Source organism: Macaca mulatta, chromosome 10, assembly GCF_049350105.2.
Source record: "Macaca mulatta isolate MMU2019108-1 chromosome 10, T2T-MMU8v2.0, whole genome shotgun sequence".
Classification (NCBI taxonomy): Eukaryota; Metazoa; Chordata; class Mammalia; order Primates; family Cercopithecidae; genus Macaca; species Macaca mulatta.
The window spans coordinates 28,586,006-28,803,358 of NC_133415.1; the positions used below are offsets into that span (position 1 = coordinate 28,586,006).

The window sequence follows — 217,353 nt, forward strand, 5'->3', positions numbered from 1 at the left end:
CTCTTTCCCATGCGGAAGCTCTAAGATAATGTATAGTCCCATGTGCTTGTGTTCACATTTGCTAGCAGTGATTTTTGTGTCCCATCCAAAAAGAACAAAAAATAAGAAGGAAAAAGTATTGCCAAATCAATTGCATGGTCTAAGGGTTTGTTGCCATAGATAATTTTTGCTTTTGTTTTCTTTCTTTTTTGCAAACTGCATGCATAGATACAAGTTTTGCTGAAATAAACTCCCACTTTTCTTATAGGAGATTTGTGGCTCCAGGACTGGATTTAAGTGTTTTATTTTGTGCTGATTTGGGGGTATTATATTTCAGACCCTGAAATGTTGATTTCTTTGACTTGTTTTTGTCTGATATACCACAGTGGGGCTTGTGTTCAAATTAAGCTGTGGGACATCCTTTAGATACTGGGTTCAAACAATTCTCTCCTTCCTTGATGTTCCCTTAGGAGAGAGGTGGCAGAAAGTCTGGGAAGATCCATAGTGGGAAAAGTTTATCTGTGTTTCCTGGAGACTCATGGCCAGCTCCCTTCTGCACAGGACTTCTGGAGAAGGCCAGCCCTACCACTTGCATAACTACCTCCCATCTCCAGCCCTTCAGTAAATATTTAAGTGATTCATTAAATATTTACAACTTAAAAAAGTAGAGTAACCCGGTGGAACTTGAATTTAACTAGAATTTAAGTTTGAGAGTAACTGGTCAGTAGAACAAGTGACATAGATTGGGTGACATACTGTGGTTTTTAAGTGTTTTTTAGTTTGTTTGTTTTATTTTTTGTTTTCCTTAAACAGAGTTAGCAATAATTAATTTGAATAAAGAAGGAAAACATTAAACAGTTGGCAGGCGTAATGCAAACGCTATTCCATGACTTGTTCAGCCATAGCCTCAATGTGACATGCTAGACTATGAATCCTAAAGACTGGTATACGGTTACTGCACTGGAGTTACTGTTCTCATTCCAACACTATAGAACATTCTGAGTAGTGTTTTAAAATTTTATTTTAACGAAAGTTAAGGAAAAAACCCGTTACTTATACACTAAAGAAAATAAACATAAAATGGTTTCCCGCCTGACATGCAAAAGTCCCATGGCCTGATCCTGGCCAGCAGGAGCAGCTGGTGTTGAGGAGTGGGGTCAAGATGTAACTGAGCTGCCAGCCACCTAGATGTGGTTTCCTGGTGTCACGGTCTGGGTGAAGGATGATGCAGAGCTGGTGTTCTGGCCAGCATCCCAGTGCGGCCCCAGCCACTGCAGGATGTTTCCAGCCTACTGGGATTCGGGCTCCAGCTGACAGGACAGCTTGTGGCTGCAGGACAGAGAGGCAGCTGTGAGGCCACCATGAGCCACACATCAGGTCCCCTCTCATTGCCTGACCAGCTGGAATCCTGGGTCCCCAGCAGTCCCCATGCAACAAGGTTTGATGCTGGCAGTGGAGTCATGGCCATAGGCTCTCTGCTGCTGTCCACAGGAGAGCCTCCTCTAGGCCAGGTGGGGTGGCTGACACCTGTACTGTCAGTACTTTGGGAGGCTGAGGTGGGTGGATTGCTTGAGGCCAGGAGTTTGAGACCAGCCTGGACATCATTGTGAAACCCCACCTGTACCAGAACAACAACAGGAGAACAACCGGACATGGTGGTGGATAGCAGTAGTCCCAGCTGCTTGGAGGCTGAGGAAGGGCTTGAGCCCAGGAGGCAGATGTTGCAGTGAGCAGAGATGGTGACACTGCAGTGCAGCCTGGGCGACAGAGCCAGACCACGTTAAAAAAAAATGGAGAGCTTAGGCCGGGCGCGGTGGCTCAAGCCTGTAATCCCAGCACTTTGGGAGGCCGAGACGGGCGGATCACGAGGCCAGGAGATCGAGAGACAATCCCGGCTAACACGGTGAAACCCCGTCTCTACTAAAAAATACAAAAAAAAAAACTAGCCGGGCGAGGTGGCGGGCGCCTGTAGTCCCAGCTACTCGGGAGGCTGAGGCAGGAGAACGGCATAAACCCGGGAGGCGGAGCTTGCAGTGAGCTGAGATCCGGCCACTGCACTCCAGCCTGGGTGACAGAGCAAGACTCCGTCTCAAAAAAAAAAAAAAAAAAAAAAAAAAATGGAGAGCTTTCTCCCACCCTCTGCCCATCTCCCAGGCCCTCACCTCTCCTTGTCACTGAGCTGCTCCATTCTTGAGAAACAAGTGACAAATTTCTCCAGAGGGTGAAGCCTGTAATTCATGGCAGCCACTTGGAGCAGCTGCAATTCCTGCAGAACTCGGACCTCCTAGAGACAGAGGACAGGATGCTGACAGGGCCTGGGTGGAAGACGCTGAGGGGACCTTTGGCAGGCAGGGAGAAGGGGCTGGTCCCTGGGGCCGTTCTCTGAGGGGGCCCCATGCAGCCCCCAGCCTGTTCTCAGAGTTGGATGTAAATAGCCCCTCCTGCAGGAATTGGTCTTTCATTCCAGTGCCTTTCCCACTTTCTCCACTGGGATAGGTCTCCTCCTCCTGTGTGTGTCAAACCCTTCCAGTAAAACTAAGATGTAGAGGATGGAGCCAGGGAGTGTCCTGTCCAGGGTGGACTGTGACGTCCACATCCCCAACCTCATCCAACGTGAATGTCCCAGCTGCTCACCTTTCTCCTCTTGTTGGTGTTGCCCTGGAAGTCAGATAGAGCCCATCAGAAAGGTCCCTAGCCCACAACAGCCCCACCCCATCCCTTCCTATGCTGCATTACTGCCAGGGCCACCAGGGTCAGGGGATGTGCACATGACACAACGTGAACCTGCCTCAGGCTCCGGGCTCTAGGGCAGTGGGCATGGGAGCTGAGGCTCAGGGACCTTCTGCCCCAACCCTCTGAGATGACAGACAGAGAAACTGAGGTCTCCCTTAGAAAGAAAGTGCTCAGTTATCCTGGAATTGCCTGCCCTTGGAAAGGCTCAATTTCACCCTCCTATTATGGGACTACCCTAGGGAGAGGCTGAGTCCAGCTCAGCCCACACCTCAGCAGCGCTGCAGTCAGGCAGCTCTGCAGCTTCACCACTCAGGGATAGGGACTGCTGACTGCCATGGAGCCTCTGTCAGTCAGAGGTAATGAGATGGGCCTGGCACCCCCTCCCACAGGAGCAGCTATGAGGCTCTCAGGAGAGGAGGTTTTCCAAGGGCTAAGATCTAAGGGCTCCGTCCAGGCCCCTCTCCTCCCAAGCCTCAGGATCCTGGCTCCCAAGCAGCCTGCCCCAGGGTCACTCACATCCAGATCGTCCGGGATGGCTGAATCCAACCTGTGTAACTCAGTCAGAAAATCCCCCAGGAAGGGGACCACGCCCTGTGCCATGGAGGGGTGGGGAGGTGGGAGGGGTAGTGGTGATGAGTATTGACCCTCAGGTGCTTGCCCAAGGCCCTGTCCCATGAAATCCCATCAGCCCCTGTGTCCCAGAACCCCCGTCCCCAGGTCTCCCAGTTGTAGCAGCCGAAGACCCTCAGCTGCCTTTCCCAATTCCCTGCCTCCTCTATTCCAGCTGACCTCCAAGTCTGGCAATCACTCCTAGTTACCTCTATGGTGGGATTTTAACAAGTCACAAGGACCTGTGGTCCCAGCCTTACCCTAGGGACACTCTGAGTTCTGCTTTCCCAGACCCTTGCTCTGGTCTCTCCAATGGAGGTTTTCCAGGCCCAGTGGCCATAGGAGGGCAGGGCTGGGGAGGAAGCCCCCGCTGTGTTGATATGGAGGCCTCCAGCTGGTGGGGAAAAGAGCCCTGTCCTCTGATCCCCTGCGGTCCCTCCATGCCACAGTCTCACTCACCTTCTTCTGCCTCTGTAGCCTCATCTGGGCTCTCTGGGGGTTCCTCTCCTGGGTGGCCACCTTAAAGCTCCCCGCCTGCCAGGTGTCAGGGACAGGGACAGTGAGGCTCTCCTCCCTTCCCCCAGTTACACCCCAGCCACCCCACACTTGGATCTCCAGGGACTGGCGTGAGTCACCTGGCACAGTGCTCAGCCAGCTCCACACTCCCTGTGTGTGTCACCCACTCATGCAGCCAGGCCTCCCTGAGACTTTTTCCTTTCTGTAAAGAGCCATGAAAACCACAGCTACCTCACAGGACCTCCTGAGTACTGTTTCCTGTAGCTGTTGTCATTGTTCTCCCCCTCATCCCTCTGAGGAAGAACCATTCACGAGCACCCTCCAATTGCTTTCTTTTCTTGAACCTCATTTCCACCCTGTGAGGCCTGCACTACAGGTTCAGCATCCCTTCATTTTCCAGATAAGGAAACAGAGACCAAGAGTGGGCAGTGACTCCCCAGGGCCCCAAAAGAGAAGGCACCTCCTCCCCATCCTGGAGGCTCTGTCTCGGCTGCCCTCACCCCATATCCCAGCACCACCACCCATCAGGGTCTTGTTCTTTGGAGTCTCTGAGTGTCTAGGTCTCCAGCCTTGCAGAGTCGTGATGGGAAAGGGACAGGGCATTTTAGGAGACCTGGTTAAGTGGCACCTGCCTATCTGAGCCCCACTGGAGTCTCTGCCACACAAACTGGGTTTGCGCCATGCCAAATCCATGGTTTGGTATCTCCAGTGATCCCCCAGGGGAGTTCCGTGCACAGAACTCTCTTCCTCCACTCAGGATGTGGCCTCCTGAGGCGACATCTCTCACGGACATGGCAGGGTTTTCCAGAATCCTGGGTGGGGTGACATGTTGCCTTCTCATTTGCATGGAGGTTTCTGAGATCTGGTCAGGGAGGATCCCCTAGGAATGCATGGATCCCCCAGATACTTGTCATGAGCATGTGTCACTGCTAATTGGTGAGAATCCTGTGACATGACCATTTTCAGATGTCTGCAAAGGGCAGAGTGGGGAGTCCCAGCAAACACATACATCTGTCCTGAGTTTGCCCATTGGGACCCATAGCTGGGCAGTCTACTGGACTCCCTGGCATATGAGCTTCCTCTGTTGTGGTTCCCTCTTTCCCCCAGTGTGGACTGCAGTCCCTGCCCATGGAGGTGCGCTGCAGACAGAAGCAGCAGCAGAGGCCTGGCTTCCTGAGGAATTACTGCCAGTTTGAGGAAGAAGGAAAGTCCCACCTACCATGACCACCCCCCAGCCTGGAGGAAGCTCCATGCCAGCAGCATGGACCAGCATGGGAGCCAGAGTCCTGCTAATGCTGCAGCTCATCACCCTCACTCAGAAGCCCAGCAGCCATTGCCACATCCTATTTCCAGGGCCTGCTGCCCCCGTGCCCCCACGTGCCCATCGACCCACACACCTCTCCTCCTGTTTGCCCAAAGTAGGCATGGAGGGAATTTTTCAAGTCCACTTTTAGTAGGTAAGTCAAAACATTACAAAATAACCACTGCACACCGGGATCAATGCCCTTCCAAACTCACTCTTTCCTCTGACCCTTAAACACTTGTCCCGCATCTCCCAGACTCCACTGTACCTTGATCAGCAGGTCCCTCTTCACTGCAGTGTCTTTTTTGCAGAGTTCTTTTAGATATTTTGAGCTTTTGCTATTGATAGAAGAAAGAAAAAAGGGTAAATTTGGGAATCACGGGGGAGATTTGTGAATTCCAATCCCTTTTGTTTGAAAACCCAGTGAATCTCAGCTTCCTGCGTGAGAGTTTCCAGTGGGGTCATCTGATGACAAGGGCTCCAGAGGACCAGGGTGGGACTGTCATGCTCCTCCCCTGGCCCATCTCAACTTCACATGAGCCCCTGCGTGTTCACAGTTAGCTTCCAGCTGGACACAGTTCCACTGCTGGGTGCAAACACCTGACACCCTCCAGTTAGCTCCAGTCTGTTCCTGATGGTTAAAAATCCTTAGTCCTGAGTTGGAAATCCTTGCCTAGAAGTCCAGGGCAGCTTAGTGACCACACCCACCAGCCCATCCCTGCCTCCAGCGTCCCTGTTCTCCAAGAACCTTTCAGAGTGGTTGAGGGCACATGGGGAGACCTATGGGTCCCTAAGTCAACACTGGTGCTCCCATGGAGGGAACCCTCCTCACCTGGACACTCCTGCCCACGTCTTGTGTAGCCGATGTATTGGGTTGCTGCGCAGAGCAGAGACGATGGCGTGCACTGAGGAGAAGTTGTTGAGGCGTAGGCACTCCTGGAGAGGGAAGAGTGAGCTGTGAGGTCCAGAGTTGGAGTCCGACCCACTTCAGCCTCAGCCCCCTCTGCTGAGATCTCCCTTCCTGAATGAAGCAGAGGCCCAGGGAGCCTCAGGAGGGCACACCTGGGGCTGAGTGAATGTCACTAATCTAGAAAGATTTCAGTTTAACCCAAGGAAGATCCCAGGTCAGACGTGAGCAGCCACCACTGGGCCATGGCGGTCAAGGTCAGGGAAGCTGTGGGAAGAAGGGCCTAGGGGATGTGTAGGGCTCAGGCTAGAGATACAGATGCCAATCCTGAAAGCTGATGGAGGAGAAGAGGCAGTTCCCCATTTTTAGAGAGGGAATCCCAAGGCCCAACCATGGCTTACCCTGGCCACCTTGATCCAGTGCTCCACCACCCTGGCCCTATCCTGGACCCTCATGCTGTGGTCCCCGAGGCAGGAGGTGGTGACACAGTTGGCGAGCCTGTTGAAGTGTGCAATGGTGGCACAAACTGTGGGTGCCACGTGCTCACTCCCCTTCTGATGTCGTTGGCCCCAGATGGAGCCCAAGCATTCGTAGAGCTCCACCTTCTTGAACAGATCCTTTGGGGAAGGAGGAGAGTATCATGGACACAGCACACCCCAGCTCAGAGTCACCCACAGTCCCAGGCAGGGACTGAGCTCACAGTCATCCACAGTCTCTGGCAGGAACCGAGCTTGAGCTCAGAAAGCTTTAAAATATGCTCCAGACTTGTGGGAGTCCCTGGGTTTGGTTTTCTGCCCACCGAGGGCCCTGAATGCATCATGTCCCAGAAACCAACAAGGGTGGGAAGAGAGAGTGACATTTTCTCCCAGGCCATCCTCATTCCAAGAACTAGAAGGTGGCTCAGGCCTCCCCATCCTGAGGCCTCATCTTCCTCCCATCCCAATCAGCCCTCTACTCCTTCTCTCCCTACTGGTGCAGTTTCCTTGCAGCAGCTGCAACACTGGGCTCTGTTTGGGTGTCTGCCATAGAATCTAGTATGCATCAGGTACCTAATAAGTGCTGAGGGTAGTGAGGCTCCTGAGCAGCTGGGTGAGTGACCCATGGCCCTGCCTGCCCCTCAGTGATCACCTGCCCTGTCCTGCTTTCTGTCCATCCCCCGTCATTCAGTCTGCACAGTCAGTCTGTGCAGCTGGCACGGGCGATGTCCCATCTCTGCTGTCCACATGCAGACAGGGAAGGCTTGTGGGTGAGGAAACTCATCCAGATCCCATGGTTGGTAAGAAGTGGGGCTGAAACTGGACCCAGGGCATTGGCCGCTCCTCAGAGACAGGCTGGCCTGAGACAGCTGGTGCCAGAGGCACAGCCTGCGAAGCCCAGCTGCTCACCGCATCCATAAGGGTCAGCTGCTCAGCCAGCAGCCTGGGAGGGAAGGTCGTGATGTCCGGCAGCTCCTCAGTGTGTTGGCTCTGGACAGTCCCGGGACAGGGACAGGGTGACTCTGGGGCTGACTGTGGCTCCAGCACTGTTCCTGGAGGGGGCCCTTCCCCTGGTGCTGGTGCTGATGCTGAATGTAGATATCCTGGTGCATCCAGGGCTACAGGTGACTCTGGCTCTAGAGCAGGCCGCAGCTCCGCCAGCAGTGGTGGTGCTGGCTCCAGGGCCAGCATTGTTAATGCGTGTTGCCCAGGAGGTGGAGCAGGATCTGGAAAAGGAGAAAAGGTCACCATTCCAGTCACTCTTCACTGGGATTTCCAAGTATAGAAATGCCTGGATGGAATTTAAGGGAATTATAGCCCCAAAACACCACCCCCGGAAAGTCTTCTCACCATCTGGCTTGGCTTCCTTGGGCTCCGGAAGCACCAACTGGCCTAGGACAATTTCCTGATGGTCCTCCACGCCCAGTCCAGGCCAGGCGAAGGTCCTGAAGGCCAGCTTTATCCAGAAAGATGACCGTTGCAGGGCCTGGCAGCAAACTGAGGTGTTTTCAGGGGGCCAGGTGAACAAAATGGAGGTGGTGGTGCTGGTGATGGAGTGGACAGCTGAGTCAGAGGCCTGGCCTTCTCCCACACAACCCTCCAGGGCACCCTTGCGTGGTTCTGGGTCCCTGGCCTCTTGCTGCCTGTGTAGAGGACAGCCCCACCCTACCCCAAGCCATCAGTGCTGTCCTGGAAGGGGCAGACCTGGCCATGCAACAGGGCTCTACAGACCCTTGTGTGCCCCGGCGTCCCACTGACATTCTCTTTCCAATGGCCCTGGAGCACAGCACTGTGCACCTGGGCACTCAAGACTGCAGCTCCAGGCAGATTTGTGAGCAGCTTGCTCATCAAAGCTCCAGCTTTGGTTCCCCTGGTCCTGGGGTTAGGAGGGTAGGGGCAGATGTTGGGTGGAGGAGGACAGGGAGAGCTGGGAAGCCACAGTGCTGGGGATGGGTCTCTCAGTGGCCACTTGTGGCCCCAGCCTCACCTCTCCTTTGCAAGGGACCTAAGTCTTCATTTACAGAACTCACTGTTTGCCTCTTGCAGGGGAAGTCCCCAGATGTCAGCCTTGTTGTGGGAATTATAAGACATGAACCCCAGGGCTCCTTTATTCTCTCCCCAGCCAGAGTCCACATATTTCCCCCCATGTTTTGTGGGTGAAGAGGCCCTTCAGAACCCTAAGTCCCCCCAGTTTATACTTGTTGGGCTCCGTCATTCTAGTCAGAATCTGGGAGGATGCCACCATATGTAGAGGAGGCCATGAGGGTTTCCCCTCTAACATTCTGTAGATATGATTTGTTTATTCTGTCTACTGTGAGCACCTGACTCTGAGTAGAATTGAGGCCCAGGGATTGTCATCTGCCTTGTTTATGAAATTAGGCCAAGTCACAAGAAGAACGATGCACAAATGAGGTGTTTTGTATGTATGTGTTGAATGAGTGAACCCCAACCATTGGAGAACCCAGTGAGCCTCTCCAGATGTCTGAGTGGGCCTGTGGCTCCTTTTTCAGCATGAAGGGACCCCTCTTCTGTCTGTGTCAAGGAGAAAGTCCAGCCAGAAGGAAACTCAGACATCCTTTAGCAATGCCATTGCAGACTTGCTTTCTATGTGCCTTTCCAAACAGCAAGAGAGATGGGCCATTGCGGCAGAATGCTGAGAGCTGCTTCAGTGAGTGGGAAGAGAAAAGTAATAAACATGAATCACAGCACCCACAGCAGATTGTCCAGAGTTTTAGGCTCTACGGACCCCTTTGTTTGCTGTGTCTTAGATCATTCAGTCCCTACAAGAACCCTGTGAGGTTCATCTTCTCATTACTCCCTGTTCCACAGGAGCCAACTGAGTCTCCAAGAGGTGCATCTTCAAGACACAGCCAGTAGGAGACAGAGGCACCTCCATGCCTTGGAGGGGATGGACACTCACCTTCTAACCAGTAGTTCCAAAAAGTGTGGCACGGTGATAAAGTCCCAGGAGGGACCCAGGCAGGTGGCATAGGAGGAGATGGGTTTAGTTAGAAAGGCTGGAACCAGGGACTCCAACAGCTTCTCCCCTGTGCTGGGCTGGAAAGTTGGCATCCTGCAGATCTCATTTCCATACTAGGGGGACAAGGAGGGACATGGGAGTCAGTGTAACACCATGAACCCCCAGAGGATCGGGATCTGGAACTCACACCAAAAAGCACCAACCCTTCAGGGACTTGTGCATGTGGAGAACCTGGGTGCCCATGGTGAAAAGGGTTCTAGGCTTTCAAGGTAAAATTGCATGTGAGGATGGAGAAGGAGAAAATGATTCATGCCTTCAAGGTGAATGTCAGCTGTGGGGCAATAGCACCCTCTGTATCAACAGCCTGCATGAAGAGCATCATCCCTGCAATCCTCAAAAATCACCCTCATGGTGGAGAAGAGGAGACGCGGGCTTTTGGATGTCAGATGCTTGCTCAGCAGCACCCGGGTCAGAAGAGAGCACCTTCCACAGGGAGGACTGGATGAAATTCCCTCTAGTCCACCTGAGGCTCCACTTCTGATATGGAAGGGAACGGCCTGGGGAGGTCTCATCCCCTCCTTATTTTAGTGACAGCACACCAGACAAGATGCTCTAGAAGAACTCTTTGACTTAAAGGGATATGATTGTTTTTGTTCTTTAACATGAATGTGAGTCTGGAGAAACAGCTACAGCCATCCCAGCCCTGGCCAAGGGGAAAATGCCGGAAGACTCTAGGGTGGGAAGAAGCGCATCCCAAGGCCCAGGATCTGCCAGGCGACTCATGGAAGAGAAAACACAGGCAGGTACTGAAGCTGTAAAAGGTTACGCAAATGTATGTTTGAAACTGGAAATGAAACAAGGTAATTTTCTCTGCCACACAGACAGCAGATTGGCAAAAAGTTAAGAACATGTTAGTATTCAGGGGAGGTTGCATTCAAAGAAGCAGCTACCTTCAGAGGCTGCTGGTGACCCTGTGAGCAGCTGGAGCCCTTTTGGAAAGTCAGCTGGCTAGAGCTGTTGAAACTTGCTATCTGCACATCCTTTCACCCAGATTTCCCTTTCCCGGGTGTGTGTCTTCCGCAGGGGATTTATGTATTTTATGGGTTGAATTGTGTCCCCTCCCCCAAATGTAACTGTTTCTATTCTCAACCCCAGAGACTCAGAATGTGACTGTGTTTGGACACAGAGTTCTCCAAGAGGTAATTCAGGTGAAGTGAGTTCATTAGGGTGGCCCCTAATTTAATATGCCTGGGGTTCTTACAAGGAGAGGTGGTCAGCGCACAGAGAAGTTGAAGAGAAGACCCTGTGCTGACCGAGATAGAAGTCAGCCATCTCCACGGCAAGGAGAGAGGCCCAGACAAACCACCCCAGGCTGACAGCTTGACGTTGGACTTCCAGTCTCCAGAACTGTGAGGAACCAGATTTCTGTGGTTAAGCCCTTCAGTCAGCGTGCATGTTATGGCAGCCCCGGGAAACTGCTCCAGCCTATTAGGACACACATGGGATTATGCTCCCTGTAGAAAGGCTGCCTAGAAAGGACATTTTATCACGACAGGCTCCACCAGCACTGAGAGGCTGACCCACTGTGGAACATGGCCTCCCTTAAGCAATATTACAGTGACATGCGTGGGTACAGCTCCTGCCTGGTGGGTCTGCAGGGATGTGTTCTGTGAGATGACACTTTACACACAGATGCATAGAGTAGCTTCACCTTCTTTTGTTGTAATCACCACTCCCCCAACTTGTTTGTGTAGAAGTGTTGGATTTTAAATCCTGGAGGAGGTCTGGCAGGGCAGAGGAGCTGCCGGTTGCCAGACGTACAATTAGGGTGGGGAGTTAAAATGGTAACAGTATGAGTATGTTGCTACAGTGTTACCATTGTACCCAATTCTTGTAGCAACATGCTGAGATACTCCTGGCATAACAGAAAGTGAAAACAGAAGGATTTTCTCTGATCTTCCTCTGATAGGTGAAAGGGACTTTGCCTGTAACGAAGTTGCCACTGGGGACTAATGGCAGCCAGATTCATTTGGGAGAGGACAGTGGCTCACTCAAGTGTGAAAGCCCTAGGACAGAGCCTAGGGAGTCCCCATATTCGTGTTTGAGTCCTGGGCCCACCCTGGTTTTCTGGAGTCCCTGTCTGTGGAGACCCTTCTGTGCCCAGTCTCACCCCAGACCAGCACTGGCCGTGGTTGGTAGCAGGCGGCCCCTGCCCTTCTTTGAAGAAGGTGGAGAAATGGAATCCATCCAACAGCTCCTGCTTGATCTGCTGTGTGGAGCTCTGCAAAGAGAGTGAGCCAGGCGAAGACGTGTCAGTGGCCTGCCTGGCTGACCCCATAGTGGGATACCCCATTAGAACTCCTCCCTGGCACCCCCTTCCCCAACAGGATTTGGCACACAGGAGGATCTGCGTACACCTCCAGCCAGAGGAGCTTGAGGTCTCCGGCAGATGACAGGTTGAGGTCTTGGAATTCAGATCTGAGCAGACAAACTGTGTCCTCGACAGTCACCTTCCCATCCTGAAGGCATGGCCTGGGCTGTGAACCTGACATACCTATCAGGCTCCAAACCCCCAACAACCTACCTGCTCCTGTCCAGGGAGGGCCCCTCTTCTCCTGTTTCCCCCAAACACATGGGGAGGGGCTCAGCGCTGCCCTGATGGACACAGCTGAGGCCTGGCCTCAACGGGCCTGCCCTGGGTCCTGTGTTACCTGTGGGTGCCTTCTGGCAAACGGCCAGGGGCGTCGAGGGTGAGGGTTGAACCAATGTCTATATTCTCGAGAAAGACTCTCATTTTGGCCTCTTGTGCGACGAGGAGGTCGACAGCACGTCGGGACACAGCAAGAGAACATGTTGTTCCCTTGGGTGTCAACTACCAACTGAGCTGGAAATGGGGCTGTGTGTATAATATGGGTGCCTAGTTACCAGAATTCTAAGTTCTGTTGGGGTCTGTCAGCAAGGAAGTGAGGTCACTTCTTGTAGGTTCCATCCTGTAAGCTCCTCCTTTCCATAAGACCTACTCAAGGCCTCATTGGGCTTCTGGCCGCTCACCCTCCCCTGTCAACTCCTTACCTTTCACCATTATGCCAAAGTGTGCCCCTTCAGCACCTTGGGAAGACCTGGATGTAACCAGGGTCCCAGTTTTAAGGAGACAGTTCTGGGTCAAACAACCTTTATCTTAGCAGTTGTGAGACCCTAGAGAACTCCTTTGGTGTTTTGGGGCCTTCCCAGCACGCACAATGGGGGTTATGCTAGCATCTCCTTCCTAGGGAACTCATGAGGTGTGTTTGAGATAGATCTTATAAAACTCATGATGTGATGTTCCCTGTAGATATTGCACACACTTACAGATGGAAGAAATACCAGAAGCGTTGAGAGGTAGCATGGAAGAGAACTCCAGTGGGCCTGGGGTCCACAGTGTGGTCTCAGGAGAAGACACTTTTGCTCTGGGCCTCCTCTTTCATGATGCACCAGTAGAGGTTGAGATTAAACGAAATTCAGACATCCTCCTCCTCTGACATTTCACCTTCCAGTGCCTTCCAATTTTATTTAGACCCAGACCCTGTGCCCCATCTCAGCCGAGGGTGGGCAGCATCCACAAAGACAGCACTGAGGGGTTAGTGACTCCCTTCTGAATGATGGAATAGGACACACATGATGGAACGCACTTCTGGGTTAGTTCAGGATGTTACAACAAAGAGCCGTAGCCTGGGGAGCTCATCAAAAACAGAATTATGTTTCTCCCAGTTCTGGAGGCTAGAAGTTGGATATCAGGGTACCAGCCTGGTCAGGCCTTAGTGAAGTCTCCTGCCACATTCACTGAGCTTTTACAGTGCTGTCCTTTCTTTGGAGGACGGCTCAAATTTAGGAGCATGGGTAGACCTCCATTCAAAGCCCAGCTCCCACTTGTAGCTTGGTGACCATGAGGAAGTCATAGAACATCCCTGTGCCTGTTTTCTCCTCTGAGAAATGGCGTTAGTGAGAATTGCTTCCCTTTTTAATCACAGAAAATAAAGCATGCAAAGAAGTTAACTCGGTGCCATTGGGCAGAGAGTGAGAGGCCAGCAAACCAGAGAGATCAACTTGCCCACATCAGTGGTGAGGAGTGGGGAGAGTGGGTGAGGCTGGGGCAGGAAGCAGGCCAGCCTGCCAGAGCCCAGGAACAGGTGAAGAGTAAGAGTGAGCTCCTCACCCTGAATTCTCAGGGGACACAGACATGCAGGGCCTATGGGGAGCACAATCATCAGGGCTGCCCTCGTTCCCCTGGTTCCCCCCATATCTGATGTGGTCCCAGGGCCCCCTCTCCCTGTGTTTCCTCTCTGCTCTGCTCTCTTCCTGGCTGCCCTCCCAGGACTCATTTTTGGCCCTGGTCAGGTGGAGTCTTGAGGTAATTATAGGCCTGTTAATAACTCCTCAGAGGTTCAACCCGCCGTTTGTTGAGACCTTTGAGCTTAGTCAGAGACCTCCACCCCCTGGGACCTGAGAGAAGGCTGGAGGGAGCTGACAGTGCAATGGCGGTTTTCCCTGGGGCTGCCGCTCCAGGACCCACTGGCAGGTATCTGCCAAATTCGAGCTTTCTTTTGGGTCTCTGGGGTTCTGAGGTGTGATTTTCCCTCTGAAGATAGGCTGAGTCCCTGGTGGGTGCCTTAGCCTCAGAAATGGGTCCCCCTGAGCTGGGAGCTGTGCTCTAGCCTCAGTGTGCTAGGATACCTCACACCTGGCCCTGCCCATTCCGGCTTCCAAAGCCCACGGAGAGGGTCTGTAGAAATTGCTAGACACGAAAGGGCTACAAATAAGTCATATGAAGTGTATTTACATAACTCAGTGGTTTTCAGCCATTACTATACATTTACTTCAGGAAAGGAGATATTTAAAAATGTTAATACCCTGTGTCACCCTGCGATTTGGGTTTATTTGATGGGGCAGAAAACAGGCATCTTTGGTTTTTTGTTTGTTTGTTTGATTGTAACAGGATCTTGTGCTGTGGCCCAGGTTGTAACACAGTGGCATGATCATGGGCACTGCAACCTTGACCTCCCAGGCTCAAGGAATCCTCCCTTCTCAGCCTCCCAAGTGGCTGGGACTATGGGCATGTACCACCATGCCATGCTAATTTTTGTGTTTTGTAGAGACAGGGTCTCACCATTGCACTCAGGCTGGTCTTAAAGTCCTAACCTCAAGCTGTACTCCTGCCTCTGCCTCCCACAATGCTGAATTTATCTTTTAAGATCTTCCCTAGTGCTTTGACTAGGCACCCAAGCAAAGAAGGCTTTGCTTGCAGAAGGCTTGTGGAACCCTGTTGAGGCTGCATCTTCTTCACAGCCATCAGATTGTTCCCTGAGGTGTCTGCTTAGCAGTGCACAGGCTATTTACATCAAGGGCTTTGGGGAGCTGTTGCGTTTGGGGGTTGGCTGGGGCATGACTGTTGGCTGTGGGATCTGTCACAACCTGGTCCTATGGGACACCCAGTCTAGGATCCTTCTTCCCAGACCACCATCATGTGTCTCACCACTCCTATGGCAGGAGGTCAAAGATCATGACCCTGTGGACAGAGGCATCCAGGTGCAAGACTGATGTTGGGTGAGTCATGTGGGCAGGGGCGAGGCACAGCTGCTTGCTGGAAGGGTGTTGGTAAGTGTTGGTCCTCCAGCTGTCACGTCCTGCTGTTCTGCTGAATCCTAGTGATCCTCACTTGGAGTCTGGGTTTCAGAAGGGTGTGGCCCTGGGTTCTTGGCTGGCTGAGCTTGTAGTTTTGCAGCCTCTTTTGGGCTCTTGTATGTGAGGCCTCACCTGAGTTGCTTCAGGAAACCTTTGCCCCTGAGGCTACCTCCTTCTTAAGAGCAGAGCCTTTGTGTGGAGATCTGGCTGGCCTCCCTAGCGCCCAGCGTGTCCTGTCCTGTTATGTCTGGGTTTGAGGCTGTGTGCAGGGGTCTCTTCCCATAGAGGAGGCAAGGTCAGTCGTGTGGGTCAGAGTGAAGCATGGTGATCCCAGCTGGCTGTGCCTGGCCTTTGACTGGAGGAGTCTGAGAATGACCAGGCCTGGGGAGCTGCCCTTCCTGGGAAACAGCTTGTCTCCTCCCCTATTGTGGAGTTTCTGGATGTGACCCAGAGTGTGCTCGGCCTCTGTAGCATGTGCTGGGTGTAGCCATGTGATTCAGGTTGGAGGTGCAGGGGATCATCTGCTCTGAGCCAGGTAAGGCCTGGACAGGACTGGGGCAGCTGTCGAAGAAGCCGGTTCTGATGGGAGAGTAGGCATGGATAGGGAGGGGACAGGGTCACCAGGTCTGTGTGTCACCTGTTCTTGCTGCTTGGTCTGCCCTGGGAGTGATAACAGAGGTGGAGGCTGCTGTGGATCCACTTTGGCTTCCCAAAAGCGGGTGTTCATATGGGGAGCAAGGTGGGTGGGGGACAAACTGGTCTCTGAGGTGTTGAGTGATTCTTTGCATGGCTTTGTCCTTTTTCTCTCTGCTGTCCCCAACAGCTCTGCTGTACCAGCCCATTGACCAAGTAAGTTGTGGGAGGGCACCAGAGTCACTGAGAACAGACCATTTGAAAAGTCAGGCAGAGGGATCCTGGGCCCTGAGTATGCCTCCCTGGCCTGTGGTAACCATGCCAACAGGGCCAGGGCCTAAATAGAGCTTAGCTACTGAGCTTGGCATTTGGCCAATTGCTCTCAGTGGAGGCAGGAATATTTTGCTTCCCCAACCCCTGTCTTTCGGTCTCCAGTATCCTTGGAGCAGCTGCAGGGTGGGTAGAGGGGTGTCTCTCCCAGCTGCGTGGTGAGATGAGCGTCCACCTGGCTGCCTCTGCCAGAGGAAAAGAGTAAAGACTGCAGCAGGGAGAAAAGCCAGCTGGGGCCCTTTTAGAGTCAACCCTGCTGCTCCGATTCTAATTTTCAGTTCAGATTTTGCAGGCATGAGTGTGGGTCCCTGAGGGCCTGCCCTTTGAATTCTTTCGGTGAGGACTGAGCATTGCCCAGGGGCTTCTCATTTGAGTCCCAGAAGCACGGCCCCGAATTCACCACCTCATCCCTTCCCAGGACCTGCTGAAGCGCACACCTGTGGACCACCCAGACTGCCTGCCGCTACACGATGCCCTCCGCATCTCCCAGGACTTCTTTCTGTCATCAGTGAGGACATTGACCCCTCTGGACTGCAGTCACAATGGACTCCCAAGGGGCAGGTGAGCTCAGGGCCCAGCAAGGCCTCACACTCAGGTTGAGGAGCCCGGGGTGGACCAGATCCCCAGTTTCTTCTCTTACGGCACAGGTATCACTTTGCGCCCCTGGTCTCTGCAACCCTGATCCCCCATTCCCAGCCAAGGAGAAGTCTTTGGTCCTTGGTCACACTGATTTGATTCCCTGTGGCATTTTGGGCCCGAGGCTGAGAGCTTTAAGCCCAGTGTGTCAATAATTTTCCTAGGAATCCAGTGAGCCAGAAGAGGAGACAGGCCTGGAAAGTCTCTCCATGTCCATAACACAGTCTTTGAGCTGTGTCAGAGCTGGATTCTTTTCCTCAGGTGGGCTGTCTGGAGACCCCAGGCATTGCTTCCCACACCAGGGAAGTCAGCCTGTGGGTACCTCATTCTTGATTGCAGACACCAGCCTCTGGCCAGCATGATGCCATCAGGGTGACCCAGGAGGCTGAGGGAGCAGGAGATCTCAGCCGCTGTAGGTTGGCCTGCACAATCAAGAGTCAGGGAGTGAACCCCACAGAGGGAAAGGCTAGTACTAGAGGTGGCCAAGGCCATCCAGGTTGCTGGAGCTTTTTTTTTTTTTTTTTTTTTTTTTTTTTTTGAGACGGAGTCTCGCTCTGTCGCCCAGGCTGGAGTGTAGTGGCCGGATCTCAGCTCACTGCAAGCTCCGCCTCCCGGGTTCGGGCCATTCTCCTGTCTTAGCCTCCTGAGTAGCTGGGACTACAGGCGCCTGCCACCTCGCCCGGCTAGTTTTTTGTATTTTTTAGTAGAGACGGGGTTTCACCGTGTTAGCCAGGATGGTCTCGATCTCCTGACCTAGTGATCCACCCGTCTCGGCCTCCCAAAGTGCTGGGATTACAGGCTTGAGCCACCGCGCCCGGCCTGCTGGAGCATTTCACATGAGCTCCTGGATATCAGACAGCAGTTTCCCTGGGAAACTTCTATATGCAAGGATGGGGGTTAGCCCAGTGAGGGGAAGCAACACTCAGCATTAGAGGCACAATTCACCCCTGTGGGTCGGCAGCCTGGCCCAGATCAAAGGCTTCCTGATGGATAGAGGCTGTTAAGTGGCCCTTAGGAGTGAAGACTGCCAGGGTTCATGCTCCTGTGTTGTATTTGTGAGCGAGGGGCGGGTCTGGAGAGTGTCTGATGGTGCATAGGGAGCTGTTTCTGTGCAGTTGCTGGTGCCAGTTTGCAAAACCATGGAATGTCACTAGTTTGTTTTGGTCTGGGGATATCTGAAAAATCTCTGGAAGACTTCGAGTAGCATCGGTTGTAGGTCATCTTAACTGTATGCCCTCAGTACACGCACCTACATATTGCAGTATACGTAGGTCACACGGCATGTCATGGAGACAGGAAAGGCTGGGACAGATGGTCACAGCCCCAAAGAAGCCCTCCTGACTCTGAGAGTGGCTGAACAGAAACTATGGAAATCCTCATGGAGTGGAAACCATCCGGAGCCCAGGTGAGAGGCAGCTACAGGTCATCCCAGGACACTTTTGCGGCCCCACCCAAGGCAGCCCGGGGTCTCCCATCCCCTGGGTGTTCTTTTTTAAATGTGTCCACCATAGATGAATTTGGATTTGGTTCCCTTGTTGGGTCTTGTTGTTGTGTATTTTTGTGTGAATGCCAATACCACATTGTCTGGATCACTAGAGCTCTTCTATGTCATTTGTAATCAGGGAGCATAATACATCCATGTACTTTGTATTTTCCAGTGGTGAGATTGCTAGATGACATAGTAGTTGTATTTTTAATTTGAGGAGGAACTGCCGGCTATTGCTCATAGTGCTTGACCTGGGAGGCAGAGGTTGCACTGAGCCAAGATTGCACCACTCCATTCTAGCCTGGGCAACAGAGCGAGACTGTCTCCAAAACAAAACAGAGATTCTCTGTGACAATGACTGCATCAGCCCCTCAGGAGGGAGTGCTTCTCCAGGGCAAGGTGAGGGGAAGCCCAGTGATGGGAGCGCTGCCCGGACAGGAGTCAGTTCCAGTGGCGGGGGCCCTGGGCTTTGGCCGAGGACTGTGCATTGGCAGCTGCTCTGCCTCTCATAGCCCTTCCCAGCTGCACACATCATGAGTGTCAGTGTGCAGTCACAGGCCTGCCTCCTTTGGGCCACTTTCTGACCATGATTTTTGCCTGTGGGGCAGGGTAATTTCAGGATCTAACTTAATGCACTTGGATGTTCTTAGCCCCAGGAGGCAGCTCTTCTCATTCTAGCCTTTTGTTTTGTTTTGTTTTATTTTGTTTTGTAGAAATGGGGTCTTGCAATGTTGACCAGGCTGGTCTCAAACTCCTGGGCTCAGGTGATCCTCACACCTTGGCCTCCCAGTGTGCTGGGATTACAGGCACGAGCCACTGTGCCATGCTAATTTTCTTACTACTAGTTTTTGTAGAGCTAGGGTCTCGCTGTGTTGCCCAGGCTGGTCTCTAACTCCTGGCTGCAAGTCACTCTCCTGCCTCAGCCTTCCAGAATGCTGGGATTACATCCCCTTCTTACCTTCTCTGCCAGAAGAGCCCCTGTAGTGTGTGAGTGCTGAGTCATGCAGTCTTCTGGGTGCTGAATGGGCTTTGCCGCTCTGGTCCTGGGCTCCGTATGTGGACGTGATCTGTGTGAACAACTACTACACTTGGTATCACGACTACGGGCAACTGGCATTGATTCTGCTGCAGCTGGCCCCCAGTTTGAGAATTGGTGTAAGACTTATCGCAAGCCCATTATTCAGAGCGAGTACAGAGCGACAGAATTGTAGGGTTTCACCAGGTAAGCGGTGTTGAACTTTGTGATTGTGTGTTCTCTCTGGGCAGAGATGTCACTCGCCTCCCCTGGCCTGCCCTGTGCCCACTGCAGTGTGCCCCTTGCTTCACCTTTGGGCTCACCTCCTGCTACCCCGTCCACGTTGCCTTCTTGCCAGCAGCCAGGCCTCTGCCCCACTCGCTTGGTCCTCAAAAGTGGCCTCCTTACCGGCCTTGTTTCCAGACAGCCTCCTATCACCCATGCCCAAGTGGTCTTTCTAACTCCTGACCTCAAGTGATTTGCCTGCTTCAGCCTACCCAAATCCTGGGATTATAGACGGGAGCCACCACGCCCAGCCTGTCCTCATTTTTTTATCCCTCTCATTTTTTTGTCTTCCTATCCAAAGATAGGTTGCTTTATCTTGTCGGTTTTTTTTTTTTTATGTGGATTCCTGAACCCCATCCAGCCCCTCGTTCCCTCCCCAGCCAGCTCACACTGGTTTCTCACAGCTCCTGGGACTCCCGCTGACACATAAAGAACAGCCACCCACAGTGGACTGCGCTGTTCTGTTTGCACCCTTAAATTTATCGTGCTTACAGAATGCCACTTCTGCAAACTAGTCAAGTAGGGGGAAGTGGCTCGTGGATATGCACCCTTGCTCATCCACTTTGAAAAGGTAACCAGTTCTGATTTCTTTTTTCTTTGAGACAGAAGTTCATTCTTGTCACCCAGGCTGGAGTTCCGTGGCACAATCTTGACTCACTGCTACCTCTGCCTCCCAGTTCAAGCGATTCTCCTGCCTTGGCCTCCTAAGTAACTTGGATTACAGGTATGCACCACCATGTTCTCCTAATCTTTTTTTTTTTTTTTTTTTTTAGTAGAGATGAGGTTTCACCATGTTGGTCAGGCTGGTCTTGAACTTTTGACCTCAAGTGATCCACCTGCCTTGGCCTCCCAAAGTGCTGGAATTACAGGCGTGGGCCACCATGCCTGGCCCCAGTTCTGAATTCTTTTTTTTTTTTTTTTTTGATGAGGCAGAATAAAGTTTTATTTTTATATTAAGCTACTTTGCCTCAGTGGTTACACAGTAAGGGATAGAGGGTAGATGAGGACAAGAACACCCTGAGAAAGTATTTTACAGCACAAGCTTTATGAGGAATAGGAGAACACATTTTTTTCACATTATACTAAGTCCAGCAGAGGCCAGGCTCTGGAGCTGTTGCTCTTATTCCTCAGTGGAGGCTTCAGGCTTTACCACTTAGCACGTTCTCCAGGGCTCTGGTTACCTGATCAGCACTGAAGTTGTTCAAAGGGACATTCTTCTCTTGGCCAAATGCGTAGCGGGCCCAGAGCTTGGGCTGCACATCGGAGCATTTGCGGATTAGGATGGGTAGGTCAGGATTCACCTTCTTTAGCTCCACATAGCGTTTCTCAATGAAGTCCCTGACACCCTGGCTGCCGGGCAAGCGCTGACATAAGTGGATGCGAATCTCACGCAGGCCCAGCTTTGCCCTGATTCCTCAACTCACTGCGGCCGCCGCCATCTTGGCTAATACCCCCAGTTCTGAATTCTTAAGAAACTCCCGAGAGGTTCTAGGTCAGCACTGATAGACCTGGGTGCTGCAGGTGCTGGGTGTGGTGGCTCACACCTGGAATGCTAGCACTTTGGGAGACCGAGGTCAGAGGCTCTCTTGAGCCCAGGAATTTGAGACCAGTCTGCACAACATAGACCCCATCTCTACAAAAAATTTAAGATTAGTTGCGGCCGGGCATGGTGGCTGACACCTGTAATCCCAGCATTTTGGGAGGCCGAGGTGGGTGGATCATGAGGTCAGGAGTTCGAGTCCAACTTGACCAACATGGTGAAACCTCGTCTCTACTAAGAAAATACAAAAATTAGCTGGGTGTGGTGGTGTGTGCCTGTAATCCCAGTTACTCAGGAGGCTGAAGCAGGAGAACTGCTTGAACCAGGGACGCAGAGGTTATAGTGAGTTAACATCGTGCCTCTGCACTCTAACCTGGGTGACAGAGCGAGACTCCGTCTCAAGAAAATAAGAAAAATAAAAAATAAAATCAGTTGGTTATGGTTGTGCTTGCCTGTAATCCCAGCTACTTGGGACGCTGAGGTGGGAAGATTGTTTGAGCCCAGTAGGTCAAGGCTGCCGTCTGCCATGATTGCACCACTGCGCTCCCACCTGGGGGACAGAGTGAGACCTTGTTTCAAAAAAGAAGCCTTGCAATGATAGAAATGTCCCTTATACGCACTGTGTGAAATGGTGGCCACTAACTACATGTGGCTATTGAGGTCTTGATATATGACTAGAATAGCTGAATTTATTTAGTTTAATTAAAAATAATTTTTTTTTTGAGAGAGCCTCACTCTGTTGCCCAGGCTGGAGTGCAGTGGCATAATCACAGCTCACTGCTCAACCTCCTGGGCTCAAATGATCCTCCCTCCTCAGCCCCCCAAGTGGCTGGAACCACAGGCATGCGTCACCACACCTGGCTAATATTTAAACTTTTTGTAGAGACTGGGTCTCACTGTGTTGCCTAGGCTGGTCTTGAACTCCTGGGCTTAAGTGCTCATCCTCCTGCCTTGACCTCTCAAAGTGCTGGGATTCCAGACCTGAGCTGCCATGCCCAGCCTGGTTTAATTTCATTATACATACATACATACATACATACATACATACATACATACATACATTTAAGATAGGGTCTCGCTCTCTCACCCAGGCTGGAGTGCAGTGATGCAAACACAGCTCACTGAAGCTTCAACTTCCGGGGCTCAAGCAGTCCTCCCACCTCAGCCTCCCAAGTAGCTGGGACCCCCGGTGTGTGCCACCATGCTTGGCTACTTTGTGTAGTTTTTGTAGAGATGGGGTCTTGCTATATTTCCCAGGCTGGTCTTGAACTTCTAGGCTCAAGCAGTCCTCCCACTTTGGCCTCCCAAACTGCTGAGATGACAGGCATGAGCCATCATGCCTGGTCCCAAGGCATATTTTTACTTCTAGTGTAGTTCAGCCTTAAGACTGTACCAGCAGATAGAGATGGAAAAGTAAGATGAATCGAATATCAAATTACATTTATAAATAAAGCAATTACTAATTAATGACTTTCTTTCTTTTTCTTTCTTTCTTTCTTTCTTTCTTTCTTTCTTTCTTTCTTTCTTTCTTTCTTTCTTTCTTTCTTTTCTTTCAACAGAGTCTTGCTGTTGCCTATGCTGGAGTGCAGTGGCGTGATCTCTGCTCACTGCAGCCTCCACCTCCCACGTTCACACCATTCTCCTGCCTCAGCCTCCTGAGTAGCTGGGAGTACAGGTGCCCGCTACCATGCCCAGCTCATTTTTTGTATTTTTTGTAGAAATGGGGTTTCACCGTGTTAGCCAAGATGGTCTCGATCTCCTGACCTTGTGATCTGCCTGGCCTCAACCTCCCAAAGTGCTGGGATTATAGGCGTGAGCCACCATGCCTGACCATGTTGGGTTTTTTTTAAACCTCCTTTTTATTCTGGGTTAGATCATTCCCTGGCTGTCTTTATCCTAGCATCAGTCAGTCCTGCTGTCACTACAGCCCCCTGTGAGGTCAGGTATTTTCGTCACAATCAAGTGGATCTTTATTTTTTATCTGACATTTACAATTCTGCCAGTTCTGATTCTTAAATTCTCTTTGCCTTGAATTCCAGGATCCATCTCTGATGTTCAGTGAAGATGACCAGAACAGTCTGCTAGAGCAGTACCATCTGGGTCTGGATCAAAAACATAGAAAATACGTAGTTGGAGAGCTCATCTGGAATTTTGCTGATTTCATGACTAACCAGTGTAAGTGGCAGTTTGGCTCATGGGATAATATACCTGTCCTCATTTTTTCAGGTTGCCTTGCCCTTTCTGGATATTTTGGTTGTAAGAATATTGGAAAGAAAGTGAAGAAACTGGTTTAATCTATGTAGGTCATGCTGAGGATTTCCTAGGTAAAGGAAGTTGTGCTTAGGAAGTAGGAAAGCAGTCAGGCCCCCGCTTCCCAAATACAGTCAAAAAGCAAACAGGAGAGTCTCCTACAGTGAGGTGGACATGGCTTGCTTGCCTTTTTCTTGTCTATTTCATAGCCAAGGAGGAAGGAAAAACTGGACCTCATTATGGATTTACTTTTGGGATACACTGATTATTCCAGAGGAAGGTACAAAGTCTGAGAAGCTTAAGGTATTTCAGTGTGTTTTATATTACTCACTTGCAAAAAGCAGGCTCATCAAACACAGGTGAGTTTCAATGTATCTTGAATATGGCAGCATTTAAAAGTCTTCAGACCGGGCATGGTGACTCATGCCTGTAATCCCAGCACTTTGGGAGGCCAAGGTGGGAGGATCCCTTGAAGCCAGGAGTTTGAAACCAGCCTGTTAAGCAGAGCAAGACCCCATCTCTACAAAAAAATAAGCACATTAGCTGGGTGTGGTGGTGTGTTCCTGTAGTTCCAGCTGCTTGGGAGGCTGAGGCAGGCGGATCACCTGAGCACAGGAGTCGGGGGCTGCACTGAGCTGTGATTGCACCACTGCACTTGAACCTGGGTGACAGAGCGACACCTGTCTTAAAAAAAAAAAAATGTGTCTTCAAAGACCAGAAGATCTGTGCTGTCACATTGGGTGACTGAGGGGCTGCAAAGTTTGCAATGAATGTTTCCCATTTCTTCTTAGTTTATGGACTTACCATCCTTGGCAGTTTGGTGGGTTGGAGAAGGATATGGTGATGGCGGGAGTTACAATACATTACTTGTAGGGGAAGACAGGCTTTTGAAAGGTTAACGCTTAAAAGTGAGAATGGAAAAGGGATGAGTGAATGAACAAGATGAGGTGAGAGGGAAGACGTAAAGGGAAAAGGAGAACGAGAAGCTCTTCTCTGCATGGCACCTGGGATGAATGGTTTCTGGGGACATCCCTGATGGCAGTTTTGTGGAGAGGCGCAAAGATTTATGTGGTAAGAAATGAGCTGTAGGCCCAGCGCAGTGGCTGACAGCTGTAATCCCAGCTACTCGGGGGGCTAAAGCATGTGAATCGCTTGAACCCAGGAGGTGGAGGTTGCAGTGAGGGAAGATCATGCCATTGTACTCCAGCCTGGGCAACAAGAGTGAAACTCCATTTCAAGGAAAAAACAAAAAACAAAAAACCAGGGGGCTGGGTGCAGTGGCTTATGCCTGTAATCCCAGCACTATGGGAGGTGGAGGTGGACAGATCATGAGGTCAGGAGTTTGAGACCAGCCTAGCCAACATGGTGAAACCCCGTCTCTACTAAAAGGACAAAAATTGACTGGGCATGGTGGCGGACGCTGGTAATCCCAGATACTTGGGAGGCTTGAACCCAGGAGGTGGAGGTTGCAGTGAGCCGAGATCGCACCACTGCACTCCAGCTTGGGCAACAGAGGGAGACTCTATATCAAGAAAAATAAAATTAAGTGAAGAAGGAGGAGGAAGAAGAGGAAGAAAAAGAAGAAGAAATAGCTAGATGTGGTGGCTCAGGCCTGTAATCCCAGCAATTTGGGAGGCGGAGAAGGAGCAGGAGGAGGAAAGGAGGAAAAGCAAATAGCCAGGTGAGTCGTGGTGGCTGGTGCCTGTGAGGAGGAGGAGGAGGAGGAGGAGGAGGAAAAAGAAATGGAGGAGGAGGAGAAAGAAACAAACAGCCAGGCCTTGTGTAGTGGCTCATGCCTGTGAGAAGGAGGAGGAAAAAGAAATGTAGGAGGGGGAGGAGGAAAAAGAAATGAAAGAGGGGGAGGAGGAGGATAAAGAAACAGAGGAGGAGGAGTTGGAGGAGGAGGAGGTGGAGGAAGAGGAGGAGTTGGAGGAGGAGGAGGAGTTGGAGAAGGAGGAGGAGTTGGAGGAGGAGGAGGAATTGGAGGAGGAGGAGGTGGTGGGATTACAGGTGTGAGCCACTGCATCTGGCTGGAAATCACATCTCATCATAAGATCTGGAGGGCACATACTCGAACCACATTAGCCTTTAAGGGAAATTTTGGGCACCTGGCTATTCCTGAGAAGTAAATTAGCAACTTGATAAGAAGAAGGTAGTAATTGGCTGGGTGCAGTGGCTCACACCTGTAATCCCAGCACTTTGGGAGGTCAAGACAGATAGATCAACTGAGGTCAGGAGTTCAAGATCAGCCCGGCTAACATGGTGAAACCCCATGTGTACTGAAAATACAAAAATTAGCTGGATGTGATAACGGATGCCTGTTATCCCAGCTACTTAGGAGGCTGACACAGGAGGATTGCTTGAACCCAGGAGGTGGACGGTGCAGTGGGCTTAGATTGGACCACTGCTCTCCAGCCTGGGAGACAGAGTGAGACTCCGTCTCAAAAAAAAAAGAAAAGAAAAAGAAAAAGGTAATAAGAGCTCAGAACAATAGCCATCCAAGTTGGTTACAGCCATAAGATATCTGATCCCCTATAGAAAGTAAAGATGACATCTTGACAAATGTCTCTAAGTTGTTTTCGGAAGCGCAGATCTCCACCGGATGAAAAATGGTGACAGCTTTCCCTTCGACCTCAGATAAGGGTGAACCGAGGACTGAACTCTGACTGGCGTTCTTTGTTCCAAATTTCTTCCTGAGGGGCCTGGAGGGAATCACACTCACAGGCAGAAACTTAACACCCCTTCTGCTGACCCCAAGGTTTTAGATAAAGCTTTGCTTTCTTAGCCAACTGTAAACTGAAGAAATACTTGAATTGGCCAGGCGTGGTGGCTCATGCCTGTAATTCCAGGACTTTGGGAGGCCGAGGTGGGTGGATCACCTGAGGTCAGGAGTTTGAGGCCAGCCTGGTTAACATAGTGAAACCCTGTCTTTGTTAAAAATACAAAAACTAGCTGGGTGTGGTGGTGAGCATCTGTAATCCAGCTACTCAGGAGGCTGAGGCAGGAGAATCACTTGAACCAGGGAGGTGGAGGTTGCAGTGAGCTGAGATCGGGCCATTGCCCTCCAGTCTGGGTGACAGGGTGAGACTCAAAAAAAAAAAAAAAAAGAAAAAGAAAAAGGAAGGCATCTTTTCTGGCACCCTTTAGTCTTATTCTTTTCTTTTTTTTTTTTGTTTGAGATGGGGTCTCGCTCTGTCACCTAGGCTGGAGTGCAGTGGCACAATCTTGGCTCACTGCAACCTCTGCTTCCCGGGGTTCATCAATGCTCCTGCCTCAGCCTCTCCTGTACCTGGGATGATAGGTGTGTGCCACCCCGCCTGGGTAATTTTTTTTTTGTTTTTTTGTATTTCTTGTAGAAACAGTGGTCTCATTATGTTGTCCAGGCTGGTCACAAACTCCTGGGCTCAAGTCATCCTCCTGCCTCCCCCTCCCAAAGTTCTGGGATTACAGGTGTGAGCCACTAAGCCCATCCTGAATTACTGATTTATACATACTGTATAAACTTTTGCATCCTACTTTTTCTTTCTTTTGTTAAATGTGGCCTAAAGCTGCCTCATAAACAGTGAACTATATCCTAATTTAAGCATGTAAGCATTTCACTAAAGGAATATACAAGTAAAATTTTAAAGAAATAAAATAAGAAAAAAAGCACAAACATTTGGGAAAAAGCCTTTAGGCCTTGTCAGTTTCTACAATGTATTTATTTTCACTATGCTGGGGACTCCATTTCCAGTATTAAGGTCCATTCTCAGAAGGTGGATTTGGCGAGCATGAGAAAAGGGGTGGGGGAGTAATCGTACAAACAACTGTGTCCAGTCCAGGTTCCTAGGACCAGAGGGACCCCTCTGTATGGCAGAGGCACCCGACAGCCATAATTGATGTGTACCCTCAGAATGACTTTACGGTCAAAGAAGAAAGTCCGTTCGGAGCCCCAAGCTAAGGAATCAGGAGTGACAAGATCCTGAAAGGATGCCAACCTGTGAAACTCTGAGTCAAGAGGTCAAGCTGGGCACTTGGTTTCTCAGGTCGACCGCTTGGCCCTCTTCCAAGTTGTACTTTCCTTCTTTCCTTTACTTCCTATTCTAAAGTTTTTTTAGTAACCATTTTTTAAATACTATCTCACTCTATACCCAGGCTGGAGTGCAGTGGCTCAATCTCAGCTCACTACAACCTCCACCTCCCAGGTTGAAGAGATTCTCCTGCCTCAGCCTCCCAAGTAGCTGGGATTACAGGCACTCACCATCACGTCCAGCTAATTTTTGTATTTTTAGTAGAGACATGGTTTCACCATGTTGGCCAGGCTGGTCTCCAACTCCTGATCTCAGGTGATCCACTGGGCTCAGCCTCCCAAAGAACTGGGATTACAGGCATGAGCCACCACGCCTGTTCCTGGCCTGCTTTTTAATAAAATTTTACTCCTGCTCTGCAACTTATCTCTATCTGGTTTCTACTTTATGACCCTCGGTTAAATTCTTTCTTCTGAGGAGGCAAGAATTGAGGTTGTTTCAGTTGTGTATGGATTCACCACCAGGAACTCGGATACCTTCCACCGGTAACAGGTCGAGGATGCTAGGTGAAAATGTTATGGAAGCTGCTTGCTTTTTACAAATGTAGTGGTTCTCATGTCCAGCCACAGCCACTGCACCTGTGTGAAAGTCCCCTTAATAAACCTATGTCTCTTTTACTGTCTCCAGATCTCTTCCTCTACCCTTCCACACGGTGCCTTCCCTACTGGAGTAAAGTGGGGTCCAGCAGGGCACCCTCTCCCTGCAATTTTTTTTTTTTTTTGAGATAGATTCTTGCTCTGTCACCCAGGTTGGACTGCAGTGGTGTGACCTCGGCTCACTGCAACCTTCGCCTCCTGGGTTCAAGTGATTCTTCAGCTTCAGCCTCCTGAGTAGCTGGGATTACAGGCGCCTGCTATCATGCCTGGCTCCTCCTTTTTTTTTTTTTTTTTTTTTCTTTTTTTAGTATTTTCAGTAGAGAGGGGGCTTCGCTGTGTTGGCCAGGCTGGTCTCGAACTACTGGCCTCAGGTGATCCGACCACCTCAGCCCCCCCAAAGTGCTGGGATTACAGGCCTGACCCACTGCACCTGGCCTCTCTCCCTGTATCTTCAAAGCCAAGAAGGAACTTCTGTCCCCTTGGTTAGGGTCAGGGTCCCAGAGATCCAAGGTCAAGGCTACAGCCGCCTCCCAAGGACATGCATCCCTGCAAGAGGCTGCATCCAGCAGTCATGGAAGAGGCTCCGCTGGGGCCTGCTCCAATTCCTGCTGGGGAAAGCAAGTGGAGGTGCCCCTTGAAGAAACAGTAAGGCCACCAATCTCGGGGGTTCTGTCCTGACCTGCGGCCCTGGATCATCCAGCCTCTGCTGGGATGGCAGCAGACGACGCCCTTCTTGGCTGGAGCTGAGGGTGGGGGTCCCGCTTCCCCAAAGGCCTAGCCCTGGATTCCAGCCACAGGTTCTACTGAGCAGCGCCTGGCACTGCCCCGCCCCTCCAGGCCTGGCACTCGCCCTCAACAAACATGGCGCCCAAGGCCTCACGCGCGCCATGCCGCACGCGCCTCAGGCGACAAGCCCGCAGGGCTTCCCCTGCGCCGCTCTCATCCCCTCAGACTGGCTGACAAGAGGAGGAGCGGGAAGTATGACCTGGCTGGTGGCGGTGTCCTGGGCGGCTCTCCGGCGGCTGTTGTGTGGCTGCCCGCAGGCGCTGCTGGGCGGGATGCTGTACATCCGGCAGAGCGCATCGCGGGAGCGCAAGGAGCTGGACGGCCTCTGAAGCTTCCAAGCCGACTTCTCCAACAACCGACTCCCGGGCTTCTAGGAGCAGAGGTAGGCGCGACCGTTGCGAGAGGCCCCCGGAAGCCTGGCGTTGGGAATGGCCTAAGCCCCGGCGCCCTGCGGCCTCCTTCACCTGAGTGCCCGGGAGCTGGGGGCCCGGAGGAGGTTAAAGGTCAATGGGCTTGGGGGCGCGGGGTTGGAGGACTGGGGTACTGGGGTGACTAGGGGGACCCAGGAGGGCCAGGGCGGAGGAGGCGGGAGGAGGAGGAAGCGCTCCTGTCCAGCCGCCTCCGGAGGCGAAGGCTGAGCCCGGGCAGTCTCCTAATATTTATTTTTAATTTTTGAAATGTTTTTGAGACTGTGTTTGGTCCTGCCGCCCAGGTTGCAGCGGAGTGGCACAATCCTAACTTCTGAGCTCAAGCGATTCTCCCGCCCCAGCCTTGCAACTTAGCTGGGGCCGCCATGCCTAATTAAAAAAAAAAAAAAAAAAAAAAAAACAAAGAAAAGAAACTTGGTCGGGCTTGGTGGCTCACACCTGTAATCCCAGCACCTTGGGAGGCTGAGGCGGGCGGATTACCGGAGGCCAGGAGTTCAAGACCACCCCGGCCAACGTGGTGAAACCCCGTCCCTACTAAAAACACAAAAATTAGCCGGGCGTGGCGATGAGCACCTGTAATCCCAGCTACTTGGGAGGCAGAGGCAGGAGAATTGTTTGAACCAGGGAGTCGGAGGTTGCAGTGAGCCGAGATCAAGCCACTGCACTCCAGCCTGTGCGACAGACTGAAACTCTGTCTCAAAACAAAAACCAACTTTTTCGTTTTGTTTTGTTTTTTAAGATACAGGGTCTCACTATGTTATCCAGGCTGATCTCGAACTACTGGCCTCAGGCCATCTTCCCACGTTGGCTTCCCAAAGCACTGATTATAGGCATGAGCCACCAGACACTCGTCAGGCCGGAGCAGCAGGCGCTGCACAGAGCTGGGCCCAGAGATCGCCAGCAGGGGACAGTTTAGACATTCTGATGTTGGCTCTGCTGAGGGGGGAAGGTACGTTGGTTTTCAGGGTTCAGATAGAGGACAGACTGTGACATCAGGCCAAAGACGCCACCCCTGTTGCCCTCCTGACTTGGATGTGGTCAGCAAAGAAGTGGGATCCGGTGAGGTCTGGGCCGCGTTTGCCTGATCTACATCCTCTTTTTCTTTTTCTTTTTTTTTGAGACAGAGTCTCGCCGTGTCACCCAGGCTGGAGTGCGATGGCATGATCTTGGCTCACTGCAGCCTCCGCCTTCTGGGTTCAAGCGATTCTCCTGCCTCAGCCTCCTGAGTAGCTGGGACTACAGGCGCCGCCACCACCCCCAGCTAATTTTTGTATTTTTAGTAGAGATGGGGTTTCACCATATTGGCCAGGCTGGTCTCGAACTTCTGACCCCAGTGGCCCAGGTGCACAAACTGCCCTGGCAGTTGACCTGTCATCAGCAAGTTATCTGTCTTTTCTGCCAGGAGTCCTCACCATGTGTCAGGGCTTGTGCTAGGCCTGGGGGCACAGCTGTGCAGCACTGTTTTCCCGGATCCCTTTGTGGGCCTAGGAGCTGAGCCCGGCCCTTCTCTTCGCAGTCGGGCCCCACCTTGGACATACCAGTTTCCATTTTCAATGACATCAGCCAGGACTGGCGGCTGCAGCATTTTGTCAGCTGGATGTGGTATGAACGGGAGGTGCCCCTGCTGAAGCGATGGATCCGGGACCTGCACATAAGAGTGGTGCTGAGGATTGGCAGTGCCCACTTCTATGCCATTGTGGTCAATGTGGCCAGGAGCAGGCAGGGCAGGTGTGTGGGCACAGCTGCTGAACAGCATGGGACCCTCAGATTCCACCCACAGCCTGTCTCCTGGGGTGGGACAGTGGGGGGCCTTACCCTGCCCTGGGGGCTGTGCCCTGTGTAGGTGGATAGGTGGCCTGATCTACCCCACTGGGATGTCCTTTTTCCCGTCTGGCTGGCAGGCCCTTGAGCCCCATGCTGCGGGTTATGTGAGGGCGTGCCCCATAGCAGAGCCCCTCCTCATGCCCCGACCTGCCACCCCCTTCTCATATCTCCCTATGTCTGCAGTGGGTGATTGGTGTCCACAAGCTAGAGCATGAAAGGGGCTACCTCCCCTTCGAGGCTGACAGCAGCAGTCTATTCCGGGTGGGGCCCCTGCCCTCCCGCCTCTGCGTCATCAACTGTCGCCATCAACAACACGCTCGCCCCCCACCCTGCCACCAGGGACCATCCGTACACGACTGACAACTCCAAGTGAGTACCATCCTGCCTCCACTGCGCGCACCCACCTTCCCGCCCCACCCTGTGGTCTTCCTGCCAGGGACAGGGTGGCCTACACAGAGAGGAGGCCCTGATCTGGGGAGGCAAGTGACCTGAGGGCAAAAGACCCATGGCAAGGGCCCAGCGAACCACAGTCCTCCTGCCCTAGGTATCCCAAGGGTTACTTTGTTCAGAACACAGACTTTGACTTCTTCAACTATGCGGGACTACAGCGGTCTGTGCTTCTGTACACGACACCAACTACCTACATCGATGACATCACCATCACCACCGGTGTGGAGTGAGACAGTGATGACGGCTTCTGGTAGGATCCTCCCTCAGCGGGGCCCCGGGTGACTCTGTTTGTTCCCTGTTTGGAAAGCTCTCCCAGGAAAAAGGTTCATCCAGCATCTCTGAACCTTCACAGGTTCCCATCCACCTACGAAGCTAAAATCCAGGCTGTCTGAGCGGGCACGGGCTCCTGAGATCACTCATGTGGTTGATCTCGCTTGGAGAAGAGGGGTCTGGCCTAACATGACATAGCTCAGGGTGGCAGCCCTGTCCCTTCCCCACGGTGCTGCTCTCACTCTAGCTCCCCTTGATATACATCGTGCTCAAGGAACAGGCAGCTTCAGGGGGCCGGGTGCGGTGGCTCACGCCTGTCATCCCAGCTCTTTGTAAGGAGGACTTGGTAGGAGGATCACTTCAGGCCAAGAGTTCAAGACCAGGCTGGGCAACATAGCAAGACCATCAGCACAAAAAATTTAAAAATTCTCCAGTCATGGTGATGTGTGCTGGTAGTCCCAGCTACTGAGGCAGGAGAATCAGTTGAGCCTGGGAGGTCAAGGGTGCAGTGAGCTGTCACCGCGTCACTGCACTCTGGTCTGGGCAACAGAGGGAGACCCTGTCTTTTTTGTTTGTATTTGTTTTTGAGCTGGAGTCTCACTCTGTAGGAGCCCAGACTGGAGGGCACTGGTGCACTCTTGGGCTCACTGCAACCTCCACCTCCCAAGTTCAAGTGATTCTCCTCCCTCAGCCTCCCTAGTAGCAGGGATTACAGGCACCTTCCACCATGTCCAGCCAATTTTTGTGGTTTTTGTTTAGTAGAGACGGGGTTTCACCATGTAGGTCTGGGTTGGTCTTGAACTCCTGACCTCAGATGACTCACCTGCCTTGGCCTCCCAAAGTGCAAGGATTACAGGTGTGAGCTACCGTGCATGACTGGGATACCTTGTTTTTAAGGAAAAAAAAATATTTATTTATTTATTTATTTTTAATATATCTTTTTCCTTTTGTGAGATGAGGCCTTACGCTGTCAACCAGGCTGGATGGCAGTGGTACAATGATTGACAGCTGTTGTGGGGCCGCAGTTGTCAGTTTCAAAGAATTTAGGCTGGGTGTGGTGGCTAATGCCTGTCATCCCAGCACTTTGGGAGGCCATGGTGAGCGGATCGCTTGAGCTCAAAGATTAGAGACCAGCCTGGGCAACATAGTGAGACCCTGTTTCAAAAAGAATAAATAATTAAAATAAATAAAAAATTTAAATAAGAAACACACAGGAAAGGTGATGCAGCATAGAGCAATTTATTGTAAAGGGAAAAATATTTTGCAAGTGAAGTGCAGAATAGCCTGGGCACAGTGGCTGACACCTGTAATCCCAGCACTTTGGGAGGCTGAGGTGGGTGGATGACCTGAGGCCAGGAGTTCTAGACCAGCCTGGCCAATGTGGTGAAACCCCATCTCACACTGTCTCCAAAAAAAAAAAAAAAAAAAGACAGTGAGTGGTAGTACACACATGTAATCCCAGCTACTAGGGAAGCTGAGGCAGGAGAATTGTTTGAACCCAGGAGGCAGAGGTTGCAGTGAGCCAAGATTGCCCCACTGCACTCCAGCCTGGGGAGCAGAGGGAGGCTCCCTCTCAAAAAAAAAAAAAATAATAATTAGCTGGGCGTGGTGGCAGGTGCCTGTAATCCCAGCAACTCGGGAGGCTGAGGCAGGAGAATAGCTTGAACTTGGTGGTCGGAGGTTGCAGTGAGCTGAGATGGAGTCACTGCACTCCAGCAATCCTGAGGAGACTTAAGAACTAAACATAGTATGGTCTGCTGGATGAGATCTTGGAACAGGAAAAGGACATTATGGGAAATAGTAAAGAAATCTGAATCAAGATGAACCTTAGTTAGTAATAATGTATCAGTATTGGTTTACTGGGGCCGGGAATGGTGGCTCACATCCTAGCACTTTGGGAGGCTAAGGCGGGAAGATCTTGAGGTCAGGAGTGTGAGACTAGCCTGGGCAACATAGTGAGACTACATCTCTCTAAATTTTTTTTTTCTTTTAGTTAGTCAGCATGGTGGTATGCACTTACAGTCCCAGCTGCTAGGGGGGCTGAGGAGGGAGAATTGCTTGAGCCCAAGAGTTTGAGGCTGCAGTGAGGTGTGACTGTGCCACTGTGTTCCAGCCTGGTCAACAGGGCAAGACCCCTTATCTCCAAAACTTTTTTCATTACAAAAAAAATTTTTTTTTAGATGGGATTTCGCTCTTGTTGCCCAGGCTGGAGTGCAATGGCGAGATCTCGGCTCACTGCAACCTCTGCCTCCCAGGTTCAAGCAATTCTTCCACCTCAGCCTCCCAAGTAGCTGGGATTACAGGCATGCGCCACCACGCGCGGCTGATTTTTGTATTTTTAGTAGAGACGGGGTTTCACCATGTTGGCCAGACTGGTCTTGAACTCCTGACTTCAAGCAGTTCACCTGCCTTAGCCTCCCAAAGTGCTGGGACTACGGTTGTGAGCCACTGCAGCCGGACTATTTTTTAAATGCTTTTTAGAACCAAAGTCTTGTTATGCTGCTCAGGCTAGATTCTAACTCCTGTGCTCAAGCAATTCTCCTGCCTCAACCTCCTGAGCAGCTGAGACTACAGCTTGTGGCACCACAAGCCAAAAAGTTTGTTTCTTTTTTTAGAAAAGAGAGGGCTTAGGACTTCCTGGAGCACAGACTTCAAATAGCAGCCGAGTCCACAATTGTGCTCCCTTCCCTCTGGATCTTTCTTCCTGAGTGCCTGTGAAAAGCAAGCTTTGGCCCTGCCTGGGTGGTGATTGTCGTTCCTGACGGCCAGTCCTGCGAGCTCTGGGCTTGCTTAGCCAACCCCACAAATGCAGAAGCCAAGCTTTTACGAATATATCTATCTATCTAGATGTATGTCTGTATATAGCTTTTTTGTTTGTTTGTTTGTTTGTTAGAGATGGAGTCTAGCTTTGTCACCCAGGCTGGAGTGCAGTGGCGTGATCTCGGCTCACTGCAACTGCTGCTTCCCGGGTTCAAGCAATTCTCCTGCCTCAGCCTCCCGATTTGCTGGAACTACAGGTATGCACCACCATGCCTGGCTAATTTTTGTATTTTTATTAGAGACAGAGTTTCATCATGTTGGCCAGGCTGGTCTCAAACTCCTGACCTCAGGTGATCTGCCTGCCTCGGCCTCCCAAAGTGCTGGGATTACAGGTGTGAGCCACTGTGCCTGGCTAGAAGCCATCCGTTTCTATATCTATGCAGATGTGTGTCACTATATGTTTATGTATATCTGAATGTGTGTATCTTTCCTACTGGTTCTGCTTCTCTGGTTTGAACCCTAACACAACTAGTTTTTTTTGTTTTGTGTTGTTTTGTTTTGAGCTGGCATCTTGCTCTGTCACCCAGGCTGGAGTGCAGCAGTTTGATCTCTGTTCATTGCAACCTCCACCTCCTGGGCACAATAGTATTTTATAATCTGTTAGGAATTCAAATGTTTTTCAAAAGATCAAACTACATATTTAAATACATTTCAAATACAAACTTTGAAAATCATACTATGAAACATTAAGTAAGATTCTACATTATTAGGCCAGGGACGGTGGTTTCGGCCTCTAATCCCAGCACTTTGGGAAGCCAAGGCGGGCAGATTGCTTGAGCTCAGGAATTTGACACCCCCCGGGCAACATAGCAAGACCCTGTCTCCACAAAAATAGAAAAATTAGCTGGACATGGTGGTGCATGGCTGTGGTCCCAGCTGTTTGGGAGGCTGAGGTGGGAGGATCACATGAGCCCAGGAATTTGAGGCTGCATGGAAGCATGATTGAGCCATTGCACTCCATCCTGGGTGACAGAGTGAGACCCTGTCCCACCCCCCAAAAAAAGTTAATATCATTATATAATTGTACTCTAAATTATTAGCAAAATGAAAGAAAATTAAGTATTATTTAAAAATAGGCAAGGTACAGTGGCTCATGCCTATAATCCCAGCACTCTGGGAGGGCAAAGCAGGTGGATTACTTGAGGTCAGGAGTTCGATACCAGCCTGGCCAACATGGTGGAATCCCATTTCTACTAAAATTGCAAAAGTTTGCCTGGTGTGGTGGCACCTGCCTGTAATCCCAGCTACTCAGAAGGCTGAGGCTGGAGAATCGCTTGAACCCGGGAGGTGAATATTGCAGTGAGCTGAGATGGAGCCACTGCACTCCATCCAGGGTGAAGGAGCAAGACTCTGTCTCAAAAATAAATAAATAAATAAATAGCTAAACAGTTGGTTCAAATGGACATAAAGATGGAAATAACAGACACTAGGAACTCCACATGTGGGGAGGGAAGGAGGGGAAAGGGTTGAAAAACTAGTCATTGGGTACTATGGTCAGTGTTTGGGTGATGAGTTCAATAGAAGCCCAAGCCTTAGCATTTTGCAGTGTACTCATGGAACACACCTGCACATGTGCCCCATGAATCTAAAGTTTAATACAATAAAAATAATGAACTTAGTGCAATAGACAATTACAGAAGTTTAATCATAAAACACTTAAAATAGCACTTTTTTTTTTTTTTTTTTTTTGAGGCAGTCTCATTCTGTCACCCAGGCTGGAGTGCAGTGGTGAGATCTCAGTTCACTGCAACCTCCATCTCCTGAACTCAAGCAATTCTCGTGCCTCAGCCTCCCCAGTAACTGGGATTACAGGTGCACACCCTCTGCCTCCTGGGTTTAAGCGATTCTCTTGCCTCATCCTCCCGAGTAGCTGGGATTAGAGGCACCGGCCACCATGCCCGGCTAATTTTTGTATGTTTAGTGGAGACGGGGTTTCATGATGTTGGCCAGGCTGGTCTTGAACTCCTGACCTCAGGTGATCCACCAGCCTCGGCCTTCCAAAGTGCTGGGATTACAAGCATTAGTCATCGTGCCTGGCCAAGTATTTTTCTTTAAGTCCTTCATCTTTAAATAATCCCATTTCATTTTGATAACTTTGAGATTATCTGACAGAATTCTTGGGGGAAAAGTTAGGACTGTAATCTTTTTATTGACAGCAAGCAGTGTGTTTTGCTCCAAAAAAATCGTTCTGCTTTCTTTTGATCTTTTGGTATCATCATGTATGAATGGGGATTTTTTTTTTTTTTTTTTTTTGAGACAGGGTCTCACTCTGTTGCCCAGGCTGGAGTGCAGTGACGTGATCGTGGCTCACTGCAACCTCCACCTCCTGGGTTCAAGTGATCCTCATGGCTCAGCTTCCTGAGTAGCTGGGATTACAGGTGCACACCAAAACACCAAGCAAATTTTTGTATTTTTAGTAGAGATGGGGTTTCAGCATGTTTGCTGGGCTGGTTTCAAACTCCTGACCGCAAGTGATCTGCCTGTCTTGGCCTCCCAAAGTGTTGGGATTATAGGTGTGAACCATCGCGCCCAACCTAGATGGAGATTTTAATCGATTCCCCAAATCAGTTTCAATTCTGTCATGCTCATTATCTGCTTCTTCAAAAAGTCTTTGAACCAGAGTTAAGAATATATTATTGCATCAGTAGCCGGGCGCGGTGGCTCACGTATGTAATCCCAGCACTTTGCAAGGCCAAGGCAGGTGGATCACCTGTCAGGAGTTCGAAACCAGCCCGGCCAACATGGCAAAAATCCGTCTCTACTAAAAATACAAAAGTTAGCTGGACGTGGTGGCAGATGCCTGTCATCCCAGCCACTCGGAAGCTGAGGCACAAGAATCGCTTGAACCCAGGAGACAGAGGTTGCAGTGAGCCAAGACTGTGCCACTGCACTCCTGCCTGGGCGACAGAGGGAGACTCCACTCCATCTTATGTGAACTAGAGGATTGGGGGAATTGCTGAGAAAAAAGGACAAATCTCAAAGAAACAGAGACATGACAAGAGAAGAGAGTGGTGTTTGAGTCTCTGACTCCATATTGTTCTTAAGGCCAATGAGGTCTGAGAGAGAGTCAGAACTATCTTGTTTATGAATTCCATGAGATAGTCCATAAATCTGTCTTTAGGCTTAAGCTAGTTTGAGTTGGGTTTCTGTCACTTGCAACAAGAGTCCTGACTACTGCAGTTGAGTAGAGTTAAAAGGTATAGCCTCAATAGGTGAGCTAGCTCTGGCTTTAAACGGCTTCCAGTTTGAATTACACTCCATTCCCTCTGGTGCCCCTAGAAAGAGCCCTCTCTAACACAGACCAGCAGCTGGCAGACATGCTTTAGTTTTTTTTCTTTGCAGGAATTTTGCTGCCTTGATTTGGGACAGATTATCAGCCTCGCCAGCATGTTGTTTTGACTTTGAAAAAATGCCCATTGTGACCAACGTGAGATGATATCTCATTGTGTTTGGGAGTTGCATTGCGCTGAGGTTGCACATTTTTTCGTGTTGGTTGATCACTTGAACGTCATCTTTTTTTTTTTTAATTTTTATTTTTTGAGACAGTGTCTCACTCTGTTGCCCAGACTGGAGTGCAGTGGTGCAATCTTGGCTCACTGCAGCCTGCACTTCTTGGGTTCAAGCAATACTCCTGCCTCAGCCTCTGAAAGTGCTGGGATTGCAGGCATGAGCCACCATGCTCAGCCTGTTCCCTTACATTTCTTTACAAAAATTTACCCTGTGGTAAAGGTGTACTACCAGAGGGTAGAATGAGACACTTTGGTCCATGCATACATTGTGTAATGATGAAATCAGGGTATTTAGCATCTGTCTTTCCTCATAGAGTGAGGTGAAGACATTCAGAATCCTGTTTTCTAGCTTTCTTGAAAAGTACACTCTGATAATGTTAGACCTAGTCACCCTGCTGCTGTGGAAAAGAACTACAGGTTTCATTCCTCTCATGGGAATATGTAACTTTATACCTGTTTCCAATCTCTGACCATGCCCCACCTTTGAACCCCAACCCATTTAGAAAGTTATGCTTACTAGTTCTAGGAAATAAAGTTTTGTAGATTCCTCCTGAGTGAGACAATGCGATGTTTATCTTTCTCTGCATAGTTTATTTCTTTTTTCTTTTTTCCTTTTTTTTTTTTTTTTTTGATACAGTGTCTGGCTATGGTTGCTCAAGCTGGAGTGTAGGGGTGCGATCTCAGCTCACTCCCACCTCAGCTTCCCGAGTAGCTGGGACTTTTGAGAAATATCTCTTCAGGTTCATTGCCCAACTTTGGCCAGGTGACTTGGCCTTGCATGTTTTGCTTCTTAGTAGCATTAGTTTCTCGTGCATACCATGTAACAACCTCTTTCAGATAAATGATTCCTCATCATGCCCTCCCTATATGAAGAATGCCTTCTCATTGTTGATTGGTTCATTGCTCCCTTTACCATGCCGTAGTTCTCGAGTTTTCTTTTTCACGTGTTGAGTTTTCCTTTTGTTAGCAGCGATTTTGGGTCAGGCCAGAAAGAAAAATCACAATTTTGATACATTTCATTGATTTTGAATGTATTTTCCATGTATTTCCTGTTTTTTCTTTTTGCAACCTATGAGCATAGATGAAGTTGCCCTGAGCTTCCACTCACTCTGTGTTTTCCTGTAGAAGTTTTATGCTTTTGGGTCTTGTGTTTAGGTTTTCATTTATTTCAAGTTGGTATTTGTGTATTGTGTAACATAAGGGTCCTATTTCATTCTTTTTCATGTGGATATCCAGTATTTTCAGATTCATTAATTGAACAGACCTCCCACTCCTCATTTTGTCTTCCAGGCATTCTCTTGAAAAAACAGCGTGTTGACTCCATACAGATGTACGTTTAGGTTCTGTTATGTCTGCATGGTTTCATTGTTAGGCCACTGCCATAGTCTTTGGATGAGTAGATCTTTTCCATGTAATTTGAAATTGAACAGTGTGAGACCTCCAAAAAAGTTTATATTTCCTAGGATTGCTTTGCATATTCAGAGTCTATGGTAGTTCCATGTGAACTTTTAGCTGTGTATAGTTACATTTCATGACAAGTTTGGTTCATACTGCATGTCCAGAATTAGGGGTGCAATGGGGACATTACAGCACTTGTGTACCTTGCATAAGGATTAAGGATAAGCTCAAGGAGGTTTCCATGTTTTGTGTGTGGGTTTCCAGTTTTCTCAAAGTCATTTACAGAACAGACTAGCTGTTTCCCATTTTGTGTGGGTTTTTTGTTTGTTTGTTTGTTTGTTTTGATACAGAGTGTTGCTTTTTTGCCCAGGCTAGAGTGAAGTGGTGTGATCTTTGCTCACTGCAACCTCTGCCTCCCAGATCCAAGCGATTCTCCTGCCTCAGCCCCCAAGTAGCTGGGATTACAGTCACATGCCACCATGCTGGCTAATTTTTCTATTTTTATTATCACCATGTTAGGCTGATCCCAAACTCCTGACATCAAGTGGTTCGCCAGCCGTTACCTCCCAAAATGTTGGGATTACAGACGTGAGCCACCGCGCCTGGCCTTTTGAGAAATCTGTTGACTGTAAGTACATTCAGATTTGTCTGTTGGCTACCCAATACTGTCCAATGATAAATGTTTCTATTTTTATGCCAGTTCCTTGCTGCCTCGGTAAGTATAGCTTTTTGATGTAATTTGACATCGCGGAGCGTGAGGCAATCAAGTGATTTTCTCTTTCTGGGAAGTGCTTTGGATTTTCAGGGTCTTCCCTGGTTCTCTGTGAATTTTACCATTGTCCATTTATAGTTTTAAAATTGAGTTTGTCATACATGTCCAAAATTAGGGGGTACAGTGGGATTTTGTTTACTTGCATACTTTGAGGAATGATGAAGTCAGGGTGTTTTGCATATCTATTCCCATGTCTAGTTTTTATTTGTTTGTTGTGTGAACCTTCAGTGTTCCTCTCCTTTCTACCTCTATTGAAAGAGATCCTACCGTATTGTTACTTGTAGTCACCCTCCTGTGGAGTAGATCACCAGCATTAATTCCTCCCCTGGAAGTGCAACTTGGTACCCATTACCAATGCCAGCCCATGCCCTCTCCTCCCCCCAGCATGTGATAACCACTATTGTACTTTCACTTTCCATTAGATAATTCTTTTTTAGTCTCCTCATGGGTCAGATGATGCAGTGTTTTTGTTTCCCTGCCTGGCTGATTCCACTGAGTGTAATGTCTTCCAGGTTTATCCGTGTTGCCACAAAAGACATTATGTCATCAATCTTTGTTGATGGGGCGTATTTCGTTGTGTCCAGATACTGAAGTTCCTTCATCCCTTCATCAGTTGATGGATAGGTAGGTTGATTGCATACCTTAGCTATTGTGTATAGTGCTTCGGTCAACCTGGGAAGGCAGCTATGGCTTTCATGCAGTGATTTCACTGTCCCTAAGTATATACCCACTGCTGGAATTGCCAGATGAAATGGTAGTTTCCTTTTTGATTGTTTGGGAAGCTCCAAGAGGTTTTCATAGTGTCTGTAATAACAGTGATTTCTCCCAACAGTGTGAGAGTAGCTGTGTGTGCAACTTCCTCCAGGGAATTTGTTTGAAATAATTGGTTTCTTTTATTTGTTCAAATTAGGGTGAGTGTGTATCTGAGTGTGGTTTTCATTTACAGTTTAGAGATGATTAGTAATGTTGAGAATCGCCCTTTTCACATGTTAGTGAATTGTGCATTGTCTTTTTAGTGATGTCTGTTCAGGATTGTGTCCCAGTTTTGGTTGGGTTAGTTGGTTTTGTGTGTTTTGCTCCTCAGTGGTGTGGTAGTTTCAGATGCATGATTCCTTATAATGTCCTTTCTATCTGAAGAATGCCTTCTGAGTGTTGGTTGGTGCATTGCTTTCTTTAATGTGCAGAACTTCTTCAGGATTTTTTGTGTTTTTGTTTCTTGATTATTTTAGTTGTGATTTTTTTATTTTTGTTTTTCCTTTTTTTTTTTTTTTTGAGACGGAGTCTTGCTGTGTTGCCCAGGCTAGAGTGTGGTGTCATGATCTTGGCTCACTGCAACCTCCGCTTCCCGGGTTCGATTGATTCTCTTGCCTCAGCCTCCCAAGTAGCTGGGACTACAGGTGTGCGCCACCACTCCTGGCTAATTTTTGTATTTTTAGTAGAGACAGGGTTTCACCATGTTGGCCAGTCTAGTCTCGAATTCCTGACCTCAGGTGATCCACCTGCCTCGGCCTCCCAATGTCCTGGATTTACAGATGTGAGCCAGCATGACTGGCTAGCAGTGATTGTTTTTGTAAGGTAAAGTCAATAACAAAAACTAGAAAATTTGACTTATGTTGTTGGAAGTGGTTTTTTTTCTGTTTTTCTTTTTTTTTTTTCCTATTGTTTGCTTTTACATCCTGTGAGCTTAGATTCGGGTTTTCCTAAACTTAAGCTCACTCTGTGTTTTCCTGTAGCAGTTTTATGCTTTTAGGTCTTGTGTTTAGGGTTTAATGTATTTTGAGTTTATATTTGTGTATTATATAACATCAAGGTCTTATGTCTTGTTTCATTCTTTTGTATGTGGCTATCCAGTCGTTTCAGACTGCTCAGTTGAACAGACTACTGACTCCTCATCTCATCTTTTTTCCGCTTTGGGATGTAGTCCCACTCATGCTGTCGTCCACACTGGAGTGCAGTGGCGAGATCTCAGCTCTCTGCAACATCTGCCTCCTTGCTTCGAGCGATTCTCCTGCCTCATCTTCCCAAGTGGCTGGGATTGCTGGTGTGCGCCACCACACCTGACTCAGTCTCTGAAAGCACTAGGAGTACAGGTGCCATAGCACCCAGCCTCATTGCATCTTCTAGGCATTCTTTAAAAAAAATGTGTTGACTGCATACAGGTGTGCGTTTAGGTTCTCTTATGTCCCTAGGTTCATGGATTCATTTTTTTGCCAGTACTGTAGTCTTTGGATGAGTGGAGGTTTTTTGTTTTTGTTTTTGTTTTTGTTTTTTTGTTTTTTTGAGACGGAGTCTTACTCTGCCGCCCAGGCTGGAGTGCAGTGGCCGGATCTCAGCTCACTGCAAGCTCCGCCTCCTGGGTTTACGCCGTTCTCCTGCCTCAGCCTCCCGAGTAGCTGGGACTACAGGCGCCCACCACCTCGCCCGGCTAGTTTTTTGTATTTTTTAGTAGAGACGGGGTTTCACTGTGTTAGCCAGGATGGTCTCGATCTCCTGACCTCGTGATCCGCCCGTCTCGGCCTCCCAAAGTGCTGGGATTACAGGCTTGAGCCACCGCGCCCGGCCCAAGTGGAGGTTTTACATGTAATTTGAAATTGGGGAGTGTGCGGCCTCCCATTGAGTTTGTATTCCCTGGGATTGCTTTCCATATTCAGGTTCTTTGGGTCTTTAGTGGTTCCATGTGAATTTTTAGCCGCGTATTGTTAACATTTCATAAAACATTTGTTTTATACTTCATGTCCAGAATTAGGGGTGCATTGGGACATTGTGATACTTGTTTGTATACCTTGAGTATGGATAAAATCAGGGAGTTTCCCATGCTTGTGAACACGTGTAGGTTTGATATCTTCGATGTGTGAACATTCAAAATCCTCCTTAGTAGCTATTTTGAAAACAGCACGACCATATTGTTAAGTATCATCACCCTGCTTTGGAGTGGAATACCAGAATGTATTCCTCTCCTGTAACTCTCTGTGTACCTATTGCCAGTCCTTGATGTCCTCTCCTCCCCCTAGCCTGTGGTGACCACTGCTGTATTTTCACCTTCAGTGAGTTAAATTTTTCAGCTCCCACATGAGTGAGAACATGCAGGCTTGGTCTTTGTCTGCCTTTCTGATTTGATTGAACAGAATATCTCCAGGTTCAGCCATATTGCTGGAAATGGTAGGATTCCATGAACTTTGATGGTGCAAAAGTATTCCATTGTGTCTGTATACTAGAGATTCTTCATCCCTTCATCTGTGTATAGACAGGTCGGCTGATTTCTTATCTTGGCTTTTGGGCATAGGGCTGAATTCCACCTGGGATGACAGATAATCTCTTCCATGTCCTGATCGTGCACTCTGTGTATATAGCTAGGAATAAAATTGCTGGAGACAATGGTAGTTGTAGTTTTACAATTTCAAGGAACATCTAAGTGGTTTCTTCTAGTGTGCATACTAGTTTACCATTTCCCACCAAATGTGGAGACAAGTTCCTCCTCTGGAAATCCACACCTTGATTGTTTTGTGTTTTAATATGTTTCAATTTTTTTTTTATGGCATCCATTGAATGTAGAGTGAGATGAAATCTTGAGTGTGTTTTTGATTTTTGTGTGTGTATGATAAGTGATACTTGCTAGGTTATTGTGAATTTGTTTTTAATTTGTTATGTAGCCCTGGGCGGAGGACCTGAAGACATGAGGTTGATGCACAGGTCAAAGAGAAGATTCTCACCATCGCTGATTCACACAAAAGTGTGAGAAAACCACACTCGGATTTCATCTCACTCCAGTTAAAATGAATGCTACCAACATTTGATGGCAGTTTTATTTCTATAGAGTATACACACACACACACACCCCCAACCCAAGGGTGCAAGGGACATTTTGACATATGTTTGTGTAGCATCATGATCAAATCATCGTATCTGGCATCTGTGTGACCTTCCATCATTATTATTTCTCTGTGGAGAGGATATTCAGAACCATATTTTCCAGCTGATTTTGAAAAAATTTACTAGATTCTGTTGACCCTAATCACCTAGTCACCCTGTTGTGCAATAGAACACCAGAATGGATTCTGTGTATCTGAGCATCACTCTGTACCTGTTACCAATCCCTGCCCAGGCTCCCTGCTCTCCCCAGCCTCCAGTAACCCCTATTGGAAGTTGTGCTTCAAGGAGACAAGGTTTTTTGGATTCCACATGCCTGATGTCATGCAGCGTGGGTCTCTCCCTAGCAGACTCGTTTCATTTCACCTAATTGTCTTCCAGGTTTCTCCAAGTGGTTGCAGATGACATGATTTCCTGAAGTATTAGAGCTGATGTGTGTTTCATTGTGTATATATACTGTGGTTCTTTTATCCCTTCATGTGTGGATAGACAGGTAGGTTGATTCCACATCTCGGCTATTGTGACTAGTGCTTCAGGACACATGAAAAGGCAGATAACACAGGGTTTTTGTTTTCTCTAAACATGTACCCAGTGGTGGGATTGTCAGCTGGAGTGGCAGTTGTACTTTTTTTTTTAAAGACGGAGTCTTGCTCTTGTCTCCCAGGCTGGAGTGCAGTGGGGCAATTTCGGCTCAATGCAAACTTCACCTCCTGCATTCAAGTGATTCTCCCACCTCAGCCTCCCAAGTGGCTGAGAATACAGGCACCTGCCACCACGCCTAGCTAATTTTTGTATTTTTAGTAGAGATGGGATTTCACCATGTTAATGAGGCTGGTCTCGAACTCCTGACCTCAGGTGATCCACCTGTCTCAGCCTCCCAAAGTGCTGAGATTACAGGTGTGAGCCACTGCACCCGGCCTACCTTTTACTTTTTTAAGGAACTTCCAAAATTTTTTTGTAGTTTATATAGTAATTTTCATTCCATGAAGAGTGTAGAGGATTTTTTTTTTTTTCTTGCAAGTCAGCACTGAGCATTGCCTTCAACAATTTTGATTTTTGTGTTTTGTAATACTCGTTCTAGGTGGAGTTAGATGGTAACCGAGTATGGTTTTGATTCACATTTTTGTGAGGATTAGTGATATTGAGGAACTGTCACCTGTGGGTCAGTTTCCTGCTTTCTTTTCACTCAGGTCTATTTAGATCCTTTTACCTTGGATATTTTTTGTTGTTTTTGTTGTTTTTCACTTAGTCATATCAGTTTATTGTACGTGTTAGATAACAACCTCTTTCAGGGTTAGGATTTTTTATAGTTTCTCCCAGTCTTTAGCATGCTTTTTTAAATTTGTTTCATTGTTTTCTTTTCCCTGTAGAAGTTGCAAAATGTCCCTAGTCTCATATGGTTATAGTTTTGTATGTGAGCAGTGATTTTTGTGTTCAACACCCGACTTCCACTAAACACAAAAACATGTGTGCATGTGCGTGCACATGCATGCACACATGCACACACACACAGAACCAAGCCTTGCGTTGTCTCTGGGTGTAGTTTCCCTACTTTTTTTTTTTCAGTGTTATGATGCTTTTTTACCTTTTGCAGCCTGTTTGCATAGATACTGGGTTTCCTAAAATATATACCCACTCTATATTTTCTTATAGGACCTTTACAAATTCAAGATTGAGTTTAGGTCTTTAATTCATTTTGTGTTGATTTTGTGTATTGTGCATTGTAAGGGTTCTATTTCAGTGTTTTTCCTGTGGAGATTCAGTTTTCTCAAAATCAGTAATTGAACCAGACTCTCCCTTTCCCATTGTGTCTTTTTGGGGTTTTGAAAAATGTGTTCCCTACATATCATGTTGAATAGAGTATTTGGCTGCCTCTTTCTGTCACTTAGGTCCTCGTTCTGTGTTTGTGACAGTCATGGATTGTTTGGATAAGTAGATTGTTTTTTCATTTATTGTTTTCTTTGGTTCTAACCTTGGATTTTTTTTAATGCATTCTACTCTTATTATTATAGTTTAAAGGGTACATATGCAAGTTAGTTACATCTGTTGATTGCATCACGCTGAGACTTGGGGTCCCATTAACCCCGTAACCCAGGCAGTGAGCAGAGGGCCCACAGGTTGGGTCTTCAGCACACGCTCCCTCTCTCCTGTTTTTTTATTGTTGTGGTGGTCATTCCAGGTGTCTGTTGTTCTCTTCTTTATGTTTGAGTCCATTCAAAGTTTAGCTCCCGCTTACAAGTGAGAACATGTGGCGTTTGGTTTTCTATTTGGGCCTTAGTTCACTTATAACAATGGCCTGCAGTTTCCACCTTCTGGGCTCAGGTGATCCTCCCACCTCAGCCTCCAGATTAGATAGGACTACAGGTGCCCGCCACCACATCCAGCTAATTTTTGTATTATTGTAGAGATGGGATTTCATCATTTTGCTCAGGCTGGTCTTGAATTCTGAACTGAAGCGATCCACCTGCCTCGGCCTCCCAAAGTGCTAGAATTACAGATGTGAGTCACTGTGCCGGTCTCTCATCCACTGTTGATGGCTAGGTTGATTCCATGTCTTTGACATTGTGAATAACACTGCCATGAACATACAAGTGTCTGTGTCTTTTGGATAGAAGGGTTGATTTTCCTTTGGGTGGATGCACAGGAGTGGGCTTACTGGGTGAGATGGTAGTTCTGTTTTCAGCTCTTTGAGAAATCCCTGATCTGCTTTCAATGGTGTCTGTACTAGTTTTCATTCCCCCCAAGGCATACCAGTGTTTCCTTTCCTTGGCTGCCTCACCAGCGTGTGTTCTTTGTCTGTGTGGTCCTCACCATTGTGACCTGCGTGGGATGGCATCTCGTCGTGCTTTTGATTGGCAGCTCTCTGTTAATGAGTGAGCTTGAGCATGTTTTCCTATTTGTTAGTTGCTTGTACATCGACTTTTGAGAAGTGTGTGTTCACATCCCTGGCCTGTATATTAATGGGATATTCTTTTTCTGTTTATTCCTCTGGTTGACTTGTTGAAGGGCCTTGTAGATTCTGCATATTAGACCTTGGTCAGATGCACAGTTTGGGAACGTGTTCTCCCATTCTGTACGCTGTCTGTTTACTCTGTTGTAGTCTCTCTTGCTGTGCAGCAGCTCTTTCAGGTATTAGGTCTGACTTGCCAATTTTTGTTTTTGTTGCCGTTGCTCTTCAGGACTTAGCCATCTAAATGCTTTGCCAAAGCCTATGTGGAGAAGGGTATTTCACGAGTTTTCTGGTAAGATTTTAATAGTTTGAGTTTTTACATTGAAATCTTCCATTCATCTTGAGTTCCTCTTTGTGTGTGTTGGGAGTTAGGGGCCTAGTGTTATTCTGCACATGGCTAGCCGCTTATTTCAGCATCAGTGATTGAACAGGGTGTCCTTTTCCCTTTGCTTATTTTTGTGGATTCTGTGTTAGATCAGATGGTTTTCAGTGTGTGGTTTAACTTCTTGGTCCTCTCTTGTGTTCCACTGCTCTGTGTGGAAGTGGGTCCGTGGCTTTTCCATGAAATTTAAAATCTGACGTAGTCTGGATGTCTCAGGATTGCTGAGGATGAAACTCAGGGCACTTCATGGTCTCATATGAATATTAGCAGCGCCTGTTTCTATTTCTTTCAACAAATGTATTGCATAGTAAAGGATCAATACAACGAGAGGGTAGAGTGTGGCATTATGGCCCATGCGTACCTTGTGGAACAATGAAATCAGGGTACTTAGTGATTCTGTTACCTTTTCCCATTGTTTATTCCTTTATGCTGAGAACCTTCAGTATTCTATCAAGCTGCCTTGAAAGTGATGTGCCGATACTGTCAACCCTGGTCACCCTGCAGTGCAATAGAACAACAGAATTTTCTTCCTCTCATTTGTGTGTAACTTTGTACCCATTTACAATCCCTGCCCATTACCCCTGTTTTCCCCCAATCTCTGGAAACCAATATTGTGCTCGCCAGGTCTTTGAGATAGAGTTTCTCAGATTCTGCATGTGTGAGATGACTCAGGTTTGTTTCTCTCCCCCTTTGCTCATTTAATTTACCATCATGCCCTCCAGGTGCAACCGTGTGGTTCCCCACGATATGATGTCATTGTGGTTTTCTGTGTGAAGAGTATCCCGGTGTGTACATGTGGAGCAGCTTCTTTCTTCCTTCATCTGTGGATAAGCAGGTAGGTTGAGGCTTACACTGGCTCTTGGGAACAGTGCTGAAATCCACATGGGTGGGTAGGTCTGTCTTTGGTGTCCTGATTTCAATGGCTTTGAGTGTATTTCCAGTAGTAGAATTGCTGGTTGAAATGGTAATTGGAGTCTTTTAAGGCTTGGAGGAATCTCCAAGTGGTTTCTGTAGCGTGTGCACTAGTTTACCTTCTCACGAACTGTGCAGAAGACTGTCTCTCTCTGTCTCTCTCTCTCTCTGGAAACACACCAGCATTTGCCTTTCTTTCAATGATTTTGTCTTTTTTTGTAACACTCATTCCAATTAGAATGAGATGGTATCTAAGTGTGGTTTTGATTTACATTTTGCTGTGGTTAGAGATGTTTGCCAGGTTATCGTGAACTTGTTTCTATTTGATGTGTAAGACTGGGCAAAGGACCTGAAGACCTGAGAAGGATGCACAGGTAAAATATTCTGAATCAACATTACTGATCCTCACGAGAAGTCAATCAAAACCACACTCAGATATCATCTTACTCCAGTGAGAATGAATGTTACCAAAATGGGACAGAGTTTCATTGCCGTAGAGTATGCCTGTATAACCAGTGAGTGCAAGGGACAATTTGATCTGTGTAAACGTAGCATCATTATGAAGTTGCAGTGTCTGGCACCTCTGTGAGCTTGAGTTATGATTTCTCTGTGGAGACAATATTCACAACTGACCTCTGAAGCTATTTTGAAAATTGTGGTTTTCTGTTCTTGCCTTTTGTTCGTAATGGCCTGCAGCTCTGTCCAGGTTTCTGGTAAGGGCATGGATTTGTTTTTTATGGCTGTGTAGTGTTCCGTGGTGTGTATGTACCACATTTCCTTTCTCTGATCCACTGCTGATGGGCACCAAGGCTGATTCCGTGTCTTTACCATTGTGAGTAGTACTGCCATGAACATACGAGTGCGTGCATGTTTTGGATGGAAGGATTTTCCTTTGGGTAGATCCTCAGGAGTGGGGTTGCAGCGTTGGGTGGTAGTTCTCTTTTAGGTTCTTTGAGAAATGTCCACACTGCTCTCCAGGGGGTCTGAACTAGTTTGCATTTCCCCCAACAGTGGACCTGCATTTCTTTGCTCATCTGCCCCACCAGCCTCTGTTGTTGTGGACTGTGTGTCATAATTGCCATTCTGACCAGTGTGAGATGGTATCTCAGTATGTTTCTGATTTGCATTTCTCTGATGATCAGTGAGATCGAACATGTTTTCATGCTCATTGGTTACTGGTACACCTTCTTTTAAGTGTGTGTTCATGTCCCATGCCCATTTATAAGTTGGGTTTTTTTTCTGATTTTATTTGTTTAAGGTCTTTACGATAAATCCTGGATATTAGACGTTTTTCAGATGCGTAGTTGGGGAGTATGTTCCCTCATTCTATAGGCTGTGTGCTGACTCTGTTGGTTGTTTCTTGTTCTGTGCAGCAGCTCTTTTGAGTATTAGGTCCCACTTATCAGTAATTGTTTTTGTTGCCATTGCTTTTGGGGACTTGACATATAAATGCTTTGCCAAAGCCTCTGTTGAGAAGGGTATTTGCTAGATTCTCGTGCAGGATTTTTTCATTTCAGGTCTTGCATTTTTATGTATTTATGTATTTATTTAGAGACTGAGTCTCACTCTGTTGTACAGGCTGGAATGCAATGGAGCGATCTTGGCTCACTGCACCCTCCAGCTTCTGGGTTCAAGTGATTCTCTTGCCTCAATCTCCTGAGTAGCTGAGAGTACAGGCACGCGCCACCACGCCCAGCTAACTTTTGTTTTTTTATTAGAGGCAGGGTTTCACTATGTCGACCAGGCTGGTCTTGAACTCCTGACTTCAAGTCATCTACCCGCTTTGGCTCCCAAAGTGCATGGATTCCAGGAATGAGCCACTGCGCCCACCCTGGATTTCGCATTTCAAACTTTGATTCATTTTGAGTTATTTTCTGTACATGGTGAGACACAGGGGCCCAGTGTTATTTATTCTACATCTAGCTAGCCACTTATCCCAGCACCACTTACTGATAGGGAGTCCTTTCTCCATCACTTATTTTTGTTGATTTTTTTCAAGTGTCAGATGGTTTCAGATGTGCAGGTTTATATCTGGGTCTTCTAATGTGTTCCACTGTTCTGTGGAACCACGTCCCCAGCTTTTGAGTGAAAATGCCAAGCCATTACATTGTCTATGGGTGTTTCCTTGTTTTAAAGTTTTTTTAATGCCTTTAGCAGCCTACATGCATGGATTTCTTTTCTAAAATACATGCACACCCTATGTTTTCTTGTAGGAGTTGTGTGGTTTCAGAATTGAGTTTTAGGTCTTTAATGTATTTTGCATTGATTTTTGTGTTGCATGACACAAGGGTCCTATTTCAGTGTTTTCTATGTGAATATTCAGTTTGCTCAAAATCATCTATTGAACAGTCTCTCTTTTGCCCATTGTGTGTTTTTGGTGTTCTTTTGAAACACGTGTTCAATATATGTAAATTGGGGTTGAGTATTTGGTTTACTCATTCTGTCCACTTTCTTAGTTTATGCCAAATAAAAGATTGTTTTGATAATTGTAGAAGTTTGTGTTTTTCATTCATGCTTTTAACTTCTAAGTTTGTAATTATTACATAATATCCACCTTTATTACAGACTAAAGTGTACAAAGGCAGATTAGTTACTGTCTTTGGTATATTGCATGACACTGAGACTTGGGGTCCAAGCAACCTTATCATGCAGGCAGTGGGTGGACCCACCAGATAGGTCTTCAGCCCATACCTCATCCCTTCTTCCTTTTTCATCTGATAGTCACCAGTGTCTGTTGTTTTCACTTTTACGGTAGGGTGTATTCAATGTTAGCTCCACCTTAGAAGTGAGAACATGTGGCATTTGGTGTTCTGTGTTTTCCTTATTTCTCTTTAGATAATGGCCTCCAGCTCCTTTCATGTTGCTGCCAAGGACATGATTTCCTTCTTTTTTCTTTTAATTCCTGCCTAGTTTTTTGTGGTATATAGGTACCACATTTTCCTTTTCCGATCCACTGTTGACCGGTACCTAGGCTGATTTCACATGTTTGCCATTGTAAATACTGCTGCCATGACCATTTGTGTGCATGCGTGTTTTGCACAGAAGGATTTATTTTCCTCTGTGTATACCCCAGTGGTGTGATTGCTGGGTCAGATGGTAGTTCTGGTTTAAGTTCTTTGAGCAATCTCCGAAGTGCTTTCCATGGTGTCTGAAGTACTTTGCATTTTCACCAAAAGTGGACCAGTGTCCCCTTTCTCTGCTGCCTCGCCAGTGTCCTTTTTTTTTTAAACTGTGTAACCCCCATTCTGACCAGCGAGAGATATATCTCATTGTGCTTTTGATTTATATTTCTCTGACAATTAGGTTGAGCATATTTTCAATTTGTTGGTTGCTCTCACATCATCTTTCGAGAAGTGTGTGTTTATATCCATTGCCTACTAATTATTAGGGGGGTTGGCTAATTGATTTCTGTAAGGTCTTTAAGGTAGATTCTGGATATTAGGCCTTGGTCAGGCACATAGTTTGGGAACATTTTCTCTCATCCTGTATGTTGTCTGTCTACTCTGTGGGTGATTTCTTGTGTTGTGTGGTGGCTCTTTAGTGTATTAGGTCCCACATGTTGATTATTGCTGTTGTTACCGTGTCATGTGGCATCTTAGGCATATAAATGCTTTGTCAAAGCTGATGTCAAGAAGGGTATTTCCTAGGGTCTCTTGTAGGATTTTTGTACTTTGAGGTCTTCCATTTACATCTTTCATTCATCTGAGTGAACTTTGGTACATGGTGAGACGTAGAGGCCTAGTTGTACTTACTCTTCTGCATATGGCTCGCCACTTATCCCAAAACTATGGAAAAGGGAGTTCTTTCCCCTTTACTTATCATTGTGTATTTCATCCAGCATCAGGTAGTATGAGGTGTGTGGGTTTACTTCAGGTTCTCTGTTCTCTTCCACTCATCCATGTGGAAGCAGGTCCCTAGAGTTTGAGTGAAATTTCACATCAGGGAGTGTGATGCATCCAATGTAGTTTGGATTTCTCAGAATTGCTTTGGAAATGCAGGGCATTTCCTGGTCTCACATGAACTTCAGCATTGTTTATTTCTATGTCCTTAAAACCAATTTGCTCTCTAGTAAAGGTATACAATTAAAGAGTAGAGTGGGACATTATAATCCATGCATATGTACCTTGTGTAATAATGAAAGCAAGGCATTGTCTCTGTTACCTTGTGTAGTTATTATTTATTAGTTCTCTATGGTTGCAATATTCAGAATCCTTCTTTTCAGCCTTTTTTGGAAAATACGGTAGGATACAGTTAACTCTAGACATGCTACTGTGGAATAGAACAGCTGAATTTATTCCTGTCATCTGAGTGTAATATTGTATCCATTTCCCAGTTCCTGCCCCAACTCCCCAACCCCCAGGCTCTCTTCACGACTGTGGAATGTTCTACTTCTAGGAGATAAAGTCGTTTAGAGAGAAAGTTGATCTCATTCTCACATGCATGAAATCTTGCAGTGTTTGTCTCTCTCTTCCTGGCTCATTTCCTTGAAGGTCCTGTCCTCCAGGTTTCTGTATGTTGCTGCAGATGACATGGTTTCATGGATTTCTATGGCCAAGGAGGATTCCATTGTGTACTGCAGTTTCTTTATCCCTTTATCTCTGCACGAACAGGTAGGTGGATTGGATACCTTCGCTATTGTGCATAGTGCTTCAATTGCCATAAGAAGGCCGATATCTCTTCAACATAACAGATTCCATGTGCTTTCTGTGTGTAACCAGTGGTGGGATTCCTGGGTGAACGGGTAGTTGTAAAATATTTAAGTCACCTTCCACTGTTACGCTTCGTGTGTATAGTAATGTACATTCTCACCAATAGAGTATAAAATCTCTTTTTCTGCATTACTACATTGGCCACTGCCTGTGAATGTATGGGTTTTTTGTTGTTTTTGGTAAGTTTCATTCTAATTAGAGTGAGAGGTATCTGAGTGTGGTTTGCACTTAGACATGTGTGTGAGGATTAGTGAAACTGAGCAACTTCTCTGTGACCTGTCAGTCAATTCCCTGATTACTTTTCAGATGTGCCTGTTCAGGTTCTTTGCCCAGTTTTAGCTTGGGTATTAGGTTGTGTTCATTTTCCGAGTTAGAGTAGTGTTAGTTTCTCATACATGTTAGATTGCAACCCCTTTCACAGATATGATTCTGCTGAACTTTCTTTCAATCTGTAGGATGCCTTCTTTTATTATTATTATTATACTTTATGTTCTAGGGTACATGTGCACAACGTGCAGGTTTGTTGCATATGTATACATGTGCCATGTTGATGTGCTGCACCTATTAACTCGTCACTTACATTAGGTATATCTCCTATTCTATCCCTCCCCCAACCCCCGAACCCACCACAAGCCCCAGTGTGCGATATTCCCCTTCCTGTGTCCAAGTGTTCTCACTGTTCAATTCCCACCTATGAGTGAGAACATGCGGTGTTTGGTTTTCTGTTCTTGCAATAGTTTGCTGAGAATGATGGTTTCCAGCTTCATCCATGTCCCTACAAAGGACATGAACTCATCAGGATGCCTTCTTTAATGGTTCGTTGTTTCTCTTTCCCATGCGGAAGCTCTAAGATAATGTATAGTCCCATGTGTTTGTGTTCACATTTGCTAGCAGTGATTTTTGTGTCCCATCCAAAAAGAACAAAAAATAAGAAAGAAAAAGTATTGCCAAATCAATTGCATGGTCTAAGGGTTTGTTGCCATAGATAATTCTTGCTTTTGTTTTCTTTCTTTTTTGCAAACTGCATGCATAGATACAAGTTTTGCTGAAATAAACTCCCACTTTTCTTATAGGAGATTTGTGGCTCCAGGACTGGATTTAAGTGTTTTATTTTGTGCTGATTTGGGGGTATTATATTTCAGACCCTGAAATGTTGATTTCTTTGACTTGTTTTTGTCTGATATACCACAGTGGGGCTTGTGTTCAAATTAAGCTGTGGGACATCCTTTAGATACTGGGTTCAAACAATTCTCTCCTTCCTTGATGTTCCCTTAGGGGAGAGGTGTCAGAAAGTCTGGGAAGATCCATAGTTGGAAAAGTTTATCTGTGTTTCCTGGAGACTCATGGCCAGCTCCCTTCTGCACAGGACTTCTGGAGAAGGCCAGCCCTACCACTTGCATAACTACCTCCCATCTCCAGCCCTTCAGTAAATATTTAAGTGATTCATTAAATATTTACAACTTAAAAAAGTAGAGTAACCCGGTGGAACTTGAATTTAACTAGAATTTAAGTTTGAGAGTAACTGGTCAGTAGAACAAGTGACATAGATTGGGTGACATACTGTGGTTTTTAAGTGTTTTTTAGTTTGTTTGTTTTATTTTTTGTTTTCCTTAAACAGAGTTAGCAATAATTAATTTGAATAAAGAAGGAAAACATTAAACAGTTGGCAGGCGTAATGCAAACGCTATTCCATGACTTGTTCAGCCATAGCCTCAATGTGACATGCTAGACTATGAATCCTAAAGACTGGTATACGGTTACTGCACTGGAGTTACTGTTCTCATTCCAACACTATAGAACATTCTGAGTAGTGTTTTAAAATTTTATTTTAACGAAAGTTAAGGAAAAAACCCGTTACTTATACACTAAAGAAAATAAACATAAAATGGTTTCCCGCCTGACATGCAAAAGTCCCATGGCCTGATCCTGGCCAGGAGGAGCAGCTGGTGTTGAGGAGTGGGGTCAAGATGTAGCTGAGCTGCAAGCCACCTAGATGTGGTTTCCTGGTGTCACGGTCTGGGTGAAGGATGATGCAGAGCTGGTGTTCTGGCCAGCATCCCAGTGCGGCCCCAGCCACTGCAGGATGTTTCCAGCCTACTGGGATTCGGGCTCCAGCTGACAGGACAGCTTGTGGCTGCAGGACAGAGAAGCAGCTGTGAGGCCACCATAAGCTACACATCAGGTCCCCTCTCATTGCCTGACCAGCTGGAATCCTGGGTCCCCAGCAGTCCCCATGCAACAAGGTTTGATGCTGGCAGTGGAGTCATGGCCATAGGCTCTCTGCTGCTGTCCACAGGAGAGCCTCCTCTAGGCCAGGTGGGGTGGCTGACACCTGTACTGTCAGTACTTTGGGAGGCTGAGGTGGGTGGATTGCTTGAGGCCAGGAGTTTGAGACCAGCCTGGACATCATCGTGAAACCCCACCTATACCAGAACAACAACAGGAGAACGACCGGACATGGTGGTGGATAGCAGTAATCCCAGCTGCTTGGGAGGCTGAGGAAGGGCTTGAGCCCAGGAGGCAGATGTTGCAGTGAGCAGAGATGGTGACACTGCAGTGCAGCCTGGACGACAGAGCCAGACCACGTTTAAAAAAAATGGAGGCCGGGCGCGGTGGCTCAAGCCTGTAATCCCAGCACTTTGGGAGGCCGAGACGGGCGGATCACGAGGTCAGGAGATCGAGACCATCCTGGCTAACACGGTGAAACCCCGTCTCTACTAAAAAATACAAAAAACTAGCCGGGCGCGGTGGCGGGCGCCTGTAGTCCCAACTACTCGGGAGGCTGAGGCAGGAGAATGGCGTGAACCCGGGTGGCGGAGCGTGCAGTGACCTGAGATCCGGCCACTGCACTCCAGCCTGGGCGGCAGAGCGAGACTCCGTCTCAAAAAAAAAAAAAAAAAAATGGAGAGCTTTCTCCCACCCTCTGCCCATCTCCCAGGCCCTCACCTCTCCTTGTCACTGAGCTGCTCCATTCTTGAGAAACAAGTGACAAATTTCTCCAGAGGCTGAAGCCTGTAATTCATGGCAGCCACTTGGAGTAGCTGCAATTCCTGCAGAACTCGGACCTCCTAGAGACAGAGGACAGGATGCTGACAGGGCCTGGGTGGAAGACGCTGAGGGGACCTTTGGCAGGCAGGGAGAAGGGGCTGGTCCCTGGGGCCGTTCTCTGAGGGGGCCCAATGCAGCCCCCAGCCTGTTCTCAGAGTTGGATGTAAATAGCCCCTCCTGCAGGAATTGGTCTTTCATTCCAGTGCCTTTCCCACTTTCTCCACTGAGATAGGTCTCCTCCTCCTGTGTGTGTCAAACCCAGTAAAACTAAGATGTAGAGGATGGAGCCAGGGAGTGTCCTGTCCAGGGTGGACTGTGACGTCCACATCCCCAACCTCATCCAACGTGAATGTCCCAGCTGCTCACCTTTCTCCTCTTGTTGGTGTTGCCCTGGAAGTCAGATAGAGCCCATCAGAAAGGTCCCTGGCCCACAACAGCCCCACCCCATCCCTTCCCATGCTGCACTACTGCCAGGGCCACCAGGGTCAGGGGATGTGCACATGACACAACGTGAACCTGCCTCAGGCTCCGGGCTCTAGGGCAGTGGGCATGGGAGCTGAGGCTCAGGGACCTTCTGCCCCAACCCTCTGAGATGACAGACAGAGAAACTGAGGTCTCCCTTAGAAAGAAAGTGCTCAGTGACCCTGGAATTGCCTGCCCTTGGAAAGGCTCAATTTCACCCTCCTATTATGGGACTACCCTAGGGAGAGGCTGAGTCCAGCTCAGCCCACACCTCAGCAGCGCTGCAGTCAGGCAGCTCTGCAGCTTCACCACTCAGGGATAGGGACTGCTGACTGCCATGGAGCCTCTGTCAGTCAGAGGTAATGAGATGGGCCTGGCACTCCCACCCACAGGAGCAGCTGTGAGACTCTCAGGAGAGGAGGTTTTCCAAGGGCTAAGATCTAAGGGCTCCTTCCAGGCCCCTCTCCTCCCAAGCCTCAGGATCCTGGTTCCCAACCAGGCTGCCCCAGGGTCACTCACATCCAGATCATCCGGGATGGCTGAATCCAACCTGTGTAACTCAGTCAGAAAATCCCCCAGGAAGGGGACCACGCCCTGTGCCATGGAGGGGTGGGGAGGTGGGAGGGGTAGTGGTGATGAGTATTGACCCTCAGGTGCTTGCCCAAGGCCCTGTCCCATGAAATCCCATCAGCCCCTGTGTCCCAGAACCCCCGTCCCCAGGTCTCCCAGTTGTAGCAGCCGAAGACCCTCAGCTGCCTTTCCCAATTCCCTGCCTCCTCTATTCCAGCTGACCTCCAAGTCTGGCAATCACTCCTAGTTACCTCTATGGTGGGATTTTAACAAGTCACAAGGACCTGTGGTCCCAGCCTTACCCTAGGGACACTCTGAGTTCTGCTTTCCCAGACCCTTGCTCTGGTCTCTCCAATGGAGGTTTTCCAGGCCCAGTGGCCATAGGAGGGCAGGGCTGGGGAGGAAGCCCCCGCTGTGTTGATATGGAGGCCTCCAGCTGGTGGGGAAAAGAGCCCTGTCCTCTGATCCCCTGCGGTCCCTCCATGCCACAGTCTCACTCACCTTCTTCTGCCTCTGTAGCCTCATCTGGGCTCTCTGGGGGTTCCTCTCCTGGGTGGCCACCTTAAAGCTCCCCGCCTGCCAGGTGTCAGGGACAGGGACAGTGAGGCTCTCCTCCCTTCCCCCAGTTACACCCCAGCCACCCCACACTTGGATCTCCAGGGACTGGCGTGAGTCACCTGGCACAGTGCTCATACCACTGGCCAGCTCCACACTCCCTGTGTGTGTCACCCACTCATGCAGCCAGGCCTCCCTGAGACTGTTTCCTTTCTGTAAAGAGCCATGAAAACCACAGCTACCTCACAGGACCTCCTGAGTACTGTTTCCTGTAGCTGTTGTCATTGTTCTCCCCCTCATCCCTCTGAGGAAGAACCATTCACGAGCACCCTCCAATTGCTTTCTTTTCTTGAACCTCATTTCCACCCTGTGAGGCCTGCACTACAGGCTCAGCATCCCTTCATTTTCCAGATAAGGAAACAGAGACCAAGAGTGGGCAGTGACTCCCCAGGGCCCCAAAAGAGAAGGCACCTCCTCCCCATCCTGGAGGCTCTGTCTCGGCTGCCCTCACCCCATATCCCAGCACCACCACCCATCAGGGTCTTGTTCTTTGGAGTCTCTGAGTGTCTAGGTCTCCAGCCTTGCAGAGTCGTGATGGGAAAGGGACAGGGCATTTTAGGAGACCTGGTTAAGTGGCACCTGCCTATCTGAGCCCCACTGGAGTCTCTGCCACACAAACTGGGTTTGCGCCATGCCAAATCCATGGTTTGGCCTCTCCAGTGATCCCCCAGGGGAGTTCCGTGCACAGAACTCTCTTCCTCCACTCAGGATGTGGCCTCCTGAGGCGACATCTCTCACGGACATGGCAGGGTTTTCCAGAATCCTGGGTGGGGTGACATGTTGCCTTCTCATTTGCATGGAGGTTTCTGAGATCTGGTCAGGGAGGATCCCCTAGGAATGCATGGATCCCCCAGATACTTGTCATGAGCATGTGTCACTGCTAATTGGTGAGAATCCTGTGACATGACCATTTTCAGATGTCTGCAAAGGGCAGAGTGGGGAGTCCCAGCAAACACATACATCTGTCCTGAGTTTGCCCATTGGGACCCATAGCTGGGCAGTCTACTGGACTCCCTGGCATATGAGCTTCCTCTGTTGTGGTTCCCTCTTTCCCCCAGTGTGGACTGCAGTCCCTGCCCATGGAGGTGCGCTGCAGACAGAAGCAGCAGCGGAGGCCTGGTTTCCTGAGGAATTGCGGCCAGTTTGAGGAAGGAAGAAAGTCCCACCTACCATGACCACCCCCCAGCCTGGAGGAAGCTCCATGCCAGCAGCATGGACCAGCATGGGAGCCAGAGTCCTGCTAATGCTGCAGCTCATCACCCTCACTCAGAAGCCCAGCAGCCATTGCCACATCCTATTTCCAGGGCCTGCTGCCCCCGTGCCCCCACGTGCCCATCGACCCACACACCTCTCCTCCTGTTTGCCCAAAGTAGGCATGGAGGGAATTTTTCAAGTCCACTTTTAGTAGGTAAGTCAAAACATTACAAAATAACCACTGCACACCGGGATCAATGCCCTTCCAAACTCACTCTTTCCTCTGACCCTTAAACACTTGTCCCACATCTCCCAGACTCCACTGTACCTTGATCAGCAGGTCCCTCTTCACTGCAGTGTCTTTTTTGCAGAGTTCTTTTAGATATTTTGAGCTTTTGCTATTGATAGAAGAAAGAAAAAAGGGTAAATTTGGGAATCACGGGGGAGATTTGTGAATTCCAATCCCTTTTGTTTGAAAACCCAGTGAATCTCAGCTTCCTGCGTGAGAGTTTCCAGTGGGGTCGTCTGATGACAAGGGCTCCAGAGGACCAGGGTGGGACTGTCATGCTCCTCCCCTGGCCCATCTCCACTTCACATGAGCCCCTGCGTGTTCACAGTTAGCTTCCAGCTGGACACAGTTCCACTGCTGGGTGCAAACACCTGACACCCTCCAGTTGGCTCCAGTCTGTTCCTGATGGTTAAAAATCCTTAGTCCTGAGTTGGAAATCTTTGCCTAGGAGTCCAGGGCAGCTTAGTGACCACACACACCAGCCCATCCCTGCCTCCAGCGTCCCTGTTCTCCAAGAACCTTTCAGAGTCGTTGAGGGCACATGGGGAGAACTATGGGTCCCTAAGTCAACTCTGGTGCTCCCGTGGAGGGAGCTCCTCACCTGGACACTGCTGCCCACGTCTTGTGTAGCCGATGTATTGGGTTGCTGCGCAGAGCAGAGACGATGGCATGCACTGAGGAGAAGTTGTTGAGGCGTAGGCACTCCTGGAGAGGGAAGAGTGAGCTGTGAGGTCCAGAGTTGGAGTCCGACCCACTTCAGCCTCAGCCCCCTCTGCTGAGATCTCCCTTCTTGAATGAAGCAGAGGCCCAGGGAGCCTCAGGAGGGTACACCTGGGGCTGAGTGAATGTCACTCATCTAGAAAGATTTCAGTTCAACCCAAGGAAGATCCCAGGTCAGACGTGAGCAGCCACCACTGGGCCATGGGGGTCAAGGTCAGGGAAGTTCAGAGAAGAAGGGCCTAGGGGATGTGTAGGGCTCAGGCTAGAGATACAGATGCCAATCCTGAAAGCTGATGGAGGAGAAGAGGCAGTTCCCCATTTTTAAAGAGGGAATCCCAAGGCCCAACCATGGCTTACCCTGGCCACCTTGATCCAGTGCTCCACCACCCTGGCCCTATCCTGGACCCTCATGCTGTGGTCCCCGAGGCAGGAGGTGGTGACACAGTTGGCGAGCCTGTTGAAGTGTGCAATGGTGGCACAAACTGTGGGTGCCACGTGCTCACTCCCCTTCTGATGTCGTTGGCCCCAGATGGAGCCCAAGCATTCGTAGAGCTCCATCTTCTTGAACAGATCCTTTGGGGAAGGAGGAGAGTGTCATGGACACAGCACACCCCAGCTCAGAGTCACCCACAGTCCCAGGCAGGGACTGAGCTCACAGTCATCCACAGTCTCTGGCAGGAACCGAGCTGGAGCTCAGAAAGCTTTAAAATATGCTCCAGACTTGTGGGAGTCCCTGGGTTTGGTTTTCTGCCCACCGAGGGCCCTGAATGCATCATGTCCCAGAAACCAACAAGGGTGGGAAGAGAGAGTGACATTTTCTCCCAGGCCATCCTCATTCCAAGAACTAGAAGGTGGCTCAGGCCTCCCCATCCTGAGGCCTCATCTTCCTCCCATCCCAATCAGCCCTCTACTCCTTCTCTCCCTACTGGTGCAGTTTCCTTGCAGCAGCTGCAACCTTGGGCTCTGTTTGGGTGTCTGCCATAGAATCTAGTATGCATCAGGTACCTAATAAGTGCTGAGGGTAGTGAGGCTCCTGAGCAGCTGGGTGAGTGACCCATGGCCCTGCCTGCCCCTCAGTGATCACCTGCCCTGTCCTGCTTTCTGTCCATCCCCTGTCATTCAGTCTGCACAGTCACTCTGTGCAGCTGGCACGGGCGATGTCCCATCTCTGCTGTCCACATGCAGACAGGGAAGGCTTGTGGGTGAGGAAACTCATCCAGATCCCATGGTTGGTAAGAAGTGGGGCTGAAACTGGACCCAGGGCATTGGCCGCTCCTCAGAGACAGGCTGGCCTGAGACAGCTGGTGCCAGAGGCACAGCCTGCGAAGCCCAGCTGCTCACCGCATCCATAAGGGTCAGCTGCTCAGCCAGCAGCCTGGGAGGGAAGGTCGTGATGTCCGGCAGCTCCTCAGTGTGTTGGCTCTGGACAGTCCCGGGACAGGGACAGGGTGACTCTGGGGCTGACTGTGGCTCCAGCACTGTTCCTGGAGGGGGCCCTTCCCCTGGTGCTGGTGCTGATGCTGAATGTAGATATCCTGGTGCATCCAGGGCTACAGGTGACTCTGGCTCTAGAGCAGGCCGCAGCTCCGCCAGCAGTGGTGGTGCTGGCTCCAGGGCCAGCATTGTTAATGCGTGTTGCCCAGGAGGTGGAGCAGGATCTGGAAAAGGAGAAAAGGTCACCATTCCAGTCACTCTTCACTGGGATTTCCAAGTATAGAAATGCCTGGATGGAATTTAAGGGAATTATAGCCCCAAAACACCACCCCCGGAAAGTCTTCTCACCATCTGGCTTGGCCTCGTTGGGCTCCAGAAGCACCAACTGGCCTAGGACAATTTCCTGATGGTCCTCCACGCCCAGTCCAGGCCAGGCGAAGGTCCTGAAGGCCAGCTTTATCCAGAAAGATGACCGTTGCAGGGCCTGGCAGCAAACTGAGGTGTTTTCAGGGGGCCAGGTGAACAAAATGGAGGTGGTGGTGCTGGTGATGGAGTGGACAGCTGAGTCAGAGGCCTGGCCTTCTCCCACACAACCCTCCAGGGCACCCTTGCGTGGTTCTGGGTCCCTGGCCTCTTGCTGCCTGTGTAGAGGACAGCCCCACCCTACCCCAAGCCATCAGTGCTGTCCTGGATGGGGCAGACCTGGCCATGCAACAGGGCTCTACAGACCCTTGTGTGCCCCGGCGTCCCACTGACATTCTCTTTCCAATGGCCCTGGAGCACAGCACTGTGCACCTGGGCACTCAAGACTGCAGCTCCAGGCAGATTTGTGAGCAGCTTGCTCATCAAAGCTCCAGCTTTGGTTCCCCTGGTCCTGGGGTTAGGAGGGTAGGGGCAGATGTTGGGTGGAGGAGGACAGGGAGAGCTGGGAAGGCACAGTGCTGGGGATGGGTCTCTCAGTGGCCACTTGTGGCCCCAGCCTCACCTCTCCTTTGCAAGGGACCTAAGTCTTCATTTACAGAACTCACTGTTTGCCTCTTGCAGGGGAAGTCCCCAGATGTCAGCCTTGTTGTGGGAATTATAAGACATATGAACCCCAGAGCTCCTTTAGTCTCTCCCCAGCCAGAGTCCACATATTTCCTCCCATGTTTTGTGGGTGAAGAGGCCCTTCAGAACCCTAAGTCCCCCCAGTTTATACTTGTTGGGCTCCGTCATTCTAGTCAGGATCTGGGAGGATGCCACCATATATAGAGGAGGCCATGAGGGTTTCCCCTCTAACATTCTGTAGATATGATTTGTTTATTCCGTCTACTGTGAGCACCTGACTCTGAGTAGAATTGAGGCCCAGGGATTGTCATCTGCCTTGTTTATGAAATTAGGCCAAGTCACAAGAAGAACGATGCACAAATGAGGTGTTTTGTATGTATGTGTTGAATGAGTGAACCCCAACCATTGGAGAACCCAGTGAGCCTCTCCAGATGTCTGAGTGGGCCTGTGGCTCCTTTTTCAGCATGAAGGGACCCCTCTTCTGTCTGTGTCAAGGAGAAAGTCCAGCCAGAAGGAAACTCAGACATCCTTTAGCAATGCCATTGCAGACTTGCTTTCTATGTGCCTTTCCAAACAGCAAGAGAGATGGGCCATTGCGGCAGAATGCTGAGAGCTGCTTCAGTGAGTGGGAAGAGAAAAGTAATAAACATGAATCACAGCACCCACAGCAGATTGTCCAGAGTTTTAGGCTCTACGGACCCCTTTGTTTGCTGTGTCTTAGATCATTCAGTCCCTACAAGAGCCCTGTGAGCTTCATCTTCTCATTACTCCCTGTTCCACAGGAGCCAACTGAGGCTCCAAGAGGTGCATCTTCAAGACACAGCCAGTAGGGGACAGAGGCACCTCCGTGCCTTGGAGGGGATGGACACTCACCTTCTAACCAGTAGTTCCAAAAAGTGTGGCACGGTGATAAAGTCCCAGGAGGGACCCAGGCAGGTGGCATAGGAGGAGATGGGTTTAGTTAGAAAGGCTGGAACCAGGGACTCCAATAGCTTCTCCCCTGTGCTGGGCTGGAAAGTTGGCATCCTGCAGTTCTCATTTTCATACTAGGGGGACAAGGAGGGACATGGGAGTCAGTGTAACACCATGAACCACCACAGGACCGGGCTCTGGAAATCACTCCAAGAAGCATCAACCCTTCAGGGACTTGTGCATGTGGAGACCCTGGGTGCCCATGGTGAAAAGGGTTCTAGGCTTTCAAGGTAAAATTGCATGTGAGGATGGAGAAGGAGAAAATGATTCATGCCTTCAAGGTGAATGTCAGCTGTGGGGCAATAGCACCCTCTGTATCAACAGCCTGCATGAAGAGCATCATCCCTGCAATCCTCAAAAATCACCCTCATGGTGGAGAAGAGGAGATGCGGGCTTTTGGATGTCAGATACTTGCTCAGCAGCACCCGGGTCAGAGGAGAGCACCTTCCACAGGGAGGACTGGATGAAATTCCCTCTAGGCCACCTGAGGCTCCACTTCTGTATGGAAGGGAACGGCCTGGGGAGGTCTCATCCCCTCCTTATTTTAGTGACAGCGCACCAGACAAGATGCTCTAGAAGAAGCCTTTGACTTAAAAGGATATGATTGTTTTTGTTCTTTAACATGAATGTGAGTCTGGAGAAACAGCTACAGCCATCCCAGCCCTGGCCAAGGGGAAAATGCCGGAAGACTCCAGGGTGGGAGGAAGCGCATCCCAACGCCTAGGATCTGCCAGGTGACTTGTGGAAGAGAAAACGCAGGCAGGTATTGAAACCGGGAAAGGTTACGGAAATGTATGTTTAAAACTGGAAATGAAACAAGGTAATTTTCTCTGCTACACAGACAGCAGATTGGCAAAAAGTTAAGAGCATGTTAGTATTCAGGGGAGGTTGTGTTCAAAGAAGCAGCTACCTTCAGAGGCTGCTGGTGACCGTGTGAGCAGCTGGAGCCCTTTTGGAAAGTCAGCTGGCTAGAGCTGTTGAAACTTGCTATCTGCACATACTTTCACCCAGATTTCCCTTTCCCGGGTGTGTCTTCCACAGGGGATTTGTGTATTTTATGGGTTGAATTGTGTCCCCTCCCCCAAATGTAACTGTTTCTATTCTTAACCCCAGAGACTCAGAATGTGACTGTGTTTGGACACAGAGTTCTCCAAGAGGTAATTCAGGTGAAGTGAGTTCATTAGGGTGGCCCCTAATTTAATATGCCTGGGGTTCTTACAAGGATAGGTGGGCAGCGCACAGAGAAGTTGAAGAGAAGACCCTGTGCTGACCGAGATAGAAGTCAGCCATCTCCACGGCAAGGAGAGAGGCCCAGAGAAACCACCCCAGACTGACAGCTTGACATTGGGCTTCCAGTCTCCAGAATTGTGAGGAACCAGATTTCTGTGGTTACGCCCTTCAGTCAGCGTGGCATGTTATGGCAGCCCTGGGAAACTGCTCCAGCCTATTAGGACACACTTAGGATTATGCTGCCTATAGAAAGGCTGCCTAGATAGGGAATTTTATCATGACAGCCTCCACCAGCACTGAGAGGCTGACCCACTGTGGAACAGGGCCTCCGTTAAGGAATATTACAGTGACATGCGAGGGTGCAGCTCCTGCCCAGTGGGTCTGCAGGGATGCGTTCTCTGAGATGACACTTTAAAGACAGATGCATAGAGGAGCTTCACCTTCTTTTGTTGTAATCACCACCCCCGCAACTCGTTTGTGTAGAAGTGGTGTTTAAGTCCTGGAAGAGGTCGGCAGGGCAGAGGAGCTGCCTGTTGCCGGAGATACACTTAGGGTGGGGAGTTAAAATGACAACAGTATGAGTATGTTTCTACAGTGTTACCATTGTACCCAATTCTTATAGCAACATGCCGGGATACTCCTGGCATAGTATAAAGCGAAAACAGAAGGATTTTCTCTGATCTTCCTCTGATAGGTGAAAGGGACTTTGCCTGTAACCAAGTTGCCACTGGGGACTAATGGCAGCCAGATTCCTTTGGGAGAGGACAGCGGCTCACTCAAGTGTGAAAGCCCTAGGACAGAGCCTAGCGAGTCCCCATATTCGTATTTGAGTCCTGGGTCCACCCTGGTTTTCTGGAGTCCCTGTCTGTGGAGACCCTTCTGTGCCCAATCTCACCCCAGACCAGCACTGGCCATGGTTGGTAGCAGGCGGCCCCTGCCCTTCTTTGAAGAAGATGGAGAAATGGAATCCATCCAACAGCTCCTGCTTGATCTGCTGTGTGGAGCTCTGCAAAGAAATTGCCTGAGAGCCAGGCGAAGAGGTGTCAGTGGCCTGCCTGGCTGACCCCATAGTGGGATACCCCATTAGAACTCCTCCCTGGCGCCCCCTTCCGCAACAGGATTTGGCACATAGGAGCATTTATATAGACCTCCAGCCAGAGGATGTTGACGTCTCTGGCAGATGAAGCTTGAGGTCTTGGGATTCAGATCTGAGCAGACAAACTATGTCCTCGACACTCACCTTCCCATCCTGAAGGCATGGCCTGGGCTGTGAACCTGACATACCGACCAGGCTCCAACCCCCCAACAACCTACCTGCTCCTGTCCAGGGAGGGCCCCTCTTCTCCTGTTTCCCCCAAACACATGGGGAGGGGCTCAGCGCTGCCCTGATGGACACAGCTGAGGCCTGGCCTGGATGGGCCTGCCCTGGGTCCTGTGTTACCTGTGGGTGCCTTCTGGCAAACGGCCAGGGGCGTCGAGGGTGAGGATTGAACTAATGTCTATATTCTCGAGAAAGACTCTCATTTTGGCCTCTTCTGCGACGAGGAGGTCGACAGCACGTCGGGACACAGCAAGAGAACATGTTGTTCCCTTGGGTGTCAACTACCAACTGAGCTGGAAATGGGGCTGTGTGTATAATATGGGTGCCTAGTTACCAGAATTCTAAGTTCTGTTGGGGTCTGTCAGCAAGGAAGTGAGGTCACATCTTGTAGGTTCCATCCTGTAAGCTCCTCCTTTCCATAAGACCTACTCAAAGGCCTCATTGGGCTTCTGGCCGCTCACCCTCCCCCATCAACTCCTTACCTTTCACCATTATGCCAAAGTGTGCCCCTTCAGCACCTTGGGAAGACCTGGATGTAACCAGGGTCCCAGTTTTAAGGAGACAGTTCTGGGTCAAACAACCTTTATCTTAGCAGTTGTGAGACCCTAGAGAACTCCTTTGGTGTTTTGGGGCCTTCCCAGCATGCACAATGGGGGTTATGCTAGCATCTCCCTCCTAGGGAACTCATGAGGTGTGTTTTGAGATAGATCTTATAAAACTCATGATGTGATGTTCCCTGTAGATATTGCACACAGTTACAGATGGAAGAAATACCAGAAGCGTTGAGAGGTAGCATGGAAGAGAACTCCAGTGGGCCTGGGGTCCACAGTGTGGTCTCAGGAGAAGACACTTTTGCTCTGGGCCTCCTCTTTCATGATGCACCAGTAGAGGTTGAGATTAAATGAAATTCAGACATCCTCCTCCTCTGACATTTCACCTTCCAGTGCCTTCCAATTTTATTTAGACCCAGACCCTGTGCCCCATCTCAGCCGAGGGTGGGCAGCATCCACAAAGACAGCACTGAGGGCTTAGTGACTCCCTTCTGAATGATGGAATAGGACACACATGATGGAACGCACTTCTGGGGTAGTTCAGGATGTTACAACAAAGAGCCATAGCCTGGGGAGCTCATCAAAAACAGAATTATGTTTCTCCCAGTTCTGGAGGCTGGAAGTTGGATATCAGGGTACCAGCCTGGTCAGGCCTTAGTGAAGTCTCCTGCCACATTCACTGAGCTTTTACAATGCTGTCCTTTCTTTGGAGGACGGCTCAAATTTAGGAGCATGGGTAGACCTCCATTCAAAGCCCAGCTCCCACTTGTAGCTTGGTGACCGTGAGGAAGTCATAGAACATCCCTGTGCCTGTTTTCTCCTCTGAGAAATGGCGTTAGTGAGAATTGCTTCCCTTTTTAATCACAGAAAATAAAGCATGCAAAGAAGTTAACTCGGTGCCATTGGGCAGAGAGTGAGAGGCCAGCAAACCAGAGAGATAAACTTGCCCATATCAGTGGTGAGGAGTGGGGAGAGTGGGTGAGGCTGGGGCAGGAAGCAGGCCAGCCTGCCAGAGCCCAGGAACAGGTGAAGGGCAAGAGTGAGCTCCTCACCCTGAATTCTCAGGGGACACAGACATGCAGGGCCTATGGGGAGCACAATCATCAGGGCTGCCCTCGTTCCCCTGGTTTCCCCCATATCTGATGTGGTCCCAGGGCCCCCTCCTCCTGTGTTTCCTCTCTGCCCTGCTGTCTTCCTGGCTGCCCTCCCAGGACTCATTTTTGGCCCTGGTCAGGTGGAGTCTTGAGGTAACTATAGGCCTGTTAATAACTCCTCAGAGGTTCAACCCGCCGTTTGTTGAGACCTCTGAGCTTAGTCAGAGACCTCCACCCGCTGGGACCTGAGAGAAGGCTGGAGGGAGCTGACAGTGCAATGGCGGTTTTCCCTGGGGCTGCCGCTCCAGGACCCACTGGCAGGTATCTGCCAAATTCGAACTTTCTTTTGGGTCTCTGGGGTTCTGAGGTGTGATTTTCCCTCTGAAGATAGGCTGAGTCCCTGGTGGGTGCCTTAGCCTCAGAAATGGGTCCCCCTGAGCTGGGAGCTGTGCTCTAGCCTCAGTGTGCTAGGATACCTCACACCTGGCCCTGCCCATTCCGGCTTCCAAAGCCCACGGAGAGGGTCTGTAGAAATTGCTAGACACGAAAGGGCTACAAATAAGTCATAGGAAGTGTATTTACATAACTCAGTGGTTTTCAGCCATTACTATACATTTACTTCAGGAAAGGAGATATTTAAAAATGTGAATACCCTGTGTCACCCTGCAGAGATTTGGGTTTATTTGATGGGGCAGAAAACAGGCATCTTTGGTTGTTTGTTTGTTTGTTTGATTGTAACAGGATCTTGTGCTGTGGCCCAGGTTGTAACACAGTGGCATGATCATGGGCACTGCAACCTTGACCTCCCGGGCTCAAGGAATCCTCCCTTCTCAGCCTCCCAAGTGGGTGGGACTATGGGCATGTACCATCATGCCATGCTAATTTTTGTGTTTTGTAGAGACAGGGTCTCACCATTGCACTCAGGCTGGTCTTAAAGTCCTAACCTCAAGCTGTACTCCTGCCTCTGCCTCCCACAATGCTGAATTTATCTTTTAAGATCTTCCCTAGTGCTTTGAGTAGGCACCCAAGCAAAGAAGGCTTTGCTTGCAGAAGGCTTGTGGAACCCTGTTGAGGCTGCATCTTCTTCACAGCCATCAGATTGTTCCCTGAGGTGTCTGCTTAGCAGTGCACAGGCTATTTACATCAAGGGCTTTGGGGAGCTATTGGGTTTGGGGGTTGGCTGGGGCATGAGTGTTGGCTGTGGGATCTGTCACAACCTGGTCCTATGGGACACCCAGTCTAGGATCCTTCTTCCCAGACCACCATCCTGCCTCTCACTGCTCCTATGACAGGAGGCCAAATATGCTACCCTGGACAGAGGCATCCAGGTGCAGGACCGAAGTGGGGTGACTCGCATCAGGAGGGGTGCAGCTGCTTGCTGGAAGGGTGTTGGGAAGTGTTGGTCCGCCAGCTGTCACGTCCTCCTGTTCTGCTGAATCCCAGCGATCTTCACTTGGTGTCTGGGTTTCAGAAGGGTGTGGCCCTGGGTTCTTGGCTGGCTGAGCTGGTGCTTTTGCAGCCTCTGGGGCTCTTGTATGTGAGGCCTGACCTGAGTTGCTTCAGGAAACTTTTGCCCCTGAGGCTGCCTCCTGCTTAAGAGCAGAGCCTTTGTGTGGAGATCTGGCTGGCCTCCCTAGCGCCCAGCGTGTCCTGTCCTGTTATGTCTGGGTTTGAGGCTGTGTGCAGGGGTCTCTTCCCATAGGGGAGGCAAGGCCAGTCATGTTTGTCAGCGTGAAGCATGGCGATCCCAGCTGGCTGTGGCCGGCCTTTGACTGAAGGAGTCTGAGAATGACCAGGCCTGGGGAGCTGCCCTTCCTGGGAAACAGCGTGTCCCCTCCCCTACTGTAGAGTTTCTGGATGTGACCCAGAGTGTGCTGGGCCTCTGTAGCATGTGCTGGGTGTAGCCGTGTGATTCAGGGTGGGAGGTGCGGGGGACCATCTGCTCTGAGCCAGGTAAGGCCTGGACAGGACTGGGGCAGCCCTCGAAGAAGCCAAGTCTGATGGGAGAGTAGGCATGGGTAGAGAGGGGACACAGTCACCAGGGCTGTGTGTCACCTGTTCTTGCTGCTTGGTCTGCCATTGGAGTGATAACAGAGGTGGAGGCTGCTGTGGACCCTCTTTGGCTTCCTGCAAGCAGGTGTTCACGGGGGGAGCAAGGTGGGTGGGGGAAAAAACTGGTCTGTGAGGTGTTGAGTGGTTTTTTTTTTTTTTTTTTTTTTTTTTTTTTTTTTTTTTTTTTTTTGAGACGGAGTCTCGCTCTGCCGCCCAGGCTGGAGTGCAGTGGCCGGATCTCAGCTCACTGCAGGCTCCGCCTCCCGGGTTCACGCAATTCTCCTGCCTCAGCCTCCCCAGTAGCTGGGACTACAGGCGCCCGCCACCTCGCCCGGCTAGTTTTTTGTATTTTTTAGTAGAGACGGGGTTTCACCGTGTTAGCCAGGATGGTCTCGATCTCCTGACCTCGTGATCCGCCCGCCTCGGCCTCCCAAAGTGCTGGGATTACAGGCTTGAGCCACCGCGCCCGGCCTGAGTGGTTTTTTGTATGTCATTGTCCTTTTTCTCTCTGCTGTCCCCAACAGCTCTGCTGTACCAGCCCATTGACCAAGTAAGTCACTCAGAGCATCCTGGTCCTATGCACCAGTGTTAAGGCCCCTGAAGGGCCAGAGAGGGCTTAGGAGTTTCTCAGAAGACTGAGCCCGGGGTGGGAGGGCACCAGAGTCACTGAGAACAGACCATTTGAAAAGTCAGGCAGAGGGATCCTGGGCCCTGAGTATGCCTCCCTGGCCTGTGGTAACCATGCCAACAGGGCCAGGGCCTCAATAGAGCTTAGCTACTGAGCTTGGCATTTGGCCAATTGCTCTCTTGGTGGAGGCAGGAAGGTCCTGCTTCCCCAACCCCTGTCTTTTGGTCTCCAGGATCCTTGGAGCAGCTGCAGGGTGGGTAGAGGGGTGTCTCTCCCAGCTGCGTGGTGAGATGAGCCTCCACCTGGCTGCCTCTGCCGGGAGAAAAGAGTAAAGACTGCAGCAGGGAGAAAAGCCAGCTGGGGCCCTTTTAGAGTCAACCCTGCTGTTCCGATTCTAATTTTCAGTTCAGATTTTGCAGGCATGAGTGTGGGTCCCTGAGGGCCTGCCCTTTGAATTCTCTTGGTGAGGACTGAGCATTCCCCAGGGGCTTCTCACTGATCCCTGGAAACACATCCCTCAATTCACCAGCTCATCCCTTCCCAGGACATGCTGAAGCACACACCTGTGGACCACCCAGACTGCCTGCTGCTACAGGATGCCCTCCGCATCCCCCAGGACTTCTGTCTGGCATCAGTGAGGACATTGATCCCGCTGGACTGTAGTCACAATGGACTCCCAAGGGGCAGGTGAGCTCAGGTCCCAGCAAGGCCTCACACTCAGGTTGAGGAGCCCAGGGTGGACCAGATCCTCTGATGGTACAGGCATCACTCTGTGCCCCTTGTCTCTGCAACCCTGATACCCCATTCCCAGCCAAGGAGACGTTTTCAGTCCTTGATCGCCCTGATTTGATTCCCTGTGGCATTCTGGGCCCTAGGCTGAGAGCTTTAAGCCCAGTGTCTCAATAATCCTCCTAAGAATCCAGTGAGCCAGGAGAGGACACAGGCCTGGAGAATCTCTCCAGGTCTGCCACAGAGTCTTTGAGCTGTGTCAGAGCTGGATTCCTTACCTGGTTCTGGCTGTCTGGAGGTGCCAGACATTGTCCCCTGCACCAGGGAAGTCGGACTGTGAATACCTCATTCTTGAATGCAGACATCTGCCTCTGGCCAGTGTGATGCCATCAGGGTGACCTGGGTGGCTAAGGGAGCAGGACATCTCAGCCACTTTAGATCAGCCTTCATGAGTAAGAGCCAGGAAGGGAGCCCCACAGAGGGAAACGCTGGTACTAGAGGTGGCCGAGGTCATCCAGGTTGCTGGAACATTCCACATGGGCTCCTGGATGTCGAACAGCAGTTTCCCTAGGGACCCTTCTTGGTGCAAGGGTGGGGGTTAGCCCAGTGAGGGGAAGCAACACTCAGCATTAGAGGCACAATTCACCCCTGTGTGTCGGCAGCCTGGCCCAGATCAAAGGCTGCATGACTGATAGAGGTTGTTAAATGGCCCTTAGGAGTGAAGACTGCCTGGGTTCATGCTCGTTCGTTAGGTTTGTGAATGTGGGGCAGGTCTGGAGAGTGTCTGATGGTGCATAAGGAGCTGTTTCTGTGCAGTTGTTGGTTCTGGTTTGCAAAACCATGGAATGTCACTAGTTTGTTTTGGTCTGGGGATATCTGAAAAATCTCTGGAAGACTTCGAGTAGCATCAGTTGTAGGTCATCTTAACTGTACGCTTTCAATACACGCACCTACATATTGCAGTATACATAGGTCACACAGTGTGTCATGGAGACACGAAAGACTGGGACAGATGGTCACTGGCCCATGGGAGCCCCCCTGACTCTGAGGGTGGCTGAGGGGAAACTCTGGAAATCCTTACGGAGTAGAAACCATCCAGAGCCCAGGTGAGCGGCATCTGTAGACCCCAGGACACTTCAGCATCCCGGCAAAAGGCAGCCTGGGGTCTCCCATTCCCTGGGTGTATTTTTTTTTAATGTATCTATCATATATGAATTTGGGTTTGGTATTTGGCTCCCTCGTTGTGTCTGTTCTATATTTTTGTGTTAATGCCAATACCATATTGTTTGGATCACTATAGCTCTTCTATGTCATTTTTAATCAGGGAGCATAATACATCCATGTACTTTGTATTTCCCAGTGCTGAGATTGCTGGATGACATAGTAGTTGTATTTTTCATTTGAGGAGGAACTGCCGACTATTGCTCATAGCGTGTACATCAATTTACATTCCCACCAGTAGTGTCAAAGAGTTTCCCTCTCTGCAAATCTACACTGTTGATTGCCTTTTCAAAATTCTGTTTTTGTTTTTGGCAACATACATCTTATGTGGATGGGGACACTCTCTTAGTGTGGCTTTGCTTTAAATTTTTTTGATGATTAGTGATGTGGACAAGCTTTTCCTTTACCTGTTAGTTCATTTCCTGCCTTCTTTTCAGCAATGTCTATAGATTCTTTGCCCAAGTTTTGTTGGATTATTTGGTTTTTGTATTTTCTTACTCTGTATTAGTTTCCGGTATATGTCAGATGAATACCTTCAGCTATATGATTCCTTATACTCACTGCCTCGCAGCATCCTCTGCTCATTCTCTCTTCTGCTCAATGACCACTGCCTGTGACCCATTCTTCTCCCTCCGCAGGGCAGGGCCCCGACCTCCTGCCTCCCATGTTTCCTTATACTCATGGAGGCCTGGCCTAGTGTGGGGCCAGCCACATGGCACAATGTCCAGACAGGCCAGTTGTCATGGAAAATGGCATCTGGGGTCTCTGAGTTGGCTATTGAATGCAGACTCACCCCGCTCACAACCAGTCAGCACCACTGCCACCCAAGCAAACCACCCGGGAGCCTGGAAATTGCTCTGCCCACCTGTTGCCATGGGCACAGACACATACCACAGGGAGGACTGACAACAGACCCAGGCCATCTGCCCCTGGTGCCCAAGGATGACATTCAGGGACCTGAGGATCACCCCAGCCCACCCACCACAACCTGTGTCCATGTAGGCTCCCACAGGGCCTGAGGACAGGCTAACCCCTCCCAAAGAACCCCCACCCCACAAGTGCCCAAGTACTCCATCCAGGGACCTGGGGATAGACCTGCCCTTCCTGCCACTTCTGGTTTGTGCTTGCACCAGCAGGGGGCCTAACAACAGGCCAGACCACCTGCTGCCGGCATCCAAGCCTGCCATCTTGGAGCCTGGGATCACCCTGCTCTACCCATGAGCACCATCGGGGGCCCCAGGGCAGGTTCATCCCACCTGGCATATGTATGCATGAACTAGAAATGTGTTTGCCTGCCGGGCGCAGTGGCTCATGCCTGTAATCCCAGCACTGTGGGAGGCCAAGTCGGGTGGATCACCTGAGGTCAGGAGTTCGAGACCAGTCTGGCCAACATGGTGAAACCCCATCTCTAAAAATTAGCCAGGCTTGGTGGCACATGCCTGTAGTCCCAGCTACTCTGGAGGCTGAGGCAGGAGAATCGCTTGAACTCAGGAGGCGGAGGTTGCAGTGAGCCGAGATTGTGCCACTGCTCTCCAGCCTGAGAGATAGAGTGAGACTCCATCTCCAAAAAAAAAAAAAAGCGAAAGAAAAACAAATGTGTTTGGGGCTGTGATACTTTCAACAACTCAGAGACATGGGGAAGCAGTTGATACGACACAAAAAAGTCCATGGCAGATCCACCTGACAGATGTGATGGCAGTTCTGCTATAAAATCAGTCTTGGTTTGACATTAAGGTTTGTCACAGCTCTTGAAAATTTGGCAGTGAGGTTGAAGGTCTCTCAGAAATTTCGTGTACCCTTGTATTAGGTATGCATGAATAAAGTTAGAAAATTTTTTTTATCTTTCTCTAGAAATAAATATGAACTTGGGTTAACTTTCTGAGTCAGTTCCCTTGGAAACCTGGAAAAGGCGGAATGTCATCTGTGTTGGGTTACCAGACTACATATAAAAATGGCCCATAGTTGGTCATCATCATCTGAATTGGGAGAGCTATGAATGAATTGTAAACAATGGGGGCATCTAGAGTTAGAGAAGAGTAATTGCGATTTTTGAAGTCTGCCATCAACTGAACTTTGCTATTGTTAGAAATGTTTTGAAGTCTATGGTCAACTTTTTGGTGGTTTACTTTGGAGAAAAAATCAAGAGGTAAACCATACTTTGGGTTTCCCTGAGTGCAGTGGTGTTTGTAACTAGGCATGTCCATTGCTGGGACTCTTGAAAACTTTGACCGTGGGACTGTTAAAAGAAATCTCAGTTTCTTTTTGGGACACAGGCTTCTAAGCCGGGTAGCCCTGTGCCCACCCATGTGACCTTGTTCCTTTGCACCTGAGGTGTCACTTGGGGAGCAGAATCCAGAGAATAGCCCCTGGACTGAAGTGTGGACAGCTGTGAGGACTCCTGCTAAAGACACAGACATGATACCAGTCTGCTGGCACACAGTGTTTCGTGTCTTGTATCCTTCTACATGATACCAATGGCCCTATTGGCTTCATAGGGACTATTTTAGTCATGTCAAGATCGTGCCACACACTCCAGCCTGGGTGATAGAGCAAGACTCCCTCTCAAAAAAAAAAAAAAAAAAAAAAAACACACAAAAAAGGCCGGGCATGGTGGTTCACACCTGTGATCCTAGCACTTTGGGAGGCCAAGGCAGGCAGATCACTTGAGGCCAGGAGTTCGAGACCAGCCTGAACAACATGGCAAAACCTTGTCCCTACTAAACATACAAAAAAATTAGTTGGGCATGGTGGCGAACACCTGTAGTTTCAGGAGACTGAGGCACAAGAATCACTGGAACCTGGGAGGCGGAGGTTGCAGTGAGCTGAGACAGGGCCATTGCACTCCAGCCTAGGCAACAGAGTGAGACTCTGTCTCAAAAAAAAAAAAAAAAATTATATATATATATATATTTAACATACTTTTCCACTTAAGGTCACTGTTGTGCTGTATAAGGTAGTATCCACAGGTTTTGGGAATTAGGATGTGGGTGAATCCTTCTGCGGGGGGGGGCAACATTCAATCCATTACATAGGGTGACCACAACCTGTGCCCTGAACCCTCTCCAGGGTTCAGCTTCTCAGCAGAGTCTGTGGCCAGGCCTGAGGGGAGGGTGAACATGTACCACCACCTTGTGGAGACGCTCAAGTTTGCCAGGGGGCAGAGGTGGAGGCTGGGGGACCCTCGCAGCCACCCGAAGCTCCAGGTGAGGTTACTGAGGTTGCTGGGCTGGGGGGCTGTCCTCCTCCCTGGCTTGAGACTTAGCATGAAAGGAGGGTCAGGCCCAGCAGGGTGAGGTTGGAGGGAGATGTATGTGGTTCTAGGCCAGGGCAGGACTGAAAGGGGTCCCGGGGTGGCAGGTACAGGGGTCAGATGCAGGAGTGGCACCATATCTCAAAGGACCTGGAGGGTGGGCAGAGTCTAGACCTAGCCTGGGCTTGAGGGAGGCCTGGCCACAAGGTAGAGGACAGGCTGGAGGTGGCCCCCATGGGGGCTGAGCTTGTCCTGCCCTTGGTTCTGCACATCCCGCCTTGCCCCTCACTGACCCTGCCACTTGCCCACCCACCCCAGAATGCCTCCCAGGACCTGCTGGGGGAGACCCTGGCCCAGCTCATCCGCCAACAGATCGATGGCCGGGGGGACCACCAGCTCAGCCACTACAGCTTGGCCGAGGCCTGGGGCCATGGGACAGGCATGTCCCATGTCTGTGCTGGGGGAGGATGGCAGCGCTGTGGCTGCCACCAGCACCATCAACACACCGTGCGTGGGGCCTGGGGGAAGGCTGGTGGCCTCACTCCTCCTCTCCTAGACCTGCACTCCCCCAGCCCCATGTCCCCTCACTTGTCCCCATGGGGCAGCACCTTGCTTTTGGCCTTTGTCTCCTCCTCTGTTTCAAAAGAGGCCCCCACCCCTGACATCTCTGGCTGAAAGGCTGCTGCTGGGGTGGCCCCGAGCCAAGACTTACCTGGGAATGGGCGGCCTCACTCAGAAGGGTGCCCTGATATGGGGGCACAGGTGGGTCTTTGGGGACCCCTCCTGGGTGATGCCAGGGAGAGAACAGTGGCTCCAGCATGCTTCGGGGCAGCTGTAAAGTGAGGGGGTCCTGCAAGGTGGGCAGGGCAGGCGGTGTCTGGTGGGAGCCCAGGCTCTGCCTCCATGGCTGCAGCTTTGGAGCGATGGCGTATTCACCACGGACAGGCATCATCCTCAACAACGAGCTCCTGGACTTATGCGAGCGATGCCCCCGGGGTTCCGGCACCACCCCCTCACCTGGTGAGAACAAGGCTTCCCACCTGGGGTCCACAAGGGCCCCCCACCAGGGGAGAGGCGGGAGGGGGCTGGGCTGGGGCTGCATGCTGACCCCTGGATGGGTTACTGCACTCGCTAAGCCGCTGTTTGCTCAGCAGTGAACGGAGACAGGGTGGATGGAGCTCCCGGAAGGTGCTGGCCCCCAGTTCCAGGCAAGCGGTTCCCGTCCTCCATGGTGCCCTCCATCTTGATCAACAAAGCCCAAAGGTCGAAGCTAGTGATTGGCGGGGCTGGCGGGGAGCTTATCATCTCTGCCGTGGCCCAGGTGAGTCTGGGGGGCTCTGGGCTCAAGTGTCTTCTCTGGGCAGCATACTGTCTGACTCTCCCTGGAGTGGAGATGTGAGGGCTGATGTAGGGTAGAGGGTACCCCCTTTCTCCCTGCATCCCTCATCTCTCCCCCAGGCCATCATGAACAACCTATGGCTTGGCTTTGACCTGAGAGCTGCCATTGCAGCCCCCATCCTGCATGTCAACAGTAAGGGCCGTGTGGAGTACAAGCCCAGCTTCAGCCAGGTGAGGCTGAGGTCCGACCTGGATGCCTAGGGCAGAGCCCACTCCCCAAGTCCATGCTGCTCAAAGCCACCTGAGAGGAACTCAGTCACTGAGATTCTTAGGCCAGGTACACTTCAGCTTTGGGGACCATAGGAGTTGGGGACCTTGTGAGGCCACTGTGGCCTCCAGGCCAGTTCCGTGGCCTCCAAGACAGAGAGCAGGGTGTTGTCTACACTGCTCCCAGGCTGAGAATCTCAGCACCTTGGTCTCTGGTCTGTGGTTGATGCCATTTTTCAGAAGTGAGTTTTAGTTTCCTGGCTGGGGCCTCTCAGACTCTCCCTCATGGTGACTTTTTCCTTGTGTAATTTTTAATTTATATTTGTGACTTTATTTGTAAAAGAGGTTGTTTTTCCTGTGGCAGTCTGTAAAGTGATTTTCTTCTGGGGCATTAGGGCATTGGTGATAATTTTTACTATATGTACAATTTTTTTTTTTTTTTTTTTTTGAGGCAGCATCTCGCTCTGTTGCCCAGGTTGGAGTGTACTGTTACAATCACAGCTCACTCCAGCCTTGACTTCCTGGGCTCAAGCCATCCTCCCACCTCAGGCTTCCAAGTAGCTGGGAGTACAGGTGTGCATCGCCACGCCCAGCTGGTTTTTTGCTTTTTTTGTAAAGATGGGGTTTCACCATGTTGCCCAGGCTGGTCTCAAACTCCTGGCTTCAAACAATCCTCCTGCTTCGGCCTCCTAAAATGCTGGGATTACAGGTGTGAGTCACTGCGCCTGGCCCTCATCCATGTTTTGAATGAAGTGATTCTTTGTTGTGAGGGCCGTCCCCACACTGTAGGATGTTGAGCAGCATCCCGTGCCTCAGCCTGTGTGATGCGGTAGCACTCCCCACCACACACACCCACTCATGACAACCAAAACTGTCTCAAGACAGTGCCACATCCCCCTGGTTGAGAATGGCCGCTCTAAACCAACAGGCCCCTAACTTCCATAAACAGCTTTGCCAGCTGCAGGGCGGGTACATGGCGCTCTCTGGGGATCTCGCTAGAGGGATCTAGGACTCCTGCCCCTCACTGGTTCCTGGGAACATCGGCTGTTCCTACATCACCCCAAATGTGCCACAGAGGTTGTTTTAGTCTGCCTGGGCTGCCATAACAAAAATACTGGAAAGTGGGTGGCTTATAGCATTTTACAGAAATTTATTGCTCACAGCGCTGGAGGCTGGGAAGTCCAAGATCAAGGTGCTGGCAGATTTGATGTCCTGTGAGGGCCCACGTCCTCATATATGGCGCCTTCTTTTTTTTTTTTTTTTTTTTTTGAGACGGAGTCTTGCTCTGTGCCCCAGGCTGGAGTGCAGTAGCGCGATCTCGGCTCACTGCAAGCTCCGCCTCCCGGGTTCACGCCATTCTCCTGCCTCAGCCTCCCGAGTAGCTGGGACTACAGGCGCCTGCCACCTCGCCCGGCTAATTTTCTTGTATTTTTAGTAGAGACGGGGTTTCACCGTGTTAGCCAGGATGGTCTCGATCTCCTGACCTCGTGATCCGCCCGTCTCGGCCTCCCAAAGTGCTGGGATTACAGGCTTGAGCCACCGCGCCTGGCCTATATGGCGCCTTCTAACTGACATAGTGTAAGAAGCTAGCTAGCTCTCTGGGGTCCCTTTTATTTAATTACTTTAGAGACAGGGTCTCACTCTGTCACCAAGGCTGGAGTGCAATGGCGTGATCATAGAGCTCTCTGCTGTACCCAAGAGATCTTCCTGCCTCAGCCTCCTCAGTAGCTGGTTCTGTAGGTGCAGCCCACTATGCCCGGCTTCTGGGGTCTCTTTTATAGGGCGCTAATCCCATTCATGAGGGCTCTACCCTCATGACCTAACCACATCCCAAAGGCCCCACCTGCTGATACTATCACATTGGTGATTAGCTTTCAACATGTGAATTTTGGGGGCATAGTGGGCCCACCTGGATGGTCCAGGATAATCTCCCCATCTCAAAATCCTTAATTGAATCATATCTTCAAAGTCACTCTTGCCACATAAGGTCTAATCTTGGGTTGTAGGGATTGGGACATGGACATATTTGGAGGTCGTATGTGGGAGAGGGGCTGGATGGGGCTAATTCCTAATGTGGGCTTGACTGCGTGGCTGGAAGGGGTGGTCTGGCAGACTAGGAGGAAGGTCAGGGAGCAAAAGCTGGCTCACTTTGAGATGAGGGGCCAAGCCGGCCCACCCTCGGGCAGACCTGCCGCCATCACTGACTCTCTTGGGCCGCTGCCAGAACTCAGGCGCTCTGTGTGGTAGCCTCCCCCTAGTTGGGCTCCCAGGCCATGGTCCCAATGGCTTCAGCTGAACTTCACGCCCTGCAGGGTGACAGAGCTTCTCCCCTTGCAGTTTAACCAAAGTCCCAGATCCAGCTCTCAATGGGGCCCCTCTGAGCAGTCTTCATGGGCAGGGGAGGGCTATGGAGAAGTGGCTGGCTCAGGTCTGTGGGGCCACCTTGAGACCTGTTGGTAGCAGCCACCTGTCCCAAACCCTGTGGGCCAAACAGGAAAAGGGAACCAAAGGAGGAAAAGGCTGCTAGACACAAACCTCAGGTGCCCCATGGTGGGAACCTGGCTCTGTGCTCCCAGACCACACCTACATCTGGGCCGGGGTGCTGGGAGGTTGCCTGGAGCTTGCTTGGGAAGGCCTGGCCAGTCTCTCCCATCAGTGCCTCCCAGCGGCACCCACAGAGCATGATAACTTTGTCCCTGCATGTCAGGGAGAGGAAAAGGGGCTCCTGTTCCCCGCAGCAGGGGTACAACCCTAACTCCGTGGTGCCAGATTCTAACTCAGTTGCAGACTGAGGGTGCACTCCCTGGACTCTTGGCCAACCTGGGACTGCCACCCACCCAGAGAAGGCTCGTTCACCACTTGTGAACTGATGGATCTCCATGTTGGCATTGGCCGAGCTGTGTGCAGTCTCAGACTCACATACACGAGCAATCCCCCAACCACCTCCAGAGCATCTGGACAAGGTGCACAGGCACCTTGGACTCAACAAGCCAAATAGAAGTCAGCCGTGAGGCAGCTGAAAGCTCTGTGGTGCCCGCCTCGCCTCCCTCCTGTGCTACTTGTAGAATCCCCCCCCCACTGCCCCCGCCCATCCCGTCCAGCTGTGTGGTTCAGCCCTGGCTCCACCTCCTTATTTCTTTTCAGTCTTTATGCTGCTGGCACCACCACAGTCTACTCCTCACTCTTAATGCAATAAGCTTTGGAAAATGCACATCTGACCCTGCCTGGAGGTAGTTCGGAGACTTCCTTGGTTCCTGAGGCCCTGGAGGAAGCCCATTCCTCTCCCTCCCTGCTCATCCCACCCTGGGGAACCTGCCCAGGCCCTGCCCTCACATCAATGCTGCACCACCAGCAGTGCCAGCCAATGTGCATTCCCAGCCCAGCCAGAGACTCTTACAGCTGGCTCTTGAAACATCCTGTTACACAGAGGAAATCAACACCAAAAGGGCAGCATCTTCAAGTTGCACTATAATCAGCACAGATCAGACCCTATAGGGTACAGCTAATGCAGGGCTCAGAGGAAAATTCATCGCTTAAACAGTTACGTAGAAAATAAGAATCAAGGCCGAGCATGGTGGCTCATGCCTGTAATCCCAACAGTTTGAGAGGTGGAGGCGGGCGGATCACCTGAGGTCGGGAGTTCAAGACCAGCCTGATCAACATGGAGAAAACCCATCTCTACTAAAAATACAAAATTAACTGGATGTGGTGGTGTGTGCCTGTAATCCCAGCTACTCAGGAGGCTGAGGCAGGAGAATTGCTTGAACCTGCGAGGCAGAAGTTGTGGTGAGCCGAGATGGCACCATCTCCAGGTCGGGCAACAAGAGTGAAACTCCATCTCAAAAAAAAAAAAAAAAAGGAAAAGAAAAGAAAGAAAGAAAAAATTAAGTATCAAAATAAATAGGCCAGCCACTGTGGCTCACTGCCTGCAATCCCAGCACTTTGGAAGGCTGAGGTAGGTGGATTACTTGAGGTCAGGAGTTTAAGAGCATCCTGGCCAACATGGTGAAACCTTGTCTCTACTAAAAATACAAAAAAATTAGCCAGTTGTGGTTGCAGGCATCTGTGATCTCAGCTGATTGGGAGACTGAGGCAGGAGAATTGCTTGAACCTGGAAGGAAGATGTTGCATTGAGTGGAGATCGCACCACTGCACTCCAGCCTGGGTGACAGAGCAAGACTCCATCTCAAAAACAAACAAGCCAGGCGCGGTGGCTCACATCTGTAATCCTAGCACTTTAGGAGCCCCAGGCGGGCAGATCACGAGGTCAAGAGTTCGAGATCAGCCAGGACAGCATGGTGAAATCCTGTCTGTACTAAAAATACAGCAACCGAGTGATCACTTGAGCCAAGGAGTTCGAAACCAGCCTGGGCAACGTAGTGAGACCCCCATCTCCAAAAATACATAAATAAATAAATAAATAATCAAATAAAATATTAAGTAGTATTTACAGAAAGAAAGAGAATATCTTTGTGACCTTAGAGTAGGTAAATGCTTCTCTTTTTTTAATTCTGTTTTTTTATTTTGTTGCATACCAAAATTTTTTCTTAAACAGGACACAAAAGCTAGTATAGAAGAAAAAAATGATAAATTGGACTATATGAAAATTAAGAAATTCTGTTCAACAAAAGACATCACTGAAACAGTGAAAAGACAACTCACAATGGGTGAATATTTGCAGAATGGCTTGAACTCAGCAGAGGTTTCAGTGAGCTGAGATTACACCAGTATAACTTGAGACAGAAAATGCTTGTGCCATTTAACCAGCTGATCTACTCGTGTGAATTTCTCCTCCAGGTTAACCTGAACTTATTTACACAGTACCATAGTGTTTAAAGAAGCAAAAGGCTGAGCACAGCTTCAATGTCCCCTAGCCAGGGGCTAGTTCCCTGAATTGTTCTGTTTAGATTTTTTTCACCTTGCACACACAGTATTTATTTTCCACACTAATGAAAAAGGTAAGGCCATCTTTTTATACCTATGCCTTTGGTGTATTGTTACAGGGACTATTGACCTAAAGGAAGAAACTGAGGCAAAATTAGTATAGTTTATTTGGGCCAAGGTTGAGAACAGTGGCCCCAGACACACTTCCAAGTTGCCTTGGGGAGTGCTTCATTCGACCTTTGTTACAAGCAGTTTTTGTTTGTTTGTTTGTTTTTGTTTTTAAAGAGATGGTGTCTCACTATGTTGCCCAGTCTGGCCTCCAATTTCTGAACTCAGGTGATCCTCCCAACTCAGCCTCCCAAAGTGCTATGATTACAGGCATGAACCACCATGCCTGGCCCAAAAGCAGTTTTGTTTTATTGTTGTTGTTGTTGTTGCTTTTTGAGACAGTTTCACTCTGTCACCCAGGCTGGAGTGCAGTGGCATGATCTTGGCTCACTGCAACCTCTGCCTTCCGGGTTCGAGCAGTTCTCTGCCTCAGCCTCACGAGTAGCTTACAGGCGCCCACCACCATGCCCAGCTAACGTTTTGTATTTTTAGTAGAGATGAGGTTTCACCATCTCGGCCAGGCTGATCTTGAACTCCTGACCTCATGATCCACCTGCCTTGGCCTCCCAAAGTGGTGAGATTACAGACGTGAGCCACCATGCCTGGCCACAAAAGCAGTTTCTTTTTTTTTTTTTTTTTTTTTTTTTGAGACGGAGTCTCACGCTGTTGCCCAGGCTGGAGTGCAGTGGCGCGATCTCGGCTCACTGCAAGCTCCGCCTCCCGGGTTCCCACCATTCTCCTGCCTCAGCCTCCTGAGTAGCTGGGACTACAGGCGCCCGCCACCGCGCCCGGCTAATTTTTTGTATTTTTAGTAGAGACGGGGTTTCACTGTGGTCTCGATCTCCTGACCTTGTGATCCGCCCGCCTCGGCCTCCCAAAGTGCTGGGATTACAGGCTTGAGCCACCGCGCCCGGCCCAAAAGTAGTTTCTTTAAAGACAAAAGAGGATAAGGAGACTGGGCATGGTGGCACACACCTGTAATCTCAGCACTTTGGGAGGCCAAGGTGGGCAGATCACCTGAGGTTGGGAGTTTAAGACCAGCCTGGCCAACAGAGTGAAACCCCATCTCTACTAACGATACAAAATTAGATTAGTTGGGTGTGGTGGCACATGCCTGCAATCCCAGCTACTTGGGAGGCTGAGGCAGGAGAATCGCTTGAACCTGGGAGGCAGAGGTTTTGGTGAGCCAAGATTGTGCCATTGCAGTCCAGCTGGGCAACAAGAGCAAAACTACGTCTCAAAACAAACAAACAAACAAAAATTAGCTGGGAGTGGTGGCGCACACCACTGGTGGTCCCAGCTACTTGGGAGGCTGAGGCAGAAGAATCCCTTGAACCCAGGAGGTGGAGGCTGCAATGAGCCAAGATCGCGCCACTGCACTGCAGCCTGGGTGACAAAGCGAGATTCTGGCTCAAAAAAATAAATAAATAAATAGTAAAAGAGGATAGGGAGTGGTTTCATATAAAATTGTTTAGCAGGAATTCTCAGTGGTTTAGAGAGGTAATGTAACTGCAATGGGTTCACCTTGCCAGCTGCCTAGACAGAGCCTATTTTTCAAGACAGGGGAGTCGCAGTGGACAAAGAGTAATTCATGCAGAGTCAATCGGAGTTTTATTATCGCTCAAATCAGTCTCCCCAAGGATTCGGGGATCAGAGTTTTTTGTTTTTTGCTTTTTGTTTTTTTGAGACGCTCACTACAACCTCCACCTGCTGGGTTCAAGTGATTCTCATGCCTCAGCCTCCTGAGCAGCTGGGACTACAGGCATGTGCCACCACATCCAGCTAATTATTGCGATTTTAGTAGAGACGAGGTTTCACCGTGTTGGCCAGGCTGATCTTGAACTCCTGACCTCAAGTGATCCGCCTGCCTCAGTCTCCCAAACTGCAGGGATTACTGGGATTACTGACATGAGTCTAGGCGCCTGACCAAAGTTTTTAAAGATAATTTGGCAGGTAGGGGCTTGGGAAATGGGGAGTGTTGATTGGTCAGGTTGAAGATGGAATCACAGCGGGTGGAAATGAGTTTTTCTTGCTGTCTTCTGTTCCTGGCTGTGATGGCAGAACTGGTTGAGCCAGAATAGCAGTCTGGGTGGCGTCAGCTGATCCATGGAGTGCAGGGTCTGCAAAATATCTCAAGCCCTGATCTCAAGTTTTACAATAGTGATGTTATCCCCAGCAGCAATTTGAGGAGGTTCAGACTCTTGGAGAGTTGGTCACCTCTGATTTCTTTCACTGTCATAATTTCCTCAATTATGCTTTTTTGCAAAGGCAGTTTCAATAACACGCATTAGTGATTGGCTTTATTTTATTTTATTTTTTGAGATGAGATCTCGCTCTGTTGGCAGTGGTGTCATCATGGCTCATTGCAGCCTCATCCTCCAGGGCTCAAATGATCCTCTTGCCTCAGTCTCCTGAGTAGCTGCGATTACAGGTGCATGCTGTCATGGCTAAATGTGTGTGTGTGTGTGTTTGTAGGCAGGCTCCACTATGTTGCCCATACTGGTCTTGAACTCCTGGCCTCAAGCAATCCTCTTGCCTCCATCTCCCAGAGCACTAGGATTACAGATGTGAGCCACTGCTCCTTGCCTGGCTGGTTACTGTTGAACTATAGAGTATGAGTTATTGCTGGGACTCAGAAACTGATACCCCAAAATATGGCACTGAACTGAAGAAGAAGCCATAAGGTCTCTGACCTCTCCCCGCCTCGGTCTCAATCTGTCAGCCAGAGCTCAGGATGAAGTTGTTCTCTGAAGTTCCTTATCTGCCTGAAGTCTGGATCTGCCAAAGAAGAAAACCATGAGCTCTGGCCCCTCCTGTGAGTCTTCCTTAACTGAACTCCTGTCACAGGAAGAAAGACTGAAAACTGTCAACACACCTGGACAGACTCGTCACAATCTATTGTTTGCTCTTCAGGCCCAACAGACTTTGTCCCAGGGCGCTGTATGGTTTTGTTTGTTTTTGTTTGTTTGTTTTTGAGATGGAGTCTTGCTCTGTCACCAGGCTGGCGTGCAGTGGTGCGATCTTGGCTCACTGCAATCTCCGCCTCCCAGGTGCAAGCCATTCTCCTGCCTCAGCCTTCCAAGTAGCTGGGATTACAGGTGTGCACCACCACGCCTGGCTAATTTTTGTATTTTTCATAAAGATGGGGTTTCACCATGTTGGCCAGGATGGTCTTGATCTATTGATCTCATAATCTGCCTGCTTCACCCTCTGGAGTGCTGGGATTACAGGCATGAGCCACCGAGCCAGGCCCATTATATGTTTGTATGTTCTTTTTTTTTTTTGAGACGGAGTCTCACACTGTTGCCCAGGCTGGCGTGCAATGGCACGATCTTGGCTCACTGCAACCTGTGCCTCCCAGATTCAGGTGATTCTCCTGCCTCAGCCTCCCAAGTAGCTGGGATTACAGGTGCACACCACCACACCCGGCTAATTTTTTATATTTTTAGTAGAGGCGGGATTTCACAATGTTGGCCAGGCTGGTCTGAAACTCCTGACCTCGCAATCCCCCTGCCTCGGCCTCCCAAAGTGCTGGGATTACAAGCATGAACCACTGTGCCCAGCCCCATTGTATGTTTTTTTTGTTTGTTTTGTTTTTGTTTTTTGAGACAGGGTCTCGCTCTGTCGCCCAGGCTGGTATGCAGTGGTGCAATCTCGGCTCACTGCAAGCTCCACCTCCCGAGTTCATGCGAGTCTCCTGCCTCAGCCTCCTGAGTAGCTGTGACTACAGATGCCCCCCACCACACCTGGCTAATTTTTTGTAGTTTTAGTAGAGACGGGGTTTCACCATGTTAGCCAAAATGATCTCGATCTCCTGATCTCCTGATCCGCCCGCCTCAGCTTCGCAAAGTGCTGGGATTACAGGCATGAGCCACCGAGCCCGGCCCTGTACGTTCTTTAAACCAATTAAATTCTCCCCACCCAGGCCAGGGGCAGTGGCTCAATCTCCCAAGTAGCTGGGTGGTCCAGGCTGGTGACAGAGGTAGACTCCCTCTTACAACAAACAAACAAAAATCCTCCCCAGCCCAAATCATGTACTTGTCGTTCTGAAATCATCCTCACTCCCATCTCCTGCCAGCCCGGGGTGATCAAGTGCCCGCTGTGGGCCATCAGGAGACCCCTCCCCTCAGGGTCCAGTGCTGCCGAGGAGGAGGGAGTGGCCAGTGTAGTGCGTTGTAGGAGTGGGAGGTTGGGGGTCTTCCTGCAGGAGTCTGGCTGCAGCTGAATATCAAAGGAGAGATTCCCATCTCCCTTTCCCCTAAGAAGTGGGGTATATAAGCATCTTTATCCCATTGGGATATTCGGCAATGACTCTATGATTCTCCCCAATGCATGCTAATAAATTTGCATGCCTTGTTTTCCAATTAATCTGCCTTTTGTGAGCTGATTTTTCCTTGAACCTTCAGAGGGTGAAGGGGAAGTTTTCCTGTGGCCCCTACATCATGGTGTCCAGCACATGGCATTTTATGGCTACTTGACATCGGTTAGTCTAGAACCCACCTAGCAAGTGGCATCAAGGTGGGAGTGAGGCACGACTGCTGTGACACCCTGTCACATTTCAATGCCTCTCTGGGCCTGATAATTAAAGGGGGCACTCATTCCTCAGGTAAAAAGTTTATTTTTGGCCGGGTGCAGTGGATCGTGCCTGTAATCCCAGCATTTTGGGAGGCCGAGGCAGGAGGATTGCTTGATCCCAGGAGTTCAAGACCAGCCTGGGCGTGCCTGTGGCCCTAGCTACTTGTGAGGCTGAGGCAGGAGGATCACCTGAGCCTGGGAGGTTGAGGCGGCCATGAGCTATGATCGCACCACTGCACTCCAGCCTGGGTGGCAGAGTGAGACCCTGTCTCACCAAAGAGAAGTTTCTTTCCTTTCTCAGGACCAACCAACTGCTTGAACAAATGGTCCATATTAAGGCTTAATTGGACATATTAAGGCTTAATCAGAAAAGAAGTTTATTTCCTGGTCCTGGAACAGTAGTGGTGGGAGATCAGGTCCGCAGGGACTTGGTTGGCATGGCTTCCAAAGTCAGTCATCCTTACATCCTTGCAACAAAGGGAGCTGGCGAAAGCCTGGAGGGGGCCTGTGGGAAGCCGGACTCCTCCAGGACGCCTCCCTGATTTCCCACTCCTACAATGCGCTGCACCGACCCCTCCCTCCTCCTTGGCAGCACTGGACCCTGAGGACAGGGGGGTCCTGATGGGCCTAGCGGAGCTCTGGCCCACAGCAGGCACTCGGCCACCCTGGAGCTTGCAGAAGGAAGCAGCGTGGCAGAGGAGGGGGTCCCTCGCTCCCCAGCTGTGGCTGTACTGTACTGAGTCAGATCCTGGCCCCCAGGTCAGCCGCACCCACTGTGCTCAGCCAACAAGAGACCTAGTGGGAGGCTGGAGGGCAGGGGGCACAGAGAAGTGGGGCTTCCCTGCTCTAGTCAACGGGGACCTGCAGCTGGGCTGTCACCTCTGTGACTCCCCTTGGCCCACAGGCCTGTGTGACACCCACTTCCATGGGGACCTGGACCTGGCTCCCATAGCACACTCCTTCCTCCCTTTGCCCTTCTGCCCAAGGTGGGTCTTGGGATCCTGCAGGGACCTCATCAGCTCCTGTTACACCCCCCAGCTCTCTCATTACCTGTGTTTCCAAAGCCCTGGGTTACCATCTGCCCCACTCTGATTGGTACCACCACGACGGTACAGGCCACTGGGTGACTCTGATACTCTGTCATTTCAACCCCACCGTGAACCACCCGCAAAGCTCCCATGGCTGCCCGTCCTGCAAGCCCCGGGCTGCTGTTTGGGAGACCATCCCCCTGAGGCGGAGGTCACCGCCTTTGATGTCTCTAGAGAGTCTGCACCGGCTCCAGGCCTTCCGCCTTTGCACAGGCCCTGCCTCTGTCTCTTTCAGGCCCCAGGAAAAGCCCCTGGCAGGTGGTGGGGCTTCCCAGGCTGGCCCGCCCCTGTCACTGGGAACATCTGATGTCTGGGACTAGGGCCACAGACAGGGCACCCTTTCTCATGCTGGAAAGGGGAGGTGCGGGGGCAGACCAAGGGCCCATCCTGGAGGGAGATTGGTGGGGGTGGGGGAGCCCGAGGCAGGCCACACTTTGCTCTTAGGATGAAGTCTAACTGCCTTGGCCTGGTAGGGGTGGCCTTGGCTGGCCCCCACCCCTGCCATTCCACAGATACGACTGCACTTCCTCTGAGCCTTTGCATAGACTGTTCCTCTACCCAGAACACCTTGTCCAACCAATCAGAGCTCTGAGAATCCAACCTGTTTGGTGACTTCGGTTCAGGGGCTGTTCTTGTCTGGGACACCCTCTAGTGGACCTGATGAGCTGCCAAGTTGCCCCTGACCCTCTTGGGCCCCCTGTGCCCGCTCCCTCATGTCCAGGCCTTGACCAGGAAACTGACCTCTCACCCACTGACACGTGGTGGCCCAGGCCTGGCATGGCACAGGGTGCGCTGGGGATTCAGACAGTGAGAGGGGAGCCCTGCCTTACCTCATCTGTAGGGAGGAAAGTGCCTGCCCAGCTGGCCAAGCGGCTGGCCCTCAGCCCCACCGTGCCTGGAGGTGCAAACCCAGGGAATGGGGAAGCAACAGAGTGAGGTCTAGAAAGACAGGAACCAGACCCCATTCCCATCTGCTAGCCTCCTGCCACCCTGCCCTGCAACCCTCCCAGCTCTGTTCCCGCACACAGGCCCCATCATGCACATTCCCCTCCTCCAGGAAGGGCTCAGATGAGACCTGCCTCTGCCTCCCCAGCTCTCCCATTCGCCAAGGGCAAGGCCAAGTAGGTGGGAGGCCTGGACTCCCACCCTATGGTCAGTGCCTGCTGAATGACCTGGGGCGACCTGTGCAACCTCTTCAACACTCCTGAGATGGGGGGGGATGGCCCAGGTGAGGGGCGGCAGAGGGGTGGGCTGTGGCGGACCTTGGCTGCGGTTGTGACCAACCCTGTTGATCCAGCTGCAGGGCGGGGCTGACTGCCCTCCCAACCTCCCGCCACCCAGACTCGCTGTTCCTACACTCTGCTGCCCCCATGTGGCCACTCCCAGCGCTGCAGGCCACACTGAGGGGGCTCAACTCTCCCCCTCCTCTCCTCCCAACCCCGTTCTCCACCCAGCCCCCAACCTCCAGCCTCACCCTCTCCAGCACTTTCTCTGAGACCTAAGGGGCAAATCTGACCAATGCTACCCTGCCTGAGCCCCCATTCAGGACCCTCTCCACAAATGTTGATAGGCCCTGGTCATCCTCCAGCAGCCTTGGGGGCTGTGCCTCCATGCCGGGCCCCAGGAAGTGCAGAGGAGGAGCTGCTCAGGTGGGCCATGGTGGCCTGAGGCCTGGGCTCTGTGCCCAGATTCTGGACATTCCTGGGCTAAGGAGCCTGGGCGCTGGTCTAATGAGGACTTGGAGCTGACCCTGCCAGTGATTGCGCCCAGCCAAGGAGCCGAGCCACTGTGGACACTCCCCTCCCATTCCTTCAAGCATGAGGAGCACCTGCGGCCACCGCTGCCCCTTAAACAGAGGAGATATACACAGTTTTAACAAAAGCGTCCCTGGGTGGAAATAAGAGAAACACACATAGATAACAGGTTCTCATTCAGAGAGCGGGGGAGTGAGCTGCATTTGAGAAGAGGAACTCAGCACTTGATCTACCTCTCAGCCTCTGGTGGAAAATGTCCACGCAGGGAGGACACCACCGCCTCAGAGCCCCTCACTGAATGTGCCAATGCAGACCCTCTTCAAGCTGGGGCAGCAAAGGAAGATGAAGGAAGAGAGGGCCCAGAATGTCAGAAAGCACAAAGACTTCAGTGATTTTTCACTTCAAGAAGATCCAGGGCACTGAGATGACCTGAACAAGTAAATTTGTACCTCCGTGGACAAAACCTGGTGTTACCCCTGGGGACGCCTCCACCGCTCCTGTTCTCTGTCCACTGCTTCACCACAGTGGTCTTTCATGGTTTCACTTTGACGTCCTCACGCCTGTCTCACTGCTGCTTTGTCCTGGTCTTTTGCTAGTGTTTCCGGAGTGGACTAAAGCATGTTCCTTTGCACCACACTCATCTCTCAGGGTCCAGGGCCCAGGCTGTGCTGAGCCACCCATCCATGGTATTGGGTCTCAGGAGAGGCATCCTGTGGCAGGAGAGGCAGCAACGTATGTGGCCTAAGAGTAAAATCATCCAGGATGGAGGCCAGACATGTGAGACATTTTCCCATTTACAATATCCAACTATCAGTTGCCTCCTTCCCTGGCTCCTGTGGAGGGAGCTGTTCAGGTCTTCACTTCCAGAGCCCTCTGCATTCCCCGCTCCCTGCAGCCTCCTCACATTGGATGGTCATCAGATTTCCCTCGTGGGCTTCTCTTGGAAATCCAGAAAAACCTCATGAGTAAAGGATTCTTATTCCTGTCAGTAACACGGGGCAGAGCCAGAGTCTTGACTCACAGATTCTGTGGCCTGACAGTGGCCTGGCTCTCAGGTGACTCCACTCACAGTTTCCGCTGAGAGACTGCAGGGTGGCCAGCGAGCAGCAGAGGGCACTGTGGGTCTGTCTCAGGGTCTGCACAGGAGCACCCGCAGCTGTGCCGCCCCCCTATCTCCCCAGGGCTAGGGCAGCAAAGCCTGTGTTTGCTGCTGAGGAGTCAGCAGCTGTGTCCTTCCAAGATGGGCAGAGTCTCGTGCTCACAGATCTGTGGAAGGTCCCAGAAGCTGCTTCCTCCTTGGTCCCTCCAATGGGGCAAACTCTGAGTCTCACCCCTCAGACCCTCTGTCTAAAGAACCAAGCTCAGACCTCAGCTGGTTCTCAGGGTGAGGCAGAGATCACCAGTGGATCAAACAAATTGACATGAACAGCCCCTCCCCACCAGGCAAGTGGAGAAGATAAAAAAGGCCTGTGCAGCCCAGCACGGCACTCAGGTTTCAGGAGGGCTGTGTCCACCAGGGCCTGGATCCCCTCCTCCTCATGTTCCTCTCTCACTGCACAGATAGGAACAGTCTTTTGATGTCCAGGGTCAGGTCCTGAGCCTGTGTCATCCTCCTCTGGCTCATACCCCCAAACAGCTTAACCCTGGTCACTGTCCTAGCACCTAGGACTATCTGTCTGCAGGTTCCCTCTCCCAGCCCATGCTGACTCAGCCGCCCTCCCTCTCTGCATCCCTGGGAGCATCTGCCAGACTCACCTGCACCCTGAGCAGTGGCTTCTGTGCTTCCGTGTTGATGACTTCTCAATACTCTGGTCCTAGCAAAAGCCAGGGATCCCTCACCAGTTTCTCCTGAGAATACTATTCAGACTCAAATAAACACCAGGGCTCTGGAGTCCCCAGCTGCTTCTCTGGAAGTAAAGATGCCTCGGCCAATGCAGGGATTCTGCACACCTCTGGGCTGCAGCCTGAGGATGAGGCTATTACTGTAATGTACGGCATAGCAACTCTAAGACTTAGTGCCCAAGACCTACAGAGAAGTAAGCAAAACCGCCCTTCTGTTCTCCGGGATTGCACAGTCATCTTGGCTGGTGACTTTTCCCAAGTCTAGCTCAGGCATGCCTTCTGTTGTCAGTTCTTCAAACAACACCTGATTTTCCTCAAACAACTAGATCTGACGGGGCCATATGCTTATATTTAGTTTAACCTTTAGCTCTATCCATTGTTCATATTGCCTCACCCTAATTATGTTTTTTCAAGGAGAAATTTGTGGTTTAAGATAAAAATATCTCGTTGGAGACTTTGGTGGAGGTCGAAAGATGTTGATTTGGGTCAAGCCAAGCTTAGTTTGAAAAGTATAAAAAAATGGAAGTAAAACTTAAGTACTGAAAGAATCCTGTTCTGGGTCCATGGGGCCTGCTTGTATCTGAGGAAGGGGAGGTGAAGGATGCTGGTGGAAAGTTAGAGGAACCAGAAAGGGTGAGCCAAGGAGCAAGCACAGCTGCAGTCAGGGAAGAGGCACAGACCCGTGCAAGACACACGGCTCTGGGGCTGATGGGCAGAGTGTGGGTGCAGCCGGCCCGGGGCTGAGCGTTGCTGAGCTAAAACTGTGCTGTCACCTACAACATGGACTTGGGGTGACATGGATCTGATAGGCTCTTACCCAAGCAAAGTCTCTGTCATCTCCACCTGGGTGATGTGTTTCTTATTGTCATCTCAGAGGTAACAGCTCAGTCGTCATCTTATTTCTATCAAGGCTGTCAACTGATTGGGTAAAGGACATGACTCACATTGTAAATGATGAACTTGGCCAGGTGCGGTGGCTCACACCTGTAATCCCAGCAATTTGGGAGGCTGAGGTGGGTGGATCACTTGAGCTCAGGAATTGGAGACCAGCTTGGGCAACATGGCAAAACCCAGTCTCTACAAAAAATAAAATAAAATAATTAGCCACATGTGGGGCTGTACACCTGTGGTCCCAGCTACTCAGGAGGCGGAGGTGGGTGGATTGTTTGAGCCTAGGAGGTTGAGGCTGCAGTGAGCCAAGATTGCACTCCCACACTCCAGCCTGAGTAACAGAGCAAGACCCTGTCTCAAAGCAAAAACAAAAAACAACAACAACAACAAAGACGCAAAAAACAGATGAAGGCTAATCAAAGTCTGCTGTTTTAAATGTGAATCCCATCTTTAAAAATACCGTCATGGACACATCTAGATTTCTGTTTGAGTGTATGACTGGGTTCTGTGGCCTACCTAATTTGACACACAAAATGAACTGTCATATGGAAAGATTTGAGGCAGCTCTGCCTTCTCTTTGGGTCCTCAGGAGGAGGGTTATGGGTGTCCCCATCCTGCCTGGGTCCCCTCTTCCACACTGTCCTCGCACATGACCCAAGCACAGGCCCCTGAGGCCCTTGCAGGCCTACCCTCCCAGCTCTGCCCACCCCAGGGTGGACCCTGCCCTGTGCTCACGCGTCTCTGCATCTACCCGTGCTGGTCCAGCCTCCTGCAGGGGCTCAGCCCCAGGACAGAAACCACCATCTCCTGCCCCGGAAGATACAACACTAGACACAATGGTGTGATTTTGTCACATCAGCGCCGGGGGTGTCTCATTAGAAACCCAGATCCATTAAAACCACCACACACCTCAGACCCAGGCTTTCTCTTTTGTTCCACATCACCCTTCCTCAGCAGCTGCTGGCTCCCACCTGGGGAGAAGCCGAACATCACTGTCCAGCACAGCACACAGGCCGTCCTCCTCTGGGACCCAGGCCTGGGGAATGAAGTTCCACCTCCTTGAGCACCCACAGCCACTCTCCTCCCCAAGCAGTGCTGACTGTAGAGACTTTGCGTTTTCCCCAGAGTTTCCTCATTTGACCAAGTGAGTTGGAAGCTGGGCTCCGTACATCTTCCCCCACACACAGAGTGCAGGGGCAGCCAGGGCTTTGTCCTCAGTTGTATTTAGAATTTGGGATTCCTACAATCAGTGACTCTCTCCTTTTTGCAATTTCTCCCTAATTTACCAACCTCTCTGCCAGCCACAAACTTTTACCTCAAGTGAGTTAAGCTCCAGACAAAATGAGCAGGGCCCCAGCCCTCTCCTATCTCTGTCATCAATACTTTTTAGGTTCCTGTTTCCAGGCTGGGCAGTTAGAAGTAGGCTCGGCGGTCCCACCGGCTGCCCTGGGGTCTCGGGACAGGGGCTGGGGGGTCTCACATGTTGCCCTTCCTGTGTCGCAGCAGCACACACTGCCGCCATCCCAGTAGTGTCCTGTGGCTGGCTGGCCCCACCTCCCAACGGACAAAAGGAGGGCAACAGGTACCTGGCAGGTTCCACCATCTACTTCCACTGTGACAACAGCTACAGCCTGGCCAGGGCAGAGACCAGCACCTGCCAGGCTGATGGCACCTGGTCCTCACCCACCCCGGAGTGCCAGCCAGGTGAGGACACCCTGCTCATATACCTGCCTGCACCTGTCCCCACTCACCACCCCAGAGGGCCCCTCGCTGACACTCGCTTCCCCACCAGTTCGCAGCTACACGGTGCTTTTGGGCATCATCTTTGCAGGCCTTGCGGTGGTGGCGGCGGTTGCACCCAGGGGCTGTGGGTGAGGGCACCTGCAGGGGAAGGGAGGGCATACCCAGGGCCAATTCTGTTGACCATGACCCTCCACCACCCCTGCCTTGCTTGTGGTGGAACCCCCAGCGGCACCTGAGGTGCAGCCCCTGCGGTGAACCCCCCATGCTGAGATGCACGTGTGGGTCCCTCTGGCCTTGGCTGCAGCAGCCACACCTGCCTGGGCACGTCCCGAGGGTCCTTGTACCCTCAGTGCTGACAGGCCCCTCCCAGGTCCCCACCCATCCCAACCAGGAATCTTTTCATTCGCTCAGTTCCCTGAAGCAAGGGGTTCGGATGCTGGAGCTACCGCTTGCCAGGGACATCCTTAACCGTGCAGGGCTGGCGACCTTGCAGTGGCTTTTGAGGACTGAGGGAGCGACAGGAGCACAAGAGTGGCTCTGTGCAGGCCAGCGGTGAACGTTACCGGGTGAGTTCCCTCCAGATGGCTCCCGGGATGCTCCGTAGGGAGGACATGTCCCCCCATCCTGGCCTCTTGGCTTTTGACCAGGTGGGTATGATGTGGGCACCTTGGTGGGTGTGAAGGCCTGAGGTCGGACCGCCCAGGCCTCTAGCCAGGGCTGGGAGAGGCGTGAAGGCCCAGGGCTTCCCCTCAGTCTCCCCGCAGGAATGGGGAGGAGGTGAGGGCAGCCCGCAGCCTCGCGTGGCTGGACTACTCACCCTTCAGGTCCATCCAGCTCTGCTCGGCGAAGCTCAGCACCTCCTGGTTCAGCAGCACCTCCAGACCTCTGGTCCCGTTGGCCAGCCTGACCTCCACCACGTCTGAGTTGCCCTCCTGGACGGCCATTGCAGTCAGCCCTGTGCCACGGGTCTGTGTGCCTGTGGTGGTGGAAGCGGAACGGGCGCCACTTGGCTCCAGCCTCCCACCTTGGATCTACCCTGTGCCACCCAGAGCAGCCCCTAGCCCTGGCCTCACCGTTGGACATCCTCCCGGGCTGGGCCCGCGCCTGCACCCTCAGGTCAGTCAGCACTGCCTCTAGCAGCACGTACTCTCCGCGCCCATTGAATGTGAAGTTGGTGCCGTCAAAGGTCACAAAGTGTGGGTCTCCGAAGGCGGAGGCTGGGGTGAGAGTGGAGGGTCAGGTGGGGTGCACCCCAGCCCAGCCCGATCTTTCCCAGGGTCCGGGGCACAGGATGGCACCCACCTAGTCGTGGGGGCCGGTAGTTGCGGCAGTCATTGGAGGGCCGCCGTTGCATGTAGCGGGCGCAGTCGGGTGCCCAGAGGCAGCAATAATAGAAGCTGAGGACATCGTAGAGCCAGTGGGACATGCCGGGCACTCGGGGTGGCGTGCGGAACGGGGGTGCGCCCCAGTCATGGCCGCGGTCGGGAGTGCTGCCGCTGCTGGAGTCAGCCATCAGGAGCTGCGTCCCGTCCGCTGTGTAGCAGCACTGCTGACCCGAGCTGTACCGAGGGCTGCGGGAGCCAGTGGGTCACGGCCAGGCCACTGTTGGGAGCCCACCCCTGTCCCCAGTCCCCACCCCGGCCCCAGCCTGGGGGCTCACCTGGCCTGCACAGAGCGTACACAGTGCACGGCCCCGGGGTGGTAGGTGCACACACTGCCCTGCTCCATGTCACAGCCGTAGTCCGTCTGCAGAGCAGCAGGTGGCTGTCACCCAGTGGCCTCCGGTTCTGTCATCCCCTTCCCGAGGCCAACTCTGCAGGTGCCCTGAGACCCCTGCCCCACCCTCCAGGACACCTCTATCTGCCTCCCCTGGTGCTGTCCTCAGTGGGGAGGCGACACCCTCATCCCCTCTCCTGGGCCCTGATTGGAGGCTCACGAAGAAGCGGCCGGAGTCCGCCCGGGCCTGGGTCAGGGTGCAGGGGCAGTCCGGCAGCTCCTCCAGGAAACTGGGCAGCTGATCCTCCAGCTCCTCCCAGGCCTGGCACTAAGTGCGTGCCCAGGCCACAGGGTCCTCTCGGAAGTCATTGCTCAGGTGCCAGGCCAGCGCGTGGTCATTGGTCCAGAGCGCCTGCACGTCCCTGTGGAGACAATGATGCTGGAGCTGGGGCCAGGCCACACCACCCCATGGTCGCCCACTCTCCGCACCCCCAACCCAGGCTGCGCAGGCAAGCACGATGGGCCGCAGGCAGCCGGGCCCTCCGCCCATCACCCGTGCCTCCATGCCTTCTTTCTTCTGCCCCACGTAATTTTTTTTTTTTTTTTAAGACAGAGTCTCGCTCTCTCAGCCAGGCTGGAGTGCAGAGACATGATCTCAGCTCACTGCAACCTCTGCCTCCGGGCTCAAGCAATTCCCCTGCCTCAGCCTCCTGAGTAGCTGGGATTACAGGCATGTGCCACCAGGTCCAGCTAATTTTTGTATTTTTAGTAGAGACAGGGTTTCACCATGTTGGCCAGGCTGGTCTTGAACTCCTGACCTCAGGTAATCCACCCGCCTGGGCCTCCCAAAGTGCTGGGATTATAGGCGTGAGCCACCATGCCCAGCCTGCCCCGTGTAATTTTTGCTCTCCTGAGAAACCTCTCCTGAGGTGGTTACGTGGAGTGCCTGGGGCTCGTGTCCCTGCATAGCCCAGGGTTGTCATCATCCTCAGTCCCACAGCTCTGGCCCCCAGTGAGGACTCTGCAAGGGGCGCTGGTGTGGGGTATGAGCCACCTGAACGCCTTTTCTCCACCTCACAGGGGTCAGCAGCACCCGGCGAACAGCAGCAGGAGGAGCTGCGAGAGCAGTCACTCATGGACAGAGCTGCACTTGGGCATCTCCTGCCACCACCCCCTCCCCAGGGGAGCCCAAGGTAGGGGAGGTTTGGCGTGGAATGAAACGGGAGTGAGGGACACAAAGAGGTGGGAAGTGGGAGGGCTCCAGCCCCACCAAGTATGCAGAGACTCCCTCATTGTCCTGGACACCACAGGGCCACCTGCAGGTCCTCTGTGCATGGGCCTGGGAGGCAGACCTGCCCTAAGGGTGATGTGGAGACTACAGGTGCCACATGAACCAGCACCCACTCTAGCCATCAGCCTGCAGGTTGACTAAGGGTCAGGCCAGGTTTGAACCCATGCTTGACTGGGCCAGGACCCGTGGCTAGAGCACCTGGGCGCTCCTTCAGTCCTGGTCTGCAGGAAGGAGGACAGCAGACTTTAGGACCCCACAGCACGGCAGTGCTGACCATTTCACCCTCTTGGTCTCCTTGAGGAATAGGGACGGGGAGCCCTCTGGGGATGGGCGAGGTCTTCCAGGACAGGCTTGATTTTGGTCCTGTTTTCTGAGGTTGGGTTAAAACACCGACCATGGCAGAGGGGGCACAGCTCAGGTTCCCACACATCACTTTTCACAGCCTCCAAGGGCAGCAGTGCATGTGGAGGAGACGTCTCCCATGAGGCCAAGGCCTCCAGTGCTCACCGATGCCCTCGGCGAAGTTGGGGTAGAACTCGTCGGTGAAGAGGGGCTCGGGCAGCTCACGGAAGTACAGCTTCAGCGTCCCTGCGATGGCGTTCACGTCCATCTCGCTCATCATCACCGACACGTCCTTGTTATCTGGAAAGAGCATGGAAATGCAGCGGCCTCCTTCAGGATCCCAAGTGAGTCTCCCACCATCCCAGGCTTGGCTAAAGCACCGTCCCTGCCATGTTGACCACTGTGCGGGTCCCTCCCCGGCTTTAAGCAGCTCATCTGACCCCTCCCAAGAGCTGTGTGTGGTTCTGTGTCTGCAGAGTTGATGGGGGTGCATGGGCATTCCCATTCCTCTCCCCTGCTTGGCCCGATGTGATGGCCAGGAGGAGGCCAGCACAGCAGGACACAGTGCCTGCGTGGGAATCGGGTGACTCTGCCCTGTACATAGCAACCAACCCTGCACCAGTGTCTTCTGATGGCAGGAAGGCTGTGGGAGAATCTGATTGGTTTCAGTGTTTGAATCAGTGTCTTCCTTTGGACCCAATGGGCCACTGGTGCTTGCGTCCTCACCGCAGGCCACGTCTATTCTGGGCCCCCAGAGGGAAATTACCACAGGGCCCACCCAGGGGTGATAGGCATTCTAGGGGTCCTGGTCAGGGTCAGTGGTGTGTGCCCCAAAGAAGGGTCTGCAGGCACAAAATCCTGTTGCTTTGAAGATGCTGGAAAGGACCCTCTGGGGCCTCTGTGTCCTCCTCTGGCACTTGAGGCAGGTCCATGTCTTTCATAGCCTGAGAGAGTTGGTGAAATGGAGGCAGAGATGCTGCAGCCCCAGCCTGAGCTGGGTCCCATCAGTGTCCTCTGCCCACCGCATCGTCACACAGGGCAGTGGACAGACTGCACTGAGTCCTGGGCTTCCACCTCCTGTCCACCCCCAAGGCAGGAAGGCCAAGGCCCCACAGAAGCCCCTGGTTCACCCCAGCAAGTGGCATGCATGGCTAGGATGGTTTAAAAACTGGCTTCTACAGAAGCTATTTCTATAATTCTTGTCTTCTCTTTTTTAAAAATAGTAACACTGTAAATGAAGAAAAGACACAGAGAAGAATGTGACATGCCCGGACCATGGAGCACTCTGAGATCTCATCGCGGACACCGCCTCCCACACCTCCATCCTGTCCTCCCCAGGCCACCACTGACTGACATCGAAGGCTGCCTTCAGTGCCTGGATGTCCGTGGCCACTCCGGACACGCGGTAGATGCCCACCTCCTCCATGCCTCGGCGCTCGAGCTCCTCCACGCACTGGCGTACGATGTAGGGCACCTCGGACCTCTGTCTCCTGCGGGAGGAGGAAATGTTCTCAGTGTCCTGGCAGCCCTGCGTGGGCCACACACAGGAGACCTGCTCTATGGAGGTGGAGTGAGGATGATGGTTAAGGTGACTAGGTGTGGGGCTGCACAGAGAACCTTCTGCATGCCTGTGCTCCCTCTGCAAGCTCAGTCCTCATTGCATGTACTGTCTCAGGACCTTTCAAGCAGCCAGAACCCCTGCAAGTCACACATGATCTTTGTGGGAAGGTCAGGAGGCCTGTCTAAGTAAAGTCAGCACAGAAAGGGCATCTGACAGATTCCAGGCCTGGGGTTAGCAGCCTGTGTCCCCAGCTGGGAGATCAGACCCGGTGTTGGTCCTGCCACCCGCGTGCTGTGTGAGAAGAGAATCCCTGACCCCTGCCCTGGGCCTGGGCCTTAACACACATCCGATGAATGAATGAAGGGTTGCCTCAGCACCAGCGCTCTAAGTCCTGCGCTGCTAAGTGCTTTACTCCTCTGAGTCCTAGCACTGAACAATTCCAATACCGCCACACAGGACACTAGAGTAAGAATACTTCAAAGTTAGAACAGAGCGCTGTGCTGAGGCCTTAACTTTAGCTTTGTTTTGCAACTGGGTTTAGGAGCACATCAAAGCCGCTTCTCAAGCCACCCTCATTAGCAGTGGTTATTTGGGGGGGCTGCTGCTGGAGTCCTCGCTGCTCATGCCCAGAGCCCTCCCAGAGTGCTACGCAAGTGGCTGCCGTGCAGTTGGGGGTGAGTGTGCTGTTTAGACACAGAAAGGAGTCCGGGGTATGATTGATGGAGGCCCCGGCCCACATGACCAGCAAGTTCAGGGGCCCAGCCGGATTCCAACCTGGGGAAGCAAATGAATTCTCAGAGGAAGTGGTCTGTGTCTGCAAGAACTGCTCTCAAACCCAACAGGCTTCTCTTGGCAACTGACTCGTGACAAAGGGGCAGGGGTTATGGCCATTCAACAGGAACCTGGGACCATGACAAATTCCAAGCGAGGGCAGAAAACTGCACTCGGGCAGTTCCTGGAGCCAGCCCTACTGCTTCCAAGCAAGGCGGCAAGGACATTCCTGAGCTGGTGTTGAGTAAACACAGGAGGTAGCTGAACACACCAAGTGTTCCCTGGGGCCTGACCTCACCACGAAGCGGCCACAGAGAGGAGAGACCCACACATGCTCTTCTCTGCAGAAACAGCTGAAGGGACATGCACCCTCAGTGCATGAGCCCAAGCCCCTCCCCACTCACTTGGTGACCACAGCAATCTCAGCTCCGAAGACCCCTGTTTTCATGATGGCATCCTCTTCAAGTTGAACTCTCTGCTGTTGAACTTGACCAAGAGCTTTACTTCAATCTATAGAGGGGAGAAAGGGCATAGTCCACTAATCTTTCTGGCCCTCATAGCCCAAGGTCTCAAGGGCCCCTTGGAGTCTCATCAAATATTTCCACTCTGAAGGCATGCAGAGGTCTCAGCATGGGGTAGGGCTGCCCCTCAGGGAATCCCCTAGTCTACCTCAGCAAGAGCCAGGATTGTTGAAGATGGTGTAAAGGACTGGCTTCTGCAGAACCACCTCCTAAAATCCCCGCTGCTTCTCTTGGTTGCTTACTTTTTTTAAAATATGGGATCTTGCAATGTTGCCCAGGCTGTACTCGAACTCTTGGGCTCCAGTGATTCTCCTGGCTCAGCCACTAGAGTAGCTCAGACCATAGGTGTACTGTGCCCACTCTCTCTTTCTTAATAACAATTAAAAATTAAGTAGGAAAGACAGAATAGTATAAGAAAAAGCCAAGAATCATCAAATATTAACATTTTACCATATATGCCCAGGCCTTTTTGGGTGTGTCATTGCTTTTAAGGTGTAAACCTTTCTGGGGTACCTAAAGACAAATCAGAGGTCTCCATTTCTACATGCAGTCCCCAGGTCACCGAGTGGAGGCCCCACCTGTCCTGGTGGTGCCATGAGACCTTTGTTTGAGGAGGGATGCTCAGGACCTGGCTGGCAACTGCATCCCAGTCAGTGTGACGATTCCCGGGCACGGTGATTCTGCTCTTCGGGGAACCTCCCTCCTCCAACCAGGCTCCGTGTCAGACGCTGGCTCAGGCTCAGCCACCTCTGACCGATTTGAAAATGAAGAGGCCACCCTACCCTTCTGGGGGATGTGGGCACCAGAAAAGTCCCAGGGACACATACCCCATTCATGGTGATGACAGCATACTGTCAGTCTCTGTCCTGCAGGGCCTGTGGGTCCAGCTGAAAGCAAGGAGTCATGATTGGCAGAGGCCCTGGCGTCTGTTCAGAGGCTGCACGGGGCAGCAGCCCACACCCGCCACTTCTCCAGTCCTTAGTCAGAGGCAGAGCCTGACTGTGGCCAGCATCTCCACCCAGAGGCCAAAAGAGGTAGAATAAGGAGGGGCCTGCCAGACACCCCTGGAACCCAGGGCCCCACTGCTCCCAGAGCCCTGCTGCCTGGGGCTCCCACTCCCTCCTCCCTCTGCCCCTCCCAGTTGGGAGCTGATGCGCAGGCTGGCAGACTCTCTCCACCCGGCTCCCATCACCACGGGTGCTATGTGGAGCTCAGTGAAGGGCGAGTTGTCCAGCAGCAACTTCAGTAACAACTCCTGGGGGCCTGGTATCCACTGCTGCTGTCTGGGGAACTGTGGACACTGTTCTCCCCCTGCACCATGAACAGCTTGTGGCAGGAGCCTGCAGGCCACACCAGTCCCGTGGTTCAGAATCAGGCCCAGGATGACCCAGAGCCAAGCCCTAAATCAAGCAGCTGGTGAGGCGGCCGGGAGCAAGCCCCTCTGTGACCCCTCTTCTACCCCCACCCAGCCCTGTCCAGGCAGCTAGCCTGCAGGAACTTGTCCTTAATGTCACCTGAACACAGTCTGTGCTGGTACGAAATACCCTGTCATGACCAAGCCACACGTCCCCCGTCCGTGAAGGCTCTGTCTTCTGTTTTATGGGGAGCACCAGCTCTGTGTCAGCAGTTCCTGGGTACACAGAGACCACTGGCTGGGCTGGGTGAATGAGCAGTACCATCGTGTTAAAAATACACCTTCCTGGGCTCCACCTGTAGAAAACTGGACTCATAATCTGGGTGGGACCTGGGATTTGCACAACTAGAAACCCCAGGTAGTTCTGGAGTGAAGCCAGGTCACGGAGCCACCATCTGACTCCAGACAAGGCCACTGCATCTGGCCTTGTGTTTCGACCCCTTGATGCAGGTGATGGTTCATTTCAGCCACAAGGCAAGCTGCCTAAGAGCAGGGACCACACCTCATGATGCCTGCACACATTCACGTGCGTGCACACATACACACATACGACGGTGCTGAGCACAGCACCAGGCCTAGAGAGGAGCTGAGGACAGGCGGTATGTTCACTGCAAGGGACCCTAGAGACCACAGCCACCTGGGCCTTCTGCAGGTGAAGTGGCTAGAAAATAAGAAGTTCTGGAGCAGGTCAAGGAGCCCAACCAGCTGCCCCTACTTCACAGATGTGTGCACCTGGGCCTCCCTCCCTGCACCTGCTCAGCACAAAGGCTCACCACAGGCACACCTGGGGCGTGACCCCTCCTCACCTCCCCTTCTAGGTCCTACCAGTTAACGTTTCCCAGGGATCTGAAATGTACAGCCAGAGTGACACAGAGAAGCAAAGGGTGGCAGGACGTCTCCCACCAGGGGCTATGTGGCCACAGGCTCTCATTCTGCTTCTGGCCCTGAAGGTTTTCAGAGGCCACACTCCAGGCCTCAGGGACCCCACCCTGAGAAGCAGCAGCTGTGAGCAGGGACCGGTCAGTCAGAAGCCACACACAAAAAGGAATCTCTCAAGTGGCAATTCCCCCAGAGTGAACCCTAAGCAGAGGCAGGAGAGGATAACATGAGGGATGGGGACAGAGTGCGCTTTCTCTGGAAAGGGAGACTTTAATACCCCTGCTGGGAGCTTTAAAAAATTGAAGCCCTGCCTGTAATATCAGCACTTAGAAAGGCCAAGGCAGGAGGATCACTTGAGCCCATGAGTTTAATACCAACCTGGGCAATATAGTGAGACCTTGTCTGTATCAAAAAAAAAAAAAATTTTTTTTTAAGGTAGCCAAGCATGGTAGCACATGCCTGCAGTCCCAGCTACTTGGGAGGCTGGGGTGGGAGCACTGCTTGAGCCTGGTAGGTGGAGGCTACTGTGAGCCAAGATCATGCCATTGCACTCCAGCCTGTGCAACAGAGTGAGATACCCTGGCTCTAACTAACTAACTAACCTAACTAACTAACTGGAAACATAGAAACGTGTTAAACAGGAGACATTCTTCCCTTTCCTTCAAAGAACAGCCATCACTGGGCCCCTCTCCCCTTGAAAACTCAGAACTGGCAGAAGCAGCTAACAAGCAACCCAGAGTCCAGGTAAGAAAAGAGACAGAAAGAGAAGCGGTCAGACATCAGGCGGCTGCCTCTCTGAGCCCCCCTGGAACCACGGTCCACATGCCAGCCCATTAATGAAATAATGAAAACTACTCACATCTAACAGGAGATTAGACATCCAGATAAAAGAGGGTCAAATATCCCCAAACAATGCAATGCAAAGGGTCTTTGCCATGGCAAACTGTAATCAGACTATTTAAAGTCAATGTGAAGATGCAAATTCTAAAACCACCAAGAGAAAAGGATCTAGTCACCTATAAAGCAAACCCCATCAGATGAAGTGCAGATTTCACAGCCCAGCAAATAGAAAACATGTGCTTAAAGGCATAAGAGGCAGAGAAGAACAAGGCTGGAGACAGGCAAGGCCAGCATTCCCCTCAAGATGACAGCCAATCCTGGAAGAGGAGGCTGAGAGACAGAGCAGTGGGGTTTTTTTCTTTCTTTCTTTCTTTTTTTTTTTGAGACGGAGTCTCACTCTGTCACCCAGGCTGGAGTGCAGTGGTGCGATCTCGGCTCACTGCAAGTTCCGCCTCCTGGGTTCACGCCATTCTCCTGCCTCAGCCTCCCGAATAGCTGGGACTACAGGTGCCCACTACCATGCCCAGCTAATTTGTCATATTTTCAGTAGAGACGGGGTTTCACCATGTTAGGATGGTCTCAATCTCCTGACCTTGTGATCCACCCAACTCGGCCTCCCAAAGTACTGGGATTACAGGTGTGAGCCACCATGCCCAGCTGATTCTTTTTCTCTTCTTCCTTTTTTTTTTTTTTTTTTTTTTGCTGAGACAGGGTCGCTATTACTTTTAATGGCAAAAACCACACTTACTTTTGTACCAACCTAATATATTGCTCAGGGTGGTCTCAAATTCCTGGCCTGAAGTAATCCTCCTGCTTCAGTCTCCTGAGTAGCTGGGACTATAGGCGTGAGCCACCACACCTGGTCTAGAGCAGTGCTGTTGACCTATTCACGTGGCTGAGGGAGGCAATGCCATAATGCCCCACACGTGGGGTGCAGGTTTCTTACTCTAGGAGTGACAGTCAACCAGAAATAGAGCAGCCCTCAGGAGCACTGGATCCAGCTTCAGATCATCTCAGCCGCTCAAATGCATAAGGGAGATCCCAGAATTTCAGACTTCTAGGCCTCACGTTATTTTATTTTTATTTATTTATTTGAGACAGCATCTCACTCTGTTGCCCAGGTTGGAGTGCAGTCTCAGGATCATGGCTCACTGCAGCGTCGATCACCTTGGTTCAAGTGAGACTCCCACCTCAGCATCCCAAACACCTGGGACTACAGGCACACACTACCACGCCTAGCTAATTTTTTATTTTTTGTAGAGATGGGGTTTCACCATGTTGCGCAGGCTGATTTTGAACTTCTAGGCTCAAGCAATCTGCCTGCCTCAGCCTCCCAAAGTGATGAGATTACAAGCATGAGCCATCGTGCTGGGGCTGGAAATTATTTTTAAAAATTATTTCTTGCTGGGTACAGTGGCTCACGCCTGTAATCCCAGCACTTTGGGAGGCTGAGGCAGGCAGATCATGAGGTCAGGAGTTCGAGACCAGCCTGACCAACATGGTGAAACCCCATCTCTACTAAAAATACAAAAATTAGCCAGGCATGCTGGCACCTGCCTGTAATCCCAGCTAGTCGGGAGGCGGAGGTAGGAGAGTTGAACCCTGGGATGTGGAGGTTGCGGTGAGCCGAGATCATGTCATTGCACTCCAGCCTGGGAACAGAGCGAGACTCCATCTCAAAAAAAAAATTATTTCTAACAATTTTTATACACACCCTCCATTGCCAAATTAAAAACAACCAAGCAAACAAGGAAATAAGACAGCAGGAACAAAGCTCAAGAGAAAGCAGAGACAATTTTTTAAAAGGCCCATAGGATCTCTAGATTATGAAATTGTCAGACCATGAACTTTAAAATAAGTACTTTATATCTATATTCAAGGATATAAAGAAACAAGAATTTAATCAGAAAACTGGCCACTATAAAAAAAATAGACGCACTGGGCATGGTGACTCACTCCTGTAATCCCAGCACTTTGGGAGGCTGAGGTGGGTGGATCACCTGAGGTCAGGAGTTCAAGACCAGCCTGACCAATATGGTGAAACCCCATCTCTACTAAAATTACAAAAATTAGCCAGGCATGGTGGCATGTGCCTGTAGTCCCAGCTACTCGGGAGATTGAGACAGGAGAATCTCTTGAACCGGGAGGTGGAGGTTCCAGTGAGCCGAGATCGTGACACTCTACTCCAGCCTGGGCAACAGAGCGAGACTCCGTCTCAAAAAAAAAAAAAAAAAAAATGGAGGCTGGGAGTGGTGGCTCACGCCTATAATCCCAGCACGTTGGGAGACAGCGGGGTGAATCACATGAGGCCAGGAGTTCAAGACCAGCCTGGCCAACATGGCGAAACCTGTCTCTACTAAAAACACAAAACTGGCCGGGCGCGGTGGCTCACGCCTGTAATCCCAGCACTTTGGGAGGCCGAGACAGGCGGATCACAAGGTCAGGAGATCGAGACCACGGTGAAACCCCGTCTCTACTAAAAATACAAAAAATTAGCCGGGCGCGGTTGTGGGCGCCTGTAGTCCCAGCTACTCGGGAGGCTGAGGCAGGAGAATGGCGTGAACCCGGGAGGCGGAGCTTGCAGTGAGCCGAGATCGCGCCACTGCACTCCAGCCTGGGCTGGGCGACAGAGCGAGACTCCGTCTCAAAAAAAAAAAAAAAAAAAAAAAAACACAAAACTGAGTTAGGCATGGTGGTAATCCCAGTTACTCAGGAGGCTGAGGCACGAGAATCGCTTGAACCTGGGAGGCAGAGGCTGCAGTGAGTTGAGATCGTACCACTGAACTCCAGCCTGAGCAACAGATAGAGACTGTGTCTCAAAAAAAAAAAAAAAAAAATGGAATTAGGAACTCAATTTGAACAGCACAGTAGACACAAACATAAAAAATAAATAAATAAATAATGAACTGGTATTTATTTATTTTTTATTTATTTGAGACAGAGTCTTACTCTGTTGCCCAGGCTGGAGGACAGTGGCATGATCTCAGCTCACTGCAACCTTCACCTCCTGGGTTCAAGCCATTCTCCTGCCTCAGCCTCCCAAGTAGCTGGGGTTACAGGTGCCCCACCACCATGTCCGGCTAATTGGGAGATAGTCTGATACAAAATGTACAAATTGAAGTACAAAGAGAAAAATAGACAGAACACACAGGAAATGGATTAACAGACATGGGAGATACTTTAACAAGGTATAAGTCATGTGAAATTGGAGTCTCATAAGGAGAGAAGAGAGAGGATGGGAAAGACGTAATACTTGAAGAGATAAAGCTGAGAATTTTCTAAAATGGACAAAAAAGAATGAAGTCATAGAATGAAGAACCACCTAAATGCATCAGTGTAAAACTGCTCAAAGCCAAGGACAAACCTTTTTAAAGCAGCCAGAGGAAAAAAGATACTGCCTTCAGGCCGGGGTGTAGGGGTTGCTCACACCTGTAATCCCAGCACTTTGGGAGGCTGAGGAGGGTGGATTACCTGAAACGAAGAGTTCGGGATCAGCCTGACCAACACGGCAAAAATTCATCTCTATTAAAAATACAACAATTAAGGGGCCAGGTGCGGTGGCTCACACCTGTAATCCCAGCACTTTGGGAGGCCAAGACAGGTGGATCACAAGTTCAGGAGATCGAGACCATCCTGGCTAACATGGTGAAATCCCATCTCTACTAAAAATACAAAAAATTAGCTGGGAGTGGTTGTGGGCACCTGTAGTCCCAGCTACTCGGGAGCCTGAGGCAGAAGAATGGCGTGAACCCAGGAGGCAGAACTTGCAGTGAACTGAGATCACGCCACTGCACTCCAGCCTGGGCGACAGAGTGAGACTCCATCTCAAAAAACACAACAACAAAAAAAGACATTGCCTTCAAATGAGCAAAATTAGATTGAGAATTGGCTTCTCAATAAAAACAGGAGAAATCAAATACAAGGGAATCATGTTTTCAAACTGAGGAAAGAAAATATCTGCCAACCTAGAATTTTATGTGCACTAACAATATCCTTCAAAAGTGAAAATGGCCGGGCATGGTGGCTCATGTCTGTAATCCCAGCACTTTGGAAGGCCGAGATAGGTGGATCACTTGAGGTCAGGAGTTCAAGACCAGCCTGGCCAACATGGTGAAGCTCCATCTCTACCAAAAATACACAAATTAGCCAGATGTGGTGGTGGGCGCCTGTAATCCCAGCTACTCAATTCTTGAGGCACAAGAATTGCTTGAACCCCAGAGACGGAGGTTGCAGTGAGCCAAGATCTTGCCACTGCACTCCAGCCTGGGTGACAGAACGAGACTCTATCTCAAAAAAAAAAAAAAAACAAAAACAAACAAAAAAAAAAAACAGGCCAGGCATGGTGGCTCATGCCTATAATCCCAGCACTTTGGGAGGCCAAGGTGAGTGGATTGCCAGAGGTCGGAAGTTTGAGAACAGTCTGGCCATCATAGGCAAACCCTGTCTCTACTACAAATACAAAAAAATTATCTGGGCATGGTGGTGTGCACCTGTAATCCCAGCTACTCGGGAGGCTGAGGCAGGGGAATTGCTTGAACCAGGAAAGTAGAGGTTGCAGTGCGCCAAGATCGTGCCACTGCACTCCAGCCTGGGCAACAGAGGGAGACTTCGTCTCAAAAAAAAAAAAAAAAAAAAAAAAAAATTAGCCAGGCGTGGTGGCTCATGCCTGTAATCCCAGATATTTGGAGGCTGAGACAGGAGAATCACTTGAACCCAGGAGGCAGAAGTTGCAGTGAGCTGAGATCGCACCACTGCACTCCAGCCTGGGCAACAGAGCGAGAGAGCGAGACTCGGTCTCAAAAAACAAATAAAAAAGTGAAAGTGGAATACATATATGTTTGTGTGTGTATATATGTGTGTGTGTATGTGTGTGTATATATAGATAGATATAAATATGGAATATATATGTATATTTTGGCCATGACATAGCCCTCAGGAGATCCTTGACTATGTGTGCAAATATATTTTTTCCCAAATATATTTTTATAAATAAAAATAAAGGGTAACAGAAGAAGTAAATGTTTGAGTAAATCTAAATGAATGTTATTGTTATAAAATTGTAGTAGTATAGAAAATGGTATTTTGTGGGGTTTAAAATAAATAAAACATACTGAAATATGTATGGGTAAAGTTATATATCTGGGATTTGCACTGAAATAATGTGGGGTAGAAGGAAGCAGGAAAGAGAAAGAGTATACATGAAATTAGCTTGGCCATAAGATTGTTGTTGAAATTGAATGGATACATGGGGCTTCATTATACAATTCTGTTTATTTTTACATAGCTCTACACTCTCAACATAAATAAGAATAAAAACACAAAAAACACACAGATACATCTATGCACGCACACACACAAAATATAAATATATATATATATTTTTTTTTTTTTTTTTTTGAGACGGAGTCTCACTCTGTCGCCCAGGCTGGAGTGCAGTGGTGCGATCTCGGCTCACTGCAATCTCCGTCTCCCAGGTTCACACCATTCTCCTGCCTCAGCCTCTAGAGTAGCTGGGATTACAGGCATGCGCCACCACGCCCGACTAATTTGTATTATTTAGTTAGTTAGTTTTTTATTTTATCTTTTTTTTTTGAGATGGAGTTTTGCTCTTGTTGCCCAGGCTGGAGTGCAAAGGTGCGATCTCAGCTCACTGCAACCTCCGCCTCCCAGGTTCAAGCAATTCTCCTGCCTCAGCCTCCCGAGTAGCTGGGATTACAGGCATGCGCCATCATGCCCGACTAATTTTGTATTTTTAGTAGAGATGGGGTTTCTGCATGTTGGTCAGGCTGGTCTCAAACTCCTGACCTCAGGTTGTCCTTCCTCCTCGGCCTCCTAAAGTGCTGGGATTACAGGTGTGAGCCATTGCGCCCAGCCAGTTTTTTGTATTTTTAGTAGAAACAGAGTTTCACCGTGTTAGCCAGGATGGTCTCGATTTCCTGACCTTGTGATCTGCCCGCCTCGGCCTCCCAAAGTGCTGGGATTACAGGCATGAGCCACCGCACCCAGCTGCACATATACATATATTTAAAAAACACAAAAATATTAGCATATAAGTCATTGGGGGTAAATTTCATTCCTGTTCCAAGGTTCTTGTACTGACTAGGAAGGGGATAGAAGTACTAACTCATAGGCTAGGCGCAGTGGTTTATGCCTGTAATCCCAACATTTTGGGACGCCGAGGCAGGCGGATCTCTTAAGGTCAGGAGTTCAAGACCAGCCTGGCCAACATGGTGAAACCCTGTCTCTACTAAAAAAAGAATACAAAAATTAGCTGGGCATAGTGGTGCACTCCTGTGATCCCAGCTACTCAGGAGACTGAGGCAGGAGAATTGCTTGAACCCAAGAGGCAGAGGTTGCAGTGAACCAAGATTGCTCCACTGCACTCCAGCCTGGACAGCAGAGCGAGACTCCCTCTGTCTCAATGACGACAACAACAAAAAAGTACTAGCTCATGTTAGACTTTGGTAAGTGAAGGATGCATGTTGTAAGCTCTAAAATAATCTACTGTCTCTTTTAAAATAACTCCAAGACTGCACAGTTACAAAACTAATAGAGGAGGAAATTAAATAATAAAAATAATAAATGCAAAACAAGATGTGGGAGGAGATAAGAAGAAAGAGAGTAGGCATGGAAAACAAATTGGTGGTGGATTTCAACCCAAATAAATAATTAGTTACATTTAAAAGGATAATAAAAATTAAACTAATTGGAAATAAAAACCCAACTAATGCCTTTTATATAAGGATACAGAAAGGTGGAAAATAATGAAAAATATGCATGCATTAACCAAGAAAGCTGTATAACTTCTTTTTTTTTTTTTTTTTTTGAGATAGAGCCTCACTCTGTCTCCCAGGCTGGAGTGCAGTGACATGATCTTGGCTCACAGCAATCTCCCCCTTCTAGGTTCAAGCGATTCTCCCACCTCAGCATCCCAAGTAGCTGGGACTACAGGTGTGCTAACTTAGAATTATATTAGCCACACCCGGCTAATTTTTGTATTTTTCTGTAGAGCCAGGGTCTTGCCATGTTGCCCAGGCTGGTCTTGAACTCCTGGGCTTCAGTGATCCACCCACCTCAACCTCCAACAAAGTGCCGAGATTACAGGCATGAGCCACCATGCCCAGCATTACTATTTTTAATGAAGTAGACTTTAAGAAGAAAAGTATTATTAGAGATAAGAGACATATCACAGAAAAGAAGAAGTTACGAGGAGCCGGGAGCGGTGGCTCATGCCTGTAATCCCAGCACTTTGTGAGGCCAAGGCAGGTGGATCACCTGAGGTTGGGAGTTCGAGACCAGCCTGACCAACATGAAGAAGCCCCATCTCTACTAAAAATACAAAAATTAGCCGAGCATGGTGGCACATGCCTGTAATCCCAGCTACTCGGGAGGCTGAGGGAGGAGAATCGCTTGGACCCAGGAAGTGGAGGTTGCGGTGAGCCAAGATCGCGGCACTGCACTCCAGCCTGGGCAACAAGAGCAAAATTCCATCTCAAAAAAAAAAAGAAAAGAAGTTACTAGCTAGTTTCAGTATTACTTAACATCCAGGAAACTAGATGTAAAAGGTTTTTAGAGAAACTAAACCAATAGGTTATACATAGAGAGAGATTTATTTAGGAATTGGCTCACACGGTTGTGGGGACTAGCAAGTTTAAAATCTGTATGGCGAACCAGCAGCTTATAAATTCAGGTAAGAGTTGATCTCGAAGTCTGGAACCTAAAACCTGGAGAGCAGTCAGCAGGCCAGAAACTCAGGCAGGATTTACATGTTATAGTGTTAAAGCAGAATTCCTGCTTCTCTGGGAAACCTCAGTTTTACTTAAAGTCAACTGACTGTCAGCGTTAATCACATTGTTTTACCTAAAGTCAGCTGACTGTCAATGTTAATCACATCTATGAGATAACCTCCCAGCAAGATATTGAGAAGTATTTGACCAAACAACAGGGCATCATAGCTTAGCAAAGTTGACACATAAATTAACCATCAGGAGTGAATAGAATATCCAAAAAACAAAGTACTAGGGGTAGTATATCTTATATAGCTCTTATAATTATATAAAATATAGAATGAAGACATTAAGATAAGTTTTAGAACAAAAATATAAACTTTTCTTTTTTTTTTTTTTTTGAGACCAAGTCTTGCTCTGTCACCCAGGCTGTAGTGCAGTGGTGCTATCTTGGCTCACTGCAACATTTGCCTCTTGGGTTCAAGTGATTCTCCTGTCTCAGACTCCCAAGTAGCTGGGATTACAGGCACCCGCTACCATGCCCAGCTAATTTTTGTATTTTTAGTAGAGACGGGGTTTCACCATGTTGCCCAGGCTGGTCTCCAACTCCTGACCTCAAGTGATCCACCCGCCTCGGCCTCCCAAAGTGCTGGGATTACAGGTGTGAGCCACCATGCTCAGCCAAAAATCACCTTTTTGACAAGGATCAAAACAGTCATTAAGCTGGAGATGACAGACCTCACTGTCACCATGCTCCTTTTGTATGTCTACTAGGCACGGTGCTGGGTCCACACTCACATAAGCCTTAGGAATCTGCTCCCAGGGTCTCTGGCTGTAGCAGAATCCCAGTAATAAAACCTGATGCTGAAAGAGTAGGAGACGGAAATTTCAGTGAGCCGAGATTGCGCCACTGCACTCCAGCCTGGTGACAGAGTGAGACACCATCTCAAAAAACAAACAAACAAAAAAAGAGCAGAAGAGACTGGACTCTGGGAGGGCCTGCTGGTGAGAGGTGAGCACACAGGGCAGAGATGGAGGCAGGAGCGTGGGCTTCTGGTGGCCCCAGCAGACCCTGCGGCAGCATGGCCAGGGGCCCCTGCAGGGAGGGATCTCGGCCAGGATGACGCTGCAGCAGGCCTCTTCCTGAGGCCCCCAGCCAGCCCGGCCAGGGTCCCAGCGTCCAGTGACCCCTGTTCCGCAGCAGCAGCTGGGGCCAGCCCCAGGCTCTCTTCCACTCCCGGCTTCTGAAAACAGGAAGTGGAGAGAGTTGTTCGATAAAACACTGCGGCAAACCACATCCTCTCTCTTCACCAAGGGAGAGTTTGAGGGAGTGCCGGCGGAGCGAGCATTAGAGCAGAGACCCCCTAGCCAACCACTGACCCTCACGTACACAGCAGGGCATGCTACAGAGACCCCCAGACAGTCACGTGGGGAGACCCAGTAGGTCCAGACTCCACTCAGAGATCTGTGGCAGCAGGTCCCCACTCCCAAAGGCCACGTGCCCACGGTGGTCTCTGGTGCCTGAGACCCCAGTCTCATTTGCATCTGTGCAACTTTGAGTTTAAGTGGGTGCCACATCTCTGTATGTCCTCCTGAGCAGAGGAGGGGCACAGCCTCAGCAGGCATCAATCCCTCAAATCCCCTAGGAGCCACCCGGGAGACCAAGCAGTCACCAGGCTCTACTTGTCCCTGAGCTGCCATTCTCAGCCCTGTGGGAGGAGACAGAAAGCCATGAAGAGAAACCAAAGGACCAGGTCAGGAGGGGCTGGGGGTGTGGCATGAGCAATCAGGGCAGGGAAGGATGGACAGATGGGGTAATGGAGGGAGGAAGAAATGACTCAAAAGGTGAATGAATGAACAAAGAGAGAGAATGGCCACGCCTCCCTTGCTTTAGTTTACAAAGCACTGGGATCCTCCCAACGGACTGCAAGACAGAGCTTCTGGGAAGCAGACCAGGTGGCTGGCAGGGAGGGGAGGCTTGCCCCGGCTTTTGTGGGCCCAATGGCAGGCAGAGGGCAGGAAGGGGCGTCCTGTATGTGTCCTCTCTGCAGTGGCAGCAGCGGAGGCCTCCCTTGGGCTGGGTTTCCTGGAAGAGGGTCAGGAAACACCCGCCGTGGCCCCTCTCCACCACACCCTCATCCCGGACACCAAGTATCAGTCACTCAGCTCAGGAGACCCAGGCCCTGACTCAGAGAGAGAGGATGTGAGGGGTGGGGCACCAGGCTCCCCAGGACAGAAAAACCCGAGATGTGGCCCCCAGCTGGAAGCTGGGGCAGACTGGCTGTGGCAGCATTGTGTGTACCCCAGCAGGCCAGTACCCACACAGGGAGCCTCTGAAGCCCTTCACCTATGACCCTGGGAGAAGACCCCAGCCTTGGAGAACTGGCCTCACTGAAGGGGCCTGTACTGGCCCCACCTGGGATGTGCAAATGGGTCTCCTGAATCCTGGAGCCAGGTGTGGACTCACACATGACTGTCCCTAAATCACCATCTGCCCCATGGCAGAGAGTGCCATGGTCCCAGGTGCCAAGGGCTAGAGGCATGGTCTGTCTGCATTCCCCACATGGACGTCTTGTAGTCACCAGCGTTCTGTCACCCCCTGCCACCTGTTCTGTGCAAGGGCCCTGAGGCTGCCTCCTTGTGCCCAAGCCCTGCAGGTGCTGAAGCCCACACACACACGGCTCCTGCTTCCTGGGCCAGTGCACTTGTACACACACGCACACACACACTCACACACACACACACACACTCACACACGCACACATACATACACCCACACACACACGCACTTACACACCCACACATACACATACCCACAATCACACACATTCACACACACCCACACCCCTCCCACACAGTCACACTCACCCTCCCACACACACACCCAAACACAATCACACACATTCACACACGCACACCCCCTGCACTCACTCTCACACATACACCCACACACACATACCCAAACACAATCACACACACCCACACATACACACCCAAACACAATCACACACATTCACACACCCCCACACCCCCCACTCACACACGCAATCACACACGCACGCCCACACACTCACACACTCAAACACACACGCCTTCTCCAGGAGGGGCTGGCTGCCAAAGGCCACCCAGCTTCCTCCCACGTCTCACTCACAGTCCAATATTTGAGCAGACCTTGGAGTCAGCAGCAACAGTAGCGTGGGCAAAGGCCTGGGGGCCACAGGGAGTCTGGTGGCGAGAGAGGACCACAGCCAGCACAGTGACAGCCAGCCCCAGCCCCAGCCCCAGCAGCACCAGGCTGACCAAGGACCCACAGCCCTGGGCCATGGCTCTGTGGCCCAGGAGGAGAGGGGAGGCCGGTGGGCAGACACAGGGACAGATGGGTGGGCAGATGGATGGACAAGAAGATGCACAGATAGAATCAAAGGTAATTGGACAGGTGGACAAATAGGTGGGGCCACAGATAGACAAGAAGATGGATCGACAGACAGGCCAGATTGCTGGACAGAGAGGACAGTAAGAGAAAGATGGTCAGATAAACAACGGGACAGAGATGGGCTTATAGATGGGTGGACAGGCAGGTCTGAAAAGCGGGCTGCCAGGTGAATGGGTAGACGGCTGGCAGCTGGCAGCTGTGGCGAGCTGCTGCCCTCCCCAGGTACACACTACAGAGTGGCCAAACTTATGCCTCAACTTCTAGTTTTCAGCTCCTGCTTGTTCCTGGCAGGAGGCCAGGCACCAAAGTGTCTGAAGGGAGTTTTCCTTCCCTAGAGGAGCCAGCTGCTGTGCTAACTCCCTCACTGCTGGTAGGACCCAAGGCCCCACCTGCCACTAACCAGAGCCCAGGGTCACACTGTCCCAATGTGCAGGAGAACTTGGTGCCTGCTGCACTGTGGTTGTCAAGTGGGGGCAGAGCTCCCAGGAATCTCCGCACCATTCCCGGGGTTCCCAGCAGCTCCGGGAAAGCAGAGCTGGGGCTGCTCAACTATCTCCCCTGGATCCAGCAAGGCTGCCCCTCTCTGAGAGTGGAGCCCCACTCCCCAGTTCCCATCTCTATCCCCTAACCCTCTCTGCATGGCCCAGCACAGGCAATATCGAAGTGGAACTGAACAGAGACCGAGGGAGGGGGACAAAAGGTGGTGTCACTTAAAACTTGGGTTCAAGTCCCTATGCTTCTGCAGCCTGGTTTGGGTTCCACAACCCCCTAAGGATGACCAAGGGCTTCTCAGTCCGCAGAGAGGACAGGGGGACTTGACAGCATCAAACGCTGGTGACTACAAGACATCCATGTGGGGAATGCAGACAGACCATGCCTCTAGCCCTTGGCACCTGGGACCATCCATCCCTGGGACTTGCTGTCCTGGAAATGCAGCGTGGGCCTCCAGGGAGGGAGGCTGTGCCGCCTAGGTGCCACGCCCAGCCTGCAGCTCTTCCCCACCCTGGCTACGGGACTGCTTCCCTGAATCCAAATCCGCTATTACTGTGCTGGCAGCGCAGCCTCTCTGGGGACACTGGCCTGGCCCTGTTCTCCCCAGCCCTCAGGGTGCCTAACCGGGAGGCAGCCAGGGGAGTGAGGACCCACTGAGGGGCTCTGTTGACCAGGCTCAGCAGGGGTGCAGGTGATGTGGGTTGGAATCCTTCACACATGGCTCCTCCAGTCCTCCCCACTTCCTTCCCAGCTGAGCACTGCCTGCTCCAGATGTCTACACCTGGAGTCTGGGACGCCCAACTGGGCAGCAGAGAAACTGAGGCACAGAGACAGACTGTGTCCTTACAGGCCACACAGCCTGCCAGGCCCCTATGTCCAGCCAGAGCCCCTGGTCAGCCTGGGCTGGAGTGGTTGTTTACAGGCAGACTGTTCCCACGGCTGCCTTTCGTAGTGGGGGCCTGTGGACGCCTCCTCCCAACCCGACCCGACTCCCAAGTCTCAGTGACTTTGCTCAACCAGGAGCTGAAGTGCATTCCTGGGCTCAGGCCAGCCCACCCACCCACCCACTGCAGTCCTGGAAGCCCAGAGGCCAGGGCAGCAGGAACAGTGGAGACAGCAGCAGAGGGGACGTCCCCCCTCCTCTTCCCACCACCCTGGTCAGGCAGAGGCCAGGGTGCAGGGACCGCCTGAGCAAAGGCCCAGGGAAAGGAATGCGTGTCATTCTGGTTTTGGACTGAGGCACAGCCAGGGAGGTCCCTGAATGTGCTTCCTCAGGAAATGATGGGGGAAGGGACAATGAGAATGAAGGAGAGGATTTAAGTCTCCCACCCCCACCAAGGTAGTCCTGGGCTGAGCCCCATGGGACCTGAAGAACCAGGGTGAACCCCACCAGTGCTTCGGGTCCAGGAAGCCTCATGGCCAGCTCCCACTTCTCTTGCTGCTGTGCAACCCAGAGCAAGGCCTGCCCCTCCAGCCTCAGTCTTCTCCCCTGCAAACGGGGCCACAGCCTTTCCTTTCAGGCCAAAATAAGGATTGAGGCCGCGTGCAGTGACTCATCCCTAAAGTAATCCCCAAAGTAATCCTAGCACTTTGGAGGCCAAGCTGGGAGGACTGCTAGAAGTCAAGAGTTTAAGACCAGCCTGGTCAACATAGTGAGACCCCATCTCTATTTGTTCAAATAAAATTTTTTTTAAAAATTAAATACATAAAATAAGGATTGAGGAGTGACGGGTACACCAGTTGAGCCCACCTCCATCTCACCCCTGGGGAGCCCCAGGGTCACAGCCCTCCAGGGCTTAGACCCGGTGGTACTCAACTCCGCAGGCACAAAACCCTGTTTGTCTGTGGGCCCTTTGGTATTACCAGGTTTTCGGGGCTTCTAAAGGAGAGCCCCGACCTGGCTTCACCTGGGCCCTGGCCCCAGTGCCCCTGGTGATACTCAGGTGCTGGGCTGTCATCACAGCCTCCCACCAGCCTTTCCCAGAACCCTGCCCCAGGTGTTGGAACTGTGCCCGGAGGAGGGAGCAGGCCCCGAGGGAGGCCGGGAGGGGCTGCCAGTGGTGAAGGCTGCTGTGTCTAGCTGTTCCCTTCCAGACCCACTCCCTCTGGGCTGCGTCCCCAGCTGGTCCAAGCCCTGATCCCTGGAATCTGGGGACCTCTTCCCATTTGCTGTTCCCTGAAAACCAGGCCTCCCTCTGGAGAGGGTCACAAGCTTGGGTTTCACTCTGGGCTTATACTTGGAAACCCCCCAGGGGCTTGGCTCTGACTAAGATGTTTTCCTCTAGCGTGATGCCCAATTCCCATTCCTTGGAACTCAGCTTCACCTCCCGTGTCATTAGCAGGATGAGTTGGATGCCCATGGGTCTGAGAAGGTGCCCAGGTTCCCAGCATCAGCTGGCCACCCACTGCCTAAGAAAGCACCAGGGGCGCGGCATCCCCTGGTGGCTAGTCCTAGGTGTCACTGTGCAGCCCAATAAGGGAGCACCTGGCCCCAAAGTCCAATGGATCAGGGTGGGAAGGGGCAGGGGTTGGCATGGACCTTCCCCTGGTCCCTAGCCACGCACCTGGCTCTCCCCACGCTGAAGATACTGAGGCTAGTTCCAGCGACCGCAGTGTGAAGATCTCCGAATCCCACCTCTCCATTCCTCCCCAGCCAGATGGTTCCATTTCACACACAATACACTGAGGCCCAGAGAGTGGGGAGCCAGGCCAAGGAGGCCACCTGGAGCCTGACACAGTGGCCTCATTTATTGTGATGCTCTACCACTCACAGGGGACACCAAAGTCCCCTTCCTGGTCCTGGTGAGTATCTTGTCCCTGGATTGCTGGTCAGCTTTGTCCGCCCCAAGCACTCAGTAACCAGCAGGCTCCCCGCCTTTCCTGGAGTCCGACGCAGCTGCCCAGCCACCAGGTGTGTGGACGACAGCTTGCACCACAGCGATGAAGGTGGATGCGATCTCAGTGTCATGGTGCCGGGTTTCCAGGGCTGCAGTCACTGCCTGGGGGTGGGAGGAGACAGGAAGCCTGAGCAGGGTTCCAGATGCCACCTGAACCATGCCTGTGTGGTCACAGGCCTCAGCCCAGGTGGTGCCATTTTGGGCCAGGTCATCAGGAAGAGCAGGTTGGGGCCTGCTGGGTCTCACTGGAGCAGGTGGCTTGGCCCTCATGGCACAGGGGCTCCAGATGGCCCAGGCACCAGAGAGAGGACACCAACCATTGTCCACTCCATGATGATCCAGGCCTCCAGTCCAGGATGCCCTGGGACCCCACACCGTGACTCAGTTTCTCCAACCCCCAGCGCACCTGGTCAATGTTTCTCTCCACTGTTGTGACGTTGGGTAGAAGCTGGTTGTGCAGCCGGGGCTCCTCCACGGCCCGCTTCACGTCATAGCCGAACCAGAGGTTGTAGATGATTGCCTGGGGCATGGGAGTGTGATCAGCATGGCCTGGGGGCTGTGCAGGGTGGGCAGCGCCAGGGAGAAAAGGGGTGACACATACCAGTGCAGTGGCCGTGGTGATCTGCGTGCCCCCAGAAGCTCCCACCACCATCCGGACCTGGCCGTCCTGGCCCACCATGATCGTTGGACACATGGACGAGAGCGGCTGCTTCCCTGTGGCCGACGGGAGAAGGCGGGGATGCTGGTTAGCTGCCTGTCCAGGACACCCCCCTCTCCACCCCAGCCTCCCACCCCCAGACCTCCACCCCATACCTGGCTGGATGAAATTGGCAGGTGAGGGGGGCACCCCAAACTGATTGGTGATGCTGGGAGAGCTGAAGTCATCCATTTCATCATTGAACAGGATCCCGCTGACTGGGGAGCGGACCTTGGAGCCAAAGCTACCGCCCAGCCAGGTCAGACAGCGCCTGACCTCGCCCGACCCAACCTGGGCTCAAACTTACTCCCTGAGAGGCCCAGGATAAGCTACCAAGGTCGGGCCTCAGTTTCCCACCAGGAAAAGGGGTGATGGAGCCACCTTACTGGATAAGTGGGCAGTCCCTGGACCACATGCCCCTGGCCCTGTCCCACCCAGGCGGCCCAGCAGCCCCTACTAGAGGTTGATGGTGCTGGTGGCGGACACAGCACTGCCGTCCTCTGCGACGACAGACAGGTGGGCAGTGCCCCCATCATCCGGTGTGTAGAACTCGGGTTTGTAGTAGGAGATCGGGTGAGTGGTATCATCAGAGATCTGGGCCCGGAGCTGGGCAGCGAAGAACTCAGAGGTCATGTTGCGGATCACCTGCCGAGACCCCAGAGCTGGCCTGAGGAGGTGGGGAGGGAGGGTGGGGAGGGGGCACAGGTCTCAGAAGGCCCCTGACTGTGGCTCTGACCACAACCCTCTGGCACCCACAGCCTTCCATGGCTCCCCAGGGCCCAAGGGCAGGCCCAGGACTTTGCATGACCAGTCTGACTCTCTGTCTCTGTTGCCTTCCAACAACTCTGAATGTCTGTCTGGCCCTCAGCCTCCAGACCCTTGCCGCATTCAATCACTCATTCACTCATGCAAAAATATATTTCTACAGTTTGCACTGCATGCCTGGCACTGGAAAATCAACAGGGAACAGACACTTAGGTCCCTGCCCTCACGCCAAGAAAAACAAACGCACATGAGGAAAGTGCTGAAACCACAAACCAGGTAAGGGGAATTGAGAGGCATGAGGTATGGGTAGAGTGGTCAGGGAGGGCTTCTCGGAGGAGGCAACATGTGAAAAGAGCCTGGAATGCGGCCTTAATGGTCAGTGCAAAGGCCCTGAGGCAGGTGGTATAGGCTGGTAAGCGATAGGCAGAGAGTGAATGGGTTAGGCAGGAGAAGAATATGAAGATGCAGGCTGGGGCCCATCCCACAGGACCTCCTAGGTCCCATAATGGCTGGCTTTTGCTCTGTGCCACGCAGGCTTTGGGCAGAGGAATGAGCAGGCTGGGGAGTGTTTTCACAGGGTCCCTCTGGCAGTTGTGAGGGGGATAAAGATAAAGCCCAAAGGGGAGGCTGTGGGTATCAACCAGGCAAGAGATGATGGCCTGGGTGGGAGAAAGAGAAGAATTGAGGATGGCGCCAACTAGGGAGGTAAACCCTGCAGAAGGGGCAGGTTTGGCGACGGTCAGGAGCTTGCCTTTGGATGCTTCATCAGACCTGAAGAGCATGGGCGCATGTATAAGCATGGGTGCACCGGCAAGGGCGGGCTGAGGGATGAACATGGAGGTATTGACATTGAGAGGCTGCTGGATGCCACGAGCCTGGCCAAGGTCCCCAAGGCCGTGGCGAGGAGGAGATGAGGAGGTGAAGGAGGAGACAGAGAGGATGGGCCCTGAAGGCTGAAGAAAATGCCTCAGGAGAGTTTCAGCAACACCCCCACAGATTAGCAATCGCAGGGCAAGGTGCTCTGTCTGAATCTGCCCCTAAGGAAACAGAAAGGCAAATAGGATGTGGGACATCTTCCAGACCACTGCCCTGGGCTTTAAAAATCAACAAAACAGGTCGAGCACTGTGGTTCACACCTGTAAGCCCAGCGCTTTGGGAGGCTGAGGTGGGAGGATCGTTTGAGCCCAGGAGTTTGAGACCAGTCTGGGCAATGTGGCAAGACCCTATCTCTAAAAAAAAAATACAAAAATTAGCCAGGTTTGGTGGCATGTGCCTGTGGTCCCAGCTGCTTGTAGGGGCTGAAGTGGGAGGATTGCTTGAGCCCTGGAGGTTGAGGCTGCAGTGAGCTGAGATCACACCACTGCACTCCAACCTGGATGACAGAGACTCTGTGTCCAAACAAAAACACAAGAGAAACAAAACAGCCAAGGGAGCCTACTGTAGGTAAAGAGAAGGGACAGCAGGTTGTGTCACCCCAGCATCCTGCTGTGGTATGTTCAAGTCTCACTCTTGAGACACACCCTGAGGTGTGACATCAGCAACCTACTGTCAAATCCCTCAGAAAAACACGAATCCCAATAGACGTGGGTAGAGACGGAGAGAGGAAATCCAGCAGAAACGTCCACACTGTGGACTCTAGGGAAAGGGAACATTGACACTTGGACGGTTTGGGTTTTTTTTAACATTTTCGTAGGTGTGAAAATTTGCAAAATGAAAACTCAAGGAGAGTGTGGTGAGCTGTGTGAGATGCTGTTGAGTGGGGCCTGATGGGGAAACTGAGGCTGGATGTGGCAATCTGGTGGCATGGGGATACAGCAGGGGAGGGGACACCCTGAAGGGAGAGAGGACATAGCCCAGCCATGTTTGCTGTAAGGGGAGCAGAGGACAGAAGGAGGCAGCAGATGGAAGTTTCTAGAGCTACAAGAGCTGCCTTTCTTTCGGGAATAATCCGTTATAAAGAAGGAAATGGTCAGAGGCAGAGAGGAGCATTGTAGGAACAGTGCCCTGAGCCAGCGTGTGGATGTAAGAGCTGGCCTTAGCTAAAAGGGAGGGCAGAGGGACACACTATAGTGGCCCTGTCCCCTCAAAGAGACAAGACACCAGGTCACTGGCTACAGCAGGAGTCAGAGGTGCAGAATGCTCATGGGGAAAGAGAAGACACCACCCGGGCAGCTGAGGCCCCTCCGGGGAGGTCCCTAGTCAGTGTGGAGGGGTCTGCAGGTCTGCCTGGGAATGCCAAGGACCCGAGTAGGTAAGGAGGGATGTGAGGATCCTCAGCGGGAAGGGATATGACAGGGTCTCACAGGGACCCAGCATGGAGCTCTCCCTTTCACCTGTCCTTCTCCTCATGCCCGAGGGCTGCAATGCCCCCATGCGTTCCTCATCTCAGCATTGAGCTCAAGAACCACAGCATGTGCAAAGCACTTGAGGTAGGAGTGTGGCCACTAATTCCCCACACTGTCAGTTCTGTGGGGCAGAGGCCAAGACCCGGGGTCACCGACCAGTCCATCTGAGCACACAGTAGGCCCGCAATCAAAGTTTGTGGCAGGAATGGATTCATAAAGCATATGTGAGGCTGCAGCCGCCCTGGGGAGCCCACCTGATGCCTCTACAGCGGGCCCCACGCCTAGAGTGGGCCAGCCTCTGCCCCTTACCTCAGTCACATCCACAAACTTGGGGTCCCCAAGCAGGGTCCTCTTGGCATAGGCAAACCGGAAAGCCTCTACGATGCGGTGGTACGTTAGGCCCTTCTGCTCCGGGGTCTCCACGCTCGCCCGGGAGAAGTTGTACCCTAGTTGATCAGAACCAGGTGCACGTTGCTGAGCCCCAGAGGATCTGAGGGACTCAGAGGGTGAACACCTTCCTCAGCCACTTTGCCCACCTCAAGGAGCATTTAATAACCAATAGCAGCAGCTGCTTCAGAAGGCTGTGGTGAGAGTGAAGTAAGGTGAAGGCTCCCCAACCTGGATCTCACGTCACGCATCAGCTCTGGTCATGCAATGACCAAGTGGCAGGGCCACCCACTGGACCAGGGATGCCCTCTGGACCAAGCCCTGCAGCCCTGAGCTCCTGTACCTCTCTCCGTCCTGATGACTCCTGTTCCTCCTCCAACCCTCGAGCATTGCCCACTTCAGCCCTGTGGCTCTGCACTGCCTCCTTCAGGACATGGTGAGCTGTGACACAGGAGCACTCCCTGGGAGCTCAGTGATGCAAAGACGTGGCATGGGGGCCAGCAGAGCTGCAGCAGGGGTGGGGCGTGTCATGGGTCCTACCACAGGGCTGTGGTGCGACCACTCACCTTTAAGGATGTTGAGGATGAGGGCCAGCACGGGCCCGCTGAGCGGCGCGCTAGGCATGTACAGCACCGCATCTCCCAGGCTGATGTTCAGTGGATGCTCAATCAGCTCAGCGCGGTAGTTGTTCAGGTCCTCGGCTGTCACAATGCCCCCTGCAATGGGACAGCAGCTCGAATGGGCGCTGGGAAGGGGCTGCACCCTTGTGTGGAGGATGGAGCTGCACCAGTGGTGTTGGGGGCAGGCATGGCTGCACCATAGTGGTGGGGAAAAGCCTGAACCTACCAGGGAGGACAGAGTGCACTACTGGAGGCGTGGGACTGTGCCCTGGGAGGGGGCCACAGGCAACCTTGCCCCCTTGGGAACCTCACTCGCTCTTGAACTCCTGTCTCCCTGACACTGCTCACCATCCCACAGCTGGGCTGGGGCCACCTGCCCTCTGCGCTTACTGGCTTCTTGTCTGCCTTCTCTCCTCTATGGCCAAACAGTGTTTTCCTTTTTCTTTTTTAGAGATAGGATCTTGCTCTGTCACCCAGGCTGGAGTGCAGTGGCTTAATCACAGCCTTGAACTCCTGGGCTCAAGTGATCCTCCAGCAGATCCTCCCCAGTAGCTGAGGCTAAAGGTGGCACCACCACACTCAGCAAATTTTAATTTTGTTGTAGGGTCTTGCTGTATTTCTTTTCAGTATGCTTTGAATTTTTTGTTTTCTGGTTCCCCAGCCCCACCCCCACTATATTTATGTAGAGTGTCAATATGTTTTTTGTAGTCTCACTATGTTGCCCAGGCTTGTCATGGACTTCTGGCCTCAACTTCTACCTCAGCCTCCCAAAGTGTTGGGATTACAGGTGTGAGACACCAAGCTTGGCCTCAGAGGGCCTTTTCTTTCTTTTTTTTTTTTTTTTTTTTTTTTTGAGACGGAGTATCTGTGGAGTGCAGTGGTGCAATCTTGGCTCACTGCAACCTCAGCCTCCCGGGTTCTAGCAATTCTCCTGCCGTGGCCTCCCAAGTAGCTGGGATTAAAGGCACAACCCACCCTGCCCGACTAATTTTGTATTTTTAGTAGAGACAGGGTTTCACCATGTTGGCCAGACTGGTCTTGAACTCCTGACATCAGGTGATCCACCTGCCTCAGCCTCCCAAAGTGCTGGGATTACAGACGTGAGCCACCGCGCCCAGCTCAGAGGGCCTTTTCTAAGTGGAGAATTCCTGCCGGTGTCCCTGCTGCTTGGCCTCTTCTCCTCACGATGAATGGATAGAGGGAGGGAGGCTCTTAATTCTCCAGGAGTCAGCTCCAGACAGACAGGGTATTGGCTAATTTCCAGCCTCAGCGGTAAAGGTCGACACACTAGTCATCCTTCTCCATGAAACAGTGACAAAAATTACCTGAAGAAAGTCACAGCCAAGCTCCAGGCCCCTGCCCCACAAAGCCCCTTCCCCACGCCTCTCTCAAGGTGACCCTCATCCCTTGTAACCCTCTTGGTGAATCAAAGCCCCCTCTCCCTGGGCCTTAGCCCAGCTGCTCCTCTGCTAGGAATCCCTTCCTTTCTCTGCCTAACAAAGTTATCTGCAGCCCAGCCACCACCTCCTCCAAGTCCTCCTGGATCTTCAGGCCGTATTCTAGTGCTTCCCTAGCCCTGGCTCTTGCCTACACCTGCATTTACCCCACCAGGGGCTTGCTCTCCTGGACCGCAAGGCCTCTCTTGGCTTTGACATACCCAGGAGCTGTGAACCCACATGGCCGGCCACTGACCCTCCTCCACCAGGAACTTCCTGCAGGCTCAGGCAGGACAGGAAGACCCCAGGGCTCTGGGCCACAGCTCAGGGTTTCCACTGCAGGGTTCCTCACCCAGGCCCCTGAGGTTACCCACTCACCGGCTGCCTGGATGTCCTTCACAATCTGGGCCGTGAGGCTGCCGTTGTAGAAGGCCTGGGCACCCTCGATGGCCAGCGTCTCGTAGGTGTCAGCCAGCCGCGGCAGGGTCAGTCTCTCCCCCTCCCGAAGCACCTTTCCATCCCGGCAGAACACCTCACTGGGGCAGAGGGGGCTCACGTGAGGAAGCAGGTGGGATGGACTCAGCTAGACCACCCCCCACACCTGCCCACACAGGAGAACGGAGCAAAGCTGGGGCAGCACCTGTCACAGGTGGGTGGCCCCGTCACTCAGCGCTCGTCCTCCCAATGTCCCTTCCGGGAGCCTCCTAGTGTCCCTTGCCACTCAGGACACACGGCCAGCCACAGTGGCCACTGGGACCCCACCTCAGAATGTGTCCCCACACGTGGTGGGAAGGGTCTGCATCTCCTCAGCCCATTATCAGTGCGGGGTCCTGAAGGCAGAGGGCCGCTCCACTGCTGCTAGGGGCCTGCAGGGTCCTTGGGCTGTGCCTGCACTGCCTGTGTCAGGGGGCCGCACCCACAGACATACCACAAGACAGGCTGCTGCTCGATGACGGTCCGCTTGTTTTCCAGGGCTGCTGCCAAGCCCTTGCCCACGGGGAAGCCCTGGCGGGCCAGCTGGATGCTGGGCCGGAAGAGGCGAGCCCAGGGCAGCCGCCCATGCCGCTGGTGCGCCAGCTCATAGCCTCGGATCTCCCCGGGCACCGCCACTGACAGCCCCCCTGGGGAGAGAGAGCTACAGTTAGTGGCCCTGAGTAGGGGACATCAGAATCTCTCACAGGCAGCATCCCAGGCACATTCCCTGACTCATTTTACAGATGGGTCAATGAGGCTTAGGACGAAAGATTTTTTTTTTTTCTTTTTTGAGATGGGGTCTTGCCATCTTTCCCAGCCTGGTCTCAAACTCCTGGACTCAAGTAATTCTCCCACCTCAGCCTCCCAAGCAGCTGAGATTCCAGGAGTGAACCACCACACCCAGCAGAAGGGGATGTTTAAGGTCATATCTGGGCTCGGCAGGCAGGAGTGTACATGGACCAGGGATGTCTGAGGAGGGCACAGGAGGGGAAGCAGTAGCATGCAACTGGGTTTTGCTGTCCCAGGATGAGGTGTCTGTGCAGGTGCTTGCATGTCTAAAATCCTCTGCCAGGCCAGATCCCCTCCCATCTCACTGACCACAAGCCCTTATCCTGTAACACTCATGGGCTCCACCAGAATGTGCCAAAGCAAGAGCAGGTCCTGCCCAACCCAGGTCAAGCACAGGCCACCCTCAAGAATCAGCCAGCCCCAAGAAAGGGCTCTCTTCCTCTTTTCAACTGCTCCAGAGGCAAGACCTGAGCCTTAACCTCCGTCCTGTCCCCTCTCCCAGCCTCAGTTTTCCCATCCAACTATAAGGGTTTTTTGTTTGTTTTGAGACAGAGTCTCACTCTGTTGCCCCAGCTGGAGTGGAGTGGTGCAATCACGGCTCACTGCAGCCTTGGTTTTCCAGGCTCAAGCGATCCTCCCACCTCAGCCTCAGAAGTACCTGAGACTATAGACACACCCCACCACATGTGGCTTTTTTTGGGGGGGAGATAGAGTTTCACTCTTGTTGCCCAGGCTGGAGTGCAATGGCACAATCTTGGCTCACTCCAACCTCCACCTCCCGAGTTCAAATAATTCTCCTGCCTCAGCCTCCCAAGTAGCTGGGATTACAGGCATGCACCACCATGCCTTGCTAATTTTTGTAATTTTAGTAGAGACAGGTTTCACCAGGTTCGTCAGGCTGGTCCTGAATTCCTAACATCAGGTGATCCACCCCGCTCAGCCTCTCAAAGTTCTGTGATTACAGGCGTGAGCCACCACACCGAGCCTAATTTTTTATTGTTTATTTTTTTGTAGAGACAGGGGTCTTGCTATGTTGCCAAGACTGGTCTCAAACTCCTGGCCTCAAGTGATCCTCCCACCTCAGCATCCCGACATACTGGGACTACAGGTGCACCCAGCCTATAAGGGGTTTTGCCTTCCAGTTCTGACTTTCGAGGAGGTCACTGGAAACAGACCCCTGGGCCTGCTTCCCCCCGAGCCTCACTGACCATATGTACACTATAGACACTGACCCTTTGCCCAGAAAGATACAACCGTGGCCTCTGCGCCCAGGTATTTTCCTGCTCTCGCCAGAGATGATGGGGGCCATTTGGCTACTCCCAGGCTTGGTGGCTGTGGCTCTAGAACTACCTCTCCCACCCTGAAGCCTGGCACAAGTTTCCAAGAGCCAGTGGTTTCAATTCTTAGAAGCTGCACACATACATCCTGGAAGGTCTGACACCCAGCACATGATTCCTTCCCCCTTGCAGTTAGACAGAACTTCTTTTTTTTTTCTTTTTTCTTTCTTTTTTTTTTTTTTTTCTTCTTGAGACAGTCTTGCTGTGTGTCCCAGACTGGAGTTCAGTGGCATGATCTCAGCTCACTGCAACCTCCGCCTCCTCGGTTCAAGTAACTCTCCTGCCTCAGCCTCCCAAGTAGCTGGGATTACAGGCACATGCCAGAACGCCGGGCTAATTTTTGTATTTTTAGTAGAGATGGGGTTTCGCCATGTTGGCAAGGCTGGTTTCAAACTCCTGACCTCAGGTAATCCACCCACCTCAGCTTTCCAAGGTGTTGGGATGACAGGCATGAGCCACCGCACCACAGGCCCAGTCAAGACAGCAGTTCTAATGTTTGACAGCAGAGCGGGGTGACAATGCTTAGCAACAGTATTTTGTATATTTCAAAGTAACTGGAAGAGAAGACTATGGTGCTAACAAACAGGAATGAAAAATACTCAAGGTGATGGAGACCCCAAATACCCTGCCTTGATCACCATACACTATGCATGTAACAAGCACTCACATGTACCCATAAGTATAGAAAATATCATGTATCAATATCAGAAAAAAATCTTCTCCTGACCTCACTCCAATCAGGCTGTCATGCCACTACGCTTGCCAAGCTCTCCGGCGACCCCCACACTGCCAGACCCAGTGCCCCCTCTCAGCTTTACTAGGCTCATCACTCTCCCTGAGAGCCACCCCTGCATCCCAGCACCTGGCTCCACCCGTGTGTCCCCCGCCTGCCATCCTAGCTCCTGCTCTGCCCTCTGTCTTTGCTCTCTCTCCTGGTGGTCTGCCTGACATCTGAGCTTCAGCCTCCATTTAAGCACTGACAACTGCCAAATTGACCTGCTGGCCTGGACTGCTCCTCAAATCGCCAGACGCAAGTATCTACCTGCCTGCTTGAAGAAAGCATCTCAAACTTAAACGTGCCCAAAACCGAGCTCCTGAGCGTCCACGCAGACCTGCTTCCTGAGAGCCCTGCCTGTCTCCGTTAGGGTCACCCCATCCTTCCAGGTACAGACAAAGGATCTGGGGTCCTCGGGGACTCCCTACACCAGCATCACACCCAACCCATCCTCAAATCCACAGGCTCCACTTCCAAGTGTGTCTGTCCAGTGTCAGCCACTTCCCACCACCCTCTCCATGAATTACTGCAGTGACCTCCGGACAGGTCCCCACAGGCTCCCTGTCCCTTACACAGCAACCCAAGGGGTCCACAGGTCAGATGCATCCCCCTCCACTCACACACTCCACAGGCCCCCACTTCTTTGAGACAAGAGGCAGAGGCTTCACCATGACCTAAGAGATCCCACACAACCTGGGCCGTTCCCCTCGGGTCAATTGCTGCAGCCTCCCCAGCTCCCCACAGGGCTCTGTCCCTGCCCATCACACCTGGATCACTTGGTCTTCCCCCAGACACCACAAAGCTCCCCTGACCCCACCCCTGCCTCTGGGTCTTTGCTCAAATATCCCCTCCCTGACTAGGTCACCCTCCACAGAATCCCAGATTTTGAGGCCCCCCAGGTCTGTTTTTCCACAGCCCATAACACACCCACACCTGCCTAGTTTCTCCTTCCCACCTGGAATGTCACAGATTTCATCTGCCATCTTTGTTTTTCACCCCAGCTTCAGGAACAACACCTGATTCTTTTTTTTTTTTTTTTTTTTTTTGAGACGGAGTCTCGCTCTGTCGCCCAGGTTGGAGTGCAGTGGCGCGATCTCGGCTCACTGCAAGCTCCGCCTCCCGGGTTCACGCCATTCTCCTGCCTCAGCCTCCTGAGTAGCTGGGACTACAGGCGCCCGCCACCGCGCCCGGCTAATTTTTTGTATTTTTAGTAGAGACGGGGTTTCACCGTGGTCTCGATCTCCTGACCTTGTGATCCGCCCGCCTCGGCCTCCCAAAGTGCTGGGATTACAGGCGTGAGCCACCGCGCCCGGCCTAACACCTGATTCTTTAAGAGATGCTCAATACATTCTAGTTAAAGAAACGATTTCAGGCCGGGCGCGGTGGCTCAAGCCTGTAATCCCAGCACTTTAGGAGGCCGAGACGGGCGGATCACGAGGTCAGGAGATCGAGACCATTATGGCTAACCCGGTGAAACCTCGTCTCTACTAAAAAAATACAAAAAACTAGCCGGGCGAGATGGTGGGCGCCTGTAGTCCCAGCTACTCGGGAGGCTGAGGCAGGAGAATGGCGTAAACCCGGGAGGCGGAGCTTGCAGTGAGCTGAGATCCGGCCACTGCACTCCAGCCTGGGCCACAGAGCCAGACTCCGTCTCAAAAAAAAAAAAAAAAAAAAAAAGGCCGGGCGCGGTGGCTCAAGCCTGTAATCCCAGCACTTTGGGAGGCCGAGACGGGCGGATCACAAGGTCAGGAGATCGAGACCATCCTGGCTAACACAGTGAAACCCCGCCTCTACTAAAAAATACAAAAAACTAGCCGGGCAAGGTGGCGGGCGCCTGTAGTCCCAGCTACTCGGGAGGCTGAGGCAGGAGAATGGCGTAAACCCGGGGGGCGGAGCTTGCAGTGAGCTGAGATCCGGCCACTGCACTCCAGCCTGGGCGACAGAGCGAGACTCCGTCTCAAAAAAAAAAAAAAAAAAAAAAAAAAAAAGAAATGATTCCAAGCATCCACAAGGTACCAAGCCTATGATTCCTGCATTCTCTTACCCTGAGCAACTTCATGTCTACAGATGCTGAGTTTCTTAATGAGTATTAAAAAAATGAAAGATTGGTCGGTGCAGTAGCTCACACCTGTAATTCCAGCACTTTGGAAGGCCGAGGGCGGGCAGATCATGAGGTCAGGAGTTCGAGACCAACCTGGGCAACATAGTGAAACCCCCTCTCTACTAAAAATAGAAAAAATTGGCCGGGCATGGTGGCGGGAACCTGTAATCCCAGCTATGGGAGGCTGAGGCAGGAGAATCACTTGAAACTGGGAGGCGGAGGTTGCAGTGAGCAGAGATTGCACCACTGCACTCTAGTCTGGGCAACAGGAGTGAGACTCCATCTCAAAAAAAAAAAAAAAATCAAAGATTGAGTATGTTGTAGAAGACTCCAAAGGGCACCACCCAGGATCCTCACCTGAGGTCTAAGACTTGCTATGGTGAGTGTGCCCTGCCCCTCCATCCTCCAACTTTTTTTTTTTTTTTGAGACCGAGCTTCGCTCTTGTTGCCCAGGCTGGAGTACAGTGGCATGATCTCGGCTCACTGTAACCTCCACCTCCCAGGTTCAAGCGATTCTCCTGCCTTAGACTCCTGAGTAGCTGGGATTACAGGCCCATGCCAACATGCCTGGCTAATTATTATGCTTTTAGTAGAGACAGGGTTTCACTATGTTGGCCAGGATGGTCTTGAACTCCTGACCCAGGTGATCCACCCGCCTCAGGCTCCCAGAGTGCTGGGATTACAAGCGTGAGCCACCACATCCAGCATTTTTTTTTTTTTTTTTTTTTGACAGGGTCTTGCTTTGTTGCCCAAGCTAGAGTGCAGTGGTACAATCATGGCTCACTGCAGCCTCAACCTCATGGGCTCAAGTGATCCTCCCACCTCAGCCTCCCAAGGAGCTGGGACCATAGACACATACCACCACACCTGGCTAATTTTTTTTTTTTTCATTTTTTGTAGAGACGGAGTCTTGCTACGTTGCCCAGGCTGGTCTCAAACTCCTGGGCTGATGCAGTCCTCCTGACTTGGCCTCCTTAAGTACTAGGATTATAGGCGTGAGCTGTTGAGACCCACCCAATCTTCCAATTTTTAATCTCATAATCTATTGTGCCTCCTTTGAGGATGGACAGTGGCTTCCTGGATGGACAGTGGCTTCCCCTCAGGTACCTGGGGAATTTGGGGGCCTCCTCTCCACTGAAGACCAGATTAGAAAAGAGAGACTCCACCTCACACTCTAGAGCCCCATCCCCACAAATGAACAAATAAGTGAATGGGATGCCTGTTGAAAAGGCAGGGTATAGACAGCTTGGGTTCAATTTTAACTTCACCACCTCCCAGCTGTATGACTTCAGCTGATTTTCATGACCTCTCTGGGCCTCAGCATCTGCACCCTGTAAAATGGGAACCCACATAGCATCCCCTACCCCAAAGGAGCAGGGAGGGGTGTGAGGGACTCATGGATGAAAAGCACAGAGCAGAGCGTGGGCCCCAGTGAGCCCTGGTCCATAAGGTCTGCTAGTGTAATAATTATTCTCTGTGTGCTGCACAGGGTGGCCCCGGAGGCCTTAGCAGAAATAACAGAAGCTCCCAGCCCTTTACCCTGGTGATGATGGTCCTGACCACTCATTGTGGGAGGATGCTATGGGGCCAGGAAGGGATGGAGGTGCTAGAACTGCCCCTGGACCCTGACAGGGCCAGGATCCTGTGGGCAAGGCCCCTTCCCAGTGGCCCAGCTGGCTCTGCACCCACGCCCCAAGCTTGCAGGACAGCTTACCATTCTGGGACTGCTGTGAGCTGTTGAACATGCTGGCAAAGGCCAGCCTGGGGGCCACCTCGCGGGCGTTGATGACCTCAGCTTTTCCTAGAAGGAGAAGCAGGTAGGCAGGCAGACCCACCCAAACCCTTTATGCTGCGTGAGCCCAGGGACCACCCAGCTGTGCCGCGGCCCAACCCACACCCCCTGCCCCTCTCCCTCGCCTCTCCCAAGGCACTCACGCGTGGTGCTGTTGTAGATGGTGAGGAACAGGCCGCCCCCGATGCCCATGCTGTGGGCATTCATGAGCCCCATACACAACAGGGCTGCAATGGCTGCATCCACCGCAGAGCCACCGTCCCGCAGTGCGTCCCTGCCATGTGGCACATAAAGACGTGAGAACCTGCAGGCTTCCATCCTGGCCCCACATTCACACCCTGCTGCCCACCTGCCTAACGGAGGATGGAAGAGAAGTCCATTCGAGTTTTGGGGTTTTTGTTTTTAGTTTCTTTCTTTTTCTTTTTCTTTTTTTTTTTTTTGAGGCAGAATCTTGCTCTGTTGCCAGGCCTGAGTGCAGTGGCACTATCTCAGCTCACTGCAACCTCTGCCTCCTGGGTTCAAGCCATTCTCCTGCCTCAGCCTCCCGAGTAGCTGGGACTACAGGCACACGCCACCACCCCTGGCTAATTTTTATATTTTTAGGAGAGATGGGGTTTCACTATGTTGGCCAGGATGGTCTCCATCTCTTGAGCTCATGATCCACCCACCTTGTCGCCTTTTTTTTTTTTTTTTTTTGTCTCTCTTTGTTGCTCAGGCTGGAGTGCAGTGGTGTGATCTCAGATCACAGCAGCCTCAATCTCCTGGGCTCAATTGACCCTCCCACCTCAGCCTCCCAAGTAGCTGGGACTATAGGCACATGCCACCATGCCCAGCCAATTTTGTTTGTTTGTGTGTTTTGTAAAGATTGGATTTTGCCATGTTGCCCAGGCTGGTCAAGAACTCCTGGGTTCAAGTAATCCACCCACCTTGGCCTCCCAAAGTGCTGGTATTACAGGTGTGAGCCACTGTGCCTGGCCTTTGTTTTATAAGACAGAGTCTCACTTTGTCACCAGGATGAAGTGCAGTGGCATTGTCATGGCTCAGTGCAGACTTGACCTCCTGGGCTCAAGTAATCCTCCCACTTCAGTCTCCTGAGTAGCTGGGACTACAGGTAAGAACCACCATGGCTGGCAATTTTTTGTCTTTTTGTAGAGATAGGGTCTTTCTATGTTGCCCAGGCTGGTCTTGAACTCATGGTCTAAAGCAATCCTATCGCCTCAACCTCCCGAAGTGCTGGGATTACAGTTTCCTCTTTTTCTTTTTTCTTTTTTTTTCTAAGATAGAGTTTCACTCAGTCACCCAGGCTGGAGTGCAGTGGCGTGATCTTAGCTCACTGCAACCTCCGCCTTCTGGGTTCAAGCAATTCTCCTGCCTCAGCCTCCTGCGTAGCTGGGATTACAGGTGCATTCCACCACGCCCAGCTAACTATTTTGTAATTTTAATAGGGACGGAGTTTCACCATGTTGGCCAGGCTGGTCTCGAACTCGTGACTTTGGGTGGTCTGCCCGCCTCAGCATCCCAAAATGCTGGGGTTACAGGTGTGAACCACCTCGCCCAGATAGTTTCCTCTTTTTCAAGCAAACAAATGTACATGACTTTTATAATTGGTACAAAAAGGGAAATTGCTATATTTTATTAATAACTTTTTTTTTTTTTTTTTTTTTTCCGGCTAGAGATGGTGGCTTACACCTATAATCTCAACACTTTGGGAGGCCAAGGTGGAGGATCACTTGAGGCCAGGAGTTCAAGACCAGCCTGGGCAATATAGTGAGACCTCATCTCTACAAAACAGTCTTTTTTAATTAGTCAGGTGTGATGCACACCTGTAGTCCTAGTGACTCAGGAGGCTGAGGTGGAAAGATGGCTTAAGCCCAAGAGCTCAAGGCTGCAGTGAGCTATGATCATGCCGCTGCACTCCAGTCTGGGTGACAGAACAAGACCCTATCTCAAAATATCAAAAACATAAGATATTTTCTGTTTAAGTCTTTGTATATAACATGAGATAGGAGTCTAAAATAGAATAAAACAGTAGAGGCCAGGCACCATGGCTCACAGCTATAATCCCAGTACTTTAGGAATCTGAGGCAGGGGGATCACTTAAACCCAAGAGTTTGAACTGCAGTGGGCAATGATCGCTCCCCTACACTCCAGCCTGGGTGACAGAGTAAGACTCCACCTTAAAAAAAAAAAATAAGCCAGGCGTGGTGGCTCACACCTGTAATCCCAACACTTTGGGAGGCCCAAGTGGGTGGATCCCCTGAGGTCAGGAGTTCGAGACCAGCCTGACCAACATGGTGAAACCCTGTCTCTACTAAAAACACCATAATTAAGCCAGGTGTGGTGGCTCATGCCTGTAATCCCAGCACTTTGAGAGGCAGAGGCAGGTGGATCATGAGGTCAGGAGTTCAAGACCAGCCTGGCCAACATAGTGAAATCCTGTCTCTACTAAAAATACAAAAATTAGCCGGGCATGGTGGCATAAGCCTGTAGTCCCAGCTACTGTGGAGGCTGAGGCAGGAGAATCACTTGAACCCGGGAGGTGGAGGTTGCAGTAAGCCAAGATCGCACCACTGCCCTCCAGCCTGGGTGACAGAGTGAGACTCTGTCTCAGAAAAAGAAACACACACACACACACACACACACACACACACATTAGCTAGGTGTGGTGGCACATGCCTGTAATCCCAGCTACTTGGGAGGCTTAGACATGAGAATCACTTGAACTTGGGAGGCAGAGGTTGCAGTTAACTGAGATTGCACCACTGCACTCCAGCCTGGTGACAGAGCGAGACTGTCCATCTCTAAATAAATTGATATATGAAGAAATAAGTAAAAATAACAACCAAACAATACAACAGTAGAGTTTATCCAAAGAGAAAGAGACTCTTAGAACTGAGAAAAGGGGCGCTGTTTGGCTCTAGGACACCCAAACCCTGCTCTCGGAGTCACCGTCCCCTTCCCAGAGGCTACTGAGAGAGTCCAAGCAAAGCTTACATGTGGGGAAACTAAGTCTCAGAGGGGTGAAGGTATTGCTCAGGTCCACTTGCCCAGTTTTCATGGCCCATGCCCCCATGCCCTGCCCCACTCACCTCCCAATCTCCGAGCACTGCTTGGCATCTGCAGCCACGGCAGCCCTAGTGTACACGTGGTTGTCAGGTTCCTTGGAGGCCGAGGGCAGCCAGAGACAGAGGCCAACAATGACCAGCACCAGGACCACGGCCAGCAGGCCCAGCACCACTAACCTCTTCTTCATGGCTCTGCTGCACCCACAGGGTAAGGAGCAGGGTCAGGTCCAGCCTCATACATTCCCTGGTCCCTCCCCAACAGGGCACAGTCGAAAGTCAGGCCTCAGAAACACAGGCCCAGTGTCTCCTTCCCACTTCCCAGAACTCGTGCAGGCTGTCCGGCCCCTAGACCTTTGCCCAGGCCATGCCCTCTGTCAGAAGCTCTGGGCCTCATCTCTGCCCTCCCAAATCCTCCCTGCTTATCTTCAGAGTCCATCCTGGTAAGAACCCCATCTCCAGCAGGGGCCCTTCCTGAGAGCCCCCATATTTCCACACCCCTCTTTCTGTAGGGCCTTGCCTACCTTCTCACAGTGGCTGAGCCTCCACTGCTTAGGGAGAAGCTCTGGTAGGGACGGGCCTGGCCTGGTTTCTCTTGTGTCCCCCACCTCAGCCCAGAGTCTGGCACTGTCCAGGAGTCTCCTGAGGACCCTCCACCCCACCTGGAGCATGGGGTTTAGCTTCCATAGTACCCACAATCAGAGTACCCCACAGATTCACTGCCACGGAGCCAGGACTTACTGTCCAGCAGCAGACGGGGGCACCAAGCCTTGCCTGGGGTGTTGGCCGCGAAAGATGGGAGGATTTGGTGGAAACAGCTGAGGAAATAACCAGGGTCTCCCTCACACTCTGCAGGAGCATGTAGCCACAGAATCTTCTTCAGAGACTCTCTGGTCAGGCAGCCTTCTCATTCTCCTAAAGGTCAAGAAGGTTACCTGAAGCGCGCGTAGCCCAGTCCTTTCTGGGGGACTCCGTGTGACCTCCCTCTGCCTCTAGCTGATTTCTCTGGTCTCCAGTTGAACTCTGGAGGCAAAGAGGCTGTCAGTAACACATTTGTTTCCATGAATTCTCTCAGCATATCTCCCAGGCACAGCTCAAAGAGGGTTTTGCACAGAGCAGGGCACGCAGGAGACAGGGCATTCCTGCACAAGCCCAGGATGTGCATGTGGTAAGCATGGCAAAGGGGGCTCAGGGAGCATAGCTAGCCTGCCCTGCTCTGAGGCTGGACTTGCCACTCACCTGCCGTGGGGCCTCAGGCAAATCAACGAACCATCCAGTCTGGATGACGGCAGCACCTCACTTGCCTTGCTGCTGAGAGTGTTGTGAATAGAGTAGGTTAGACTGTGGGAAGGGCTTGATGAATGGTGGCTGTGATTATTATCATGGCTGCATTGGGGACACCCCCAGGAGGCCTGAGGGGCACAGGTCTCTTGCTCACTGTATGTCCCCTGTGGACTCCCTTCCGGGCTGTGCAGTGAGGTGCAGCAGTGACCCTTGGGAAGTCTCATGGCTATGGCAGTAGGTGACAGGTATGACCCCAACAGCGAAGAGGGATGTGGTGACAGAGGTAGGGGGTTCCCCCTCCCACACTCAGTTTCCCACAAAGTGCAGTGTCTGCCAGCAAGCCCCTCCAATGAGCCCCAAGCTGGGTTCCCCTCCACTCCACCCTGTCCCAGGGCAGAGCATCTGACCTCAGAGCCAGACACACTGTCCCAGAGGTGGTCTAGGAATGGAGCCCCTGTGCCCTCCCCACATACAGGGAACATCCAAATGCCATCGTGGAAGGGTGGCCACCTCCCCAGACTTGGCAGGCCTGGGGCCAATAGTGTGAAACATTTGACCGCCTCCCAGCCCTGGATGCAGACACCAAGAGCAGAGGGGACTGGGAGTAGTCAAGCAGCAGCGCACCACCCCACATCCCCAGCAGAATCCGAAGCAGCCCCTCATCCCCACCGTGACCACCACAGCCTGAATCCAGGTGCCACTTGTTTCTGACCTGAACTCCCTCAGAGCCCCTGCCTGCACTCCCTCCCTCCAACATCACCTGCCCTTCAGTCTTCCAGAAAGCAGCTAGAGGGCTCTGTCTGTCCAGCTACAGAACAGGTCCTGCCTCCTCCCTGCCCCATGGGACAGCTCACACCCTTCACCAGGCCTGACAGCCCTCTTGCCACTCCAACACCCTGGGTCCCAGCAGGGAGTCTGGGACAGGGTTAAGGGTTCCTGATAGAAACACCGATTCCTGGAGGTCCAAGGAGACTCAGGAGCTGGACCAGCAAAGTGCAGTATCCATTATGGACACAGAACATTCCTATCACATGGCCAGATGCAGGGGCTTGTGCCTATAATCCCAGCACTTTGGGAGGCAGAAGCAGGTGGATCACCTGAGGTGAAGAGTTTGAGACCAGCCTGGCCAACATGGTGAAACCCCCGTCTCCACTAAAAATACAAAAAATTAGCTGGGTATGGTGGCAGGTGCCTGTAATACCAGCTATTCGGGAGCTGAGGCAGGATAATTGCTTGAACCTGGGGGGCAGAAGTTGCAGTGAGGCAAGATTGCACCACTGCACTCCAGCTTGGGCAACAACAGTGAAACTCCATCTCAAAAAAAAAAGCAAAAAACAAAACAAAACAAACGGACATTTCCACCACATGTCATGGGGCGGGGGCCTGGCCTGGTCGGTGCCCCCATCCTAGCATGACAACCCCCTGCACCAAGGAAGCTACCCAGTCCCGTCCACTGGGCCGGGTCATGCTGAGTGCCCTGGAAGGCACGGCCTCATCTCTCCCAGGCTCAGGGTCATGAGCTGAGCCCCCCCATCAGGGTCCTGGGGTGGCCCAACCATGACCCAGCCTCCCCTGTCTGTTAATCTGTCTACCCAAAGGCCCAAGTAGGCTCCTGGAGGAGCAGGGGACACCCAGCCAGGCTCAGACTGCCAGGAAGCATGGGGAGGGGAGTAGGCAGTGCTGGGCCCTGTCACTTCCTCCCAGGGCAGGTTAGCAAGGGAGGTTGGGCCCAGCCTCCCACAGGCAGATGTCCCCAGCTCGGAGGAAGACACCCTGCTGAGGCCCTGGGCTTCCATTTCCCATCCCTCCACCCTCAAGACTCACTGAAAGAATGTCTAAGCCCAGAGGGCTGGCTGTCACCCAAACAGTGTGAGAGCTGCACACCCTAGGGGAAACTGAGGCTAGAAAGTAAGTCAGTTGCCATGGTTGGCCTCAAACCCAGATCCCCTTCCTTGTGACCCTGATGGGCTTACCTGAGGCTTGGGGACAGTGGGGGCCCAGGAGAGCACCTCTTCCTCAGAAGACAGTTCTGGGCTGCACCCGCTGGGGAGGAAGAGACAGACTTGTCTGCCTGGGAAAGTCCCGGCCACAGAACTGGCTGGGCTCCCCCACTCTCCAGAGTGGCTCAGAGCCACGCCTGCGGCCCCCTGCAGTGCTCCTCAGGGGGCCTCTGAATTGGGACTGGGATCTGGGGGTGGCCACCTCCGAGGAGGAGCAGAGGCAGGGAAGGAGCAGGAGCAGCCGGAGGACCCATGAGCTTACCTAGTACAAGAGACCAGCCAGGAGGTGCCCATCAGCCCCAGCAGACAGTGGGAGGCATCTGCACAGGGTGCAGGACAGGCAGGCCTCTCACAGAGGTCCAGCCTGGCTGGGAGGAAGGGGAGGCTGACGTCACAGCAGCAAGGAGGCGCACAGCGACTTGGCACGGTGACTCGGCCTGTCACCATGTGACTAAAGTTCACGCAGCCCTGGGAGGGCCCTGGGTGCCAGGTGCTGTGACCCGGGGAAAGGGTTTCCTTCCAGACTCAGTTCCCTCCAAAGGGCGCTGTCTGCCCACGAGCCCCTCCAGCTAGCCCCAGGCTGCGTCCTCCTCTGGCTTTCCCTGTCCCTGTTCAGAACATCTGAACTCACAGCCAGTGTCCCAGAGATGGCTCTGGAGGCAGTGGAGTAGTGGTGCCCCTGGCACCAGACCAGAACCCAGCCTAAGGGGCCTCACCACACCCTGATGTCAATGCTAAAGGTGTGTTCCGGGAACATGGCCTGGGGCCCTGAGTGCAGACCGGTTCTGCTGCCCATCCAGAAACATTAGCACTCCAGGCCCAAGGAACCACCTGAACAGCCCAGAAAGGCAGGGCCCAGAGAGGGCCTGAGCTGGCCCAAGCTCACACAGCCCAATAGCGCAGCCTTGGCCACTTGGTAACTGCCCCAAGTTACTGCATGTTCCTGACCAGCCCACCAAGAAGTCTGAGCCAGGAACAGCCGTGGGCCCAGCCCAGGGGACCTTGGACACTGCTGCCCATTCCCCTGTGGCCCTCATCTGCCAAGGATATGGGCCAGAGGCTCCACGAGTCATGGCTGCCTCCCCTGCTCCTGGGCCTGCTGTGCCTACAGTGCCGGAGAGCCCCTGCAGCCTCCACCTGAGGTCTATTCCCATAACACCTACCCCACAATCATCCTTCCAGGCTGCCCCAGCTGACAGAAGGGGACACGAAGGCTGACCCAATATTGCTGCCTGCCTGGGTCACATAGGCCTGTCCTGTCACCCACTGTTCTCAAATGGGCTCTTGACAGAACCCACCAGACACACAACTGTGAGATCCTCAATAGCCCTAGGGTGGAGGTGCTATGACCAAACCCTTTCCCTGGCTGTTCCTCCCCCTGAAGATCAGGGTGACTGGGAAAATGACGGGGCAGGAACCAAGGCCCCATGACCTGTCCCTGAAGGCTAGACAGCAGACAGGAACCTCAGGGGATTTGGCTCTGCTAAGTGGCTGCATTCCACAGCAGTCAGCTGGGAGGGGTCTAAAGTGGAGAGTCACAGGGCTCCGTCCCCTGCCCTGGCCTGCTCAGCAGTTTCCTCTCTGCCTGAGAGCATATGAGACATGCAGGATTCTCAGCAGCAGGTGGGCAGGAAGAATGTCTGAGTGGGCAAAGGATGGGCCAGACCCCTGCAGCTGACCCCAAAAGGAAAACCCTGGGCTGGGGAAAGTAGGGAGACAGAGAGCTGCCTGCGATGGGGCACAGCTGAAGCGTGGAAGCAGCTGAGGGTTCCAGAGAGGGGAGACAGGAAGGGAGGCACTTTATCAAAGGTCATGTCAACAGAGGTAGGGCCTACAGAATGAAGGAGGCTTTTCCTCACATGCTGAGTGTGTCGCGTTCTGTCCCAGTCAGCCTTCTACCCCTTGAATGCAGACAGGGCACCTCCAGGGAAGTGGGTCTGGGGAAGCCATGTCACCTGAGGAAAGACTGCAGGGGTTGGCCTAGAAGTCTTCTCCAGACCCCAAAGCTCTTGTTCTGGGCACATAAGGTAGTGAGTTCCCTGTCCCCAGAAATGTGCAAGCCTCACTCATCCAGAGACACTGACTCTGGTGTCAGTACCACACACTTCCAACACGTGCAATCACGTGCACACACAGACACAACTGAGCCTAATCTAGGCTGAGCTGAGCAGCTTCCCAGGATGCAGCAGAGAGAGGAGTATGAGGAAGAGGTAGACACGGCAGCCAGTCTCCAACCCAGCTTGATGGCTTTGTCACCACAACCCCAGAGCCACAAGGGTGAAACTGGAGCACAGCCGCAACCCCATTCACAGGCAGGAAACTGAAGCTTAGACAAAAGGGATTTACCGAGGTCAGCTGGCCCCAGGAGGTCTCAGACCTGCAGGTAAGCCCAGGACCCACCCACCCCTTACGCTGACAGCCCCCAGCATGGAGTCACTATCCCTGGGTATGAGAACGCACAGATGTCTGAGGCTTCCCCAGGCCTGTCTACACCCCTGGACTGGATGCTTACCACCCAGACCTGGAGTTGGAATCAGTCTCTCACAGTTTCCACCCTTGCGGCGCAGAGTTGACAATTAGAAAAAACACCCCTTCAGTAAGATTTAATAACCTCTACCTGCTGGAAACCTGTTGAAGGAACTATATGTATCCCTACAGAGAGCTGAGAGGTGGCAGGCGCCCTCTGGAGTTGGGCAATGACCCCTCGCACAACCAGCCCTGTCCCACCCCAATCCACAGCCACACACAGAGCCCAGGAGTGGGACAAGCACGGCCCAAGGACACAGGGTCCCCCAACCCCATCACAGCTCTGGCTCTATTCCAGAGCTGATCCCCCCACCCCCACTCAGGGCTGCCAAATCCTCCCGGGCCTCAGTTTCTCCATGCTGCACTCTTCCCTCTTAATTCCAAGAAGCCACAGCTGTCTCAAGGGTTTCTTCACGTAAGTCAGGTGACTCCCCCCAGCCCTCCTTCACCCACCCGCATACCTCACTCAAACCCACTCATCAGTCAAGAAACGGAGGCCACCCCCCAGCCCAGACTCAGTCGGATAAAAAACCCAGGGCTCTGCCCACCTGTGGGATCCTTCTGCAGGGTGCGCCCACACCAGTCTCACCCCCTTCACCCTGAAGTGCAACTCACTCCCACCACACAGGCGCATAAACCGAGGCTCGGAGAGGAAGAGGAGCTCCTCTAGAGTGCAGCAAGCATATGGCAGAGCTGAGAATGAAACTCAGGCCTCCAGACACTCCTGGGAGTGCCCTGGCCTGAGCCTCCCCACCTATGATGTTCACCAGCTCAGAGAGGGTGAGTGGCGCCTCTGGGTCACACAGCACTGGGGCACAGCCAGCTACCCTCACTTCCTGGCTCACCCGACTCCTGGTCCGGTCATCCAGCAAACCAAGGTAAGATTCCCTGCTGTGACCCAGCTCCTCCTTCCCTCCCCTAGTGGCCCGGGGGTGGGTGGGGCGGGGTGGGGGGAGGGAAGGCTTTAAAGGCACAGGAACTGCTCCAGGTGGGACACTTGCTGGCTCCTGGTCCCATCCCTGGGGCTGTGTGATCTGGGACGGCTGCAGGTCTGAGTCTGGCGGGGCCTCAAACCCTGAATGAGAGACCTGAGCTCTGAAGGCCTTGGTGGAGCTGAATGTGGCCAGGTTTCAGTGGGAGGCAGATTAGACCAAAGGTTCCCTGGGAGATGAGGCCACAGAGCTGGGGTGCAGCCAGATGCCCACACCAGGAGGAGCTGGAGATGTAAGCATCTGAGGCCCCACAAGGTCTGAGGAGCCTAGATCACCTCTACAACCCCAGGGCAGGGATGCCTCTCCTAACAGGCCCTTTCCCCAACTTACAGGGCTACAGGCAGGGCTCTAGGAACTGTCACTCCAAGGACCCTGGTCACCTGGGCTGAAGGGAGTCACATGATCCAGGAAGGTCCTTCCTCAACCCCCAATTTCAGGGTTCTGAGCAGACAGGCTGATGGAGGACCCCAGGCAGTTGAAGCAGGGGCATGAGGCCCATTTGTCCATCATGCCCTCACCTGCTCTGCACTATTCAATGAGATGAGATGGGGTGGGTGCCCCCACAGGGCTGGCAGGCCCAAGCCTCTCAGCCCTCAGATCGAGGTCCACACATGGTCTGCAGCTTGCCAGAATTGTCACTCTTAGCAAGGCACATGCTTAAATTCCTTCTTTCATTCCATCATTCATTCTCCCATCAAATCTTGGCCCCTCCAGATTCTTCTCTCCAGGTCTCATGCCCCAACCTGGCTGGGCATGAGACAGTATGGTCACCCCAGGGGGAAGAGCCCTAGGGAAGGGGCAGACACCAACCAGAATAGGGGCCTTGGGAATCCAGCCCAAGCTGGGATTGGATTTGGGGAGGACCTGCCAGGCAGAAGGAACCACCTAACCCTGAAGGCCAGGAAATGGAGCCTTTTCCAGGAAGTGAGGGCTGCAGGGGACCTCTTGACCACCCTAGGCCCTTCCTGAGCCCCGAGGTGTCAAGGCTGGAAAAGGAGGTGGCCGAGCTAAGACCTTCAAGGCCAGGCCAGTCTGAACTTTGAGATCCCTGGGAGGCTGGTGAATGTGTCACCAGGCCCAATAACCATTAACCCTGGCTCACTCATTAAGACCCTGGTGGGTGTCCATTAGCTCCTTGACCAGTTCCAGGAGCCGGGCAAAGGGCAGGGGTCATGGGAAGAAGGGAGTGCTGATTGGGGCGCTAGGTGGAGGCTGGCTGAGCTGGCTCTCTGTGTCCTTGTTCCTTGAGGAGTGTTCCAGGGCCAAGCTGGCCTCCAGCCAGGGACAGCTGCCAACACAGCCCGGGGCGGGTGCCGCCCCACCATTCTAGTGACTTTCATCTCCTTATCACCCCTGTGTGCTGGCACCAGCAGCCCACACTGCCTCGGGGGCCTCAGCCTGACAGGAGGCGCAAGGGGCCAGTCCAGTGCCCGGCTCAGCATCCAGCCACACGGCCCCTCTGAGAAATGGGCCCACCATGGCCTCCAAAGCCCTGTCTGTTTCAGCGGGCTGGGATCTGCCCCAGCTCTGTATCTGAGAAAACAAGCTCCTGGCATAGGAACTTGCGGCCTGAGAGGGGAAGGGACCTGCCCAAAGCCACTTGGCAAGACAGTGACCCACGACACCAGGAAGGCTGTGCAAACCACTACCTGCGACTGGCGTCTCATTGCAGCCCCACCCCACTGCCAGGTCCAGGAAGCTGACCACACTGAGTATCAGGAATCATCCAGAAAGCCTTGTGCCCTGAGTGGGCCATGGTAAGGGTCATGGCGGGGCGGGGTAGGGGGGCACGTGGGGGCGTGAGAACTGCAGTCATGAAGCTCACATTGAGCGAGCAATGCTGATGGGTCCAGATGCAAGCCATGCCTGGCCTATATTCTAGAACCACTGGAACAACATCTGAGGGAACCCTGGGAGCCAGAAACGCAGTATTATCCAGGACATTTTGTGTTCCCTGGTGTCCTGCACCAAGGAGACACTTGGTAAACTGGCTAAATAGAACTGACTTCAAATCCAAGCATCATAGCATTTGAGTTAATACTAGGATCACAGAATCTCAAGTGTTTGGTCTCTGATCTTCCAACATCCCAGAAAGGTTGGCTTACATACCTTCCCCAATGGGGAGCTCACTACCTCCAAAGACAACGGGACTATAGTTGGTTGGCAGGTTCTTTCCAACATTAAGCCCCAATTTGCCTCTTTGTAACACCTGCTGCAAGTGGGCCTGACCTCAGATCCTGCCCACTGTCAAAGGCCACAGAGCAGAGAAGCAGGGGCCACCCCAGATCTTGTACCTGGCCACAGCCTCTCTGAGCCACAAAGACCACACTGAAGGGATTTTGGAAGGAAGACTTCAGCTCAATGAAAGGGCGGGTGCCACTCAGTTGTGATGGAGGGAGGTCAGCACAGGCCAACTGTGGGCATGGGCAGAGCTCCTGTGCCCCCAGAGCCTGGCCAACACCCCCTGTGCCATCTGCAGCATTTGCTATTCCAGCACCTACCTTTGATGTGAGGACATAGGCTGGAGCATGGCCAAGTGCGTGGGCCCTTCAGAACTGTCAGCTTGTGCATGCCTGGGAGCACTCAGCAGCAGGGCTGGCCCGGCCCTTGATGGACCAAGTCCAACTCCCAAACTCAGAGGCAGGATGGCAGAGGCATGGGCCCTAGAGTCCCTGGGTTCAAACAACCCCAGCCACTGAAAGTGTGGGTATCTTGGTAGGCTTTCCCTTCCCTTGGTAGGCTACTTTCGAGGCCTCACAGGGTCTGGCCAGGCTCCAACACTGGGTCTGTAGTAGTTTCTCTCCTTTCCTGATGAGCACCTCAGAGCAGGACAGAGCAGAGCTGTCTTCCCTGCCCAAGGCACCCTCCACAGGTAGTATTTATCACATCACCTGCTAATTATCTGCAGTGTCTCAAAGCTCCAAGGAGAGGTTGGGGGTGGAGGAAGACTGTCCATGCCCCAGTCCCGACACCAAGCCATGGCCTGATCTCCAGGAGAGCCAACCCGCTCCTGTCTAAAGACTCCCTGGTGACGCCCAACCCCACCTGTTCACACACAGCCCCCCGTGTCTTCACTGATGCCAAAACTGCCCAGCACTTTCCACACACGCCATGCTCTCACCTGGACTTTTGGGGACCTCCCCCACCTCTTAGCAGCACCTTCCCAACTTCCTTTGCCTCTTGGATGCTGGGCTCAGGAATGCTCTCGCTGACGAGTCTGCATCCCCACTAGCTAATGTTTCAGACGTGCCGGGTGGACATGCCCAAGCCTGAGCTAAGCAGCTGCCTCCCCAGACCTCCAACGGCCAGAGCAGCCAGAGTCTAGCCCGGGGCAGCCGCCCCTGCATCCTCACTAGTCCTCTCCAGCTGCTCCCACCTCTACACCTCACTCCCAGCCTCACCTGACCGCCAGTCCCCACGGGCCAATCCTCTCACCTGGAGACTCCCAGTCACAGGCCCCAGCCCCTCTGCTATTTCCCTATTGCAGTCCAGGCACTCAGCATGTAAATCTGAGCACACCCCTCCCCTCCTGGGAAGAAAACACTCTAGAGGCCCCTGTTGTCCTACCTTGCTGGCGCCCATCCTTTCCTCTTTTTTTTTTTTCTGGAGGGGTGTGCCTGGATATGAACTATCCTTTCCTCTTGCTCCTTCCTGATCTTTGGGACTTTACACTGGCTCCATTGTCATGGCCTGAGGCATTCTTCAGACACCGATCACAATGCCACCTCCTCCTGAAGCCCTCCAGCACTGCACCTCACTCTGCAGGGCCAGCTGCTACTGCTGCCTCCTCCACAGTATCCACAGTGCCCAACAATCTTCACTGAATGGATGGATGCCAGCTGTCAGGTGGCTGTTTTTACTAAAATGCATCTTCTAGGACTTTACACTGACTCCACCTAGCCACCTGACAGCTGGCATCTCTAATCTTGTAATCCCAGCACTACGGGAGGACAAGGTGGGTGGATCACTTGAGACCAGGAGTTCAAGACCAGCCTGGGCAACATAGTGAGACCCTGTCCTTAATTTTTTAATTAATTTATTTTTAAAAAGGCCCAAGAGGACGGGGTTTGGGGAACTTCATGTGGAGGCTGACAGGAAGGTGAATAAGAACTCATCCACGGCCAGGTGCAGTGGCTCACGCCTATAATCAGAGCACTTTGGGAGGGCGAGGTGGGTGGATGGCTTGAGCCCAGGAGTCAGCCTGAGCAATATAGACAGACCCCATCTCTACCAAAACTAAAAAAAAAAAAAAATTAGCTGGACATGGTGGCACATGCCTGTGGTCCCAGCTACTTGGGAGGCTGAGGGGGCTGGATCACTTGAGCACAGGAGGCAGAGGTTGTAGTGAGCCGAGTTAGTGCCACTGTACTCCAGCCTGGGCAACAATAAAAAACCCCACTCATCCACGTGTCCAACTCCACCAGGACAGAAACTTCTGTACTTGGGAGTCTTCCAGTCCTACCCTATGTATCTCTTCATCTGACTGTCTATTTGTAGCCTTTATCTTTTTTTTTTTTTTTTTTTTGAGACAGTCTCTCTCTCTGTTGCCCAGGCTGGAGTGCAGAGGCATGATCTCAGCTCACTGCAACTTCTGCCTCTCGGGTTCAGCTGATGATTATCCTGCCTCAGCATCCTAAGTAGCTGGGATTACAGGCTCCTGCCACCACAGCCAGCTAATTTTGTATTTTTAGTAGAGACGGGATTTCACCATGTTGGCCAGACTGGTCTCCAGCTCCTGACCTCAAGTGATCCACCTGCCTCGACCGCCCAAAGTGCTGGGATTACAGGCATGAGCCACTGTGCCCCGCCTGTTTGTAGCTTTTAAAGTTTCCTCTGAGCTACTGACTTTAAGTGATGATAAAGTATGTCTGAGGAGAAAATAAAATAAAACATCCTTTGAAATAAACCGACAAACAGGTCTCCCTGAGTTGTGTGAGCTACTCTAGCAAATTAATTGAACCCAAAGAGGGTGCTGTAGGAACCCCAACTAGAAGCCGATTAGTCAGATGTTCCCAAAGCCCAGACTTGTGACTGGTGGGATGAGGGGTGGTCTTGTGGGACCAAGCCCTCAACCTGTGGTTTCTGAGGCCATCTCCAGGTAGACAGCATGAGAATTGAGTTGAATTGGAAGACACCAGCTGGCGTCGGCTGCAGAATTGATTCTTGCTGGGTGTGTGGGGAGAATCCACACATTTGGTCACAGAAGTCTTCTGTGATGATTGTTGTCTTGTGACAACAGAAGGAAAACACAGTAGTTGTGTGTGTGTGTGTGTGTGTGTGTGTGTGTGTGTGTGTGTGTGTGTGTGTGTGTTTTGAGATGGAGTCTCACTCTGTCACCCAGGCTGGAATGTGGTTGTGCTATCTCAGCTCACTGAAACCTCCACCTCCTGGGTTCAAGCGATTCTCCTCCCTCAGCCTCCTGAGTAGCTGGGACTACAGGCGCCTGCTACTCAGGCTAATTTTTGTATTTTTTTGTATTTTTTAGTAAAGACGGGGTTTTGCTATGTTGGCCAGGCTGGTCTCAAACTCCCAGCCTCAAGTGATCCGCCCACCTTGGCCTCCCAAAGTGCTAAGATGATAGGCGTGAGCCACCGTATTCAGCCAAAAAACACGGTTTGAGTTGGTTTTTCCTCACATGACCTTATTTGGAAATAGGGTCTCTACATAAGTAATTAGTTAAGATGAGACCATACGGGATTAGAATGAATGAGCCCTGCAGGGCACAGTGGCTCACGCCTGTAATCCCAGGACTTTGGGAGGTCAATGGGGGTGGATCACCTGAGGTCAGGAGTTCAAGACCAGCCTGACCAATATGGTGAAATCCTGTCTCTACTAAAAATACAAAAATTATCTAGGTGTGGTGCCGGGCGCCTGTAAGCCCAGCTACTTAGAAGGCTGAGGCAGGAGAATTGCTTGAACCTGGGAAGTGGAGGCTTCAGTGAGTCAAGATCGTGCCATTGCACTCCAGCCTGGGCAACAGAGTAAGACCCTGTCTCAAAAAAAAAAAGTAAAAATTAATAAAAGAATGAATGAGTCCTAAATCCAGTAGCTTGAGTTTTTTTGTTTTGTTTTGTTTTGTTTTTTTGACAGAGCCTTGCTCTGTCGCCAGGCTGGAGTAGAGTCGCACAATCTCAGCTCACTGCAACTTATGCCTCCCGGGTTCAAGCGATTCCCCTGCCTCAGCCTCCCAAGTAGCTAGGACTGCAAGCACGCATCACCGCACCTGGCTAATTTTTTTTTTTTTTTCCGTATTTTAGTAGAGACAGGGTTTCACCATGTTGGCCAGGATGGTCTCAATCTCCTGACCTCATGATCTGTCTGCATCAGCCTCCAAAAGTGCTGGATTACAGGTGTGATCTAGCACCCAGCCACTAGAGTTCTTACAAGGAGGCCATGTGAGCTGGGCATGGTGGCACTCACCCATAATCCCAGCTACTTGGGAGGCTGAGGCAGGAGGACTGCTTGGACCCAGGAGTTCAAGACCAGCCTGGGCAACATAGTGAGACCCCATTGCAGAAATAAGGAAGGCTATGTGAAGGCCACACAGACACACAGGTAGATGGTTTCAGAGACTGGAATGATGCAGTTGCAGCCAAGGAAGGCCAAGGATTGCCAGGAGCCATGAGAAGCTGAAGAAGCACGGAAGGATCTTCCCCTGGAGTCCTCAGAGGGAGCGTGCCTTGTCCTATACTTGGATTTCAGACTACTAGCCTCCAGAACTATTCTGTTGCTTTAAGCCACGGAAGTGGGTTGTGTAATTTGCTATGGCAGGTCCTTACTCTGTCTGTGGTTACACATCCAACAAGTGGCAGCCCAGGGGATTTGAATCCAGGCCCTGAGCCTATACCTGTGATCTCACCCTCCCCACCGCCAAGTTCTTCTGCCTACTACAGCCTCATGACAATTCCTGGCCCTGCAGAAGGTTGACAACCCGTAACTGTAGAGCAAGCGCAGGGGACATCCTGTCTCCACAGAGTATCCATCTGCTTCCTTCCTCCTAGTGAATGCCCCCAAATCATTCTGTATCCTTCTTTGCAGTGGCTACCAGGAGGTTCAGTGCCACCCAGCTACATGCTGAGGTTACATTAACCCTGAGCTGGCCTTTTTTCCTCCTAGGCTTGAAGAATACCACCAGGTGGGTAGAGAAGGGCCCAGAGGCAGTGCAAGGCCAGTTCCAGCCCTGGCTACAGCCCTCTACCAGCCCACTGAGCCATCTGGACCTTGTGTTCCTGTCATTTGAACTGGGCCACTGCATGGATGGCAGAGGGCTCGAGACGCCAAAGGTGTGGCTGTCATCAATTCCTGTCTCCTGGCAGGTCCCACTTGGAGCCTAGTATGTTCCCATTAGAGCCTGAGGTCTAGCTGTGTCCTCCCTACCTGATTCTCCAGCTCCCAACCTCTGACCTCACTGACTCCCTAGGGATGGCAGGGCTACCCAAAAGGATCCAGGGTAAGCCCTTGAGCTCCCACATCAGCCCTGGGAGCTGAGAGGACAATATCGCAATCCCTCCACCCCCTGGGTCTCAACAAGCACAGCTCTGCTGCTCAGGGTAACCCCAGGGAGAGGGGCCAGCAGCCTTCCATGTGGAACACATGGGCTGGCGAGGTGGAATCACGCCACCACGCCTGAGGGGATAGCTCTGCCTCTGGGGGTTCCTGTTCAAGTCAGGTTAGGTCAGAAATTGTCTCCAAGAGCCCATTTACCCTAGGCGCCCTGCAAGCAGGCAGAGAAAAGCCCATTCAAGGATCTAGGCCCAGCCACCACCCTCCCTCTTTTGCTGGAAAAACGTCCTCTAGGAACCTCTCAGCCAGGGACACAGAGGGTGGAGGATGAGAGGCAGGGGCTGGGGCAGTTCTCTGCCTTCCACAGGACTCTAAACTCTGGGCACTCCCCCATACCACTGCCTAGGTTGCCTCTTTCATGCCTCAAGGCTCAGCCCTCCATCCCCTCCTCCCTCCCCTCCCCCTGCCCAGTCTTCTCACATTCGAGGGGACAGTGTCCAGGCCTGGCTCAGCCTCTGGGAGGACATGGTCAGGATCTGGGAGCCCTCCCAGCTCTGGCTCCAGCCCTGAGGCTGCAGGGGAAGGGGAGGAGGGCTTACCTGCTGCCTGCTCTGGGCAGGGGGTCTGAGAGGTCCCTAGGGCACTGGGGCTGCTGCTTAAAGCTCTGACCCGGTCTGTCGCCACTTCAGTTCAGCAACAGCGCCTTGGCTCTGGGGGAAGGCACGCAAGGCCGTAATGCAGGTTTGCCAGGGAGGAAACCTATGGTGCCAAGGTGGCCTCAGGACAATACTGGATGCACTGTAGCGGGAGGAGAGGTTGTTGGGTCCAGCTGGCAGGTACCAGGGGAGAAGGGGATGCAAGTACCACTCCAGCAGGGGTTGGGGGTCTGTGGATGGTCAAGGGGCTAAGACATCCTGCTGTCCTCTGTCTTGTCTCAGGGACCCAGCCCCACAGGAAGACAGAGCCTAGCACCCCGCCCTCTCCCTACTACCATCTCTGGGCAGGCAGTGCTTAACCCAAAGGAAGGAACCTTGAATCTTCATAGGGTAATTAAAAGACACACACACACACACACACACACACACACACACACGGGTGATTGGCTGTTGTCCCTCACTATATGCCCTCGGACGGTGCTCAGTCCTTCCTGCACAACAGGTACCCATCCTCACAGGCTAGACACATGCTCCTTGCTTGGGGAAGTGGGGACTGCAGATAAGTGCCTCAAACATCCCCCACCCAGATGTGAGGGTCCCAGAGCTGGGATTGGGGCTGCAGGGGCCCAGCAGGCCTCCAACAGAGACCTAGACTTCTGTGAAGGGGGCCCTGGGAAGTGGGATACTCCTTGAGCAGGGTGGGTCCGTACTTCACCCTGGTCCTCAGAAGAGCCAGGGCCCCCATCTCACCCTGCCTGCCCCAACCCCCCCAACCCCTTATCAGGGAGGAAGACTGAAGTGGCAGATAACAGCCCGCCTGCTGCCAGCCTGCCTAGAGCTGGGCTTAACGGTTAACCTCACTCTTCATCCGGTTTATTCCCCAGGCTGGAGTCAGAGGTGGGGGCCTGCCCCAAACCAAAAAGCAGGAGGCAGTAAATATTTGCCAGTGCAGGAGTGTCCATGCAGTGTGAGCAGGTCCTACACCGCAACTGCCAGCTGCAGGAAAGATTCCTTTTCTTTTCTCTTTTCTTTTTTTTCCTTTTCTTCTTTTCTTTTCTTTTCTGAGACATAGTTTTGCTGTCACCCAGGGTGGAGTGCAGTGGCACCATCTATCTCGGCTCACTGCAACCTCCGCCTCCCCGGTTCAATTGATTCTCCTACCTCAGCCTCCCAAGTAGCTGGGATTACAGGCGCCCACCACCACGCCGGGCTAATTTTTTGTATTTTCAGTAAAAATGGGGTTTCACCATATTAGCCAGGCTGGTCTCGAACTCCGGGCCTCAGATTCCGTCTGCCTCGGCCTCCCAAAGTGCTGGGATTACAGGAATGAGCCATCGCGCCCGGCCTAATTTTTGTATTTTAGTAGAGACGGAGATTCACCATGCAGGGCAGATTTCTAAAAGCAGGTGGGGGCAATACCTAATGCTGGCACACGCAGTGGAACCCCCACACCCGCCTGGAATGCTCTGCACCGTCAAAGCGACTATTCCCCAGTCAGCACTTGGGCCAGAAGGTAGAGAGGTGCCAAAAGCCACCTCATCTGGGCCGAGCTCCGCGTCTCCCCTGGCAACTGTAGGTCCTTGGACTCTAGCGCCAAGACTGACACAGGCAGGGCCTCCTCCAGTAAGACCAGGCCAAATCGAGGAACCCACTGGCCTCGCTCCGGCGCGGGGTGGGGCGGGCGCTCAGCCTTCATACCCGCACGGGGCGGGGCCGGGGTGGGTGGGGGCGGGGCGACTATGGGCGGCCCCGGAGGCGGGGTGCAGACCGTCCAGCCTTCTGTGAGTTCGGCGCCCGCCGCGCGGTGGCCATGGGGGCGCGGCTGGGCCGGCGGGCCGGGCCTGAGGCAGGCTCCGAGGCCGGGGCGGTGGCCGGCTGCAGGCCCGCGCCCTACGAGCGCCGGGTGCGGTGGCTTCGCGAGATCCAGTCCACGCTCCGCGAGCGGCGGCCGGAGCGCGCCCGGCAGCTGCTGCGCCTCCTGCGCCAGGCGAGAGAAGGAGCCGGCCGCCCCGGGGCTGGCGGCCAGGGAGGGTCTGGGGGTCTAGGAGGCGCGAGGTTATGGGTTGTGGGCATGTATGGGTCGGGAGGCGAGGCGGAGCTGGTCTTGGGCGCGCACGGACGGGTTCCGAGGGCGCGACGGGCTGCTGGGCGCGGGGTCTTGAGTGGTCTAGAGGGCGGCCGGCTGGAGCGAGGGCTGGGTGAGGCCGGCGGACCGTGTGTGGAGAAGGGGGCCGCTGAGTGTGTCCGGGTCTCTGCGGTTTTAGAGGGGTTGTGTGTGTTCAGGGTGGCCCCAGCCTGGAGCTAAAAGCTCAGATTCAGGCCCTGGCAAGATGGGAAGGGCCCCGGGAAGAGTGGCAAGTGAGGTCGAATCATCTTGTATTGAGAGACAATGGAAGAAGGTAGCTTCCCCTTCCTCCAGGATTGGGGAGGCACTGGACCCTGGAGAGAGGACCCAGGGCTGGTCTGCCGGTGCAGCCTCATCCCAAGACACCATGGCAGCCCACACAGAGCCACCGCATGCATCACCAGTTCTCCAGCAGGCAGCTCATGCCCTTAGAGTACACACCCCTAGTATCTGTGCATCACAACACTTGGTCCAGTGGTGGCCCTGCTCCTACACACACCAGGTACACTAAACCCAGATCCCAAGCCCTGGGTCGTCCCAGGATGCTGGTCCCACCATCACCTGGGCAAGTCACTTTCCTCACCACCCCGTCCCCATCCCCTGCAGCAGCTGCCACCACTCCTGCCCCATCCTGTAAGCAGGAAGTCAGCCATGCAGGTGTTTGGCCTGCAGAAGTATACTAGAAATGGGGAAACTGAGGCATGGGGAGACGTGGTCATCCCAGGGTCCACAGAGAAAAACTGGGGCAAGCCAGGGCCAGAGCCCTTCTTCCTCTCTACCCTTCTCCACCTCCTCCAACTCTGGGTTCAGCAGGCTGGAAAAATGGAGCTGTCCCTTTAAGAGGAGCTGTCTAGACCATCGGAAGGCAGGCTGGCAGGTTGCGATCTGGGGCCCTGTTTGGGTCTGCCAGGCTCATCAGCCAGCCTTCCTTCTGGATCTTCCCTAGCTGGCATCTGTGGCAAACAGCAGAGCAGCACTGAATCAGCCAGGCACCCAGAGGCAGGGATCTCAGTCTGGGATGCCGTCTGGAGCCCAAGACACCAGTTGGGCATTTTAGTTGGGAAACTGGAGGAAAGAAGGGTCCTCAGAGACCAGCTAGGTCACCTCTTTCTGTCTCAGAGGTTGGGATTTGAGGTCCAGCCAGGGGCCTATCCTGCTCCATAACCTGCAAGGACCCTGCAGCTGTGACCCACGGACTTCCCTGCCTGGCCCAACTTCCTGTGCTTGGGACCCACGCACACAGCATATCACCTATGGATTGGAGAAGGCCCACATGGGGTCTAGAGGCCCCTCCTGGCTGTGGCTGCCATATCAGCTCTCAATCTCTCTTCTAAAGAGACCCTCTGGGCCAGACGCAGTGGCTCACACCTGTAATCCCAACACTTTGGGAGGCCAAGGTGGGCAGATCACCTGAAGTCGGGAGTTCGAGACCAGCCTGATCAACATGGAGAAACCGCATCTCTACTAAAAATACAAAATTAGCTGGGCAAGGTGGCGCATGCCTGTAATCCCACCTACTCGGGAGGCTGAGGCAGGAGAGTTGCTTGAACCTGGGAGACAGAGGTTGCAGTGAGCTGACATCACACCATTGCACTCCAGCTTGGGCAACAGGAGCAAAACTCGGTCTCAAAAAAAAAGAGAGAGAGAGAGACCCTCTGAAAGTGTTCAGCCCCACACCAGTCCTGTGGGAGTAGACAGGAGGAGAAAGTGGAGGAGTGAGGCAGGAAGGCCAGGGCAGGTCTGTGCAGGCGGTGGGGTGAGGGATGGGTAGGAGAAGAGGCTGGAGGCCTGAATCCTGGCAGGAGTGGTGGGGAGAGAAGGGATGACTAGGTGAGCTGGGGGAGAGAGGAGGAGGGCAGAGTGTTGGGGGGTTCCAGGGCTTCTGGCCCCAGTGCCTGGGAAGATGGGCATGGAGGCGCCCTACACTGAACTGGGGCATGGGGCATGGGTGGTGAGGCCGGCTTCAGGGTAGCATGCCTTTGAGACATCTGAGAGAGAGGTCCGCCCCCAAGGGAAGGATCCAGACCTGTCCGCAAACAGATGCTGGCAGCAGCTCAGGAAAACCAAGGGATAGGTGGGAAGGCAAAGGGTCTGAAGGGAATGCTGGGGCCAGGGGAATTTGAGGGGTCATAAGAAGAGCAAACCCCCGTCCATAAGAGGAGAGACCCCAAAGAATCCCACTGATAAGCCCTAAGCCCAGAGAAGGCAGTGTCATAGCCTAACACTTTACCTCGAGGTAACTGGTCTAAGGGTTCTGGAATTCACTTATCACTTCCCTGATGGCTCCCATGTCCCTCCCCTCTACTTATCCAAAGGGTCCACGAAGGCCAAGTGGCTTACACCTGTAATCCCAGCACGTTGGGAGGATCGCTTGAGCCCAGGAGTTTGAGACCAGCCTGGGCAACATAGTGAGACCCCATCTCTACAAAAAATTTTTTTTAATTAGCTAAGCATAGTAGTGCCTATCTGTAGCCCCAGCTCCTCAGGAGGCTGAGGTGGGAGGATCCCTTGAGGAGGCAGAGGTTACAATGAGCCGAGATCACACCACTGGACTCTAGCCTGGGTGACAGAGCAAGACCCTGTCTCAAAAAATAAGGAAAAAGAAAAGAAAGGGTTTGCCCACCACTGGACAGTTGGCCCATGGTCGCCTGTGGGGAGAATACAGCCAGCCTTAGGGAGGAGATGGAGACAGGAAGGGGCATAACCAGCATCTGGCTGGCTGGGGTGGGACCTGGAGATGGGAGACCCGACTGGCTCACTCAACTTTCTCTTCACCACTCACTCACAGGACCTGGGCCTTGAGGGGTCCCTCCTTACTGACATCCTCTACAGAGATGTGGCCTTCCTCAACCTGGTCGACCCCATCTCCCATGACCTGCTTATGAACCTGGCCCGGGAACTGCAGTGCCCCAAGAAGGTGAGGCTGGCAGGCATGGGCGCTGGGCTGGGCACTGTGGTGGACAGGGGCCAGCAGAGCCCAGGGCTGAGGTCTGGGAAGCTAGGTCCTTCTGTGGCTTGCTGTATGGCCTTAGGCAAGTCACAGTCCCTGTCTGAGACCTGCTGCCAGCATCAGTATATTAGGCTGGCCACCAGCTACAGCAAGTGTGAGCGGACCCTCAGAGTCCTGGGCAGACCCGTTTTCTGTGTGGCAGCACTGTGCACCAGGCCTGGGGACCCAGGCAGGGGAGACTAGCTGGGCAGAAGTCATATGGGGACCCTGAGGGACACAAACTGTTCTGAGAAATCCACTAACGGAACCAGACCCCCAGCCTCTGAGTTCCTGGGCCAGAAGAGAGCCGCCCTTGGCTAGAGCTCCCTTCTGTCCAGCAGTCTCCATCCTGTACAGACACCCTTGGGGACAGGTGCTCACTGCTTCCACCCACAACAGCTGGGGTCATAAGCAAGGCCCTCCTCATTGCTGGGGTGGAGTTTGCCACCTGCAGCCTCTACCCCACGGCTGCCCCACTCTGACAGCACCTGCAGATGTCCTGCCATGAGCATCGAGCCGCCATGAGGCTGCCATGTGACCAGCCACTGTCCCCCGACTCCTAGTCACAGTGAGTCCCGCACCAAAACAAGGGTATCCGCTATGGGCCCTGCCAGCTCTGAATGCCCAGGTCTCTGCATAGTCAACCCCTAGGACTCTGAGCCTACCCCACAGCCATCAGAGGAATGGCCAGGGCTTGCAGCTGCTGTGTGTGCCGCCTGCTCCTGGGGCTGTTCACAGAGGGACTGGAGAAAGGATGCAGTGGAGCATGCTCAGTGCCAGCTTTGTGGGCCGCGCACCCTGGATTCTGCCCTGAGCTGGGCCTCTGCAGGAGCCCAGTTAGGACTAAGAGAGAGCCAGGCGGTGGTGCTGTAGAACATTACATCCCCCAGCCCTGTCAGCCCAGACCCAGACCCCACGGGGCAGTCTCGCTTGGAGAGTGAAAGGAAGAAGAACATGCTGACCTGGCTTGTTCCTACTCCCTGGGATTGGCGTCAATGGAACAGGGCTCCCTCGAGGGGCCTGGTCTGGCCTCCTCCCCCTGTGGCAAGTCCCCGAGGGGTGCTGAGGGTGGGCAGGCAGCCGGCTGATAGCCCAAGACGCTGGCCCTGGGCCTGAGGACAAGGAACAAGGGCCCATTGTCTGGGCGTCCTCCCACTGGGCACTGCGGGACTGGACCAGCCTGTCCAGCTCCCAGAGGGCAGCCTCCCCTGGCTCTGTGCCAGGCTACAGCCGGGTTGGGGGGTGGGAGGGGGAGGCCCTGGTGGGCAGCTCAGTGATGCATGGTGCACGGCTGTGCTGACACACACACTTGGCTGCCCGGGCCCCTCTCCCCAAGGCCCTGAGGTGGGCAGGAGGGGCTCAGGTTCACCATGGTGACGCTACCCTCCCACAGGACTACGAGCTCTGGAAGTCCTCGGAGAAGATCTGCCGACAGCTCATCTACCACCTCACCCCTCACTCGAAGCAGCAGCAAGGGTCCAGCCTGTGCCAGAGGAAGACCCAGAGCTGGTAAGGGGAGCCTAGCCACTGCCCCTCCTCACTGCTGTTCCAAGGTCCCTTCTCAGGCTGCACTCTCACCAAGAGGCTGGTGCTGAAATCCCACCTGGTGAGGCCCTTACCTGGTCCACATGAGGGCCCTACCCTGGAAGTCAGCCTGACCTGTGGCAGCAGATGCTTCCCAAGCCAAGCTGAGCCCTCTGAGTGACCCGTTTGCCATTTCCCATGGGACGGTCCTGCCTCCTGCCATTCACACGTCCCTCAATCCCTGGCCTCTTACAAGACCTGGACACCCCAGCCCTCCACCCAACAGCTGAGGTGACCTCAGAAGGCATTTTCAGCTAAGACTTCCCAACAGGTTGTGGGGGAGGCAGATTCTGGATAGTGATTCTCATTTTAGAGGGAAGGAAACTGAGGTTCGGAGAAGTGGCATACCTAAGGCCACACTCTACCCTGATTTTCCTGTACCTTGTTGGGAATTCTTTGCCACTGCCAGGCTGCCTAAAGCTGAGGCCTCCGTGGCTGCCCAGTACCTCCCTCTGCCATGGGTCCCTCTCAGACACTCCATCCTGGAGTGACTCTATCCATGGAGCTTCACACACAGGCTCAGCCCAGAGCTGGCCACAGGCACCCAGGCCCAGGGGCCTGAACTGCTGCCGGGAGCTTACCTTAGCAGGCCTCCCCTGTCTGCCCTCCCACCTTGGGCCTAACAGGCCACGCTGAGCTTGGACCGCACAAGGTTGTTCCCTGCCATGGCAGGTGGGGGTCCTGAGGGTGTGCTCACTGCTGTCAATCCCCCAAAAGGCCTGTCTGCCTAGTTGGCTCTGTTCAGGTAACTGGGGAGAGACCTAGAGGGTTGGTGGGGCCAGAGAGGGGGGTCCTTTCTCAGTCTCTGAACTTCCCTTCCGAGAAAACACAGGAAGCCCTCCCCCAGGGCAGGTCCCCAGCCTGCACACCCAGGACCTCCCCTCCCACTACCCTGGGCCTGTCCCTCTCTAGCCCTGGTGCCCTGTACAGCCTAATAGCCATCCCTTTGTAGAAGAATTTCTCCCTACTCTAAAAGAATCGACCTCAGAAGTGGCACAGGGAAAAAAACATGTGGGCTCAAGAGTCAGAGCATCTCAGTTTGGGGATCTGGTTCCCCGCTTAGTGGTGTGTGGCCATGGAAGAGTTATCTCACCTATCTGAAAAATAAGTGAGATGTCAATGTAACAAGTGTGGAGATGCTGGGCACACAGTGAGATTTCAAATAATAGTTCATGAAGATAGAGCCTTACTGTGTGTGTATTCAATTCTCACAACAACCACGTCCCATTTTCACTAAAGGGGAAACAGAGGCTCTGAGCATTGCCCATGGCCACCCACTTAGAAAGTGACAGTTTGGGCCAGGCTTGGTGTCTCACGCCTGTAATCCCACCACTTTGGGAGGCTGAGGCGGTCGGATCACCTGAGGTGAGGAGTTCGAGACCAGCCTGACAAACATGGAGAAACCCTGTCTCTACTAAAAATATAAAATTAGCCGGGCATGGTGGTGCACACCTGTAATCCCAGCTACTCAGGAGGCTGAGGCAGGAGAATCGTTTCAACCCAGGAGGCAGAGGTTGCAGTGAACCGAGATCGTGCCATTGCGCTTCAGCCTGGGCAACAAGAGTAAAACTGTCTCAAAAAAAAAAAAAAAAAAAAAGTAAAAGAAAGAAAGTGACAGTTTGAACCTGGCTTTGCCAGACCATAGGCCTGGGCTTTTCCTGACAGGTTACTGTCTCTGGTCAGTGGGGGGACTGCCTGGTTGCCTAGTCCATCCCCGCCTGCCACCCTCCCACAGCCTCAAGGGCAGCCTCCAGAAGACTCCACTGGCAGAGGAGACTGTGGACCTCTCAGGCATCCCACTGTCGGTACGGGACGTGCAGCACATCACACACTATCTGAGCAGCCACGGTGCTGTGCTGGCGGTGCTGGACCTGAGCTTCACAGGGCTGAGTGATGAGCTGCTGCACCTGCTGCTGCCCAGCCTGTGGGCGCTGCCCCGCCTCACCCAGCTCCTGCTCAACGGCAACCGGCTGACGCGGGCTGCTGCCCGCAAGCTCACTGACGCCATCAAGGACACCACCAAGTTCCCTGTACTGGCCTGGGTAGACCTGGGCAACAACGTGGATGTGGCTTCCCTGCCCCAGCCCCTGCTGGTTGGCCTGCGCCGGCGGCTGAGCCAGCGCACCTCACTCCCCACCATCTACGAGGGCCTGGACCTTGAGCCTGAGGGTGGTGCAGCCGGAACCACCACCCCTGCCTCCACCTGGGACTCCACAGGTGCTGGGCTGGGACCGGAGCCCCGGGCCTGCTGCACCAGGTGACCCACCACCCACCTGGCTCATTGCTACTGACTTGTGATGCCCTCAAGCACATGGTAGTGGGCCATGAAGGTCGAGGAGGACTCACAGGCCCCCAGAGATCCAGTGCAAATGCTCAGCCTGAGATTAAGGGGACAGAAGGAGAATGGACTCATAGGAGGCCAGGAGGCCAGCCCCGGCTAGAGGCTCAGGCTTCCCTCAGTGGGAGGAGCCCTAACACCCATAGTGTGGACCCCGCAATAAAGAGTGACACCCGCCTCTGCTTTTCTGCATCACCGATCTCAGGGTCACTGAGCAACAGCCCTGCTGCTGGGGTGGGGAGAAAGGGTGGCGTGTCTATCCAAAAGGGAGGGACAAAGGTCACACTGACCTTCCCCCAGGTGTTCCTTGGGGAAATCCCCCATGGAGTCTAAGATATGGGGGTCCTGGGTCCATCCCTGTGGGCTGGGGAGTTAAAGGAGGCCTCCAGGGAGCAGGCCCTCACAGCTGGGCAGCGCTTGGGCTCCTTGAGAAGGGGAGCTGCGAAGGAGCAGGTTGGGAGCCCCAGGAGGAGCAAAGCTTTACATGGAGCCCCACAGCAAGCTCACGTCGAGCCCGGGCTGCCAGCCTTGCCACCAGAGCCCTCTGGGCGGGGGACAAGGCTGCACAGACCAGAGGCAGGGGCCACAGTGACTAAGTGGGAGGATTTGGTGCCTGCCTCCCACAGGGTACAGTGCTGCCTGCCACCCCCAGTACCCAGTCCCAGGCCTCCTGTACTTGGCGAAGGGCAGCTCTGTGGGGTTAGGAGACACAGCAGGCCACAAAGTGCCTGTGTGTTCCCTCTAGGCCTTGGGGGTCCCCCATGTGGGAGAGCATGCGGGGGGTGGAGGTGGGCATAGCCAGCAGCAGGGGGCCTTAGTCCTAGGGCTGTCCCTGGCAGGGGGAACCATGTCCATTCCTCCCCAAGCACCATCAGGGTGGGCTCCCAACCAGAAGCCTGATGCCACAGTCACCCTCAGCCCTGTGTGAGGAGTTACAGTTCAGCCCAACCAGGAGACAGGCAGGGCAGGCGGGAAAGGAATTTAGAGATGTCCGGGGGGATACTGAGGCCCAGAGTAGGGAAATCATGTGCTGAGCCAGGAGGTAAGGTCTGGGGGCAGTGGGCCCCTGCTAGAGGAGGAGAAACTCAGCAGCAGAGGGAGGCTCCAAGGCTAAGGAGGAGGCAGGGGTCCTCCTGGGCCTACACACCCCAACCCACCAGCTCTGACTTTTCCTCACAGCCACGGCCCACAGAGGACTGTGAGCGGCATATCCATCCGCCGTGGTGCACAGATTCCAGCACATTCCCAGGCTGGCTGGATGCATAACAGCCTCTCAGGGCAGAAGGAGATGGTCAAGGAGGGTGAGGGCAGGACGGTGTTGGGTCCCAGGACTGGGATGGAGGCAGTGAGGAAAAGGATCTTCCTTAGGCCCCACTGATCTCACTGCTTTAGGTGGACTTTTCACCCAAAGGCTTTGGAGAGACTGGAGATGTCACGCTTCAGCCCTGCTCTGCTCCTGACTTGCGTGGGACCTGGCCAGGCCTTTCCCTTTTCGGGGTTTCTGCTCCCTCCCCATTGTTAAATAGGACTTTCAGCTCTCAGCACTCCATCGGGGTCCAGCCCCCTCCCAGCTCTCCTTGTTTTAGGGACTGGCCCTGCCCAGCAGCTCAGAAGCCATAGAGGCATTTCCCTATGCCCCTACTCTGGAACAGGGGGTTCAGGCTCCCCAGAGTGAGGCAAAATGGGGTAGATGGTGGGAGGGGCCAGCAGAGAGGATTATGAGAAAATGAAAGCTCAAACCAACATGCACTTATTCTGTGAGCAAGCTATTATTTAAATCAAAACTATGAGAGCCCACCCTGGGCCAGGCAGGCTGATAAACCTGTCACATAAGCAGACATCTGAGCTCTCCCTGAAACTCCTGCTGGAGAAATGCCAAGCTCTCCGGTCCCTTGTGCCCTGCTTTCTGCCCACCCCTGGCCCTAAGCCAGCCCACAAACCCTCCACCGTCACTGAGAGATTCCTACCAGGATGGTGCACAAGGACCTGAGCTGGTGTCCTAGGCAAGCTCTGCAGGAATCCAGGCGGCGGCAGATGGTTTCAGTCTCTGCCTCTTGGACAGAAGCACACGACGTAGTAGCGGAGCCAGAGCCTGAAACGGATCAAGTGGGGAAGGCTGGCCTCACTGCCATGCAGGTGTTCACAGCTTTCACGGAGCCTTCATGACCACCAGCAAGGCCGTCCAGGGCAGGGCCACCAAGTTCCAGGAAGTGGCAGCTTGTGGCTCATGCAGCCTGGTGAGGCAGAGAGCTCTGGCCAGGACAGCTCCAGCCGAAGCTCTAAACAGAGGAGGAAGCAGGTGGGCTGTAGTAAGGCCGGTCCTCACACAGGCCTAGTCTAGGAGGCAGACAGGCCTGGCCTTGGTCCCAGCCTGTCACTTGCTGGTGATGTGGTCCTCTCACAGCCTGTTCCCTCATCTTAGGAACGAGGTACACCAAGCCTCCCATTATCTCACTGGAGTGAAGATGACGTAAGTTTTGGAAAGTGTCTACCGCATTGAGGGGAGGAGGGCAGGCACTCTTCAATGTCAGCAGGGCCTCCACCCAGGGCTCTCTGGGTGGCAATGGCAGGAACCCAAACCTTTGGGACTAGGCCAGAGATTAAGCCATTTTTTAATTCAACAAGCACTTCCATAGCCTCCCTTGGGCTAGGTACTGTTCTGATGGCCTTATACTCCTTTAATTCTCTTCTCATTTGAAGAAGGTAGGTGCTCTGTTTTCCAGGTAAGTCGACTGAGGCAGAAGGAGGTTAAGAAAGGGGACTTGTCAGTCGGGTGGCATGGCTCACGCCTGTAATACCAGCACTTTGGGAGGCCAAGGCGCTGGATCACCTGAGGTCAGAAGTTCAAGACCAGGCTGGCCAACATGGTGAAACCCCACTCTACTAAAAATAGAAGGAAAAAAAAATTAACCAGGCATGTTGGTGAGCGCCTGTAATCCCAGCTACTTGGGAGGCTGAGGCAGGAGAATTGCTTGAACCTGGAGGGTAGAAGTGGCAGTGAGCTGAGATCGCGCCATTGCACCACAGCCTGGGTGATGGAGCAAGACTCTGTCTCTCAAAAGAAAAAAAAGGGGATTTCTTGTCCAACTTCAAAGAGCCAGAAACCAGAGGAGCCAGGATGTAAGTCTAGGTGGCCTGATGTCAGTCTGTGACGTTAATGCCTGCATGCTGCTCCCTCACCTGCAGCCATTTCAGGGACTGTCACTGAGGCTGCTCAGCCCCAGGATTCACCTACATGAGCAAGCCCCTTCCAAAGAGGCCATTTGAAGCAGGAGAACCATCATGGTCCTCCTGTGGGGAACAGACCTCTAGCCTCATTGTCCCTGGAGCAAAGCCAGTCAGGACCTCCCTGGACCTCACTTTCCTGATCTGCAGCTAGTTGGTGGAAGGAGCCATGATGATTTAGGCTTTGCCCTCCCACAGGATTGTAAGAGACTAGCGAGGAGTGGGTTTGGAAGTACTTCCCAGGCTGAAGAAAACCCAGGCGGCCCAGGCCCAGGAGTGCGGCATCCATACCCAGCTCTTGCAGTCTGCCTTCAGCTCCCTGGGACTGAGACTCCTCACACCTCAACCTGCCTTGCAGGGATGCTGAGAACATCAAAAGCAAATATGTAGAAAAGATACTGTACTCCACAGGCCCAATGTGACCAAGACTTGGGAACTTCTTTTCTGTCCTACAAGGGAGGATATTTGAGTGCAAATAATTTGCTTTAGGACATGAGCCTGCAGGAAAGGTCAGCCTCTGCAGACGGTCTTCATCTCGAGAATCCAGAGTATTGGGCAACTGATCCTAGCTGCTGCTATCAACCCAGCATGGAGGTTTTTCTCTGGGACCTGGAAAGAAAGGAAAATGCACTTCTTCCACTTACAGCTAGCTGCCAATCACCCGTGAAAACCAGTATTTTCTTTTCCAACTATGCACTATACACATACACACATATATATATAATTTTTTTTTTTTGACACTCTTACTCTGTTGCCCAGGCTGGCATGATCTCCGCTCACTGCAACCTCCGCCCCGCCAGGTTCAAGGCATTCTCCTGTCTTAGGCGCCTGAGTAGCTGGGACTACAGAAGCCCGCCACCATGCCTGGCTAATTTTTGTATTTTTGGTAGAGACGGGGTTTCACCATATTGGCCAGGCTGGTCTTGAACTCCTGACCTTGTGATCTGCCCACCTTGGCTTCCCAGAGTGCTGGGATTATAGGCGTGAGCCTTTGTGCTCGGGTTTTTTTTTTTTTTTTTGAGATGGGAGTCTCCCTCTGTCACTCAAGCTGGAATGCAGTGGCACGATCTTGGCTCACTGCAAACTGCACCTCCTGGGTTAATGCCATTCTCCTGCTTCAGCCTCCCAAGTAGCTGGGACTACAGGTGCCCGCCACCACGCCCGGCTAATTTTTTGTATTTTTAGTAGAGACAGTGTTTCACTGTGTTAGCCAGGATGGTCTTGATCTCCCGACCTCGTGATCCACCGGCCTCAGCCTCCCAAAGTGCTGGGATTACAGGTGTGAGCCACCGCGCCCAGCCTCAGCTTGTTTTTTAAAAATATTTTATTTTTTAAAATAACCCTTGAGGTATAATTGAAACACAGAAAGTAGACACTCCAAGCATTACACAAGATTACAATGTGCAATATGATAGATTTTGCACATGTATGCATCTATAAAACCACTAACACAATCATGATAGTAAATGTACCTGTCAACCCCAAAAGTTTCCTCATGACTCTTGGTAATCCCTCCCTCCCGCCTCTCCATGTCCACCGCCATCCAAAAGCAACCATTGATCTGCTTTCTGTTTTTACGTTTGCATTTTCTAGATTTTGGGATATATGCAATCATATAGGATATACTTTTTTTTTTTTTTTTTGAGGTGAAGTCTCACTTTGTCACCCACACACGGGAGTGCAGTCTCAGCTCACTGCAACCTCCCCCTCTGAGATTCAAGCGGTTATCCTGCCTCGGCCTCCCAGGTATCTGAGACTACAGACGCATACCACCAAGCCCAGCTAATTTTTGTATTTTTAGTAGATACGGGGTTTCACCATGTTGGCCACGTTGGTCTTGAACTCCTGACCTCAAGTGATCTGCCCGCCTCAGCCTCCCAAAGTGCTGGGATTACAGGCGTGAGCCATTGCACCCAGCCAGATGTACTCTTTTCTATATGGCTTTTCACTTAGCATAATTATTTTGAGACTCATTCACGTGTACCAGTAGTTCCTTTTTATTGCCGAGTATTCCGCTGGACGGTGTGTCACAATTTATCCATTCATCTGCTGATGGACGTTTGAGTTGTTTCCAGTTTTTGGCTATTACAAATAAAGCTGCTATGAAAATTCATGCATAAATTTTTACATGGACACATATTTCCTTTTCTCTTGGGTAAATACCTGGGAGTGGAATACGGGATCATAAGGTAGATGTCTTTTTAATGTTTTAAGAAACCATCAAACTGTCTTCCAAAGTGGTGGTGCAGTTTTACATCCCCATCAGCAGTGTTTGGGAGTTCTTATTGCTTTACATCTTCAACAGCACATAGCATGGTGAGTTTTTTAAACATTAGCCATTCTTCTGGGTGTCTAGCAGTATCTCTCTGGCTTTAATTTGGCATTTCCCTAATGACTAATGATGTTGAACATCTTTTCATGTGCATGTTTGCCATCTGTATCTTCTCAACTCTGTTCACATTTTTTCCCCATGTTTTATTATTGAGCTTTGTGAATTCTTTATTTTTTAAGACAGAGTTTCGCTCTTGTTGCCCAGGCTGGAGTGCAATGAAGCAATCTCGGCTCACCAAACCTCCGCCTCCTGGCTTCAAGTGATTCTCCTGCCTCAGCCTTTCTGAGTAGCTGGGGTTACAGGCATGAGCCACCACGCCGGACTAATTTTGTATTTTTAGTAGAGACAGGATTTCATGTTGCTGGTCTCGAACTCCTGACCTCAGGTGATCTGGCCACCTCGGCCTCCCAAAATGCTGGGATTACAGGCGTGAGCCATGGTGCCCAGCCACAAATTCTATATTCTGGATACACGTTTTTTATCAGACTTAGCTTTGCCAAAATTTCGTGGTTACTGGTCTTTTGTCTTAACAGTGTCTTTGGAAAGCAGTTTTTTATTTTGGTGGTCTAATATATTTCGTCTTTCATGGATGGTACTTTGGTATTATATCTACATTTTTGCTTAACCCAAGGTTTAGGGTTATATTTTTTCTAGAAGTTTTATAGTTTTAGTTTTAAGGTTGATGATCCATTTGGAATTAATTTTTTTGTATGGTATGAGGTATAGACCCACGTTTTGGGGGATTTTTGCATATGGATATTCAATTGTTCTGGCACCATTTGTTGAAAATGCTATCCTTTCTCTAGTACATTACCTTTGTGCCTTTGAAAAAACTCATTTTGTAGACATGTGTGGATTTGTTTTCAGACTCTTTCTCTGTTCCTTTGATCTATTTGCTTAACTTGATGAAATACCATGCTGTTTTGATGAGTACAGCTCTATAATAATTCTTGAAATCAGGGAGTCTTCTTTTAAAATCTGCTCACCTTTTAAAATATAGTTATAACTTTTAATGTCCTTCTTTGCTAATGCTAACATCTGTGTAGTTTTGGATCTCTTGATTAATCTCATTATGTGCTGTGCTTTCCTGCATCTTTGTATGCCTCCTAATCTCTGACTGGATGCCAGACATAATGAATTTTACTGTGTAGAGTACTGGACATTTTTATATTCCTATAAATCTTTTTGAGTCTTGTTCTCAGATATATTTAATTGGTTCGAAAAAACAGTTTGATGTTTTAATGTGTTGTTTTTATGACTTGTTAGGCAGGTCCGGTGCTGTCTTGGGCTAATTATTCCTCATTTACCAGGCAAGACCTTCCTGGATATTTGTATTAATCATGCCTTTTGTTTTCTGTTTTATGTTGCTTTGGTATTCTTGGGCCTTGCTAATCCTGGAGGCTGCTCCTCCTAGGGTTAGCTAATTCCTAGAGATAACAACTTGCTGGCAGCGTCTTTCATACACAAACTAATCCAAAATCCATACCCCCAACTGCCTCCTTTATCTAATTCTCATACACTAAGCCAGTATTTCCTTTGCCCTCAATCACCTCAGGGTGAGGTACTTGACAAGAGACCACTTATAAACCAGTTGAAAATTATTCAGACTATCCAATCCTAAACTTGCTCAAACTTGCCTACTCTGCCTCACTCATTCCTTCTTGAGAAAACTACAATAAAGGCTCTGGATATTGCTCTACCATTGCTCTTTCAGCCTCCTGACTCAGGCTAGTGTTTCCCAATATGGCCCATGTAACGTGGTTTGCCCCCTTCTTTGAGAACTGTAATACATTCTTTCAAGGAAGCTGTCTCCGGGTCTTACTATACTTGATTAAAACAAAATCAGATATGGTACATCTTAAAATAACACTGTACTCCATATCCTGTGAATTTTTTGTCTGGTAGGAAAAGGTTTCTTCTCAGCCCAGCATGATGCCAAGCACTGTTCCTATTCTTTATGGGTCTTCCCCAGCCTGTTAACTTCCTCACATTGGTGTGCTGATCAGTATTCTGCTGAATATTCAAAAGGGACCCGCTGCAGATCTCTTGGGTTCTCCATGCGACTTTCTTCTCTGGTATTCTGTCCTATAATTCTAGCTGCTGGGTGGCTTCTCTGAACTCTTAGCTCTCATTTCTCAATGCAGGCAGGCTGGTAGGTCAGCTTCAGTCCCCTTCCCTGTGCTACAGCTTGGAGACTCTTGTAAGGCAGTGAGCTGGGACAATTGTACAACTCCACTTATTTATTTCTCCTTTCCCAGGGATTATTCTCCTTCAACGTCTGATGTCTTGAAAACCATTGTGTCTTTTTTTTTTTTGAGACAGAGTCTCGCTGTGTCGCCCAGGCTGGAGTGCAGTGGCGCGATCTCGGCTCACTGCAAGCTCCACCACCTGGGTTCACGCCATTCTCCCGCCTCAGCCTCCGAGCAGCTGGGACTATAGGCGCCCGCCACCACACCCGGCTAGTTTTTTGTATTTTTAGTAGAGACAGGGTTTCACCATGTTAGCCAGGATGGTCTCGATCTCCTGACCTCGTGATCCACCCGCCTCGGCCTCCCAAAGTGCTGGGATTACAGGCTTGAGCCACTGTGCCCGGCCAAAACCATTGTTTCATATTATTTTGTGTGTGTTTTTTTCAGGCACAATGATAAATCAATTACTTTCATCTTGGCTAGTGGCAGAAAAACTCCTGTATGCTTTATTTTGATAGTTTTTTAAAGTTATGGTTCTACCAGTGTAGAAGCTGGGATAGTATCAGTTAAGTGAGTCCACATCCACCCTTGTACAGATAACCAACCAGAGGCTGGGAGAGGTGGTCACGGTGGCACTCAGAACCGGAATTCATGTCTTTGTTTTATCTTTTTCTTTTTGAGATGGAGTCTTGCTCTGTCACCCAGGTTGGAGTGCAGTGGCACAATCTCAGCTCACTGCAAGCTCCGCCTCCTGGGTTAAAGCAATTCTCTGCCTCAGCCTCCTGAGTAGCTGGGATTACAGGCACCTGCCCCCACACCTGGCTAACTTTTGTATTTTTAGTAGAGACAGGGTTACATCATCTTGGCCAGGCTGGTCTTGAACTCCTAACCTCGTGATCCACCTGCCTCGGCTTCCCAAAGTGCTGGGATTACAGGCGTGAGCCACTGTGCCCTGCCCAGAATTCATGTTAAATACAGGTCTAATTACCTTTATGACTATCCTTTAGTCTATACCTTCTTTAAATTCGAGTTCTTTTTTTTTCTTTCTGAGACAGAGTCCTGCTCTGTTGCCCAGGCTGGAGTGCAGTGGTGCGATCTCGGCTCACTGCAACCTCCACCTCCTGGGTTTAAGCAATTCTCCTGCCTCAGCCTCCCCAGTAACTGAGATTACAGGCATGTGCCACCGCACCCGGCTAATTTCTGTATTTTTAGTAGAGATGGCGTTTTGTCATGTCGGCCATGCTGGTCTTGAACGCCTGACTTCAGGTGATCTGCCCACCTCAGCCTTCCAAAGTGCTGGGATTACAGGCATAAGCCACCACCCCCGGCCTTATTCTTCATTTTAAAGTAACATATTTTCAAAGAAAAAACGCAAAAACATGCTTAAATATTCATATTTCCACATGACTTGACTTCCCCAATCTTGGCAAAAAAGTTGGAAGCTTATTCTCCAGAGGGGGTTAGAAAGTTTCTGGACTAGGAGCCCTCTCAGAAACCTAGAGGATGAATGAACTGAATGTGGACATACTAGAATGCTGAAACTCTCAGCTCTCCTCCCCAACAGAGCTCTCAATCCATCAGCTCAGAGTAAACCCTCCTGATGTGAGACCAAAAGTTTCTCCAAGAGATCCTGTCCAGCCCAGAGCAAAGTTCTAGAAATAAAGACACTGGGGATTTCCCCAAAGAAGCTCAATGAGATTACCTTACAAACACAAATTCTTTTTAATACTCCACACTCTTAAATATAAGCAAGATTACCAATGATTGCCAGGCAGTTAAAGAAAGTCTGTAACATGAAAGATTAAACCGAAGAAACAGAAAGCGGAAAGACATATGCAGGGAGACGAAAGCTTCTACAGAGCATATTAATATCCTCAAAGATGTTCCAACAAGGAACAAGGTACTGTCTGTATATATCTACATAAACAAAGGAACAATCAGAGAACCAGCTTGGAGTAATCCTCCATAAATTATGATCAAAAGATAAGACAATTGGGGTTGGGGTACACAAGAAGAGGTAATTCTGGGTCCACCATCTGAGTAGCAGAAATTCCAGAAAGAAAAACCACAGACAGTGAGGCATGGTAGCTCACACCTGTAATCCCAGCACTTTGGGAGGCCAAGGCGAGTGGATCACCTGAGGTCACAAGTTCGAGACCAGCCTGACCAACATGGTGAAACCCTACCTCTACTAAAAATACAAAAAATTAGCCGGGTGTGGGGGCAGGTGCCTGTAATCCCAGTTACTTGGGAGGCTGAGGCAGGAGAACCGCTGAGGCAGGAGAATTGCTTGAACACGGAAGGCAAAGGTTGCAGTGAGCTTAGATGGCGCCATTGCATTCCAGCCTGAGTAACAGGAGTGAAACTCAGTCTTAAAAAAATAAAAAAGAAAAACCACAGACAACCTAAGGAAGAAAATCACTGACAAAGAATTCAAGAAAGTTTCCCAGACATTAAGGACAAGAGTCCACTTGGAAAGGGGACTGGCATGGAAACAGACCTTCACCAAGGCAGTAGTATTAATACATCATTGTGAAATTTTGGAACACTGGTGACAGAAGGGGAAAAAAAAAGTCATATAAAAAGGATCCAGACTCAAAATCACTTCAGACTTCTCTATAGCAATGTTAGATGACAAAGTAACCACACCTTCAAAATTCTGAAGGATATTGATTCTAACATAGAATTTCATACCCAATCAAATCAAGTGTGAGCACATTTTTAGACATGCAGGTACTCCCCCAAAATAAGGTGATAAAAGAAAAGGTTACACAGAAAACAGATCCAACAGAGGAGCAGTGTGGGGAGTGCCCCGGGTGACAGCGACACACCAAGCACAGGGGGAAACCAGTCCAGATTGGGGTGGGTCAAGAATAATAACTGATAAATGATGTGTCATGATCTTTAGATATGACTGGGGATGAATTAGTGACAAATAGAAAACTAAGCAAATAAAAATGCAAGAGGATTACTTTCAGGGAAAAGTTCCATAGTAATCTAGTCTATGATATGACTCAGCTGTGATTATTATGACACTGCCATATTTTTAAAAAGTTTAATCACATCTTAATAATTTAACACTGAATATGATTTAACCAGATTACAATATCAGGGAGATGGGTGAGAGGAAATATATTTATGGTGGGCAGGAGGAAGAGAGGATTCAAAAGATAATGGTGGCCTGGTGCAGTGGCTCACACCTATAATCCTAGCAGGCTGAGGCCGGCGGATCGCTTGAGCCCACGAGTTCAAGACCAGCCTAGGCAACATGGCAAAACCCTGTCTCTACAAAAAAATACAAAAATTAGCTGGTCATGGTGATGCACACCAGTATTTCTAGCTACTCGGGGGTCTGATGTGGGAGAATCACCTGAGCCCGGGGAGGTCGAGGTTTCAGTAAGCCATGATTGTGCCATTGCACTCCCGCCTGAGGGAGAGTGAGACCGTCTTAAAACAAGCAAACAAAAAACCGTCAAGGAAAAGCATGAAAACATGTTCATATTAAGACATGGAGGTAAATACAAACAAATCAGCCAAGAGTTGGAAAGACTATCGTGAGACAAGGAAAGTGGGGTAAAGGCAGGGTAGGAGGGCTACTGTCTTTCATAATAAACCTTACGGAACAACTTGTTTTCAGTATGCGTTAACTGATTTTTCCCCCTAAGATGCAGGATATAAAACTGTTTACAAAGCTACATATTTTAGATTGATCCCCCTTCACTTTTCAGGATCTAGGTAGGGTTATAGCCAGTTTCCACTATGTGGAGAATCTGCAAGGCTGGAGATCCTGTATGGGTCCAGGGTGAACTACATCAAAAGTAGTTTTTGGGATCGAGGATGCAGTTCACTATTATTAAGTGTGATGTATTATTATTCAAAGTACTGTTTACTGTGAAAGTATGATGAATTCAGTAATGGTTATACTAAAATAACATATTTAAGTACAGAGTCAAAATATGGCTCCAGGTCTCCTTAGATAGAATACTTAAGAATTGCTGGGGACAAGGGAATTGTTTAAAATGCAGATTCCTGGGCCCCACTCCAGGCATGGGGCTTGCAGTCTTCATTTCTAACAAGATCCTTAGCTGCTGTTGAAAACTACTGCTTTCATTTGTTTTGTTTTTTTAAGAGACAGGGTCTCGCTGTCATCCAGGCTGGAGTGCAGTGGTGCAATTACAGCTTACTACAGCCTTAATCTCCTGGCCTCACGTGGTCCTCCTGCCTCAACCTCCGGGGTAGCTGGGACTGCAGGCGTCAGCTGTACTAGGCTACTTTTCAATTTTTTATAGAGATGGGGTCTTGCTTTGTTGCCCAAGTTAGTCCCAAACTCCTAGGTTCAAGTGATCCTCCCGTCTTGACCTCCCACAGTGCTGGCATTATAGGCGTGGGGCACCATGTTTGGCCTGAAGCCCTACTTTAAATGCCTATTGTATCTGACCAACTCACTGATGCTTATTCCTCAGAAGAATACCAGTTCTGTAACCTCCAAGCAGTATCATAAGACAAAGCTTATTAGAAACTCAGTGACGCCAGGTTAACTAATGTGCTGGATTTTTTTTTTCCTCCTCTTCCATTACTTGAACAATCTGTTCAACGAGCAATATTCTAAAGCCAATAATTGATCACTTTTCCTCTTGATGCTTATACTGTAGCTCATACCGTACTGAATCCCTGGCAAGACCTCTTTTTGGTTATTTGATCTTTTTAGGCTGCTTTTCCAATTTCTGTGTTTCTGTCACAATTATTCACCCTGTGTATCTCACACTCTTTACTACTACTTATGTTTCTTTAAAGACAAAGTCTTGCTCTTTTGCCCAGGCTGGAGTACAGTGGCAAGGTCATAGCTCACTGCAGCCTCACACTCCCAGGCTCAAGTGATCCTCCCTCCTCAGCCTCCCAAGTAGTGAGGACTACAGGTGTGCACCACCATGCTGAATTAATTTTTAAATTTTTTTGTAGAGACAGGGTCTCACTATGTCTCGCAGGCTGGTTTTGAACTCCTCTCAATCCTCTACCTCAGCCTCCCAGAGTGCTGGAAGCAAGCCACTGTGCCCAGCTGCTGGTCACCCTTTCTACACTAAAAACTATGGATGTGTCAATCAATGCTGAGATGCTCTGATAAGCTCCCAAGAATCTGTTTCCCCAAATCACCACAAAACTGCTTGTGTAGCCAGTATAGGAGCCAAGGAAGTTGGCCACTAGGATCCCCTGAATTACTTTTTTTTTTTTTTGAGATGCAGTCTCGCTGTTGCCCAGGCTGGAGTGCAGTGGTGCAATCTCTGCTCACTGCAACGTCCACCTTCTGGGTTCAAGTGATTCTTCTGCCTCAGCCTCCCGAGTATCTGGGACTACAGGTACACGCCACCACGCCCGGCTAATTTTTGTATTTTTTGTAGACATGGGGTTTCACCATATCGGCCAAACTCCCGACTTAGTGACTTGCCCGCCCTGGCCTCCCAAAGTGCTGGGATTACATGCGTGAGCCACCGAGCCCGGCCCCTGAATTACCTATGACTTTATCAAGGGACAGGGTCACCTGCATTCTTAAAGCTGAGCTGATAACAATTCCACAAATGTTAACTGAACAAAGTGCCACACTAAGTGCCCGTGTCTGAAGATGAAAGAGACACAATCTGTGTGTTCTCGGAGCTTCTCCAAGGTGAACTCTTCTGGGGCTTAACCTGCAACTGGCCAGGAACAGCAGCTTAAACTCTCATCAATAGCTGTGCTATTTCAAAGTACTGGCATTCTCCCAGGACACCCCCCAGGGTGTCAAAATTTAGCCAAAGCAAACTCCAAATGAATACAAAGTCCTTATTTTCTCAAAGGAAAAAAACAAAACAAAACAGAACAAAAAACCCCCCAGATTTATTTAGCTTCAACATTTCCCCTGATCTAAAGAGAAAAATGTCAAAAGATACCTAGGACATATACACAAGCACCCACCCTCCAGTGAACTCAGATAACCTGAAAGAAAAAAGGGCAAAGGTCTGTTCAGCGGAGAAAATTATCTTCGTTTTTGAAAGATGTTTCCACGTCCCATTCCACGTCCTCTTCCTCTTGCAGCCACTGAAAGGGAAGAAGAGAAAACAGGAGGCCAGGTCAGCGTGGTCAGTGAATGCTCATAGCACAGAGTAGCCAGGGCCTAGGACACCAGTTAGAAGGGTTCTGAAGGGTTACCTGGTCCAACATCACCCTGGCCATGGCATTTCCGACACCCCCCGCCTTTTTGAGACAGACTCCCACTCTGTCGCCCAGGCTGGAGTGCAGTAGCATGATCTTGGCTCACTGAAACCTCTACCTCCCAGGATCAGGTGATTCTTGTGTCTCAGCCTCCTGAGTAGCTGGGGACTACAGGCGTGAGCCACAACACCTAGCTAATTTCCTGTATTTTTAGTAGAGACAGGGTTTCACCATGTTGGCCAGGCTGCTATCGAACTCCTGACCTCAGGTGATACGCCCACCTCGGCCTCCCAAAGTGTCAGGATTACAGACGTGAGCCACCACACCCGGCTGACAGCCACTGCATTTCAGAGCGGGGATGGAGGCAGAGGGGCAGGGGCTGGGGACTGGCATCAGAGCAGGAGGTAGTACCACACTCTTGCCTTCCAGTCCCACACTGCTCTCTCCAAGAGGCTGGGAGGTAGCATGCTGAGGGCAAAGAAGGTGGTCTGAGAGCTACAGAAGAGAAATCCCTGGGGCTGGCCTTGGCTGAGCTAAAAAACATAGATGTACTGAATTCATTTTTTCAATTCTGAAACAAATATACTTAAGTGTTAACATGTGTTAGATCTGGGAGAAGGGTTATTTTTTGTATTTTTTTCTGAGAAAAGAATTATTTCAGGCTAGGTACAGTGGCTCATGTCTGTAACCCCAGGCCTTTGCGAGGCCAAGGCAGGCAGATCACTTGAGGTCAGAAGTTCGAGACCAGACTGGCCAACTTGGCAAAACCCCATCTCTACTGAACACACAAAAATTAGCTGCACGTGGTGGTATGCGCCTGTAATCCCAGTTACCTGGGAGGCTGAGGCAAGAGAATCACTTGAACCTAGGAGTCGGAAGAGGTCTCAGTGAGCTGAGATCGAGCCACCGCACTGCAGCCTGGGCGATGGAGACTGAGTCTCAAAAAAAAAAAAAAAAATTCACAGTAGCAAAAAGAAAACACTCTCCATATCAACAGCATGATAAGACTGTTGTTCTCCTCTGTAACCCAGGGGTTCTAGGAGAAGCCAGGGTTTGAAGGACAGATAAAATTTTTTTTTTTTTTTTTTTGAGATGGAGTCTAGCTCTGTCACTCAGGCTGGAGTGCACTAGCATAATCTTGCCTCACTGCCACCTCCACCTCCCGGGTTCAAGCGATTCTCCTGCCTCAGCCTCCCGAGTAGCTGGGACTACTGGGACCCACCACCACGCCCGGCTAATTTTTGTATTTTTAGTAAAGACAGGGTTTCACTGTGTTGGCCAGGCTGGTCTCAAACTTCTGACTTCATGATCTGCCCACCTCAGCCTCCCAAATGCTGGGATTACAGGCATGAGCCACTGTGCCCGGCCCCTCACACTATTTTATCTTTAAACTCGAGCTCTCATCCATGGTTCCCGGCTCATAACTCCTATAGTCCTCGTGATAGTCTTTTGTTACAACGTTGGGGCACTTTAGGCCTCAGAAGCAGGACTCGGGTGACAGAATCTCTCTCTTGAAATTTCTCCTGCCCCCCTTTCACCTGCCCAAGGCCAGACCCTAATCTGAGTGTGGGTCATAAGAGCTCACCCCAGAGAAAGCTCCTGCCCTATACCCTGGAGGAACAGATGCTGCACAGAGAGGCCAAAAAGAGTCTGGACAGGCCTTGCGGGGTCTCCCCACCCCGTCTCTTCGTATTAGATCACACCCTTTTTGTCTAATGGCATTTCCACATGGTTGTCCATCCTTTAACCATGTCAATCCAATGAAGTCTCCATAAAAGGCCCAAGAGGACAGGGTTAGGGGAGCTTCGGGACAGCTGACCACGCGCAGCCTGACAGGAAGGTGAACAAGAACTCATCCATGTGCCGGGAAGAAACTCCATGGGGATAGAAGCTCTTGTGCTTGGGACCCTTCCAGATCTCACCCTACGCATCTCTTCATGCGGCTGTTTACTTGTAGCCCATAAAATATCCTTTGTTATACACCAGTAAACTTAAGTATGTGATTCCCGAATTGTGTGAGCTACTCCAGCAATTAATCGAACCCAAGGAGGGAGAAGTGAGAACCCTGACTGAAGCTATTCAGATGTTCTGGAGGCCTGTGCTTATGAATAATAGTGGGGGGTGCAGGCGCAGTCTTGTGGGACTGAGCCCTCAACCTGTGGTTTTTCAGGCTATCTCCAGGTAGACAGTGTCAGAACTGAAGGACACCCAGCTGGTGTCTACTGTGGAACTGACTGCTTGCTTGGTCACAGAAGTCTTCTTTGTTGATGGTTGTGTTGTGAGAGGAGAGGAAAAACACAGTTTGACTTTTTTCCTCCCACATACATAAAACATGTATAGCAGCTACAGATACCAATGCCTTCCCTGGCTGCAAACCTTTTTTATCAACACTAAGACAGTTTCCAAGGGCCGCAATTACTTTGTGGCCTAATCTAATCAACATGACAGAACTTTTCATGAACCTAATATAAAACCAAATTAGGCTAACCAAGAAGCAAGGCCAGACTAGCGGAATGGGAAAAGGACAGTCCCACTTTTGGAATGTACTAAAAGGCGGCTTTATTTCTGAAAACGGAGCTCCACTATCAGATCTCCCTAACTACATGCAGGGTGTCCATCCATAAGACCCAGTTTTGCTAGGAAATGCGGCTGTCACACTCCACGAGTCAGCTCATGTGCTCCGGATTGTGTGCTCGGCAAACTAGACGAGGGCAAGCTGTCCCACACCTCTCACACAGAACTTCTAGAAAGAAGGGCCTCTCTGGGTGTGGTGGTTCACACTGGTAATCCCAGCCCTTTAGGAGGCTGACGCAGGTAGATCATGTGAGGTCAGGAGTTCGAGACCAGCCTGACCAACATGGTGAAATCCCATCTCTACTAAAAATACAAAAATAAATAAATAAAATAAATTAAAAATAATTAGCTGGGCATGGCAGTGCACACCTGTAATCTCAGCTACTTCAAAGGCGGAGGCAGGAGAACTGCTTGAACCTGGGAGGCAGAAGCTGCAGTGAGCTGAGATCACGCCACCACACTCCAGCCTGGGTGATAAAGCAAGACTCTGTCTCAAAAAAATAAAATAAAAAAAGGTCCTCCTAGAAATTTATTATAGGAGATTCATCAACCCTTTCACTTAAGACAGTATTCCAGATGCAGCAAGACAGAGAAGGCCAGGCAAAGCCTCATGGCCCCACAGGATCTCTCCATGCTGCAAGGGGAAGGGGTGGCAGTGGATGTGGAGAGAGCAGAGGTCAAGCCCTCTCTGTTCCCAGGCAGTAAGAGGGCCCCTTTCTACAAGACACAAGACAAACCTGTATTTTAAAACCTGTGCATGAAGAGCACCTACCTTGGGCCTTGAGAATAGCAGCTTTTCCTCGGCCAGCCCCTGAGCCTTGGTTTTTATTTTTCATGCTCTTTAACATTGGTGCATTCTTCAGCATGTCAGGCAAAATCAGAAAGCGGATTTTGCTGCCACGGATGTATACCTGCTCCAGCTGTGCCACTCGGCCATCTCTGTATGTGACTGTGATGTTGGACATCTAGAAGGAAATCAGTGGCTAATCAATTAACAGTCAACAGCACCAGTGGTGGGGAGGGCCTTGACTGGTGGGAGGCGGAAGTCCAGAAAAGCAGACTGACATTGTGAGAAAGCTGGTGAATTACACAGCAATCATCAGTACTAACTATGTACACTAGGGACTGCACTGAGCACTTTACCTAAACAGTTCTCACAACACCTCCAGCGTGGGTATGAGCGCTCCCATTTTTTTTGAGACGGAGTTTCGCTCTTGTTGCCCAGGTTGGAGTGCAATGACGCGGTCTCGGCTCACTACAACCTCTGCCTCCCAGGTTCAAGCGATTCTCTTGCTTCAGCCTCCCGAGTAGCTGGGATTACAGGCATGCGTCACCATGTCCGGCTAATTTTGTATTTTTAGTAGAGGCGGGTTTCAACAGGTTGGTCAGGCTCGTCTCGAACTCCTGACCTCAGGTGATCTGCCCGCCTCGGCCTCCCAAAGTGTTAGGATTACAGGCGTGAGCCACTGTGCCCAGCCGAGTGCTCCCATTTTTACAGGTTAAAAAAACCAAAGCAGTTATCCAAGGTCAAACAGCAGAAATGCAGGGAACTCCAGATTCGAACCAGTTGGCCTAGCTTCAGAGCCCTGGCTGTGCAGCAAAGATGTGAAGAGCTCTTGAAGGTGCTAAACTCTAACTAAAACAGCTTCAAACTGCTGGTCCAAACTGTCTTCCCCTGCATTGCCTGGCACTCAGATTTCAAAGGCATCATGAAGGTCACGAGTATATACCAGATGTGGTTCTGACCCTCCAGAGTGCATACTCTAGAATGTGAGACAGAACCCTATAGCTTGGGTGACTAGGGACTGAGAAATGGAGGTGGTACCACAGGGCCTACACAAAGGGCCTGAAATTACTGGAGGGGTATGAGGCAACAGCTTGCACAAGGAAAAGAGCAGGCACTGGACAGGGTCATTACTTCAGATAAGAGTCAAGTTTATCAATAGAGGAAAGATCAATAGGGTTAAGGCAGCACTTAGGAAAGATAAATGTGTCAACAAGGATAGACGGTAGGATGGACAAATGAGGAGCCTGAAGGTGAGACCAGCTTGGCATGGGAGGGTGATACCAATCTGCCAGCATCAACCTCAACAAGTACCACGTTTACAGAAAAAGCAGCTCACTGTATAAACCTTCTAAAGGGAGAGGACTATAATTTATTCAGAATGGGTCAGCCCATGTTGTAGAGAGATGGGCTGTCTCCCAGATTTCTGTCTAGCTAGATGCCATCTTATACTCATTCATTCTTTTCCTCAAGTGCTAACAGGCCACCCAGCCTCTGCTTGAACACTCAGCGAGAAAAGAACAACTATGGGCCGGGTGTGGTGGCTCATGTCTGTAATATCAACACTTTGGGAGGTCAAGGTGGGAGGATCACTTGAGCCCAGGAGTTTTGAGACCAGCCTGGGCAACACAGTGAGACCTCATCTGTACAAAAATTAGCTGGGTGTGGTGGCACGTGCCTGTAGTCCAGCTACTCGGGAAGCTGAGGTGAAAGGATCACTTGGTTCTGGGAGGTTGAGGCTGCAGGGAACTGTGATGGAGCCACTGCACCCCAGCCTGGGCCACAGAGCAAGATTCTCTCAAAAAGCAAACAAACATAACTATGCTCTGGGGCCACCCCTGTGGTATATGAGCAGTTTCTAGAGGAATGGTTTCTAGAGCTTCCACCCACTATCCCTGTTCTACCTTCAGAGGCACCAGGGCTCCAGTTTCCCATAAATCTTCTGCTCTAGGCTCCTCACTCCCAGCCTGTTATCAAATTTTCATCCAGTTCCCAAGTCCTTACCAATCCTTTTCTTCCCCTGAAGAATACCATAACCTCTAGTGCCACAAATGAACACCAGGTATGGTTAGACTACCCAAGAGAGAAACTGGATACAACTCAGGCTCACCTGAATCTGCTGACAATTGAAATGTGTTTTGGGGCTGGGTGCGGGGGTTCATGCCTATAATCCCAGCACTTTGGGAGGCCAAGGTGGGTGGATCACCTGAGGTCAGGAGTTTGAGACCAGTCTGGCAAACATGGTGAAACCCCATCTCTACTAAAAATACAAAAATTAGCTCGGTATGGTGGCAAACACCTACTTGGGAGGCTGAGGCAGGAGAAAATCACTTGAACCCAGGAGGTACAGGTTGCAGTGAGCTAAGATCACACCACTGTATTCCAGCCTGGGCAACAGAGCGAGACTCCGTCTCAAAAAAAAAAAAAAAAAAACAGGTGTTTTGGAGACTGTGCCACACTCATGACTCTGTAAAATAGACCTAAAGACCTATAGGTGAGATCCAGCTCTGCCATTTGTCAGAAGTGTAACCCCAGATACATCTCCAGGCTTCTCTGAGCCTCCGTTCCCTCACCTACAAAGCTGAGGAAAATACAAGACGACAAAGCCAACATTTACTGAACACTTATTAGACATCAAGTGCTGGCCCAGGTGATTTCCCCACAGCAGCTCATGTCACCCCACAAAATCCTACAAGGTAAAGAGATGAAGTGACATAGCCATTCAGAGGCAGATCTGTCCCCAGAAATCCATGCCCTTTCCCCCTATTCTCCTGCTTGAGGTCACACCATGCTTACATGGCCTGGCTGGAGTTTGAACCCAGTTCTGTCTAACTCACACTCTTAACCACTGCATCTGATCACACCTCCTGAAATTGTTAAAAAGTAAACTAGGCCAGGCGCAATGGTTCATGCCTGTAATCCCAGCACTTTCGGAGGCCAAGGTGGGAGGACTGCTTGAGGTCAGGAGTTTGAGACCAGCCTGGGAAACATAGCAAGAACCCATCTCTACAAAAATTTTTAACAATTAGCCAGGTGTGGTGGTGCATGCCTGCAGTCCCAGCTACTTGGGAGGCTGAGGTGGGAGGATGGCTGGAGCCCAGGAGTTCAAGGGTACAGTGAGCTATGATTACAATACTGCATTCCAGCCTGGGCAACAGAGTAAGACCCTGTCAAAAAAACAAACAAACAAACAAACCAAAGTAAACAAGCTAAAGTATGTCTAAATGCTGTCTCTATTGCCTAACACACAATAGAGACTCAGTAAATGCTAAATCTGATTGACAGTTAAAATGTGTTTTGGGAGTTGTGCCACTGCTAAGCCATACTCCCTCCAGCACATAGGGGCACATCTCACTCCTTTCCTGACAGAAGCCGTTGCATAAGTCCAACAAGACTTAATCTAGGCATTTCCATAAATGAACTATGTCCTGGCTGAAGCAGGAGAGTCCAGTGTCATCTGACTCCTATTTTAACCCTAACAATCAGGCTCACTACTGCTCTCGCTTTCCCTGCAGCAATGGCTGAGAACAGCTTGCTGTGGACAAAACCCCACAGTCGGCCAGGCGCGGTGGCTCACGCCTGTAATCCCAGCACTTTGGGAGGCCGAGGCGGGCGGATCACAAGGTCAGGAGATCAAGACCACGGTGAAACCCCGTCTCTACTAAAAATTACAAAAAATAAGCCGGGCGCGGTTGTGGGCGCCTGTAGTCCCAGCTACTCGGGAGGCTGAGGCAGGAGAATGGCGTGAACCCGGGAGGCGGAGCTTGCAGTGAGCCGAGATCGCGCCACTGCACTCCAGCCTGGGCGACAGAGCGAGACTCCGTCTCAAAAAAAAAAAAAAACCCCACAGTCTAACGACACACACGCCTGCTAGAGCTTGCTAATAAGCCTGAGCTGTGTTTGTATGAGAAGCCAAAGGCAGCAACTTTTGAATGAACCAGATCTTAATCAAATCCAGGCAGGAAAACCCAGTTTAATCAACTTTCCTCAACAGCCACAATGAAACACAGATGGTATAAGCCAGGTACTCAACTGAAATGACATCCTGAGTGGGAGAGAGAGAAATAATTTTTGTAGCACAAAGCGATGGGACTTTCTTAGATACCCAGGGCCAAGATGGAGAAAGTTAGCTCCAGGACTGTGAAGGTGCGTTGGGGTGTCTCAGGCATGTCAATACACCAGAAATGCATTCTTTAGGACAATTTCACACATAAACAAAGGCAGAGGCACTTGGTTGCCACTGCTATAATAGGAATACCAACTGATGCCATCTACCTATCTTTGTTCTTAGGAAATACAAAAGTATTATGGGGTAGAGGAGTATGATGAATGCAATCCACTCACAAACAGTACAGGGAGAAAAGTATATGATAAGTTTAAAAAACTGGTTTTCCTTCAACCTAGAGGGCTAGGTGTCTAAAGAAATTCAACCACATTGAATTCAGAGATTTCAAAAACTTTCCTAGCAATAGTTATGGGCAATTTTCTGATCCAATCATGTGAGAGCTTCTTTCGGGTTCTCATTTTTATACAGTGACACAATACTATATTCCATACAGAGACCATTTTTCCAAAGACGGCTATTATGCCACAGCCAAGAAAACAGATTTCAAACAGTCCCATCAGCGATTGGGTGGTCATGTCAAAGCCCCAAAAGCACAACGTCTGCCTGTGCAGAGTTCTGCACCACATTCGCCCATCAAAACTTCTAAGAATTGGCCGGGCGCGGTGGCTCAAGCCTGTAATCCCAGCACTCTGGGAGGCCGAGGCGGGCGGATCACGAGGTCAGGAGATCGAGACCATCCTGGCTAACACGGTGAAACCCCGTCTCTACTAAAAAAAAAAAAATACAAAAAAAAACTAGCCGGGCGAGGTGGCGGGCGCCTGTAGTCCCAGCTATTCGGGAGGCTGAGGCAGGAGAATGGCGTAAACCCGGGAGGCGGAGCTTGCAGTGAGCTGAGATCTGGCCACTGCACTCCAGCCCGGGCGACAGAGCGAGACTCCGTCTCAAAAAAAAAAAAAAAAAAAAAACTTCTAAGAATTAAGTCACATTGAATGTAGTGAAATGGGTTTGACCATTACTCTCTGTATTTGCTTGTATCATTTATAATTTGGTTCCATTTTTATAAAATTGGGGACATATTTTGGAGTCTTGTTATTTTTCTCACTTACGCCAACAGTATTTTGACAGACATGCCATATCCTGCAGCACTGGTGACCAGTGCTTGGCTTGCAGCTTGTTGGAACGAGGAGAACAAAAGCTCCCTGCCTTCCCAGCTTAACCTCAGATGCACACCCTATGACCATTTCAGGGACCTCATCCTGAGTTTCATATTACATATTTCCTTTTCTTCCTTAAAAAAAAAAAAAAAAATTATATATATGAGACAGGGTCTCACTATGTTGCCCAGGCTGGTCCCGAACTCTTGGGCTCAAGTGATCCTCCTGGCCCAGCCTCCCAAAGTGCTGGGGTTACAGGCATGAGCCAATACGCCTGGCCATATTTTACATTTTCAAATGTCAAAAACAGTGCTAAGATAACAGGATACCTTAAAACTACTTGAGGGACCATAAACGACAGTGTATTTTGTACAGGGATGTTGTCGAGGATATCATGTAATAGTGTCTCCTGTATCTGACTGCCAGGGAAATCCACACGATTGCTATTTTATTTTATTTTATTTTTTTTTTTTTTTGAGACGGAGTCTCGCTCTGTCGCCCAGGCTGGAGTGCAGTGGCGCGATCTCGGCTCACTGCAAGCTCCGCCTCCCGGGTTCACGCCATTCTCCTGCCTCAGCCTCCCGAGTAGCTGGGACTACAGGCGCCCACAACCGCGCCCGGCTAATTTTTTTTGTATTTTTAGTAGAGACGGGGTTTCACCGTGGTCTCGATCTCCTAACCTTGTGATCCGCCCGCCTCGGCCTCCCAAAGTGCTGGGATTACAGGCGTGAGCCACCGCGCCCGGCCTCGATTGCTATTTTAACTTAAGAACACTGGCCGGGCACGGTGGCTCACACCTGTAATCCCAGCACTTTGGGATGCCGAGGCGGGTGGATCACGAGGTCAGGAGATTGAGACCATCCTGGCTAACACAGTGAAACCCTGTCTCTACTAAAAAAATCAAAAAAAAAAAAATTAGCCGGACGTGGTGGCGGGCACCTGTAGTCCCAGCTACTCAGGGGGCAGAGGCAGGACAATGGCATCAACCTGGGAGGCAGAGCTTGCAGTCAGCTGAGATTGCACCACTGCACTCCAGCCTGGGCAACAGTCCATCTCAAAAACAAAAACAAAAAAGAACGCTACGCTTTTTGGAACTGATGATCTTCCCTGCTTAAGCTTACACTGGAATGTAACTTGATTCAATGTACAGGGATTCAGGTTTACATTTCTGGATACTGACTGCTTGGCTTCATTTTATGTTCTACCCCAGCTTACCTGCACCATGATCTAAATATCTACTTTTATCCTGACATAAATTTTTTTAGAGATAGGGTCTTGCTCTGTCACCCAGGCTGGAGTGCAGTGGTGCAACCAGAGCTTACTGCAGCCTGAACTGCTGGGTGGACTCAAGTGATCCTTTTTGCCTCAGTCTATGGACTAGCTGGACTATAGGCATAAGCCATCACATCCAGATTATTTATTTGTTTATTTATTATTTTTGGAGACAGAGTCTCACTCTGTCACCCAGGCTGGAGTGCAGTGGCACGATTAGTTGGGACTACAGGTGCCCACCACCACACCTGGCTCCTTTTTTTGTATTTTTTTTTAATAGAGACGAGGTTTCACTGTGTTAGCCAGGATGGTCTCGATCTCCTGACCTTGTGATCCGCCCGCCTTGGCCTCCCAAAGTGCTGGGATTACAGGCGTGAGCCACCGCGCCCGGCCCCACATCCAGATAATTTTTAAACCTTTTTTGCTTTTTGGAAGAGACAGGGTCTAACTATTTCTGAAAGGGGATAGAATAAAAAGTAAATACTAAAACCCCAAAACAGGGCAGGTGTGGCTCAGGCCTGTAATTCCAATACTTTAGGAGGCCAAGGTGGGAGGATGGCTTAAGTCCAGGAGTGCAAGACTAGCCTGAGCAACAAAGTGAGATCCTCTATTTATCTTTTCCAAATCTTTGTGGTGTGCGTTTGTGTGTGTGTGTGTGTGTGTGTGAGACCAGGTCTCACTCCGTCGCCCAGGCTGGAGTACAGTGGCACCATCATAGCTCACTGCAGCCTTGACATCCTGGGCTCAAGTAATCCTCCCACCTCAGCCTCCACCTGAATGGCTCGGACTATAGGCGTGTGCCACCACACCCTTATTTTATTTTATTTTTTATTTTATATGTCATGTTATGTTATGTATGTTATTTATGTAATGTTATGTTATGTTATGTTATGTTATGTTAGAGACAAGGTCTTGTCATGTTGCCCAGGTTGATCTTGAACTCCTGGGCTCAAGTGATCCTCCTGCCTCAGCTTCTCAAAGTATTGGGATTATAGGAGTAGCCACCACATTTGGTCCCACTCCACTTTTATAACAGAAAATGTTATTGAAGAAGCAAGGGAAAGTGCTAAGAGGATGTTCTCATTCCCAAAAGGCAGAATGATTGGATCTGGGAAGGACAGACAGTACGGGGCACTGCAGGAGCCATAAGTCTCACAGCCTGAGATATACTGAACAAACTAAACTGTGCTCAGTGTTCATCCACTGCCAGCTTTAGCTACACCACAGTCTGCTGGCTCTTATTCAATGTGCCTAGGTTTTGGTAGATCCAGTGAAGCCTCTACATCCTGTTATGGGCTAAAAAAATCCATTGTTGAAGTCCTAATACCCAGCACCTCAGAATGTGATCATATTTAGAGACAAAAAATCTTTACAGGCCAGATGTGGTGGCTCATGCCTGTAATTCCAGCAGTGTGAGAGACCAAGGCAGGAGGATCACTTGTGGCCAGGAGTTTGAAACCGGCCTGAAAAACATATCAAGACTCCATCTCTACAAAGAAATTTAAAAATTAGCTAGGTGTGGTGGTGCACATTGGTAGTCCTGGATACTTAGAAGGCTGAAGTGAATAGATCTCTTGAGCCCAGAAGTGCAAGGCTGCCATGAGTTATGATCAAACCACTGCACCCCAGCCTGGTCAACAGAGCCAAGGCTTAATCTCCAAAGAAGAAAAAGAAAAAGAAGAAAAGAAAAGAAAAGAAAAGAAAAAAGAAAAGAAAAGAAAAGAAAAAAGGCTGGGTGCAGTGGCTCACGCCTGTAATCCTAGCACTTTGGGAGGCCAAGGTGGGCAGACTGCCTGAGCTCAGGAGTTAGAGACCAGCCTGGGCAACATGATGAGACTCCGTCTGTATTAAAAATACAAAAAAATATTAAAATTAGTGGGGTATGGCAGCCCATGCCTGTAATCCCAGCTACTCGGGAGGCTGAGGCAAGAGAATTGCTTGAACCCAGGAAGGTGGAGGTTGTAGTGCACTGAGATCGTGCCACTGCACTCCTGCCTGGACGACAGAGCAAGATTCTGTCTCAAAAGAAAAGAAAAAAAAAAAAAGGGCTGGGCGCAGTGGCTCACGCCTGTAATCCTAGCACTTGGGAGGTTGAGGCGGGTGGATTGCCTGAGCTCAGGAGTTCGAGACCAGCTTGGGCAACACAGAGAAACCCTATCTCTACTAAAAATACAAAAAATTAGCCGGGCATAGTCGCAGCTACTTGGGAGGCTGAGGCATGAGAACTGCTTGAACCCGGGAGGCAGAGGTTGCAGTGAGTTGAGATTGTGCCACTGCACTCCAGCCTGGACAACAGAGTGAGACTCTGTCTCACAAAAAAAAAAAAAAAAAAAAAAAAGGCAAGCCGGGCATGGTGGCTCACATCTGTAGTCCCAGCACTTTGGGAGGCTGAGACAAGTGGACCACAAGGTCAGGAGTTCGAGACCAGCCTGGCCAATATGGTGAAACCCGTCTCTACTAAAAATACAAAAATTAGCTGACATGGTGGCAGGTGCCTGTAGTCTCAGCTACTTGGGAGGCTGAGGCAGGAGAATCGCTTGAACCTGGAAGGCGGAGGTTGCAGTGAGCCAAGATCGCGCCACTGCACTCCAGCCTGGGCGACAGAGCAAGGCTCCATCTCAAAAAAAAAAAAAAAAAACTTTATTAAAAAAAAAACTTTATGTTAAGAAAAGTCATTAGAGTGGGCCCTATTTCTACATGCCTGGTATCCTTATAAGAAGAGATCTAGACAGAAACACTACAGAGTGAAGACCAAGTGAAGACACAGGGAGAAGAGAGTCATCTATAAGTAAGGAGAGAGGCCTGGAACAGATCCTTCCTTCACATCCCTCAGAAGAAATCAGCCTTGCCAACACCTTGATCTCAGACTTCCAGCCTTCAGATCTAGGAGAAAACAAATTTGTGTTGTCTAAGCTGCCCAATCTGTGAAACTTTGTTATTGGCAGCACTAGCATACAAATACAAGCAGGGAGGCAGGTGGCTGCCCCCCCACCATTGGTCAGGCATGTGACATGCATCTACTCATTTCTTCTGCACTATGGTTCCTTCTGAAGCCAAGGAGCTATTTTTATCCCTGACTTAGAAGAGGGACCAGAGGACGAAGGAGGTCCAAAGCTCACCCCAAGTCACCCTAGGTGGCAGGCTGCAAGCTGATTCCAGGTCTGTCTGACTCCAAGTTCTGTGCACTTTGTGTCACGTGGACTGCATCTCTGAATGGCCACCGAGGTTATCTGGTTAGACACCTTCATGTTATGGATGGGATGACAAAGGCCCTGGAAACCCAGCAGGTTGTCCAAATACATATAGCTAGATGACAAACCCATTAAGATTCACTAACCCAAGTCCTGCATTCTCCTCACCAAATTAAAGTACCTTAAAGTGGATGAGCATGCCTTAAGCCAGAGGTCTGGATATATGAAAGAGAGATGATAAACCTATCTACTGTCAATAGATAAACTGATCTATTGACAATGATGCAATAAACCTGAGTCACCAGAGGTCTACTTCTCTGCATCCAGGGAACTGACCAAGCTTGTCAACCTCGCAGGAAGATGATAGACGCTCAAAGCTACAGAAAAATCACAAATAAATGAATGGCGCAAACCAATAGATGGTCAGGATACCTGACCGTGGTGTAAGACGCTTTACCTCTCTGACCTTCTCATCTGGAAAAAAGCAGTAAACACCATACGTTGAACACTTACAGTATGTGAGGCACCGAGCAGCTATTGCACACATATAGCTCATCTGATCTTTGTAAAAGTCCTGGGGGTGTGGATATTATCCCTGTGGCAGTCTTAAGGGTGTGCTGCTCAGATCTCCCTCCAAAAGAAAACAGGCTATGAGGAGTGAAGGCAGCCGACAATCTCCATCTTTGCAGTCCACCATGGCATTCAACTTGGGGAGAGAGACTGTCTCCCCAGGCTGCCAGCCAATGGAATGAACACACCAGGGGTGCCAGTCTGCCCATTTCTGCCCCATGTTAGATTCTTCTAATGAGCAATCACTGCCTTGCTGAGACTTCCTCAAAACTACACTGTAGTCTAAGGTTCTTCCTGCTCAATCCTCCTTCTTTCCCCTCTCGTTTCACCAGTCAGACCAGCATCACGGACTGAAAATTTCCCTGCCTACTACTGTTTCCTTGTTCCTTTATCCTTTATTGTCATTTCCCCCAATAAATACCTTGCATAATTCTGTCTTGGCATCTACATCAAAGAACCCAAAATAATAACACTCCCGTTTTACAGATGAGAAAACTGAGTGATTAATACATCTAAGGTCATATAATTAGGAATCAAACCCACATCTCTCTCTGACTCCCAAGTCCAAGTTCTTAACCAATGGTTTAAAGAACAAAGAAAGTGTGAAGATACAACTGAAAAACAATGCTATAAAAATTCAGATGACTATGCAAAAGGCAAAGCTGCGCCATGAGAAGGACACCGTATCAAGAAACTACTCCATTATTTACTATCAGAGTGATGAGTCCTTTAATCTCATTCTCCCTATTTTATGGATGACAAGACTACCACCAAACCTGCTTACCTCACAAGGTAGTTGCAATAATCAAATGAGACTCCTCCTCCAAGAGAAAAGGGAAACAAACACAGTATGTGAGAAGATTCTCCTAACTGCAAAGCAAGTGGAGGCAAATGGATAATGGCTCTGAACCTGAAGGATTCTACTGAAGGAACTTCTCCCAAACAGGTCCCCAAATTTGGGGATGGAAAAAACAAAAAAGGCGAAGTAAAATATTCCAAATCTCCAAATGGCTTTTCTGCCTCAAGACTATGTGTTTTGTTCATGCCCACATCCCCAGAGCCTATAACAGCACCTGACTGGTATGTGTTAGGCACTCAGGAAATCACTGCTGAATGAGAACAATTTACAGAAGACCCCCAACCCACACCTTTCTGTCCTTCAAGACACAGGGCCATTCCTCCCACACAGCCTCACATGCAAAGCAGAATACCTGGCAGTTCATGTTGTCCTCTGCTTCAATGAGCTTCCCCCGATATACCTCACCGGTGTTCGTCTCACATGTCACAATGTGGCCCTCGGCCTCGTGCAGCACTTTAATTGGCACACCAATAGACATCTTGGCAGGAAGAGAGCTCTACAGTGAAAGAGACAACAGTCAGTTCATCTTTCAGAGTCTGAGAAGGCATGCGGCACACGTCATGCCTCCTTCAAGGCCTGGCACTCCATAAAACTTAGCAAAAACGCCAAAGCTGCATTTTCTATCAAAGAAAAAGAAAAAAGAAAGCTCAGCTCCTGGCTTGGAGGAAACTATCTGGCAAATATGTGCAAGATGTCGGGTGAGGAGGAATGGTGGGGTGGACAGAAGTAAAAACAGGAATGAAAAGAGAGCATCTCCCATCGACCATGTGTCCCTGCTACCCTATGTCCCTTAATCTTCAGCTAAAGGACCATTAGCGAATACTGTGTGTGTAGGGGAGGGGGATTGGAATGTTAATCTGTTGCACTGTTATTTGTCAACCCTTAATTGTAGATTATTACATTTTGACAATCATAACACAGGCCTGAGCTGTCCAATACAGTAGCTCATGTCCACATGTAGCTATTTAAATTAAACTTAACTAAAACACAATAGAATTAAAATAAAAAACCCAGTCCCTCAATCCCAGTGGCCATATTCCAAGTGCTCAACAGCTACATGTAGCTGGTGGCTACCCTACGGAAGGAGCAGATACAGACCTAAGGACCATGCATATCTAGGAGAGGAGACTGTACTTTTAATGCAGCTCTTTAACCCTTCCCTTACTTTACCATCAAGGATATTGAGAAAATATCAAAGTGACAACGTGCTATATGCAGGAAATGCCCGTCATGGAGGAAAATAAGGGAAAGCACCTGACTTGACCTAATTAAAAGCATCAAGTAGTGAACTTTTTATTGACATGAGCGACGACTCAAAGTTGGAACCTAAGTGCACCTAAGACAGGAGAACATGAGGTTGAAAAGACAGGCTCCTTTGGTGAGGATCCCTGGCTTTCAGCCTTAGGAGCCTAGATTTTATGCTGAAGATAGTGGGGAACCACTGCAAAATTATAGGTAAAGAATGACACAATGAAAAGGTAGCAGCATTTATTTACAAAATGGATCTAACGTAAGGTTTAGAAGCAGAGAAACTTGTTAAAATTTCTGCAACAGTTAAAACTGCTGCAACAGTGTGGAAAGCATGACGGGACCACTGCCTGAAAGGGAGCTGGGGGCAGAGATGCAAAGAACTTTTTAAAAAATGACCGGCTGGGCGCGATGGCTCACGCCCGTAGTCCCAACACTTTTGAAGGACGAAGCCGGTGGATCCCTTGAGCCCAGGAGTTCGAGACCAGCCAGGGTAACATGGTGAAACCGTCTCTACTTTAAAAAAAAAAAAAAAAAAAAAAACCCTCATAGGATTTGACTTCAAGATTCAAAAAACTCATAGGAAATGACTTCAAGATTACTGCCTGGAAACTTTGAAAAACACTCACCTGGAGAGATACAGAATGTAAGAAGCATGCACATTGAGGGGGCAGCTAATGAACTTACTTCCAGGCGCTAGTGAGGCGACGCTGATGTTTGGGTGGTCCAAACTTCCCGCTTTCTTCCCTCCCCGAATCCCGCAGAGTTCATGCATTGAGTCTTTCTCCAGCCCCCGGCCCCTCACAGGCACCTCGACCTCCCCTCGCCCGTCCCCAGCCTCACCGGTTCTGGCCTACTTTTCCTTCTCTTCGGTGCACGGCGAAAGCCGCTACGGCGAAGGCGTGAATCAAGAGAATGGCGGGCCCAGCTCCCAGAATTCCACTCGTTCCCAAAATGCTGCGCGCAGGGCCCGCCTCCTTCCTTTCCCCAGTGGTGAGAGCGGTGTCGCCTCCGCTTCCTCCTCACCCCGCGTGCCGGCTGGGAAACTAAGGCACCAGTACGATAGTTCCGGCACCGGAAAAGAGGGCCGAAGACTGGGCCCGGGGACCGCCGCAAACAACGACTCTTGGGGCCGGCAAAGAGCCAGAGAGGGTGCTTGCACTTCCAAGCACCCCACACCAAGGACAGGCTGGACGGCAAGGCGGAGACTCGGGGCCTGGGCCCTCAGACCGGGGAGAGGAGGTTGGGCCAAGGGCCAGGACTTCCCCTCACAATTTAATTTTTTGATCCCAGCACCGCCAGGTAAGGGGCGCCCTGAGTGAGGCTACGTATCTCGTACGGATAAAGTTAGGTATAGAGTAGAGAGGAGGCCGGCTCAGGGTCATCCCTAAAGGCAGTTTAAGGAGAGTTGTTTGGAGCCTCCGGAATACACTGGGCCGGACCAGGGTTTACAGCTAAGACTGGCAAAGGAGCGGGCCCCGGCAGAGGCGGGGCTTGCTGAAGGGAGGAGCCTCTGTTCACGAAATGCACGGGCTTTGGGGCGGGGCTCAAGGAAAGGGGCGGAGCTTCCGGGTCCGCGTCTTGTTGGGCTTCGCGGCTGCGCGAGGATTGGACGAGAGGGCTGGGCCACTCGACGCTGAGGCGGTGAATGGCCGGGGCAGATTTAAATCGGGAGGCTGGGGGCCTCTAGGATCAAAGTTTGGGGCGGGGCTTAGAGAAAGGGCGGGGCCTCCAGATTCGAGACCTGGAAGGGCTGGGGCGGGGCTTGGGGCGGCCCAGCCACCGCCTCCGGTTCTCCCCTCCGCAGCGGCGGCGGTGGCGGAGGAGGAACTCGACACGCACCGACCGCCCTACCGCCCCAGCCGAAGCGGAAGCTGTAGCCCGCTCTGGGCCGGGGCCATGGGCGCCCCGCGCCGCCCGGGTCATGAGGACGGAGGCGGAGGCAGCGGGGCCGCCGCTCGAGCCCGGTCAGTGCCTCTCTGTGGGCCCAGTCTTCACCCTAGGAACGAAGGGGACCCCGCCCTAGCGCGGGGCAGGGTCCAGCCGCGCGACCTTGGGCCGACTCCCGCCTCACCCCCACACCCGCCTCGCTCCAGTCAGTGGGGGTTTCCTGACACTGGCAGGATTGCGACCCTTGTCCGCATGGTGGGAGGGTCCGGGTAGAAGGGGCGCCACCTTCCCCAGAAGCGAAAAGTCCTACTGGAGCCGCCTTGGGAGCTCTCGTGCCTTGGGGAACCGTGGAGGACTGAGGCTGGGAAGGGCAGGAAACTGGCCGAGAGCACCGAGTAATGAAAGGGCCGGTGCTCTGGCCTCCCAGAGTCGGCGTTTTGTCTTGCTCCTGTTCTTCCCCCTCTGGTTCCCTCTGCCACGCGGTAGCCTGAGCCCCTTTGGGGCGGAGACTCGGACTGGTTTTCAATGTCTTGGCAGTTAGTTTGCTTGCCCAAGAGGTAGGGGAGGGGGAAGACGTGATTCCTGTCCTGCTGAAGGCGCAGGGTTGGTGAGGAACGGAGTGCTAGCTAGTAAACTCTCAAGTGAAGTGCCAACTGTGGGAGAGGTCAACAACATGTGGGACCCTGACCTTCAGGTGTCACTCCCAGGGAGTGTTTTCTTTTGTGTTTGCTGTGTGGAGTGGGGGGGGATTTACATCCCTCCTCCTCCAGTTGTCTAGCCCTGTGATCTGAGACAAGATACTTGCCTTTCCTGAGCCTCAGAGGAGGAATGGCTTACATTCACAGGGAGCTTTCTATGAGGCAGGCAGGCGCTGTGCGCAGTTGTTTACATGCAGTGCCTCATTAATCCTGATAACGACCCAGTGAAGTAGGTGCCCACTGTGATTTGCACTTTTTCAGCTGACCAGACTGAGTCTGAGATGGGTTAAGTATTCAAGGCTAGCACACTACCTGCCTTCCTTAGTGACAACCACTAACTGAGGTCAGACCAGGGCCTTCCAGGCAGCCCCTTGGCTCCAGGCAGCAACATCTGGCTGTGACTTTGTGTTCAGAAGGCTAAAGCTGTTACGGGGACAAATGCCAAGGCCTCGCCTAACATTATCTCCCCCAACATGAGCATCTCTAGGTCCCATCTGCCCTTGCCAAGACTGGAGATGGCCCTATGGGGCCTGCCAGGCCTCAGGATCAAGGAGTTCTCGATTGCAGGGCAAGAGGAGGAGGGGCAGCTGAGTCTCTGAGAGAGAGCTGCTGTCCTGTGCCACATTTTACAGCTGGACACGGAAAGGCATGGACAGAGTCACAGCCTGGCAGAAGATGGCTCAGCTAGTCAGTGTCACAGCTCAAGCCACAGAGTAAGGAGGGAACCTCACACAGAAGGCTGTAGTCTGGACGCCTGGGGGAAGAGGGGTGCAGAGCAGTGAAGTGGCAAGTAGGCCTGGGCATCTCAAGGTATGAGGTCTTTTTGGAAAATGCCTTCCATTCCCCAAGCATATCTAAGTGCCTGCTCTGGGCTGAGGGCTGGAAGGAGGCAAATGCAACCTCGTCTCCATCTGCCACTGAAGAATTCTCATTTTGTGCGATAGAGGAAAGCAGAGCTCTCCCACTGCTCAGCATTTTATGAGTCCCTAGGGGTTAGGGCTTAGGTGGGTTTTTAGTCACCTTTGTGTCCCCAGAGCCTAGCAAACAGTGAGTGCTTAGTAAGTTCATTTCTTCTGACCTGGCACAGTAGTAGCTCACCCCTGTAATCCCAGGACTTTGAGAGGCCAAGGCAGGAGGATTGCTTGAGCCCAGGAGTTTGAGACCAACCTGGGCAGCATAATGGGACCCCATCTCTACAAAAAAAATTTAAAAATTATCTGGGTGTGGTAGTGTGTGCCCATAGTTCCAGCTACTCAGGTGGCTGAGGTCAGAGGATCCCTTGAGCCTGGGAGTTCAGGGCTGCAGTGAGCTCTGGTCACACCACTGCACTCCAGCCTGCGTGACAGAGTGAGACCCTGTTTCAAGTTCTTTTTTTTTTTTTTTTTTTTTTTAATGAGATGGAGTCTCGCTGTTGCCCAGGCTGGAGTGCAGTGGCGTAATCTTGGCTCACTGCAACCTCCACCTCCCGGGTTCAAGCACTTCTCCTGCCTCAGCCTCCCAAGTAGCTAGGATAACAGGCTCTGGCCATCACACCCGGCTAATGTTTGTATTTTTAGTAGAGACGGGGTTTCACTATGTTGGCCAGGCTGGTCTCAAACTTCTGACCTCAAGTAATCTGCCTGCCTTGGCCTCCCAACGTTCTGGGATTACAGGTGTGAGCCACCGTGCCTGGCCTAAAAAAGTTTATTTCTTCCAGCAAATATTTATTGAGTTACTACTAAACATCCAACACCAGTGACTGAGAATAACAGGGAACAAGATTGGCAGGTTTCCTGCTGTCTCAGTTCATTTGTGCTTCTATAACAAAATAGTCAGGACTGGGTAATTTAGAAACGATAGAAATTTCTTTTTTTCTTTTTTGGAGATGGAGGTCTCACTATTTTGCTCAAACTGGTCTCAAACTCCTTGTCTCTTGTCTTGGCCTCGTGAGTAGTTAGGATTACAGGTGTATGCCACTGTGCCCAGCTCTAGAAATTTAATTCTTCACGGTTCTGGAGACTCCGAGGTCCAAGATGAAGGCGCTGGCAGGTTCTGTGTCTAGTAAAGGCCTGTTCCTTGTAGATGGTGACACCTGCGTGTCCTCAGTGGTGGAAGGAACAGAAAGGCCGTAAACACTGTACCTTTACATGACAGAAGAACAGAAGGGCAAAAAAAAAATGGCCCATGCTAGTTTCCTCCAGCCCTTTTATAGGCAGTAATTCACTGATGAGGGCAGAGCCTTTCTGACTTCCCAAAAGGCCACACTTACTTATATATTTATTTATTTATTTATTTTTGGTTGTGGATATCTTCCACACCCATCTTTTCATACCACCACAATGGAGATTAAGTTTCAACATGAATTTTGGAGAGGATACCATAGCACCTGCCTTCAGGAAGCTTGCAGTCTAGAGACAGAGTGGCTTGATCTATTGCTACTTTTGCCAAGCACCGTGAAGGAAATGAACAGGATGCTGTGAAGGAGAGTCCCCTCGTTTCTCAAAGGCTTAGTTAGAAAAACCTCTAAGAAGAGATTTTGAGCTGGGACTTGAATGACTAGAAGGGACACAACTTTGAGAAGAGCAGCCAGGAGAGAGTTTCAGACAGAGGGAGCCTCACATGCCAATGCGTTGGGGGTAGAATGAAGCCTTAAGGAGTTCACAGGTTAACTAGACCACAGGTGAGGGCGGCCAGCCGAGATGAGGCTGGCGGGGCAGGTTAGGCAGGGCCCCACACACAGGGGAGTGAGGGGAACTGGGGCTGCCACAGCAGGAGGGCTCCTGGGGTGGCTCTGCACAGAGCTGGTCACATGGTCCAGGAGAGACCTGCCAGATGGGGAAATAATGTGGGCTGGGTTTTCACGTGCTGAACGAGTGTCATGAGTGAGTAACAGCAGAGATAAGTCTCCTCCTCTTTAGACTCTGAACTTTGTCCAGGTTCACGAGATGGCTACGGAGGAGGGTCCTGCATGCCACATGCCCAGTTGTCCCACCTCAGGGCTTTAGCACATGCTCTTCCCCCATCCCCTCTAAGGCACACCCCTACCGTTTCCCCCAACCTAGGCCTCTATTTTGTTATGTTTGCTTGTTTTTGCTGTCCATCAGGATAGTTAACTTTGTATCACTCACTGCTGTATCTCCAGTACACACACCAGGCACTTACTAGGCTTTGGGGAAATATTTGTTGACTGAATGACTGAATCAGACCAAAGTCCCCCCTCGTCTGCCCCCTGCCCGTTTAGGGATGGCCAGACTCATTCCAGCAAGAGGAAGTCAGCTGCCCAGCCCACAGCCAGCCAGCAGCGGCACAGTTGGGTCTGGAATGCTAGGTCAGGCTCTTTCTGCTCCACCTCACAGCCTGGCAAAGACAGACCGAGAGGTTGCCCAGGGTTGGTGGGGGGTGGAGCTCACAAGGATATTCCATATGCTGCACAGCTTACCTGACAGTTCCCTTCTCCTGGCCATGGTCTCACACCCTGGCGGTCCTGGGGTCTTTGGAGTCAAGCAAACCTCCAGGGGCCTCGTGAACTCAGATATACGTATCTGCTGAGTCCCTCCCATGTGCCATTCCTGGAATGAAAGCAGGAAACAAAACAGCCCCTGTTGACCAGGCGGGGTGGCTCACACCTGTAATCCCAGCACTTTGGGAGGCTGAGGTGGATTATCTGAGGTCAGGAGTTCGAGACCAGCCATGGACAACATGGTGAAACCCCATCTCTACTAAATTATAATAATCAGCTGGGCGTGGTGGCGCGCCTGTGGACTAAGGCTACTCTGAGGCAGGAGAATCACTTGCCACCTGGGAGGCAGAGGTTGCAGTGAGCCGAGATCATGCCATTGCACTCTAGCCTGGGCAACCGAGTGAGACCCCGTTGAAAAAAAACGACCCTGTCCCTCCTCCTCAGAGTTCCCACCAAAAGAAGGCCTCTGAGTAGGCATGGGGGCAGTGACTGCACATGTGGGTCACTGGGCCCAAGAGGGGCAGCACTGGAGAAGTGATATCCAAGGGCAGGAGTTAGGCACCCAGGAAGCCAGGTATGTCCAGGCAGAGGGACCAGGTGTGCAAAGGCCCCTGGGGTGTGAGGGATTATGACAAGCAAAGGCAAGGGTGCAGAGGGTGCTAGGGCAGCAGCCATGGAGGTGTTGTCTTAAGAAATGTGGGACCCAGCTCACTGGAGGATTTTCAGTAGGGCTGACCTCTCTGGCCAGTGTTTTGGGGAGATCACTGCTAGGAGCCTGGATTTAAGGGGGTTGCTGAAGGATTGTGGGAAGGTCCCTGAGCAGCCCCTGCAGGGTCTAGGCAGGAGGCAGTGACACTGTCTCCCATGAGGGTGGCAGTGGTGGGCTCTGCGCTGAGGGTCTGTGACTTCCCTCTGTTTCTGCACAGGGGACTTTGTGCAGCTGCCTGTGCCAGTCATCCAGCAGCTCTACCACTGGGACTGTGGCCTGGCCTGCTCCAGGATGGTGCTGCGGTGAGTGGGGCCAGGGCTGGGGGCTCCCCATCTACATCTCCTGCTCTGGCTTGGGAGAGACCTGGGTGGGATCCATTGTCCCTGTAACTATCTTTGGTTGGGACTTGCAGGAGGCCAAGCTTCTACCTGGTCCTAGTCCCATCTGCAAAAGCGAGCAAGGGGTGGACCAGGCCTTCCAGGTCTCCATCATAGTAATGCCTGGGGGCTTGGGGTGGCCAGGAAGTCCCAGGTGTCCAGGCCTGTCCCACAAGGCCGCTCTGTGACTGGGACAGGAGGCCCTCCACCCCCGGCCTCTGGCTCCTGGGAGACTGGGGTGTTGGCCGTTAAGCGGAAGCTGTGTGAATATCCCAGAAATCTGGACAGTGAGAGCCAAGAGGGACTGTAGCCGTCACCTTGTACAAGAGTTTTTCATTTGGCTTCTTGGAACCCCAGGGCAGCTGTACCTTCATCTGTTTTACATCCTGGAAATCCCAGCCACATTCAATAAAAGGGTTCTGTGCCTAAAACTTTGAAAACCACTGATGTGATCCAGGGACCTCATCTTAGAGATGAAGCTAAAGAGGTCAGAGAAGACACGACTTGCCCAAGGTCACAGCCCACAAGACACAAGAGATGTGAGAAGCAGAGTCCAGGCCTGCAACTCTGGAGCCAGGATGGTGCCCCAGGCAGCCTGGGCAGTGTGTGGGCAGGACCTAGGGGCTCATGATGAAGGAGGGAGACTTCTGGGGAATGGGACCTGTGACAGGGGCTCTTGGGCCAGCGGGTAGAGGGTGACCTGGTCCAGTTAACCCTCGAGAGCAAGCTGAGCTCCCCACGCATCTCCCTGCAGGTACCTGGGCCAGCTGGACGACAGTGAGTTTGAGAGAGCCCTGCAGGAGCTGCAGCTGACCAGGAGCATCTGGACCATCGACCTGGCCTACCTGATGCACCACTTTGGTGTGAGGCACCGCTTCTGTACCCAGACCCTGGGCGTCGACAAGGGCTACAAGAACCAGGTGAGCGACCAGCCACTGGGCCTTCCCATGTGGGGACACACAGAGGTATAAGGCCACTTGGTTCCAGTAGTTGGAAGAGGGAGCAGTCAAGGGCTAGACACCCAGGTAGATACCCAGGTGTGCAGAGACCAGGCAGCAGCAGCAGAGAGGCTATAGGCAGGATTTGGGAGCCAGTCAGAGCAGGTGCCTTTGCATTCTGGCCTGCCCAGAGGATCTGAGTACTAAGTCCTGGCTCCTGTCTGCCTGCCTTCTACAGCCCTCAGAATATGCAGAGGCCACTTCCTACGTTCTTTGCTACTGCCACAAGGCAGGCCCAGGGCCTCTGAGAATATCACTGGCTTCATCCAGCCATCATATGCACATTTTTTTTCTTTTCACCAGGAGAGCCAGCTTTTAAGCTGGGTAATTGGTAGTCTAGAAGAAAACCAAAATACCATCTTTTCTTTTTTTTTTGCCTTTTGAAAAATAATGCCAACATAGCCATGCCAGCAAAATGTGTTCCGTGGACCACACCTAGCTAAGCCAAGCTGTAGCTGAGCTGTCCCAGGTGGCTCAGCCTCATCCCCCTTGCTTATTCGCTATGGGCTCCTGCTCATGCCTGCCAGAGTGTACAAGCCCAAGGGTGATCGATCCTCCCCAGGGAGCTGACCTGAGCCCAGCTGCTCACCCCTCTCAAGCATCGTCCTCATGCCTCTGTGTGGTCCTGCATCCCTGCTCCTGCTTAGGACAGACAGCTTTCTGATCAGGCTTGCTGCACGTACCATCTGCCCTGGCAGGTGGGGCTCCTCTGCCCTCCTGTTGTCTCTGCCTCCGTAACATGCTCTTTAGTTCCTTCATCCAAATGGAGTGAAGGCAGCCTGGGTGGTGGCTGCTCCAGCTCCCTCTTCTCTGTTCAGTCTTTCTACAGGAAGCACTTTGACACAGAGGAGACCCGGGTGAATCAGCTGTTTGCACAAGCCAAGGCCTGCAAGGTGCTGGTGGAGAAATGGTGAGCCCCCCGACCTTCCTACCCGCCCTTCCTCTCACGCCTGCTCACCCACAGATCTGCAGTGGGGAGGCCTCGGGATAGTGTTCAGGAAAGGCTGGAACTCTGGAGCCAGGCAGAACTGGCTACCGGGTGGCTGTGGGCACTGACTTGCCCCCTTGAGCCTTGGTTTATGGAGATCACTGGGGCTTCATGACCCAGGCTCTGACTGGGGATGGATCCTGAGCAGGTGCTGGAGGGACAGCTGAGCGAGAGAGATTGCATCCAGCCCTTGGGCTGCTTGCAGAAGGACAGCATGGGACACAACACAGGACCCCTAATGAAAGGGTGATGGCCTAAGAGGAATGTGCTGGTGCAGTGATTGACAAGGGACGGGGAGAGGGAGGACCCAGTGTGTAGGGGCTGCTGTGACCTTACAAGGGCCTCCCCTTCTCATTTGTATGCATTGGGGCTGGATTCAGGAAGACCCCGGGTGCAGTTTGCCCCAGTGTGAGTGGCATTCTTCTCTGGACTGTGTGAGAGTGGGGCTCAGACCTGCTGCCTCTAGGTCCTGGACAGGCTTTTCTCAGATTTTCCCTTTCTTTGCAGATTTATATTTTCATTATTGACCTGCTATAATCACATGATAGGTGATTTAGAAAATGGGGGTGGGGTGGGATCTCCATTCATACTATGACCACATGGGCACATGTTGGAAGGAAAGGCAGCAAATGTTTATTTAGCGGCTGTCAACAGGTGCCATCTCCTTGAGTGGAAAAGCTGTTGCTGTCTCCGTTTCTCGGGGGAGGAAACTGAGGATGAGAGAGACACCCAAGGTCACCCCCAGCATCTTGACCATGGCATGATCTGAACCCATGCTTGTTATTCCTTGAAGCCTGTAGCTTTTCCTTCCAGCCAGCCTCCTGCTTTTTCCCTATAGCTGAAATTCCACTCTTGTACACTGCCACTGGGAACTCAGCCAGCTATTTTGTTTCAAAGACCAAATGGAAAAATGGCACGTTTCCTTGGCCAAGGCAGCAATCCAAACTGCCACGTGACTCAGCTGTGGCTGAAGCTGGGCCAGGCCATGTGGTACTGATGCTGCCACTCCTAAGGAAGGCACCAAGTGGGTGAGCAGCCCCTCCAGCAAAGATGCAGGAGCCCCTGGCCTAGAGCTCCCCCTGCCCACAGCCCCATCTTCCCTCTGCCCCTCTGGGTGTTTTCTTTTGTCTTTTTTTAAGAGACAAGGTCTTACTCTGTCATGCAGGCTGGAGTGCTGTGCTGCAATATTGCAATATAGCTCACGGCTACAGCCCAAGACTCAAGTGATCTTCTTGCCTCAGTCTCCCGAGTAGCTGGAACCACAATCTCATACCACCATGCCCCATGCCTGGTAAATTTTTTAATGTTTTTGCAGAGACAGAGTTATTGCTGTGTTGCCCAGGCTGGTCTCTAATTCCTGGGCTCAAGCGATTCTTCCACTTTGGCCTCCCAAAACACTGGGATTACAGGCGTGAGCCGCTGTGCCCAGCCCTGCTCTAGATTTTCATGTGGATTTGCTGCCTAGTGGAAGGTACAGGATGGGGCAGCACCTTCTGTTAGTGAGGGAGGCTCCAGGCAGATGTCATTGCTGAATTGGAGCTCCCCTGGAAGTAATGTGGCCCAGCCCTTCCTGGGCAGCCCCTTCTGCCACAAGGAGCCTTAGGAAAAAAGTAAAATAACTCTTTCAGAGAAGCATTTGGTTTTGAAAGTGTCTGAGCCATGCGTGGCTTAGATTTAGGGGATTAGATTGGGCAGGCAGTTTTCAACGTAAACTACTTATGATTTAGGGTAGAGGAGAGACAAGGCTGGGCAAAAAGAATTCACTAACCAGCCTGGGGCACAGGAGGACGATGGTTTCTGTGTGCTGCTCTAGTGGCCCTTGACTGGACCCACCTGGAGCTGAACTGCCCTCCCCGTGAAGGGCCTGACAGGGCCAGCTCATCTTTGTGCACACTCAGACACGCACACCATACCAGTCTCCTGCTTGGCTCTAGGCTGAGCCTGGGCCACAAGTGACAGAGCAGGGAGTTCAGGGCAAAGGGAAGAGGAGCCGATCCCCAAGCTTTGTAACAGAGAAACAGGAACAAGCAGGGATCCAGTTGAGGGATGGGGAATGGGGGCCCAGCAGCACCAGCTGACCCCTCTCCTGCCCACAGCACAGTGAGTGTGCAGGACATCCAGGCGCACCTGGCTCAGGGCCATGTGGCCATCGTGCTGGTGAACTCTGGGGTGCTGCACTGTGACCTGTGTTCCAGCCCTGTCAAGTACTGCTGCTTCGCCCCCAGTGGCCACCGCTGCTTCTGCCGCACTCCTGACTACCAGGGCCACTTCATCGTCCTGCGCGGCTACAACCGGGCCACTGGCTGCATCTTTTACAACAACCCAGCCTATGCTGACCGTGAGTGCTGGGTGGGGCGGGTGAGGCAGAGTGGGCCACATTCACTGTTCTGTATGGCCAGTGCCCATGATTCCCACCCATGCAATCTAGTGTGGCCAGGGCCTCCCTTACCACCTTTTCCCCAAAGCCCCTGCTCCTCCTTTACTCTTGTCACTGGAGCCACCCCTCAGGCCATGCAGGCAAACCTGCAGCAAACTATGCCAGCCTTCTCTACAACCTGGCCACCTCTCCCTCCCACACCACAGGCCCCACGCCACTGCCCAGGTCCCTGCCTCACCCTTTCATGCTGCACAGGCTGCACCCCTCCCCCAGCCCCCAGGATGGCCAGCACATTCCTCAGAAAGAAGCCGGCCAGAGCCAGCCCCTGCTCTAGACCCATCCTGGCCTGCCTACTGCCCTCCAGGCACAGGGAAGGGCCGCCCTGACTCTCATAGACTGGATTCACAGAGACAGCCCCTAGACGCCCTGATCACATAAACTTACCCCATCTATGTGGCCTGGAGCATGTTTCTTCCCCTCTCTGGGCCTCACTTTCTCTAACTGCTCAACTGGGGAGGAGTCAGAGAAAGCTCATGAAGACCAGGATGGGCAAGGAGGGCTTCCTGAGGGTGGAGGACTTGAGCTGAGAGGAGTGGCCATGCGGGTGGAACACAGACCTCACCCAGCTCCCCTGGGCACTGTGTCGGTGGGGTAGGTGCTTTCTCACAACCCACTGACCCCGTTTTGCCCTCTCCACCCCCAGCAGGAATGTGCAGCACCAGCATCAGTAACTTTGAGGAGGCCAGAACCAGCTATGGCACAGATGAGGACATCCTCTTTGTCTACTTGGACAGCTGACAGCAGGAGCCTGGTGTGCCCAGGCCCTTGGACCCCATCCCCACCCCAGCTGGGCCCACTCAGGATGCCCTGGCCCAGGCCTGGGGCTGCTGGGGCTGGAATGTGGAACTGCAGCCTCAGCCCATCTGGCAGAGCCCCAGAAACTCTGGGATACTGTGGCACAGCTGCTTTGTCTGCCAGTGCCGTGTGTTGTCATGTCGCTCACGCCAAGCACCTGCTGGCTGCTGGAAGCATACCCCAAGACCCCAAGCCTGACTCCAGCTGTGCCCACAGGAAGTCCAGTCCCAACAGTGCCCTTGTTGCCTTTGAGCCAGACCCAAGGCAAGGGTCTCCACACAGACCGCAGGGCTGAGTCTGGAGAGAGAAGTCCCTTGACTAATGCCACTTGTCAGGACAGTATGAGTGTGTCTGGAGACAGCATAGTTGACCCCAATCGCCCAGAACTGAGGACCCCTCCAGGCCCCTCTCTTCTGGAAGTGCTGCATATGCCCCCATGCCCCGTGGGTGACGACACCACCGTCTCCTGCCTACCCATGGGCCAAAGTTTCTGTGGCTCGTTACAGGGTGTCTGGCCCCTGCCACCCAGCATAGACACACCTCACAGCTGCCCTGCCGTGCAGTGCCCTGGCCCCTGGAGACGCTTAAGCCACCCACAGCCCTCCAGGTCCTCCAGCTCAGATGGAGGGCTCTCGGGGGTGTGGCCTGGGCCTAAATCCCACTGGTAGGCCTGATGGCTGGCGGCACAGTGCGTGCTCTGGGAATAAACAGCTGCCCTAGACCCAGAGGGATCTCCACACCCAGGAAGCCTCCTGACACCAGCCTAAATCCTGACAGCAGGGTCTGCCCTCTGAGTGTGGGGAGCCCCTAGTCCTTTAAGGTTGGCTGCTAGGGCCTGTGCTCCAAAGCAATGGGCAGGGGCAGCCTGCAGCTACCCACGCAGCCTGGTCTTCACACGAGGTTGCACATGATACTGGGCCTCTTTTATCTTGACGGAAAAGAGGGGTTCCTGCCTAGGATCTTACAACACAGCAAGTAGCATAGAGCTCTTTACTTCCTCTTTTTTTCTTCTTTGGTTGGGGTCAGGGGTTGTTTGAGATTTAAGTTTTCATTTTTGAGGGGTAATCACCTTCAAGTATAACAGTAATCGTAAGAGTGAAGGTACTTTGGAACCACTAACACCTCTGCACAGGGCAGTTAGCCAGCTCAAGTTCTTTTTCAGAGAAAGGGACTTGGCCAGCGGTTTAAGTATCTGCCCCTTCACCTCACAGACGAGGCAGCTGATGAGGCAGCTGGCCCAGTCTGGGGAGGCTGCCCAGGACAATGGTGGAGCTGGGCCTTGAACCCCAGTCTGTACCGAAAAAACTAAGGGAAATTGATCATTTTCAAAGGGGCAACAGTGATACCATCCCTGCACTCCTGGGTCCTGCTCTTACAGTGCCCAAGGCAGGGCATGGGGGCAGCTGGCCCCTCCCCCACCAGGTGACTCTGGGGGCAGAGGTGGGCTCTGTTTAGGAGGGCGGTCAGACCACCTAGCCAAATTGCTCCTCAACCCTAGACAAAGCCTTTGGCCAAGAGGGAGGTGCTGTTAGCTGGGCAGCCCTTCTGGGTTTCAGAGACCGGTGTTGGCTCCAGACTGGTCTCATCTCCATTGCCTTAATGCCAGGTGGCCCAGGAGTGCCCACGCACAGCAGCTGTAGGGTGTGGGCATCTTCAGGAGTGTTCTGGTAAAATTGTGAGGATAGCTGTGTGAAGGAAACCAGTGGAAGGAAATGAAGTTTTCAGGATGGCGGGATGTGATTCAGACACAGTGCACATGCTGTTAGGGCTGTCACTAGGGAGTGGCCTTCATGGAGGGTGGTAACAGCACCTCAGTCCATCCAAGATGTTTAGCAACAGTCTGCGGTCCCAGAGGACGGCTTCTCAGGGCACGCCACAGTTAAAGGTCACCTGCCTGGAAGATGAATGAGAAAGCTGCCCGTTCTGAAGACCCACCTGCCTAGGGAGGGTCACAGAGGCAGGATGTAAGCCACACTGTGTTGCATTCTTGCACAAGTCATGAAAATGGGGCCAGAGAGCGAGCCTGGACATCGGGGACTTCTGCCCACAGCACATGACACCCACAGCTGCCCAGCCTGTCCACGTGCTGGGGACCAGCACAGCACCTGAAGCCATGTGTGACAGTGAGCTTTGTTCATTCTAGCCACAGGGGGATGAAAGGGATCTTTTGCATCGCAGAGATTTTATATATATTTTGTTTGTAATGAGCCATTCTCAATAAACATTATTCTCACTGCAAAATGGTGGTAGCCCCTGGCTGGCCTTTGTGAAGCTGTGTTGATCTGCAGAATTCCTGTCCCTAAGTTCTCAGCATGAGCACATGGGAACCCAGGTCCTTGTCTTGCCATACCCAGTTTAGCTGGGACTGGAATCCTGTTTTCTGTTTTCTAGGGCCATATCCATCCTATTCAGGCCTGGATGCTTGTGGCCGTCCTGGACAGGCAGTACTAGGGGTAGAAGGGCCTCGGGGCTCAGCTCAAGTGAACTGCAACAAATGCAACTACAGGAGACACCACAGAATGAGGGGGATGTTGAAGAGGAGAGACAAAAGTGGGTGGGATGGCCGGGCACGGTGGTTCACACCTGTAATGCCAGCACTTTGGGAGGTGGAGGTGGGCGGATCACGAGGTCAGGAGATCAAGACCATCGTGGCTAACACGGTGAAACCCCGTCTCTACTAAAAATACAAAAAAAAAAAAAAAAATTAGCCAGGCGTGGTGGCAGGTGCCTGTAGTCCCAGCTACTCAGGAGGTTAAGGCGGGAGAATGGCATGAACCCAGAAGGCGGAGCTTGCAGTGAGCCGAGATCGCACCACTGCCCTCCAGCCTGGGCGACAGAGCAAGACTGTCTCAAAAAAAAAAAAAAAAAAAAAAAGTGGGTGGGATGGTGAGTGCTGGGTGGAGCTGGCTGCTCAGAGCATGCAGAGTTGGGGTTGAGGTCTCAGACCAAGAGTGCAGTAACGCTATCTCGGTTCACTCCAACCTCCACCTCCTGGGTTGAAGCAATTCTCCTGCCTCAGTCTCCTGAGTAGCTGGGATTCCAGGCACACACCACCACGCCCGGCTAATTTTTGTATTCTTAGTAGACATGGGTTTTACCATCATGTTGGCCAGGCTGCTCTCGAACTCCCGGCCTCAAGTGATTTGCCTGCCTCAGCCTCCCAAAGTGCTGGGATTACAGGCGTGAGCCACTGTGCCTCGCCAATGTCATCACTTTTAAAGGAGCACTTCTATTCCTTCCCATCCTCCCTCAAACACATCATCTTGTCTGTCTCCACTGCTGTAGCCCCAGTATCTGACACCTAGTAGATGTTCAATAAATGTGAGTAAATGGATAGTAGGCTGAAATGATACCTGTTTCAGCAGCTTTCCTGTACTTTTCAGAACTAAAGGTGATCATTAAGGGGGAGGCAGAAGGCCAGGCGCGGTGCCTCATGCCTGTAATCCCAGCACTTTGGGAGGCCAAGGCGGGCGTATCACCTGAGGTTGGGAGTTCGCGACCAGCCTGACCAACATGGAGAAACCCCATCTCTACTAAAAATACAAAATTAACCGGGCGTGGTGGCGCATGCCTGTAATCCCAGCTACTCAGGCGGCTGAGGCAGGAGAATTGCTTGAACCCGGGAGGTGGAGGTTGTGGTGAGCCGAGATCGCACCATTGCACTCCAGCCTGGGTAACAACAGCGAAACTCTGTCTCAAAAAAATGATAATAATAAAGGGGAGGCAGAATTTGAATCCTTTGATGTCACCCAGGATCCAGGAGACATTCTCTCCTACAAAGAATGGTGGAAGGAGCAAGACGTACTGCCCATTAGTACATCTGGGTCACTTCAGGTGACCCAGACATGGTGGTTCATGCCTGTAATCCTAGCACTTTGGGAGGCAAAGGCTGGAGGATCACTTGAGACTAGAAGGTCAAGACTTGTGTGGGGCTGGGCACAGTGGCTCATGCCTCTAACCCTAGCACTTTGAGAGGCTGAGGTAGGTGGATCACTTGAGCCCAGGAGTTTGAGACTAGCCTGGGCAGCATGGCAAAACTGTCGCTATAAAAAATACAAAAAATTAGCCGGGCATGGTGGAGGTGCCTGTGGTCCCAGCTCTTCAGGAAGCTGAGGTGACAGGACGTCCTGAGCCCAGGAGGTCGAGGCTGCAGTGAGCTGTGATCATGCCACTGTACTCCAGCCTGGGCAACAGGGCAAGACCCTGTCTCAAACAAAAAGTGGCCAGGCACAGTGACTCACACCTGTAATCCCAATACCTTGGAAGGCCAAGGCAGGCAGATCACTTGAGCTCAGGAGTTTGAGACTAGTCTGGGCAACATGATGAAAGCCCATCTCCACCAAAAATACAAAAAATTACCCAGGCATGGTAGTGCACACCTGTGGTCCCAGCTACTCGGGAAGCTGAGGTGTGAAGATGCTTGAGCCAAAAGGTGGAGGCTGCAGTGAGCCATGACTGCACCACTGCACTCCAGCCTAGGTGACAGAGTGAGACCTTCTCACTAAAAAAAAAAAAAAAAAAAAAGAAAAAAACTTTTAAAAAAGGCCTCATGTTATTCAAACTTAGGATTCCCCTCTTATTACAGCTTTCTGCAAGTGCAGGTGTCTCCTGGCCTCCACCCCCCTGGTTGGAGAATCAGTGCAAGAAAATGCTGGCACTCTGGCTTACATCTAGTCTGAGTCAGCAGAACAAAAATCAGAAGAACAAAATCCCTGGGGCCTCAACCAGAAAGCAATATGGCTGTGGAGTCAAGGGATCTCCAAAGCTGAAATAAATAAAGAGTCAGTAATGATGGCCTTGCCACCTGATACAGGGCTGTGGATGGGTTGAAAATACTGGAAACTCATTTGAGTCACAAATTGCTGCCACACTCTTTGAACCCAGAAGTAAGTGTGCCCTTATTTAATGGCACAGAACCAGTCTCTTGCCCACAAGAGTCTCTTGTCCACAATCCCTAGTCCCTCACTCCCTCTCTAACTCAACCTCAGCTGCTCTAAGGAGAAATGATGAGGGCAGGGATGAGGTCCCCCTGTCTTCAAGGGTGACCAAAGGCCATGAGCACCTGAGTAAGCTAAGGAACACTGGGGACTAAAGTGCCTCAAAACGTTTATGTCTCTTGGATATGGGTGCATAAGCCACCGTCCTACCTCGCCTCATGGGGGAAGGGGAGTTTCCAAATTCAACTGACAGGGTTTGGGCAAGTTTCACAGTGCAGAGAGAAAAAGCCAAGTGCTGTGGGGCCCTTTGGGACAATTCAATGTCTTGTTTTGTTGCATCTATACCTGAATTTGTGGTAGGAACTGGTGCTTCTCCTTCCAGCCCTGAAGTGCCAAAGGGGGTTCTCTCAGTCAATGCTAGTGGGATAAACTCCCCTGCCATTTAACCCCCATGGATGAGTCAGGTTTTAACTCAGTTTCTCTGCCCTCTGATGTCCAAAACTTTCACCATACAGATGATGTCCTCTTGGATGGCAAGTCAAAAGTCCCAGTCCTGGAGATCCTGATCATAGGTTACCACATCTCCACCAGCAGTGGGGACTGACAATCCCTGACAAAATTCCATTTCTTGGAATACAACTGCTGATTCACAAGGTTTTTTTTGTTTGTTTTTTTGTTTTGTTTTTTGTTTTTTGAGATGGAGTCTTGCTGTCACCTGGGCTGGAGAGTAGTGGTGCGATCTCGGCTCACTGCAACCTCCGCCTCCCAGGTTCAAGTGATTCTTCTGCATCAGCCTCCTGAGTAGTTGGGATTACAGGCACATGCCACCACACCCAGCTAATTTTTGTATTTTGAGTAGAGACGGAGTTTCACCACGTTGGCCAGGCTGGTCTCGAACTCCCGGCCTCAAGTGATCTGCCAGCCTTGGCCTCCCAAAGTGCTGGGATTATATGCGTGAGCCACTGCACTCGGCCAATTCATGATGTTTAGTCCTTCCAGGAGTCAAGGAAAAGCTTCTGGTGGTCCTTCCACCACCACCAAAAAAGAAGGCTCTGCACCTTCTCAGACTCCTTGGGTAATGGAGACAGCATGTGCCTCACTTGGGCATCCTACTTGGTCCTTTACATCTGCTAACTTGCCAACCAGCACCCTTTAGAGCAGGGCCCAGGCCGCAAGGCTGTATTGGAAGCTGTCTAGCAAGCCCACTCTCTACCTGTGGGTCCTCAAAACCCTAATGATCCCTTTAAGCTATATAAGGTCTCTGTGACTAATTTTGCTAATTGGAACCTTTGGCAAAGGGAAGAAGACTGCACCCAGAGGTGCCCCTGTTTTGGACTTACTGCCTGTCTCCCTGACACAGTGGCCAGGTACACCTCTTTTGAAAAGCTTACTATCTGGGGTCTTCTTACAACAGAATACCTGACCCACAAAAGGCTGGCTTTTATGGAATGGTGTACTTAAGAGGGAAACGGTGTATTTAAGAACACAGCTAGTCTAGCCCTGCTGACATCTCAGTTTTACATGAAAAAACTGGCAGCTAACCCTTTGGGGGACACTAATATCGCCCACTCCACCAAAGCAAAGTCACTGGCTCAACAACAGGAACCTCAATTCACAGAGGTTCTCCTAAATGCCAGGGCCTGGTTCACTGATGGGCTGATGAAGTGGAAGCCTCATGGTGTCCACAGGGCTGCTGTGGCTGTTCACCCTCAGAAGCAGCTGTGCAGAATGGAAAATGGATGAGTAACTCTGCTCAGTAGGCCCTGAGCCAATACTCCTCTTGGTAACCCTTGTTATATTTTTACTGACTCTTGGGGCATTGCCAATGGCCTAGGTGTTTGGTCTGACACTTAGAAAACCTCAACTGGTGGATTAAAGACATCCATCTTTGGGGTCATGAACTATGGAAATAAGTTTTGGCTGTGATTGCTCTGTCTGCATCACGCATGTAGATGCCCGTGGTTGAAGCCTGTTCTCTGATGAGACCAACTGAAATAAGGCTGTTGAGGGAGCCTGCACTAGCCATATTGCCATTGGGATCCATCATTGTGCTGGACATGGCAACACATCCACCATCACGGACTGGGCACAATGGAAAAGACTATTTGTGTGTGTGTGGCGGGGGGGTTTGCTTGTTTTTTTAAGATGCAGTCTCACTCTGTCGCCCAGGCTGGAGTGCAGTGGTACCATCTTGGCTCACTACAACCTCTGCCTCCTGGGTTCAAGTGATTCTCCTGCCTCAGCCTCCCAAGTAGGTGGGATTACAGGCATGCACCACCATGCCCAGCTAATTTTTGTGTTTTCAGTAGAGACGGGGTTTCACTATGTTGGCCAGACTGGTCTCGAACTCCTGACCTCAAGTGATCCATCCGCTTTGGCTTCCCAAAGTGTTGGGATTACAGGTGTGAGCCATTGCAGCCGGCCAGAAAAGACTATTTCTGATGCAGAGGCTACCACCACATACCAGGCTGTGATTCCTACCAAAGGTTGGCCCATTTCTTTTGCAAAGGAGGAGGTCATCTTACATAGGACATGGCCCCAGCCTACTCATAGCAGATCAACTTCATTAGACTTTTGACCTCTTGGGGCTATTGATGGTGCCTTACCACTGTTTCAGGTTATTGGATTGTTCCAGTCCTATCAGCCAACTCTGGGCACACCGCTGCAACCCTTGAAACTAATCTGTGTCATGTTTTGGCTCTCTAGACCATCTGCAGTGTGACAATGGTGCGCCTTTTATCACAAAAGCCACTCAACAATAGTCGTGGTATTCAAGAGATCTTCCACACTCCTGCCATCATGAGCATCTGGCATTGCTGAGTATTAGAATGGCTTCCTCAAAAATCGGGCTGGGCACAGTGGCTCATGCCTGTAATCCCAGCACCTAGGGAGGCCAAGGCAGGCAGATCACCTAAGGTTAGGAGTTCGAGACCAGCCTGACCAACAGGGTGAAACCCCATCTCTACTAAAAATACAAACATTAGCCAGGCATGGTGGCGGGTACCTGTAATCCCAGCTACTCTGGAGGCTGAGGCAGGATAATTGCTTGAATATGGGAGGCAGAGGTTGCAATGAGCCCAGATCGCGCCATTGCACTCCAGCCTGAGCGACAGTGCAAGAGTCCGTCTCAAAAAAAAAAAAAATTCAACTCAAGGTCTCTACTCTACTTTTCTCCCTCCCTCCTGGTCCACACACTTTCATAAAGCATTTTGTTTTGTTTTTGTTTTTCGAGACGGAATCTTGCTCTGTCGCCCAGACTGGAGTGCAGTGGTGCGATCTTGGCTCTGCCTCTTGAGTTCAAGCCGTTCTCCTGCCTCAGCCTCCCAAGTAGCTTGGATTACAGGCACACGCCACCACATCCAGCTAATTTTTGTATTTTAAGTAGAGACAGGGTTTCCCCATGTTGGCCACGCTAGTCTTGAACTCCGGACCTCAAGAGATCCATCCACCTTGGCCTCCCAAACTGCTGGGATTAAAGACGTGAGCTACAGCACTCCGCTTTTTCTTTTTCTTTTTTTTAAGTAGAGATGGGGTCTTGCTATGTTGACCAAGCTGGTCTCAAACTTCTGGCCTCAAGTAATCCTCCCATCTCAGCCTCCCAAAGAACTGGGATTTCAGGTATGAGCCAATGCGCCTGGCCCTATTAAAACATTTTGGTTACCAAATGCAGCTCTTTAAAAAGGCTACTTCCTAGAAAGGTGTATCTGAATGAAGAGGTGTAGGAAGGTTACAAAGACCTATTTTCAAAATTTGGGATTCTGATCAGACTCTTCCTGGGCACATTGCTTCCTTGCCTTCCCCTAGCAGCAACCCCAGGCCAGCCTGGTGGGCACACCTTCTAGATGGCAGTCTAACTATAAGGGGGCCTAGGGGCTCAAACCTGATTGTGTTTCAGACACCTGGATTCTCTTGTTGGACTGACATGGTCTTAGAGCATAAGAATAATGACCACTTGGGCAAGTATGCTGCTCACCAAGACCCCTTCGAGTGGTACATATGGGACAAAGCAGGGAACATAATGGGTCTCTGTGCATTTTATAAAAATGCCCTTGTTCCTCTTGGACCTGACTCTTCCAATCAAAAAGTCTGGGTGTACGAAGTAGGTAACTGGAAAAAGAGATGGCTGGTACTGGTCAGTCCACTCACCTCTTTTTCCTTAAAGAGGTGACTATAGGTACTGGAATGAGACACTGATTTGGGAGCAGGAGCAGCAATTCTGGCACCTAGGTAGAAAGTACTTTGGATTCCAGGAGATAAAGAGGAAGAGGCATTTATGATCTTTGTCCTTCATAATTGCCCCTGAAGACTTTCTTATGAACATCATAAAAAGATCTGGTGCAGCTCTCCCAAACTTTTGCAAGCACCTTAAATTTAACTGACTGCAAAGCTGGGCATAGTGGCTCCTGCCTGTAATCCCAGCTACTTGGGAAGTTGCAGGGGCGGATCGCTCGAGGCAAGGAGTTCAAGGCTGCAGTGAGCTGCAATGGTACCACTGCACTCCAGCCTGGGCAAGACTGAGAACCTGTCTCAAATAAAATAAATTTAACGACTGTGGGTTCTGCCTTGCCCCATCAGATGGCTTTGGCCACTGTTTGGTTTGCTCACCATTCCCATTAACCTTACTAGAAGTCCACTGGAAAGAGCAGGGGATGTCCCTGGCTCCTGCACCTTCCATGAAAATCACCAGTTGTCATTCCCATCCCTATTCCCATAGACCCCACTCAGCCATTCTGTGTCCCTATTCCCATAGACCCCACTCAGCCATTCTGTGTCCCTATTCCCATAGACCCCACTCAGCCATTCTGTGTCCCTATTCCCATAGACCCCACTCAGCCATTCTGTGGACAGAACAAGTGCTACCTTGCTGGCGGCATGGACAAATGGGATAGATCGGACTAACTGCTCTCAGGCTGTCCTTCCAAATACAAGGACTAGACTGAATTATTCAAAGTAAACTGGGGGCCAGGCGTGGTGGCTCACGCCTGTAATCCCAGCACTTTGGGAGGCCAAGGCGGGAGGATCACGAGGTCAGGAGATGGAGACCATCCTGGCTAACACGGTGAAACCCCATCTCTACTAAAAACACAAAAAATTAGCCAGGCGTGGTAGTGGGCGCCTGTAGTCCCAGCTATTCGGGAGGCTGAGGCAGGAGAATGGCGTAAACCCAGGAGGCAGAGCTTGCAGTGAGCCGAGATCACGCCACTGCACTCCAGCCTGGGCGACAGAGCGAGACTCCGTCTCAAAACAAACAAACAAACAAACAAACAGGAAACTGGGAAGCTACTCGGGAGGCTGAGGCAGGAGAATCACTGGAACCCAGGAGGTGGAGGTTGCAGTGAGCCGAATCACACCACCGCACTCCAGCCTGGGTGACAAGAGTGAAACTTCACCTCAAAAAAAAAAAAAAAAAAAAAGTAAACTGAACTGGGAAACCAAAGCCCTACCAGGTGGCCAGGACCTGTGCCCCAACAAATGTAGGTCCCACTTGGGGGACCCCCAACAATTATAAACATTTTCTAGGGGTAACTCTATGTGCCCTTATGATTGCACTTGTGTGGAAGCTAAACATTAACTTGTCATCCTCCCCGAAATAGTGTCTGGCCTCTTCAGGGTGGTCAAAAGAGACCTTCAAGTGTTAAGCAAATACCACCAATAGATTATGTAGCCCACAGACAACTATGGACATTTTTGTTTTTGTTTTTGAGATGGAGTCTTGCTCCAGGCTGGAGTGCAGTGGTGTGATCTCAGCTAACTGTAACCTCCGCTTCCCAAGTTCAAGCAATTCTCCTGCCTCAGCCTCCCAAGGAGCTGGGGTTACAGGTGCCTGCTACTACACCCAGCTAATTTTTTTGTACTTTTGGTAGAGACGGGGTTTTACCATGTTGCCCAGGCTGGTCTCGAACTCCTGACCTCAGGTGATCCGCCTGCCTTGGTCTCCCAAAGTGTTGGGATTACAGGCGTGAGCCATGGCACCCGGCTGACGACTGTGGAGATCTTTCTAAAGTGAGGCTGCTCTTGGTTACTCAGGGGAGCTTCTTGGACTGATAATTGACTCATTCCTTAATGTGCACTATAGGGAGGGTTATCCCTATGATGGGAGTCCTCTGATTAGGAAAGGTGATGAAACATTTGTCCCTAACTTTAGCTGGGTGATCCGTTGTACCACCTTGGCCCTGGAAGGCATTCATGTCAGTGGCAACTCACTGGCCAGGGTGGAGGTGGTATGGATGACAGACTTGCCCTAGGCTTCCTCCCTGTGAACCACCAGTGGAGATTATGTAACATCTAATATATCCTGCTGTACCTGGATTAATGACTTGGGCTGAGTGGAAAGGTCAATATTTGAGAAAGTCACTTGGCTTACTTAGGTAGACCTTGATGGTTTATAGGATTTGTTCAGCCTATTGAGTTGAAAACCCTGGGGTCAGCTGGGCGCGGTAGCTCACGTCTGTAATCCCAGCACTTGGGGAGGCCAAGGCGGATGGATCACAAGGTCAGGAGATTGAGACCATCCTGGCTAACACGGTGAAACCCCATCTCTACTAAAAATACAAAAACAAAATTAGCCAGGCATGGTGGCGGGCGCCTGTAGTCCCAGCTACTTGGGAGGCTGAGGCAGAATGGCGTGAACCTGGGAGGCGGAGCTTGCAGTGAGCCGAAATCGCACCACTGCACTCCAGCCTGGGCAACACAGAGAGACTCCGTCTCAAAAACAAACAAACAAACAAAACAAAACAAAACAAAAGAACAACAAAAAAAGAGAAAACCTTGGGGTCAGGACTGGGGTTAACATTGCAGGTTGGACTCATTCTGCTGTTTGAAATGCTGTTCATTAAATTAAATTCTGTAAAGACACACTGAACTGATTTGCTCTATGCCTATTGGCCAGATTAATCAGTGACTGATAAAATGGCATACCCATAAGAAAACTGTCAGAAGCCAAGACAGTATAGAAATGAGGGGTGAATATTATTGGGAGATAATTCTTCACAGGTCTCTCACATTTCTGTATGTGTCTTGCCAGCTAAAACTATGAAGGCCTTTGTTCTGGACTATCTTTTCAAGGAAGCTGGTATGGCCTTGGAAGACAGACACAGGTGCTTTGCATCCATATAGCAAAGGACAGGTGTTCTTGTGACCTTGGTGGAGATAATGCCTCCCGTTAGTGCAAAGGGAAGGCATACCAACCATCCAATATAAAAGACACAAATTCTGTTAGCTCTCTTCCCTCCTCCTTTCCTCAATAAAACCCACTGCATGTGCAGGATTCACTTGGTCCTCTTTGTGTTGCCCTATGGGAACTAGGCTTGGGAAATGGCTGTAAGAAAATGCTGGTACTCTGGCTATTACTATTGCTGTAATAAACTGTCCTTTGTATCTGACCCAAGAGTGTCTTGTCTAGTTGGGTGCAGTGACTCACGCCTGTAATCCCAGCACTTTGGGAGGCCAAGGCAGGTGAATCACCTGAGGATAGGAGTTTGAGACCAGCTTGGCCAACGTGGTGAAACCCCATCTCTACTAAAAATACACAAATTAGCTGGGTGTGGTGGCAGGAGCCTGTAATCTCAGCTACTCAGGAGGCTGAAGCAGGAGAATCGTTTGAACCTGGGAGGCGGAGGTTGCAGTGAGCTGAGATTACACCACTGCACATCAGCCTGGGCAACAGAGCGAGGCTCCGTCTCTTTAAAAAAAAAAAAAAAATGTATGTCTTCTGTGAGCATCTGTGAAACTGCAGTAGGCTAACTTAGCTTGCAAACAGAGTCAAATCTCTTGACTATTCAGTTTTTGATTTGAAGTTTGTGCTTTCTAATATTTCTTCATGACTCAGTCTTGGTAGGTTTTGTTTTTAGGAATTTGCCTATTCATTCATTTACTCATTCACTGATTTGTTTTTGAGACAGAATCTCACTCTGTTGCCCAAGCTGGAGTGCAGTGGTACAATCTTGGCTCACTGCAACCTCTGTTTCTCCGATTCAAGTGATTCTCATGCCTCAGCCTCCCAAGTAGCTGGGAGTACAGGTGCATGCCACCACACCCAGTTAATTTTTGTATTTTTAGTAGAGACAGGGTTTCACCATGTTGGCCAGGTTAGTCTCAAACTCCTGACCTCAAGTGACCCACCCACCTCAGCCTCCCAAAGTGCTGGGATCACAGATGTGAGCCACCACGCCCAGCTGGAATTTGCCCGTTTAATCTAGGGTATCCAGTTTGTTTCCATGCAACTGTCTGTAGTACTTTATAATCTTTTCTACTTCTGTAGAATTGGTAGTAGTGTCCTGATTTTCATTTCTCATTTTAGTAATTTGAGTCTTTTTCTTAATCTAGCTAAAGGTTGTCAATTTTGTTGATCTTTCTGAAGAAGGAACTTTTGATTTTGTTGACTTTTTCTTGTTCTTTTTCTATTCTCTAGCTCTGTTCTTATTGGCTTCCTTCTGTTAGATCTTTCATTCGCTCTTTTTTTAGTGTCTTAACGTATAAATAATGTGTATAGTTCAGTTGCTGTTTTTTTTTTTTTTTAAGAGACAGGATCTTGCTCTGCTGCTTAGGCCAAAGTACAGTGGTGCCATCATAGCTCACTTAGCTCACTGCAGCCTCAAACTCCTGGGCTCAAGCAATCCTCTCACCTCAGCCTCTGGAATAGCTGGGACTACAGGTGTGCACCACCATCCCTGGCTAATTTTTTAATTTTTTGTATAGGCGCCAGGCGATTCTCCCACCTCAGCCTCCTAAAGTGCTGGAATTATGGGTGTGAGCCACCGTGCCCAGACTCTTCTTTTTAAATGTAAGCATTTATAGCTATAAGTTTCTTTCAGCACTGCTTTTGCTGCATCCCATAGGTTTTGGTGTGTTTTTGTTTTCATGTGTCTCAAGATATGTAACTTTCCTTATGATTTCTTTTTTGATCCATTGGTTGTTTAAAAGTGTGTTGTTCAGGAGGGGTAGCTGACACCTGTAATCCCATCACTTTGGGAGGTTGAGGCAGGCAGATCACTTGAGACCAGGAGTTCAAGACCAGCCTGGCCAACACGGCAAAATCCTGTCTCTACTAAAAATACAAAAATTAGCCAGGCATGGTGGCATGTACCTGTAGTCACAGCTACTCGAGAGGCTGAGGTACAAGAATCACTTGAGGCCTGGCGCGGTGGCTCAAGCCTGTAATCCCAGCACTTTGGGAGGCCGAGACGGGCGGATCACGAGGTCAGGAGATCGAGACCATCCTGGCTAACATGGTGAAACCCCGTCTCTACTAAAAAATACAAAAAAACTAGCCGGGCGAGGTGGCAGGCGCCTGTAGTCCCAGCTACTCGGGAGGCTGAGGCAGGAGAATGGCGTAAACCCGGGAGGCGGAGCTTGCAGTGAGCTGAGATCCGGCCACTGCACTCCAGCCTGGGCGACAGAGCGAGACTCCGTCTCAAAAAAAAAAAAAAAAAAAAAAAAAAGAATCACTTGAACCTGGGAGGCGGAGATTGCAGTGAGCCACGATTGTGCCAGAGCAAGACTCTGTCTCAGAAAACAAAAAGTGTGTTATCTTCTTTTTTTTTTTTTTTTTGAGATGGTGTCTCACTGTTGCCCAGGCTGGAGTGCAGTGGCGCAATCTGGGCTCACTGCAAGCTCCATCTCCCAGGTTCACGCCATTCTCCTGCCTCAGCCTAATGAGTAGCTGGGACTATGGGCGCCTACCACCACGCCCGGCTAATTTTTTGTATTTTTCTTAGAGACAGGGTTTCACCATATGGGCCAGGATGGTCTCGATCTCCTGACCTCGTGATCCACCCGCCTCGGCCTCCCAAAGTGCTGGGATTACAGGCGTGAGCCACCGCGCCCGGTCGTTGTTTAATTTTTAAAAATTTCCAGTATTTCCTTTGCTACTGATTTCTAGTTTTGTTCCATTGTGATGGGAAAATACACTTTTATGACTTTAATCTTTAAGTTCACTGAGTCTTTTTTGTGGCCTAAAATGTGGTCTGGTCTATATTTAATAATGCCTTAGCCCTTTTCTTTTTTTCTATTATTTTGTTTTTAATTTTATAGAGACAAGGTCTCTGTTGCCCAGGCTGGTCTTGAACTCCTGAGCTCAAGCGATCCCTCTGCCTCAGCCTCTCAAAGTGCTGGGATTACAGATGTGAGCCACTGTGCACGGCCTCCTTTTTTTCTTTTGGGCACACTGAAGTTCAGCTACTCCACCCTAGATTCCAGCAATAAAGCTGTAGCCTGGCAGGAAGGTGGCCTGCCAGAACTGAGAATTTCTAGGGAGAAATTCTTGAGCCCAGCCACCTGTCATCTTACCGGTGAGAAAACTGAGGGGTCAGAAGGCATCATCCAAGATTACAGGGGTCCATGGGCCTACCGGCCATGTACACTGAACCATTGCAATTTCTTGTCTGAGAGACTGCCCCATGACATCAGCAATGATCACAAGGAAACAAAAACCTCCACCACAGATTCATTCAAATGTTTACTGAGCATCTACATGTTCCAGGGATGCCTTAAACCCTGAAATGACCCTGCCTGTGCAGGGCCTGCCTACTCTAAGATGGGCCTGACTGTTCTGTTTCCAGGCAATGAGAGTTGCGATAATCAAAGAGTTGTGGTGCATTTATTCATGCCTATTTCACAAATGCACCAATTTGTCACCTAAGCTAGCTTGTGTATTAGGTTGATTACACCCTCTTTCTAGAAACCAAAGACACTAAGTTTTATTATTATTATTATTTTGAGACAGTCTCGCTCTGTTGCCAAGCTGGAGTGCAGTGGTGCGATCTCGGCTCGTAGCAACCTCCGCCTCCCAGGTTCAAGCGATTCTCCTGCCTCAGCCTCCCAAGTACCTGGGACTACAGACGTGCGCCACCACGCACAGCTAATTTTTGTATTTTTAGTAGAGATGGGATTTCACCATGTTGGCCAGGATGGTCTCCATCTCTTGACCTTGTGATCTGCCTGCCTTGGCTGACACTAAGGTTTTGAAAGCTAAAGGACCAGGCAAAAAAAGCTCACCGTGTCTGTGGGACTGGAATTTTTTTTTAAAGGTACAAGGAAGCCATTAGGTAAAGTGAAAACCTGCAGCACAGAGAGTTCAAGGAAGTTACTGCAGAGCTGTGGCCAGGCAGCTCCATCAGGGTTTCTCATCCCTGGTGGCTGTCCAGGAGTACCCTAGCCCTGCTGTGGAGGTTTCCATATAATTCAGCTGCTGGGCCAGTGAAGGGATGAGACTGCCTTCTCTGATTTGGGAACAGTAAGTGGGGAATTACAGAATCTCAACCCCACCCCCCAACTTGATACTCTGGTCAACTGCTGTTTGAGACTTGGCAGATTGGGCTCTTGCTGTGTTGTGTAAGGACAGGGCTAAATAGGCACGGCACTGAAAAGTGCCAAGGGGCTCCCTGGCCCATCTAATCTGTCTTTTACCACTGTCTTGACGTAAAACAGGAATATGGTCCCTTTCTTTTTTTTTTGGAGACAGGCTTTTACTCTGTTGCCCAGGCTGGAGCGCAGTGACGTGATCTCGGTTCACTGCAGCCTTTGCCTCCCGGATTCAAGCAATTCTCATACCTCAGCCTCCTGAGTAGCTGGGATTATAGGCACGCGCCACCATGCCTGGCTAATTTTTGTATTTTTAGTAGAGATGGGGTTTCACCATGTTGGCCAGGCTGGTCTTGAACTCCTGACCTCAAGTGATCCACCTGCCTTGGCCTCCCAGAGTGCTGGGATCACAGGCATTAGCCACTGCCCCTGGCCCAGTTCCATTTGACAGATGTGAAAACCAGGGTGTAGAGAGGTGAGTAATCTGATGTGTAAAACGGAGCTCAACCACATTAGCAGAACTAGCAGAATTAGTAGGTGATGGATAGAGATATACAAGGATTTAGTGCAACAAATGACCTTCTATGATGATGGAATCTGGTCAGGCAAGTCTGATATCCACAGGACAAGCCATCAGAAAGGGCAAGCTGGAACTCTGGGCACAGGCTGATGGCTGGCCTTGC

General features: G+C 51.3%; 6 protein-coding genes, 2 long non-coding RNA genes and 3 pseudogenes across 82 annotated transcripts; 5 read left to right on the top strand and 6 right to left on the bottom strand.

The window, feature by feature from the left end:
* Positions 1-1,137: 1,137 nt before the first annotated feature.
* On the bottom strand, positions 1,138-12,451 carry LOC114669769 (ral-GDS-related protein-like; annotated as a pseudogene).
* Positions 12,452-14,944: 2,493 nt separating this feature from the next.
* Positions 14,945-16,680, top strand: LOC144331897 (uncharacterized). Its single transcript, XR_013399495.1, has 3 exons — positions 14,945-15,083; positions 15,985-16,010; positions 16,543-16,680. It is a non-coding gene; the product is annotated as an uncharacterized LOC144331897 (long non-coding RNA).
* Positions 16,681-20,574: 3,894 nt separating this feature from the next.
* On the bottom strand, positions 20,575-20,998 carry LOC710641 (NADH dehydrogenase [ubiquinone] 1 alpha subcomplex subunit 2 pseudogene; annotated as a pseudogene). Its single transcript, XR_012016.4, has one exon. The product of XR_012016.4 is annotated as an NADH dehydrogenase [ubiquinone] 1 alpha subcomplex subunit 2 pseudogene (transcript).
* Positions 20,999-28,937: 7,939 nt separating this feature from the next.
* Positions 28,938-77,242, top strand: LOC100427985 (glutathione hydrolase 5 proenzyme-like; annotated as a pseudogene). Its single transcript, XR_013399471.1, has 14 exons — positions 28,938-29,167; positions 29,953-30,162; positions 30,730-30,941; positions 31,221-31,406; positions 31,582-31,737; positions 40,004-40,112; positions 48,178-48,290; positions 58,830-59,179; positions 70,848-70,990; positions 75,320-75,456; positions 75,822-76,010; positions 76,417-76,523; positions 76,655-76,824; positions 76,962-77,242. The product of XR_013399471.1 is annotated as a glutathione hydrolase 5 proenzyme-like (transcript).
* LOC106995478 (ral-GDS-related protein-like) lies at positions 55,033-65,850 on the bottom strand. Of its 3 annotated transcripts, XM_028843019.2 has the most exons (12): positions 65,553-65,850; positions 63,329-63,501; positions 61,757-61,950; positions 61,316-61,632; positions 60,332-60,547; positions 59,856-59,959; positions 59,294-59,363; positions 57,658-57,732; positions 57,106-57,180; positions 56,491-56,514; positions 56,023-56,144; positions 55,033-55,210 (listed from the first exon to the last, which is right to left on the bottom strand). In XM_028843019.2, the coding sequence occupies exons 1-12, from the start codon at positions 65,793-65,795 to the stop codon at positions 55,171-55,173; spliced, it is 1,653 nt and encodes a 550-aa protein (XP_028698852.2). In that variant the 5' UTR covers positions 65,796-65,850; the 3' UTR covers positions 55,033-55,170. The 3 variants fall into 3 exon arrangements, 2 of the variants coding, with proteins under 2 accessions (XP_028698852.2, XP_028698853.2); XM_028843020.2 differs by lacking the exons at positions 63,329-63,501; positions 65,553-65,850 and adding an exon at positions 62,076-62,380; XR_013399469.1 differs by lacking the exons at positions 56,023-56,144; positions 57,106-57,180; positions 57,658-57,732; ... (5 more) ...; positions 63,329-63,501; positions 65,553-65,850 and having other exon boundaries at positions 55,091-55,210.
* A 7,152-nt stretch (positions 77,243-84,394) lies between the features above and the next one.
* On the bottom strand, positions 84,395-101,858 carry LOC107000612 (sushi domain-containing protein 2-like). The gene is made up of 16 exons (XM_077950504.1): positions 101,710-101,858; positions 101,023-101,082; positions 100,438-100,564; positions 100,079-100,184; positions 98,760-98,832; positions 97,508-97,642; positions 95,930-96,131; positions 95,654-95,739; positions 95,296-95,564; positions 95,067-95,210; positions 94,811-94,969; positions 94,002-94,131; positions 91,273-92,436; positions 89,967-90,227; positions 84,794-84,878; positions 84,395-84,705 (listed from the first exon to the last, which is right to left on the bottom strand). The coding sequence occupies exons 8-12, from the start codon at positions 95,719-95,721 to the stop codon at positions 94,070-94,072; spliced, it is 702 nt and encodes a 233-aa protein (XP_077806630.1). The 5' UTR covers positions 95,722-95,739; positions 95,930-96,131; positions 97,508-97,642; positions 98,760-98,832; positions 100,079-100,184; positions 100,438-100,564; positions 101,023-101,082; positions 101,710-101,858; the 3' UTR covers positions 84,395-84,705; positions 84,794-84,878; positions 89,967-90,227; positions 91,273-92,436; positions 94,002-94,069.
* On the top strand, positions 94,971-100,615 carry LOC144331893 (uncharacterized). Its single transcript, XR_013399491.1, has 4 exons — positions 94,971-95,109; positions 96,790-96,902; positions 97,443-97,686; positions 98,566-100,615. It is a non-coding gene; the product is annotated as an uncharacterized LOC144331893 (long non-coding RNA).
* Positions 101,859-117,677: 15,819 nt separating the features above from the next.
* Positions 117,678-141,182, bottom strand: GGT1 (gamma-glutamyltransferase 1). Of its 50 annotated transcripts, none has more exons than XM_077950446.1 (17): positions 141,113-141,182; positions 137,715-137,784; positions 135,697-135,765; positions 135,393-135,480; positions 135,199-135,275; positions 134,485-134,652; positions 131,539-131,669; positions 131,318-131,404; positions 125,056-125,248; positions 124,506-124,663; positions 122,638-122,787; positions 121,994-122,130; positions 119,032-119,219; positions 118,691-118,818; positions 118,479-118,591; positions 118,284-118,397; positions 117,678-117,979 (listed from the first exon to the last, which is right to left on the bottom strand). In XM_077950446.1, exons 6-17 carry the CDS (start codon positions 134,646-134,648, stop codon positions 117,833-117,835), a joined length of 1,710 nt encoding a protein of 569 aa, XP_077806572.1. In that variant the 5' UTR covers positions 134,649-134,652; positions 135,199-135,275; positions 135,393-135,480; positions 135,697-135,765; positions 137,715-137,784; positions 141,113-141,182; the 3' UTR covers positions 117,678-117,832. The 50 variants fall into 50 exon arrangements, with proteins under 50 accessions (XP_077806572.1, XP_077806559.1, XP_077806577.1 ...); XM_077950433.1 differs by having other exon boundaries at positions 134,485-134,655; XM_077950451.1 differs by having other exon boundaries at positions 135,697-135,768; positions 141,113-141,168.
* On the top strand, positions 140,896-158,631 carry LRRC75B (leucine rich repeat containing 75B). Of its 4 annotated transcripts, none has more exons than XM_077950489.1 (5): positions 140,896-141,145; positions 142,509-143,016; positions 154,332-154,460; positions 155,926-156,041; positions 157,852-158,631. In XM_077950489.1, the coding sequence occupies exons 2-5, from the start codon at positions 143,014-143,016 to the stop codon at positions 158,375-158,377; spliced, it is 774 nt and encodes a 257-aa protein (XP_077806615.1). In that variant the 5' UTR covers positions 140,896-141,145; positions 142,509-143,013; the 3' UTR covers positions 158,378-158,631. The 4 variants fall into 4 exon arrangements, with proteins under 4 accessions (XP_077806615.1, XP_077806616.1, XP_077806614.1 ...); XM_077950490.1 differs by having other exon boundaries at positions 142,932-143,016; XM_077950488.1 differs by having other exon boundaries at positions 142,949-143,016.
* Positions 158,632-167,898: 9,267 nt separating this feature from the next.
* Positions 167,899-189,018, bottom strand: SNRPD3 (small nuclear ribonucleoprotein D3 polypeptide). Of its 5 annotated transcripts, none has more exons than XR_013398662.1 (5): positions 188,945-189,018; positions 187,206-187,349; positions 175,730-175,922; positions 171,716-172,269; positions 167,899-168,309 (listed from the first exon to the last, which is right to left on the bottom strand). XR_013398662.1 is itself a non-coding variant. In XM_077948556.1 (4 exons), the coding sequence occupies exons 2-4, from the start codon at positions 187,329-187,331 to the stop codon at positions 172,208-172,210; spliced, it is 381 nt and encodes a 126-aa protein (XP_077804682.1). In that variant the 5' UTR covers positions 187,332-187,349; positions 188,959-189,018; the 3' UTR covers positions 167,899-172,207. The 5 variants fall into 5 exon arrangements, 3 of the variants coding, with proteins under 3 accessions (XP_077804682.1, XP_001096170.1, NP_001180981.1); XR_013398661.1 differs by having other exon boundaries at positions 167,899-168,455; positions 170,441-172,269; XM_077948556.1 differs by having other exon boundaries at positions 167,899-172,269; positions 188,959-189,018.
* Positions 188,752-202,673, top strand: GUCD1 (guanylyl cyclase domain containing 1). Of its 15 annotated transcripts, none has more exons than XM_028827335.2 (7): positions 189,061-189,403; positions 189,909-190,068; positions 195,055-195,139; positions 195,969-196,134; positions 197,031-197,122; positions 199,297-199,538; positions 200,284-202,673. In XM_028827335.2, the coding sequence occupies exons 2-7, from the start codon at positions 190,026-190,028 to the stop codon at positions 200,373-200,375; spliced, it is 720 nt and encodes a 239-aa protein (XP_028683168.1). In that variant the 5' UTR covers positions 189,061-189,403; positions 189,909-190,025; the 3' UTR covers positions 200,376-202,673.
* Positions 202,674-217,353: the final 14,680 nt, after the last annotated feature.

Coding starts and splice junctions, on each gene's coding strand:
- LRRC75B (XM_015149938.3), top strand. CDS start 151,229: ATGGGGGCGCGGCTGGGCCGGCGGGCCGGGCCTGAGGCAGGCTCCGAG. Junction 151,406..154,331: donor TGCTGCGCCTCCTGCGCCAG/GCGAGAGAAGGA, acceptor ACTCACTCACAG/GACCTGGGCCTTGAGGGGTC. Junction 156,042..157,851: donor CAGAGGAAGACCCAGAGCTG/GTAAGGGGAGCC, acceptor ACCCTCCCACAG/CCTCAAGGGCAGCCTCCAGA.
- LOC106995478 (XM_028843019.2), bottom strand. CDS start 65,795: ATGCTCCTATGTGCCAAATCCTGTTGCGGAAGGGGGCGCCAGGGAGGA. Junction 59,960..60,331: donor ACTGGATCAAGGTGGCCAGG/GTAAGCCATGGT, acceptor TTCCCTCTCCAG/GAGTGCCTACGCCTCAACAA. Junction 56,515..57,105: donor CCATCCCGGATGATCTGGAT/GTGAGTGACCCT, acceptor TCTGACTTCCAG/GGCAACACCAACAAGAGGAG.
- LOC107000612 (XM_077950504.1), bottom strand. CDS start 95,721: ATGGAGCAGGGCAGTGTGTGCACCTACCACCCCGGGGCCGTGCACTGT. Junction 95,211..95,295: donor CTACCGGCCCCCACGACTAG/GTGGGTGCCATC, acceptor CTCTCACCCCAG/CCTCCGCCTTCGGAGACCCA. Junction 94,132..94,810: donor GAGCTGGATGGACCTGAAGG/GTGAGTAGTCCA, acceptor CTTCCCCTGCAG/GTGCCCTCACCCACAGCCCC.
- GGT1 (XM_077950428.1), bottom strand. CDS start 134,648: ATGAAGAAGAGGTTAGTGGTGCTGGGCCTGCTGGCCGTGGTCCTGGTG. Junction 131,670..134,484: donor CAGTGCTCGGAGATTGGGAG/GTGAGTGGGGCA, acceptor GCCACATGGCAG/GGACGCACTGCGGGACGGTG. Junction 118,592..118,690: donor TGCCAATTTCATCCAGCCAG/GTATGGGGTGGA, acceptor CGTCGGCCACAG/GGAAGCAGCCGCTCTCGTCC.
- GUCD1 (XM_077948619.1), top strand. CDS start 188,779: ATGAACTTACTTCCAGGCGCTAGTGAGGCGACGCTGATGTTTGGGTGG. Junction 195,140..195,968: donor TGCTCCAGGATGGTGCTGCG/GTGAGTGGGGCC, acceptor ATCTCCCTGCAG/GTACCTGGGCCAGCTGGACG. Junction 199,539..200,280: donor CAACCCAGCCTATGCTGACC/GTGAGTGCTGGG, acceptor CTCCACCCCCAG/CAGGAATGTGCAGCACCAGC.
- SNRPD3 (XM_077948556.1), bottom strand. CDS start 187,331: ATGTCTATTGGTGTGCCAATTAAAGTGCTGCACGAGGCCGAGGGCCAC. Junction 175,923..187,205: donor AGGACAACATGAACTGCCAG/GTATTCTGCTTT, acceptor ATTTCCTTCTAG/ATGTCCAACATCACAGTCAC. Junction 172,270..175,729: donor TGCTATTCTCAAGGCCCAAG/GTAGGTGCTCTT, acceptor CTTCCCTTTCAG/TGGCTGCAAGAGGAAGAGGA.